The sequence below is a fragment of the Ammodytes marinus genome (assembly GCF_949987685.1).
Source record: "Ammodytes marinus genome assembly, chromosome: 12".
Taxonomy (NCBI): domain Eukaryota; kingdom Metazoa; phylum Chordata; class Actinopteri; order Uranoscopiformes; family Ammodytidae; genus Ammodytes; species Ammodytes marinus.
This window is the reverse complement of record NC_137216.1, coordinates 18,662,056-18,950,356: the sequence shown is the minus strand read 5'-3', so window position 1 is coordinate 18,950,356 and position 288,301 is coordinate 18,662,056. Positions and strand designations below refer to the sequence as shown.

Here is a 288,301-nt window from a genome sequence, read left to right as displayed (position 1 = left end):
GGGCCAGTCACCTGATTGACCCTTAAGAGAACTGCAGTGTGTGCTGCTGGAAAGCCACTGTGTGAATATGAATGTTATGTGAAATTATCTTAACAAAAATATTATTTTTCTTTCTGATATTTAGTTTCCATTATAGAACATTTCTTCTACACAAAACTGTCTTGTTCACAAATGTGCAAATAAACAGAACCCATTATTCATCATGACAAACACAGGATGGTGCCAGAGAGCCATGGAGAAACAAGCTGCTATGTTGGCATGCTAGACATGGCTGTTTGAATGGAAAAAATAGTTTAATACATAAGGAGGCTGGGGCTTCATAATTAAAGAATATTATTTTATTTGGAATATAATTGTTTACTAGCTTGGGATATAACAATATTTATTTCATTTTGAGAATTTTTTTAAAACTAAAAGTGGAAAGATATTTATAACACTAAACAGAGACGGATGGTTAAGAAGACATTTTGATTTGCATATCACTTAGTAAACTCATTGCGTCACTGTCTTTTCATATGGAGTTCCTCTTCTCAGGTTGGCCATAGGGATGTGCATAATAGGCCATAATGCGTCTTTGAAGAGGGACAAATGAAACCAGTCTGTTTGTAGCGCTTCAAAGAGAATCACGGGTGGAGGCGATGATTCATTTGTGAAAGTATCTACTTGTTACCATGTGGATGGAGTAATGCTTCCATTTTATTGACAGCTTTGTGAATATTGCACTCAACACCCAAACCACTCTGCATCCATTTTATGGGAATATGTGTTGCCTCAATAAAAGACCTTTTAAAATGTTTAATTGAGGCCACTTCAGTTACATTTACAGAGAACAGAGCCTCGTGTCCTAGAAACTGCTGAAAAGCAACCAATTCAAATGTTTTTTCTTGTTTCTATTTTGTATTATTTCACCAAGGATGTGAAATGTGAGGAGCCACTTGATGAACTCTGTTGGGCTTCTTCTCCATATTCATATACTTCTTATTTTTTTCCGTCTTTAGAAAAAAAAATCAAAGAGAAATATTTGTACTCTCTTACAGTGCATATTAAACATAAGAGAATTGTGAAGAACAAGGTCTTGTAAATGTTGTCCAGTCCTTTTTCTTGCATGGAGCCTCACGTATACAAAATAAATTGTAAAGACAAATGAATCCAGAAATGATGCATATTAACTTTCAAAATAAAAGCTGACATTGTAGAATTAGCTTTAAAGCATAGCACAGTTGATGTGATCATCACCTGCAAATTAATCCCATAATAATATCATGAAACCTACCAAACTAACTTAATAATGAGCAAAACTACAGTGAATACTATCTATGACTCTCTCTCTCTCTTCTTTTCAAATCTTTAAATGCATGAACGCATATTACTCATCTACTCAAAATGACACTATTGCACCAGAAAAATTTAAATTTAATTTGTCCGATCGATCTCACTTTTTTTTTTTTTTTTACATTTGCGCCACACTTCCTCTGCTAGTATTCCAAAACACCACCGTCTGCAGCAGTCTCATATCTCTTTCGTCTTTTTTTTCTTTTCTTTTTTTGTATTAGGTGAACATTTCTGGCATTTTCTGAATTTTTTTAATTTTGTCCTTTTTGTTCATGAAAAAAAATTGTCAAATGCGACTACAAACAGTAGTTGTGGATATATATGCCCCCTTTAAATTCGCTCTGACAGTAGATGCTAGTGGGAGAGAAAGAGGGACACTGTTCAGACGGAAAGGGAGTTGCAGTGTCTGTACACAATAGCAGGGGGGCAGTGTTGCTGTTTCTGGTGGTGGCCCCGGTTCACTGGAATGACTGGGCCCCTAACAGTTTGCATTTCCTTCAGGATGCTCTGAGAAATATGCCATGAAATAGTCTAGGATTGGACATCTTTGTACTTTAACCGTCAAATCACTTCAAATCTCAACCGTGCCAAGCAAGTGACAGACACAGTATATACAGCGCGGACTGGGTGGTATGCTGTCGTATGCAATGACTACTCTCTATAGAGTTTTAATCCTCTTTAAGTCTCCTATCCATCCCCAAATTAATGTCTATTGGCCACATATTCCCCTTGCGCTTGTTTGTGCTCCGTATAACCCACTTCTCTCGCAAACTGATCAAATTATTCACTGGAAAATAAGATTAATAGTAGTGCTGCAAAATGTGCTCGGGGGTCAATTATTTGGGAGATTCCCGATGATACACTCATTACACTATAATGCAGATTCAAGGACGAGCAGCATGAAGAACTGTGTTGCAGATTAATCGCCATTGAAGGTCAACACGCGTTCAAATTGATGAAGATGCTATCCATTTTCATCAGTGGGAAGTGCGCAGTATATGGGAAACCTATAATGCTCATTACATGCATTCAAATGAGTCTGTCCTAATTACTAATCAGTCTCTTGTAACATTAGAGATGGAAATTAGAAATACAAAACAGACCCCTGGGCATCATTCACTCAGAATATATTAGAGTTTTCTTTCATATTAGTGTTGGCATTTTGAAAAAATTAAAACCCTGACAACCCCTCAAAACTTTGTCAAATATTATAATATTTCAAAAGCAGGAGTCTCACTTTTTATATTGCTTAAGCTATAAAGTCTCCGGAAGCTTTTGACCCCAAAGAACACTTGTTTGTGAATATAACAGTAGTAGGTTAATATATCATTTTTTGTTCAACTGGCTTCTCAAAAACAAAACTATACTGTTTATTTTGCTATGCCCCAATCGGAAGATTGGCTAGACCCTTCAGTGATTCTTTCTTCAGTGATTCCCGCCCACCTCTCTGGCAGCTTACCGATTTACATTTGAGCATAATGCAAGCATTAGAGGAGGCACAAGGCAGCCCTGATAAGTTACAAAGTGCTCCAGGGGTAAACCTCGTAAGAGAGGGTTTGGAGTTATTTACAGCGTTCAAATCCTTCAAAAATTCATGTCTGGAGGATGAGATTGGTTTTGCAGTTGATGCTTTGCACACAAAGCAAACACAATGCGTACGGAGGGTGTTTAGCTCTAAATGACCAGATGACATTAATTCTAATTGACTGATCTCATCAGCATGCTTAGGACCAGTGTGTGTGTGATACTGCTCAGGACACAAGGGTCCTGTCAAGACACAATGTTACACACAAAGCCACAAAACACAAACACTCCGATTGGCTTAAGAAATGAGGAACACAGGGCACTGAAAATGATTTTTAAATGCAATTTAATTTTCAATGAAGCAATACTTAAGTTTTGTGGCATTTTCCATTCAAAAGATATGTTTTGATTGTGCAATTCTCATAATGGAAGTGCTCAGAAATTGCAAAGCCATTACAAAGGAGGTTAAAGGCAATGGAATTCTTTCTTATCAGAAATGCTCTCTGTACAGTTGTTCCATTTGAAATGCATTTAATTGCAAATAGAAAAGAAGAGAGAGAAAGCCAACAATGCGAGGGGTCTGAAGCATTTTTCTCGTCTGCTTTGAGTGAGCGTATTCAAATCGAAGCAGGCAGACAATGAAGGAAAGGAATCGTGCTCTGAATAGCCTCCCTCTCTCTCTCTCTCTCTCTCTCTCCTTTTCATTCCCAGGCCAATTCACAGCCTTCCTCTCCTCTGCTGTTAGGGGCGGGCGTTCCACTCACAGCTCAAACTTCCCTCGCCACTGTAGAACAACACATCCACCTGATTGCACGGGAGAATAGCACACATGTAGCCACCATTCATCATGTCACCGAGGGACGCCCGTGTGGCACTCTGGGCCTCCCACTGTGAATACTATCTATGACCATCTCAGTGACGTACTTGGACTCCATGTTTGTGCTTTCATAGAGCTGTTCACCCACGTGCTTGACAAGGATGCACCTGCGTCAGGCTTTGCCAGGCCCTTTCCTCTAAAGCCATGGCCATGCCTTGACCCTGGGATCCCGCTCCCCGCTCATTCCACTGAGAGGAGGATTATCTGGGGATCATGGGGCACAAAGTGCTTCAAGCCTGGGCCTTTGTTGGGCCAAGCTGGGAGAGAACACCCCAAAGCAGATATGCTGACACTCAGGAGAGCAAGAGAAGAAGTTGAGTCAAGAAAGTGCATCCTTCAAACTTTCCAGTGCAGTGCTAGGAATTCTATTTTTTTCTCAACAAAGATTTATACATATTTATACAAGCCCAAATACTGATAGGAAGGTGGTAGGGGGGGGGGGAAATCTTGGAATTGCAGAGGTAAACTATATGTAAATGCCATAAAGTAATAGACTTGTAGTGCAAATCACACCATTTTATCTTTAATTTTGCTTTCGTACCCTCCCCACTCCCCCCCATCCTCTTTCCTCTGGCTTAAAGGTGCATCAGAGATATGCATTTAAGCATATTCAGAACACGGGGCGTGAAATTAAATGTGTGGCAGAGTGAGAAAAATATACAGACGCTGGAGATGCCTTAAAAATAGTCATTTATGCAGATGGAGAGGAGTGAAATCATTTGCAATGGGATGACCCTCTCTCCAAGCATTTCTCCCCTCACTGTTCTTCCCTAATCTTGCACTGTATCTTCATTTTTCATTGAACTCGCCAGTTTGCTGCTAAGCAGCCTTGTAGATAAGGCAAAGTGCTAAAAGGAGACGACAGAAGGAGCTCAGTGGGCCCGTTTCTATTGCACTTTCACCCAAGGCAATGGGCAGAATTTAACGGATTCCTTCCAACATATGTTTTTGCCAGATAAGTAAACAGTGTGTGTCGGAAATGAAAAAAAAGCATTTGCAATTTAATGACATTACAGCTCCCAGCTTAGCCCGCCGTGCTGCGAGGCGAGGAGCAGAGAAAGGGGAGAGCGGAAGAATGGAACCGGGTGTCATCAATGTTTTTTTTCTTTTCCCTTGCAAGAAGCAGCACTGAATTCCTCTTATTCTTTTCAAACCCCTTCCCTTCTCCATCCTTTCCTGCTATTTTGTTCTCCTGCCCATAGTTTCCTGGCCTTTGTTGGAATGAAATTATCTATTATTTTATTCAGAAAAACTTACCATTCCCTGCCATTCTCCCCTCTCCAACATCTGATTCTCTCAGATTTCCTGAGCTCAAAACACTACTATTTTGGCATGGCTGCTCTCTCTCTCTCTCTCTCTCTATCTCTCTTTCTCCCCCCCCTACTCTCTTTTTGTCTGGCGTCATCAAAGTGCAATAGATGCCTAGCACAATAAAGAAAAAGAAGCCTCAATGTTGTCATAAAGTGCCAAGCTAACGTGAGGACTAGTAGTAGCTGATCAGTTGGAGACTCTACATTTCAGTTGCAGTGAACTATCCATCCATCCCATGTGGAACTCAGTGATTTTTCCTCTTTTCACCCCGCCGGCTGTCAGGCAGCTGCCTTATTATAGGAGGCTAATTGTGCAGGAAAGCAGATTATGAGAGTGGTGGGATGTACTCCTTGACCATGTGCTAATGTGATGACAACTTTGGGGACCCTCTAAGCAAAAGGCGTCGCACGCCAGGGCACTTTTGGCACTGGCTATAATCTGCCTTTGGTATTAACTCAGCAAACCGGCTTGTTTGAGTATGGATCAATCGCTCGCTCATTATTTTTACAAGAAAGCTTTATATTCAAGGCGCTTTTCCTGGTGTTGATCTCTCATTAACCGTGCTATGTAAATGCACTGGCAATCCCTGTGTAAGGGATACGTCACCCCAGGGCCCAGGCTTGCACAAGCATGTTAAGGAGAAGAAGGGGCAGGAAATTTGGGTCAGTTGCCTTCGCCAAAACTTGAATTTCAGGTTTTGAGCTTAAAGCCCCCTGCTCAGCTTTTCTCCCTTTTTATGTGTTTTTGTTTGGTGATGTTATGTTTTAAATGTCAGCCCTGGAGCTGTCCAGCAATTTAGGAGGCACAAAAAGCCCTGTCTCAGTATCGCTTTCCAAGTGTTCGTGTTACCTCTGTAATCGCTGCTGGCTGCAACATTACACACACTCCATTCACTGCTGGTCTTTTATCACCTCTGAGCGTATTGACTGTACAGGTAAAAGGTGAGATAGGGTCAGAATGAGGTGATAATATTACAGGACAAATAGAAGAAAATGCCTGATCTGCCGTGCTGACTGGCAATACGGAGTTACAGCTGCATGCCACTTAAACTAACTTATTTATCTGAGCAGAAAAGGACCTGACATGTGACACTGGATCTTGGATGTGCATGAATTGAACTGGCTGTCAAGATGCATTGTGCATCAAATTAAAAGGGGGGGGTGAATATTTCAACTTGTTTACTCATTTTCTTACATACACAAATATCCAACAATCCATGTTGCGCTGACATCTGTTTGCCTGACAAGGGATCATGATGCATGAGGTATGAGAAATAGAGGATTCTGCCATATTGGGCTTCACTGTGCGCTGGCGTGGTGAATGACGCAACAGGAAAATGAACCTGACAGCACCAGGCAACGGCTCCGCATTTCTTTTGCGCCCTACATACATAAATCTGGTATTGCTCTGTGTTAGCTATGTATATTTTTACACCTGTCTGCACTAATGTCAAAGTGTGGAGGTTTGCTTTTTTAGACGTTCAAGTTCCTTTGTGTGTCTCCTGTAGAGAGTTTGTATGGGTGCCATCTCTTTTTGGGGGGGGTGGGGGAATAATGTTGCTGCTATTCCCAGGTTTCATTCGATTTGGAAAAGGACTGTCAAGGAGCACTGTTCCACTTGACCCATTTTATTTTTTTATACAAACATCTGCAGCGCACTTGAATTAAAATGCTTAAAAGTTCCAGACTTCTCCATGGATCTGCTGCACAAAGGCAAAGTTCAATGTAATAGGCCTGTGTTCTTTATTTATGCCATACTTTTTAATTGCTATTGATAACAGCGATTCACTTTGCTGAAGGAGAGGATGAATAAAATCCGTGTGCACCATGTGAACCATTACATGCAGGATGATAAAAGAAAAAAACCTTTAGAGAAGGAGGATCTCTCAGTGGCTCAAAAGGGAGCTGGAGATTTGTCTATGTTTGCAGGTACTTCAGCATCCCCCCCAGCCTTGCAACATTTCTGTTAGCAGCAAAGTGAGAGTGAAGGCCAGACTTTTGATTGCTTTCCCTGTTTCACGTCCCTTTTATACATGGCCCTTTCTTCCCACACACAAGCAAACAAAGCAAGCATAAATAAAAAAATTCAAACGCCATTACCTTCAATGCAACTCCTTTTTAATTGTAACAAAAGAACGCAGAACATTTCGAAAAAAACACAATACGGCTCGGCACAGCGTGATCATGTGGTTTAAGAATATGGGATGTCTGAAGGACCCCTGTGTGGGTGTGATGTCTGGTAGGACCATTCATAATAGATTTGTTCTGAGGACCTTCACATCGCTTCCCAATTAAGGTATGAAGTCATGCTCCTTCATCAGTATAACTAATGGCATGAAGCAGCCATGTTCGGAGATTAAAGGCTTGTTCTGCAAGGGTTGGCTGTTCTGCTGAATATGATAAGGTGCCCGCACAAACTATTGCTTTGCTGTCATCGAGGGTACCTACACTTGCATTCTTTTATATTGTCATTACTGAGGCATCAGTATGGTTGTTCCAGCACATTACACCATGGTTGCAAAACTCTGTGTGGGGGAAAATAAGTGTGACAGCAACAGACACAAGATCAGTGTCAGTTCTGTTGAACAACACAACACCTGACACTATATAATTCAATAAAACACACAACTCTTTCACTGAAAAAGTCCTACAAGCACAATGACTGGCAGCCCTCCACCGACAGAGACCAAATCCAAGTTTACCATCCACCAAGCAAATTATTCGGTAATCCAACGTTTTCCAGACACAAAGATTATAGCTAGGGAGCGTCATATAATTTGGCAATGATCTACTTTGCCACTGTTAATTACCACAAGATTGGAGAATTTGTCTGCTAAACCACGATATCACAATGCAGGGTGTGGATCCCAAATCAAGCTTCGCACACCATAATCCTGTTAAAATGTAATAAAATAAATAATCCCTCAGAATTAATGTTGCCAATATGTCATTTTAATGGGTTCTTGTAACATTTTAGAGAGAGAAGGTGGAAATAGGTGGCATTACAGCTCACTCACTTCAAGTGTGGTTGTGTGAGTGCACAGGAGGAAATCATTCCTTCTCATTAAAGGCGGCAATCTTCGAGCCCCCCAGATCTTTGTTGTAATAACTGGGGGAAAATAATCTCTTTTTATTGATAGGCACATGTAGCGGAAGGTATACGCCAAGTGACAGGTACTTATCTTATGCCGGTTGTCCTGTGTTAAAGAAAGATATCATTCTTAGTGACTGCTCCTCGGGGGCATCGGCTCTTCAACTTCATTATTTCTACTTATGATAGATATATTTTTCTCTTGAAAACCTGCGAATTAATAGGAGAGCCAGCAATCTCTGCCAGCGGTCATTTAGAAATGGAACAAAAAATGTCATGTCAGTTTAAAGAACAATTTTTTTTAAGACCGCTCGCTGACATTATTCAAATGTATTGACTGATTTGTGGTATAATCCCTATGCCTACGTGTTTTAGGTTCATACTGATTTCAGTGACTACCCAGCAACTGTGCTGGGTGTTCTTTTGGAAAAGGTAAAATATTGTCAGAAATGTTCTTGTGTTAGCCCACAACATCTGCACTCCTTTAATATGTGTGCTTGTCCATAGTTAATCCTCAAATTAAACTGTATTTTCAAATCAGCCTTTGTGATGTCTGAACATGGCTTGTAAAAATAATGCTCCTTCTTACTATTCTGAATATGAATAGGAAGTCATTAGTGCAGTGAGTTCCTTTAGACGGCAGTGGGAGCTTTAGAGTCAGACGGCCTGCCAGAAAGCAGAGTCTGTTTCTCACTTTACACACACACACACCCATCTGTTTTTAAAACTGACTCGGATACAGCACCCTTATGTTTGTCATAACAGCACACCTTAAAATGGTTTCCCCTCACGTGTTCATAAAGCCTAAATACTTCTTAGAGATGATGGTTGAAATATATTTCAGAAGTTCTTTTAAATATATCTTATATTATAGGGGAGGACGGGGGAATGTGAGGCATGGGGTAAAGTGAGACACCCCCTGTATCTAGGACACCGAACACATTTTTGGTCATGTGAGATATATGCTTTCAAGCCCCTCTCATTGAAACCATGGCCATGAAAGAGAGGACCTCATAAGCATGTTTTTTTCACAAAAATGTATTTTTTGTATGTAAAAGTAAATTTTCTTGCTGTCAACTTAATCGATTGTTGTGCCTAATCAAATAGATTCAGGTAGAAAAACTTCTATCACACATGTTGATGAACTACCAACATATGAAACCATGTGATGATGATAACTGAAGATTAGCCTGAATTGCTGAGAGAGGTAGTATTTTCTCAAATTGTGGCAGTGGGGTAAAGTGAGACAAATGCTGTGGGGTAAAGTGAGACAGTGTCTGTGCCCTCTTTTAATGAATCCATTATATTTGAGGTAGCAAGGAGACTAGTTTGAAAAGACAAAAGACAATCTGGGCTGGAGGTGGGGGTTGATGGTTGAAGGGGTGTCAGCAAGGGCATGGTTTGGCACGTGTGTATGTGGGGGACAGGAGAGTGACCTTTAACATCAATAGACACTAAGAAATATGTCTTTATTCAATGAATGATCCCAATTTAAAAAATGCAGAAAAAAAGACTCAAAATATGGAAAATGACAGCTGGGTCTAGTCCTGTTCTGAGTCCCAGACTGTTCTGGTTCTGATTGTCCTTTACTCTGACCCCCAGACACTAGCTGGCTCTAAGGGTCCTGTGTTCTGACCCCCAGACTGTTTTAATCTAACTGGTTCCATCTGTCAGTTGAATGTTAATTATTGAATATTAATTAAATGTTGTATTTGATCAGAGTTACTTTCAAGTGTTTAGAAAATGTTTTGCTTAATTGACCAAACCCCATGATTCTGTTACTAGTCAGACATTAGTTTTGGAATATTTGGTTTTGAAGCTAGCTGTCAGGATTCTAACTGTTACAATTTGTGTTGTTATGGTAGTTTCAGAGTGGAAAAAGCAAGTGGTTCAGTTTTACCCCCTTGATTTTTCTGGTCTGTCTCAGTTTACCCCACAGCTGGGGTAAAGAGAGACACATGACACCTTTTTTTAAAACAATCATATTTTCACTGCCCTTTGTCGTGAATAAATTCTGCTAATGCCCATTTCTAGGAAACATCCTGAATTAATGGGAAAAGTGTAAATTTGAGTGATGAATCATTTTAGCTCGCTTAGAGGGGAGCAAATGTAAAAAGTGTCTCAGATTACTCCGTTCGCTCCTATTATTATTATATATTTAATTTTTTGGGGGGGGACATGGATATCTATTTAGCTTATTAGAACAATCTGATTAGAAAAGTCAACCTTGTCTTTTTCAAATTATTTTTGCTTCCTCTTTAGATGGGTTTCTACAGAACACACGGATGTGCATAATATTATTAATGATTTCAATATCTGTTATTTTCTCCCTCAAATATTTGTTATTACTATTCTTTCTTTGTTCTTACTAAACCGCAACATGTAGAATAGTATCAAAGAGCTATATTTCCCCTTAAATTTTACTTTTCCCCTTAAACTGGGATTGCACATCTGATCGAGGTGACACAATCCTTTATTGTTATTGCATCAAACAAAGAAATTTTGCATGTTTATATTGTTAGTAGATTAAATGGGCAATGTACAAAGAAAAAATAATTGGTTTGCCAAAAAGTCATTAACAGACAGAGAAGTTTACTGTATGGTATCCTATAAAGTCCTAAATAGTGGCCCTACTTATGTTTGGGGTCAGTTGGTACCAGGGAGTCCCTATGCACTTCTTGTGAAGACATTTTCAGAAAGCTTTGATGGCAGAAATTCATGCAGATCACTGACAAGTGTACACTTAGGAATAACACACACAAAAAGTACAGATGAAGAGAGAGTACTTTATTTCAACGTACATTTGGAGACCACAAAGATAACACACATCATACAACATCATACATTTCCTACATATATAGGAATATTAAGTGAATAAAATGATATGTTGTTATTTATTGTAAGGACCCCCAAGACCCCAAATAGAACAATGGGGTTAAAAGGTTTGTGTTGCCAATTTGCTTCCACACATATCGAAATGTGATTTATTATGTCCTCTTGAGTTGATATGAGTGAAAAAGTGTCCTAAAATGCATTTAACATACATTGATAGACATTACTTGGGCTATGCTATGATATTGTTGCTAATATTCTTTGATTCTCTAAGGGCAGTTCACTCATCTCAACTGCAAAACTCCTGATTAACTCCACCACACACACCCCAACCCATCACCCCTACCTAGCTGCCCCCAAAACCTAATTCAAGCGTATTGCATTATGTACCATCAAATAAAACTTGAACTTCTTTAAAAGCAGCAGAGTCAGACTTCAGAGGTTGTGTGTGGCCTGTTTACGGGGATGGAGGACTGTACAGTAGTACAGATGGGACTTCTCATTGCTCTCGGTGATCTTGGGCACAGTGACATGTACGGGGTTTTGAGGCTTTGATTTGCCACGTTGGAGGTGTTGAGGAAAAGGTGCGATGCAAGATAATTTGGGCATTTCTTTCCCCCTTCCTTGGAGCAAAAAGAGAAGTGAGAAATATAGAGCAGTTCCTACTCCGGAGATTACAGGTAATATATATTGCACATACACACATAGACATCTTTGACCCAACCTGATGATGGAGATATTGCTTCAGGAGAGACTTTTCACACTTTGATTTGCCCTAAAATGAGATGGAGAAGCCAGTGATCAGAAACCTTTGAGGTTCCTTCACAGAGAAGCCAGCACTGGCCTGTATATCTCTCAGAGTTGCACACAGCACACACATGCTACGACAAGCCAGGTGAGCAAGAGGCAGCCCCCACTGCAAACAAATAGAGGAAAAATATGCCCAAAGAGATGATCTCGATGTATTATTCATGTGAGAAAAAAAATACCAAAATGATCCATCTCAAGCCATTGAAGCCAGGTGATAATCCACATGCTTGTGGGGCTGCCCCGGGCGAATTAAGGGATGAGGAAGCCATTGTACATCCCTCTAAGGTCAACATGGTTGAACCCGTGATACATATGTATGTTAATTTGCCTAATCTCACTTCTACAAATGTCTTACAGGCACATAAAGGGTTTAACACTAAGACATAATGATATCAGGGCATCAGACGGGGTGTCTTATGACAAACAGGAGGCAGCCATAGCTTTAAATCGTCTGCAGAAATCCTTTGTATCGACTTTCAATATAGCCACAGCAAGGAAAGTGATGCTAGGGTTCAATTCTTAAAAAAAATTAAAACGCAAACTAAATTCCAATATCTTAGTCTTTGTTTATCTATGTTCTTATAAAAACATATGGTATTGGTGTTGAACGGCTTGAGTCTTTGCTAGAAATAACATTTTCTCTGGGCCTTCTCAGCCTTTTTGTTATCTTGACCTAATATGAATACATGTTTAATTAAAACCACTTCACATTGTTATCATTTCAGAACATAACTGCCTGTTGTGAATTTTAAAAAACATCAATAAATTATGGAACTAAAATTAATACACAGACTACTTCTCGTGTGGCTTCTCTCACTAAGTCTGCTAAAGATCGATATTTTCTATTTTCTAAGGCTCTCCTTATGCCAAAGCATTTTACTGACACACGACTGTGACTACAACAAAAAACAACAAAATTAAATTTAAAAAGTTGTCCTCGATTATAATTATATATTTAAAGAAATATGTAATGGCATGTATGTTATTAGACAACTCAAGTCAGGAAACCCCAACTCATGGGAATTCACCTAGTTGGGTTTAATAAAATACTTTCTCTTTTAATAATCACACAATTATATTAAACCATAATCTTATCCTGGGAAAAAATTGTCCATGCAACTGATTTATTTAGTGAGAATCTTGGAGTCAAGGATGAAAAAAAAAACATTCATTTTACAAGAAAAAGTTTTCTCACACTTATTTCCATAGTTGCATCTCCACCTTTCTCATTCAGTCCCTGTTCAGAAAGAAAAAGACATAGGCTATCTATTCAAAGGGCATTTAGTCCATTTCTTTCTTGGCCGGTAAACCCATTCATCAATTGTTCTCGCTTGTAGATTGCATTCTAATGCTAATCTAGCGTGTTAAATATCTTTTTGTTCCCCTTTCACCGTTTTGTCATTCAGTTTATCCAGTTTTGGCCACCCATTTTATTTATTTATGCGCCTGCTTCCATTCATGCGCTCATGTATTTTTTATTATGTTGTTTCACTGTCATGCAGTGTCAACTCACTCTATTCAATGTGAGCTACTTGAAGGGCTTGGAGGGACAAAGCGTGTACACATTGCACTGCTATTCACTCCGGCCAGCTGGATCGGCTGAAAAAAAAAACCTTGTGAAAAGAAATCCTCCACAACGGACACAGAAGGAGTGCACAATGCTAACAGTTTTCCAAATACCACTGATTGCTTTCATCACAATGAGGGAAAGCAGCCGCTTTTGCTGAGCTCCACTTCAACAAACAACACTCTCACAAAACCTCCCAACCCACGTTTTGTTCCCCAGACAAAACCTCCTCGACCGTCTAAACGCTCCCAGAGTTGGAAGAGAAAGAAAAGTTCTTTCAGCTTTCTTCCCCTTTTTCCTTAAGAAAAAAATATAATAAAACAGCCAAAGAAAAGAGAAAGAAGAAATGGTCACTGAACGCATAATTCAAGTTATTTTACTGACTTGACGACCTTCTCTGTGTTTTGATCAGACTTTCACTTTTGGGTCAAATGATTTAAAAACATAATAAAAATCGCTTTACAACTTTTACATTTTGTTATTAGGTTGCACGAAATAAATTGAGTTTCATTTTGTGGCACAATTAACAAATAAAATAACAATATCCTGAGGAAATGTGTAGGCCTATAGCCTAAGAAAAACATTGCCTCAGCATACTCTGTCAGAAAAAACACGATATTTTTCTTCCAATTGGAAGTGTGAATGCCACCAGTTCTGACAGACGTTTTTGTTTTCCTCCAAAGACTGTAAATGCAACACGAGGTCACTAACTTGCCAGTTATTTTCGGGGGGGAGGGGCAAGAATGAAGTTCCGTGGAGAGAGGTTCGATCGGGGGGGTGTCACAATGGAGAACATGGCGGTGAAAGGGTTTAATTAACCGTGACGGAGATAATTATCCCTGGACTGTCCAAATTAGTTTTACATAATCGCTATGATCCTTATGAATTAATCTCCCAGTAGTGTAACCTGGGAGGGGCTGTTCGCTCAAATGACATACATTACACGTTGGAGATCCAATGTAGAATTTAAAAATGGTGATGACAGCCAACCACACACGCATGTCACAATCACTCACAGCACACACACACACGCGCAAACACACACACACACTCTCTCCCTGCACGTGAACAGGCCCTCTCTAGACAGGTGATCAGTATATGCCTTTTTCCCTATTTTAAAAAAAGTAATAGTCCTTTTTAATTTATATTAGGCCTAAATGCTTTTAAGGCGAGCCAATAAAGCTGCTGTTTTTTTGGGGGGTTATTTTTTTTATTCACTTTTTGTCTTCCATCATGGGAAAAAGAAAGCTCGGCCTACCACACCGTTTTATCTTCCTCACTATTCACGATTAAAAGTGTGATAAATAAGGTTTTGGCTCTTGATTACAATGGGCTGATTTAGATTTCCCATTCCCCGGTAAAGCCCATTCAAAGCGCGGACAAAAGCGGCCTTTGGAGGATACCTTACACTTCACCTGCTGGACTGAGGAGCTGGAGCAGGGGAAAAGAAAAAAAAAAGAGAGAGAGAGAGAGAGAGAGAGAGAGAGAGAGAGAGAGAGAGAGAGAGAGAGAGATAGCAATCTTGTTCATCTCATCAAGAAACTGCACCGGCGATTCCTTTTCCGTTTAAATCCGAAGACGCTTTTATTGTATAGTCCCCCTTTCTCGCTCAACAAGTGAACAGTAGCAATAGGTTGTAAGTACAGAACGGAGTTTAAAGAAAACACAAAACATTACAAATTCCATAAGAGTTAGTTAAAAAGTTTTTTTTTTTTGCTTCTTCTGCTGCACATGATACGAGGAGTGGGAGGATAAAGGAATCAGGAAATGATAATTAAAAAATGTGTCCATGTATAAACTTCCATCTGCATATAAAGCTGGACCCTTTTTTAAAACTGTTTTGAGGAGAAGTTGCAGTGCACTGAAATTCGAATATCACCTTCAAAATAAATTACATCCTCTGAAACGTTTCATGTGCAAATATTACAGAACTAGTGTTGTCCTCTTTAAAATTGTCTGGGGGTCATCATAGATTCCACTAAACAATAAATATTACAGACATCTATAAAAACGGTTTTTAAAAACTCAAAATATACACCGAATTTCTAGTTTTCCTGGCCCCTATCTCAAACACTAAAGCCTATAACGGCAAATAAACTAGAGTCATTTTTATCTGTACACATTTACAGTCATTCAAGAGGAGTGGGGTTTGACAATCCTCCTTGATTCCGTGGATTGTGACCCCTTTGCGTACAGAAAGTCATTTGAGAGGAAATGCTGTTATCCTGTGGTTAATATGGCCATTGTATATACGCCGCCCTCGAGTTCAACAGGTTATAGTCAAGCAGGTGCAACTTGAGGAAAAAAAGGATGGAGATCGAATTGAATAGAAGGCCGTACGTTTCGAAATGGGTTTTGACAGGGGCAAACTGCTCTGTTCCTTCTCAAATGGGTGCATTTCTGCAATCATGTAGTCCCTTCCCTCTAGGCCAGGAGAGGTTATGGCTGATGGGTAATAATAGGTTAGAGAGTTCTCTTTAAGCATCACCTTATTGATAAAGGCATTAATCAATAATATACATACACATGTGATATCTGAGACGACGAGCACTTCCTCACATGTACAAGTTTGTGCATGCATAATAAAACTCTTGCATGATTAGCTTTTTTTCTTTTGTTTTTCTTTTGTTTTCACATTTCATTAAAAGTCCAAAAAGTCGGGCCTTAGTTATCATAACGCTGCAGCGTATGCAGAATACGGTTCAAGTTGAGGTTTTCCCATCCCAGGCAGCAGGATGTATGCTAAGGGCGGCTGGAGTCCTGCTGAGGGCCAGCCCGTACAGTTACAAGGGATCATGTAGCCTGGGTTTCCCGGGGACGGATGTGAGTGAGTGTGGGCGTGCGTCCCTCCGCCAGAGCCGGCGAACGCCGCTGCGCTTCCCGGATGGTATCCCAGATGAGACGCATAGGGAAAGGAAGGCGATGAGAGCTCGCTCATCTTGGCTCCCAGGTCGAAAAAGGAGTAGGGGTTCGTGGACATGGCCGGGTTGAAGAACACCCTCGCTGCCGCGGCCGCCGCAGCCGCCGCCGCCTTATCCGGGTTTCCGAGCATGGACTCTGAAAGCGCAACGCTGGAAAAGCCGCTCACTTTGAGCGCGTCGTGCTCCCCGAGGTTGTAGGGCACCGGGAAGGAAAACTTGTCCTTTTTCATCAGCGTCTTGGGCTTCCGCCTCGGCCTGTATTTATAGTCTGGGTGCTCCTTCATGTGCATCGCTCGCAGCCGCTTGGCTTCGTCGATGAACGGCCTCTTCTCAGACTCGGTGAGAAGTTTCCACTCCGCTCCTAATCTCTTGCTGATCTCGGAGTTGTGCATTTTGGGGTTTTCCTGAGCCATTTTCCTGCGCTGGGCTCTGGACCAGACCATGAAAGCATTCATCGGGCGTTTGACGTGATCCATTGGTTTAGACATGTTTAGGCACAAACTCTGTGTAGAAAATAACACGTAACAAAAGAAAATTAATTGCTTGCCAAATCAGAACATAAACACAAAAACAACTCATTTACAAAGTGCAACAATTCAGTTACAATCATTCAAGGTTCACAACAGCAGCAGCTCGTGTCTCGGTTTACTTACTCAAGACTTTAGTTCTTCATCCCAGCCGTCGTATCGTCAGTAAAATAACAAGTGGCAGCGTCCTTACGAGGGCGAGAACTTATGTTTTCTGCTCCATGTTGGCATCCATCAACTGATACGCCTTAAGCAAAGAGGAGGGGGAAGGAACAAACTAGACGCAGTAGTCTTGTTTTCTTCTTGTCGCCTGAGACTGTCAACCACCACTCAACAGCAGCAGCATTTACGCAAGTGGATGATAACTCCCGCTTGCCCCATGTGAAATACGGGCTTGTGTGGCAGGTAGTGAAAGTGTCACTAGCGCATGCGCAGTTGAACCGAACACGCAGAAGGCTGCTGCTGAAGGACCTTTGGAAGAAAAAAAAATCCACCCTGTTGGTAGAGGATACGCATCTTTCCTTATAGACTACATATCTTTATTTATTATGCGACAATGTTTCCTTTTTTTAAATAAGAGCAGTGACATCAGTGCCATTAGTTTCATATCAAGGGTTTTTCATTTTGGCTATTCTAATGAGCTGCTTGTCACATCGGAATTGTTTAAGTTTAATTAAAATTGGCTTGGCCTATAGAAAAACCTTGTTAATGCGTGCACCTGAGAATGGCAGCATGTGGGAGCCTATTCCTGATGCACTGACAGACTTGGTGAAAGTGACTACAGCAGGCAGGTGCATGTTATTGGAATTCAGCCTCAACTTGCATTGAGTCTGAGACACCAAATATAGATATATATTTTTTTAAAGCACACGCCACCTTTATTTAAGACATGCATCATTACACGCCTTATCGCCCTTTACCTCTCTGTATTTGTTTAATTGACAAACGAAGCAGCTGGAATCAGGCTGGTGTCACTTCACTTCCCAACCGGTGTCTCTCCTCCTGCCCCCTTCCTTCCCTTAATTCCCCATGGGTGGCACTGCCATTGAAAAGTAGTGTGTGTGAGACGACAAGAGGAGCAAAAGAATGTCTTCTTTAATGTTCTGATATTGTTGCATTTTGTCGTAAATACGCAAATGCCGAGGAGGGTCTGAAGTGTTTCTAATCGCGCTTGGTGAAATTAATTACTTTCCTGAAATCCCCCCTTTTCACTTTCACTTCAAAGGACTTTCCCAAGGGCAGCGAATCGACAACTGAAATTAGGTTGTCGAATATTCAACTAAGCAATTACAGTTATCTGCAGGACTTGTTGAGTAAATTGTAGGTTTAAGTGGTTTGTTCTCGCACCTTCTCCGTTGTACACAATTATATATGTGCAAAAAAGAGGAAAATAGAGTGGGCTTGCATCGAACAATATTATAAATGAGGAATTAGGCTGCAGGTCGAGCGTTTAAATTAGGATATAAATGGATGACAAATTCAATTCACAGTGCTGTTATTCTTTCTTCAAAGGCTTAGCCTAATCCAAGGACAGTTTGCGCAATTTAAAGTATAATTATAATGTAAATATATTGCCGAATTATTGTTATTATTTTATAATAATTATAATAACAAATATTGGACTTCTAATTCATTTTAATAATGTGTCGACAGGTTGTTGACAGGGTGAAAGGTGAGTGATGACGCTGACCTATCCCAAGGTGATGCGTAATTTACAAGGTGACAGCGCCCTTTTTGACTTGAACCTGAGATTGTTTAAAACAATTCTGTCCACGAGGATTAGGCTTGTTTTATTGCAGCGGAGAAAAAATAAATAAAACATTTCACTGAGGGATGATGGCCCTTTTGTCTCAAGTAGGAAACCTGACAAGGTGAGGATGACGCGCGCCAGGAGATGAGACACAAACCTACTGCTGACTTTACTGAGTCGCAGCATCTCTCAACACCGCGTGCCCCTTTTGTCGACGTGTCATTCACTTCGATAACATTACTGCAATGAAGCGCTCCACTCACTTCGCACGAGCGTGTGCCTCTCATGACACAAACGGGCAAAAAAAAATGCTATGAATTATATGAATAAGTTACGGCGGAAAGTTCTTATCGGGAGTTGACAGTAAGTCAGTTAATGTTGCAACTATAAGTGCCTGCGCACATACATCCTTTTCACTGCCCCCCCTGGAGATTTCAGAATTGTATGAAATTATCTCTACAGTTTGAATTAATTTCCTTCGTTTGCTTATGATTGTATGACAGTGTGTTGACAAATGCCTCTCCTCACTGCTCATAAAGCATTGGCACCTGTTTTTTTATTTTTATTTTATAAAAAAAAACGTGTGTTGAAATATTTCTGATGAAGCCAGGGCCTAAAGGAAGCAGGCAACAGCATGTTTACTACTGATCCAAATGTCGAGATTTCTTGTATCTATTACACAAACCAGCCTATTATTTTTTTCACAGAATGAGAAAGACATTAATTTAAATTGTTAATTATAAATCAAGACCTGATAAATAAAAGAAAAACAAATAACACCAAACACCAATCCAGTGTGTATCCGCCCTCCTCCTCCTCCTCTTTTTTTACCTCATGCATGAGTCCTGGAAATAACACTTAAATAATTCAAGATGAGTTAGTGAGAGTGGGAGAATTACCTGCCGATAAAGCCCGGGTCCAGCCTCTGAGACGGAAGCCAGCACACTCCCACCTCACAGCACACAGATGATAAGACTGAATAGAAAAATATCATGCAAATAGAAGGCAGACAGCAAGCAACAACAAGCCCCATAGGGACAGTTTCCTTAGCCGGAGAGAGATCGCACGCACACACAGTTCACTCTAAAGTGCTAAAGCCATCACTCTCTGAAATATGGAGCCAGCCCCCCCCCTCCCCCCAGGAGGTGCGAGGATCTTCATGATAGCAGTCAGCAGCACACAGTTTATTCTGCTCAACACTCCACTAACTCTGGGAGAAAAGCACTAAACAAATTATGGAGGGAGTTGATGAGAGGATCCCTGGATAATCCCAGTCTGCATAAAAAGCCCTCCTCTTGTCAAGAGTTTTGTAGGATGCATACACTTTACCTCCTTTCTTTGGTGTTACATGTTATTCTCCTAAAAGTAGCTACATTGGAGGTGAAGAGAGGGGAATCAAGTCTTAAGAAATGCATTGATTTCAAGGGAAATACAAGTTGACCTCTCTTGTGGCATCTCTTAAAAAACAAGACGTGTGCAGGGTAAACAAGAAAATCTTCTGTTTGCCACTTCAAACAGTATTTGCAGCCACATGAGAAGTTGGCTCATTATCCGGGAGCTTTGTACAGAAAAGAGAGAGGGAGGCGTCCTGATTGTGTACCTGATGTGGTTTCTCTTTCTGCTTGTCTGATCACAGCTCTGCCTGGATCTCCCCCCCTCCCCCACCCCCACCCCAAGCCATACAGCTACTCCTAGGCCGGGCCAAGACAGTATATAAACAGTGAATGCACTTCACAGTAAACAATAAATGAAAATAGAAAAAAAAAGGTATTCAAGAGATTCAAGAGTATCATCTCCTTCTTATCTGTGCTCTGAGGATTTTCATGAAACCCTTATATAGCGTATACAAACATACATGCCAATTGCTCCACTTTTTCCATCTGATTTTCAGATTATTAAGGATTAATTCTGCAGATAAACAGACCAAATCTCAAGCGACACATTTCATTCGTTTTGCTCAAAAGAACCCTGTTTAAACGCATGACTGACGCCGTAATACAGAAGCGTCAAGAGGAGAGAAATCTGACATTGTTTCAAAACATAATTCCTGTATATTTTCTGTTAGCTCTTTTCATCGCCCGGTCTATTTTTATTAATCATGGGCTGAAATCATTTTCCAATCGCGGAAGATTAACACAAAGGTATTCACATCACCAAAGAGATTTTTTGAACAAGGCGACAAAATCCCCCACCCAAAAAAAAAAAACTGTAATACATTTTCCAGCAAAGCAAACATGTAACACACACACACGGAAGGACAAGAGTGTTTCCTGCATGATATGGAGCATATTGAAAGTCAATTTGTCACCATCACACGCCATTAGCTGCAGAATCTTATCTTAAGTGAGCCTTTGATAAAGTGCTAATGACAAACAGTTTAGTGTTGTAAGGGATCCAATTGATTACTATTTAAAGATGATTGCATTTAGATTAGAAGTCATTTTGTCTAATGAGCTTTCCTCACAGCTTCTACAATACGTAGAAAATATGCTTTAAGAGCAAGGCAATATAATGATCGGATTGGTGGGGAGACAATGGCCACCTCAGCGTCACTCCCAATGACTCACATAGGATGTTTTAATAAATGCATAATTAATGTGAACAAAGTTAATATTATTTGTGTGGTTTAAATATGTGACCTATTTTGAACGTTGTGTTCTCAAAATACATTCAATAAGTGCCAAATTAGTTGTGCGGTTCGTTTAATCATTCTAATTATACAGAATTTATTGCTCCTTAGGGCAGACTTTCGTGTCTTTGTCTCAGTGGGAATTATTTTGGAGAAGAACCAAAATATTTACTCAACCAGCACAACCTAAATATTACGCATATCAAGAGGAATTGAGAAAAATAATCCTCTCATAGAGCGCAGTATTAACTTAATCACATTAGTGGAAATACTATTGATGGTGGTCATGATCCCCAGTGAGGGAATCTGTAACTCACAATGAAACAGCCATACAAGATGGAAAACACACTGCGTTTGTGTGTGTGTGTATTAAAGACTGGGGATTTGAACAGGCAAATGGCCCTGAGGATTGAATGGGCACGCGTGTGTGTTTGTGTGTATGTTGTTTATGCGTCTGAATGCTTGAATGATGGCAAAGAGGGGAGGAAAGAGAGGAGTGATTGTCAGTTCAATCTTCGAGGACCCAAACTGACAGCTACAACAAACTTTTTGAAAGCACATTATGGAGGGAGAATGGGCTGCACAGAAGGATGTGGAGTCCGCACGCTTGATAAGACCTTCATCTTTAAACCAACGGCTTGTCAGAGCATTACATGTAATCTCACACGGCAGAATATCTCCACACCCTGAGGGGCAAACAACAACAACAAAAAAGTGGCAGAAATCAAACGACCTCCTGGATATTTTTTTTTCTTCTTAAAAACAGGCCGATTCCACCTATTATGAAAAGTCAGATTTTTGGTCTGTGATTGCTGTTACCTCCCACAGGGTGTGTGTTTAGCTTAAACCTTTCCTCATATTCTCTCTCTCTTTCTCTCCCTCTCTATCTCTTGCCATGTCGTTCAAATCCACAGATACTTGTACCCCCTGTGGGCGCTGAGATGACTTTTCCCATGATAGACTATTTTGAACCATTTAGCGGATACATTATCGGCCAGGCCTTTCTTCCTCATTATATTCCCCCTACCTTATCGCCACAGCATCACTGCAAAGCCCCCAAATAGAGAGTTGTAATTACCCAGACTGCCACCTGATAGCAGCCCCCTTTCTATCAGCTTTATCACTCCCAGGTCCTGCTAACTCATCATAGGGACGGAGAGGAAAAAGAAAAGGCCTCTGCTTGTGGCATACAGCACCGCCACTGATAGCGCATCTCTCAGATACATTTATAGTTCCAGTTTGGGATCAGAGAAAAACTGATGCACCAAGGCGATTTTTTTCTTTTTTTTTATCCACCCCTTTCCCTTCAACCCCACAAAGACTGCTCTCTCTCAGTCCCTCTCCTAGTCTCTGGCTCTTTATGTGGAGACTGAATTGAGGCCGCTCAGCAGACAAAAAGGGATCCAATCTCCTTGAACCCGTGGCAGCGCACTAACATGCTATTTGGGGCTTTCATAGTGTGCCATCGTCCTTCAGAGCAGAAGGGAAAAAAATAAATCCAGAGGGTGACTTGTTCATCTTTAACACTAGCACACATCAACATCAAACGCGCTTGCTTGACAGTATATAGCGCTCGCAGCTTTTTAACAACCTTTGACCCTTTATTGCAAGTTTTATGCGCCGTTATGAATAGGAAGAGAAGAAGTGAATCTAAGGTTTTGTGTTCATCAGGGGTTGAATGAACAGAGGGTGAAAACACATACACGAAGAAGAAAAAAAGTTTCGGTAAAGGTTTATTTGTTAAGATGTATTCAAAGCCACAGTCTGTTCAATGCACACGTCTGAAAATAAAAGAAAGTTAGATAATGCTGTTCAAAGTATTCACAGTTCTGCCATCAAAGATAGACCTTTAGAGATGTATTTTTTTCTTTTGTGTAAATCTTCGCCAGACCTCACATTTGAGCTCGGAGTGATTCATGAGAAACAGAATAAAGAAGAAGATGACACCAAAGAAAGTTAAAGAAGAAGAAGGAAAAGAATGAAAGAAAAGAAAGACGATTTGTTCCACCTTGCACCAGAACTCTGACCTTGACAGTGGGACCGAACAATGCAGTGAATACCTATTTCTGTCTACTTTAAATGTTGAAATGTATGAAGAGTTTCTCAGGAGTTTGGGGAATTTGGTCTATATTGAATATGAATTTGCTCCACAACAATATTATGTTCACCTTGAAATCTCATTCAGGTAACTAAAAATGACATAAGCGTCTGTACATTCATTTGAAACAGAGTGTCTGCCGCCAGCCACTGTCTCTGTGCTGCTTACTTACTAAGTACGTGTTGATGAATGTTGATAAAAAGACAAAGGCAAAGTTCTTTAAAAATTGAATGATCACAACGTTCTTGCCAGCTTGTTATTACTATCTAAGTATGTAATTATCTGCCAATAATTGAGGGTGCGTGTTTGCATTTGTATGACACATTCACATCCCTTTGCATCTCTTCCTGTTCGCCTATTGTGCGTGTAGCCGTGCTCTTCTCCATGACTTGTAACAATAAAAGAGCCCCATTGTGTGTCTACTCATCAGTGTGTCAAAGAAGCAGCCCGAGTGACTGTGACCTCCATCAATGGGAAAAATGTGAGGATGCATTGGAAACTCTATGGTTCCCATGGCCTGAGATCCGTCTGACAGAGGCACTCTAACACAGCCTGAAAGGACAAATCAATCTTATTTGAGGAGATTAAGTGACCAAGATAATAACCATGTCATTGAGAGAGAGAGAGAGAGAGAGAGAGAGAGAGAGAGAGAGAGAGAGAGAGAGAGAGAGAGAGAGAGAGAGAGAGGGAGAGAGAGAGAGGGAAAGAAAAGTCCCACTTTTACACAGGGTAAAATAACTGAGTTCCTGCAGATGGCTCTTTGTCGCCGCTGAATGTCACATCTCTCTAGGTGAGCCCCCTTTAGAGCGCCGTTGTCTGACATACCTCAGGTGACAAAACGCGTGGCCCTTCCAACGACTGGAGTATAAGAGTTCATTATACCAGACACATAACACAGGACAAGATTAGTGATATTTGTACTGCAATTTTCGCCTCGTTTCAATCCAAACATGTGGGTGTACGCGAGTGTGTACGTGTGTTTCCCCAAGCACTGGCGCTAGAATGACAATATGATCGATGGGAGGGCAAGTGTCCTGTCAGCACGTCCTGTTGGAGAGGGGGGGGCGGTGACAGTGGCTGTCTCAGGTGATCTCATCATTTGATGGACACCGCAGTGGAGAGGCCACATTCATACCCGTGCTGCCCGCCTAATCAGGCCATTACTCATGCAGAGCAGAGGAGGCACTTATGGGAAATATTGATCATATTTTGACAGAGTATTCTCCCCTCTCCATAATCAGCAATGCATTACCGCAGGCCACGCTGACTCTGTTCACACAGCCGCTTGCGACAACACCGTTAGATGCCATTGCACAGAGGTTGCACTTATCAGCATTCCAAAGCAGGCAGGCAGCCTGCGTTTGTGAGTTAAGACGTTTGCCTAATGATTTAAACTAATCTGTTTATTTCCCATGTTTATCTAAACAGGCGGTGAGGGGAGGGATAGTAAAGCAAGGAGCACGGCTTTTATAAAATCATAGACTTCAAAGCACTAATCGCCTGCGTGAAGATTAATGAATTACTCTTGCTTTTGAGAGCTCTTCTCAGTTTTCACCCTTTTTTTCTCTTTTAAAAAAAAATGTTTGGCTCAAGTCAATGCCTTTGCAAGAGCTACACTGTGAATGGATAGCTAACCCCGAAAGGCCAGGACCCTGTGCGAGTCACATTATTGTCCCATGGGACGTCTGTCTAAAGATGCTGTGACACGCCTAAAGAGCAAAGCTGCAGAGGGGGCCCAGAGGGCTGCTTGCGTTTGGCAGCACAAGCCAAAAGTATCTTCTCAGTCCAAATTAAGCCTAGCCAAGGGTCAAGTGAAATCAATATGTTAATCCATAAATTGTCCAAGGTGATAATTACTAAGAGGAACAGTAATTACAAAAGACATTCATTCACCTCTTAGATTTTGTGCCATGGGAGAGTTTCACCCGGCCTTGATTCATCTGCAGGCAAACAATTCACAGAGGAAGCGTCCCCCTTTTTTTTCAAAGCAGTGGTCGATTCTTTTTTTTAAGAACAGTAGGCGCACACAAGCTCTCAGTCAAAGCACTTTTGGATATGCTAAGGGCTTGTTTGAAGGTTTTTGAACCCCTGTGCAGTCAGCTCCAGGGTTCTTACATTGACCAGTCAGCGGTGACAAAGGTTTCACAAAATACATACTTGTTCCCTCCGACAATGTGTCTTAAAATTTAGCATAATGATAGTATAAAAAAATCTATACGGTCTGTTAGGGGTAACACCTCGATGTCCTCAGCTGAAGACACATGGAGTGCCACACAAAAGCCACCCTGCTTTAAAAGGGCAACAACCTGTATACATTTTGATCGTTTTCCTTCCCAGTCACTTTGAGCCATGGCACAAACATTGCACAGGCATTCTTCTCTATACCCCAGGTTGCAGCTGGTCTGCCACTCGCTGTGCACTGCCAAGTGCAAGAAATGGGTCTCTTTTATCAGGATGGAGCAAATCTGGGCTAATGTGTCTGCTAGAGAGTGTCCCAGGGAGCCTCACTCTCCCCATTCTTTGCCCATTCTTTCTACTTTTCTCCTCTCCTGCTCTTGGGATAATTGCAGTTTAATTGAGTGACAAGAAATGAAAACTGTGTCCACATTATCTAGGATTATCTCTTTCTCCTCCAGCCTGCTATCAATTCAAAGAAGCCCATTTATCGGCACAGAGAAGCTGATGCTTGGTCAGCGGAGGAGAAGCTTCGAGCACAAGTTAGCAAAATGAAGAGAGAAAGGGGCTGCAAGCAATGGGAGGGGGGGACTGACAGTTGAGAAAAATACTCTTTGTATCTTATCGTAAAGCCACACATTCATCTTCAAGATATATATCTTTTGCACACTCTGAATCGATGCACAAATGCAATAATACTATTCTAAAGAATTATTTCTCCCAAAAAAAAATGAAATATATGGGAGGGAAAAAAGTATTAGTTCTCCAGCTCAAATTCAAACAGCAATGGTTTGCAGCTTTTAAATATTTGAGTCTGATTATCCAGAAATCTTTCACAAAATCCAACAACACATCACTTTAGTACCCGGGACAAAAAAAACGTGTCAATGAATACCAATAAGTCTCCCAGCATTGTAGCTCGGATGTGCTTCAGCCAGCATCATTCAGTTCCTCAGCATTCTTGAATTCTGCACAGCAAGGTTATAAACATTGAGTCATACTCAGGCCAGCCGCAGCTCACAATCCTTTTTGTTTGAGCTGTTCTCAACCTTAAAAGCCCCTTTCAGGATGCATGAATGCACTTCATTTTCTCTCTGAAAACTTTGCTCTGATAGCAGCAAAAGGGGAAGGTTGTTAGGAGAAGGAAGGAGAGACAATGAGGGGAAAAATGAAAGCTTTCAGATTCCATTATGAGCATACCCACCTCTATTCTCCTCGGCTATTTATGCTGTACATTTTCTTTACAATAATTCCCCTTTGCCATAATATGCCTTTCAGTCTCCCAAGCACAACTATAAGTGGACCATGCATCAGGGTTATGATAATACAATGAATACAAAAAAGATGGAGAGGCATTCTGTGTGAGGTTTATGGTAAAGAGCTTAGATTAGAAAAAATAGCTTAATTAAAGCTCCCATATTATACACTTTTCGGTTCTATTATACACCATATTATATGGTCTTAGTGGTCCCTAATAAGTTTTTCTTCAATTGTTTGCTGAAAAAAACTTTCAGATAATTTATTGTACTATGCTGATGTTCAGCTAATCTCACAAAGGCCTATTTTTAAAAAAGAGCTGCAGCTCCCCTCGTAAATATACAATCTTTGAGCTCCCCCGCCCCCTGTCCGGAAGCGAAGCCAGATACGCCTCGCCCTCTGTCTGTTTGTAAACAATGATGACGTATAGCCTGTTAGCACAGTTAGGTTTAGCCTACCCATGAGAAGAACCAAGTCTAGTGCTAGTAACGCACTTTGAACAGTTTGACATGACCTATCCTTGTCTACATGAAAGACTATGTTCATACAGATGCACTGATAGCCACACGCTAATGGAAACGGCATGTTCACAATAAAAATGCTGCAAAAGATGGTGGCTACTGCGAAGCTAGCTCGGGAGCTAGCTGCTAACAATACCACTAAAATCAGTGAAAAAATGATCTTCAAAGTCAGACTTCTTCAGTATACCTTCCAATCCTTTGTCCTGTTAGAAACGAGGCATTTCCAGACTGGTGTGGGGAATAGAAATATGTTTTTATGAGCAAAAGCTGAATGCTTGTCCCAAAGCTAATAGCTATACACCAGTCAGGCAAAAATATCAATAAAAACATTTATTTGAGTTTTACTGTTTGAAAAAAAGCACAAGTAGCTTCCTATCCGTTGTGTTATTAAAAACGAGGCTGCTGTGGTTAAGATAAATTAGTGGATTATGCAACATTCATCATGTTTTGCCGTACTACAGGCATCTTGTCGCTTAGCAACAAGCAAACAACATGGGGGTGAAGGAATATTTTTCGAGAGGATCTCGGGGCCGTGGACCAATAAGACATAGGGGGGTGGACTGCACAATGGAAGCTTCTGGCTTTCCAGTTTTTGACGTCAGAAACGGGGAGAATTCTGACTGGAGTATATTGGGTGGAGAGGTGGAGGGTTTCAGAAAAGGGGAGAGTGAGAAAAGGAGAGAGCTTTCTTTTTTTGATACTTTGGCAGTCTGTAGGCACACCGTAGACCCATAATTATGTTCAAAAACATCGGAAAAGTGCATTTGCACAATATGGGAGCTTTAATACTTCCCGAGTCTTGGCACAGAAGTAGATGAAAGTAAGGAGATCTTGCCAATGCACCACATATGTACTACCTATTCAGTCTCAGGTGCAACATTTTAAGATGGCCTGATCATTTGGTGGAAAGAGTAGGCTTTGTGTAGCACTAAAGCATGAAAATCTGCTGCACAATGGCCGAGCTGGAGTGCCTTCCACTCTGAATGCAACAGGGGAACTAAACACAACACAATACGTTTGAAGGTTACAGGATGTATTGTATGCTCTCAGGAGTGTGTGTGTGTGTGTGTGTGTGTGTGTGTGTGTGTGTGTGTGTGTGTGTGTGTGTGTGTGTGTGTGTGTGTGTGTGTGTGTGTGTGTGTGTGGTTTGCACATATGGGGACACAACATATATAGACAAAGAAAAATAGTCTGCTGGGCATGCAGAAAATGTACCATTATAAAGTGGGGTCATGTTAGCGTGAATCCTGGCTAGCAATAATTGTTAGACCTAAGCATATCCGTGGATGGTTTCGTGATGATTTTCTAAAGTGTTCTCTTCATATATTACCAAGCAATGTTTGACCATTTCATTTAAATTAGGGGAGATGAGAGGCTTTGTAAGTTGTGTATAGGTGGCTTTGAAGATCCAAAGTGCTACCTACATCTGTCACCTTCTGTAGTCCTCTGTTTGCTAAGAAATTCTACATTTGCTTTTAGAAGTAAGTGATTATTTTTGCTAACTTCCCGTCAGGACTGCAGTCAGCTGTCCCCTCCCTCGTCCCTACGTCACCATCACATGAACACGCAGTCGTCTTCAGTGCCGTGATGGAGAGCAGCGAGTCATCGTTCACAGGCACAGCAACCCGCCTCTTTTTAGCGTTATGTCTCCTGATTGGATAAAAACGAGTGGGATACTCTAAATTTTATCCGGCGACTACTGCAAAGCTGAAAGACTGGGAGACCTGTGTTATAAACTGTGCAAACTGTTTACGTGATTGCTGTATGAATAAAGAGTGATTTAACACTTACAGTTTATTTACAAAAAAATATCACTTACTTCTCCTTTAATAATAACGTGGGAAAGGAAAACAGGTCTCCCTTGCAAAAGAGTCTTCGGTCTCAATGGGATTTACCTGTATAAATAAAGGTTAAAAAATATATATATGCAGTATAACCCACCTTTGTGGCAGTGTTTGGAATCTACTGACTTCAAGGCGCAGATACTTTACAACTATATGTTTGCGTAACATTGTCTAACCCCTACTGTACATTTGTGATCTGAAGCTGTCTTCTGTTTGAATTTCAAATGTTCACATTTCTGCCCCAATGGCTGAAGAGCCGTTTACAGAGCATAGGCTGTGTATTAATACCAGCTTTTTTTTTCAGCGTACACACAGTATGGACAAGTAGCGGATTGTACGGAGATATTAAGTGATTTTGACAAAAGTGATTTGGACAACAAGCGTTTCCAGAATCACTGACTTAAACTCTGGAAATTCGTACATTGATTGTCTTAAGGCTAAAACCTCATTTCAACTTCAGCTGGCGGACACAGTGGTAAGATCAAGTTGTGTTAGAGATACTGCAAGTTGAGGTGTTATGCCTCTTCTGTTTTGACAAAGTGTAGAACAAGTGCCTGTTGTTTGATTGCTTCCATAGGATTTTAATGAATATTAGATTAAAAAAATATTCCAGCTGCTATTATAACAGTTGGTTTTCAGCAGTTTAGGACTGATACCTGCTTCATAGTCGGGGCTGTGCGGGAACATGGCTGTGGTCAATGGCTGCCACATTCATCCAGGCAGTGTTAATCATTTTTACGTGGGGCAGCGGTATCAATTCGCTAAAGGAGAATTGCTTCAGCCTGTTCAGTGCAGGGAGCAGTTTGTCTAATCAGAGCGCAAATAAGGTTTGATCACTGTCCAGCTTAATCTGGCCCACAAGCAGCATTAACAGCACTAAATCAAGCGTCGGGGAAGCTGCAGGTGCTGCCTCACAGACAGGCCTCCCCCTGGGGGCCCTGTGCTGGGGAATAAACAGCAAATAAATGGCAGTGCTGGGAGAGCAATGAGCTGATTAACTCACTGCAGGGCAGTTTCTCATTATCCCCTTAACCCAGACAGAGACCTACCCAATCTTACACCCTGTCTCACTTACAGTAGGGCGCTGGCCTGGATGATATTGTCTGGGTTATACTTTCAGTGAGATAGAGTCTGAATAGATGATGTATTTTTAAAAAAAGAAAAGAAGGGGAGGATATGTGTGTATAGTATACGTGTGTGTGGATGTGGATGTGCACACCACTGTGTCTGTGTGCTGTGTGGTCCATCTCTGGGGAGACTGCTAATGTGTCAGCTCCATGGCTCATTTCTTTCAATTACAGCAGCTGGACTAAGAGCCCACCAGCGGTCCACTGACAGCTCCATATGGGTCCCATCACCGCCGCTTATCACGGGCCACTCCTGGATAATTCATTTACCCTTCATTGAATATGACATATTATCGTCAACAAAAGCAGTTATATATCACACAGTCCACACATTGTTAATTAAGAGCAGGTTATCGTGACAGTCATTTTGAATGCTAAATAATTCTATTCAAACAGAGGTGAGGTTATTTAGCTGAGCCACAGAAGAGCCTTTTTTATGACAACCACAATAAACATGATTTTTTTTTTAATAATGGTGATGGCAGTTCAGTGTACAGTTTTTCTTTACAGAAATGAAAACGTGCAAACTTAAAGAAGAGCTGCATTCAAATAAGGCACTCTGACTCCATAGAAAATAATAAAAATGTTTCTATTGTAAAATGTTGATTTAGCATGTCACCCGAATACAAAGCATCCTCAGACATACTTTGAAATGAGCTGCCCCGTTCTCCATTGTGCCTTCTCCCGTGGTTTCAAAGCGAATTAATTAACATGATACAGAAATAGGTGGAATGCAAATGTTGGAGCCCCCTCCCCCCCCCACACTTTATGCTTGGGTATCCTTTTGTTCCCCTTTATTGTATCAAATTATTTAATTGGGTCTCTCTGATTGTGCGCAGACACAGGAAGGAACACCAGGCCATTGTTGGCTCCCATACAAGCCACAATACGGTATCAAATTCAATTCCCATCAAAACGGCAGGCTGCTGTATGGAGCCCACAGCGGCCCCGGAGATTAATGAAGATCTGCATCAAGGCAAAGCGCTGGTCTGAGATGGGAGATTTCTCCCAAATAAAAGAGCCCTTCACCAAGAACAAAAGGGGCCCTGAAAAGCAACGGGATGTTCCGAGAGGATGAAATAAATCAAAACAAAGACAAGCGTTTGGGGGGGGAAAGCTCAGAAAAAAATAGTTTTTTTCTCTTGTCACTTCATTTACTTAATTTAGTCAACAAGTGCAAGTACATACAAAACATAATACTTTAAATCCATTTGCCAAGCGATAGCAGAATAATTTTTAAGAAATGGCATGAAAATTTAGGAAAAATTTCTTCTTCTCAAAACATCATACCTCATTTTTCAAAATACTTTGTGTAGGTATGAATAGGTGGTGAAGAAAGGCATGTTATTCTTTGCCTTAAAGACTCAAACAAGTCACGGCTCACCTTGATTGCCGCGCGTTCGTCGAAGCACAAGGGGGGCAAACAGTTGAGTGAAAGCAATAACTGACAGGCTCCCAAGTAAATTAATACACAGATTCTCTTTCTCTGTGTGTTTTGTTCTTTCGAATAACAGTCATCTGAGGAGAGACACACTTCAACTGTATTCAGAGTGTGTGAATGGATTTCTGCTTTTCACTGGCTTTGTATGAACTTCGACAACTGGATGACTTGTTCTCTGAATGCAGCGTGTCAACAGGTGGGCTCTTTCACCTCAACCTAGCACGAAAAATTCTTTGTTTAGTTTTTTACACCGAAACATTCAAAAGCTCGATGTCGGACCCTTCGTCCTTCCTTTGGGGGCTCCTCGATAACCACAAGTGGGAGACATTTTTTCAAGGAAATTGATATTCAATTTCCAGTTCCTAACACATCTGAAGGTTATCTGCGGTCTGTGCACACTCAGAGCACTCAAGGCAAACAGTGCTTCGTTTTAAAACTGAAATTCATACACATCTAAATGTGATAATACCTGATGCTGCATTACACGGCGAAATTGTGGCACCAGTAGTCCAAATGAGACCAAACATACAGCCCCCCCCCCCCCCCCCACCAAGAAAATAATTTTAGGTTTTCAGTCCACCTCAACACTGCACTCCACTCTTTCGCATTCAGCACATGGCGTGTCCCAGCCAGCCATATTTACTTCATTTCCCCCGATTCATAGATGCTGTTCACTGGACCAGAACATTCCAGCTGCCACCTCAACATCTCATTATTTTTCCCCGAAATATCAAGCTTGTATCTTCTTGATAAATAATTCGCAGGAGTATAATGTATCAGACTAAAACATATTTTCAGGGGGGGACATAGGTTAAAGTGCCAATCTCACCTTTTTAATTTTTTTTCGCCCCGAAGACAGAGATTTCCATATATAGAGTGACCATGGTTTGTGTTAAACACGAGCAATCGGGATGAAGCGCACGGTGACACATATTGCTGTCAGAGATTGGAAATGAGGCCTGCTAACCTGTAGGCAGCCTCCCCAGACCAATCAGCTTTACACATTGCCAATGCATTTGCCGCCTAGAAAAAGAATTGTGTGACTGTGAAGTTTTTATCGGAGTAGTTGACAAACATTACTCTTTAATGCAGTTTTGTAGAAATGCATTCTTATCCCTCTTGGAAGGCATTTATCTACTTGAAACCTGCAAAATGGTTGCCACAGGGAAGGATTTCTTTTAATAGACCACAATAGGCTCAGTATGGGACACATTCTGATGTTGGTGATAGATAGGGGGCCCAGCCATATATTCATGGGAAATTGTTTATCTTCAAACGGGAGGAGTGAAAGGCCATTTTACAATAGCATTTCAACTTTCATCTGAAATGATTCTTTTGACTCGTATAAATTGTTCTGTAGAATTTCAGACGGGCTTTTCATGAAAAAAAAAAAATCAATCTGCAAAAGGAGATGTTACAAAACATGAATACGAACCACCCACCAATGCATATGTGTGCCTGCACATAACACACATATAGATAAAAAATAAATGGATGTAGTGTGTGCATAAACTATATATATATATATATTTTATATAAATATATATGCATATATATACACTGTATGTATATGTACAGTATATATATATTGCACACGTTTAACTTGTGAATTATATATATAGTACATATAAATCAACGTTTCTGATATTATGATTAAACTGGTTTCTTGTTTTGTTGGAAAAGGCAGAAGAAGAAAAAAAAGCCTCAGTGGGAGGCAAAGGTCCCACGACATCTGCTATTCAGATGGAGCTACATTGTGCGGTGCTGCTGTCTCTCAGGCCTTAGCGCGGTTGAGTTTTTTTTTCTTGTGAGGTCCTTGTGATGCTTGAGCAGGGCCTTTCCCTGGCGCGTCTCTGAAACAGAAGCCAGCGACCAGGCCACACAATGTAAGTGCAGGGCCTGAAAAAAAAAGAGGGGAGGGGGGCTGGTGCGCTCTTAACGCCATTCTCAGGAAGAAGGCACAATAAATCAATAGACTGTCCCTCTCCAGTAGGGGCCAAATGTAAACAAATTGAAAAGGACAGGGAACAAAACAGATTGGTGACTGAAACAGACATACTCAATGGGGGCACTGCTACAAATGAAATGTCTTTGTAGTCGTTTCCTTCCAGTCTTCACCATGATGTCTGCCATTCTCCGTAACATGACATGTGATAGCAAGTGTAACCACCTTCAAATTCCGACTAAAAACAACAACAACAACAGGTGCAAAGCATCTTACAAAATTCCTTATATTTTGTTTATGTTCCTATCAGTGCATGTGTCAAAAATTAACATCTGCATTGCAAAGACACTTTTTGAGCGTGGCAGGTACTTTAATTTGTGAACCGCACGTCTTCTCAGAGACCTTTGAGCCGATGAGCCAAAGCAACATCTTACACCGTATAACATACGGTGCTCAAGGGCACAAGCAAAGAACTCTGTGCATGTCAGAGCTGCATGCCACAAGTTAAATTAATGGATCTTTAAAAGGTTTAGTTTTTTTTTAATGAGAGAATCTCTTGTAGCTTTTTTATCAAACCTCTTCATATTTCACTGAGGTGGAATGGTGCACCACATTTGCGAGGCAGAACTAATGCTATATAAATCTCAAGTAATAAGCAGGCCCCGGGGACATCATCTAAATGAAGATTTTACACCAATTTAAAAACCTGCCTGCAATTCCATTCCTGCCTTAAGTGTATTTGTTTAACAGGTGCTGGAGATGCTAGCGTTTTCCCCCGCCAAAGTGTCGCTATGTCGTCTCTTCTTTATTAATTTCTGGATTGCAAGTGGGGCGGGGGAGTATGAAGAGAAAGGGGAGTTGACAAACACTAATCAAAGGGTTCAGAGTGGGCTGATTCTACCATAAGAACCAATGTACTTTTGCTTCATTTGCAAACTAATGATTTTAAACCCCCACAATCTGTTTGAGGTCAGCTCCTGTGTATTTTGGATACGCTTGACTATTAGCATCACTGAAAGCTTCAGATGTGTCAAGCCTGCTCCCCCTCCAGTGATAGTCACCTACTTTAATTTCCCTGCAGGCCTCAGAGGGGGATGAATTCAACTAAAAATCACAAGCTGTTTTGTTGGCAATCCTTTGTGGCCTATAATGAATCTAATGAATATAAAGAGAGGAGAAGGGAGGGAGGGAAGGGGGGGTGGGTGTGTGTGTGTGGGGGGGGGGGGTGCACAGGGACGGAGGCGAATACATTTCAACCACGCTGTGTTGCTTTTTACTTGACGATTTGTGACCCTCAACAATGGGACAATGGCCAGTGTTTTTGTACCCTTAATTTCCCTTTGTGTTTTTCAGCTTCGTCTCTTTCAGCGCCGAGCATTGAGAGTCGTCAGTTGAAAGAATAACTGCTGACTCTGCGCTCCGTCAGACAAAGGGGAGGTTTTAAGATGAATCCCTAACTATCGGCCTGGCCAGAGGAGCAGAAAGAGAAAGGGGGCTCAGGGACAACAACAGGGGAAGTCAAAGGTAGAATAAGCCAGGGTTTCCCCAAAACAGGCCTGAAGCACTTCCTTCTCTCTTCTCGTGCAACAAAACCACAAACGGCATTTCCCGCTTCTTTTAAATGCTGATAAACATTTGTATTGGCCCCCCCCACCACCCCACCTCAGAGAGGTGTTTGGCACATTAAATGAAATTGGCTTATCTGATAAGAGCAGAGGCTAGCGAATGTATAGAGGCCTCAGTGGAGTTGTGGCGCTGATGTAAGATAGTTGGCATGTTTCTGATTTCACAGGTCCCTCAGGTGGCAGGATCATATTAACAACCCTGTTGTTCTCAACTCCAAACCCACATTCAGGTCAGGACTTAGAAGTTAGAGGGAATAACATTTCTCATCAACACCTTGATCTACTCAACAAGAAAATATACAGAAGAGAAAACACTAATTGCATCTAACATTTAGCGCAAAAAAAGGACCACATCTAAACTAATGCCATTCTGAACATTTTGGCACATGAACTTTAAAGTGCTGTAGTGTAGGCTGTGTGGATGATAAAAATAAAAAAAAGTTCTGTGCCACTGGTCTATGCCGGTATGCTCCCCAGTCCCTGTAATGATTTCTATTCATAAACATGCAGTGTGCTATCCTCCACCTGGCAGCTGCCTCTGTGCATATGAGATTACTATTATGAATCTTCCAGTCCCGGGGATAAACATCTCTCCACTTTTGAAGTTTGCAAGCATGAGGCATATTTTAGTGCCATAAGACTTAAGCATCCCTTCAGGTATCACTTGCAATCTTTTCTCATTCTATATACATTGTTCAACTTTAATGGGTATCTAATTTGTGTTATCAGCTTACAGGGCAGTAAGTAATAATTTGCATGGCTGCCCTAAGCAAATATGCTTCCATAAGCATCCCATAGTATAGACACTAGAATGGATTAACCTCCATATTGGCTATGCCCCGACGGTCAGTGCTTTTTTAGAAATAAGTAGAACAGATAGTTCAGTTTGGTGGCAATCGTGCCATAAAAAAGGATTTACCACGAAACCCTTCTGCCTTCAGATGCTACATTGGATAAAATCCATGAACCCATAGCAACGGTGAAATGACATCTGTGGATCCATATTCCTGGCAGTGTCAACGATGGTTAAGACCTCTTACTGGAAAAAACACAAAACGTGGGTTTGAACACTGAAGATATTTGATCTATTTCCTAGCGAGAATGTGCTGTCGTCAAGAGGCCTTGTAAACCCCATTAGTCTCTAACCAGGCTCACAATAAGAAGGACGTAATGATATATTTGTGTTATTTCTATGGTCATATATTTTCTATGGCACTTGCCTAAAATCTGCTTGGCTTGAAGGTCAGGTGTTTTAGCATGGAGGCTATCGGTGTTGATAATTTCAGCGGTTTAACTGCTAACAGACTCAGAGAAAAGCTCAGAAAAACCCATTGAATTTGTCTGAGAGCTCGGCTCCTCCCAGGAAAGGTCTTACTAGTCGCCTCATGTAGACAACAGCTTTATCTGTGTGTGATTTCAAAAGCCCTCCAACAATAATCCACTAACGATACTGTTGGGAGGAAAAGATCCTCAGTCCGCATCAGCCGCGAGTTGATAAACATTTGAAATTAGCCAGCACATGTGTTCTGTGTTCACAGTGGCACCACAGGGTAAACAGGGATACGTCGAGGACAGTCAGTGGCTTGATATTCTACTGGCTTGCATCAGAGGCATGTGTGTTACGCTTGTTAGCTTAGCAGACAGTTAATTGCCATGGTGGGTGGGTAGAGTGCTAGGAGCCTGATCTTAGGAATATGTCACATTTGTTAATCGGACATGCAGATGCAAATAATGTGTGACAGACTGTGACCAACGCTGCCGGAACATAAATGCTGTTAACTTTCAGAAATGTTCTTGGCTTCTGAAATATTTGCTGCATAAAGGATATAAAGACAACCCACTGTTTATCTATTTATTTATTTTGTTTAGCTATTTCTGTCCATGGGCCAAAACGACAAAAGATGTGCGATAACAAACAAAAAAATCCTAGTGGAATAGTAGCGTGAAAGATTATGCTTTGTTGTGGGCCCTGTGCACGATACAGTCCCACGCTAGTTGGGAATTTTTGGCCTCATTACATTATCTGGTATTAGTACAAATTCATGGAAACAAAGTGAAATGTGAACCGCGTACACAGCATGAACGGGAGGAACGCTCGGGTCGCACAACCTAATTCATATTCCTCGAAGGATTTGTAATTTGCAAAACATATCCGATATCTGACAGGAGGGCACAGCCTTTTTAAAACTATGCAATTCAAACTTGCATACAGTTTGAAAAGCTCGTCCATAAAGATTGATTAAAGTTGTAAAGATTTTGCATCAAAAGGGCTGCTCTGATTAAAGCCGTCTGCCATCCGAGCTGCTACTCTTTTGCATCAGTTCTGTAATCTCTCCCTTATACATGGTGAAATTGTTGTTAATGCCGAAATAATATCAATGCAAACTATATTAATAACCATGGTGTGAGAAGCCGGAGCAATGTCACTTAATCAATGAAAACAAATCAAGCACACCTTGCCATGATTATCCGGGGGAGTGTGAATATTAATGTCTCGGTCCAAATCAATGGTGGGGGGGGTGCATATATTGCCTCCTGTGTTTACTCATGGTTAAGACATTTCTTTCTTTTATATTTCTGCTGCACCCCTGAGAGCGATCAATGCAATACTAAATAGAGATATGATACCAGCCATTATAGTAATTCAACAACAGTAACAAAACACTAGCGATTGTGTTATTGTAAAGCATAAAGATGGGATGTTCAAATTTCAATTAACTTTGGTGTGTATTTGCTGATATTAATTAAGAGGGCTTGCAGAGGGACACAAAGGAGACAGGTTTATTGTCTCCGATTATTCTCATGAAAGTAGCATTAGTATGTAGCACAACACTAACTAATTAACCGGCATGGGAGGCAAGACATTACAGTGGGAAACCTTTGAGTGGTGGGAGGTAATAGCACTGGGCAAGAAACAGATTCTTTATTTCATTATTTGATAAGGAGGCCTTTAATGAAAATATCAGCCCAGGAGCAACGCAAGTCAACATCACTACTTTGGTGTGAAGAGAGAGAGAGAGAGAGAGAGAGAGAGAGAGAGAGAGAGAGAGAGAGAGAGAGAGAGAGAGAGAGAGAGAGAGAGAAAAAGTACTTGCTTCGAGGAGTATTGTTGCAGGCAATGAATGAACAGTTCATTAAATAAATGTGAAACACACCTGGTGGGCTAATGGAGGTCAAACGTAGGAGCAGCAGCGTGAGCGGATAAGGTGTAAGATGTGGCAATCAAAGACAAAGCAGCATCAAGTCCTTATTTCTGACAGGTTAATGAAAGGCCTGCTGCTTAAGTGTGGGTGCAGCGAGACTTGGCTCACGGTCACGGCCAAGCTTTCTGCCCCGGTCTGCGATGTGACAGCGTTGTATCAGTGTCACCGAGAGCAATCACAACATTCCTTTCCTCCCAGTCCAAAAGGTTGTTTTCAAATTCCCTTGGCAGCTAGAAGGCTTTAGGGGGTCAAACACACCAAATCTCCCAACAATAATGGGCTAAACTATCAGTTACATCACTCACCTGTAATCATTGGCTAGCATTAAAAGCATCTTTTTTTCCTTCTTTCTCTGTTCTGCATACTTGACTGTGAATGCTTTTGAAAATGAGTATAATGTCATCTGTGCCGCAGATATCTTGGGCTTTTGTGCATCTATCCAACAGGTGAATGGTTGTGCCTATCGGTTACTCTCTGGAGGTGATGTATATGCTTTCTAGAACAATGCCACAAAACAGATGAAGGCTATAATATGCTGCCCCGTTCCTAATCTCTCAGTTTTCAGGGTTATTTTGTTTTTTTTGTCTTTTGGAAGAACATTTCAGGTGCCGCCAACTTTTTTTTTTTGAGGGGGGGTGGGGGGGGATGGGGTAATCAAAATTTAATTCATATAAGAAATAACATATCCCACTGCTTTGGCAGCTACCTCGAGATAACTGAAGAGTTAAGATGTTTACCAGCTAAATAACAGTAACTGGTTTGTAAAACAGTAAATTCAGATGTGTGGTTTGGCTTGTTATCTTTTTCCAGATCAGCTTAATCAATATGGTTACGGTACATATTCACGTTTAAGTAACTGATGTGCCGTCACGAGACATAAAATCGTCATTACATGATGTATCGTTTTGACATTATCCTGGAGATTTTAATTTTTTTTTATTATTTGACTGGGATGTGTGTCAGCTTATCCGCCCTGACTGTCTGTCCGTATTACCCTTTCACTTTCACACTGACAGTTTGAAGAGTAAATACACAGCACATAAATACATCTCCCCCATGAATAGATATGATTCACCAGATGTGCAACAGATAGTGTCAGTCTATCTAACAGTATCAACTTTACTATGTGTTTATTGGAGGGAGAAAGGGGAAAAGAATGATCTGCACGGTTTGATTTAAAATCAGCTTTGAGGTTTAAGTAAACTCTCTTTTACAAAGTTTCTTTCAATAATACAATTTCCTAGTTTAAAAAAAGCACAAGAACAAACAAAACGCTTGTAAGACCTCAAAATTAAATTAAAGAGGTGTCACTTCGACATAAAAAGAGGGACTAGAATGATGTAACTAAAAAGTTTAAGCCAATATACTAAGCAGAGGAAGAAGCCATTTGAGTAATTACAGAGGGACATGGAATGGGCCAGTCAGTAAACTCTGTCCCACTTTATCAGGGATCTCCAACATTGTCCATAGGGAGTTAACTTTTAGACTGTTTACTGGCTCAAAGGGCAGGCATGCATCTGAAGCCACACAGGCAAGATAATGTATCCCAGGCTACAAAAGCGGGCAAATCACTGTGCATTAAGACTGGACACACAATAGACAACAATGGCTTGCATAAACACTATTTAGAACTATTCACATGGCATTGAAGAGATGGGCGTCGACTCACTATTGCTGCAAAGCCGGCGCATTGTGCGGAGGTGAAAAGAAGTCTAATGAACAGGAAGCCTTATTTGAGAGAGCTGACAGTAACCATACAACAGCCACATTGTGCGCTTGCCACCAACCCTGTGGGTCTCTACATTAGGAGAAATGATGAGAAAGTAACCCAAAAAGACACAGTGGGCCCTTGGACCCGCGTAAATGCAACCAGACAATAATGGGGGGACACAAGCTGTCCCCACCTTTACCCAAAGCTGCACGTTTACATGCACAGAACATCAACCGCTCTCATGGCCAAGGATAAAAGCCCCCCGGCCAGATGGAACTTTGAAGTGCATTTGGGTTAATTTACAACCAAAGACTTGCAATTTTGGGTGCAGCAGCAGTTAAAATATGTCATACATTTTAAATTATATCAAACTCTAGAGGGGGGAAAAGTTAGAAACTCTTGAGTTCCGTGCACTAGGTCTCCTCCTCCACACAAACACACACGCACACGCTCACGCACATGCGCACACACGCACACACACACACGCGCACACACACACACACACACACACACACACACACACACACACACACGCACACACACACACACTATGCCCCCTGCCTCAAGCTTCATCAATCTTCCACAAAGGGATGACATCACCAATAAGCATAGCCCTTTCTAGCTTTAAGCAATAAGCCTTATTTACTGATGAGATAAGCCCTGTGCTATTGTCTAGCCCTCCACTTTTTTTCTTTCTCGCGCAGTTGAAGAATCAAACAGTACTTTTGGAAGGTGACAGAGCATGCCCGGGATTTAAGGCTAAAGCATGCAGAAAGGTTTCCTATTTGGTGGCCTTTTCAAAGGGCCACATTAGCCAGTTCAGTTCAAAGTAGCAGGGGCAGGTACAATGACAAAAACCCAGACTTCTTTGAGACCATTTGTTGTGTCTCTTTGAAGTTTTATTTTTTTAATAGATTAACGGTTACTCCTTTTACACTCAACAAAAATATAAATGCAACACTTTTGTTTTTGCTCCCATTTTTCATGAGATGGACTTAAAGATCTAAAATTCATTCCAGATACACAATTGTACCATTTCTCTCAAACATTGTTCACAAATCTGTCTAAATGTGTGATAGTGAGCACTTCTGCTTTGTTGAGATAATCCATCCCACCTCACAGGTGTGCCATATCAAGATGCTGATCTGACATCATGATTAGTGCACAGGTGTGCCTTAGACTGTCCACAATAAAAGGCCACTCTGAAATGTGCATTTTTTTTTGCTTTATTGGGGGTCTGGGGACTCAGAACCAGTCAGTATCTGGTGTGACCACCATTTGCCTCATGCAGTGCAACACATCTTCTTCACATAGAGTTTATCAGATTGTCAATTGTGGCCTGTGGAATGTTGGTCCACTCCTCTTCAATGGCTGTGCGAAGTTGCTGGAGACGGCTTATGGTGGAGAAATGAACATTCAATGCACGAGCAACAGATCTGGTTGACATTCCTGCTGTCAGCATGCCAATTGCACGCTCCCTCAATGCTTGTGGCATCTATGGCATTTTACTGAGACAAAACTGCACATTTCAGGGTGGTCTTTTATTGTGGACAGTCTAAGGCACACCTGTGCACTAATCATGATGTCAGATCAGCATCTTGATGTGGCACACCTGTGAGGTGGGATGGATTATCTCAGCAAAGCAGAAGTGCTCACTATCACACATTTAGACAGATTTGTGAACAATGTTTGAGAGAAATGGTACAAGTGTGTATCTGGAATGAATTTTAGATCTTTAAGTCCATCTCATGAAAAATGGGAGCAAAAACAAAAGTGTTGCGTTTATATTTTTGTTGAGTGTAATTCTGAAATGTTAAATATAAAAATATTTTCTTTTACCGTAATGTGCAAAAACGTGTTCAACTTCAATTGTCAAGTTAAGTATACTCAGACTACTACAGAGTTTTAAACAAACCACAGCCTGGAGCGTTTACAGAGCACAATCGTCCCTTACACGTGTTACATATAATTACTGTTTGTAGCAGTATTAGTTGGCCAGTCGAGGGTGGTCAGTAAACTGCTGAGGCACCATGATACAGTGTGGCTTCTCAAACCTCACATCTGTGCTGGGAAGAACTACTTGCAGTTGATTTTCTCTGTTGTTGGTTTTTAACGATCAAAGCGAAAGTGCTAGTTATGAACCTCTCGAATAAGTTGGAAAATCAACATTTGTTCCCATGTACCTACTTTTACAAAAGTTTGACGCAATTTAAAACTAGGTCTAACTGGGTTGTTGTTCCATATTCCAAAAAGTATAGCATCAACATATTCCAAAGCGAGAAAAAACCTATTTTTACCTAGATAAAAAGCAATTTTCTAACACACTTCATCCAGTGTCACCACATGTGTCTTACAAACGTGCCATTTGTTGTTTGTTTTTCTTAGCGCTACACGGAGTCACGTCAGGCCTTGGGAACTTGTCACATATTCAGTTTGTAGTCACTTTAGAAAGGCTGAGCGCAGAGTCTCAGGGGGGAATCGCTTCCAGTCTCCCTCGTCTACCCCCCCCCCCCCCCCCACAACCCACCCACCACCCCATTTCACCAGCCAGGAACAAAGCTGCCATAGTCAATTCTCCTAATTTCACTGCAGCCTGTCGAAATCCTGTTCTCCTTTTCTCCCTCTCTTCAACAAGTACTTTATGCCGGGATCAGTCAGGTCTGAGTCGCCCACAAAAACCTGAGGCTCTCGCTTCATCGTCTTTCAGCGCCGAGTTTGACACTCCCCAACTCCCTGCCATTCAGGCGCCTGCACCGTGCAATTTGTTTCCATTTGTCAAACAGCAGTATCCCTCACAAAAGAAAAAATGCTGGCACAACAGAAAGTTTGTGTAGAGAACATTGTCTCCTCAATCCAAAAATGGCCTTGAGACTACTCATTTCACCGGCCCATAGAACAGCCTTAAACAATTTACACCACTTTCAGTTGTTATGGATACTTACAGTTACATTATTCTTCTGATAACTGACAATAAAACATCTTTAACCAAATACGGTGTGTATCACGTCCTCAAATCAGTACCGATGTATCACTTAAAGTGTGGTCTGGCTAAGTATGGTCTGGATACAGTGGGGAATTCATCATTTCATTGACTACCTCGGCATTGTGCTGACTCTTTATTTTGTGTTTTATTCGTTTGGGATTAAACTTCATTGTGTGGGCAGGCAGGTCTTCTCAGACATGTATTTATTAAAGCTATATCAGCATTATGTTGACAGCATTTTCTATTTGCACGCCTATTCAGATATGTCTAAAAATGCCGCTATTATTGGGCGACGACGGAAGGTATCTGGTTAATAATACTTATTGTGCAAACTTTGTTGTCAACCATTCTTGTGTTGGCTGTTATCGAGGGTAGAGCAGAGAGGATATATGCTGACTCTGATGTAGATAGGGCCATGAGTATTCCTATTGTGGCAGCTGGCGTGTGGTGCAGTCCCTGATAGGGTTTCCAATACTGTCAGTGCTGTGTCAGGTGCATTAGCACCTCAAGAGACCCATGATGCTCCAGCTGCTGTGCGCCCGTGTCTCCCCGGGCCCCTGGCCGCCAGCCTGACACCCGACACAAAGTAATCACAGATCACAGCGTTTAATCACTGAAACAAGCACTCCAGAGGACCCCACTGTCAATATCCCTCTCTCTCATTATCTGTTTGGATTGCACATCCACACTGTCAGATAAACAGAGTGGAAAATTAAGATTAAAAATATGGTAATTTCATTTCAGGCAGCAGGCTCCCCTCACTGGCCCATTATGCTATTGATTACCTCTGAATTCAATTTCTCTTTTCAATGTAAACTTTAATCTATTCGCAAGCCAACAATTCCACTCCCGAGGGGCTATTTGAGAGTAAGTAACCATTTAATATGACGCTGGCTGAAGATTCACTGGCTTTAATGAATTGTGTAAATCACTCAGCTTTTAAAGGAACTGGTGTCCCGCAGTTCACGACCCAATCTGGGCCTGGTTAAATACTGCCTTTTATAGCGAGCTAAGTGTTTACTGACAGCCATTTCAGAATGTGTAATCACCGGCTCTACTCTTGTCTGCATGAAGGCAAATTAAACTGCGCTTTTTCTAATTGAGCTGGTGATGACAAAATTAGATTATAATTGGGATTTAGTCGCCATATTGCACCAGCTATGTGTGGAAATAATGGAGTAAGTAACAACAATGCTTTACCAGCAATACACTGAATCTGAAAATCACTTGACTCAACACAATAATCACTAGGTTGTTTTCCTTCACCACTTACCAATTTGTAGCATCTTGGTGAAGAGCTGTTGTGACCACTGACATGGCGCAAACACACACCATTCAGACATCTGAATATAGGATGAGCAACAGCAGGAGGAAATGGTCAGTGAGTCATGTAATATGAGACGAGACAGTGTTCTGAAACACAAAATGAACACAGAACTGAAACATTGAACCAATTATGTTTTATTATGTTGGGATTAATATAGAATTTGCTGCAATCATTTGTATCTATTTTTCATGACTAAAGAAAGTGCAACAGTTGTAGTGCTGTTGAGTGATAAATCCACATAAAAGGTATAGAAAACAAACACACAATGTAATAAATACAGCTATAAATAGTCATACTAGGTAAAACATTTGTAAAGAAACATTACATTTTACTTTGCTACTTTGCCATTCTTCGCTTAACAAGAGCTGAGGTAGACATAAACCCACAATCGTTAAAGTGCTGGAAGACTACTCAATTAAAAACAGTGCAAATTACAACAACAAAAAAATCCATAGTCTGATTAAGGCACAATAATTGCTGAAAACATTGGTGTCTCTTCTCCGGTTATTCTTGTCCTTCCAAGCTTTTTCCAAATAGTAAAACTACCAGTCCTGCAAAACAATGTTTGCCTTAAAAGAAATAATTTAAGCCACCAATAATTTATTGCACCAGGATTAACACATCCAATATCTGCACTCTTTTGAGCACCAGTGCAGGATTGAAGCTACCCAAGAGGCCAGAGCGCTCATACATAAACATAGCTGGGTGTAATCAATAAACAGCCGTGCAGTAATATGCTGTCAAAGGCACATCCTGCCTCAGACACTTGCCTCTTTTCTGTTTCCGACCAAAGGACTATGCCAATCAAACCCAAACACACACACACACAGTCACACACAGTCACACAGAGTCACACACACAGCACTCAGGCCTGGTGGGACTATAAAGACATTTTAATATACAATAAGCAATAGAAGTATATCTGGTAAAAAGATTTGGTCAGTGTTGGCAAGTACAAGGGCCGCGTCGACTCTCCAAACTGTCAGAGAGACGTCTCAAAGATGACACGGATGTCCTTGGCACAGTGCGCGTCTGACACTCGCTTTTTGTTCATGTAAACCTGTAGGCGGATCAGGGGAAGCGCTGTCACAACAAAATACAAGCACACACAGTCCAATCTAAGCTACGATCTGTCAAGGTCTGATCTATGACAGCTCCAGTCGGAGCCGGGTGAAGGGATTTGTCACTCGATAAAGCGTGCTAAAGTGGCTTATTTATGCCTTATAAATATCTGTGAAATTCAGATGGGGGAAATATCGGAGATAATCACTGTTATTTGTTTCAGTTGAGTTACATTTTTCTTCCTGATCGCTTGCTCAAAGTGTCTAACAAGATGCTTACTTTTCCTAATACAAAGAGGCTACGACCGACAAAGGATTTTAATGACAAAAAGTTGGTGAAAAAGAGGTTGACAACATGTCGGCCTCAGCCTGAGACATACTATAGACTTTGGGATTCTCTTTTAAACAGGAGCTAGAAGGTTTATATCAGATTATGGAATGTATTTAAACCTTGACTGACAAACTATAGAAACTTGACACACAACATGTGGACCATCTCAGTATTTAATAAGTGGTGCTAGACAGTTATGGATGCTACAGTAATCTGATCTAAAGGAGAGCACCCTACAATTGAGAAAGAAAAAAACCGTAAGGGCTTGAACAATGTCACTACCAATCCGCCAGTGTGCCGAGTAAGACGATACCAAATAATACCACAGTGTGCTGAGTCTTTGAAATCAGTATTTTACTCATTTCACTCCTCTGGCTGAGAAGATACAGTTCCGCTGATAAATTTGTGCCAGGGACAGAGAGAAAATGAAATGATGCCTACTTTTTCTTATTTCACAAAGACCTGTTTGAAGTTGCAATGTGGTATCTGTAGTCCCAGACAGATGCACATAAAATGGAATTGAACAATGAATAGCCGGCTCTTATCTGTTCAGTGTCTGAAGGGGAAATACATCACAAATGAATTTCACAGGGGGAAAAATATGGACATTCTCTATTACAGAGTAATCCCCATAGAAAGTTTATCCCGAATCGCGATGAAGTTAAACCCAATATTTCCAAATAGATACAGCTGCAAAGAAAGCTGCTTTTCTAGAACCATCTCTAAAATGATCTAAAAATTACATTATGAGGGGAAAAAAAGAGTATATGGGGAGTTTCTTCGATAAGATCAGGAGGATGTAAATCTACAAAGGGACAATTTCTCTCTAGAAAATTAATGTTATGGAGTTGCAAATGCTCCAAGTAGGCACTTTAAATTAAAATGGTAATCAAGTGTATTTGCATTGTCAGGGCTATGTGCACATCTTCTCTCGCTTAACTGTATTCTTTTGGAGGTGAGCAATGGATTCTGGAGCCGAAGGGAGACTCTGGTAAATAGTGTGACAGCCCCTTCCTGAGGACATAGGAGGGTGTGGTTACCTGTGTGGCTGTGTGCAGCAGTGAGGCGGCCTCTGCTCTGCCTGTCTGTTGGACCATCTGGTAAAAGAGCCCATCCCGATTCTGGAGCAACACATACGGCTGGTCATACTCCTGGATCCTGCCGGCAGCCAAAACCTGCAATCACACGTACAAGGCTGGGTGTATGTGTTTGTTTATTTGTGTTTGTGTGTGTGTGTGTGTGTGTGTGTGTGTGTGTGTGTGTGTGTGTGTGTGTGCGTGTGTGTGTGTGTGTGTGTGTGTGTGTGTGTGTGTGTGTGTGTGTGTGTGTGTGTGTGTGTGTGTGTGTGTGTCACCGTCTGTATACTTTACTTTGGGGAAAACTGACATTTCAGCTGTTTTTGCTGCTGAGTGATGCATGCAGACGGTGCAAGATGAATGGGGGGAAACAGTAGTTCTCTGCATATGCTGTAGGAACCATCCATTTCATGTGACTCATGCAAACAGCAAACACAGGTGCCCCTTTCTGCTCAACAGGGCCGCGGACAATGAGCATAGGCTGTTAGCAGTGTGAAAGTCTAGCACGCTGACTCTTGCCGGACTGAAGATCAGTGATTTATCCATGTATTTAACCTGGCATATAGTGGGCTCAGGGGTGGCGCTCTTAGTCAAATCCAATAATCACACATGCAGGACACTTTCAAGACAAAATTACCATCATTTCTGTCCTCACATGCCAAATAAACCACACAAATTCAAGCAGTTTGGAAAAGACTACAATTATACCACAGACAAATTTTCAACAAGCTCCATCCCCATTACAGCGGCAATGAGCAGTTTGTCAATGTTAAAGCCCAGTTGCAGGTAGTGTTCAGTGTGAAAGTGTTGCCATAATCGACAGTTTAGGAGCAGCATACCAGGAGACAGTAGATAGTGTGCCTTGGAAAAAAAAACATTCTGTCACAAAATATGGCACAGCTTAGGATCTGGTCTAGGCAATTCAGGTGGGCCCCAATTTTGTTCCCCCCGGAGTGCGTAACAATCTGGGGGCATTTAACACGGGTGTAGGTGTGATACAGACCCCGCTGTTTATATATTTGGCTTTTTTCCTCAGCAACCACCCTCAGTGACCGAGCTAGCCACCAGGTCCTGCCCTTATCAGTCCTGTGTTATAACAAATGCTGCCACAAACGGCACTAATTGGCACCTCAGTAGGTAGTAGCAGGAAAGGGCCAAAGATCAAGTGGCATGAGTGCAGGCTCAATAAGAGGGGATGCTGTGAGGGAGAAATCAGCCCAGCTGTCGCAAAATAAGGGCAAGTGCATTAAAAACTATGTAAAGATGGTGCAGTAGCCTCCTTGAAAGGAAACGGAGGAGGTGTTGATAAGCTCTGAATATCAGGTATGTTTAATACTTCTGTGTGAGGAAATAGGCTACCACAAACTTATCTAAATTGATTATAGTTAATAAGAGAGAACAGATGGGAGGACTAAAAGAGCCCATCTTCTAGCTGTAGTTATTGTGTTGTTTGACCTCTTTATTTCAGTTTTTTTATGAATACGATCTCCTCCAATAACTGATTACAGAAGCACAGCGGTCTCATCTAAAATGCTGACTGAAGTGCTGGACAATGGAAATTCACTGCGTTCTTACTTACCAGTATTCTGTCACAGTCAATGATAGTGTTGAGCCTGTGAGCAATGGTGAGGACTGTACACTCTTGAAACTTGTCCCGGATAGTTTTCTGGATGAGGCTGTCAGTTCTAAAAAGGAGCAGGGAACATAACACCTCAGCACAAAAAACTACCTTCCTATTAACCCTTGGGCAGGGATTTTACTTAACACAGAACAATGGCAGATCAGCAGTGAGGTATGTGCAGTAGCCTACTGGTCATGAAAAACAAGGGATAGCAGAGCTCCTTAAGTAAACGAAGAAAGTTTCAGTTTATTTTTGATTTTAAATTATTATTATTAGCAGTATTACATTTTAACTTACTTTTAGTTTTCACTTCTAAGACTTTCTGATAACTGATAACACATCGTTATTTGTATTTTAAAGTCATACTTATATTGTCGAGTGTATACGCCTAATTGTTAGAAGTTGGTGGTAGTTTTTGATTATTTTTTTGTCTGTTTACTGCAGCGATCAATCCGCCATTCTGTGTAGAAGACTACTGATAAGCATGCTGCTCTGATGCTGCAATCACACGATTTAAGAAATATAATCCTTTTAAATGCTCTATTTAATCAGCAAGCATCTTTTCACAGGGCTTTCACTTGGATGTTATCAATGCTTTTGCACAGTTGCTAAAACAACTGTTTTGTTTTAGGAATTATTTCAGATTATTGCAATTCTGTACTGTAGGTTTTATTAAACCCAGCTAAAAAGATACTTATCTGGAGTAGTACAAGACAAGTATACAGTGAACAAGCTACATGAAAAGATGTAAGATGTTTCACTTGAAGACCCCTGACCTTGGGTCCACATTGGCTGTGGCCTCATCAATGATGAGGATGCGGTTCTTCCGAAGGATGGCCCTGGCCAGACACACCAGCTGCCTCTGGCCCACACTGAAGTTAGAGCCTGACTCGGTCAGCACCGTCTCCAGTTTACGGGGCAGGTCCTCCACCACGGCCTTCATCTGCACCTGCAGAGAGGCAGAGCAGAGCCCCAACCCTTCATTACTCCTGCATAAAGGCTTCCTGTGGGGATGTCTTTAAAGAGCTATCCAAACACACCCATTAACCGCCTGGCACAATGCAGGGCCAGGTCCACTGATGACCTTGGCCAGTGCTCTCTTGTGGCCCAGCCTCTAGCTTTAATCCAGGCCACCAAACCCATTCAGAGGCAGGACCAGGAGCTGAAGCCCTTCACTGTGGGGGAAGCCTTCATCCCGGTTGGCCTGACTGCCCAAACACATCTCCCCCAGCACTTTCAATGGTTCCCAGTTACAAGCCGCACATTGAGCTGGGCCCCATGGCCCTAATGGGATTTCCCCCCATGACTTGTGGCGAGCAGGGAGGCTGAATGGCAGCATTGTACGGGGGGGACAGAGGGATCCCCCCCTGGGCCGGGCAAGGGGGAATCATTCAGAGCCACGCTGGAGTACCTCTTGGAGTGCATTCCACAGGTCCTCATCTGTGTGCTGCCTGAAAGGGTCCAGATTCTTCCTCACGGTGCCCGTGAAGAGAACTGGGTCCTGTGGATAGATGGATATAGAAAGAGAAGGCCGTGGCCAGTTAAGATAATGACAAGGGGAAAGATGTATGAAAGGGTTAAGACAAGCTTTGCAGAGCGCCGCTAGGCAATGTTTGAGGAGAAGATGTTCACAAAAGACTTGCTACACTCGGGAGCTCTATTCAATGCTCTGGCCAACTATGCTTCAATAAGTTGATCTTTTTACTTAGAAAACCAAAGCTTGTGTGAGGTTGTCTGGATGGCACAAGAAAAGTGCCATCCAGTTACTGTTACCACACAAAGAATTTCATACAGTCGTTGTATTGGAAATGATAATCTCAAAATGTCTTGCCAGAAGTAACAGCTTTAATCTGTCAAACGCACAAGCATCACTTAACTGCCCTAGTGAAAGGATCCCATCTGACACAGCGGGATGTCCCAGATATGTATTTATGGTGAGCCACACATCTGTAACAAGGTTCATCAACACAGCCATCTTTAAGAGAGTAAATAAAGCTCTTTATTATGACAGTGTAGGGGGAACGAGCCAGCGAGTCCACAGGCACCGTTCCAACATGCCACTGTGGTGATAAACAGGAGCTAGCCAACATCTCCTCATGTCAGGTCAGATATTTGGTCAGAAATCTTGCTCCAGTGTTGAACTGATTTGCTGAACACTGTACCTCTCATCGTACAAAGCTGCTGTAGATAAGGTGTCTGCGAACAAACACAGCTGCACTTTCCTTTGAGTCACTAATAAGGACCATTAGAAAACATCTTTAATTTGACAGTCTATCCTAGCAACAGGTGACGCAGAGCAGAGGAACTGTCCATAACAACAACAGCTGATAGAATGTATCCTCCTCTCCACAGTCAAGCTTATGGGATAATTCCAGTTTACCCAAGATAAGAATCTAACCTCAAATCAAGATAGGAAAAGTTCAATTGGCAAGGGTGTAATTAGACAAGGAGTAAGAGGAAAATACACAATGGGTCTTTAAAGGGCAAGTGTCCAGCATTAAGGTTGCTGAACAACTATGTCTGAATGTGACTTACTCACTATCAAAGCCTTCATCACTGCTGTAATAGGCCTACAGGTCAGCTTAAAAGTCAGTTTGCAAAGATCATGCCTCAACACTCATCCTTCATCTAGGTAAGAAGTACTAACTGATCGATTTTCTACCATGAAACTAAGGCTTTCAGGACCCCATCCCTGCTACCTGCACCCTAGAATATGTTTCACCTCTTTACTTCCAATGAGCTTTTCCCCTTCTGTCACCAAACTACCACCTTGTCATTATTAAGCCAGCTGAAGTCCCAATTCAAACTAGTTTTGTGACACGCTTTAATTGAGGATTCAATGTTAGCTCAAAAAAATATAACTGCTTTCAAGCACAGCTTTCCATACCACCGATTATGTGCTCCACCAATTCTAAGCCCCTCTGTTTGCCACAGAATTCATTTTTTACTAAGTAATTCCTGAGAATTCAATAGCAACTGAAATTGATCCTTTTTTAATGCCATATGCTAATAAAAAACTTATCATAATAAAATCTGTGGGTGGCAAATAATGAAACTCCTCACTGGCAATAGCATACATATCACACTCAGCATTCCACATGAAAAGGTAAGGCGACTAGCAATGTACTGTATATCAAGACTTTTTTTTCCATGTGAAAGGCTGACTGAATATCACTCTATCTCTGACGCCTAGCAGGAGAATGAAAAGGCTTTCAGATGAATGTGTGTAAATCTAAGAGGCTTCTCGCTATAGGAATTTGTGAAACTAAGAGCACGATACAGAGAAACTCTATTCTTCCGAGTGCTGGTAGGCCCTCATATCATGAAAAATGCCATCCACCGTGTGACACAGATGGGTAAAAGTTCTGACTCCTAAACTGCCACTTTGTACAAGTCTAGCCCTCTAGGAGAGACAAAATCACATCAAACACACATCACATCCATCTCAAACTAGTTTGATCTAGGAGGTAAAAACTTTATCTCAAGAAGTAGCAATGCCAGAAACCAATCCAATCCACAAAAAAAACATTAATGAAATTGTTTTTGGGCAACTTGGCTGCACCCTAGAAAAATGTCTGAGACTTGGGCAAAGTGACGGTGTACAAGGGGGACTGACTGTGAGGATGGGGGAGACTGCTTCTAAGCAGCTTTCCCATGTTTGGGGGGTAGAGGGCTAATCCTCTGTCAGGGATGGGGAACTGCTCTCTTCACAGTACAGGCCGTGGGAGTCTTCTCCCCTCCCTCCGCTCTGCTGACACTCACCCTCAGGCTGGCATTTTCTTAATGCCGTATCAGTTTCAACAAGCGGAAATAAAGTTAAACTGTCTCAAGGCATCGCGTTTGTCTCACTTTCAGAAATCCCCTGAGAGACGACTGTAATTCTCCTCACTTGTTTTCGCTTTTTAAAAGCTGGGCGTATAGAAAAAAGGGGGGAGGCATAAAGGTGTTTGTTGCCAGTGTTTCATCTGACATTTCTTCCATTTCTCAATCACGAGAAGTCATCAAGTACTCTTCAAAAGGCTGTCCAAGCAAAGGTCCAGCAGTTTTACAAAAATACAGCCCAACATTTCACATCTCAGTGTCCTACTAAAAGATGAATTGCTTTATTTAAGTTCTAATATATATATATATATATATATATATATATATATATATATATATATATATATATTACCAAATATTGTTTCTATTTCTAGCTAATTCCATTAGTATTATAGCTATTGGTTTCTGTGTATGCAGTTTCAAACATCGAGACAGAACAGATTAGGCAGAGAGCAAAGGGCACCTGTGGGATGATGGACATTCTCTGGCGCAGGGTGTGCAGACCGATCTCAGAAGTCAGAAAACCATCGATCATTATTCTTCCCTCAGGTTCGGCCAGCCGGAACAAGGCGGAGATCAGCGAGCTTTTACCGGCACCAGTGCGCCCAACGATGCCAACCTACAGCGGATAGATGAGAACTTGCTTTATGTTTGTAATATTCAACATATTCACAAATAAGACAAGATATCATCAAATATCAATTTACAGTGGTGATTATTGTGTCAATGAGAATATGTCAAATGGATAACTGATATGGACACCACTTGTACGGCATGGAAATACAAAATTTAAAAAAACATAAGATTAATGTATATAACAACAAGCAGGTATAACAAATACTGTTTATGATTTATCATTATATGAATGAATGAATAAATGAATGTATTTCAGACATGCAAAAATAAAAATAAACAAAAAATGTAGTTAGTTCACAAACAGCAGAATAAAATGTAAAGCATGAACACAACATACAGTATAGTCCATTATATACAATAGCTTCTATAAGCTTATTTACGTAGCGTTGTGGGAACCTATATTGGTGCCGTGTCATGACACTTGATATACATAAGAGTCATTTTTGGCAATTGCATACTTATGCTTCAAGGTGGCTATTTTAAAATGTGGTATATTGTATAAAAGAACACCTTGCAAATGCCAATGTCTATATCTTGGAATATTGGAATATTATTGCTACAGTTCAATGATAACATTGGTGAAGCCAATACACACAGGGCTAATAATCTTTACAGGCTTAACCACCCACTGTTATATATCTGTGTCTTTAATGTACAGTATGAACCATTCATTCAGGATGTGAGATTACAAAGGCTGCATTTACACTGTCAGTAGACCTGCATTAATGAAAAAGAAAAAGCCTCCTTCTTATTCATTTGAATGAGGCCAGTATGGCAGCACAACAGGGGTGCCAATGCTGGGGGCTAAGGCAACACCTTTGAACCTAGTTCAGCTATTGGTACAACTCTGAACATTTTAAACCTCTGTGCTGTTTATTCAACTGAGAAATATTCACAGATCTGTTACTAAAATTAGACATGTGGATTGTAAAAGCACCATTGTAACTGTATAAAATTTGAGCTAAACGCTAATGTCATTGCATGCTCACATGCTCATAATGACAACGGTAACAGGCTGATTTTAAGAGGGTATAATGTTTACCATGTAAAACAATATTATTTTAGCATACCAAGATGCTAAAATGTTCTAATTAGCACTGACCACATAGTTGCCTACAGATGAAGATTATTTATTATTGAAATGCCATCAGTTTCGCATCTTCATAAACAAAGTATTGTCAAATTAAAATGTTGACCTGGTGATGTAGCAAGATGAAAGGTCCATCCTCTGAGGTCATACCCACGCCATAGCATGGCAACATGCGAAACGCAATAACTTCATGTTAAACGCAGATGCCTAAAGAGCACTCACACAGAAGAGGACCAGTCTAGATTACTGCTTTGGCTGAATGCTTATCATAGATCCAAAACCCAACTAGAACCAATGGCACCACGCCACAAATCATTACTGGTTCCACTGAACTGGGTACCGATGCCACATGCTGCTGCCTGCCAACCCATAGGCTTGTAAAATGTCATTACATAGCCAATTGGCAACCTTTTGTTTAGCCAGGGGTTTACCGACACACTGTTTGCATAATAAAGAAGCACTCTGTGCCTCATAGCATACCATCACACAAAGAACATTTTTTCTCAAGCTCAAAGATCCAGGATCTACATGACGTATGTAAGTCTGTCTGAATGTGGCAACACCTTGGCGTCCCCCTGTAAACACAATGCCTGGGTGTTTTAAAAGGGCACACGATAACTCACTCTCTTAGACCAGGTAAATGCTAACAGTAAAGCCATTTTTATTCTGACAACAACATGAGACCGAGTTGTCCAGTGGGCTGTAATGGTCCCCAAATAAAAGTGCCCCAAGAAACGCAGACAATTATCACATGAGATACGCAGGAAAAAATGTCTTAACCTGGTCCTTGTAGTAAAAACATTCCAGGAGAGAAGACAATCTACGTGTGGAGGCATGCAATGAGTCAAGTTATGGTCAAGTATAGCCAATAACAACCACTGCATTGGTAAGGTTTATATGTTTAAAAGGAAAGGGTTATAAGTATAGACTGCTATGGAAACAAAAGCTTTGTATACCTATCCATCATATCCATCAAATAAAGGCCAAATACATTTAAAACCAGAGAAACCATATTGTTACAGTTTATCCTTAGGATAATGAAATGTAAAAGCAGATATGGTGTATACTTGACCTAGATGTCATAAGTCTTGGAGGATAGCAATACACACTTACTAAGCTTCTTCACTCAGGGTCAGCAGTGGCGTTGTAGTGAGTCATATTTTATATAACGATTATGTATAGTGAAGGCCGGTGGGAATGGATCGTGTACTGTAGGTGGTATAGGTGCAGGGTTCCTTGTGAGAGGAAGTCAGGGGAACTGTCAGGCTGCACAAAGCTTTTCACCCCCATGGCATGTGGCAAAGATCCCTCCCATGGGCTGTCAGAGCCAGGGCCTCTGCACTTATCAACCCATCCATTGTGAAATCAGCCGCCCTGGCCAACCATAGCCATGCAAAATACACCCCCTGCATTAAACACAATTTCAATCATCCTCAACCATCTCCCTCTACCTCCCTCTCTCTCTCTCTCTCTCTCTCTCTCTTCTCTTGCCTTTCCCCCCACCCCTCTCCCTTGGCCTCTCCTCTCTCTTATAGTGAATAAACAGTTGTCACCGTCAGGTAGCTCAAAATGCAAATTGGGTACAAATGGATCCACTTGAACAGTCTTAATTACATGATATGTATTCCATGAATCACAAATGCTATAGTCCCGAAGATTCGGCAGCACAATATGGTGTCCCTTTAATAATTGATTGGAAAATAATGCCACATAAAAAGGAATCACATCACTCCTCCTTCACTGGCTGCATATCAACCGAATTCATGGGCTGCAGCACACCAGTAGTAAGCATGCACAGGTGGGAATAAAGACAAGAAACCTTTTCTCTGGAGGCAAAGACAACAGTCAGATTCTTCAGCACCAAAGGCTCACTGGCACTGTAAGAGAAGTTGACTCTGTCGAAGGTGATGGAGCCTGTCTTGGGCCAATCAGGCAGAGGCTTTTTGTCCGTCTCCCAGGGTGCCTCACTCTCCAGCTCCGCATACTCAACCACTCTCTCCACTGAAGTCATCTACGAAAAATAAAGGCATTTTTATTTTCATGGACAAGTAGAGTTAAACAATACTTATAGTGTGAAGACAAGTTGACTTGTTCACACAATTTGGTATTTGGATTACTTAAAACACAAATGACAATTGCAGTATTTTGGCGTAAATAGAAACCTCACAATGTCCTATTATTTCTAATTTTAGCATCTAAAAGATAATAATTTCCTAACAGTGGGTTAGTTCTTTTAAGGATTACGTTTTAGGGATAATGTTTTTTTTTTTTAGAATAAGAGTGGCCAAGATCAAAGCAGCAGAGGTCAAGATATTTTAGAGACTAAAAGTCAGCCTGAGTAAAAAAAGAGAATACTGGATCCTACATCTCACATAATGCAACTCAATAGTGTTTTTGTATTATTCCTGCTGCCTCTTAAATTCTCACTTCTTCAAAATGTAAAAGGTATCAGGCCCAAGCTAAAACATTCTTATTTCACACCTTAAAAAGACCTCTCCATATTCACAGACGATATTACAAAAGTAGCAGCGATCATAAACACTATTGGAAGCAACCAGTAGAGTAACATGTTTTTTTTTTCCCCTTCACAATTTTCTTTATTGTAGGATTGGACCAAATTAAACTCAGACAAATTGACTAAACATTTTGGGAAATGTTGGAACATACATCATGAATGCGTTCAGTGATGTCCAAAAAATATGAAGCGCAGTTCAGAGGTCAAATGTAAATGTTCTCACCATGTTCTCGATCTCTGCGCTCTGTCTGACGCCCCACTGAAACATGCCTGTGAGCGTCACGGCATAAGAGAGAGCCAGACCCACTGCACCTGGTTCCAGTCCTGTAATATTCGAAAATAAGTCAAACACATTCATAAATGCATCATAATAATAACACATTGCACGCCAATAATGTGTCACAAGTTGTATCCAAAGTATACAGTACCATCCCTGAGGTAAAGACAGCCAAATGCAGTAATGGTGACAAAAACTGCGCAAATTCCATCAAGACGTACGGCAAACCAGCGCGAAGTAGCCAGGAATAAGAACCAGGCCTCTAGTAACAAACATACATATGAGTTAACACATGTTAACTCCAGGACTTGAATATTGTTGTTAAAAAAATGTGAGTTTGAAAAATGTTACCGTGGTTTGAATAGGTGTGATAAAAAGTTGACATCTTTTTTTATTTATTTTATTCTCACCCGAGTGAAGATCTTGATATTCATCAAATATTTGCTGAAACCTCGGCTGAACCTTGAAGGCGCGAATGGTGCTCAGGCCTTGGAGAGTGGAAGAGAGGTGGGAGAATACAGGACTCCTAGCTAAAAGAAATATTTACTTTGTTTAGCTCTCCATGCATTCAACACTCAAATAACACTTTCTAACACAAATGCATTCCTTATTCTAAATTAAATACAGTTTTGAAAAGTTTCACCTATCATTGTTAACTTTGAACATGGTTTCAGACATATTTGACTTAAATTATCATTTTAAAGCTGGTTGCTCTCCTGTTTAAATAGACTTTAATATCTAAGTGAGCCAGGCAGTCAATATCAACATCACGTCAACAACATCAACTTTTTAACTCTGTACATTGAGTTTCAGAAGTTGGAGACAAATAAAATGTGCTTTGAATATGTGTACTGCATCACACAACAATCTGATGCCAACAGTTTTGATTTAGGAAAAGGTTGCAATTGAGTGGTCTTTTGTTTCTATTTGTTAGGCTTACAAAACCTATGACAAAACCTAAATGTTTCCACTGAGCTTTTTAGTAGCACCTTTGTTTCTTTAAGATGATGGAACCTGTTGGCCAATGTGCATTTGGGCTCTCAGCCCAGAATAAAAAGATGAACTAAAGCCTGCAATGGCCTAGTCATGCCCACTTGGCATTTTTCCCATTGTATGTGATGTCATGAACTCCCGTCTCTTGAGGAAACTGCGTGTGGCCAAGCCATAGGCCACCGCCACCTTTAGCCTTTATGCTAATGACCATGGCTTTATTCAATGGTCTATTAGCATTCCTGTGGTCTGCCTTTGTCTCTTACCACAAATGGACATGTCCACCCCACCACCCCAGAAAAAAGAAAAGAGAAAAAATTACTGGTGGACTCTAGGCGCTTGATGTCCCTGGAGGTCTGCAGGAAGTAGCATCGCAGGAATAGGAAGACAACGAGAAGGGGAACAACAGGAACGAGGATCCAGGGTATGATGACGGCAGCCACCGCTATCACTCCGATGACTTGAAGAAATACCTGGACAGAAGAGGAGAAACCATATTAACCAAAACAGTCACTGAGTCAAAAGCTCCACTGCTGCAGTGTGGGCTACCACCGAGGCAGCGAGGCCTATTTCTAAAAAAAACTCTTGCAGGTGTATTTTGTGTGAGACCATCCACGGTCACGCAGGAAAAGGTGACGGCAGGTTGTGGGACGCAAGTTATGTGACTCACAGTTTGAAAGGAAACCGATCGCAGCGCTAATTCTCACTTAGTAGCAGGTGAGAATTTAGCACTTGGCCACTGCGCCTCATATCCCTGGCCTCTCCTGGGCTTTCCCTTCAACACTTCCTCGCCTGTAAACCTTCCCCTGGCAGAGCAGCCGGCCAGCAGGCACGGCCACAGTGACTGGCAGAGGGCTCTGGGAACCACACTGTGGGTGTCTGATACATCACACTCAAAACCACAGAGGCCTCAACAACACAGTGACTCATCACCCGTGTTAATGGCTCTGTGTGACACATCTAGACCAGGATACCAGAGCTGCCTGAACAGGATTGGAGCCAATGAGTCTAATGATACCAAAGCTCCCACACCACAACGTTAATCTAATTGCTTACTTGTAGATTTAAATTTGAACTAATTACTATTAGCAGCACACATCAACATGCTGCTTATGTGTTAATGCATCTGCAATAGAAGTGCAATCATATAATAACTTAATGGAAACTGGAAACATTCTGCAGTTTAATTTTGATTCATTATTTATAGTACATGATAACATTTTGCTGTACTTTTACATTAGTTTGATTCTGAAAGCCTGAGGAACTTCTGCTTATAACAGAGTACATTAAATGTATACTTTTAGTTCAAGGATACCTGAAAAACAAAATTTTCTAACAAATATTTTTCACAAAAATATATACGATTAAAGGTGCACTATCTAACTTTGGGTGTGTCAGAGGTATTATATATTATCACAACGGAATAAACACACTTTCCTTGCACGTAAATTGGATCCCTGGAACACTGTTGAACACTAAGTTGAAAAGCTTCCTGAAAAGTTAATGTTTCTCTGCTGTTGTATACAGCAGCAAGGCCCGCAGTTTTGTTGACAAACATATTCTAGTCCTACATTTGGTTCCAGGTGCCTCAAAATAATTTAGTTTGGATTTATGATGATAGAATTATTCAAGACTAGGATTTACATGTAGGGGAGAACGGGGTAATCTGAGGCATCGGGTAATGTGAGCCACCCCCTGTATCTAGGCAACGGAAAACATTTGTGGTCATGTGAGATATATGTTTTCAAGCCCCTCTCATTTCCCCATGGCCCTGAAAGAGAGGACCTCATGGTGCTGTGGTAAGCATGTTTTTTTCACCAAAATAGGTATTTTGCATGTAAAAGTACATTTTCTTGCTGTCAATTCAATCAACTGTTCTGCCAAAGCAAATATATTCACGTAGAAAAACTTCTATCATACGTGTTGATGAACTACCAACATATGAAACCATGTGATGCTGATAACTGAAGATTAGCCTGAAATGCTAAGAGAGGTAGTTTTTTATCAAATTGTGGTGGTGGGGGAAAGTGAGCCAAATGCTGTGGGGGAAAGTGAGCCACTGTCTCACTTTCCCCCACCATGAGGCACAAGTTAAGTTTAGTCTTAAACATATTTTAATGTAATATTACATGACATATGTTTTATTTTAATGTCATACACATTGTAGAAAAGCCATCATGCCAAGGAAATACACCAGGAAGACGACCTGGGGCAACCACACGGAAATAACACCTTCTCATCTTTCCCTGTAACCTTCAGGGCTGGAATGCAGAGTAGGCCTAGTTGTAGAGTATGACAGGCTGATGTTATAATCCAGTTGGGTCTTCTCCTGTGTTCTGAGTCCCAGGCTGTTCTCGCTGGTTCTGATTTTCCTATGCTTTGACCCCCAGACACTAGCTGGCTCTAAGGGTCCTGTGTTCTGACCCCCAGACTGTGTTCTAATCTAACTTGTTCTATCTTTCATTTGAATCTTATTAAAACCGTTTGAATTTCAATATGTTATATTTGATTTTGTTCAGAGTTACTTTCAAGTGTTTAGAAAATTTGCTTTGCTTAATTGACCAAACCCCATCATTCTTTTACTAGTCCGACATTAGTTCTGGAATGTGTGGCTAGCTTTCAGGATTCTTACTGTTACAATATGTGTTGTTATGGTAGTTTCAGAGTGGAAAAAGTAAGTGGATCAGTTTACCCCACAGCTGGGGTAAAGTGAGCCACATGACAACTTTTTTTAAAACAATCATATTTTCACTGCCCTTTGTCTTGAAAAAATCTGCTAATGCCCATTTCTAGGAAACATCCTGAATTAATAGGAAATGTGTAAATTTGAGTGATAAATCATTTTAGCTCGCTTAGAGGGGAGCAAATGTAAAAAGTGGCTCAGATTACCCCGTTCTCCCCTATAGTAAATATGTATTGTAAACTAACTGCAGGCTCTGCAAATGGAAACAAATCCCCCTCCTTTGATACTGCATAGTGCACCTTTATGTTGCCCTGTTCCAATATCGTTTGAGATATCTGGTAGTTGTAAGCGGTTCCACAAAAAAAAATTAGACATGTAATAACATTACAGTAATAACATATCTCTATATAGGATAATAATAATACTAAAAATAATAATATATAAGCCATGGGGGCTATATTTTTTCTGCAGAACAAGTAGCTTTCCTTCAGATACTTTAGCTACATTTCGGGGATAATACCGGTTGAATTAGGGACTTTTATTTATAATGGAGTTTGTTTACTTCGACTGAAGCAAATCAGGTGAATACTTATTCCACCACTGAACAACAACTGTGCAAGGCCATTTCTTCTTAACTGAAAGGTATACAGTGTTACATATTTCATATTCGATTGATGGATGATAAAATTGAAACCTCACACCCTGAAATTAGACACCTCTTTAGAGATGAAGCCTAAAAACGTGGAGATTAGGATCGTGCGGTTACCTTCAGTGGTCTCAAGACTGGCCCAGAGAGATGAAAATTTAATTTAGCGCCTTAATTGAGGATGTTATCTGCCACTTAAGCACAAGTTTAAGCATGATCACTTTCAGCATAGTTTTTTATGATGAAAAGCCACTCAATTCCATTTTCAGTTCCGATAAGAGGGTATTACTAGTCTAACCATTGCTGTGGTGGAGCCCACACAATCAAACAGTGAGCGGAAGCTACTGAGCACAACTGATCCCGAGAATTTCACAGTACATAACTTTCAATCTGAGCCTTGATGGAAGGCTACCAGACTGCAAAGTGAGATGGTGGCACATGAGCCATTACTGCATGTTATCCAGCCTTTTCCCTGGAGGGGATCAAATATTAACTGAACAAATGTCTTATCGTATATATATATATATATATATATATACTGTTTCTCTTTCACTATACTGACACTGAATGGTGACACTGCTCCATTCATCTATGTTGATTGGTTTTAATATAAATTTGGGCCTGTTTTAGTCAGGGGCCACAAAGGTCCAAAGACAGGCTTATCTGACAGTGGGGTCATCTGTAGGGGGACAGAGAGGAGGAACAGGAACCATTAGATAGGAGTCTTGCCTCCTCCTGCTCCCCAGGGCCCGCTGTCGCCAAGACCCTGTTAGATGTGATCCATTTGCGTGGTCTGGCGCTTTATCGTGTCAGCATCGGAGACACCGTGGCCCCCACCCACACTACACACAGATGACTTCAGATAAGCAATTCCTACAAGCAATATACACCCCCCCCCCCCCCCCCCCCACCCCACCTTAGACTACTTCCATATCTCCTATGAAACCCACACAGGAACAGAAAACTCCCAAAGCCACATCCCCACTGCACATAAAAGTGGATAAAGGGATGAAAGTGGTTTTGTATACAAACAGTTTAAATAAAGAATTACTGCTAATTGCTCTTTAGCCCGAAAAGAAAGCAACCGCACGCATGTGATTCAAGTCATTCAAGCCAACTGGGCGCACTGCTGTGTGCAAAGACCATGGAGATCTCCGCTGACCCTAATTGCTTTATTTTCTCAATGATTCTATCTAGCTCTTTGATGTGCAAGTAAATGTAGAAAATTGAATTTAATTGCCATATTTGTGTTTGGCGATGATAGCAACTGTTGTTCCGCAGCACAAAATAAACACTTGCCTTTAATTAAACATCCCTCCGGACACAGGGAATCAGTACGCCTTTTACAAACCCTTTTTCATCTTCCCTTTATTTACTGACAGTGTGCAATATTTGCCACCGGGAAAAAATGTGCAAACAAAACAGGAAATGAGGGCAAAAGCGTGGTTTAAAGAAAATTCCTCAAAAGAAGTCCCTCTGTCATCGCCGGAATTTGTTTTTTACTCCACACTTTTCCGTGACAGAGGGGCACAATACGTTTGCAAGGGTCAGTGGCACTGAAACAAAACAGGGCTGTTCCACTTTGGGCCCTGGAACAATAGAAGTGACCCAATCCATTCTACTCGGTCTATGGGCTTTATTTTAGCATTAAATACCCAGATGCTCTGGCCTTTCTTTGGGAGAAATGACTGTGGACACCTCCTTCACATTTTTCCCTTTCTGGGCCATTTTCACTTCATAAAGCTGCAGTCAATGTGTTTTGTGTGTGGTGAGGAGGGTCTGACACATACTGTGGTGGTCTCAGTCACTGTCTACATTGGTGGCTCAAGTAGTCCTAGGATTAGGCCTTTGTGTGCTCTGAAAAGGTAAAAGAAGTCACTTATTTGGGCTCAGTCAAGCTGCTGATTTCCAACCCATTTTGGAAATAAGAGAAAGGCTTTGAAATGCAGTCTCTCTCTCCCTCTCTCTCTCTCCACTATAAATCACTGGTGTCCAGCAAATGCATTCATTCAGTCAATGCTCCGTTCTGTTTCTCTTGAAAACAAGACAAAACGCTGTTTCAAAAGTGTAAGAAAACAGCAATTCACAAATTCAAAAGTGGCTTACGGACAGCCCAGAATTGATTATCTCCTCCATATTGGCGAGATGTGAGATTCTAGATTGGATTGGGACTTTGCTATGTAAGTTCTCTGGCCTGTACGTCTGAGTCAGAGCAACTGAGGTGCTAAACCGCAGCATCATAGGAGACCACACATACACACACACACACACACACACACACACACACACACACACACACACACACACACACACACACACACACACACACACACACACACACACACACAAACACACACACACAAACACACACACTGGAAGCCTTTACTGGCTGGTGCTCGCCATCAAATGACCGTGTGGGGTATTGCTGAATGGCCAGTTGGGCACACTCAGAAGCAAATGAACACACACAAACGCAGATATACAGTACAATCCTATATTACCAACAGTGGACTATCTTTCTACATTAACCAATCCGGACCTCCTTGTCTTGTCATTCATATATATATATATATATATATATATATATATATAATAGTACATTTAAATGTAAGGTTGTTTCCCATAATATTACTGCAAATGTGCTTTAAAACATGTTTTAAAGACATATCTAAGAGGAAAGTTACATCCTTCCGCATACATACACAAACACACACACACACACACACACACACACAAAATGCAGTTCTCTTATGTCTTAGTTTATCAGTTTTTCATACAAATTTGAAAAGTAAGTCAATGAAAAAAGGTTACTCTATAGGCTTCTCACCTTACTGTGTCACTTGTGTTTTTTCACCTTGTGCAGGAAGACAATGGCACTGTCATAAAACAATGCTCAAAGGGGGATTTATGGCACAGCCTATATAGTTCCACACAGCACCATCTCCTGTGTTTCTTAGGACAACCTGTGTAACGCCTGGAGCCAATGCATTCTTCACTCCCTCTGTCACCAGCGTGGTAAAGAAGCAGAGAAAGCCGGTGAAATCCCATCCTACAGCCCTAACGGTTACGTCAGCAGTTCTCAGATCCCACAAAGCCACTGAAAGGGCCTGACCCACAATGTGCCACAATATACAGACTCACCAAGAGATCCACCCGCCAGTGTTTTTAAACAATAGCCAACTTCGCTCTGTGTTTGTGTGCATCTTCACTGTGTTTCAGTGCCTGGTTTGTGCTTGCATACTGTGTTGTGCATGGCATGCGACCCCTCTTTTTCCTCACACGCACGCCGAAAGCTTTTTTCAGTCTTTTCCAGATGACTGTGGGGTTTACTGTTGTAATTTATGATTCATGAGCCATCGCTTATGCATGTCTATATGCCATTAACATTGGCCGAGACCAGGCTTAAATAAAAGCAACTGTCAGCTGACAAAATACATTTGCGAGGATTGTTAAGAAGACCCATGAATGTGTATATGGACCCCACAGTTAGTGATGTGACTTGGTCAAGAGCCTTCACACAAAATCCTCCACTGAAAGACCCCAGTACTCACCCCTTATTGTGTTGCCCCCCTCCTCTGCCCCCTCTGTGAAAATAGAGGCAACCCAGGATTTAAAGGTCAAGTCTACACAAAAGCCAACAGTCCCCAAAGCCTGAGGTGTTTTTAATTGACATTTCTGTCATTGTTCCCTGACCATAAAGAGGGGAGACAAAGAGCCTATTTTCCAATATACTAAATTACTACTAAATGAGACCTGTGAAAAAAATAGGACTCTGGGGTGCAACCAGGTTCCCCCAGCTTGAGGGAATCCCCTTGTTAGGCGAGTATGGGGGCAGTGCTGAAGGGCTGTGAAGTGCTTACTCCGCCATAAAGCGGGAGGCTCTGGTGCAAATCCCCGCACAGAAGCGGCCTCTCCCCATAGAGAGAGATAAACCAGTTAGGGCATTGTTTATGAAGTTTCACTTTATTCCCCCCTGACAACCATTTAAACAATGACTATGGGGAAATGTCCCTCCGCGAATGAGCAACAATAGTCGGGATCAGCAGCTTTTCTGTGCGGCTAATACTTTGATAAAAAGAGTGAAAATCGTCCTTCCTGAAAGCATTGAAGAGTGCTCCATGAAAGACACCTGCAAACAAGAGCAGAAAAGAAGCACAAACAAAAGTGTTTTGTCCAAAGGATGCCACCTTTTGTCCACTATCACAATCACTTCCCACTTTCTGCTGCAGCAAAAGACCAGCACAGAGTCTATGTGCACATAGTATGTGCAGTCTTATGTTGACAATTATTCAATTCCATGTTTCACTGCAATACAGAAATGTGCTTAAAATAGTATTACGATAAGTCATTATGGACAGTATGTGAAGCATAACAATTATTTTGTCAGTCACGACCCTAACCCATATTTTCACCGTTTTCAGTTGGACCTATTGGCCTTCTACAAAGTTATTATTTTACTTTAGCCATTATTCACCTTATTATCAAAATGAGGGAAACTATAGCAGACAAAAAGCTTTTGTGTGTATGATCTTTTGTGCTTTCAGCATTTAAGATGGCTTTTGTCTACTGTGAGATGGGTATCTGCCACAAACATCACTCAGGCATTGTGGAGGGGGGATTCATTTTCAGCGCGGCCTTTGTTCTATTCTTTGGCCCTAACCAAAGAGCCACGCCTGCTCCTCTACCTCGAATAGTGCAGCAAACATTCCCTTCTTTGTGGCGCTAGGTGCATGAGCTGGCTCATCTCCGCAGGCTTTCGTGGGAGATGGCTGTCACGGTGGCAGGGTGGCATTCGGTAACCTAACCTGGATATGCACCAGGGTGGCCCTTGGCTACCAGGCCAATAAGACTGTAGTAGTAGAGCATTAGGTGAATTGCGCCGAGAGGGGCAAGTCCCCTTCTGGATCTGTTCCAACTGACCTGTCCCCCCCCCGCCCCCCCCTCCGCTTTCCAGCTCTTCTCCTGCAAACGCATCATACGCCTGCTGCTCACACTTCTTCTCTTTTGCCACTCAACACATCATCCCTGTCAGCCAGCCCCCTCCCCGCTGTTTTACCCCTCAAATCGGGACCCATCATCCTGTGGCTTTTATTTCCTGTTTGGTACCTTTTCTCTCTCCCAATCACTCGCCCTAGTCTCCATACACATTCTCTGGAGATGCCACTTCTGTTGTGTCACACTGGGGAGAGCCACGCCCTCAGCCCTATGTGCACACTTTTATTAAATCTGTGCAGGCGCTGGGCTGCGCTGGCGGGTAATCCTACAGTAATTGTTTCCAGATTAGGGGACCCGGACCACAAAGCAGGTTTAGCCAGGCATGAAATGGCCTTCCCATGCTGCAGCGCCAGCCACCAAAACCCGCCGAGGTGAGACTCACCTGGGTAAAGTCCACAAACGTCCACGGGAGCAGAGAGTCCAGGTAGCCGATGTCCTTGGAGAACCTGTTGAGGATTCTCCCTGGGGGAACAACAAAAGGACAGATTAGATGACATCAGAGTATGCACTGTATATGCAAGGTGCATTCACAGCATTGACAGCAGAATTCTGTTTTCTTCGGTTATATAGATGCCAACTGCAACATTTGTACAGTCAGATTCAATATAATAAAATAAGAGGTAAAAGAGGTGTTGTAATGTGTGATTGTGTAGTGCAACATTTTATATAATGTTACGAGCAGATCCATAGTCCTTTATGTCATTTAAAATAAAAAATATATGTCAAATACAACAATTTATTTGTCAAATACCTACTCTGCACCTTTTAAAAAACAATATTTTGTTTGTTTCAATTCCTTACGTCTCAGCAGACTATTGAGCAACTGTTACCAAAGTCCCCTCGTATTTAATAGGAAAAAAGATCTTATAGATTGAGCACGCTATCAGAGGGTACACACAGGCATATCTAGATTAAACAATGAGTCATTATTTGTCTAGTATTTCATAAAGACTGCCCTACTCTTGGCTGAATACGTGAGGGAACCTTTTGTTTGGAAACAAAGGGGAAACAGAAGCCGCGTACCTGCCTTTATGTTCTGACTGGCAGCGGCTGTGAAGTTAATTGAGTTGCCTCCAATCTGCTCAGGTGTTCATTATTTTAGTTGGTGCTCTGCAGGTGCTGTGGCAGCCCTTCATTGTGACTAGTTTAGTAACTTTGCTCCCCTATTCTGATCCGCCAGTATATACGATAACACTCCAGCTGCTTTCACACACTGTTTACTGCAGGGTCAGTGATAGATAAATCCCCACACTACACTACCTCTAGGCAGGCAAGACAGAAAGGCTTTTATCTACCGCTCTCCCTGAAGGAAGCCCTCAGACTCTCAGAGGCAGGCAAAAAAGTACCAGAGCAGTGCCACCATTGCCGCTACCAAAACTGGGCTCAAGTTTTAAAGGACACGAACAAGTGGTAGATATATTGTGTGTAGTCTGTAGTGTATATATGGTGTCATGATGTTTGATACTGTACTTAAGAAACCCATTGTCTCTCACGGTGACACATCACTAAGCAAACAATAATATCTCTCGGAGGAGAATGTAAATAAAGCAGCACACACATACTGTATTTAGGGAACAACCCCTGATAAAGTGAGTATAACCAGCCAAGCACGCAGATGAGTTTATCTAGGTTTACGGAATGAGCCATGAAACAGGGTGGGACCGAGAGAGAGAGAGAGAGAGAGAGAGAGAGAGAGTGTGTCTGAGCGGCACGTTGACAGAGTGTGGCGGTATGGCACTGTGGAGGCATGGTGGAAGCCATGGCACCAGTGACCTAAAAGTTGCCTCCCAGCCTCCCAGTCAGTCCTATACAGAGGTGGGCCCTGTAATCACCTCTCTCCACGGCCGTAAGCAGCTTACAGCTTTATCCAAAATGCCTGCCTAAAAACATGCATGCAGACGAGGCCGGGCTCCCCATAACAGGCATTGCATAAACCATGCCAGAGCATTATTCCCCCGCAACAACCCAGCAATGCTCCAAATCAACACTGATTCAAAGTCAAGTGGCGTAAGCATGTTGTACACTTGGAGGCAGACTAATCTTATTCACAGTGTGAGTGCCCCTTTAGCATACAGACATCCCGAGGGGAGGGTTCAAGCGAAGGGGTAGAGCTGCTACAATGCTGGTGTTAGAATATTGCTGCTTTAGTCTGGGAATGGGGGGAGTGCTTGTCAAAACTGTGTTTGTGGATTTTCCAATAATATTATTTTATGTCATTTTACTGTCTAAGCCATAGATGACCCAAATTCATGGATATCTGACAAACAATGCCAATAAGAAAAGGATGGGTTTCTCTGGGTTACATCATACCATGGTTAGAGGGTGTTAGAGCATCAGTCAGCTATCAGCTGTTTGACAAGCGGCTCCGTTAACACAGAGTTTCAGAGGGGATGAAGTAAAAAACCCTTCTCCATCCTGTGCAGACTATAGAGGGGATACATTACCGCGATGCAGTTACACAAAGACATTCACTGCATGGTAATGCCTATGAGGTAAGATCGGCATGGGACAATGGCTTCAATCACTATGGGCGGTTGTCAACAATATCACCTATTGTGTCGAGAGGGGTATAGACGTTTCAGGATATCAGCGGCATTAGTATCAAACAATTTCACATGGTCTAAGACTCCAGGGGTGATTTGCACCACTTCTTTCAGGCTCAGGAAATATCAAGCCCTCCCAACTCAGGTGGCCCTTTAGGAGGGAGATATGAGGTGAGCATGGCCCCCAATCACACTTAAAGAAATGGAACAGTTGGGTCCAGCAGGAGAAGGGCGTGTGGCAAATCGCTGTTCCCTGTAAACATCAAGATAAGGTGCCGACTCAGAGCCGCTCCATGTGTGGGCCCCGGTGAAGTCGAAGGGGTCTTTCAGTGAGGCAAGTGCGATAATGAAGGAATACTGGGGAAAGAGGGGCTGCCAGGGCTGGAAGGTGGCACAAGCTTCACCTGCACTTCCACGAAAGGGCCCAGGGGCCTTTTGGGCAGCCTCCCACCGCCGGGCGCCTTGCTGCCAATACTAATACATTCTAAATCCATTCTCTTCGCTCACACCGCCAGGCTCCTGCAATCTCCTCTCCTTCCCTTTCATGCAATTAAATAGTGGAAGTGCCGAGCGAGGGGGAGCCCTATCAGCCACACTGCACACACACACACGGCTCCATCTCCACATTCAATTGACACACCTCGATATCATCATCATCCTCTCTGCAGTACTTCTTCTTCCTCCACTTCGCTCTTCTCACCACTCTTGCATCCCAGAATACCCGAAATATAGACATTAAAAACATTGCCTCTCTAGACACAATTAGGATCTCACAACACTGACTGTAGAAGATCTAATGTTCCCACCGTGTCAACAGCAACCGAGTGACACCCAGCACTGAGATGGTCCCGCTATGCCGAAGTGAAAGAAAGAGGGGACCGGATAAGTGTGTGTGTGTGTGTGTGTGTGTGTGTTGACTGAAACTCCACTCCTTGGCTGTGCTGATGAGCTGGAGCCCTGGCCTGCAGTCTCTGAGGGGATTAGCCCACTCAATGACACTAAATTACAGGGATCAACATCAGCTCAACACATCCACCGCTGTCTGTGCTGCTCTAACTGCATCACATTTTGGATGTACAGCTGTAATAACACTGTATATTGCTAACATTGAGCATCATGGTCATACTGAGTTATTTATATTTTTTAGAATTGATGAAACGACAGTCAGGAGTGCTATCATCCTCATCTAGATATCTTCAAAATTATCAAATAGTATTGTTACGGAATAGAAAAGGTTTTAATCACCAAAAACTCAAACTTGGAATTCAACTATTTCCACACGGCACAAAAGATAAGGCAGAAACAGGATTTAAATGGCACAGAGGCATTCAGCGCTGATAGACAAGAAACCACAATGCCTCTCCGTCACTCTAAATTCACTGTTGCTGTACTCTATTGTTATAAACCACATTCACGGAATAACAAATAAGACCTTTGTGCAGTGACGCTTGAAATGGTAACCTTTAACTCTGTGGACAGCTATCAAACACAGGAGCCTGTTCAGCAGCAGCGCACCTATCACTTACACACGTAAACAGTTGTCAAATCCTTCACAACACTTAGGCACACAGCTACAAATTACTCACTCTTATAACAGCAAGACAGTGGTTGATATAGAAGAAGTAGCTGTGATGGAAGTGGCACTTATTGTACAAAAGAAAAAATATACTGTATATTTTTGAAAGAAGCAAAACATTGAGAAAGAAAAAAAAAGAGTGAAAGAAAACCGGCATTCACAACAGCTGTCCTTGTCCCGGTCTTTTTTGTTAGGTTTTTTTCTCAAGTGATTAATCCCTTGAGCACTGAATGAATCAGTTGGAAAAAATACAGAGCAGGAGATGAAGAAAAATTTAAATAGGTGAAACTTATTTATATTGTATTAGAAAAAAAAGGTCATGTTCATGCTTTATTTACTGTTGAGTAGACCAAGGACAAAAGAAACTCAGTCTCTGGGACAGTTGTCTATAAATCCAGTCAAACACACATGTGTTGTTTGCCAGCCTGGAGGCCAAGCTGTAATGACTGGACTGGCCGCACAATGGCTACTGATAGCCGCACAACAGCAATCAGATAGCAGTGTCTGTTAAGCCTCTCCTTTGCTGCGCTATTAAACAGATTATTACATTATTCAAAGTGTTTGTCCTCCTCCCGTGAGTCGATAGCAAGCAAGGCACACCCAGATAAGCCTCCAGGTAGCCCAGTATGTACTACAACGGCAGCAGTAAAAACAAAAGCCAAAGATTAAGACCTGTGGTGTTTGCTCCAAACACAGCTTTGCAAAGGAAAGCTTTGTCGCTACACCCACTTTTAATGCCACCAGAAACCGCAAGCTCCTCAACACCCTCAAATCATATTTAGACTTGTGTTACCAGATTATTATGACTCATTATACAGATACAACTTCCCTTCTTGTTGAGAATTCCCACCCGAGCTGATTGTGTTGTACATGCAGCATGTCACTATGAAGAGATTAGGCTGAGTAATTATGTGCTGACAGGTGAACAATGCTCTTCAACGCTCCAGAAAAATTAAAGTTATCAAAGTGGGCCACTTGACAGTTGACTTAGGATGTGAATGACATGATTTTAGTGACATGACTTCGTCTTATTAAAAGAGGTCCTTAATTTATACTACACAATCATAAATACAACGGAAAACATTTTGCAAATGAGTATACACTTTGGCTTATGTTGAAAAAGGGGGTGCAAAACACAACTGAAAAAAAACACTCCCTGAGTGAAGTCATACCTATTTGGAGTGTTTGCTCACTTTTTAAAATCATGTCCATCTGCCCACTCCATTGACCAAGCAGCTACAGCCTACAAAGCTAATGAAATAATCAAGGATTTCTGATAGGGCGCACATGACAAATATGTCTGTATTTACACAGTTCCATAGTCCAAACACAACACTGTCCAAGATCTAGTGCAAACAGTATTTATGCAATATGATTGTTTGCTTTTTGTTCAGGCTCACAATAAAAAAACGATAGCACTCTCTTTACTCATTTTAAGGTACATTATGGCTATGTATTAGGCCAAATTGCAAGGTTTCCTTTGGACTGAATTGGCCTTTTGGCAACACATGCTTGTCTTCTCAGTGGCAACTTTTATGATGCCAGCTAATCCACAAGGAGATAGTAATCCCCATAAATTCCACAAACACAAAATGATCTTAAACTTGTTTAACTTAATGGTAAAGTATTTGTATGATAGCTCATATTATATCTTCAGGTTACAAAAAGTATTAGTTATTCACTTTTATTTTAAAATAAATCACAGAAAAATTTTAATATGATGGTAAATGTGAATTTAAAACAGTTGAATAAACTTTTAAATCTTCATCAAAATCTAAGTGATCATATTACATAGTACTTGATAGCATTGACAAACTATGGAGTTTAAGAGCAAGCATACGGATGATTTTGAAGTGGATTTGAATGGTACAAAGTTAGTAGCAGTCTGCTCTCTAGTGGTGAGATATTAGAACAATACTAACTTGTACAGCAGGTCCCACTGAACGTCTCAGAATCAATCACATCATCATTCATGTATATCCTAAGACACGCTATATGCAAGTAATTACTTATCAGTTATTTAAAGAAGGTGAGCCACTTACCAATTGGATTGATATCGAAAAAGTGTACCGGGGTTCTGAGGATGGCATTGAACATGCTGTTGTGTAGGGTTTGGGCTGAGTTCACCAGGACATTAAAGAAGAGCAGGCTGCGAAGGAAGCCAAACACTACTGAGGAGGCTGTTAAACCTGACAAAAGCAGAGGGAAAAAAATCAATCAGCACACCACAAAGCTATCCTTGTGCTTGATCCAAGGCCAGCTATGCATTGCATGCAAGTTGCCACTATTAAGCATGCTTATAACACTAAGTTTTTTCCTTCAGTCATGTTTATTTTTTGTCTTGAATGCTGATCCATCATTGTTTATACAAAAACCTGAGAGTGCAGAGGCCAAGAGTCACAGGGAGACAATCACAACAATCCAACAGCAGAGAACAAGAAAGGCACTGCTATCTCCTTGTACAGCTGAGGCCCATGTGTGTACACACACACACACACACACACACACACACACACACACACACACACACACACACACACTGGGCCTTGAAGGCCTTGGGCCACAGCCAAAGAACAGCGGATCTGTTCATTGAATGGCTGGCGTATTCAGAGACTCAACAGTAGAAAAAAAGCAATGTGCACTCAGTGGGCTTCACCTGCGTAAACACCTAGGTACAGGTCAAGGTCCAGCTGCTGAGGGAAGCTGCCATTGAGGTGCTCTGTCACATTGATGTGCTTCTGTTCAGAGGCCCTGCAAGTCAGACACAAAAGAACCAAAATTCCACAAGGACAAATAAACGCAACGTGAACAACATGAAGACACTATACAAAACACATTCATGTTATTCTCCAACACAAGGTCAGCTTCAACAAGGGACAAATAATGCCAAAAAGAAGACATGTTTGTTTCAGTATTCCTCTATAAAAAAATCAACCACTGGCCGTCTGAGAAAATATTAATATATCTATAATATATTTTTGGCTACCAAAATCTGTTATCTTTTTCATCTGCCAGGTTTTTCACAGTGGGTTTAAGAAACAAGAGCTCACCAGCAAGCAAGCCACCAGTCCTGCAGAACAAAGGCAATCTAAAAAAAAAATAATAATAATTATTAAATAATACAATGTCACAAATAAATATCACTACCAGTTCACTTAAGAAAAATGCATAGAAAGGACAAACCAAATTAATAATAAAAAAAAATTAACTCACATGTGCTAAGGCATTGAGTAAAAAAAGGACCAGGAGAACCAAGAAGTTAGCGCCTGCCCTGAAATACTTCACATACATGAGCAGGCCGACGTTTCCTTCCGAGCGGCTCTCTTCCTCCATTGGTTGCATTACCTACAGATAGACACTAGTGTAAATGTAATCTAGCACACCTCAGGTCAGGCTATAATGAACAGCAGGGAAAAGGTGAGTGACTCTTGCCCTCTAGTGGCTGGCAGAATGCACAACAAGCCTTTTCCCCATTCAATTCAGGCTGCGTTCCAATACCCATACTTTCTGCTATTTAGTATGGTAGAAAAAAAGATTTAGGATGTCCCAATTTTTTTTAGTCAGATTTAGTATGCTTAAAAATACCCGGATGTCTACTACATCCGGCCGAGATTTTTAGCGTAGAAATCAGCATGCTATTTGGGTGATTCTGATCCACAATCCAGTGTGCACCGGAAGTAAGGTATGTAGAATAGAAAAAAGAAAGAGTATGATATTTGGAACGCAGGGATAGTCACGTTTTTTGTAATGTAATGTTCAAAAAAATTACCTACCACTGCATGTGGCTCTGCTCCCTCAATCAAGGAGTAGTGAGAGGAAGAGAGGGAGGACCTAGAGGACATTGAGTTGTCAGAGAGCGTATGGCGGCGGCGGGACACTGTTTCTGGGATGGGGGTCGTGCTCTGTCTGTCCTCCTCTGGGCCGTCCTCCTCCTTAAGCAGGGAGGTGAAGTCTACACCAGAGCCCGCCAGCTCACTGTAGGTCCCATGTGCCACCATCTGACCCTGACAAAGACAGAGACGAGGTTGATGGCACAAGGACTCACACACACAGCCATGGACATTCCATCATCCGTGCATGAACCTCTGCAATTATTACTGAAAATAAAAATATATAGCCTACTGTATATCTATGCAAGAAGTAATCTCTGCAGCTGTTGAATACTTTCAAACATGTTGGAAAAGGACAGTAGTGTTATGGAAAAACAATACTGACAGTTTATATATTCATAATAAATGAAATTAGTTTAGTTACTTTGTTTCCCATTCATGGATATTATTACCAGGAAGCAAGTTAACTTGCCTGCACTACCGCTGTACAAAAAGCAGTGGTGTTTTTAACATTTAAGTTAAAGTCAAAGCTGTGGTAAAATATTATCATCCTATATCTTTATATAGACAACAGACTTAAATTTTTTATAGACTCAAATTTAGCACTTAGCAGGTGCAGAGAGCAAAACATCTAAAGAGCCAAACAACTGAATCATTTTCAATTATTCAAAGAAAACCAAATCAAAACTAAAAGGCCAGTTAACTCGTCAAGGAGCTGGGCACTCTGGTCCATTGTACGGTAGTAACTGTTTGTTAACACAGTAACAACTGATGATTTATCACCAACTGGGCAATTATGCTGTGCATCTACACTCTTATAAACCCACAAAAATATAAACACAAATGCACACAAACACACACACACACAAACCTCCTTCAAGACAACAATTTGATCTGCAGCTTTCAGATACTGTAGTTGATGAGTAACCAGGATACGAGGCTTCTCCTTCAAAAGTCCACAAATGCACCTGAAGAAAACCAATATTTGTTTGCAGACATCAAACTGCTAACATACATTTTGATGAATTACACTAGATCAACTGATATATTCTTTTCCATTGGATTTCTCCGTGGAAAACAAGAAGGTTTTAGTGACGAGACTCACTCTTCAAATAGGTGCCTTCCCACCTCAGCATCCACAGCACTGAGCGGGTCATCCAACAAGTAGATATCTGCATCCTGATACACTGCTCTAAAAACAAAGACACACAAATGGATAGTATCTGTGTCGCCGTTAACACCAAGAAATAATCCATTTCTCTTTAAGTACCCTGCACACCTTGCCAAGCTGATCCTTGCTTTCTGTCCCCCGCTGAGGTTGGTCCCTCTGTCCCCCACCATTGTCAAGTCGCCACCCGGCAACAGCTCCATGTCCTGAACAGGGTCCAAATGCAACACCTTACCAGTCAGCTATTTACATATACAGTACAATGGACTCAGTAGATGTGTTGAAATATTTCTAGTTCCTAAACAAGGCTTAATGAAAATTGCAGTGGGGCACATGACAATCAACAACATGACTATGGGATACTCACTTTTTTGAGGGCGCAGGCTCGTAGAACTCTGTCGTACTTCAGGGGGTTGAGAGTTTTGCCAAAGAGGATGTTGCTTCGAATGGTGCCAGGTAAAATCCAGGACTGCTGAGAAGTGTACGTCAGCTCTCCTTTCACCTTGACCACACCACTTTTCTGGCCCAGTTCTCCCAGGATGGCACTGAGGAGCGACGACTGATATGCGCAAAACAGAAATACACTTCAAATCAATTTCACGCACAGATGAGTAAAATGATCCGATTGGATCCGGAACCAGGAAGCATTTGGGTTAGCATAACATAGCATAAATATTGTTTTACTCCCATTTAAAGCGCAAATGGTTGTTTCTGTTTGATTTTGAATTAAAGGAACATTACTGTAAACAACATGTTAATAAGGACGCTTTACAGAGGTACAGGTTTGGAACTTTAGAGAGCCAGGCTAGCGATGTCCCTCTGCTTCCAGTCTCTCTGCTAAGCTTAAACTAAATAATCCTACACCACTGACATGAAAAGATGGAAATCATCTTATGTAACTCTCGATAAGGAAGCCAATAAGTATATATCCTAAAGAGAATTCATTGATGGCATTTCAGTTGAACAAAAATGTATTTTAAATGCATAGTACTGCCTGCATACAAGCTAGCTGCCAATGAGCTTTAATGAGAAATGCTAGCATTATTCATATATGGTAAAATATATTTAAAGTCTCCACCGTGTCAGTCAAATGTAATGGCCACAGTGAGTGATATTTGAAATGACATTCAACTGTAAGAACTGAGCCTACACAGACACGGCGCTAGGTATACTGCAGCAATTTATAATATTATATGATTAAAATGTCTGAAGTTACTTTACATGCCTCAGGTTTATAAATCATGTGCGTGCATGACTATCAACCGGAGACTAGAGAACAGACCTGACCTTTCCAGCTCCAACAGGTCCAATTACAGCCAGGAGCTGCTCTGGCTTCACTGTGAACGACACGTTCTGTAAAGTTGGAGCCTCTAGCGTCTGTAAGAAAGATAAAAGAACTGAAACGCTGCCATGTAGTCACTATTCAGTAAGTCTGTTAATGTCGGATTTAATAATATACCTCAAAATCTCAAGTTTTGTCCCGGAGGATTCCCAATAGCCATCTCAATAGCCACACTCTCTATCCTTCAGTCAGGTGACAACACCTTAACCCTAACCCCTAGGAGTGTAGAAAGGAAAGACTCACCTCATCCCAGTAGCATATTAAATCCTGGATCTCCACCATGCAATCTTTCTCTGCCACAGGAAGCCCCAGATGCTGGGTACTCACTTCCTCCAGCAGAAGAAAATTCTAAAGGAGAAGATTCATATCCAGAATTTCAGTTGTCATGAATTGTATTCAACACTGGTTATAAATATGGCCTTCTCTCAGTCAAAAGGTGCATTTACTTTAATCCTTCTAATGCTGATGAGAGTCTCGGAGAGCTTCTCTATTGCGTAGGGAAAGAAGAGTGTGATGGTGAGCCTGACCGCACCGTACAGGGAAACAGCCATAAACACTCTGCTGGCAGTCAACCTGTTGCCCGTCAGCACGTAGACACAGACAGTGATGAAGATGATGATCTTGCTGGCCATAAAGAAAGACGCCATGTTCAGGCCACGCAGATAGGAGCTTTTCATGATCTTGGAGATTTCCATTCTGTGCAACAATCAAGGCATGCACTCAGTAAACCGTTTACATACTGTACTTTATTACATACTTCTCATCTTATTTTTGTCAGAAAACGGGAGCATTGGTTTATTATATGCTTGCTAATTAAAGGTGTAGTCAGCGATTCTTGAGAACCCTTGTCGTCAAAATCAGTGAATATCTTCTCACGATCTGCTACCTGTCTGTACTGTGTGTGAGCTGAAAGAAAATCTGGTGTTAATACACGGCCTATGCTCTAAAAATTGGAATATAAACAAAGGGTATGTAAACAAAGGGGGCCGACCGTAGCCAGCAATATGCCCTTTTACAAAGCCTAGACTGTGTAATAACACTGCATTATTTTTTTCAGCGCACACACACACACACAGTACTGACAGGTACGCGATCGTGAGGAGATACTCACTGATTTAAACAAAACATTTTTTGACAACATGTGTTCTCCAGAATCGCTGTCTCCACCTTTAACGATATGAGGAGAAATGGACCTACCTTCTGACCTCATCCACCAATGCAGCGAAAGGCTTTTCCCAGCCGTACATCTTTATAACGCGGATCCCAGTGATGACTTCACTCATCGTGCGTATTCTGTCATCGGTCAACGCGGCTGTTTGAGCCCTTAAAACGGCAGGCACAAATTGCAGCAGTTGCACGCAGTGGAGCACACGTCACAAACCTTTCACAAGTCGAGACAACTGTTATCAAAAATATTCAATAAATCTGGAGAATTATGACAAACCTTAGACTGGAGAACAAGCGTCCGAACATACTCTGTATTGGCATCAGGATGAAGAAGAAAGCCATCCCGGCAAGGCACGATGGGCCAATGGCATACATCAACAATAATATCACAGTTGCTGCTTGTAAAGGACCAATCCACAAAAAGTGCAAATATAAGGTTACCTGTAAGAAAACAACGAAGAGGTGATAATAACTGAGGTATGATTTCTATTATTAAATGAACAATTCACAAGTATGATATAAATGTTAAGACACAACCATAGATATGTTCAGATTATTTATTACCTCATCAAATTTGTTGACATCATTGGATAAGAGGTTTACGATGTGTCCCGTGGTCGTTTTGGCCAAGGCTTTGCTGTTAAGACAAAGAGCCTTTGCAGAACAAAAGGTGTTAAATCAAGACATACAAACCAAAGGCATTTGACAGGAAGATGACATTTACACATAGATCTCTCAAAGTGACTGACCTTCCGATAGATCATGTGGCACATGGCCACCCGAATCTTCATGCCCGCTCGCTGTACATTGTAGAAGTAGAGATGACTGAGGACAGTCAGGCATATGGTTGTTAGGGAGATGCCTGCTGCGTAGCCGTAGGCCTCATTGACTGAGGCTTTGTTGGTGGTGTCATAAAACTCAAAGTACTCAATCATCTTCCCAAGCAGCACTGGCTGAATGACTTTGATGACTTCCTGATAGAAAAAAAGAGGATATTTGGATATGAAAAAATTCCATTAAAAACTGTTCTTAACATAGCATTGTTCTGTCCCGTACCTGTATAAAGATGTAGATTCCAATAAGGGAGTATGGTCTCCAGTAGCACTGAATAAGAACTTTGGTGAGACTGGGCGGGCGCATATCTTTTGCTGCCCGTTTTACCTCTCTGTTCCAGAAGCTTTGAAAAGTGTAAAAGAAAAGCAATGTTTATCAGTCCATACACAAAAACAATTTCCCTTTCGAGATGATTCAAGTATACTTGAATCATAATTAAGTAAAAAAGTAAGTACAAATCTATCTATTAATACTGTATATACAGAATATCAACAGTATCTATCCATCCATCCACCCATCCATCATTTTAAAATTCACTAAATCCCAAGAAAAATTTCATCCCACCCACATTATTTCAAGCTACCTCATCCATTATTACAATATGTTGCTTCTGTGGACCTCAACTGACTGTTCTACACAAGTATACAAAAGTATTTTGAGGTTTTGTCAATATTTGTAACATTGCATCATTATAGCAAAATAATAGCATGGGCTTTTGCATTGGATTGAAATCTAAGTGGATTTTAGTTTATTGCAAAAGCAACATTACTGCAGCTAGAGTGTCCAACTACACGCTCGGCGGAGAGGGTGATTGGCTGCCCCTTGCCCCCCTTGGGGCCCTGTTTAACAGCAGGGCTCTGGGGAGGGCCAGGAAAATCATGGCTGACCCCGCACACCCAGGCCACGGTCTCTTCGCCCCGCTCCCTTCAGGCAGGAGGTTGCGGTCACTAAAGGCTCTAAAAGCTAGACATTCAAACAGCTTTTTCCCCACGGCCATCCGACTCCTAAATGCAACTGCCCCCCCCCCCCCCCCCCCCCGACCTGTCTCCCCACTCAGTGACCTAATGGTCTGTCGTACCCAATCACTGATCTCTTGGCATTTTGGCACTTCTTTATTTATTATATTATTTATTATTTACTCATTTTGCACTATTATGTTGGTTTGCACTGTCTTGTCCTGTCTTGCACCTGTCCTGTTGCAAACTCCACTGTACCAAAACAAATTCCAAACATGTTTACATGTTTTGGCAAATAAAGACTTCTGATTCTGATTCTGAACTATTGTGTCATTATCCGTCATGGTGACGAGTAAAGCAACAGCAGAACCTACTGTTCCGCTTTGGTTGCTGATCACCCCTCAACTACATGGCTACCGGCCACCTCTCTGTGGTTAAGAACCCTTGACTCTGAGAGGGAGGTGCTGACATTTTCGACCACGTCAAAAATAAGCTGTACTCTGTTTCAGTGTATAATAGCGATACTTCACTTAGGCTAGATGAAAGTGTCAACTTCCACAGGGCTAAGATGTCCATAATGTCACTAAACTGGGCATTGTGTCCATGCCTTAATATCGTGGCCATGAGAATCATGAGCAGGAGTAAGGCTTGGATATATTTATTCAATAGTCCAGTAAACACAAAATCAACAAAACAAACAAAATCTTGCCTTTCTGCCAAGCAAGAAATCCAAGCTCTCAACGCTAGCTGCCACAGAGGAAGTGGGATTAATGTGGGGGGTGGAGCCTGCTCTCATGTGATAGTACTGTGTATAAATAGCCTTCCCTCCAGGTCACTTTGACACGAAACCCCCCGCCAAAAGGTCCAGGCCCAGAGGTGCCAAGCAGAAGTCGGGACATCCATCAGTCAGTGTTTACGCTACAATGGCATTTACCCCCAGTAGAGGGAAATAAAAGAGAGACAGGGGGGGGGGGGCTGCTACTTGAACCTTAGCTTGTAGTTGCATGAAGGCCAATAAAGGGAAAGTTCTGTCTGATCTAAACTGAATAGTGTATTAGTGGACATCTATTGAAGGACCACAAACATCATGGAGGTGCACCAGTCTGCATGTTACCAGACCACGTCATATCAGTGTTGCTGCATCAGTCATGACATGTCCATATGTTCTAAACAATAAAGCTAAAGCGGTCTAAAGGGCATTCAACCATGCTTCTGACTAGGGCAGAACACTGGTCTGACACTTAAAAGATTGAATTTCAGCTAAATACAAAACATATCCCTCTGGCATCTGAGGTTCCTAGAAACTATACCTATTTATAGTATTAGCTAACTTCTTTGAACTTTGAATCACGGTGAATACATTTTACCAATACATTGATAGAATGGTTTGAACATAGAATTATTAAAAGAAGTTTACAGAACACATTTTTTGTCTAACCATTGTAGCTCTTCTCCGAGTCTCTCTGATTCATCCTCTGGTAGGACTTCATACATGTCATCTTCCTTCAGCTTCCTCTGGTACCCGATTCTGAACAAGGGATTGAGCCAGCTAGGGGTGAAATGAATAAAACGGTGGTCAGGAGTTGGAATTAAATGTATAATCTATTGTTGTATCACTGGAAATACGGTATTTGCATAAAGACAGCATGAGAACCCCCCCCAACAAAAGAGATAGAAGGCTTTCACCTGAGAGAGATTGTGCATGGTGAAAATAGTCCACCTGTATGAGCTGCAACAATTACATTTAAATTAAACCACTTCAGAATAGAGAGTATGTTTACTGTAGAACACCAACACTTCTTCACTTCAATGTTTACTGAAACATTAGACTGTATGATTTTATGTCGCCCCTTTTTTAATTCAGGCATTTTGTCTTTGTAACTAGGCTGTGTTATGACACGTGCAATACAAATAAAGTTGTAGGCCTTATTAAAGTTGCATTTAAGTACACATTTGAATACTTTTACTTCACTATTAAAACTAAAGTAGTCCCAAACTACTTTTTCCAGTACTTTCCATGCTACTCTAGCATATACTTTGCACAACTCTGTCTGCTGTCACTTAACACTACGGGAATAGACTTCCACGAAAGCGCCTGAGCGCTCTACTCCATATGGGAACAGTGTAGTTTATGATTCCTTCATTGACGGATGCTGCAGCTTCAACCCGATATCCCGTCCACCAATGGACAGCCTAGGTGCCTACAATCTGTGGAGAGCTCTCGCTTCAATTAATGTCAAACGCTGCTGTCACTTCGGGACGCCTTTTTCTTACCAGAAGAACATCTTGGAGAGAGGATTAGCCGAAGCCGACGGATTATCCTTCTCTTTCCTCCGCAGAGGTTCCATGCCCCCCAAAGTTGAAAGTAACCACAATACTTTCTTTACCGGTTGTGTGGCAGGGGGAGGTTTCGATAGAGGTGATGAACACTGAAAGAACAGTTGCTGTAAACTCCAATGTCTGCAAGTATCACACCTACCGACATGCAGGACAGGATTATTACTGGTGGGGCTGTCAAGTGAGCCGGGCGCTGCGTAACCCCGCCCACCAACACGGGGATTGGCTGACAGAGGTTTCCATCACTTCTCAAACTGTTTGTGTCATGAGTTGAATACACTCTTACCCAAACAATCATCGTGTGCATTAACTGTAATATGCCCTGTTTGTGGGAAATTCTGGTGTAAAATGAATTCAGATTATTTGCTTTCAGTAAAAAGCAACACAACGTTGTCCAAATACGAATACATAAATGGTAGCGGTAACACTTTATATTAAGGTCCTCGTAATAAGCCTTAGTAAATAGGTAATAAGGACCTTATTAGATGCTTATTAACATTAATTTGTGTTAATAAGACTATATATAAGTGTTTATAATAAGATAATAAACATGTTGACTGTGTGATTTACTTTTATAAGCACTTATAAGAAACTTCTTAACTATTTATTGATTGCTTAATAGCATTAATAAAAGTCTTGAACAATGCTTATTAAGGTTAATAAACCTTTATTAAACAGTTAATTATGCATTTTGCAGGTACTGGATCTAAAGCTAGAACAATGCTTATTAAGGTTAATAAATCCTTTAATATACACTTGTTAACCATTAATAAGTATTATATATTGTCAAGGTGGATACAATGAGAATTAGAAAAACTGCATGTAAATACATTGTTAGAGCGGTGAAGCACAAAAAAACACTGACAGCTCTTTTAAAATATATATTTTTGTTTAATTTTAAAAACTTCTGAACTTCAATGAAAAATATTCTTGAAAATCAATAATTAAAGAAAAAAATCACATAACTGTGCAATTGTAAAAATCAGTTTTTTTCCAGAATTTTCAGAAACAACATTTGACTAAATGTAAAAAAAAAAAAAAACTTTTGTAAAATAAAAATGCTGTCCAATGATTAAGACTTGACTACTCATTTAATATATTAAATGTTAACGTTTATCTATTATTGTTTTACGACCGATTAATGCCGTAACTTGTGGTTGTGCGCATGACTGTTAGGATAATGTTGACAACGTGGTTATTAGATCGGAGAAGTTTGTAGGTGTGGATCGAAATAAGTTTTTGACCGTCGTCGTCGTGTCCACGGTGTATGCATGTTTTATTGGATGAACATGTAGAGGAAAAAGGATCATAACTTTGCAAATCTATCCGATATTGGACCGGATGACATGTAAACTTGGATTACCTGACCTTTGCTTTTTGGATAAATAAACCCCGTTCAAGCTATCCTGCCTCCTCGTGAGTTTTGCAATAAGGTTGAATATATGACACGCGTCAAAGCATCGAGTAACAACAACCTACAAGCTATATGGCCATTAAGGTTAGTCGGCCATAACATTTTCTTTTTAAAGAATTTGCTTGGGTTCGATTCATCCCTTGTTGTAACTACTAGACTTGACCGACCATGTCATCTAGTGGTGGAATGTTGTATAACAATTTAAAGCATTCAGGTGATTTTGTAAATCAGCATGACTGTCTGTCAACTACAGAGTCAAAATATATTTTGGTATTCTAATGAGCACATGAAAAAGTATGTCACTGAAACAACATTACAAAGCTGAGAATTGAAATTTAAGTTTGGCCTGGCGACACTTTCGTAGGGAACCAGATTGTAATACATGTAAGAACATCAGGCCTCCGATCACTTTATCAACAGTTGTCTAATTTCAATAGAATGTATTCATGTATGAATTTTGATGAATAACCATTTTGTTTTACTTGCAGTTATCACGACACATCCTAGGTCTGAGTCTTTCTTACATTAGAATATTAAGCCTTTCAACGGTTACAGGAATAAAAACTTATATTATTGAGATTCTAATAACATTTTGGTTATAAAGCAACTGCAAGTACTCCATAAGAAATCATTATTTTAAGACAAATTGCCAAAAAAAATTACAATAAAGTTTGCATTTGGTAAATAAAAAATCCCTTTTGAATAAAATAAAACACATTGAAAAAGTGACAGCCCTAATTTAATTTAAATATCTGTTTTGTTGACTTAATGTACTGAATCAACTGTTTGTTTATTTTTTGAAAATGTGCCTACTTATTGGTTCAATTGACCTTTTAATTTGTCATGGCTTATATAACATAATGATCTCATATAAAACCTGGAATCTGTGAAAGAGTGGAACTGTGGGAAAGCATTCAAGGACTCAGAGTAAAGCAGTAACTTACAGGGAACATTCACGCAAAAATACACCTTCTAATATTTTTAATTTATTATTCAGACATGCCGATTGTCTGTAATGATGTAGGCCTAATGTGCCTAGCCTAGCTAAATAAAACACAGATTGGTGAACTGGCCCTTTTGAGGTGGAATGTAGTAGAATCATCAGATAATCTTAGGGGGCGGGGCTACATGAGGTGAATAGAATCAGAATACTGCATCATGGTGCTTTGATGATGTCACAGGGCACTTGTTGGAACCTTGAAAGGACACACTTGTGGCATCATAGTTATGTGTTGGCATTAACAGAGTGAACTTGTTACAGTTAGTGTTGGAAAATAAATAGCCAGGTTTATCCCAGCTACATCCAAGCCAAATTATCGGTATGCAACAGTTGTCTCTACAGGATAGGAACATGGACAGGTGGAACTCAAAGTGGGTAGAGAAAATTGAGGAGGCAATGATCTCGAAAAATAAAAAGAAGAAAGAAAAGAAAACAACGATTCAGGATGAAACCGTACAGGGGCGGTTTCTCCAAGAGGAACAAACAAAAACCGGTCAGCTCCAGAGGGACTACAAGGCCGCTGTCTCCCAGCAGGAGAAGCGTTCAAAAAGATCCAATAACCAGACTCACACTTTTAGCAAGAGTAAACTTGATGAACTTGATGCTGCTATAAACGTGAGGTGGCTAGAAGATGAAAACAAGGCGCTAAAGGAGCGTCTCATAGAAGAGCAGAGAAAATGTCTGGAAAAAGACACTACAATGCAAGCCCTGCACTTAAATATTCAGCGGCTCCAGATGGACGGAGCCGCTGAAATAAAAGAGTTAAGGGAGCGCCTCACTCAGCAGCGGGAGGAAATTCTGAAAAGAGACGAGACAATTCGAAACATGCGGATCAGTATGTCTCTTCAAAGCGATGAGGCCATTGAGAAGGAGGATAGTCTCTCAAAAGCACATCTGAAGATACGGGTCCAAGAAAAAGAGCTCTCTGAGCTCTCTGAGAAGACTCTGGCTTTCGAAACGAGCCTGGCTGCTGAGAAATGCTTCAGCTCTTCACAAGCTTCACAATCAAATGCTTCCTCAGAGCGTCTGAGGTACGACTTGACGACAATAAGGATGGAGAATGCTGATCTCAAGGCCCAACTCCAGTCTGCAGAGAGAGAACATGGCAGAATAATGGCTCGACAAAGTTCTTTCTCCGAGCACCACGAAGAGATGATATCACGGAAAGATAACATCATCTTTGAGAATGTGTCTGAAATAACTAATCTCCACCGAAAGGTATTTAAGCTGCAAGCATCACAGTCAGAAAACCAGGAAAGACAGACAGAGCTGGAATATGCCCTAAAAAGAGAGAAGACCAGAAGCTCCAGGTTGGAGGAGAGAGCTGAACAAATCACCTCTGCTCTTGAAAAAGAAAGGTCCACGTGTGAGAAGCACCAACTCGAGCTACATCTATCTGTAACCAGGCAGATAGGGGAATTGGAGGAAAGGCGAAAACTGTCCGTGGCTCTGCAGAAAGCCGAGGACCGCTTCTACAGGCTTCAAAGACAACAGTGGGCACCCTCAGACGAGAAGAACAGTAACTGACACTGAGTTCAGACTATTGCAGCGGAAAACTACCATGGATGAGAGCACCAAGGCTCTCCACCACCTGCAGCGGGAATACATTGATCTAGGGAAGAGGCACAGTGACATTGACAGTGACTATCGCGAGCTGTTCAAATCTCACAGCGCCCTCCAGATCAGATACGAGAGGCTCCGCTACGTTCAAAGACAACGCCCGACCAGAATTCAGTCCACCTTGGTTAACAGCAACGTGAACCTGAAAGTTCTAAATGTTCAAGGTGATGGGATGACTGAAATCAGATATTTTAAACAGTCATTCAACAGGTTATCAGCTTCAGAGACAGAGTGTGGGCTCAATGGGACACTAAAAGAGTGATGGACTCCATCAGATGATTTGGTTACACTGTAACATAGGCTACATTACTGAACTGTTGGTTAATGCTTAGTTAACGCTATTAAAGGTTAGTTGAAAGGTAAAGGGATAGTTCAGTATTTCTGGAGTGGGGTAGTATGGGTTACTTAGGCATAGTTAGTGTGTTACGTTATGGAGATGGCGAAGGAGTTTAGGGGAGATGTTGCTGTAGCAAAAGCCAGCCTTGTACTGTTGCAGACACGCCAAAAGAAAAAAATAATGTCTCCACATATATAAATGAGAACCTAAAACCAAAATATTATTTATTTTCTACGCTTAACTGAGATTTCTTCCCACAGCTTTAGTTGACAGCCATTAAAATTTGGTTTTCTAGTGTCTTTAATAGTCCACAGTAGCTCAGTTGTCCAGCAGCTGATTGGTGGAATGATACCAAAATAAAATGCTGTCAGGCAGAAACCTAGATCAGTGGAAACAGTTCTCAGTTTAGCGTGCAGTTGAATTGATATTTAGGTTTTAGGTAATATTAATTTATAGTATGCTGAGCAGTTATTAACAGTGAGTCAATACTTATAACTACGCATTAGTTAATCAAGCACAGTTAAAGCATTACCTATACAGACCTTAGTTAACTAATGCTTAGTTATAAGCATCAACTAAGCCGTTATTAACGGTTAGTCAACAATAATTAATAACCACTAACTATGCAACTCTACAAACGTTAATAGCATTAACTAACAGTTAATAATGTACCCTAATTATTAAGAGTGACCAAATCATCTGATGGATTCCATCACTCTTTGAGTTTCCCATTGACTCCACACTCTGTCTGTCCAGCTGATAAACTGTTGAATTGAGTGTCAAAAGTATCTGATTAATATTTCATGAATGTAACCTTTTTGCAAAGTGTTACCGATGATTCTGATTGGATACTGTTTTAAATCAAAGTGTAGTTAAATGTACCTGTATCAACTGCTGTTTAAAACATGGACAAGTTAATAAAAAAAAAAAATGAAATGATTTTGTGGTGTGATTTTTTTCTCTCAAAAGTTCTGGAGTTTATTATTTTCATTTCCTTTTAAACAAACATTCTTATGATCTATAATAATGATTTTTATTGGAAGTTGGGATAGTAGAGGAACACTACTTTGGACGTGGATTAGAATGAATGTACCAGACTTTGCAGACATTTAAAAAATATAAGTAACACTTTATATTAAGGTCCTTATAATAAGCCTTAGTAAATAGGTAATAAGGACCTTATTAGATGCTTATTAACATTACTTTGTGTTAATAAGACTATATATAAGTGTTTATAATAACATAATAAATATGTTGACTGTGTGATTATAAGACTTTTATAAGCACTTATAATAAACTTCTTAACTATTTATTGATTGCTTAATAGCATTAATAAAAGTCTTGAACAATGCTTATTAAGGTTAATAAGTCCTTTATTAAACAGTTAATTATGCATTTTGCAGTTACTGGATCTAAAGCGGGAACGATGCTTATGAAGGTTAATAAACCCTTTAATATACACTTGTTAACCGTTAATACGTACTATATCTTGTCAAGGTGGATACAATGAGAATTAGAAAAACTACATGTAAATACAATGTTAGAGCGGTGAAGCAAAAAAACACACTGACAGCTTTTGAAAAATATATTTTTATTTAATTTTAAAAACTTCAGAACTTCAATGAAAAATATTCTTGAAAATCAATAATTAAAGAAAAAAATCACAAAACTGTGCAATTGTAAAAATCTGTTTTTTTTCCAGAATTTTCAGAAACAACATTTTACTAAATGTAAAATAAAAACTTTTGTAAAATAAAAATGCTGTCCAATGATTAAGACTGGACTACTCATTTAATATATTAAACGTTAACGTTTATTATTGTCTTACGACCGATTAATGCCGTAACTTGTGGTTGTGCGCATGACTGTTAGGATAATGTTAACAACGTGGTTATTAGATCGGAGAAGTTTGTGTGGATCGAAATAAGTTTTTGACCGTCGTCGTCGTGTCCACGGTGTATGCATGTTTTATTGGATGAACATGTAAAGGAAACAGGATCATAACTTTGAACATCTATCCGATATTGGACCGGATAACATGTAAACTTGGATTACTTGACCTTTGCTTTTTGGATAAATAAACCCCGTTCAAGCTATCCTGCCTCCTCGTGAGTTTTGCAATAATTAAGCGAAAGCACACGAGAGGGCAACCTGGTCGTAGGCACGAGGCCGCAGGCCGAGTGCCGAAGAGAAACACAGCAGTGCTGATATAGAGCGACAACATGCGACCTCGAGTGTGCTATTGCTTTTATACAGCAGTTTTACAACTGAAATTCACAAGTTAACTTTAAAATGTTATCTTTAATCATTTAAGAATGTATTTGCTTCCGCCAACACAAATAGTTCGACAACAGCAATCAGAGCGGAGCGCGTTGCTAAGCAACAACTTTACGCGAGTGAGCTCGTCTTGCTTTGTTTACTCGGGTAACATTAACCACGGCGGCCCGATGTCCCGTAAAAATCACCAAAGAAACGGAACGGCGGATCTTAATCTAGTTGGTAATAAGGTCCGCTGCCCAATCCAAACCCCCACGCTTCATTTCCCAGAGTTTATGAGTGTATTTCGGCCCGGGGGAAGTAACGTTATACAATGAGGTGGGCAAGCTAGGCTAGGCTAATATGCTGCGCTCGTATTATTCAGCAGCCTGAGTTTATCTCCACACACTATTGCTGTCTTCAGTAACGTGAGTGTGAGCGACTACCGCACACTGTCTCTGTCTGTGTGTGGCAGCGATGCCCTCTCACAGGGGAGAGACTCGCCACAGTCAACCTGAGTCACACACACACAGATAACACACAAGTGAAGCTCCGGTGTGGTGCCAAAAAGTGATCGGCCGCCATAAAGTGATTTCAGCCGCGGGAGCGCGCGCAGCCTGTTTAAACTGGGCTATATCGCCTCGAAACGTGTGTGCGGCAGCAACTTCTGATCAGTCACACTACTCAATAGCACTACAGGATTATTGTCCGCTGTATTAACACATGTCTTTTAAGGCGACCAGACATCAACGTTGGACGGGGATCGACCCCGTTTTTGGTGGCTCTCTGTGCGAGGTGAAATAAAATAACGTGAGTAAGGCATTAGGGATAGGCTATTGGTTTCTGATTTGTTTATGTGTAGGCTACCGTGAGTCAATTATCCTGCTTTTTGTTTTCAAACCACTGTAATTGAAATTATTTCTGTGTGGCTTTTTAATAAAATAAAACGTGTATTTTCTGAGACATTTGACCAGCTTGTAGATTTTTCTTTTGAATCCAGTGCAAATCTAGCTAGTCTGACTCGTTTTTTTCTACTCAAAATGAGTTGATAACATTCATGAGTATCAAAACACCTTTAAATGAGCAAATATAAAACATCTCAGTCGTTTTGCACCTGCCAGAAATTGATCTGAAGCCGAATCTTGTTGTGAAGGAGATGTCTGCTTCAAACTGACATTATAACATTCATGTGGGCTATATTGGGGTAGATAATAACAAATCCAGTCTCTTTTAACAGCTCTGTAATACGTTTTAAAGCGGAAATATGACACATTGGAGTCGTTTTCCTGCTGCTAGAAAATGATCTCAAGCCTATGGTCAAATATAAGATATTTCAGTCGTTTTCTTGCTGCCAGAAATTGATCTCAAGCCCTATCTTGATACTGACATGTTTTATATGCCTTAAAATGAGTAGTTAACGTTCATGAGCATCACATGAAATAGATTAAATCCCATCCAGTGACTATCACTAGCTAAAACAACTTTAAATGGTCAAATATAAGATATTTCAGTCATTTTCCTGCTGCCAGAAATTGATCTCAAGCCTTATCTTGATACTGACATGTTTTATATGCCTTGCAATGAATTGTTAACAGTCATGAGCATCACATTAAATAGATTATATCCTATCCAGTGTATATTACCAGCTGAAATACCTTTAAATGGGCAAATAGAAGACATTTCGACCGTTTTCACCTGCCAGAAATTGATCTGAAGCCCTATCTTGATACTGACATGTTTTATATGCCTTAAAATGAGTAGTTAACATTCATGAGCATCACATTAAATAGATTAAATCCCATCCAGTGACTATTACCAGCTGAAACAACTTTAAATGGTCAAATATAAGATATTTCAGTCGTTTTCCTGCTGCCAGAAATTGATCTCAAGCCTTATCTTGATACTGACATGTTTTATATGCCTTGCAATGAATTGTTAACAGTCATGAGCATCACATTAAATAGATTATATCCTATCCAGTGTATATTACCAGCTGAAATACCTTTAAATGGGCAAATAGAAGACATTTCAGCCATTTCACCTGCCAGAAATTGATCTGAAGCCGAATCTTGCAGTTAAAAGGAGATGTCTGCTTCAAACTGACATTATAACATTCATGTGGACTATATTGGGGTAGATAATAACAAGTCCAGTCTCTTTTAACAGCTGCAATACGTTTTAAAGCGGAAATATGACACATTGGAGTCGTTTACCTGCTGCCAGAAATTGATCTCAAGCCCTAAATGGTCAAATATAAGATATTTCAGTCGTTTTCTTGCTGCCAGAAATTGATCTCAAGCCCTATCTTGATACTGACATGTTTTATATGCCTTAAAATGAGTAGTTAACATTCATGAGCATCACATGAAATAGATTAAATCCCATCCAGTGACTATTACTAGCTAAAACAACTTTAAATGGGCAAATATAAGATATTTCAGTCGTTTTGCACCTGCCAGAAATTGATCTCAAGCCCTATCTTGATACTGACATGTTTTATATGCCTTAAAATAGTTAACAGTCATGAGCATCACATTAAATAGATTATATCCTATCCAGTGTATATTACCAGCTGAAACACCTTTAAATGGGCAAATATAAGACAATTCAGCCGTTTTCACCTGCCAGAAATTGATCTGAAGCCGAATCTTGTAGTTAAAATAATATTTCTGCTCCAAATAACATGTCTTCCTTAAGCAAATCACATGAGTGTCTCTAAAGTTAATATTTGTGTTCAGAGATTTTTCCTTGTAATTATAGCAAAAAATTATTGTTGTGCTAAAATAAAAAGCTGTTAAAAGAGACTGGATTTGTTGTTATCTACCCCATATAGTCCACATGAATGTTATAATGTCAGTTTGAAGCAGACATCTCCTATTCACTACAAGATTTGGCTTGAGATCAATTTCTGGCAGGTGAAAACAACTGAAATATTTTATATTTGCCCATTTAAAGTTGTTTCAGCTAGTAATAGACACTGGATATGATATAATCTATTTATTGCTATACTCATGAATGTTTACAACTCATTTTAAGGCATATCAAACATGTCAGTATCAAGATAGGGCTTGAGATCAATTTCTGGCAGCAAGAAAACGACTGAAATATCTTATATTTGACCATTTAGGGCTTGAGATCAATTTCTGGCAGCAGGTAAACGACTCCAATGTGTCATATTTCCGCTTTAAAACGTATTGCAGCTGTTAAAAGAGACTGGACTTGTTATTATCTACCCCAATATAGTCCACATGAATGTTATAATGTCAGTTTGAAGCAGACATCTCCTTTTAACTGCAAGATTCGGCTTCAGATCAATTTCTGGCAGGTGAAATGGCTGAAATGTCTTCTATTTGCCCATTTAAAGGTATTTCAGCTGGTAATATACACTGGATAGGATATAATCTATTTAATGTGATGCTCATGACTGTTAACAATTCATTGCAAGGCATATAAAACATGTCAGTATCAAGATAAGGCTTGAGATCAATTTCTGGCAGCAGGAAAACGACTGAAATATCTTATATTTGGCCATTTAAAGTTGTTTCAGCTGGTAATTGACACTGGATGGGATTTAATCTATTTAATGTGATGCTCATGAATGTTAACTACTCATTTTAAGGCATATAAAACATGTCAGTATCAAGATAGGGCTTCAGATCAATTTCTGGCAGGTGAAAACGGTCGAAATGTCTTCTATTTGCCCATTTAAAGGTATTTCAGCTGGTAATATACACTGGATAGGATATAATCTATTTAATGTGATGCTCATGACTGTTAACAATTCATTGCAAGGCATATAAAACATGTCAGTATCAAGATAAGGCTTGAGATCAATTTCTGGCAGCAGGAAAACGACTGAAATATCTTATATTTGGCCATTTAAAGTTGTTTCAGCTGGTAATTGACACTGGATGTTACGATTAAGTCTTGGACCCAAGAGCAGACAGAGGCAGTTGTGGATATGATAAAAAAAAGGTTTATTTCAACGAGGTGGGGAAGCAGGTGGTGAGTGGGGAAGCCGGGGCGGAGAAGCAGGTAGGTAAGCTGGAGGTTATGGTCCGGGTAACTGCAGGTAGAGGAAAAACAACGTTAGGGTGGTGATCACAAAAACACGAGAACACGAGATAAGGACGAGGTAGAACACTAGTAGCCAGGCGTGTATAGTTACCACTGTAGTGCATGGTACGAACTGGCAACGACAGCAGGGAAGCCAGAGGTGAAGTAGTTGATGATGATTGCTGATGCAGACCAGGTGTGCCACAGAACAGAGGGAGTGGGAGTGGCAAAAGGAGGAGGAGCGCACAGCAGACAGCTGTGATCACCACAGTACCTCCCCCTCAACGGACGCCTCCAGGCGGCCTAAGCTTCTCCGGATGAGCCTGATGAAACTCACGGACGAGAGAAGGGTCGAGGATGAGGCCCCGCGAGATCCAGGTTCTCTCCTCCGGCCCGTAACCTTCCCAGTCGGCGAGGTACTGAAAACCTCTGCCCCGCCGCCGTATGTCCAGCAGCCGCCGGACAGTAAAGGCCGGATGATCGTCAATCAACCGGGGAGGAGGGGGGGGGGCATCCGGGGGAGAGAGAGGACTGGTGGAGACTGGCTTCAACTTGGACACATGGAAGGTGGGGTGAACGCGCATAGAAGGGGGAAGCTTGAGCTTCACAGCAGAGGGATTAATAATGTCAACAATCGGGAAGGGACCAACAAAACGAGGGGTAAGTTTCTTAGAGCCAGTCTGCAGCGGAAGATCCTTAGAGGAAAGCCACACCAGTTGCCCCACCCGATAGGCAGGAGCGGGAGCCCGGTGGCGATCCGCGATGCGGCGGTTCTGTTCCGCAGAGCGCAACAGAGCGGAGCGAGTACCCTTCCAAACCCTGCGGCAACGGCGGAGATGGTGCTGGACGGAGGGGACGGAGATGTCGTCCTCTTGAGCGGGGAACAAAGGTGGCTGGTAACCAAGGGAACACTCAAATGGGGACATGCCGGTGGCTGCGCAGGACATCGAGTTGTGGGCATATTCGATCCATGAGAGGTGGTCACTCCACGCCGTGGGGTTGCGTGCTGCCACACAGCGCAGAGCGGTTCCCAGGTCCTGATTAGCCCTTTCAGCCTGCCCATTGGTCTGAGGGTGGTATCCAGACGACAGGCTGACAGAGGCCCCCAGCGCACGGCAGAAGGACTTCCACACCTGGGAGATGAATTGGGGACCCCGGTCGGAGACGAGGTCCGCGGGAATCCCATGGAGGCGGAACACATGCTGCACCAGCAGCTGGGCAGTCTCGGTGGCAGAGGGGAGTTTAGGGAGGGCAATGAAATGGACAGCCTTAGAGAACCTGTCCACGACTGTGAGAATGACTGTGTGGCCATTAGAGGGGGGAAGACCAGTCACAAAATCCAGGCCAATGTGAGACCAGGGCCAGCCAGGGACAGGAAGGGGGCGTAGCAGACCAGCAGGGGGTTGGTGGGAGGACTTGGCCCGAGCACAGACCGTGCAGGCCAGCACAAATGCCCGGGTGTCAGCGTCCATTGCTGGCCACCAAAAGTGCCTCTTCAGAAGGGAAAGGGTGCGACCCACGCCAGGGTGACAGGCGAAGCGCGATGTGTGGCCCCACACCAGAACTTGAGACCGCACCGAACTGGGGACAAAAAGGCGGTTAGGAGGGCCGTTGCCCGGTTCTGGTTCGGTGACCTGGGCCTCCCGGATGAGGGACTCTATCTCCCAGGTAACAGCAGCCACGTTGAGACAGGAAGGAGAGAGGATAGTGTCAGGGGGGGCCGGTGTGTTCACAGTGCCAAACTGACGAGATAGGGCGTCAGGCTTGACGTTACGGGACCCGGGCCGGTAGGTGAGGGTGAAATTGAACCGCCCAAAAAAAAGGGACCACCGGGCTTGGCGGGAATTTAATCGCTTAGCTGTCTGGATGTAAGACAAATTCTTGTGGTCGGTCCAAACCACGAACGGCTGTTCTGACCCCTCAAGCCAGTGCCGCCATTCCTCCAACGCCAGTTTCACAGCCAGCAGCTCTCTGTTACCCACATCATAGTTCCGCTCAGCAGGAACCAGCCGGCGAGAGAAAAAAGCGCAGGGGTGAATCTTCTCATCAGTGGCAGAGCGCTGGGACAGGACCGCCCCCACCCCAGTGTCAGATGCATCAACCTCCACAACGAACTGCCTGGAGGGGTCCGGTTGGATGAGAATGGGAGCAGATGAGAAAAGCCTTTTAAGCCCAGAGAAGGCAGCGTCCGCCTCCGGCGTCCAGGCAAACGGGAGGGCAGGAGAGGTGAGACGGGTGAGAGGGGCTGCAACCCTGCTGTAAACCTGGATAAATCTCCGGTAAAAATTGGCAAACCCCAGAAACTGCTGCAGTTTCTTGCGGGAATCGGGGATGGGCCAGTCTGTCACTGCAATGACCTTCTCGGGGCAGGTCCTCACTTGCCCGCTCTCAATGATGAACCCCAGGAAGGATACAGAGGTGACATCTACTCACACTTCTCGGCCTTCACATATAGTTTGTTCTCCAACAGCCGTTGAAGAACTTGACGGACATGCTGAATGTGTTCCTCCTGGTTGCGGGAAAAAATCAGGATGTCGTCCAAATAGACAAAAACTGAGCGGTTGAGAAAGTCCCGGAGGACGTCGTTAACCAGGTTCTGGAACACAGCAGGGGCATTAGTTAGGCCGAAAGGCATGACGAGATACTCAAAATGGCCGAGGGGGGTGTTAAAGGCCGTCTTCCACTCATCGCCTTCACGGATGCGCACCAGATGATAGGCATTACGTAGGTCCAATTTGGAGAAGACTGTGGCGCCCTGCAGTGGCTCGAATGCGGAACTGATGAGGGGCAAAGCATACTTGTTCTTCACTGTAATGTTATTAAGACCCCTGAAATCAATGCACGGGCGAAGTGACTTGTCCTTTTTGGCCACAAAAAAGAAACCTGCACCAACAGGAGAAGAGGAGGGTCTCATGAGGCCAGCCGAAAGAGAATCCTTAATGTACTTCTCCATGGCCTCCCTCTCAGGACGGGACAAGTTATAAAGGCGACTACTGGGCAAAGGGGCGCCGGGGAGGAGATCAATGGCACAGTCATAGGGGCGATGAGGAGGCAGGGTGAGCGCACGACACTTACTAAATACCTCTCCCAGGTCATGATAGATTTGGGGAACCAAGGAGAGGTCGGGAGGTTCCTTGGGCAAGGGAACATCTCCCACTGCCGGAGACAGGGCAGATTGTAAGCAGGTGGAATGACAAAAAGTGCTCCAACTCACCACCTTGCCAGAAGACCAGTCAAATTGGGGATTGTGCCGTTTGAGCCAGGGGTGCCCCAGCACCAGGGGAGTGAGGGGAGACAGGATGACATGAAACTGCAGTATCTCGTGGTGATTACCAGAAACAATTAACTCAAGGGGCTTAGTACGGTGAGTAATAAGGGCCAGGTGACGGCCGTCTAAGGCGTTAGCATTTAAGGGAGTGGGTAATTGTTCCAATTTAATGCCAACCTGAGACGCGAAGCCGGCGTCAATGAAGTTCTCATCCGCTCCAGAATCCACCAGGGCTGACACAGGAAAGGAATGCCCGAGGGACAGGAGAGTGGCATCCAGCAGTGAGCGAGAACAGTGAGAATCGGGGACGGAGGGGGCGTGGCTCAGCAGGGCCCCGAGCCTCACTGCCGAGCCCTGTCTTTTGGCAGTGACGGACAGGTGGAGATGAGATGCCCGGGCAGCGCACAGTACAGACACACTCCGGTCTTAATCCGATGAAGCCGCTCTGCCTGGGTGAGACGTGTGCAACCCAGCTGCATGGGCTCCTCTTCAGTGACAGCACGCGTCACGGGGGCAGAGAGGGCAGTCTTAGGGAAGAGTGGGGAACAGGAAGCAGCGAAAGCCGGAGGCACGGAGCTGCCCGCCTTCTCCCTACGCCGCTCGCGTAGACGATTATCCAGCCGGATAGAGAGGGAAATCATTTCATCGAGAGTGTCAGCTTCCTCCCTAGTAGCCAGCTCATCTTTGATCGACTCACTGAGACCGGAAAGGTCACGTAGTGACTTGTCGTTCCAGCCCGACCTGGCGGCATAGGTCCTGAACTCAACAGAGAACTCAGCTACACTGCGGGAGCCCTGACGTAAAGAAATAAGCCGCTTGGCGGCGTCCCCTCCCTCTACTGGGTGATCAAAAACCTTCCTCATTTCCGCTACAAAAAGGACAAAATTGTCATTAACTGGAGAACTACTGTCCCATAATGCTGAAGCCCACGCTAGTGCATTCCCCTTAAGTGACCCCATAATGTAAGCGATCTTAGATCTTTCAGTGGGGTAAGTGAGGGGCTGCTGACTGAAAACTAGGGAACATTGGATCAGAAAGGCTCTACACGTACCCATGTCCCCAGCATAGCGCTCAGGCGCAGGAATGAAGGGCTCACGGGCTCGTGGCAGGTGTATCGGAGGAGTGGGAGCAGGCGGAGGTGCCGCTTGCAGTAGAGGCACTGTGGTGAGGGGAACCAGTAAGTCCAATTGCTGCCCCATTTGAGTGACACGGGTAGCGAGATTCTCAAAAGCCTCCATAGCGTCCCGGAGGGCTTGGCTGTGCTCAGCCACCTGAGTGCCTTGGGCGGCGAGAGCTCCACGGATCTTGCCAAATTCCGCTGGGTCCATTTTGGCCAGTTCGTTCTGTTACGATTAAGTCTTGGACCCAAGAGCAGACAGAGGCAGTTGTGGATATGATAAAAAAAAGGTTTATTTCAACGAGGTGGGGAAGCAGGTGGTGAGTGGGGAAGCCGGGGCGGAGAAGCAGGTAGGTAAGCTGGAGGTTATGGTCCGGGTAACTGCAGGTAGAAGAAAAACAACGTTAGGGTGGTGATCACAAAAACACGAGATAAGGACGAGGTAGAACACTAGTAGCCAGGCGTGTATAGTTACCACTGTAGTGCATGGTACGAACTGGCAACGACAGCAGGGAAGCCAGAGGTGAAGTAGTTGATGATGATTGCTGATGCAGACCAGGTGTGCCACAGAACAGAGGGAGTGGGAGTGGCAAAAGGAGGAGGAGCGCCCAGCAGACAGCTGTGATCACCACACTGGATGGGATTTAATCTATTTAATGTGATGCTCATGAATGTTAACTACTCATTTAAGGCATATAAAACATGTCAGTATCAAGATAGGGCTTGAGATCAATTTCTGGCAGCAAGAAAATGACTGAAATTTCTTATATTTGACCATAGGCTTGAGATCATTTTCTAGCAGCAGGAAAACGACTCCAATGTGTCATATTTCCGCTTTAAAACGTATTACAGAGCTGTTAAAAGAGACTGGATTTGTTATTATCTACCCCAATATAGCCCACATGAATGTTATAATGTCAGTTTGAAGCAGACATCTCCTTCACAACAAGATTCGGCTTCAGATCAATTTCTGGCAGGTGCAAAACGACTGAGATGTCTTATATTTGCTCATTTAAAGGTGTTTTGATACTCATGAATGTTATCAACTCATTTTGAGTAGAAAAAAACGAGTCAGACTAGCTAGATTTGCACTGGATTCAAAAGAAAAATCTACAAGCTGGTCAAATGTCTCAGAAAATACACGTTTTATTTTATTAAAAAGCCACACAGAAATAATTTCAATTACAGTGGTTTGAAAACAAAAAGCAGGATAATTGACTCACGGTAGCCTACACATAAACAAATCAGAAACCAATAGCCTATCCCTAATGCCTTAATCACGTTATTTTATTTCACCTCGCACAGAGAGCCACCAAAAACGGGGTCGATCCCCGTCCAACGTTGATGTCTGGTCGCCTTAAAAGACATATATGTGTTAATACAGCGGACAATAATCCTGTAGTGCTATTGAGTAGTGTGACTGATCAGAAGTTGCTGCCGCACACACGTTTCGAGGCGATATAGCCCAGTTTAAACAGGCTGCGCGCGCTCCCGCGGCTGAAATCACTTTATGGCGGCCGATCACTTTTTGGCACCACACCGGCTCATCAGTGAGCCGCGGAGTGATTTTGACAGTTGGTCTACAGTTTGGTGAACAGTCCCGAGTGATGTTGTTGGCTAATATCAGCACTCCTTCAGAACGCTCAGAAGGTCTCTCGTCCAATCAAATCACTCGCTCAGAACCAACTGCTGTATAAGGTTGAATATATGACACGTGTCAAAGCATCGAATAACAACAACCTACAAGCTATATGGCCATTAAGGTTAGTCGGCCATAACATTTTCTTTTTAAAGAATTTGCTTGGGTTCGATTCATCCCTTGTTGTAACTACTGGACTTGACCGACCATGTCATCTAGTGGTGGAATGTTGTATAACAATGTAAAGCATTCAGGTGATTTTGTAAATCAGCATGACTGTCTGTCAACTACAGAGTCAAAATATATTTTTTGGTATTCTAATGAGCACATGCAAAAGTATGTCACTGAAACAACATTACAAAGCTGAGAATTTAAATTTAAGTTTGGCCTGGCGAAACTTTCGTAGGGAACCAGATTGTAATAAATGTAAGAACATCAGGCCTCCGATGTATTAGGATCACTTTATAAACAGTTGTATAATTTCAATAGAATATATTCATGTATGAATTTTGATGAATAACCATTTTGTTTTTCTTGCAGTTATCACTACACATCCTAGGTCTGAGTCTTTCTTACATTAGAATATTAAGCCTTTCAACGGTTACAGGAATAAAAACGTATATTATTGAGATTCTAATAAAATTTTGGTTATAAAGCAACTGCAAGTACTCCATAAGAAATCATTATTTTAAGACAAATTGCCAAAAAAAGTACAATAAAGTTTGCATTTGGTAAATAAAAAATCCCTTTTGAATAAAATAAAACACATTGAAAAAGTGACAGCCCTAATTTAATTTAAATATCTGTTTTGTTGACTTAATGTACTGAATCAACTGTTTGTTTATTTTTTGAAAATGTGCCTACTTATTGGTTCAATTGACCTTTTAATTTGTCATGGCTTATACAACATAATGATCTCATATAAAACCTGGAATCTGTGAAAGAGTGGAACTGTGGGAAAGCATTCAAGGACTCAGAGTAAAGCAGTAACTTACAGGGAACATTCACGCAAAAATACACCTTCTAATATTTTTAATTTATTATTCAGACATGCCAATTGTCTGTAATGATGTAGGCCTAATGTGCCTAGCTAAATAAAACACAGATTGGTGAACTGGCCCTTTTGAGGTGGAATGTAGTAGAATCATCAGAGAATCTTAGGGGGCGGGGCTACATGAGGTGAATAGAATCAGAACACTGCATCATGGTGCTTTGATGATGTCACAGGGCACTTGTTGGAACCTTGAAAGGACACACGTGGCATCATAGTTATGTGTTGGCATTAACAGAGTGAACGTGTTACAGTTAGTGTTGGAAAATAAATAGCCAGGTTTATCCCAGCTACATCCAAGCCAAATTATAGGTAAACTACAGTTGTCTCTTCAGGATAGGAACATGGACAGGTGGAACTCAAAGTGGGTACCCCCTGGGTGCATTGTTGCAAAAAGAAACGGTCAGCTCCAGAGGGACTACAAGGCCGCTGTCTCCCAGCAGGAGAAGCGTTCAAATAGATCCAATAACCAGACCAGACTTGATGAACTTGATGCTGCTATAAACGTGAGGTGGCTAGAAGATGAAAACAAGGGGCTAAAGGAGCTTCTCATAGAAGAGCAGAGAAAATGTCTGGAAAAAGACACTACAATGCAAGCCCTGCACTTAAATATTCAGCGGCTCCAGATGGACGGAGACGCTGAAATAAAAGAGTTAAGGGAGCGCCTCACTCAGCAGCGGGAGGAAATTCTGAAAAGAGACGAGACAATTCGAAGCATGCAGATCAAAATGTCTCTTCAAAGCGATGAGGCCATTAAGAAGGAGGATAGTCTCTCAAAAGCACATCTGAAGATACGGGTCCAAGAAAAAGAGCTCTCTGAGCTCTCTGAGAAGACTCTGGCTTTCGAAACGAGCCTGGCTGCTGAGAAATGCTTCAGCTCTTCACAAGCTTCACAATCAAATGCTTCCTCAGAGCGTCTGAGGTACGACTTGACGACAATAAGGATGGAGAATGCTGATCTCAAGGCCCAACTCCAGTCTGCAGAGAGAGAACATGGCAGAATAATGGCTCGACAAAGTTCTTTCTCCGAGCGCCACGAAGAGATGATATCACGGAAAGATAACATCATCTTTGAGAATGTGTCTGAAATAACTAATCTCCACCGAAAGGTATTTAAGCTGCAAGCATCACAGTCAGAAAACCAGGAAAGACAGACAGAGCTGGAATATGCCCTAAAAAGAGAGAAGACCAGAAGCTCCAGGTTGGAGGAGAGAGCTGAACAAATCACCTCTGCTCTTGAAAAAGAAAGGTCCACGTGTGAGAAGCACCAACTCGAGCTACATCAATCTGTAACCAGGCAGATAGGGGAATTGGAGGAAAGGCGAAAACTGTCCGTGGCTCTGCAGAAAGCCGAGGACCGCTTCTACAGGCTTCAAAGACAACAGTGGGCACCCTCAGACGAGAAGAACAGTAACTGACACTGAGTTCAGACTATTGCAGCGGAAAACTACCATGGATGAGAGCACCAAGGCTCTCCACCACCTGCAGCGGGAATACATTGATCTAGGGAAGAGGCACAGTGACATTGACAGTGACTATCGCGAGCTGTTCAAATCTCACAGCGCCCTCCAGATCAGATACGAGAGGCTCTGCTACGTTCAAAGACAACGCCCAACCAGAATTCAGTCCACCTTGGTTAACAGCAACGTGAACCTGAAAGTTCTAAATGTTCAAGGTGATGGGATGACTGAAATCAGATATTTTAAACAGTCATTCAACAGGTTATCAGCTTCAGAGACAGAGTGTGGGCTCAATGGGACACTAAAAGAGTGATGGACTCCATCAAATGATTTGGTTACACTATAACATACTGTATAGACTACATTACTGTTGGTTAATGCTTTGTTAACGCTATTAAAGGTTAGTTGAAAGGTAAAGGGATAGTTCAGTATTTCTGGAGTGGGGTAGTATGGGTTACTTAGGCATAATTAGTGTGTTACGTTATGGATATGGCGAAGGAGTTTAGGGGAGATGTTGCTGTAGCAAAAGCCAGCCTTGTACTGTTGCAGACACGCCAAAAGAAAAAAATAATGTCTCCACATATATAAATGAGAACCTAAAACCAAAATATTATTTATTTTCTACGCTTAACTGAGATTTCTTCCCACAGCTTTAGTTGACAGCCATTAAAATTTGGTTTTCTAGTGTCTCTTTAATAGTCCACAGTAGCTCAGTTGTCCAGCAGCTGATTGGTGGAATGATACCAAAATAAAATGCTGTCAGGCAGAAACCTAGATCTGTGGAAACAGTTCTCAGTTTAGCGTGCAGTTGAATGGATATTTAGGTTTTAGGTAATATTAATTTATAGTATGCTGAGCAGTTATTAACAGTGAGTCAATACTTATAACTACGCATTAGTTAATCAAGCATAGTTAAAGCATTACCTATACAGACCTTAGTTAACTAATGCTTAGTTATAAGCATCAACTAAGCCGTTATTAACGGTTAGTCAACAATAATTAATAACCACTAACTATGCAACTCTACAAACGTTAATAGCATTAACTAACAGTTAATAATGTACCCTAATTATTAAGAGTGACCAAATCATCTGATGGATTCCATCACTCTTTAAGTTTCCCATTGACTCCACACTCTGTCTGTCCAGCTGATAAACTGTTGAATTGAGTGTCAAAAGTATCTGATTAATATTTCATTAATGTAACCTTTTTGCAAAGTGTTACCGATGATTCTGATTGGATACTGTTTTAAATCAAAGTGTAGTTAAATGTACCTGTATCAACTGCTGTTTAAAACATGGACAAGATAATTAAAATAAAAAATTAAATGATTTTGTGGTGTGATTTTTTTCTCTCAAAAGTTCTGGAGTTTATTATTTTCATTTCCTTTTAAACAAACATTCTTATGATCTATAATAATGATTTTTATTGGAAGTTGGGATAGTAGAGGAACACTACTTTGGACGTGGGTTAGAATGAATGTACCAGACTTTGCAGACATTTAAAAAATATAAGTAACACTTTATATTAAGGTCCTTATAATAAGCCTTAGTAAATAGGTAATAAGGATGCTTATTAACATTGATTTGTGTTAATAAGACTATATATAAGTGTTTATAATAACATAATAAATATGTTGACTGTGTGATTATAAGACTTTTATAAGCACTTATAATAAACTCCTTAACTATTTATTGATTGCTTAATAGAATTAATAAAAGTCTTGAACAATGCTTATTAAGGTTAATAAGTCCTTTATTAAACAGTTAATTATGCATTTTGCAGTTACTGGATCTAAAGCGGGAACGATGCTTATTAAGGGTAATAAACCTTTATTAAACAGTTAAATTATGCATTTTGCAGTTACTGGATCTAAAGCGGGAACAATGCTTATTAAGGTTAATAACCCTTTAATATACACTTGTTAACCGTTAATAAGTACTATATCTTGTCAAGGTGGATACAATGAGAATTAGAAAAACTACATGTAAATACAATGTTAGAGCGGTGAAGCAAAAAAACACACTGACAGCTTTTGAAAAATATATTTTTATTTAATTTTAAAAACTTCAGAACTTCAATGAAAAATATTCTTGAAAATCAATAATTAAAGAAAAAAATCACAAAACTGTGCAATTGTAAAAATCTGTTTTTTTTCCAGAATTTTCAGAAACAACATTTTACTAAATGTAAAATAAAAACTTTTGTAAAATAAAAATGCTGTCCAATGATTAAGACTGGACTACTCATTTAATATATTAAACGTTAACGTTTATGTATTATTGTCTTACGACCGATTAATGCCGTAACTTGTGGTTGTGCGCATGACTGTTAGGATAATGTTAACAACGTGGTTATTAGATCGGAGAAGTTTGTAGGTGTGGATCGAAATAAGTTTTTGACCGTCGTCGTCGTGTCCACGGTGTATGCATGTTTTATTGGATGAACATGTAAAGGAAACAGGATCATAACTTTGAACATCTATCCGATATTGGACCGGATAACATGTAAACTTGGATTACCTGACCTTTGCTTTTTGGATAAATAAACCCCGTTCAAGCTATCCTGCCTCCTCGTGAGTTTTGCAATAATTAAGCAATGCTCACACGAGAGGGAGCATGTTGTCGCTCTATATCAGCACTGCTGTGATTCGGTCGTTGCGGCCGAGTGCCGAAGAGAAACACAGCAGTGCTGATATAGAGCGACAACATGCGACCTCGAGTGTGCTCAGGGCCGCCTTAATGCACGGGCTTACCTGGGCTGAAGCCCCAGGGCCTACAAGGATCAGGGGCCTCTAAAAAAAAAAAAAAAAAATTTTTTTTTTTTTACTGTCTCAATATATCAAATACTGTCAAGAAAAATCACATTATTTTTGGCCTACGAAGATCAAGGGGCCTATCATTCACCAGTACATTTTTGTTATTTTTGTTTAAATAACATTGTTCGGGGCAACGCAGATCAAGGGCCTATATTGAGATGAGCCATTAAAAACAAAATGAAGAATTCAAAGAGAGAAGCAGCTTTGGGATAAGGGATTATAAAAAAAAAATTGGAATGCTGACTGACTGGATTTTTTAAACCTGTATATTTTTGTTTCTGCTTTCTGGTATTTCTGTGTCTCCAAATGATTTCAGAAAATAGCTCACATAGGACATAGTTGATTTAGCCTTAGTTTTCTTCTCAAAGTGCACCAGATTGATAGCCTGGAAATCCTGACCCTGATATCTTGAACGATAGAGGGTCTGGCGACGATCAATAGTAATTTCCAACTCTAGGGGCGGCTCCTACTCGTGCATTTCAAATGCCACTGCACGCAGTTGGATAGCACTACAACCAATCAGAGCGATGCACAAGTGACGTAAGCCCCGTTCGTTTAGCGAACAGCTGTTAAACTGTTCAATTAAACGTTTGCCGTTGTCGGTCGGCAAAACAGAACATTCCACTTACTTGCTAGTGAAAGCTATGAGTCCCGTCTTCCAATTCGTTAAGGGTCGAGGCCAAAGCAGTCTCAAACTCACACAACATATCCGCAGCCATCTTTGATGTTTACTATCACAGCTTCGACGTCGCATGCACGTCACTGTCGTCATCCGGTTACGTCCTCCCCAGAGCACCATATAAAGGGCTCTGGCGCGCCCATATTAGATAGAACCAATTGAAACGTTATACCAGATTTCTGGTAGTCTTGATAAGCTTCAACGGAGCGTCTCCAGACCAACACGCGCAGCAAATTTAATTTGCCAGCGCCTAGTGGCAGGTCTGGGAATGCCAGGCTACCAGATTGATGCATTTTACTTTAAAAGGTTCAAATTTTTCTTCCGGGGGGGCATGCCCCCGGACCCCCCTAGAAGGTCCTGGGTCCCCACCGCTGTCTCTTCAATAACTTGGAAAAACACAGTAACCAACCATGTGTGTTTGGTTATTAAAAGTCACTAGACCAGGAGGGGGTTTAAGTACATGTTACCTTAAGTGATTTTGTATTTCATCAATAGAGATATTGTGGTGTAGACTAACATGGCTTTAACGCATCTGTATTGTAAGACCGCCGCCCGGGGAGGGGGGGGGGGGGGGGGGGCCCTACAAAACCTCTCAACCCCAGGGCCTAGTGGCAGGTAAAAGCAGCCCTGAGTGTGCTATTGCTTTTATACAGCAGTTTTACAACTGAAATCCACAAGTTAACTTTAAAATGTTATCTTTAAAGGGTAACTGCACCCCCTGTTTGAGCTACTGCACGATTTTGAAAAATGCTTTCAGACCATGGATTCTGAATTCCGTTTGAGAACCATTGTTTTTAAACATTCCCACATCAGCCGGCCAACTTTCGGGAGGGGGCGCGCGGTGTCTGTGAAGGAGGGGGCTAGCTGCTAGTAGCTGTCACTCAGGGAGATCTGAATGACATGACTTCATTGAAAAATAGTGACACAAAGTCTAACGGCACTATCGCTACACAGTGAGCTCATATGCCACACAGATGGGTCGTCTGAGGTGGAGGACTTTTCTTATTCTAAATTGTTGGAGGGTGTTTCTATCGCAGTGTAAAGCTGGGAACACACCGCACTGGCCGCGCGGCGAGATTACATACAAAGTCAATGTACTAGCGCGTGGCCACGCGTCCACCCAATAATCGGCGTCCAGCGGCCGGCGGCGGGGGCTTGCGCGGCGCGTGGCCGCGCCTCATGAGAGGCGCGTGAATCGGGAGCGCTGCCATTAGCGGCGCATAGAAATTGTGTCATAGAAGGAGCGTGAATCGAAGGCTTGTGCGGCGAGCACGGCGCCGCAGAAAAAGATGAAATTTTTCATCTTTTTCTGCAGCGCCGCCGGGCACCGCGCCTCCACAGCCAATCAGCGTTGAGATTGCCCGGTGGCGGTGGTCTGCAAGGCGAGGTGGGCGTGTGGAGTGAGGACATCGGGCTTCCAATACATTCTGCAAATATGTGTAGGCTATTTTGCATCTGTTTAGCTGTTGGTTGTACTTTAGCCAAGGTAGCGCCGGTTAGCATAGTGAAACTCACCAAGCTGTGTGCTGTTCCTGAGGATAATATACCCAAACTTGACGGCGGTGTCCGTGTGGAATTCCAATATAGTGCAGCGAAGAACCGGTGTTGTCCTCCGTCAGCCGGCACACTTTCACTTTCAGGTAGGCTGATGTTTGCCTTTATTTTAGCCGCTGAGCACACACTGCTGGTGTTAATGTGTTTAGATATGTTGCTGAATTGCTGTTAATGTGTGTGTATTTGCGATCGGGGTGCGTCTTCATGCTGTTTTAATGTTATTTGTGACATGACTGCCGCTGGTTACACAGTGAACCTACATCTGTATTTTTTGGCACAGCTGGACCATGCTGTTGTTGTTGCACCATAAGTGTGACGGGTCTGATTTCGGCGTTGGCGTCAGGAATATATGGCCCAATATGATCAAGCGGCGAGCCTCTTTCGATCACGCGGCCAACCGCCGCCTTCGATGTGGCGGCGGCTCCGCTGAATATGGCCCAATATGACCCAAATGATCAAGCGGCGAGCCTCCTGCGTTCACGCAGCCAACCGCCGCAGGCGGCCAATGCGGTGTGTTCCCAGCTTTACGAGACAGAGTAGCGCAAGTGAGCTAGCGGCAGTGTGTGTGTGTGTGTGTGTGTGTGTGTGTGTGTGTGTGTGAGCGAGGAGAGCGAGCGAGCGGTAGCGTGTGTCAATCAAGTGAAACAATGAACGAGTCCGGGTCTGTGTGTGTGTGTCAGTGTGTCTGTGTGTGTGTTCGCGCAAGCGAGATAGTGCAGACACACTGTCAGTAGAAGTGAAGGGTTAACCCCCGAAATAACATCCTTGGAGGGACAGTAGTAGCTCACGGACCAGCCATGGACCTATAGAGAGCGTGCCTGGCTTTGCGGCGACGTGATGACGTACATGGGGTCAAAAAAGTCCCATGTACGTCATTTTTCGAATCCGAAGGAAAAAGTTATTTTCAAATCTTAGTAAAGTTCTAAAATGATTTACAATACAAAACATTTCTTAAATTGCCGATATTTAACATATTGCAATATTTTTCAATATTAACCCCAGCATATATGTGTTCCTTACCAACATAGTGATTTTATTCAGCTTCTATCTCAAAAAACATGTAAAAGGGTGCAGTTACACTTTAATCATTTAAGAATGTATTTGCTTCCGCCAACACAAATAGTTCGACAACAGCAATCAGAGCGGAGCGCGTTGCTAAGCAACAACTTTACGCGAGTGAGCTCGTCTTGCTTTGTTTACTCGGGTAACATTAACCACGGCGGCCCGATGTCCCGTAAAAATCACCAAAGAAACGGAACGGCGGATCTTAATCTAGTTGGTAATAAGCATGGACATATAAAGAAATGGACACCGTATTGAAACATGGCGCCCATTCATTCCTATGAAAGCTGCTCATAGGCGCAGAGAAGCAACAAGGAAGTATAATCCGGAAATTCCATGCGGCCCAAAGCATTACGTAGCATGGACGTAGCGGCATTATGGACCTATCAAGAAAGAGGGCGGCAAGCGTAGCGGACTGGAGGCGGGTGTCTCGTTCTGTAGCATCTAGCCTGGCGAAAACAAACTGAAAGCCGTTAAAAGCCGTTGGGCTAATAAAACGCTTGAGGTGGCGTTTTGAAATGAGAAAACTTACATTTTAATAGTATATGGTCTAAAGATAAGTATGAGCCTATGATTGATATCCAGAAAAAATGTGCAGAGACACAATCTTGTTCGCTGCTTGTACTGTGTGGACAGGGACATCTGCCTACGGGCCGTATGAAAATAAGCTCCACCCCTTACCATGCAATACCAATGGGTTGGCCACATGTCCATGCTGGCTGCTCGGAGAAGGCAGCATCCTGGGGGCCTGGTAATAAGGTCCGCTGCCCAATCCAAACCCCCACGCTTCATTTCCCAGAGTTTATGAGTGTATTTCGGCCCGGGGGAAGTAACGTTATACAATGAGGTGGGCAAGCTAGGCTAGGCTAATATGCTGCGCTCGTATTATTCAGCAGCCTGAGTTTATCTCCACACACTATTGCTGTCTTCAGTAACGTGAGTGTGAGCGACTACCGCACACTGTCTCTGTCTGTGTGTGGCAGCGATGCCCTCTCACAGGGGAGAGACTCGCCACAGTCAACCTGAGTCACACACACACAGATAACACACAAGTGAAGCTCCGGCTCATCAGTGAGCCGCGGAGTGATTTTGACAGTTGGTCTACAGTTTGGTGAACAGTCCCGAGTGATGTTGTTGGCTAATATCAGCACTCCTTCAGAACGCTCAGAAGGTCTCTCGTCCAATCAAATCACTCGCTCAGAACCAACTGCTGTATAAGGTTGAATATATGACACGCGTCAAAGCATCGAATAACAACAACCTACAAGCTATATGGCCATTAAGGTTAGTCGGCCATAACATTTTCTTTTTAAAGAATTTGCTTGGGTTCGATTCATCCCTTGTTGTAACTACTGGACTTGACCGACCATGTCATCTAGTGGTGGAATGTTGTATAACAATTTAAAGCATTCAGGTGATTTTGTAAATCAGCATGACTGTCTGTCAACTACAGAGTCAAAATATATTTTGGTATTCTAATGAGCACATGCAAAAGTATGTCACTGAAACAACATTACAAAGCTGAGAATTTAAATTTAAGTTTGGCCTGGCGAAACTTTCGTAGGGAACCAGATTGTAATAAATGTAAGAACATCAGGCATACCCGTCGCTATGGGCGGGCCATAGGGGGCCGGGCCCGCCCCCAGAAATGCTTGTGCCCCCCCACTTGGGGCACAGATCTCTCAAAAAAAAATTACTTTAATTTTTATTTTATACTATCATAGTAGCTAATTTTGGGTTGATAAATACTAATGTTGCATTCTTTAACATCAAAACATTTAAAATATAAATAAACAATGGTGTGATTTTGTTTGATTGATGGGAGTCTATCTACACTGCAACAGCCTTTCACGGCCTTACTGTAAAGAAAGTAGGCTACGTAGGCCTACGTAATACGTCAATGCAGCCGCTCAACATGTTACCGCGCATTTTTGAAAGTGAAGCTGGATGAGTTTTCGCCGGCTTACTATTTCATTTCTAGTTCATCATAATCGATATTCGGTAATGGTTGAAAAGCCCACCAACAGTCTCCTCTGCCAAATCGGATCGCCAAACTGTTGTCACATAACAGACTACTACAAGCCGAAATTATGGACTTGTTCAGCGCGATGACACTTCTGATTGCGTGAAGCCACAGTTTTGCACTGTGGGAACTCTGCGCTCCTCCAGCCACGGCCATCGAGGCTGTGCCGGAGACCGACCCCGGTCCAAGCAAGAGAAGACGCACAATTTACAAGAACCTCCGCGGATTTGCAGTTGAGGAAACAGTTGGTCCGTCACAAAGTGACATAGACGAAAAGACTGAGTTCAAGAGAGTATTTTACAGTGTTATTGAAGCTGTGCAAGGAGAGATGGATGCGCGTTTTGGAGAGTAGTAGCAAGCTCATTGGCGCACTGGCTGCTTTGAACCCGGAGTCCGAAAGATATGTTGATGAGGAGGTTGAGCTCGGAGAAACGCCGCCTCCCGCTACTGATAGAAGGGACTGGAGAGAGCACAGCCCTGCCTCCACTCAAAGTAGGCTACCGTTTGTGTGTGTGTGTGTGTGTGTGTGTGTGTGTGTGTGTGTGTGTGTGTGTGTGTGTGTGTGTGTGTTAGGGCTGCAGGATATATCGAGTTTGTAAGATATATCGATATAATTTCCTAGGGGATACAAAATTAGAAGATATCGTTTACATCGATGCTGCGTTAAAATGATCAGTTGCGCCACAAGCGTCTGTGTTTGCCTCGGAGACTGTGTGAGCGCAACCCCTCCCCCTCCCCCTCTGTCATTCCGAACGTGCCGTGTGCAAAGACGCCTCATTCCCGCCATGGACATATTAAGAAAGATTCCCGCCCCAGCCGCGCCCCCACAATACAATTCAATGGATACCGGCAAAGAAAACGAGACAGCGGCGGGAGAAGACATTGTATCTAAGAAAAGAAACAATGGCTCCATAATATGGAAATGGTTCGGGTTCAAAACAACTGATGAGGAGCAGCTGCAGGTAATCTGTAGAGAGTGTAAAAAAAACGTTGCGGCTAAAAGTGGAAGCACCACAAATCTTTTCCACCATCTACAACAGCGGCACAAAGTGCAGTATGAGGAATGCATCAAACTCCGTGGCTGTGCTGCTGCATCACGGCCCGCGAAAGCTACTCCTGCTCCGAAACAGTCAACTTTACTAGCCTCCTTCACTCGTGGCGAGCCATATGAGAAGAACACAGCAAAGTGGCGTGATATCACTAAAGCAGTGGCCTACCACATCGCAAAGGACATGGTCCCGATAGCAACGGTGGCCCAGGATGGATTCAGGAAGTTATTACAAACAATGGACCCAAGGTACAATTTGCCTAATCGAAACTATTTCTCCGACGAAGTGTTGCCAGAGATGTACACATCTCTCAGACAAAAGTTGACAGCCCGGCTCGCAACGGTGACAGATTATGCGGTCACCACCGATTTGTGGTCGAGTAGGACCTGCGAGCCGTACATGTCTTTGACAGTTCACTTTATCGAGGACTGGAAAATGGAGTCGGCGTGCCTCCAAACCAGTTACTTCCCGCAAGACCACACCGGAGAGCACATCGCGGAAGCGCTGCAGGATGCCCTCGCCAGCTGGAAGCTGGAGGGAAGGGGGCTGGTGGCCATGACATCTGACAACGGGAGCAACATTGTTAAAGCGGCCCAACTGCTCAAATGGCTGAGGATGCAATGCTTCGGTCACCGCCTTCATTTGGCCATTGGTGAGTACAATGTAAAGTAATTGTTATAGGGAAGAGAAAATGTGTGCTTTAAAACAGTTGTTTGCCATAAGAACCACGTAATGTTACTATTGCCGGGACAATGGAAATATTTCACCCGCGAAAAATGTAAAAAATGTAAAAAATGTAAACAAAGCTAGGACCCCACAGCCTTCAATACGTAGCACGTAGGGCTGTCCAAAAAAGTGCCTGATTAAAAATAAATCAAATAAAGTAACCAAGAATAACGAAAATAAGGTGAATTTACAACAGTTACAGTTATATGCCTAACGTTACTATTGTTGACTTTATTAAAATGTATTTGTACATTTTAACTGACATAGTTTATATTGAAAGTGCAGATACCACCTTCAAGTGCAGCAGATTGTGAGAATACACAAATAAAGTCTACAACTTTTTTAACACAGTTAAATGGTAATTGTATTTGGCATAAAATCCTATTCACATACTTCTCTATTAAACACAGGCGATCTAACTTTTTTAGATAAAAATAACAATGACATTTTTTTTTTAATTATCATTATTTTTTTTATTTAAAATGTTTTGTTTTAAAGAACATGAACACACAACTGAGAAAGTGAACACAAACAAAATAAAGTGCCGTACTCTACTTAACAGGGTTCTAAGACATTGTTTAAATTAAAAGGTATATGAAAAAGTCAATGAGTTTAAAGATTATTTTCAAATTGTTTTCTAGGACATGGCATGGATGATCACCGCATCACAAGGTGCATTTCGCTGTGCAAGAAGATTGTCAGCAGCTTTTCCTATAGCTGGAAACGGAGAAGAGAATTGGCTGAGGTGCAAATTCAGCTCGGTCTACCGACTCACCAGCTCATCACAGAGTCAGCCACACGCTGGGGATCGAGACAGCAGATGATCAGCAGGGTCCTGGAGCAAGAGGCAGCCCTCTCCAAAGTCCTGTTTGCTGACAAGAAGTCAAGACATCTTGTCCTTAACTGGCAGGACGTAGAGGTCCTGCAGGCAGTCCAGAAAGTCCTGAAGCCCCTTCATGACTTCACAGATGCTCTCTCCGGTGAAGAGTATGTCACCCTCTCCTATATCAGGCCTGTGCTACACCTCTTCAACTCAAGTCTCCTAATACGGGAAGAGGATGATAGTGAGCTGTGTAGGTCGATCAAAACCAGAATCTTGGAGTACCTCAATTCCAAGTATGCTGACCCACACACAAGTGAACTTTTGGATATTGCGTCACTTGTGGATCCACGTTTCAGGGTCAAATACATCCCAGGTGAAAGAGTTGAGGCACTGAAAAGCAAAGCTGTGTTGGAGGTGGAGGCCTTGCTGGCTGATCGGGGCAGCGGTCAGCCTGACCCGGCTGGGCCTGTCACTGTGCCAGAGGAACCAGGAATGCCACCACCATCTAAGAAGAAGTCACTGGCCAGCTTCTTCACGCAGAGCACAGCCACCAACACCAGGCTGACACAGAGGGAGGCGATTGAAAGGGAGCTTACAAGCTACTTACAGTCAGCTTCCATCGACCACAACACAGATCCTCTCCAATGGTGGAAGATGCACGCCGATATGTTTCCAGCACTGAGCCTCCTAGCAAAGAAGTACCTATGCGTACCAGCAACCAGTTCCCCTTCTGAAAGGGTTTTCAGTTGCAGCGGCAACATTGTCAACTGTCACAGGGCATCCCTTAAGCCTGAGGCGGTTGATAGACTCGTTTTTCTTGCACAAAACCTGTGAAATACAGGAGCACTGCATTTGAGAAAATGTTTTTTGCCTGTTGGTAATTTTGTTCTGTTTACATTCTTGTTTACATTCTTGTTCTTTGCACAGCTGTAGGAGAGGAAAAATCTTAAACCTTTTAATTTTATTAAAACTATTTATTTTATATATTTTTGAAACCATAAGAAAAACTGTTTTTATTGATATGAGAGATTATTTAGTGTTGCTTTTGATGAAATTTTATGAATTAAAGTGCATTTTTAATATGTTTTATTGCATATGAAAGATTGGAACCCTCTGTGGGCTTTTTTAATAGCCTCAATAGGCAGGCATACTGTTTTTTAACAATGTTTGACAAGTGGTCTGTTGTGTAGGCCTTTAATTGTTTAATAAACACACATTGACTTTAAAAATCCATCATTTTTATTATCACTAGGGCTTTGATGCAAATTTAAATTCTGAACAGCAGTTGTGGTCCCCAACATTTATCATTTATGTTTCACCTGGTGATGCGCTGCTTCGCAGAGGCTTTGAGTTTTCTTTAAGTGGTTTAACATCCCGGTCTAGACGAGTGCTTCAATGTTGTGCCTTATATTTCGAATGTGTGTGGGCGGGGGGAGCTGCAGCCCCGGCCGAAAAAAAAGAGAAGACATGATCTAACCCACTCTATAGAATATATCGAGATATATATCGTATATCGCCATTCAGCCTAAACATATCGGGATATCATATTTTGCCCATATCGTGCAGCGCAATGCATATCCTCTGTTGACTGCTTTAAAATGCAATGTTTGAGATATGCGTCTGGTGCTATTTACTATCTATGGTCTGGTGTTAGGCTACATCTAATATGTTGAATAGTCAAGTGTTTTATGGATATTCATAACATTGCTTCTATGTAATGTATAGGCCTATTGCTTTAAATTATGGAGGACTGATGTTATAGGCTAGGCTACCGCTGTTGGTTAGTTTAACGTGATGATTAGGCTACGTGCTGCGCGAATAGAGTAGCCTATAGGACTATTAAAAATATACAGTGTACTGTAGGCTAATAATAATTGTGCCCCCCTATGCATTTCATATGCCCCCCTTAAGACTGAGGTCTGGCGACGGGTCTGACATCAGGCCTCCGATGTATTAGGATCACTTTATAAACAGTTGTCTAATTTCAATAGAATATATTCATGTATGAATTTTGATGAATAACCATTTTGTTTTTCTTGCAGTTATCACTACACATCCTAGGTCTGAGTCTTTCTTACATTAGAATATTAAGCCTTTCAACGGTTACAGGAATAAAAACGTATATTATTGGGATTCTAATAACATTTTGGTTATAAAGCAACTGCAAGTACTCCATAAGAAATCATTATTTTAAGACAAATTGCCAAAAAAATTACAATAAAGTTTGCATTTGGTAAATGAAAAATCCCTTTTGAATAAAATAAAACACATTGAAAAAGTGACAGCCCTAATTTAATTTAAATATCTGTTTTGTTGACTTAATGTACTGAATCAACTGTTTGTTTATTTTTTGAAAATGTGCCTACTTATTGGTTCAATTGACCTTTTAATTTGTCATGGCTTATATAACATAATGATCTCATATAAAACCTGGAATCTGTGAAAGAGTGGAACTGTGGGAAAGCATTCAAGGACTCAGAGTAAAGCAGTAACTTACAGGGAACATTCACGCAAAAATACACCTTCTAATATTTTTAATTTATTATTCAGACATGCCGATTGTCTGTAATGATGTAGGCCTAATGTGCCTAGCTAAATAAAACACAGATTGGTGAACTGGCCCTTTTGAGGTGGAATGTAGTAGAATCATCAGAGAATCTTAGGGGGCGGGGCTACATGAGGTGAATAGAATCAGAACACTGCATCATGGTGCTTTGATGATGTCACAGGGCACTTGTTGAAACCTTGAAAGGACACACTTGTGGCATCATAGTTATGTGTTGGCATTAACAGAGTGAACGTGTTACAGTTAGTGTTGGAAAATAAATAGCCAGGTTTATCCCAGCTACAGCCAAGCCAAATTATAGGTAAACTACAGTTGTCTCTTCAGGATAGGAACATGGACAGGTGGAACTCAAAGTGGGTACCCCCTGGGTGCATTGTTGCAAAAAGAAACGGTCAGCTCCAGAGGGACTACAAGGCCGCTGTCTCCCAGCAGGAGAAGCGTTCAAATAGATCCAATAACCAGACCAGACTTGATGAACTTGATGCTGCTATAAACGTGAGGTGGCTAGAAGATGAAAACAAGGGGCTAAAGGAGCTTCTCATAGAAGAGCAGAGAAAATGTCTGGAAAAAGACACTACAATGCAAGCCCTGCACTTAAATATTCAGCGGCTCCAGATGGACGGAGACGCTGAAATAAAAGAGTTAAGGGAGCGCCTCACTCAGCAGCGGGAGGAAATTCTGAAAAGAGACGAGACAATTCGAAACATGCAGATCACTATGTCTCTTCAAAGCGATGAGGCCATTGAGAAGGAGGATAGTCTCTCAAAAGCACATCTGAAGATACGGGTCCAAGAAAAAGAGCTCTCTGAGCTCTCTGAGAAGACTCTGGCGTTCGAAACGAGCCTGGCTGCTGAGAAATGCTTCAGCTCTTCACAAGCTTCACAATCAAATGCTTCCTCAGAGCGTCTGAGGTACGACTTGACGACAATAAGGATGGAGAATGCTGATCTCAAGGCCCAACTCCAGTCTGCAGAGAGAGAACATGGCAGAATAATGGCTCGACAAAGTTCTTTCTCCGAGCGCCACGAAGAGATGATATCACGGAAAGATAACATCATCTTTGAGAATGTGTCTGAAATAACTAATCTCCACCGAAAGGTATTTAAGCTGCAAGCATCACAGTCAGAAAACCAGGAAAGACAGACAGAGCTGGAATATGCCCTAAAAAGAGAGAAGACCAGAAGCTCCAGGTTGGAGGAGAGAGCTGAACAAATCGCCTCTGCTCTTGAAAAAGAAAGGTCCACGTGTGAGAAGCACCAACTCGAGCTACATCAATCTGTAACCAGGCAGATAGGGGAATTGGAGGAAAGGCGAAAACTGTCCGTGGCTCTGCAGAAAGCCGAGGACCGCTTCTACAGGCTTCAAAGACAACAGTGGGCACCCTCAGACGAGAAGAACAGTAACTGACACTGAGTTCAGACTATTGCAGCGGAAAACTACCATGGATGAGAGCACCAAGGCTCTCCACCACCTGCAGCGGGAATACATTGATCTAGGGAAGAGGCACAGTGACATTGACAGTGACTATCGCGAGCTGTTCAAATCTCACAGCGCCCTCCAGATCAGATACGAGAGGCTCTGCTACGTTCAAAGACAACGCCCAACCAGAATTCAGTCCACCTTGGTTAACAGCAACGTGAACCTGAAAGTTCTAAATGTTCAAGGTGATGGGATGACTGAAATCAGATATTTTAAACAGTCATTCAACAGGTTATCAGCTTCAGAGACAGAGTGTGGGCTCAATGGGACACTAAAAGAGTGATGGACTCCATCAGATGATTTGGTTACACTATAACATACTGTATAGACTACATTACTGTTGGTTAATGCTTTGTTAACGCTATTAAAGGTTAGTTGAAAGGTAAAGGGATAGTTCAGTATTTCTGGAGTGGGGTAGTATGGGTTACTTAGGCATAATTAGTGTGTTACGTTATGGATATGGCGAAGGAGTTTAGGGGAGATGTTGCTGTAGCAAAAGCCAGCCTTGTACTGTTGCAGACACGCCAAAAGAAAAAAATAATGTCTCCACATATATAAATGAGAACCTAATACCAAAATATTATTTCTTTTCTACGCTTAACTGAGATTTCTTCCCACAGCTTTAGTTGACAGCCATTAAAATTTGGTTTTCTAGTGTCTCTTTAATAGTCCACAGTAGCTCAGTTGTCTAGCAGCTGATTGGTGGAATGATACCAAAATAAAATGCTGTCAGGCAAACCTAGATCTGTGGAAACAGTTCTCAGTTTAGCGTGCAGTTGAATGGATATTTAGGTTTTAGGTAATATTCATTTATAGTATGCTGGGCAGTTATTAACATTGAGTCAATGCTTATAACTACGCATTAGTTAATCAAGCATAGTTAATGCATTACCTATACAGACCTTAGTTAACTAATGCTTAGTTATAAGCATCAACTAAGCCGTTATTAATGGTTAGTCAACAATAATTAATAACCACTAACTATGCAACTCTACAAACGTTAATAGCATTAACTAACAGTTAATAATGTACCCTAATTATTAAGAGTGACCAAATCATCTGATGGATTCCATCACTCTTTGAGTTTCCCATTGACTCCACACTCTGTCTGTCCAGCTGATAAACTGTTGAATTGAGTGTCAAAAGTATCTGATTAATATTTCATTAATGTAACCTTTTTGCAAAGTGTTACCGATGATTCTGATTGGATACTGTTTTAAATCAAATTGTAGTTAAATGTACCTGTATCAACTGCTGTTTAAAACATGGACAAGATAATAAAAAAAAAAACATTTAAATGATTTTGTGGTGTGATTTTTTTCTCTCAAAAGTTCTGGAGTTTATTATTTTAATTTCCTTTTAAATAAACATTCGGTAACGCTTTATATTAAGGTCATTGTAATAAGCCTTAATAAATAGGTAATAAGGAGCGTATTAGATGCTTATTAAAATTGAAGTAAGTGTTACGGGTCCCAGGTGGGGACGCCCGTGAACAGATTATATATAACTGAAAGACAGGAAAATAACGCTGAAACGGGAAACGTGGTTTGTTTCTTTTAAATCTCCATCAGTTATATTTTATTAATTCAACATGTAGCTTCACTGAAGGTCACTGTAACTTCACATTGTCCACACATTTCAAAGCCAGTATCATATCACTGTATATGTTGTCTATTTAGACATTTAAAATGTTCTTCAAAACTACATTCAAAACACACCTTTTCACACTGTTATTTCATCTCTCTTGTCTCTGCACCTTTAATGCTCTTAAAACCCTTAAAACCCATTAAGTTTTTATTGGACTAGTATTCTAACAGTGCCTTGTAAATATTAACAATATTGAACATTTACCTTACATTTAAACATACACATTTTCTTATTAACTTCAACTACTTCTCTTAACCCGTTTTTAACAACAATCAATAAACCTTTTTTAACACTTTACAAACGTCAGGAAGAAAGCCACGTGTGGTGCACTTGGTAGAGACGAGCGTGGCTCACTACTGGCTTAAAGCTACTAGCTTAAAAGTGGGACCTGAAACGGCGCCGCCGCTACAAATACATTCATCTCCATAGTCACACTCCACCAACACACAACACCACACACTCTCCAATCACTAACATCGATCCGCTCCACATTCAAAACCAGACATGGGGGACTCGAGTCACATGACTTGACTCGAGTCAGACTCGAGTCGCAAATTTGAGGACTTGAGACTTGCTTGACTAACACTGATAAAAGACTCGACTTGACTTTGACTTGGTCTTCATGACTTGAGACTTGACTTAGACTTGAGACAGATGACTCGAAATGACTTGAATTTTAAAAAGTTACATTACGCTAGAAATTATGTTTTATTTTGAAACATGATCGGGTGATTTCACAGTGCAATGCACGCAGCGCGCTGCGCGGACAAACAGCGTCAGCAGGTCAACACAGGAGCAGCAGTCATGGAGACGGCTAGACCTTTCTTTATATGTCCATGGGCTAGACCAAGAGTAATTCACGTGAGCCTCCCACACGCTTATAACCCAAGCACAGTAAATATGTAGCGCCTTCTTCCCTTCCCTTTTCACATTGTAACGCCCCGGGAAGTCTCGTAAAAGAAAACGAAAGTAACAAGCGTTTCCTGCAGCGCTGCTGCCTTGATAACGCACGCTTCCTTATCGAGCGCCCTACCTCCACGGACTGTAGGCTTTATAAAAGCATCTCTGTGAGACTAAACAGCCGTTATGAAGTAGGCCTATATGATGCAGTTCGACCTTCCACGTTCACCGGCTCCTTCCGACAGCTCACAGCCGCCGCCCCCGCACCGACAGCACAGCAAACTGCCCGTTATGACAGCTCGCCCCCCAGTATGAAAAACAAATTAATCTGGATAAATCAAAATGTGATCCTGCCATAAAATAAAAGGTGATATGATATTTTTGCCATAGCGCAGATCCTTGCCCTGTTTTATTCTAAATGCATTATGGGCATTAAGTGTCTGTTTTGTGTAAGTAGGCCTATCTGTTACTATTTGCCTTTTTTGATTTCCATGTAAAAAGTAAGCTATTGGAAATGGAAAGTAGCCTAAATGTGGTTGAAAGAAAAGGAAATGTGCGGTGTTGATCATATGTGATAGATAAGGGGTCGCTATTGGATGCAGACATTATGAGATTCGGACCTTTGCTGTAAGAAAATGTTGTCAACTGGACCCATTTCAATTTTAGTTGGAGACCCCTCGGTCAGACCAAGAATAATTCAATTGTAGTTCAAGGATGATGTTGTCGATGACGGTATGAAGAAGAGAACTGTGAAATGCAGGTCTTTTAAATGTAGAAACTGGGTTAGATAATATGATTTTTGTATGACTTGACTTGTGACTTGCTTGACCTGAGCAATGACTTGACTTGCTTGATTCTCTCCACAGTGACTTGGACTTGCTTGAGACTTGAAGGTTATGACTTGAGACTTGCTTGTGACTTGCACATTAGTGACTTACCCCCACCTCTGTTCAAAACACACCACCCACCTGAAAGACAGGAAAATAACGCTGAAACGGGAAACGTGGTTTGTTTCTTTTAAATCTCCATCAGTTATGAGGAGCATCCGGGGACCCCGGCAAACCACAATACCACGGCGCCTCCTACTGGCGGGATAGTGTAATTGAACATATAAAACAAGATCGCCTCTGCAGAAAACAAAGTGTCCCAACATAAAACGGTGCAATATACAAAAATGTAACATACACAAATGGACACACTTTAGTGGGCATCACATAAGCGGTTTATTTATGTTAATAGAAGTGTAAAATCGCTCTTTATTCATACGGTGATCACTTACATAATGTTCGCGTTTCAGTCAGCTGCTTTACATGTAATCGGCAGATAAACTTATTGTAGTATCCCAAAATTTCAGAAGAAAAATCAGAAGAAAGAACGCTACTGACAGGCACTCGTTTCACTCATATATTGTATACACTCCATGGTCTCACTGCCGGTGCACGCCAGAGCAACAGATGGGTGAATGTGTATGCGCCTACAATGGCGCAGCAGGTAAAAATCCTTCCTAATGTCTATTTTGATGGGTTTTATTATGTTTTATCACACTTATCGATCTGAGATGAGGCTAGATAACTTGCTGCTTGAAGACCGCATTAATGTGGTGACGTAGGGACGAGCGAGAGGACTGCTAGTCTCGCGAAGCCAGACTAAACTACAGCAAGTAGTATGGTCTGGAAGCACACCGTTTAGACATGGACATATAAAGAAATGGACACCGGATTGAAACATGGCACCCATTCATTCCTATGAAAGCTGCTCATTGGCGCAGAGAAGCAACAAGGAAGCATTATCCGGAAATTCCATGCGGTCCAAAGCATGACGTAGCATGGACGTAGCTGCATTATGGACCTATCAAGAAAGAGGGCGGCAAGCGTAGCGGACCGGAGGCGGGTGTCTCGTTCTGTAGCATCTAGCCTGGCGAAAACAAACTGGAAGCCGTTAAAAGCCGTTGGGCTAATAAAACGCTTTAGGTGGCGTTTTGAAATGAGAAAACTTACATTTTAATAGTATATGGTCTAAAGATAAGTATGAGCCTATGATTGATATCCAGAATTTTTTTGCAGAGACACAATCTTGTTCGCTGCTTGTACTGTGTGGACAGGGAAATCTGCCTACGGGCCGCATGAAAATAAGCTCCACCCCTCACCATGCAATACCAATGGGTTGGCCACATGTCCATGCTGGCTGCTCGGAGAAGGCACAGTCCTGGGGGCCTGCGTTTAGAGCCGTCTATTCAGGGGGAAACTGGGCTGGCCTGTTTTTATTTCTTTAAACCAATCACAATCATCTAGGGCGGGGCTAACCCCGGGAAACAGCAGCGGTGTCGATGCAAAATAGTGCCGGGGGGGAACTTATTCTGATGGAACATCTTCACGTCCAGAGGCTGTCAGAGAAATGGATAAATCTAACCCGCAAACGCCACAAAAAAACTATTAAAGACAAAAGGAATACACACAGTATGTTGCAATCTGTCTATTGTCTGTCGGCGTGCGGCCCTTAAATGTAATGTGAAGTGGAAAAGAATGTCCCCTTGGGACAATAAAGTCTAAAGTCTAAGTCTAAAGTCTTCTAACCAGCATGTCAAGACACCATACACTTTAGCCCCCGAGGAGCTCACGGGATTATTTAACCGGAATTAACTAGCCACGTAGTCACGCAGTGTTATCTCTGGTAACATTATCATCGGCAGCCCGTTGTCCTGTAAATCACCAAAGAAAGGGAACGGCGGATCTTAATCTAGCTGGTTATAAGGTCCGGTGCTCAATCCAAACCACCACGCTTCATTTTCCAGAGTTTATGAGGGTATTTCTGCCCGGGGGAAGTTTTACAATGAAGTTGGACAGCTAGGCTAGGCTAAGCTAGGCTGCGCAGCGTCCCGGACCGCCGCCGCCGATATTATTATCCCAAAGTATCGCCACACTTTATTTCTGTCTACAGTAATGTGACTTCTCACACCCTGTGTGTGTGTGTGTGCAGAGCCGGCCCAAGCCTTCAGGGGGCCCTAAGCGAAATATGATTAGGGGCCCCCCCTCCAATGTTAGCGCTGCCGAAACTATAGATCTTTGTTAAATATCATTCACACACCCAGTGTTTTCCGCTAGTGCCTCCACTGTGTAGCTGTGCGAAAATATTAGACAGCCGAGATTCAGACCCTCCTAGGGGTGTCCGGGGGTATGCCCCCCCGGGAGATTTTTTTAACCTTTTTAAAGTGAAATGCATGAATCTGGTGCACTTTGAGAGGAAAATTAAGAGGCTAAATCTGAGAAATATTGTGTGAACTAATAATTTGGAGACACTGGGTCAGATGAATTATAAGCTATTGAAGAAGGACACATGGATTTTCCATAAAAATATTAATATAAAATAAAATATTATGGAGGGTCCTCTGGGTTGGGCTTGGAGCTCTTTTTCTTTTACGGGACATATTTCTCTGTAATATAATGAATGCATTTAAATGCAGTGAGAGGAACGAAGCAGAAGAACTCTTGTCCAGCTATCTTTTTTTCCACAGACGAGGCTGAAATAGGCTATAGACTATACACAGTGCATGGGAAACTGAGGGCAGCCCCATTTCCAATTGTTTTTAAATAAACTCAATACACACTGTGCATGAATGTGAACGTGACATTATCAGATAATTTCGGATTACCTCCCAGATTTTTAGGCTATTAATTATCTAGACCAAAACATTGTATTCCTTTTTGTATGATAACTCACATTTGCATGATATAATGTTATTATCAAAAAATAAATAAAAAATAAAAAAATTTGAGGGGGCCCCCCTGGCGGTCGGGGGCCCTAAGCGACCGCTTAGTTCGCTTATGCCTCGGGCCGGCTCTGTGTGTGTGTGTGTGTGTGTGTTTGTGTGTGTGTGTGTGTGTGTGAGAGAGAGGGAGAGCGCTGCACAGAAGCACACAGGTTGACTGTGAGCGAATTGTTTCCTAGTTTGAGGGGGAGCTCAATACGGGAACGCCAGCAACAGGAAATGGAGGCGAAGCGTTGTGAGCCGACGCCAGCGCCAATAGACGCTGGCGGAAACGGTTCAGCCAGACTAGGGGACTGCTAACTGCAGTAACTGACAGCAAGTTAGCTAAAAGAACCATTCTGCTTACAGCACCTTTAACATTAATTTGTGTTAATAATACTATATATAAGTGTTTATAATAACATAATAAACATGTTGACTGTGTGATTATAAGACTTTTATAAGCACTTATAAGAAACTTCTTAACTATTTATTGATTGCTTAATAGCATTAATAAAAGTCTACCCTAAGTGTACTCTACATGACTTTGGGAAAATGTGCTTGGTAACCCAGAGAATTTAAATTCTTGCTTTCAATTGTACCCGATTAATTCAATTATGTTTGAATCATAAATAAAACGAGATAAAACAAAGGAACAACACATAACATGCCTACATATAATTAATGGTTCTTAATCGTTTTGAATTGTGAAATCTGCAGAATTTGTGAATGCATTGTATTCTAATTCCATTTCAAAAGTATTTTTCCCCAATTTGGTATTTGGTAAACTTTTGATTTTTATTTGATTTGGAAAATGGCTCCCTCAGACTGCAGCTCCAAAGACATGTTCTGTTACACAATCAGTTTAAATAATGTTAATAAGTCTTATTAACTTTTTGTATTTATAAAAACAAAATAATAATAATAATAATTCAATGAAGGTGACATTTGCCGGATTTGCCATCTTCCGGCAAGATCTCAAGTTTCACAACATACATGCCCATAAATGGGCTGGCAATCATTAGTCATTCAGTTGCTAAATATTGTGTGCAGAAATAGATGAACAAGTAGCTGGACTTTGTCATATTGCTTCTTGTTTTCAGGATTACTGATTACTTCTTTATTATTTTTGTAGGTTAATATAACACTTATTTTTTGCCCAAAATGTGGAAGTACAACAGGATACAACTTGCCAAAAATCGAATGACTAACTGCCAGCTCGAGCTTCCTTTACTATTTTACTTTTGAGACACCTGTTTCCATCCCTCGTCACTAGAGATGCAGACGAGGTGTCCCGTCTGTAAATCATCTCTGAAACACATGTCCACAGTGTAATTTGCCTGCCTGAGGCGATTCTTATTTCTTCTCCTTTTCTTGAATCTGCTTAAAGACTATTAGATCTATATCTTCAACTTTCCAATGTCAGGCGTGCAGATCCTGGCTCTTCTCAGCGGCCTGGCTGGGTTGGGGGCCTCTATTGGTGCCACAGTGTCCAATGAATGGAGGGCCACCAGCCGTGCATCCTCAGTCATCACAGCGACCTGGGTGCTCCAGGGTCTTTGGAACAACTGTGCTGGAAATGCCATTGGAGCCCTGCACTGCAGACCACATCACTCTATCCTGAATCTTGCAGGTAAGCTATAAGCTTGTCTGAGGTTCACAGCGGCCTCTACTGTATTTGTATGTTTTCACACTGCCGCGTGATGCACTTGCCTTTGTGAACAAAACGTTCATAGTGAAATGACAAGTAAAGGATATTTGAAACACGTCTAGTGTGTGAATTGCCTATGCAACTAAGATATGGTGAGGTATTTGAAGTATTGCCTTTGTAAATTGTGGAGATCGTATCACTTAAATCCAAATAATAAAAACTATTTAGTTTAACATATACCGGTTTCCATTATGACATTTTATAATTATTTATACTTTACTTTGATCATTGCTGATAAAATCTCACATGATTTGGAAATATTGTTTCAAATTTATCACAAGGATTAAATTCACTTTATGCTGTGGAAAAAAATAAGTAAGGGAATAATTTCTCTTTCAGATGATGGCTCACGTGTTAACTTTAGCAAATGTGTAATCCTTTGTTGGAAAGTCAAACGGAGAGTTTGTGAGAAGCTTGTGCAGGGCCGAGAGGAAAAGGACATGTCTTAGTCAGTAACGGGAGAAAATATTAGTTAGACTTCATTCAATTTAAATTATGTTATTTTGTGAACAATTATTCATCCATGTTTTATGTACTGTTTTGTTTTTTGTTTTTTTTTATTTGCTTTTTGCTTTTGACAAGAGACTATTGAATATGCAAAACGTTGTTTTAAATTGTCACTGACTTGGTCAATCGTGTCTATGTGTTGACAAGTATGCCCATGAGTGTATCATTATGTTGCTGGGTGACTTGAATTAGATGTTGTAATTTGTGTTTATTTTTTGGTACTTTTTAAATTTGTTTAACATATTTAAAATCACTATAGTATGGAAAATGAGTGAAGGATAAAAACAATTCATTTAATTTAATTTAATTTAATCAAAATTGTTGCAACATCTTATAGTTTAAAAAATATATATATATTTGCTGAGTGCTTTTGGATCCTTAGCTCCATCTGATGGTGGCAGTGGTGTTATGACAGAGATATTATCTCTAGAATGTTCATCCACCAGATGGGGCTGTAATTCACAGACTTAATGGATTCCTTGTTTTGGTGTGATTTCCCTCTTATCTCCCTCCATATTTTTTATTTCACAGCCTTTCCCAAACTGTATTAACACATTTACCTACAATAACACAAACTTTCCTCTACTGGTTGTGAAAGTAGAGTAAGTGGCATGCTGTTAATGAGTTATCTAAATCCTGCTATATTAAGTCTAGGAGGAAGTTCAAGCACTCTTGTTGGTGAAGTGTGTCAGAGCAAGGTGACAGGCAGAAGGTGACACATTCACTGACCCGTGTCCCATCTCAAAGGTCTGTTCTGTAGCTGTAACACAAATACATGATTGAATCAGAAATGTCATACAAAAAGTGGAAAAAAAATAATGTGACTTATTTATAAGGATAATGTTAAAACAATTTCAAAGATTTAAAAAAAGGGGATGATTCATATCTCACACATTTTCACTTTTGAGGCAGCAGTTTGTGGATGGACAAAATAACTTGTGATGCATTGTTGGTTTAACCAGCCCCAGAGTAAGAATATCGATAACGTAATAAAAAAAATAAAAATTCAAGCAACTGATAATTTACACACCTTAAATGTAATACTATGCATTTGATACACATTTCTGTCTTCAGGATAAAATGTGTAAAGAAAACTCTTTTATAAAATATTTTAATGCTATCATTACTTTCAATTATTTATCAAATAAATAGAATCAAATAAATCCTTGAGATGGACACCAACAGGAAAGAGAACGCGTGGAAGGCCAAACACCACTTGGAGGAGAACAATTACAGCTGAGCTGGCTGAAATGAACCTTACCTGGGGCGAGGCACAATATGTTGCCAAAGACAGAAACAAATGGAGACACACTGTATCGGCCTTATTTCCCATGGGGGAAGAAGAGGCATAAGTAAGTAAGTAACAAACCATTTTTTACCAGGACATTCAGTACCCTCGGACCCCATCATCTATGACTGTGAGTCACAGTGACGTGAACTGGGTGAGGGGGTGGAAGACGCCTTAATAAACCATTGGCCACTTATTGATGTTTAGAGACAAACTCCTCCCTACAGAATAGAACAGTCCACAACACATTAACTATCAATCACAGCCTATCCATTGGAACTTACTGTTGCTGAGTCATAGCTACATCTTCAACAAGCCTTACTAGCCAGAGAATCAATTTTAGTTCTCACCAACCTAATTGGCTGTCCCAAAGCGGTGTGGAGGAGTACTCTCTCTCTCTCTGCATTATGAGCAGCATGTTTCAGGAGATCTTGGCCTTCGTTTTAAGCACCTCTGGCTGGGTGCTGGTGTCTTCCACCTTGCCTACGGACTACTGGAAGGTGTCTTCTCTTGATGGAACGGTCATCACCACAGCTACCTATTGGTCCAATCTGTGGAAGACCTGTGTTACTGATTCAACCGGAGTCTCCAACTGCAAAGACTTTGCCTCGCTGTTGGCACTGGATGGTCAGCTCTTTTTTTTTCCTTTCTCAGATGCTTGGTTTTCCTTCCCTTTTATCTTTTCTGTGTCTGTTCTCTTGACTTTTCAAATCATTTTGGTCAATCAGGTCCTTTTTTTGTTTTCCTTTGTTGGGGTTCTTTACATTTGTTGTTCAGTTGTTGCTAGTTTTTCCGAGACTACATTTATTTGTATAAACTAGTGCTTAATCATCCTTAAATGTGCTTTCAAAATATTCAATCTGAGCTCCTTCACTTGCTGAATTTAGCTAAAAATGCCAAGTTGAAGCTCACCGCTACTGAGGACTAATGTATGCCCTAAGGCTTAATGCAAGTCCCCAAGGAACCACTCATTTACGTACAAGTGTGTCAATGTTTAGCCTTAGTTCACAGAGCTTGAAGGCTATAATGGAGATTTACTGGGGACCTCGGGCGGTTTCTCCCACGGCTGACTAGTTTCAGGGGTTAACTTCAAAGGTAATATTTGCCTCACAATCCCATTTGAATGGGCAGTTTCATACCAAGACACCACAGTACCACATAGTGTGTGAAAACAATTAGGATTAGCTTGTGACAAATTGTGCTTCTTGCTTTACGTGTTAATGGGTCACAAGGTCAATAACTCAATGACCTTGCTGAGTGTGGATATAGGAGTATACACGGAAAGCAAAAAGCACAGAAAGGAGCCACAGAATTAAACACACCTCTTTCACTGCATATATGTTATCCCTCTATATTATGTTTGTACTTTGCAGGCTACATCCAAGCATGCAGGGGTCTGATGATCGCAGCCATCTGTCTGGGATTTTTTGGTTCCATATTTGCCCTTGTTGGAATGAAATGCACCAAAATCGGAGGATCTGACAAGAGCAAAGCCAAGATCGCATGCTTTGCTGGTGTGAATTTCATCCTCAGTGGTAAGTTTAAATCAAATTGTCTATGTAACATGTTTGTAATTATCCATGTGATCTAATCAGATTTACAATTGTTCCTGTTCTTCTCAGGTCTCTGCTCACTGTCAGCCTGCTCCCTCTATGCACACAGGATAACTTCAGAGTTTTTTGACCCAATGTATATGGCGCAGAAGTAAGAACCTTGTGTCCTTTTGAGAGTTTATTTAAAAATATAACTAAACAAATTAAAAAGTATCATAAAGCATTGGTCTTTGTGTACAGGTATGAACTGGGAGCTGCTCTCTTTATCGGCTGGGCGGGTTCTATCCTCTGTATCCTGGGAGGCAGCATGCTCTGCTTCTCCATTGCGGGTTCTTTTAACAAAAGGTCGGTCTGAGTAATATAACATGTACTATGTTTCGTCACACAGATACTTTTTTTTATAAATAAACCAGCATGCTGTATGATTACATTTTCTTGCATCACAAATAGATGTTTGATTTGTGAAGAGTTGTGTCTGTGTTCTTTCTCTTCACAGTCATAGTCAGGCAAAGTTTATCTACAAAAGGGCAGCCTCACATATATCCTCCTACCCGAGAGGGCAGGCAAGGTCTGCTAACCAGAGGCCGCCTCCGGACTACAGCAACTCCTCCAGGATTCAGCAGTTTGATAAGAATGCATATGTGTGAGGGGTGTGAATAACATATTAAAGAATTTTAGTATAAGCCACTGGTGAGTGTTTAAAGATACACGGTAAACAAAGTCTAAGAAGATGCCGTGTACTGTAAAATGTTTTATGTCTAACAGCAGCAGAATGTACTGACAGCGACCTGTGGCTCATCAGTGGGTACAAATGTATTTTTGTATATATTTTTTTGATTTATTAGGATGCCCATCAGCAACACACCAGAGTGATAGCTAGTCTTCCTGGGGTCCAATTGTTGTATGATACAGTTTAGCCCTCTGATCTTGGAGAATTTATATTTTCTATACAGCAGACACCTTCTGCTTTTCTGCCGTTTTACTGTGCATTAAATGTTAGGATTTTGTATGTGTTGTGATTAAAAAAGCAAAATCCAAACCATTTGGTCCAAAATGGGTCATTCCGATCTGATTTCTGCACCATTTTCTATTGTGTGTAATATTTTGTAAGATATCTCCTTTGTTAGTTATTTTTAACCGTAAGTAGCCTGTACATGTTGTTAATCTGTAATGGTGAAATTAAATCTGTGTCAAACACAGATCTTATTGTTTTCCATGACATAACCACTAACTGTTAGCAACAAGTGCACTTGAATAGGGGAAAAAAAAGGCTGTGTCGTCACATTATCTCTGCGATGGTGGAATGTCGAGGACGAAAAGGATCTGGTTTTCTGACCAGAAATAAAACAGATTAAAAAACTAAATTGAGTTTCAGCCGTTTGTTTTTTGTTTTGCTTGATATGCCAGTATGGTGTCACATACCATACACTTGGTGTTATTGTAACCCCTTCCTAGCACTGGAAGTACAATATTAGATAAGGTTTCTAATATAATGTTTAAATGAACAGGACCCTGAGTGCCTGGCAGAAGGTGTTGGCTAAATCTCCCATTAACAGTAGATGATATTACAGGCATATGTAATTTAAACAATATAATTAAACAACAATAGTGCGGTGGCTCCACTTTGGAATTACTTAACTACTAACACTTTGCCTTATACTGGTATACAGAAACAATGTCAAGTATTTTAATTGTTTACAAACCTTAGTAAAAGGAAATATTCAGGACAACCAAGAAACATGTCGAACAAAAATTGATGTATTTACTAATGGTGTGGTTTCTTTTTCTGTGTTGTATTCAAATATTTTCTCTTATTGTTCTTTTCAAACAGTCTCAAAACCTAGCCACACTTCCCTTTAAAACTAGCCTTCGGGATAAACAACTCAACAAACTGCGTGTTGCACATAGCCTAGGGCCTACTGGATTCAATACAAAGTATTTTAGTCTACAAACATCTGTGTTAAACTTACTTTTTACTGCTTGCTTGCTGAATGCATCTCACCCATGATCTTACCATGTTATCGTATCAGTCGACTTCCTCGTTTGTCCTCTACTCATCAACAAGGTGATCTCTGATTGGCTGAGGGTGCAGGTACAGAACACTTATTGGCTTAGATTACTTCCACTTAAACACATTATGGCCTAAATAAAGACATACAAACATTATAAATACATTACAAAAAAACACAAAACAAAGGACATTGAATTTAACCCACATTTGAAATAAAACACTCATTGTATTTATTAAGCTGTATTGTTGTACCTGTCCCTACATTATGTTAAAGCTCCCATATTATACACTTTTCGGTTCTATTATACACCATATTATATGGTCTTAGTGGTCCTAATGTGTTTTTCTTCAATTGTTTGCTGAAAAAAACTTTCAGATAATTTATTGTACTATGCTGATGTTCAGCTAATCTCACAATGGCCTATTTTTTAAAAAGAGCTGCAGCTCCCCTCGTAAATATACAATCTTTGAGCTCCCCCCCGCCCCCTGTCCGGAAGCGAAGCCAGATACGCCTCGCCCTCTGTCTGTTTGTAAACAATGATGACGTATAGCCTGTTAGCACAGTTAGGTTTAGCCTACCCATGAGAAGAACCAAGTCTAGTGCTAGTAACGCACTTTGAACAGTTTGACATGAACTATCCTTGTCTACATGAAAGACTATGTTCATACAGATGCACTGATAGCCACACGCTAATGGAAACGGCATGTTCACAATAAAAATGCTGCAAAAGATGGTGGCTACTGTGAAGCTAGCTCGGGAGCTAGCTGCTAACAATACCACTAAAATCAGTGAAAAATTATCTTCAAAGTCAGACTTCTTCAGTATACCTTCCAATCCTTTGTCCTATTAAAAACGAGGCATTTCCAGACTTGTGTGGGGAATAGAAATATGTTTTTATGAGCAAAAGCTGAATGCTTGTCCCAAAGCTAATAGCTATACACCAGTCAGGCAAAAATACCAATAAAAACATTTATTTCAGTTTCACTGTTTGAAAAAAAGCACAAGTAGCTTCCTATCCGTTGTGTTATTAAAAACGAGGCTGCTGTGGTTAAGATAAATTAGTGGATTATGCAACATTCATCATGTTTTGCCGTACTACAGGCATCTTGTCGCTTAGCAACAAGCAAACAACATGGGGGTGAATGAATATTTTTCGAGAGGATCTCGGGGCCGTGGACCAATAAGACATAGGGGGTGGACTGCACAGTGGAAGCTTCTGGCTTTCCAGTTTTTGACGTCAGAAACGGGGAGAATTCTGACTGGAGTATATTGGGTGGAGAGGTGGAGGGTTTCAGAAAAGGGGAGTTTTTCAGGTTAGAGGCCAGTCTAAAAGCAGCATCGCCATCACCCATTGGCAGTAGGATGATTGGATATTAAATAAGTGTGGAGCTCATGTGCATATTCAAATTCATTTAAAAAGAAACTTGTAATACAAAAAAAGTTACTTTTCAAGTATACTTTTACTATGTAAAGTTTTATTGTGGTAGGAGTAAAGGAAAAAATTAAGCCTATTTGGGTTTATTTTGGGAGTGTACGATTAGTGTATAGCTCATTTGCATATTAAAATTCATTTTCAAAGAAACTTGTAATACAAAAAATGTTAATTATCATGGATACTTTCATTGTGTAAAGTTTCATTTTGATAGGACTAAAGGAAAAAAATTGCCCTATTTGGATTTATTGGTGTCTCGCCTTATTGGCACACATCTCGGATTGATGAGAATTAAACATATTTCCTCAACTTTAGTATGTTGTTCTGGACACCTCATAGAAATTATTTGAGCTGAAAAAAATTATTTTACAATTTATTCTATTTTTGGCCCCAAAATGCCTTACTTTGCCTGGCCTACAAGAGGCTGCACACTCCAGAGAGTTTACAGTAAACACCTCACACAATTGTGCGGGGCCATCATCAACACTATGGCACACGGCACAGACTGACAGACTGTCATCCTGTCCTGAAACAAGAAACTCCACATCCTGCTTTCTGCCGTGTAGACGTTTAGAGTGTGTTTTAGACCCAACTGAGTGTAAGTGTATGGTATGATTTAGTGATTTCAGAAATGACGAGGAAACGTGTGCTCCAAGTGTTTGGCTTCTTGATTTCATCCCTGGGATGGCTGTTTGTGCTGATCACTATGGCCATGGACTATTGGAGGATAACCCAACTGGGAGGACAAGGAGGCTCCTTTATCATTAAAGTGGCCTGGTACTGGTCCAACCTGTGGAAGGATTGTTTCACAGACTCCACAGCCATCACCAACTGCAGAGACTTCCCTGTGCTCTGGAGTGTCACCCGTAAGTGCTCCATAGCAGTCATGTTGCTAACATTATGTTTCTGTTAAGCTTTCACTCTAAATTACTAGAAAGATGTGCAGTCCTGTATTTCAACTACAGTCACAGAGAGTGATTCTGAGTTCACACAGGCCCTTAAAGTGAGACAACGTTACTTTTATTTAGAAAAAATAAATAAAAATCCTTCTGCCTCTTGTTAATAGCAGTACAGGTTTTGCTTCCTTTGCAGCTTTACTTGGTCTGGTACGAGCAGTTATTTTTGGTGGCTAATGTAAATAATATGAGTCTAACCTAAAATGTATTATGTGAAATCTTGTCACAGCTTTGTCAGAAAGATTTTAATTTCACTTTGTGATAATCTTCCAGGCTGCTTCTTATACCGAAACAATAAACACTGACAAATACTGACCGAACAAACACATAACAAAAGTCAAGCCATTTCAAAACATTTTAGTTTTGGGCTACTTTAAATCACATTATATGGAAATATTATGCATTCTAGTACATAACCTCAATGGAATGGCTTAATGTTTATAGTTGCTGTGCAAGGTTTTTCACTCTGCATGGATAGAAAGTGTTAAGTCCAAGAGCAAAGCATAGATATGGACGAGTAAAATAAGCATTGCAACAATAGTTGGACACAGTATTGTAAAAGTGTTCACATTATTGTGACCAGGGAAATTGGATGTCCTCGAAAGATAATTCATTTCTTAGTCACGTAAATTCTCATTTACCTGAAAGAAACTGAACTGCTTCTGTTGAATTATATGTTGGCATTTTTTGCTTGCCTTGACTCTTTCTCTGTGCTTCTTCCCGCAGCTTTTGTTCAAGGAGTACGAGGATTGCTAATGTGCGGGCTAACTCTTGGATTCTTTGCTGTAGTACTTTGCTTTTTGGGGATGGAGTGCACTTATATTGGGGGAGCTGATCAATCCAAGGACAAAATGCTCCTTGCCGGGGTAGCGTTTCATGTCGTTGGAAGTGAGTACAGAACATACAAGTGTTTGTCGTTCTCTGTAAATGACAGGATTGTTTTGCCCTCATTATTTCTTGGTATCAATGAAACCTCTGCACACAGGTGTGTCAGACCTCGCTGGCTACTGCTTATACATCAACAGGGTTGCCAGGACATCCTTTGCGGAAAGCCTCGCTCCAGGAGTCTTACGGTACATTTTGTCTGCTGATCACCACATCATTAAAATTCAAGAAAAATGTTCACCTTTAATTCCATGTGTACACTGTGTCATCACAACTTTCGACCCATTCCAGGTACGACCTTGGACCTCCCATATTTCTAGGATTGGTGGGAGTTTTTTTAATCTTTTTAGGGGCTGTGTTTTATGCCGTGACAGTCTTCCGAGTAATCTTCCCTGAAAGGTATATCCAAAATCCAAAAAAACTTAACCTTTTTCATCCCTTGAGTCCCATAACACATTATTAACTCTGGCGTGTGTGTTTTTTGGTCTCACAGTAAAGTGGTATATGCCTACGGAGGGGGAACCTACATGGACCCTCGCTCCAGAGGAAGAACCCTGACCACTGGATACTACAGGCCCTCCAGGCAGAACGGATCTTATTATTACTCGGCACAATCACGTAGCTCCAAAATCTCAAAGCTCTCACAGACCACGCCAACTGTCAAAATGTCAGAAAGAGATGCATTTGTGTAGCAGCTACAAAGCTAAGAGAGAAACAAGAAACCTAGCAGCACCAAAACTGACTCACTAACGTTTTGAACATATAGCATACTGTAGATAAGACGGAAAAAATGTCAGCTTTCTCTCTAGTGCATCATATGTATAATTGTAATTTGTTTTGGTTATTGTTGTGTGAAGGCTCTTGTCATGTTTTGTTTTGGTCATACTCTGTACAAACTACCTTGTCTTGTGTTTACTCACCATTTGTTAACTTTATTTGTGATTTAAACAAAGCATGTATTACAATAGAAAAATGTCACTGGAATATCTATGGATTGATATTATAATTAAATAAAAACTTTGTACTATAACAAGTTTCTGTCCAATTCCTTGTCACTTGTCACTAGTATATCCTCTGTTTAACCGCTTTACACAAATATAAGTGTGTTATTCATCATCAGTGCGTATTCGAATGCAATAACCTTGTTCGTGTTTTTAGACTTTAACACACCATTTGATGTCAACTCTAAACGGTACACAAAACTGAGCCCATGCTGGTAGCCTCATGTGTCTCATGCTAACAACAAACACATTACCTAAGTGGCCTTTGCAAAGCAGCTGAATCACAGTTCAAGGCAAAACATGATGTGATGGTGTACACAAACCACATTAGGCCTCTTGTGTGTGTTGAGGTGTTCGTTTCTGAACGGGAGGGGCCTTTTGGGAAGACGGCTCCGGACACACAGTAGCCCTGCAGTTTGTGCTCAGTATATCTTATGCCATTGCATGGATTGTCTATTTTTCTCTATCTAGAGGCACAACTTTAAGGCAAGCATGACTTACAGGACAGTGGTTTTGTACATGGAAATAGGCTGCTTTGCGGTCAGTGTCATGGGATGGATCCTGGTCTGTTCCACCCAGGCCACAGAGATTTGGACCTGGTCTGAGGTAGACAGCATAGTCTTGACTACGTCAAACTACTTCTCCAACCTGTGGAAGGACTGTGTATCCGATTCAACTGGAGTATCTGACTGCAAGGGAATTCCGTCAATGCTTGCACTGAACTGTAAGTAATTTACTTTAACACAAAGCATGGTGATGGAAAAAAACAAGAGTTTAACTGTATGTTAATGGTTCCTTAATTAATTTTTTGCTGTTTTTGGACAGGGGACATTCACATGTGCCGTGCTCTCATCATCATCTGTATTATCCTGGCTTTCTTTGGAAGTGTTCTGGTCATGGTGGGAATGAAGTGCACAAAGGTTGGGGGAACAGATATTGTTAATGCGAGAGTAACCTTTGCCGGGGGGATGAACTACCTTATTGGAGGTAAGACATTCCACTGAAAGTTGCTTGTTAAGAAGTTCCACTCACTGCAATACACTGTACGATCCATCTTGAATTAATATATGGGCCTATTGTTCCAGGGATGTGTTCTATGGTTGCTTTCTCCTATTATGGAAACAAAATTAGATCGGAATTCCAAAACCCCAACTTCCGAGCTCAGAAGTATGTAAAATTTGAAATATACAACAATGTCGCCGTTATTACTTACATTTTCAATCAATCGGATGCATATCTGTATTATTCTTGTCTTTATTGCCAGGTTTGAAATAGGCGTTGGTGTCTTTATCGGCTGGGCAGGCTCCACCTTGCTTGTTGTTGGAGGCCTTATTATCAGTATCTTTGCAGGGATGGAAGGGTGCCACTCAACACGGTATAATGCAGCTCTTTTATTTAAATATTTTCTAAAGGATGTTTAACCTACAGAAAAAAAAGAAAATAACCATTCCATTCTTGAATCTAAACCTTACAGACCAAAACAATTAGCAGCCTACGACTACCCTGAGGCCTACACAGCTGTTCCAAAAGAGAAGAGCATCGTTGCTTCTTTGGCTCGCACAGAGTCTAGTTTGAGCAAAAAATCAAGGGCCACAAGCGGCAGCAGTGGCAGCAGTGGCAGCAGAGTCAGCAGTGGCAGCAGAGTCAGCAGCATCTCCGGGATCACCGCAACCACTGGGACCACCAAGACGTCAGCTACAACTGAATATGTGTGACCTCTTTCCAAAACTGGATAATAATTTGTGTTTTCTATGCCTCGTGAAAAATCTGTGTTGCTTCCCCCAAGTTATTTTATATTTTGAGTCTATTCTTCTATACTTGAGCTATATGCTGACTTAACATGGAAGGTTTTTATGCCCAGAGACATATGCTTAAAGGCTGATTGAATGTTGCATGCTTTAATTCAACACTGTCAAATGTTGTCAATTTTTTTTAAAATTTGCAATAAAAATAAATTTTGATATTGTAACAGCATGTAGCCTAACTGCAAACAGGCCTGCCCACACAAATGGCTGGGCCCCTGAAAGCCTCCAGTCAATGGCCCCCCCTTACCCATTACTCATATCAACCATGAGTGTGAGTGCGCTCATCCCTCAATAAACACATACATGTATTTGTAGAGAGACTAACTATCTTATCAACCAGGGACTTGCAGGGACAGTTGGGGGAGCAAGGGCTCATTATTATTTTAGAATAGTAGCACATTTCTGACTTAGCCCAGCATACCTACCAATTTATTTTGATTCCCTTACACTCACACAATTGTTTAACAGATCAACAGATCTCTACAAAATAATCAGTTCACACAGAGACATTGTTCTTCTTTAGTATTTAGTAAAGCAAACAGTTTTTTCACAATTTGCACGTTTTCTATGCTACTAGTTTCTGGTAAACAACATCAACAACAAATTCTTCACACACAAATGAAAAAAAGGCGGTTCTCTGAATAACCAAACCAACCTAACCTCAAAATTATAAAGTTGACCTATGTTTGGTTGCAACATTTAGGCTTAGTTCATTCTCCTCTCATCACTGCAAATACACTGAAATCATTACAAAAAAAGTATTTGAAGTCAAATATGTTCCTTCAATTATTTCCAACTTATTTGTACCTTGTGTATTTCTTTGCATTAAGAACTTTTTTAGGTCTATTTTAATTTTAAATTTTTAGAAACAATACAGAAAGCAGGACCTTGGTGGTTACGGCAATAATTAAAACAGGATGATGCTGCTCGTCAGCTTCATTGTGGTATGACCCGGCTGGTTGGTCAATTGGCCAGGTTTCTGAAAAACTGGTCAGACTTGGCTGGTCGTGTCAACCTGAAGTCTTATGTAACTAATGTAGAAGAACTACAAAAGGTACCCAACCTGTTTTTTCATGGGGTCCAAATACTTTTCAGAACGACACCCAGACACAAGTAGCAGGTAGGCCTACATGTGTTTTCCGTGAGCAGGAACGACTCAGGAAATATAATCCAGACAAAACTGTTTAATATCAAAACCCAATCTTGTCACCATTTGGCACACAGAGGGTTTAGGATAGATTATGTTTGAAACAGTTACACTCCGCTGTGCTCAATCTGAAACATTTTGAACATTTCTGCTTTTCTACTGCTTTTTTAATGGCCGTAAGCGGAGCCGCGGCTCTGTGTAAACACCCAACTTTAGATATTGACATAAATATCTAAAAATCTAAAAATAAAGTTTAGCTTAGCCCCTTAACGCCTGGTGTCACAAATATGCAACAAACTGTTTTAGTCAGTCAACCAGCCGAGATAGCATCTGCATTCCCCCAATGCCGGTGTTGTGCCGAATTCCCACTCCCCCGCAGGATCCCACTCCCCTCCGAGGCGATTCGTAGGCTTTGAGGAAACTGTTAGTAGGCTATTTAATTCATGGTTCATCAAAATACAAGTTATGTTGTGCTGCACTTGAGAGCCTATACGATTTGTGGGTGTTTCTGCAACTACGGGCATTTTTATGTCCCAGCAGTGAAATTTGGGATTTATGTTAAAATTTGTCATATGATGCTTGATCAATGTAAACACAGTGTTATTATACACCATGGCTTAAAGAATTATCACAAAAAAATGTGATTTAATGCAATTTATGAAGCATTATGGGTCCAAAAACACCACTTTTGTTCATGTCCCACACTGTGTTCTCAATGTTGAGATACGTAAAATGAGTTAATTAAATTAAAATATGACATTATTTCAAATGCAATTGTTTAATAAACACATTACTTTACACCATATTAAAATAATTATTTTAGTTTACTGCTTATTTATATGATTTTTTCATCTAAATGTGCATGTCCCACACATTTGAGTCCTTACCGCAACACTGAACAAATACCATAGTGACATTTTTTTTCAAAGCCAAACAAATCTAGTTTCTATAGAAAAAGAAGTAAGTAAGTGAGCACATGGTTGACAGGCTGGGCCACCCACACTAGGTGACCCTCAAAATCCAGAATAACAAAGTAAAGATCATCTTTTCTTTGGAAGTATTAATTGTGTGTCCTTACCATACAGCATAGAAATTGTGTATTTTGGACTATATTTAAAAAATAAGTTAATATTACTGTAGTATTCATGTATATTAGTTGCCAAGAGACAAAGCTAACATAGCAGACCTTGATAGCTGCCATGAATCTGCAATATTAGCAAAAATGTCATTTCCGCAACATGTCTTTACCGCAACAGCTTTAGGTGTTGAGGTGTTGCGGTAGAGACAAATTAATTTTTTATTATTTTATTTTATCAGTGATTACAACTATGCACAAAGCTTTTTGAAAACTGATTCAAATGTCTTAATGTTATAAAAATTAAAAAAGGAAAAATATATGAAATTAACATTATTGTAATGTTGCGGTAAGGACATTGAGGAACAAACACATAAGAACAAGTGATGAAAACGATAACAAAATAAACATGTTTCCAGATTAAATTCTTAACGACTATATGCAATGCTGTGTACCTGTTATATATTACTGACCCTGATGGTTAAAATTCAAATTCATAGAAGTTGATTTTTTAAATTTGGGAGAGTCAAAAGTGACCATAGTTGCAGAAACACCCTTGTATGTCGTGCTACTCGTAAAGTCCGAATGATTGTCTCACGAAAATAGACGTACTTTGGAGCTGCACTTGAAAAACGATGTTGATGTCGATGTTGTGCTACACTGTCCTATTATCGAAATGAGGGTCATGTGTGAATTGGCTCCTCATGCCCTGTAGAGTGTGCCATAAAAAGCTTTTGATACTAGTTGCATGAATGTAAAAGTTAGAAGGGGAGTAGGATTTTGGCAACACTGTTTTTCATACCTGCCGAAATCCCCCCCCCCCCAAACTACAAGTAGCAATACGTAGGGGAGTGGGATCCTGCGGGGGAGTGGGAATTCGGCACAACACCGGTTAGTGCATATTCGCTACGGAGCTAGGAACCTTCGACAAGCAGTTGTTTCCCGTGGGACCGCAAAGTGACGGACATGTTAACTCTTTATGCACAAGGATACATCCGGTTATGCTGCTCACGATAGGAGTTGGGGAAGTTCAATCCTGTGATAATTTTAAGGTAAGTTGTGGTTAGATAAAAATACTCACATGCTTATTGTGTGCTTATACACTTGACGTAATGAGGTGAAATGTGTGTGATTCGTATTTTTGAAGTTATTATCATATTTAGCTTTGTAGCATATTAGCGACAGTAGGCCGTTAGCCTAATGCTAACCACTAACCAGCGCTATTTAGTAAAACTCTTTTTGGGCGGCTTATCTAGGGAATCCACTGTATTTTGCTAAGTTATTTCAGATAATCATTATACTGACACTACGCTGGGATGTGAATACAACTGCCATTTATTTTTATGCAGACCTGAATGAAAGCCTCCGTTTTTTACGGCAAGCGCGCAAGCGCGCAACCGCGCGTAAGGGCACTCCCACAAGACAGTGAGGATAGTTGTCTGAGTGACAGTGCAGGCAGCGATGAGGAATATGTGCCAAGGCCAGGTGATGAGAGCAGCAGTGAAAGGGACAGGAGCAGCAGTGATGAGGATGTTGCCAAGCCAGGTGAAACAGGATTCAAAATTAGCACCAGCCAATGCTGGTAAATTAGAAGAGGTTGTTTCCAGAACACTATAGAAGCCATTTTCATTCATTTTCAGAAATACATAGTCTATATATTTACATTTTGTGTTTTAGATATATCAGTGGATATGCATTAGGCCTACAGTTGTACTTGATTTATTTATACATAATTAAAATCTGGTCAAACATTTCTAAAATCTTAATTTTGGTGTTGGCTGGTAGATTTTCTAATGGCTTATTCTGATCCCTGCAGATGAGGGTGAGAGGAGCAACAATGAGGAGGAGGAGGCCGAAGGAGACGCAGGCAGTGTGGGCAACGGCGGTGAAGGTGTTCCGGGGAGAAGGAAACAAAATAGACGAAACAAAGAAAAAGTGACATGGAAAACAGTTGAACAGACTCAAAGTTCTAAAAAAAACGTGCCAGTGTGGCAAGGGTCCCTCCCCGACAGTGACTCAATTAGACAACCCATTGATTATTTCAGAGACTTTTTTGACCTTGACCTTTTAGCGCTTATTGTCAATCAGAGCAATCTGTACAGCACCCAAGAAAACCCCAACCACGCCCTGAAATTAGATGTGAAGGAACTGGAACAGTTCATTGGAACCGTTGCGTATATGAGTGTGATCCGCTTACCACGCTCTAGGATGTACTGGTCTAATGCATGTCGATTAAACCAGGTCGCTGATGTGATGCCCCGTGACAGGTGGGAAGAAATCAAACATTACATTCATTTCAATGACAACACGGCAACCAACAACAGTGACCGGCTGTTCAAAATTAGGCCACTAATTGCATACCTGCAAACTCGTCGCTTTTCGGCGAAAATCGCCGTTTAGAATCAAAATATATGACCCACGTGAATCGTATAGATCCGAAGAGTTTTTGTTTTTGGGAGGGGGGGGGGGGTTGCGGCAGCTGCCAGAGAAGTCAGCCAGCGCTTCCCAGACTGGACTGTGTGGGCGAGTTACCGTAGTGTGAGACAAGGGAATATCAATATGAGTATTGTCCAATCAGCGTTAAGATCGGGCACCGTAAAGCATCACTGCTGCCGCTGTGTGTTCAGACTTTAGAATTGGCTAAAAGTCTCAATCAAAGCCCTTTTGATAATAAAAAATTAGAGGCTTTGATTAAACACTGTCAATGCTTCAGAGGTTAATGTAACAGCCTACTGAAACAGAAACTATACGGAGGGACGCAGCTCACTGTAGCCTACAGTCCCTTTATTTAGTCGCGCTGTCAGTTTGCCGACATGGCTCTCTGTTAGACTCGAGACATAGAAAAAGATCGCGGAAGCCGTTCCCGTAGACAAAGTTAACGGGCAGGATATCCCCGACTGATTTCATCCATCAAACCACAGAGTTTTTTCTGAGCGGCGTCTCACTCGCTCACTGGGTCTCCCGGGTCCCGGTGATTTTCACCGTCACAGCGATCGACTCGCTGCTTTGCTGGGGCGGAGACTTTGTGTGAAGGTGATTTAACATCACGGTCGTAGACGAATGTTGTAACTTTATGCTGCATAGTTTGCACTGCACTGTTGACCCACACAGGACTCTTGAAGCTGACAGTTTAATGAGCGCAGTGTCTGCAGTGCGCTCACAATCAGAGCCGACCGACAGGCCCCCTCCCCCCCAATTAATTTTAATTTTAATTTTAATTTTTTAGTTTGTGTGTTTGATATTAACATCATATTATTATATCATACAAAAAAATGAATACAATGTTTTGATCTAGATAGCCTAGTTAATAGCCCAATAATTTAATCAGTTCATCTGGGAGGTAATCCAAGTTTAACTGTCACGTTCACGTCCAGTGTGTATTGAGAATATTTAAAAACATTTGGAAATGGGGCTCAGATGCCCATGCACTGTATAACCTATTTCAGCCTCGTCTGTGGAAAAAAAGATAGCTGGACAACAGAGTTCTTCTGCTTCATTCCTCTCACTGCATTTAAATGTATTCATTATATTACAGAGAAATATGTCGCATAAAAGAAAAAGAGCACCAAGCCCAACCCAGAGGACCCTGCATAATATTTTATTTTAAATGAACATTTTAATGGAAAATCCAAGAAGCTTCTAATTCATCCGACCCAGTGTCTCCAAATTATTTGTTCACACAAAATTCCTCAGATTTAGCCTCTTAATTTCCCTCTCAAAGTGCACCAGAATCATGCATTTCACTTTAAAAAGTTTAAAAAAAATCTCCCGGGGGGGCATACCCCCGGACCCCCCTAGGAGGGTCAGGATCTCAGCTGGCTATTATTTTCACCCAGCTGGACATTGGAGGCAATAGTGGAGAACTCTGGTTGTGTGAATGATATTTAACAATAGCCAATCGTTTGGACAGCGAAAAACACCCGACCCCCCTAGAAGGGACGGGTGTTTGTCACCTTTTTCACCTCCTATGAGTTTGCAGGTCTGTAATTGATTCACTGCTCCCCAAATTCCAAGCTCTCCCTCAAGATCAGATGCTGTCAATCGACGAACAAATGGTGCCATTCAAAGGCAGATCTGTTCTAAAGCAGTACATCCCCAAAAAGCCCTACAAATGGGGATACAAAATCTTTGTTTTGTGCGACACAAAAGGCCTGGTGCACTCTTTTGACATTTATGCAGGGACATCTGATCCTCCACCAGGTTCACCAGACATCGGGGCAAGCGGGAACATCGTGCTAAAACTTGCACAAGTTATTGAAGGCTCAGTCAACCACCTGCTGTACTTTGATAACTGGTTTTCCTCACTCGATTTGTTTGTGGCTCTTGCTAACAGGGGGATACCAGCCCTTGGCACTGTGCGGGAGAATCGTCTGCGAGGCTGCAGTTTCAGCAAAGACAAAGAGCTCAAAAAGAAGGGAAGAGGGACATTTGAGGAGCAACAGGCTGTTGTTGACCGTGTGGAAATTAGGGCTGTCAAATGGTTTGACAACAGAGGGGTGAACGTTGCCAGCACTTTTGCAAGTGCCCAGCCTGTTTCCCTCGTAGAGAGGTGGGACCGAAAGCAAAGGAGGGAAGTGTCTGTGGAATGTCCAAGCATCATCACCCTTTATAATAAGTTCATGGGTGGTGTTGATGCACTTGATGCCCTAATCGCCTACTACCGCATCCACATCAGGTCTAAGAAGTTCTACCACCGATTCTTCTTTCACTTCGTGGATATGGTGGTTGTGAATGGCTGGTTGCTCTATCGGCGTGATTGTGACAACTTGAATGTTCCACGGAAGAAGCAGAAGGACTTGCTGGCTTTCAAGGCTTCCATTGCACAGTCCCTCTGCATGCAAGGCAAAGATCTGTCGGCCAAAAAGAGGGGGCGACCTTCGTCTGACGTGGAGCGAGAGTTCCAGAAGAAGCGGCGCAGGGGACCAACTAAGGCTATTCCCACAAAAGATGTCCGTGCTGATGCTGTGGGTCACTGGCCTCAAATCGACAGTGTGCGGCAACACTGCAAGTTCCCAAAGTGCACAGGCCACACGAGCTTCAAATGCGCAAAATGTGACGTTCACCTGTGCCTCAATAAGAACAAAAACTGCTTCTGTGCATTCCACGAGTGTTAAAAAAGGGGGAAAAAAACATGTGCACGAACCACGTGTGTGTATGTGTGAGGGGTGAGGTTAACCCTAAGGGCTACATAGTTACAGAAAAACACTGTTTTTTAAACCTTCTTACATTGTTTACATTGTTACATTGCTGATGTGTGGTATGATTGTGTGTGTGTTTGTGTGTGTGTGTGTGGATTGGGGGTGGGTTAGGAAGAAGGATATGCATTGAAAAGGGGTCTGTGTGTGTGTGTGTGTGTGTGTGTGTGTGTGTGTGCGTGTGTGTGTGTGTGTGTGTGTGTGTGTGCGCATTGGAATAGAAAATAATTGCTTCAAATGAATGAAAGGCTGTACCTGCCGTTGCAGGTTTATATAAATAAAGGATGATAGGATGAAATAAAACATTGAAAAGGATTAAATAAAATATTGTTTTTTCACTGTTATATCACTGTGTTATTGTTATGTTATTATTGACCATTATGCCTGCTGTAGCAAATTTGCAACATACCAAATTGACCCCAAATTGACCATTATGCCTGTTGTCGCAAATTTGCAACATACCAACATTTCTATTTATTTTTTGTGCAAAAGTGAAAATAATAATCTCAGCATTATTTACCATCTACTTTAAGGTAAAAACACAAATAAAATATTGTTTTATATGCAGCTATATAAATTCAGGCGTTAAGGGGCTTAGTTAGGTTCTTGGCTTCCAAAGACCATGGGTCTCCCAAGTGGCTATAGGCCCTAGAAAGCCGTCCCACTTTCTACCCCTTATGGGCTGCAAACAAGACCATCATTACATTATATTACATGTCATTTAGCAGATGCTTTTATCCAAAGCAACTGAGCACACATTCATACACTAGGGTGCAAGCTAACTATCGGGAGCAATTTAGGGTTCAGTGTCTTAGGGACACTTGGACATGTGGCGGGTCGACCACCCTACCCACTGAGCTACATCCCCCCCCCCCCCCCCCCCCCCCCATCAGTGCAAATAATGCTATTTTTATATAGTTTTTAACGCTTTTGTCATGGGTACTCTCACCCAGGAACTAGCATAGCTGGCATAGAAAAAACACTACCACTTTAGTCCAAAGGGGGTGCAAGAATTAACACAAATTGAAAGTTCCTCAGAGCATCTATAATTTCACACTCATTTTATAAAATATTGTAGTCTACTTAATAACCTTAATCTTATGTGGTGTTTGTGTCAAATTGATAAATTTTATATTTTTATTAAAAGAAAAATTATATAGGAATACATGCTTTTAAACTGAAAGTTCCATGGCCTTACCTTTTTTTCAGTGAAGAGTTTGTGAAAGGAATAAGATTATCGAGTAGGCTAAACAATTTGACCCGCATGCAGACACACACACACACACACACACAGAGCCGGCCCGAGCCTTCAGGGGGCCCTAAGCGAAATATGATTAAGGGGCCCCTCTCCAATATTAGTGCTGCTGAAACTATAGATCTTTGTTAAATATCATTCACACACCCAGTGTTTTCCGCTAGTGCCTCCACTGTGCGGCTGTGCGAAAATATTTGACAGGCGAGATTCAGACTCTCCTAGGGGGGTCCTGGGGTATGCCCCCCCGGGAGATTTTTTTAACCTTTTTAAAGTGAAATGCATGAATCTGGTGCACTTTGAGACAGTGTTAATTTCGTAGACTAAGACTATGACGAAAAATATTCGTCTACGAACCTTTTTCACGGACGTAAACTAAATAAAAACTAAATAAAAAGGCAGATGTGATTACGAAGACTGAGACTAATTTAACTGACACTATAGTCTACGAATAGGAACTAGACGAAACTGTTAGGGCGGGACGAATGGAGAAGAGATCCAATCAGAACTACTCTTTTTGTGGGACAAGTTGGGAAGAAATCCAATCAGTGCAAAGCAGCGAATTCAACCCTGTGTCGGTGAAAATCGACGGGAGATCGCGCAGGTGTGAGCGGGTGGAGTGAGCCGCTGTGCTGAAAAACTCTGCGGTATGATGGACAAAAATTATAGTCAGGGATATCCTGCCCGTTAACGATGTCTAGGGGAACGGCTAAGTTCCGCGATCTGTTTGTAGTAGGCTCTGTCTCGAGTTTGAGTACACACAGCCATGTGAAACTGCCGCCTCCGTCCGTTAGTTTCTGTTTTTAAGTTACAATCAACTCCGACGCATGGACAGCGTTCAATTAAAACCTCTAATTGTATTATCTTAAAGGCTTTGATGCAAAAGAAGTCCGAACACACACAGCGGCAGCAGTGTTGCTTAAAGGAAGGCGCAGTTGCTCAAATTTATCAGCACCTCAACTGCGTGCTGCTGCCCAGAGGCGGCCTTAGCGATCTCGGGGCCCGTTTCAAGACCTAGTGTGGGTCCCCCCACTTTTTTAAAATATTTTCTTTATTTTATAAATAATGCTTGTGCATGCTCCCCGCAAAAAGAAAAAAGATTGTGGAATCCAGTTGGTTCATAGACAGATCATGAGATAATGGGCCCCCGGGCACAGGCTCTTAAAGCCCCCCCTCCCCCCCTATCCAGTCAGGTACACTGATTTTATGTGAGATTATTACTAATGAAATAGAATACATGTTTTGTATTACAACCATTAAATCTGTGTCTGTATTGCATATTCAAACCTTAATACCATTCAATTAAGAAAAACACTTAGTCGACGAAGTCCGCTGTAGATTTAGTCAAACTAAAATCTGCTTATATTTAGTAGACTAGACTAGACTAAGACTAAAATATTTTAGATGACTAGAATAGGACTAAGACTAAATGGTGTGATATTCAAAAGACTAAGACTAAGACTAAATCAGAATTTGCTGCCAAAATTAACACTGCTTTGAGAGGAAAATTAAGAGGCTAAATCTGAGAAATTGTGTGAACAAATAATTTGGAGACACTGGGTCAGATGAATTAGAAGCTATTGAAGAAGGACACATGGATTTTCCATACAAATATTAATATAGTAAGGCGTCCCCCTCCCGGGCCGGGCCCAGCAGCAGACCCGGGTTCGATTCCCACCCGCGGTCGTTCTCTGCATGTCACTCCCCTCTCTGCCCCATTTCACCTCTGTCTCTCTGCACTATCAATAAAGCATAAAAATGCTCAAAAAATATATTTAAAAAAAAATATATATATTAATATAAAATAAAATATTATGGAGGGTCCTCTGGGTTGGGCTTGGAGCTCTTTTTCTTTTACGGGACATATTTCTCTGTAATATAGTGAATGCATTTAAATGCAGTGTGAGGAGCTAAGCAGAAGAACTCTGTTGTCCAGCTACTGTATCTTTTTTTCCACAGACAAGGCTGAAATAGGCTATAGACTATACACAGTGCATGGGCAACTGAGGGCAGCCCCATTTCCAATTGTTTTTAGATAAACTCAATACACACTGTGCATGGATGTGAACGTGACATGATCAGATAATTTCGGATTTCCTCCCGGATGAACTGATTACATTTTTAGGCTATTAATTATCTAGACCAAAACATTTTATTCCTTTTTTTGTATGATAACTCACATTTGCACAATATGATGTTAATATCAAACACAAAAACTAAAAAAATAAAAAAAATAAAATAAAATAATTTTTTTTTTTTGGAGGGGGCCCCCCAGGCAGTCGGGGGCCCTAAGCGGCCGCTTAGTTCGCTTATGCCTCGGGCCGGCTCTGCACACATACACACACACACACACACACACACACACACACACACACACACACACACACACACACACACACACACACACACACACACACACACACACACACACAGTGTAAATGCTGCCGTGGCTCCTCTCCGTTGAGCCAACAGTGGTGGGCGGAGTTTTCCAAAGAATCCAGCCAATCACAGTCCCCCACGACCGGCCCGTTGGAGCCTGGTTGGAGCTTGCTGCTTTGCTGTGACAGGGAGAAAGAGGCAATGCATGCTGAGTGACTGAGTAGCGGGTCAACACATGGGAGAGTCGAGAATTAGGTGAAACATTAGTTAATATAACACCGTCAGACGTGTGTGGGAGATAAGACCTGCCTGGTGCAACTTTAACCATGGTTTCCATCGATCATGTAGCTCACAGGATACTGACTTACATCCCATATGTTCTTGTTTTGATTGATATGAGATATGAAGGTAAGAAGCTGACTGTACTTTACAATGCTAGTGAAAGCTGTTAAGCTACAAACTACTTAACTTTACCATTAGCTACAACTTTGACCATGGTTTAGACTGCTTGTTTTAGTCACACACAGTGACGTTACATCGCTAATGTTGGTGATAACTGTTGGCTAACGTCACGCTAACGTTAAGCTAGCTCATCAGTCATATCAGGGCAAAACCTTGTTCAGTTATTATTATGAGTGAAAATAAGCAGTTTGTTTGGGCCTACGGGTGATTTTAAACATACATACAGCTTATTTTGTAAGACTAGGTATTTAATTCAAGCATTTTAAAGTTAACTTACAACACACGTTTGACTGCTAACTTGCTCATTGACTTGCATGTCAAAGTCCTGTCTCTGAATTCACGTCATTGATTTGCTTCCGTCTGTTATTGGTCGTACCTAACGTGAATACATGTCAGAAAAACTAGAGTGTTGTGATGCATAAGGGTGTGTGTGTGTGTGTGTGTGTGTGTGTGTGTGTGTGTGTGTGTGTGTGTGTGTGTGTGTGTGTGTGTGTGTGTGTGTGTGTGTTTCAGGCGTGAAATGTGGCAGGGATGGGAGTGTGGACAGTCATATGGAGATGGGGAAGAAGCTGCTTGCTGCTGGTCAACTAGCCGATGCCCTCTCTCATTTCCATGCTGCCGTAGGTGAGTGAGTGTCAGAAACAAAGTTTAACAAAAAAAAGATTTTTCTATTTGCTCTAGGAAATATGATTCAAGACGTTCACAGTCCCTTGTCATTTTGTCAGATGGAGATCCCAAGAACTACATGGCCTACTACAGGAGAGCCACAGTATTTCTGGCTATGGGGAAGTCCAAATCTGCACTACCAGATTTAAGCCGAGTTATTGAGCTCAAACCGGACTTCACATCTGTGAGTTTTTGTTTTTTTAAACATTTTTGTTCGCACAGCTGGACACAGTGTTTATGTCATTGTGCAGACTCGCACTATAGGTCTGACAGCATTAGCTGAGAAACGATTCGACACCAATGATTTGAAGAAGCTGCTATTTATGTGTTTATAGTGTAAGCTTTACATTTTGTTTAAAGCTCCCATATTATACACTTTTCGGTTCTATTATACACCATATTATATGGTCTTAGTGGTCCCTAATACGTTTTTCTTTAATTGTTTGCTGAAAAAAACTTTCAGATAATTTATTGTACTATGCTGATGTTCAGCTAATCTCACAATGGCCTATTTTTTTAAAAAGAGCTGCAGCTCCCTTCGTAAATATACAATCTTTGAGCTCCCCCCGCCCCCTGTCCGGAAGCGAAGCCAGATACGCTTTGCCCTCTGTCTGTCAGGGCCGTGGACCAATAAGAAATAGGGGTGTGGGCTGCACAGTGGAAGCTTCTGGCTTTCCAGTTTGTGAGGTCAGAAAAGGGGAGAATGCTGACTGGAGTATATTGGGTGGGGGAGGGGTGGTGGTTTCAGAAAGGGGGAGAGTGAGAAAAGGAGAGTGTTATTTTTAAAAATATTTTGGCAGTCTCTAGGCACACCGTGGACCCATGGATATGTTAGAACACATTTAAAAAGTGCATTTAGCATAATATGTGACCTTTAAGATTCAGGCTAGATTCCAGTTGCTGGGAAACTGGCCAGTTGTGTCAGCTGTGTTGATAAGTCCGTGCAAAAAAAAGAGAGAAAAAAAGTCCCCTCTTCTTTTTCTTAACAGGCCCGGCTCCAGAGAGGAAATCTCCTTTTGAAACAGGGGAGACTGGATGAAGCAGAGAGTGACTTCAAAACAGTGGTAAGCACTAAGCACTGTCTTATCCTGTTGTACCTCGTCAGCAGCAACAAAAAGACTGAGAAAAGTCACTATTTAGTTAGAAAAGAAGAGTTCACCAGGAGGTGTCAGTGTTGATCTGTGTAGCCTGGCATTAAAGTGACACCAAACTCTAGCCTGAAAACTAACTACCTTTCAGTTATTTTCAATAGGATTTTAAAAAAATGGCATAGTTAAACTAATATTTTAATTGTGTTGAAGGAAATGCATGTTTTTTTATGCAATGTGCAAACTTGATTTAGTTCCCCATAATGTACAGTTATACACAGAGGTTGACAACATTATATATATTTTTTTTATATATCATAATGTATTGAAGCCAAGTAGTGGGGAAATTAAAAATGGATGCACATGGGTCAAATGAGGCCATGGAGAACAAGGATAGACCACCTTTCAAGATGTATATGATGATTAAATTGGCACTGAACTCTCATTTGGGCCTTCAGGGATCATTTTTAGGTGCTCGTTAAGGATTAAGACAGAAGCTCGCTAATGCATTTCTCCATTAGAATGACCAATTTAACGTTGAGGTTCCACACTTGTCCCAGAAGACATAAATGCCCTTGTTATATCTACTAATCATTCTTAGATCTCATTTACAGCTGAGGCGAGGCAATCACGCATGACAAAATGAAGTTCCTTCCTCTTCTGTATGGGGCTAAGATGTGACCATCATACACATGTCACATTGTGCAAAGGGCATGTGGAGGGCCTTAATCCTCACAGGCCTGTTTTTAGATCAGTAGCCCCCTTCTTAATTACTCCTTTAATTGAATACTAAAGACGATAAACTTTACTATGGTTATGTGGTTAGTCCTATATTCCTGTGATGTATTGCAGTCACTCCCTGGGAGTGCAAGTGTGATGGGCATGGAGCCACGTTCCCGCATCTGGGCTTATGCAGTTTTGAAGTAGACAACACGTTGGCAATGTAATGTCAAGGGATCCCGGCAAGAGGTGCGCGCCGTCCTGCTGCATCAGCAGTCCAAAACGTTGGCCCAGCATAATGCATCACTTTTATGCGTTATACTCTTTCCTAAGCTGAGCTCACGGGAGACACTTAAACGGTAACCCCCAGGTCTATTTGCAAAAGATGTGCCGTTAGCCAAGATTGTGAATACGATGAGCCCTGTGATGAGGATGATTAAAATGTAATGGGTTTAGGCAAAGCACTGCCACTGCTGTGATAGGTAATGCTCTCAAGCGGAAAAGTTGGCACAAGAGAACCCTCTTCAGTAATATGAGAGCTCATATTGGAATGTGTCAGTGAAGTTTCTTAAGAGAACAGAAGATGGTCTGGTCTAGTGTCTACCCCTCATTTTCCATACTTCATACTGGTTTCAATATTGTTTTTGTTTTCTCCCAGTTGTAGTTCTTTGACTATGACTTCCCTTTTACTATTTTCAGCTGAAGTCCAAAACTAGCGACAAAGAGGAGAGTGAAGCCGAGAGTCAGCTGATGAGGTCGGATGAAATTCAGCGACTCGTGGCTCAGGCACGCAACAGCTTCAAAAGCCAGGATTATGTGACAGCCGCTGCCCAGCTTGACACTGTCATTGAGGTCAGACACCTTCCCTAATCAGCATTTCCTAATTTGTGTCCCATGTTATCATCACTGCAGATTGTACAGAGCATTTTCATATTGAATAGCTCTGCAGTTAACACTAAGAGTTTATTGTCCGCCTGTTGTTGCAGACCTGTGTTTGGGACGTGACCTCTCGTGAGATGCGAGCCGAGTGTTTTATCCGAATGGGGGAGATGGGGAGGGCCGTCAGTGACCTTAAAGCTGCCTCCAAGTTGAAGAATGACAATACCCAGGCCTTCTACAAACTCAGCACCATCTACTATAATCTTGGAGACCATGAGATGTCGCTCAAGTAAGACCCACTTGCCGGCCACTTTCTTTGAGGAAGCTCCCATTCCGTAAACTGCAGTAAATGTCTGCAGTGGACTGTGTGCACTAGGGATTCAAACAGTGCCTTGGTTGCCATATTGTATGTCATGTAAGGATTCTCATGCCCTACTACAAAGTCACAGAAAAAATATTATTTTGAAAATTTAATTTCAAATTAATGTTGCAAGCAAAAAAACATCTAGACACATGCTGAAAACCAGCGATATAAATGAGAAGAAGGGGAGGCAATAATCACAGGTAGACTCTCAGCTATGTGAACCACTAACTTAATGTTGTACTGTGTTACTTAAAGGTGGTGTTTTTGTTCAGCCCCTGTAAATTAGAAATATAGCATGAACATCAGCCAACATGGAAAATGAGTCCGTTCTTACCTTCCTCCTCCTCTTCCTTTCCTCGTATGATCCTTAGTGAGGTGCGCGAGTGCCTAAAGCTGGATCCAGATCACAAGCAGTGTTACAGCCATTACAAGCAGGTCAAGAAGCTCAACAAACAGATCCAGTCAGCAGAGGAACTCATCCAAGAGCAGAGGTACGTGTGCTTTGACAGTTGTGTATATCCTCCGTCAATATGAAAACAATATCCCCCTTTGAGGACCAGGGATTGCATCAGCTGAACATTGACTGCCGCTTTGCCCTCAAGCACTCTTACTTCCTTGTCTTCACAAACAGGCATGCTAATCCCATTTTAATGTGTAGAATGGATGTCGCATCATAGTCGACACACATACGATATCATCTTCACAAGACTAAACAGAGCGCATAACAGAGGGGCTTGATGATGTGTGTGGGTGCAATGATACATACTGTATCGACAGTGGCACAGTGTTGAACAAACAAACTGCTCTTTTAGGTACGAAGATGCAGTGAGCAAATATGAGTCTGTGATGAAAACTGAGCCCAACGTGCCCCATTACTCTCTGCTCGCCAAGGAGCGCATCTGCCATGCCCTGGCACAGGTAACATCCCTATCTCCCCCCTTTAGGACACACCAAGTCACTCTTTGACCTTATTAAACAATAATTCCAAATAATGCGTTTTCTTCATTTCAATGACCCAGGGCCAGCAGGCTAGTAAAGCTATCTCAGTGTGTAACGAAGTCCTCCAGTCGAACCCGGAGAACGTCAACACACTCAAGGACAGAGCAGAGGCCTATATCCAAGATGAACAGTACGAGGAAGGTAAGCCAGACAATTCAGATGTAGCTGTAGTGCGTCGTTAAGATCGTTTTTTTTTTTTCAATACGTTTATTTTGATGCAATGGAGTTAATGGAAAGCCGTTGTCAAATTAAATACTGTTGACTTAACCAATCTTCTCTGAAAATGTATTTATATCAAGTCCATGGCCACTTTCTCTTTTTGTTGAAGATAGACTGAATTATGACAACATACTTTGCTCGTTTTTTTTCTTAAGAAATGTCACCTTTTTTTATTAGCCTTCCCTCATTGATACACATCGGTTGAATCAGCACCTCTTGAAAACAGTTTCAACAACAACTAAATATTTGAAGGCAGGTTTTTTTTAAGACTGCATTAGTTTTAGCTGGGTATATACTAATATACTGGCAACTGTTGTAAATATTACTTGTGAAACTAACTCTAGAAGTACAACTAATTGGTGTCATGGCAGGAGTTGAACACAAGGGGCCCTTGTAGCACTACAAAAAAAATACACATCTTACCATCTGATCATTTAATCCATTTCATTAATGTCCAATGGAATAGTAATGGGACTTTTTAACGTCAATTTCTTTTTAAAGCTGTCAGGTACAAAGAGGGATCTCTGAACCCTAAAGTAGACAAACGTCATCTTACACCGCATAATTAGAATGAGGTTTGGAGGGCAGTGTGTATGAAGGAAAAGCTGCCTTCAATGCTACTTGAAATTGTGCACAATTTCTTGTTAATCAAGCCTAAAGCCATTCTTCTATGGCAGTGCCAAAACACACACGAAGAACTTAGTATTTCTGTAAAGCCTTTTGTTTGCAGAGGGAGGGGGATTAGACTGAAACAACGGTCTCACCTTATCTGCTGTCAAATCGCAGGAAGTCCAGCGATGGCAGACAGTGAAATAACCAGGAATAGTTTGTGTTCCAGACATAATTTTACCTGTCACCTGATGTTCTTCCTCACCGGGCAAAAACAACCAATGAATATTTTTGTCAAAATCTGCACTACTATTGATTTGCACTTTACAAACTAAAAATACTGTAAAAAAAGAACAGTGTGAAACAAGTAGAAATTGTCTGTTTATTTTCCAACGGCCTGAACACAGTTTGTAAACGTGCGTCCAGGCAGGTCATTGACTATGAGGAAAAAAACAAAACTACAATATAAATAAATATGTGTTGGGGCAGTTTTGTCTTATTTAAATGACATAGTTAAGAAATTTGAATATTTGTCTAATAGTTAAACAATGCATACTTAATTTATATAGGCAAGCAAAACATACAGAAAGGAAGTTGGTATTTTGGAAAGGATTATGTGCATATGCCGAAAATAATTAAAGTGACAACATATCCTATTACCATATTGTCAAAAACTAAAATTTTAAATGAATAAAAAATGTATTAAAAAGGTTTGTGTGACCCAATGTTTTATTTGAGTTTTTATCTCGGCTACCAGCATGTAGATGTGTCAACACACACAAGCTATTAAAACAAGAGAAAGCCGATGGATTAAGGCTCCATGGAGGGTTTAATTTAGTTCATGTAATCAGCAAACTGCCTCAACTTTATCTGTAATGTTTCCGTTTATGTTGTAGAACTCAACAATATAGTTTAAACCTTTTCTTTTAGATGAGTGGACAAGACACATTCCTACCATCTTTATGTTTATATTTAAAAAATAAAAAGTAAATCATAGTCAGACGTCTAAATGAATGCACAGTTAACATCACCATCATTGCAGCCGGGTCTGCCTCGGAATAATAACATCCCCAGGCTGAGCTTAGGCTGTTCATGTTGTCACTAACAGGGCATGAACACATCAGCAGGAGGGAAAGCCAGACTTCACGTCGGCTGTTTAAACTGTCAGAGCCCACGGGTGTTTCATTCACCCTGGTACACCTCACAGGGTAAACAAGCTTCAAAGCAGCCACAACAGCCTGCAGCGACTGCAACGTGATCAGCAGGTGATTTAACAGTATTTACACTTCTGCCGATGATCATCACTAACAACAGTCAGAGCCAATATTTGCTCTTTCGATACAATACTTCACTCTTGTTTTGAAATGAAGGCAACAACATCTGAGATAAAAATCTATTTAATTTTTTTGCAATGCTAGGGGGCATCGTCCTGACAATGTCAGCCGACCCAGACATTAATTGTCCCCTCAGGATACACTGTAATCACATTCACTTTGATGATCTTATTGACTTTTTCTTCTAGTGATGCACCAGTCCACTATTTTTCAGTTCCTATCAGATAAAGATATCTGTGTTTTAAGATATCAGCCGATACCGTCCGATATCATATTATTAGTATTTGTGGATCTTTTGTAAGTTCTCTGAACCACACAAACGTGTCTGTTTGTGTGGTTCGTCAACTAACACTAAAGCAGGGTGGATTCTTGCCACAACAGGTCTTGATCCCTATTCTTTTTTTTTAAATAAAGGCATTACAAATACTTCCCTCCCAATAGCTGCTTTAGACAAGCAAGCACTACTAATGCCATCCTTTTTTATTGTTGTTTCTTCAGCTATTAGGGACTATGAGACCGCAGCCAAACACAGTGAGAATGACCGTCAAATAAAAGAAGGCCTGGAGAAAGCCCAGAGACTTCTCAAGCAGTCTAAGAAGAGGGATTACTATAAGATCCTGGGAGTGAAGAGGTGACCACTGATCCCTGGATGGATTTTTTTTTATTATTTCTGCAGGTGTATTCCAATAGATTGTTTGGGACAAATCAAGAAGAATTGTTTTTTGGTTTTCACAAATGGTTTCTTTACACTGCCGATTTGTTTCTGCCTTGACCTGCATTGACCAACCACTGCTCCACAGAAGATCCTTACTGCATTGGAAATCACATAATTTTTGCATTCAAAGCTACTTTGGTTTGTTGAATCAGAGGCAATGTGATAACCCTGACACATGGAACGGTATTACTAGCTCCAGCTTTTGTTGAAAATACTTGACGGCAAGCTGTTTCTATCTGTCCTTAATATGCTGATATATCTCTCCCTGTTACAGAAATGCCCAGAAAAAGGAGATAATCAAAGCCTACAGGAAAATGGCACAACAGTGGCATCCAGACAACTTCCAGGATGCAGAGGAAAAGAAGAAGGCTGAGAAGAAGTTCATAGACATCGCTCAGGCTAAAGAGGTTCTCACTGACCCAGGTTAATAGTGTGTGTGTGTTTGTGGGGGGGGGGGGGGGGGGGGGGGTGATTGTTTTGTCCAAGCAGCTTGAGACCTTCATTATTTCACCAGACATAAATTAATTTTATATAAAACATTTTTATTCCAATACCATCTAACAGATCCATATTGCGATGGTTTTCCCCCACCCAACAGCCCTAACTATGATAGTGTTTCATATAAACAGAAATGCTTGTAGTTTAAGAATCCCCACATTTTCCAGCACAAACTGATCATATTCAGGTAAAATAAACCTTCTGAGACCTCTACAAAAGCTTTTTATAGATACTGTGTGTGTGTGTGTGTGTGTGTGTGTGTGTGTGTGTGTGTGTGTGTGTGTGTGTGTGTGTGTGTGTGTGTGTGTGTGTGTGTGTGTGTGTGTGTGTGTGTGTGTGTGTGTGTGTGTGTGTGTGTGTGTGTGTGTGTGTGTGTGTGTGTGTGTGTGTGTGTGTGTGTGTGTGTGTGTGTGTGTGTGTGTGTGTATACACACACACACACCTTTTACAACTAAACTCTTGATTTCATTTATGGAGTTTATTGGTAATTTATACTTATTAATTGCTTACGTGTGGTTTCTTAAAAAAAAAAAATTCTCCAACCTCATTGAAAAATGTAAACATTTGTCATTTCTTGACGAAAATAACAAAAGCTAAGCTCATTCAAAAGCTACATATATTGTTTTTCTTCACTGACATTTGAGCGGTTTTATCTTTTTTTTCAGAGATGAGAACCAAGTTTGACCATGGAGAAGACCCCATGGATCCGGAGAGCCAGCAGGGTCACCATCATAGTAACTTCAATGGAGGGTTCCACGGCTTCCAGGGTTTCAATCCCTTCGGCTCTGGACCATTCAACTTTAAATACAGCCACAACTGAGGAAGCTCTAATCCATGAGCTCGTCATTTTCCTTTTCAAAAGGGAGATCACCTGCGTAAGGGATGTCGGTGCACGCCGATACGTCTCACAACAAACGTGGAAAAAATCGTGACTCTTAATTCAGTGACCTTAATTAAAGATGCATCTTTGTTGTTGAATAATACAACTTTGAATTCCATTCAGGGAAGGTCTGTTGCTATGCTAACAAATATCTACCATGTGTGAAGCAGCTTTTTATCTGCCAAGTGTAAGTGGTTACTTCTTAAAGACACTTACATGCTTTCCTTGTGTCTGAAGGACCCTCTACAAATCACATCCATTCGTAAGATTTATTTTGTACATAGGTACAGTACTATTTTTTTATGAATGGAGTTTTTCCTGAACTGTAAATAAAGACCTATTTATGTACATGGAAAGAGTGTTGCTGGATGAACAAAGCTGGGGGAGAGTGTGTGATGCAATCATGGACGGAAGCTACAGTTTGAGAAATGGCACTTAGAAATGGTTCTTCCTCATCATTACATCTAACCTTTTCCTAATTGTAACCATCTTAACTGCTTTTGTTCCCCATAAATGCATTTGCACTTGGTGAAATGGTTTAAAGGGAGGACCAAATTACAGTGCAAGAAAATCCCTTCAATGCAGTCCTTTCAGTGCATGAATCTCACACCACACTTGGGGAATACATAATTCACAAACAGCTTTTGTAATGACGGTTTTGTAGCAAAGATTTATTTTTTTCCACCAGACGGTAATATAAACATGTCTATTTGACACATCACAGTGAAAGATGGCTGCCCTGGGAGCAGACTTCCTACACCCCATTTTTATTGAATTTTTAAGACAGAACAAACTTTTGGCTCCAGTTGAGCAGTAACACCAAACTTATTCCTGAGACAAAAACACTGGTCCAATGTACCACTGAAACAAATGCAAGGAGGCTGAATGCACATAAGATGTAAACATGTAATAAGTTAAAATCCTATCTTCAATCCATAAACCATGACCTTTAGTGTGCAAATGAGGATTCTTCTGATCCATAACTTGTGACTAAATAGTATTGCATGGCCTGCTAAGCCAAAGTGACTTTGCAGGGAGAGACATATGTTCATTAGACCCTCACCCAACCCGCCTCTAGATGCCTGTTCAGTGGTGTTGATTTGTTAAAAAATTACAACCCAGTCAAAGGATCTTATACATGCACATTGTGGCTACTACTTACATGATATAATGCTAAGACTGATGCTAAAGCTAACTTCGTATTCCAGGCAAAAGTCAGTATCCCACTCATGATCCATGTTTAAGACTTTAAAAAAAAAACAGCAGTGTTGTTTGTGTTACATTACTGCAGGGTAGAGCTGTTTACCCGTACTTTGTCCACAATTTGTAATAAATTCAGTCCATCTCAGTTTAACCAATCAGGCAACATGGATCGGACGGAGTGGCATTGCGAGAAACATTAAGCCGTTTTGGAGCAGCAGCTGGAGACGTAACTTTTTTCCTGCTGCAAATGACAAAGCGTGGGTTCAGATCAGTGTGTGGACTGAAGAAAACGGATGCAGAACTCATTAGTAATGTTCAAACTGTGAACAGCCACAGTTAAGAAGTTTCAGTTCACTGATCACAATTGGCAGCATGTGATAAAGGCCACGCATCAGATCACATTCTAAATTTATAAGACACTCTGCTTCAGTTAAGCCTTCTGTTATGATGCAGAATAAACAAGCAACCTGTACTGAATAGTGAAAAAATGTGAGACGTTCAATCAGAAATATCTATTAAGAGCTGCCACAAACTGATCAACTACTTGATAAGTGATAAGTGGTAACAAGATTGTATTAAGAATACAATTAAAATAAAAGACCCTCTCTTACTCTTTAAAAAAAAGGAGTCTGGCCACCTTCCCTCCCCCCAATAATAAGCATAGTCCTAATGTAACAACTTTGAAACAATTTATGAAATGTATGAACACGACCAGCTTAGTGTCAGTTTGGTTTGGGCATTTCAAATCAATCGGTAGTTTCAGCCTTCATGTTGTTTACAGCATCAAATCAATAATACCTTAATGTACTAACTTTTTTGAAATAGTTTCACATAGAAAAACATTAAACTTTTCAATTGCATACATCATCAGTGCAATATTTGGCAAATATTATTCTCAAACACCTAATAATGTGCTTTGAGTGACCATACCACTCTTTATCAATCTCTTGTAACCACAAACTATACAAGGCACCCGACTGTAGTTCTGATGGAGCACCACAAGTTCACAGTTGGCAGTTAACACTTACATCACATGCACATTTTCTGAGACGTGTGACTGCAGATATGGCATCTCTGAAAATATCATCATCCTTCTCCTGCTCCGGCTGGGGCTATAACACTCCATGGCTATGTTTAGATGGAATTGTCTGTCTTCAAGCTTCACAGGTGGCCTGCGTGCAAGAGGAGCAGCCTGGTTCCTCTTCAGCACGGTGCTGGCAGACACTAAAGTTCATCGCGCTGTTTGTCTACCAGGCAGACAGTGTGGGGGGGGGGATGTTGGAAAGAAATAATGAAATTTTGCATAGTGGTCAGAGAGCCAGAACTTTTGAAAAAGGTTCGACAAACAACACTAGAACAGATATACATTTTGTGTTTTAAAGGTGGAGTCAGGGATTATGGAGAACACTTGTCAGAATCACTTTGTCAAAATCCATGAATACATTTTCACGATCCGCTACCTGTCTGTATTGTGTCTTCGCTGACAAAAAAAATCCTGTGTTAATAAACAGCCTGAGCTCTATTAACTGGAATGTAGACAAAGGGTATGTAAACAAAGGGGGCCGAATGTAGCTAGCAACATGTCCGTTTACAGAGCCTAGGCTTTGTATGAACACTGGATTTTTTTCAGCGCACACACAGTATGCACAGGTAGCAGATTATGAGAATCACTGACTCCACCTTTAAATAGGAAAACCTTAAAGATGCAGAGAATAAACAGTGGTTTTCTTTGTTAACCTTTTTTATGTTGTGAGGGAGAGGCAGTCGTATCCTCCTGTTCCTGGACTGGTCTCAGTAGCCGTTTTATCTCGTTGTCATATTCAACCCACTCAGGCACGATTCTTGCTGCAGCCGTTAGCTTGGGCTCCTTGGTCTTTGGGTTATTGCACTGCGACAGAAAGGCAGACAAAAGACATTACTCACGCCACCACTGCCGCGGCTTTCTCCCAAGTCATATTGCCATTCCCAGCACCATCTGTGGCAGGCATTTGAACCTAATTTGATTTCCAATTCTGTTAAAAGAACATTAGCTCATGTCTTGTGTGTCGGAATTACCAAGTGGTGTCCTATACCACAGCGAGACAATGCTTCCTATTCCAGTCTACTGGAGCCTGTCCAGTAATCTTCTAAATTAGTTTAGGACTAGGAGACTACAGGATGGATTGCTCCTCAGTTGTCTTAAATGCCAAGTAGGGCTAATAGACGTTAGAGGCTGGGAATGTGCCCCTGCTTTTCAGTGCTGCATCAGCTACAGTTCACTACTACAACCAACAGAGCTGAAATCATGGTGTAAAAATAGTGGTATACAAATACTGTTTCAATTATCAGCATGCTACAGCAAGAAATAGGGACTAAAATAAAGAAGACAGAAAGGGACTTATTGATTTCATTATCTGAATAAAAAGGAACAATTAGAGTTGATGTTTAATTATCTAGCGAATTCCCAGGTATGCCCGACAACATTCCCTACAATACTGCTTAGTATTCCAAAGTCAGGTTGAATTGCTCAGGGACTCACCAGGTCTATAGTCTTAGCTGTCACTTTGGAGGAGTCATCGCACCACGTCTCACACCACAGCCACTCCTGTGGGAGAGACTTGATGGCCACTTGGTGGATCATGTTGTTTGGAAGGTCCTAAAAATGTAAAAAAATAAATAAAAAAAAGTTGAGGTATTACACATATGACACATCGACAAGGAACAAACTCTGTGCTTTAAATAATGCAGTGAGGAGACATACCTGGTCCAGGTTGGACAGACTGTTGGGGTCTTGGCTCAGAGCCTGGTACTGGCCTCGCAATCTGTCCCCGGCCGCAATCTTCCGAAACTTCTTTAAATCTACTACATACAGAGCGCTGGTTGGAATATAGGAAAGAGAGAGAATGAGAAGAAAGAGAAATAGCAGGAGTGAGAAAAACATTGCATGAAAGGGAAAACCCATAGGAATGACTTCATAAAAATTGAAATAATGACTGAATAAAAAAAAGTATACCCAAGGCACATTCTGATAATTCTACCAAACATGGTGAGTTAATAAAGCCAACCATGCAGTCCCTGTACTTTCACTTATCACCTATTAGATCTAAGTCTGCCAGAGGATATTCACAACCTCATGTTCTTCCTGGATCCACTAATGCGTATCATTCTCCCCTCACTGCATTTGTCCTGCCCTGCAGAGCTAAGCAGCCCACTGGCTTCCATTCAAGTGACTGGGGTTCTCTGACTGTTTTTTTTTCTTCTTTTTCCACCCCATCCTCATCAACCTGTTTCAGTTCAGCCACTGGCAGCCACCTGAAACACCATCACCATGGAAACTGGATGAACGCAGTAATGTAGTGTAGTGTGGCCACAATTTTCTATCTTTTCTTTTTTCCTTTAAGAAAATGTCAAAATGATGTTTAATTCAATAAGCCAACATGGCAGTATTCAATATAATTTGATTTCATCTTTCGTGAAAGTATCTGGGGAAAATAACCGTACTTTTCTGACAAATCGAAAAATGTTACAAGGTTTTCTTATAGAACAAACTTCTCATTGCATCATTTCTGAGAACCAGAAAGATAAGAGGGAGAAGAAAAAAATTTAGATAAAAAGCAACTCCATCTTCCATTTCCAAACACAAGAATACAAAAATATCTTTCCTCTTACTCGATTGTCATATTTGGGACTCGCTAAGAACTACAACAATACCAGACTCTGGCATGATAATTAATCATTCCTCTAGATGATTTATTCAAGCATAAATGTACAGAAAAAGAGAAAGATTGATTTGCAAGACTGAGAGATACAATGCATTTTGCAGCATGGTCTCTTTTAGACTTCCATTTCTTCGTAACTCCTTTGATTCCGCTTTGCAAGGAATGGCAGCAAGTTATGAATGTGCCAAACTAAATAAGATGGTGAATGGCCTACAAAATGGCTGTAAAAGTCAGAATACTCATACAAAATGCATTGGTTTATTGAGCCGCAAATTTAGCCAGGTGTGGTTACCTTCATTTTCCCCTAACAATGACAACAGAGTAAAGATCAAAAGAAGTGGGATTAGAAAGTTATTCGATAATGTATATGGTTGACCACCAGGTACAATATCAAAACTCCTTGCAAGTTATTTGTAACATTATTACAATATTATGTTATTTGTTTTGCTTCACAGTTTTTTTAAGGAAGTATACCTGATGTGGTATCTCCTGTGTCCGAGGTGTGATGCCCAATAACCGGTTTTCCAGAAGCGATAGCCATCCATCTCTCTGCGGCTATCACAAAACGGCGTGTAGCCATACGGCGCACCTTCCAGGTTTAAATCCCTCAACTCCTTCAGGTCTGCCCGAACTATCTGTGGGTGAGATGGTGAGTGAGAGTGAGAGTGAGAGAGAAGACATCAGTCAGTATGCAGAGATTTTCTTATACTGTATATAGAGGACCAACAACATTTCGGTGGAATCACATCCAATCTTCACACCAGCGCTGACATAGACGATGCCTCTCGCTTTCAGCCACACACTTACACACCGCTCTCTCCTATAGAGTTTTTTATTTTTTCAATTTGATTCTTACCTGGTCGGCGTCCACGAAGATGATCTTGTCCACAGCCAGAGGGAACAGAACATCCAGGAAGAGGATTTTGTATCCCCAGATAATGCGCTGCTTCTCAGTCTGCTGGTGGAGCCACCGGGGCCACTTGTATTGCACCAACTCGTACTGAAAGCCGTACGCCTCTGCCATGTGAGAGATGGTCTCCTAACCGCACACACAAAAAAAAAAAAAAATGCCAGAGGGTGAAATAAATCAAATCCCAGAGTACACTTTTTTGAGTTAAACTAAACGTTTAAGAAAATGTGCAAAAATCCTGTTAACTGTAAAGTGGAAAGCCTCACATAAATCAATACATAGCTCACGGGCACAACCAAGATTTCATTACAGAGAATTATAATTAGCTGTTGAGCTATAGTATGTTGCAAATGAAATGAGCGAGACGGTTTGTGAATTCCATAAAGTGACTGATAATATACTTAAATTTAGTTTTGTTCTTAAGTTTGGTTGGTTAGCTTCTGTGGCCTAGCTGAGGGCCAGCCATTGATATGCTACAAGCATAAAAAGAAAAATACGGCAGAGCAATTATTATAGAAATGAAATTAAACAACTGAAAATCCATGTTAGTCTAATCATAATGCAAGGCTAAAAGCTAACAGTGATATCATACAGAATCAATTAAAAGTGTCTTGAAAGACATGTGGACATCTTTTATATACTATCTATGGTGGACATGGACATCTGGGCCTCTATAGAAAAACTGATTCAATTCTTGAATTCTTTGTTTAGTATAAATAAATCTCTGGAAAACTAGGATGAAGTTATTGTGAAAGAGCAGGAAAGGCAAAGTTATTTGTACAGAGTCACAAAGTGAGAGAAGTACCTTGAAAGATGGGGAGAGATAATTCTTGAGGAACCAGAACTTGACAGGAGTTTTTGTATGCCGAACGACGGACAGCATCATTATTCTGAAAAGGGACCGAAAGAGTGAAGGATCAGTTGGAAGACCAGGGCCTGAAGGAATGTAACGTGTTGGGCATGAAAGCTAAGCGTGCGTGCGAGTGTGCTTGTGCACTGAAAGTGACCCACCTCAGAAAGCGCTCATACAGATGGCCAGAGGCCACGGAAAATATGTTTAGAACATCCTCTTTCTTCGTCTCGCCGTCATCCTTCTTGGAGCCACCGCCCGTGATGCTGTAAATGAGGCCGTTACACATGAGTCTCTTGTGTGTTGTTGATCGATGCACATTTTTCATATGGTGACCATGAAATCTGAACTAAGCAAAGTACTAGTCACAGTGCTTTCGTAGAGGCAGGGGGTAATAACAGTTAAAATAACCAAGAGAAAACCATTGCAAATACACCATGCAACACTGTGCAGCAAAACAAAGTGCTTAAATGACACAATAATAAAATAAATGACGATGCTCTCTGGAAAGCAATGATTTTGATTTGATTTTAACTGCAGTTCAATACTCCACTTGAGAACATAAATAATAATAATCAAAATGCGAGAACAACTAGAATACCAAAAAAAAATTTAAGTCAAGAAGATACCAACACAGTTGATATACAAATCCAAAAGGACACTGGCTCTCGACACTTATGCATGAACATATCCAAAGCACAATTGAAAAAGCTGTGGCTTACGATGCAAGGCACATTTAGCGGACAAAAAATCAGGACTTGTGCTGGAGGGCACATGTGTCTGCATTCAAACTGTGTGTCCTTGTCTGTGAGAGACTGCTGATGAGGGAAGGAGTGTCTCTCCAACACTCAATCACAACCACAGCATCGGCCCAGAGGCTTTATAAAGACACCAGTGAGTGAGAGGGAGGTGTGAAGGGAGCATACTGTTCCGTCGCCACATGCCCTCTAAAGCCAACGCTGACACACACAAACAGCAGACTGACTGGTAAGCAAGTCACATCACATACTAAATGATGGCCTAAACTCATTTTTTTTACCATCTCGTAACCATTTTTTATCTATCTGTCTAAAAACCGTTAGTGCATTTCTCTCCCTGCAACCAAAGCACGGCGCTCTCACAGAGCAGTTGGCTTTCAGGAAGTCACAACACATCTGTAAGGTCCGGGGAGTCTGACTGCCTAGCCGTGACTAATCCAGCCATTATGAAGGGCCTCCAGCACAACGGCCCAAAGATAAGCAGCTTTCGAGGGTCAGGTGAATCAGGTTGGCTGACTCTGTCTCTCTGTAGAGATAATCTGGACCTCTGGAATGATCAACAAAGCTCTGGGTAAATCCCTCAGCGGTGGACAGCACTAAATTCTGTGTGGAGATCATCCACTGAAATAAATATCAAGATGTGTGCTAATGAGCATACAAACAGATGATGTATCATACTTACACCGTGTTCCAAATTATTATGCAAATTGGATTTAAGTGTCAAACATTTAATTTTCAGTTTTTCAATAAAACATGTATGATATTGTGTCTCAGGGCACCTTGGATCATTGAAATCGATCTCATACACCTGTGATAATTAGTTTGCCAGGTGATCCCAATCAAAGGAAAACTACTTAAGAAGGACGTTCCACATTATAAAGCAGGCCACATGTTTCAAGCACTATGGGAAAGAAAAAGGATCTATCTGCTGCCGAAAAGCGTCAAATAGTGTAATACCTTGGACAAGGTATGAAAACAATAGATATTTCAAAGAAATTGAAGCGTGATCGTACTGTGAAGAGATTTGTGGCTGATTCAGAGCACAGACGGATTTGTGAAGATAAAGGGACAATGAGGAAGATTTCTGCCAGACAAATTCATCGGCTAAAGAGAGCAGCTGCTAAAATGCCGTTACAGAGCAGCAGACAGGTATTTGAAGCCGCTGGTGCCTCTGGAGTCCCGCAAACCTCAAGGTGTAGGATCCTCCAGAGGTTTGCAGTTGTGCATAAACCTATTATTCGGCCAACTAAACAATGTTCACAAGCAGAAACGGTTGCACTGGGCTCAGAAATACATGAAGACTAATTTTCAAACAGTCTTGTTTACTGATGAGTGCCGTGCGACCCTGGATGGTCCAGATGGACGGAGTAGTGGATGGTTGGTGAATGGCCACCATGTCCCAACAAGGCTGCGACGTCAGCAAGGAGGTGGTGGAGTAATGTTTTGGGCCGGAATCATGGGGAGAGAGCTGGTAGGCCCCTTTAGGGTCCCTGACGGTGTTAAAATGACCTCTGCAAAGTATGTTGAGTTTCTGACTGACCACTTTCTTCCGTGGTACAAAAAGAAGAACCGTGCCTTCCGTAGTAAAATCATCTTCATGCATGACAATGCACCATCTCATGCAGCAAAGAATACATCTGTGTCATTGGCTGCTATGGGCATAAAAAAGGAGAGAACCTCATGGTGTGGCCCCCATCTTCCCCTGACCTTAACCCTATTGAGAACCTTTGGAGCATCCTCAAGCAAAAGATCTATGAGGTTGGGAGGCAGTTCACATCAAAACAGCAGCTATGGGAGGCTATTCTGACATCCTGCAAAGACATTCAAGCAGAAACTCTCCAAAAACTCACAAGTTCAATGGATGCAAGAATTGTGAAGGTGATATCAAAGAAGGGGTCCTATGTTAACACGTAACTTGGCCTGTAAAGATGTTTCTGATTGAAATAGCTTTTGATTTCAATAAATATGACCTCCACATTCTGCAAATTCAACAAATGGCCATTTTTTGTTCTTCACAACCTATAAACTGTTTTGAAAATCTGTTGTGCATAATAATTTGGAACAGTGCATTTTGAGTTTTTTATTTTTGAAAAAAAATACTGTTATCATTGGGAGGTTTGTTCAATAAAATGTGAATCATACTTTAACGGTTGATGACTTAAAGTATACTGACTGTCATTTGCATCGACTATTTAGGAAAATCTGAGAAAAATATAATTTGCAAAATAATTTGGAACACACTCTATGTAATGTGAGGCATAGTTCTTTTTGCGCCTTATCTTCATCCCATGATTCCATGTGTTGTGAGAACTCGCTTTGGAAACATTAAAAAAAGGTATAGTCTGCGATTCTAGAGGATGCTTGTTGACAAAAAAGTTTGTCAAAATCAGAGAATATCTCCTCAAAATCTGCTGCCAGTCCATACTGTGTGCGCTGAAAAAAAAATCCCATTTTAATGCACAGCCCAGACCCAGGAAATGGGCATGTTGATAGCTAAGGTGAGCCCCCTTTGTTTACATAGCAGCGCTAATACGGTACATATACTGTAGTCGGCGGATGATGAGATATTCACTGATTTTGACAAAAAGAGATTTTAACAACAACAGTTCTCCAGAATGGCTGACTCCACCTTTAATGATAAAAGTTCCACTTAAAGCGGCAACGAGTAACTTTTAAATATCTTTTAAACAGCCTCATGTTTCCTCTAATAATCATAAACTACCTTTAACAGCAAACGAGACCATCAGTGCAAAGAAAGACGTTTTTATATAGTTTTTATTACTGCATTTGATCTGGTCGTACACCCAGTCCGATTTTTGGTTCACGCGTGCATGCTCTATGTTCACATATCCGTATTGGTCACAGATTTCAGTGTGGCGCAGGGACGCGATTTGAGAAGCCTATCCCTCCAGGTGAGGGAAGGGGAGCGGGAGCCTTGTTTGAGACAGTTGTTTGTCGTCATAATGACTGATAACGGGGCTGAACCATCAAAGAAAAAAAAGAGAATGCAATGAAGAAAAGCTAAAAGGGAGAGTGATAGTCGGGCGGGAGGGCGTTGCCAAGCAACAGATGACCATTATTCATCTGAAATAGTCATTATTTACAACATAAACACATTACCTCATCGTGATCCATACTAACTAACTGCCGTCTCTCGTTCATTCGCTTTGTGTGAGGACACGGGGACTCGTTCAGCTCCGTGAGAGGTGACAATGCATCAACTCATTGCAATCAGGTGTGTTTAGCACTTACTGGCATTAGTTGATGCTGTGTCACCCATAGACTCACGGAGCCGAAAAGAGTCCGGTGCCCTCACACTTTCAACACACGGACACGCACCATATTGCTTCCTGATTATTTGAATCTGCACTCCCTGCACGAGCTAGAAAACAGCTTCACGACAGCTGGCGTCGTAATAATACTACCGCTTTTGTTCAAAGGTGTCGCCAACGTGCCGACTTACTCGTATTAGCTTTAATGTCTCCAAGGTCCAATGACTTCTTGCGGAGAGACGAAGCATTTGAAGCAACACTCCACCTAAAACCTGAATAACTCCCTCAGGTAACACACCCGCTGATGAATCATTCTCTTACGGCCTGTGTGGCTCATATGTTTCTGATTTCCAAGAGCAGTATACAGTTCCCCAGGCTGGAAGTAGCAAGAATGAACATCTTCGCTTCATCTTCCTCCGCACCAGACAAATAAAAGCGCAAGACAGAAGGCACAACTGAAAGAAATCACATAACAAAGGAGAGCATGTAAGAAAGAATGGGAAAGCGATCTATTTTTACTCTCGTTCATTATTGCTCTATAGATACTACAATTTCTTTAAAGATAAAGGGAGAATTCGTCAACTTAGACTTACTGGATGGATCCACCTCACTAATTCTTCAGAGGAGTTGGTTCAATACGTGACTTGCGGTTCCACTCTTTATAACGAATCCCTCAAAGCATTCTGAGGTTAAAAATTAGGTAATGTGTACAAAGACATCTTTACTTTTAAAACCAGCAATATTTTGTAAGATCACTGGTTGAGGGATACCCAATGTCTTTGCTGAAATATTCAGACACTTCTTTATTGTGCTGTGCCGTCTTCTCAAGATGTATTTTTCTGCTCCACTTGGTTCTATCAATAAGAAAACAAATATTTTTTCTTGTGAGGGTTAAACTGTTGAGTAAATATGTTTGCTATCATCATCATATCATGTTGCTCAGACTAATTTGTATTTGATGTTTTCTTTTTGCCAGCCTTTTGATTAGTTATTATTTCCAAACTTAAGCTGCCTTCACTGAACGTTAATGGGACTGTTATGTTTATACTCTCCGAAGCACGATTCATTTGAGGACATGTTGTAAAGAGAATATTGAAGCACAGTATGGGATATATTTTAAACTCTCTGGCTCGACATGATGAGTGGCATCTAAATCTTAACACAATGGAATGATGCCACAAGAAAGTTCTCTTTCCAATGTAGATTCATACATCACAAGTGCTTTAGGAGCAGTTATGTCTCTTGAAACCTAATTCTAATTCAATCTTTTAGTTAACTCTTTGTTTTGAGTATTTCTATTAGTCAAATCCATGCATGCATACCATGGAACATTGACAATCTATTAATCCACCTGTCCAAACACTTTCAGCTTATCTTGTCCTGGTCACGACAGAGGCCGGCTAAACAGGGCAGTCTAAAGATTGTACTGTCCAGCGAGTCGTTCAGTGCCAAATAGCAGATGCCAAGGCAAGAAGGGACTTCTAGTCTGTTCAGCCTTTTCTTAGTCTGCCTCAGTGTTCCTCCTAGTCAGACAAACCTAACATTCCTCTACAGGAAGTGTCTAGGAAAATTCTGATCATACAGCCGAACCACCTGTGTTTTTTACATGAAGAGTGAGCCCACCAAGTACACACTTGAGCTATTGCTGAGAACACAGACACAGCTCTTACTCAAGTTACTCAAGGACTCAATGGCTCATAGCAGCAGCCAGCCAAACCCCACGACCAGAAAAGAGTCTGCACTGCTCCTATGAATATGAAGTTCAACAATTAGTTTCTGGCATTCCAGTTTTATACTTGAACATATTGTTTGAATAGGCCGTGCCAAGCACAAAAGTTCAATAACGCAACAATATATGAAGCAGATGAAGCAGTCGGTTCCTTCCAGTCTAACCCATCCAGGTGTTACCAACATGGGCAAGTAGGTCCTCCAGCAGAACCCTAGAGTCATTAAGTGGCCCCATCAACCAGATGCCAATAAAGCCAAACACTCATAATGCACATATGCACAGAACACCATACACGTGGTTGTCTCCTTGTTCTCCAGGGGAAACACCAACACAGACTTACTTAGTCAAGGCCTACATTTAAGCATCGAGTCCACAAATCTCAAATTCTATGTACAGCATATTCTGTATGTGTACATAGTTATGCGCACTTGAATGGTCACATACATGTAAGCACGGTACAACAGTAGCTGTAGTGCATTATATTCTAAGAATATAAATAAATAATAAATAAATTAAATTAAAATGTAATATTAAAAAAACAGCTCTCCAGTATACAGTACCCATATCCTGTGAGAATATATTATTCATGTATCATTCATTACATAACTGACAAGTGTTGTGTCGCAATATTTGAAAGCAACCAACAAACACTGCATGCTAATGAGTGTGACAAAAAAAGTTCCAGGTGTTAAATGAGCAGCAGCAACACTTCCTACCTTTTCTCAAAAGTGCTCCAAACACTTCACACAGCAGGCATTAATTGAAAAGACATCACACAGTTAATAAGTGTTGAGAGGGGGGGGGGGGCACACACAAGTGCATAAACACACATACCTACAGAAGCACATATTTTTTGCAAGACTAGATCTTACAGCATAATATTGCAGTCTGGATCGCGGGGAGGAATTAGATCTCCTGAAACCGCAATGCATAAGTGACAAACAGAAGGCACGTCAGAAAACTCACTAATCAAGTACCGTCAGTCAACTGGGGGAGGTTTCTCTTTCTGACTTAAGCTAACCACATTTTAATTGTATGTTAGACCAAATGACCCACCTTGCTATGGAGTCCCATATGCCTTGGTTTTGACCAGTTTCACTTAACAGATCTTCATTCATCTTCTCTGCTTTTTTCTGCACCTATAATGTGGACACACACAACACAGTGATTATCTCAGTGGTTCATAATCGGTTTGTGGTCTGCTGAGGAGCATGTTACTGCAAGTTGAATAATGTCAAGTGGGACTTATCGTATGTACTTGAAAATATCTAAGAAACACACTCACTCTGACTTTGATGATCTTACTGTGGAAACTATTCAGCAGAACTACAACATCACCAGCATCTGCAGGGGAATCGGCTCCATCATGCCTGAAGAAGTGGATAAAAAGTGAGAGTGAGTAGTGATAGAATGTAAATACATTATACAAGCACTAACAGATCCACCAAACCAATCAGTCTTCCATTTTCATTGTGTGCTTGAGTCCACCATTTAAATTAAATACATTATTTTATGTCAGGGACTGAAGTTGGTTCACAAGTTTACGCCATGGAAACAGTGCAAGAAAAGTATACAGTACATGCTCCTCGCATGAAGGGGTCAACAGCAGCCAATGGAGAGACCACTGACAGACAGCGAGAGCACACACACTTAGAAAGCGGATACTGGGACGTCTGCCAGGGTCACACTGGACATATTCATTACCCTCCATCATCATTAAGAATCACCTTACCCTTATTTTACCCATCACTACTTCCCAGCCATGCTGTATGTACTGGTAGATTTAATGAGAAGGTCTGTACAGTATTGATTGCGTAACACTGGCCTTTCACTGTAATTGTTTTAGGACTGATTTGGTTCATGTAGAATGGCTTTTGGCAGGCAGGACCTGCAGGGTCTGATGGTGAAACCCCACAGAGCAAACATCAAATCTGAACAATAGGCTATGATGCACAGCATGCTATTATGGCCCCAGTGCTTACTAAAGGCAAAAAAACTAACCTTATCACTGTGATAAATGCCCCTTCTTCATCTGGGCCCAAAGTGCATTTCACCCACCCTATGCTCAAATGCTACTCGTGTTTTGCCCCTTCTGCTGTCACTGATGCAACTCAGCCTTACGGGCTTGTGTTAGAAAGCAGCAGAGATCAATCTGTAGCCTTGTTCTGAGGAGAGGAGAGCTGGCCATCTCATTCATCGCTGTCAGGGCGAGGCGCGAGGCGCAAGAGGAAAACGCAGGAGAGCACAGACACTCCCACTTGACTCTGATCGGCCACCTAACCAGAGCAGAGTGCCGCTAACCACAAGAATAATGACACTGCCAAGGTGAAAAATGACATCACCTCTTAGCATCACCTGGAGGATTGGGGAATAAATCTTGGGTGTCTGATATGATTCCAGAGGAACCGAGGGCTGTATGCGTCCTAAATCTTATGTGAAGATAGCCAAAGAGGACAATATCTGTGATTGTAGGGACATCTAGTAGGATGCACTACAGCAGACTTGCATACATTTGAGCCATTATCGCAAATTGACAGTGAGGGATTAACGTTCTTTGTGATGTTACATATAGAATAAATGAGGACTTGTGAGTTCTCATCATATTTCTTTTTTGATTTGTGTTGGATCAAAGTAGAGAGTGAAAAACTGCATTCGAATGTATAGTACAAGTTAAGACTTAAAAATTGCAATTTTTTTCCCAAACATGCATAAAACCAACCAAAGGAATACACTGTTTCTATTCGTCAGGGGGGAAAGTAGACAACGGCAACTCACTCTGTGTAGTATATGCAGCCTTTGACACTAACGCCGTCCTACCTGAAACACATTCTGCTGCTGATATTTTGCAGTCTGGGGTGGATGGCATGGCAGGTGACCAGCTGAATCATCCCTGCACTCTGTCTCCTCTTTAATAGCACCCCTCTCCTCCTACTTGTCTCTCTCTCCCCACTGTGGTGAGCAGAACTCCCTGCACTCATCAAAACCTTGAGCCGCTACAGTGTCAGCAGCTCTCCATGTAACCATAGTGATGGGTTTCATAGCTACCGGTATGAAACGAGAGAGGTAGCTGAAAACAACCTTGATGCTGAGCTACTGATGAAGCCGCCTAATTAGCATAATTCCCTAACTTTATGTTTTAAATATTTTACTGAGCTAAGGATCTAAGAGCAGAGGGTGTCATATTGTGTACGGAATGTGAAGCCCACTGAGGCACATGTCGTTTTGTGATATTGGGCTATATAAATAAAACTGATTTGATTTGATAATAATATATTAATGTCTGTAAGTAACACGATGGGAAAGACTAAAATGGCACTGGTCAATACTCACGTGAGAACCTGATAGATATCCTCTGATCTCCCTTTACGTAATCTCAGGATCCAGGCACCAGGATTGGCTTTAAGCTGGAAATATCCCTGTTGTAATTGAAATGGCATTAATCTTTACTCTAAGCATACAGTTTACACATTTTGTTTTCTCCACCCTGGGACCTAACAGCTTAAACCTAGCAGGTTTTCGACAGAAGTTGCGCACTATAGCTTTAACAAACTGTGCAAGAAAACTTTCTTGCTAACTCTAGTTTAAGAGAAGGCTGCTGACCAGGTTCGCCATGACAATAGTGTCATACATGAGTGGCTCACGACTCATGCCCAGGGTAAACTGCAGTCCACGGGGGGGCTGGCCAGTCGACAGGTCAAAGCAGTGGCCCTCCAGCAAGAGGTGCTCCAGCTCATACTCTGCTGTGACAACCCCGCTCACCTGGAGTGAAAACACAGGAAGGACAAAAAACAACAGGGGGAATGATATGATTAATAGAAAGCAAATCAGCCCTGTAAGTGGTGAGAATTATAAGGTTTTTTGTAGATATGCTTTCTCAGCAGCAGCATGCCTCCTGCAGGTGGATGTTATCCAAGTCATGGGGGCTGCGGAAGGCCTGCACTATCCAGCTCTCCGGTGTGATCATATTAAGGGTGAGAAGGGGAGACTCTGGGAGCTCCATGAAGCGCGCCACTGGTCCAGGGGACACGGTGTCGTTGGCCAAGAAATTCACATCGGACTCCAAGACAAAGCGGTAAAAGCTGTGAATGCAGACAAACAGGAGACAATCAAATGCTTGCCTATTCATTGCAAATGAACATAATATCCAACACGAGAGTAGATATCTGAAAGCCCTGAAGTGGTGGATATCTTGAATTTCATACAATAAATGCACTGTCCTATTCAGCGAGCACTAAATTGACGCCATGTTGTGCAATATTCTTCTTTTTAGTATGGGAGAGATGGGCTCTGTTGTGACAGCTGGGTCAATGCAATCTTTTTCAAAGTGAGGAATCTAATGCTACTCCTACTCAGCCAACAACTGAAACATAGGCAGTAGTTTGTGCATCAGAAATGTACCTATTCTCCGTTATTACTCAGTTGTCGCAGATGCAACCTCCAGGCTAATCTTCATGCTAATTGCTTTTCTTCAGTGCGCCCTCTGACAATGAGGAGAGATATAATGAGTGTTGGTTGTGGATAGACATTCTTAATGGAGAATGCTTTCTTATCCTTCAAAAAGGTATATGATCACATTGCTTATTCAAAGAGACATTTCTCAAAGGTGAATTATTGCCACAGCAGCCTTGTTTATGTGGACCAGCAGGGGTTCCTTCCATAGTTTGAGAAAGGCAGGTCTATACTATCACCAAGCTATAAGCATTTTATCATTCCCTTATTATCTTTAAACAGAACAAAGCTACATTGTTCCATTCTTCACAATGTTTTTCCAATTACATTTTCTTGTCATTTAAAAGGGTAATTGCTTCTTGATCAACACCAACTACCTGACACATATCAGTTTGCCAGGTGTTCTAAATGGTGTCTGTTAAGAGTATGTCCCCTGTCCAGGTTCTCACATTTTCAGTGGAAAGCAACCCTTAACAAAAAGAATGTCTGTTACAAAGTCATAACTAACTAGCATTTATATCTCATGTGAAAAGATGATGTAGCCATTTGGGTCACATAGGCTACAGGAAATTGTCACTTAGTGGGACAGGAAGTGTGATGGATTGAGGAAATGGTGTTTTTGAATGATTTGTGAACAAGAGTTATTTCATCAATTCAATTCCAGCTGGTCCATGGCATAAGCCAATAAAAGTCATACTCTTAATTTTCTCTCCAAAGTGCAGGTAAACTCCCTGGACAGAATGAGTCATTGGGTATTGATAAAAATAAATAAAAATAAATTGAGATGTTTCAGTATACTACCACAACACATGATTTGACCCCATTATGGTACAAAAATAAACAGAAATGACATAATGACCAACATTGACTTGAGTGGTGTGAATGTTAAGTACAACCTTTCTTTTTGTTGTTGTTTTTACTGTATGGTTTGAACCACAACACATCAAGCTGTGAGCAATTTGCCCAGAGATGTTAGGGGAGGCCCAAAGCAATAAAGTGGTGTTATTAAGCAGATTGCATCTGTGCAGTCAGTGTAATCTCACAAAGGGAAGGAGCTGGGCAGAGATGCTAAATCTGCAGGAGTCAGAGGATATACACACACAAACAAGTCACACACAAACAAGCGAAACAGGAGAATTTAATTACTGTTGGAGCTGGAGCTTACCTCTTGAGGGGCATCTCGGACAACTTGGCCCTGCAATTCATAAACACCTGCAGTCTCACATTGACCACTTGACTGAGCACCTGCACGTTTCACAGGAGAAGAGACCCAGTTAGAAATCAGTAGAGCCCAGGTAAGATACATGTAGTCTCTCGCTAAACAATACAACTTAAGGCAGCTTCTAGTATCTCTGCCCATTACTCTTTACTGAATTTTAAAGAGGTTTGACAATGCATTTATCCTTACATAACATCTTTCTTGATATAACGGCGGTCAAAAAATAATGAGCCAGTGGTTACGGTTGCATTGAGCTGCCACCTTTTAGATCAACGGTGATGCTGATATGCTGGCATCAGTACTGCAGTACACTACTGCAGTACACTACTGCAGTACACTACTGAAAAGTGTACACTGCACTCAACAGCTACTGAAGGTGGTTGCCTAACTGGCTGTCTTCACAGGCTCGGTGAGTCATGTTTTCATATTCACCCAGTCAAATTCTTCACCACAGCAAGCCTCCAGAAAGATGCAGCAGACAGCTAATGGAATTCAGTGAAAACTAAGCCCCCCAAAGAAACATTCTAAATCAAAAACCTTATATTTTCAAACAATAAATGAATTAACTTTCTCTTTTTTTAAGCTCACAAAGAATATAAAAGCAAGATGTATGGACCTTTTTCAATTTATACGTTTTATTGACTCGATACATTCTTTTGGGGTGTTGGAAGGTTAAGTATGTTTCAGCATGAACAATGAACAGAAAAAAACATTACCCGGAAACTCTGAAGCATCTTGTCAAGCTTTTGAGTTTTATGTACCCTTCCTTTCATTAAAAGATATTTTAAATTGTGTATTTATTTATTTGCTGTATTGGGAATCGATGGAGAAGAGGGGAGAAGAAGACCAGACAAGAATAAAGCTTACAATCAGTAGAGCAGACATCTTCTGTGCCTGCCTGGTGAGGGGGTCGACAATGGCCACGACGTCGTAGAACACTTCGTTTTCACGCGGGGAGAGATGGAGCACACTGAGGAGGAAAAACAGCACACCAAAGCGCATCCAGCGGCACAAGGTTACACATCCCTTATTCAGCAGAACTGCAAATCAAAAGATTTGCCTTTTCTGAAAATACTGGAAACGATGGCGAAGCAATTTTTTAGTTCCGTTATAACAATAGGAGAGCAAACACTTCCCTGTGAGACTGCACAGCCATCGGGACGGTGAATAACAGAGAATAGACGTTGCCCACCTGTGGCTGTCTTTGATAAAGTGGACATCCCTCCGGTTCTCTCCTTTGGGGGCCGCCGTTAGGAGGGCATCAACTTTCATGACTAAGTCACTGGCGCTAAGGGAAAAGAGGTGTAAGCAAGATCAGGCCATCATTTATTATTAATGCAAAGTGTTAGGAGAGATGTCAAACAGAGCATGCCTAATGTGATGTCAACCTGTTAACAATACAAGGCAGCCTCATGAGTCAGTTAGGGCTACAGTACTGTCAAATGAAACCGAGATTTTCTTTATCGTGGAACACTAGAACATATGATCAAGATTGTTCTCACTCTAGAGTAGAAAACAAGTGTTGGTTCTTTACCATCTTTTAGAAAAACTATATAATGTGGCGTGAAGAGAAATAAGTTATTTAACCTTTATAACAGCTATTGACAGTTAAAGGGAAAAAAAGGATAAGTCAACAACATTAATGCATAAAAAGGCAGACATACGGCTTAGGCTTCATCCCCATCTGTTTAACTTTGGCTTTGACTTTCTCTGCAGAACCGCTTATTGTAATCTTCTCCAGCAATTGGAAATCCTCCATGGTGAATTCTTCCTGCTCGTCAAATGGACCAAGGATCTAAGAGGAGCATAATTCAGTCAGAACACCATTTTGCCCCCAGTTCTCACCTTATGATGTATTATTTACCACTTGCCAGGGGGGTGTTAAATGTAATGTGATTTTAATACGTGTGTTTTATCCACTGAAAAGCATGGTGTTTCGGTGCTGATGCCTATGTTTTTTTTTTCTCCTTTCTATTTTGGGAGTAGTGTCCTGCCACTGCAGTAGAGGAATGTAAAATGATATTAATTGTTGCTGCCATCTCAGAGGTTGGCCTCTTCATGCGTGGCCGTCAGCATCACTGCTGCTGAGACATCAGTCATCAGCTCTGTACACACATACAGTCAGCACATACAGCACACACACTCTGCAGTTGGTGCCACCTGTGTCTGTTGAGAGTCATGCTGATTTGACACAAGAGGAAAAATCCTCCAGAGTGACTTATTAGATCCCACTACACTTTACCATACAACAGCAACGTTTAACAAATGCTTTACCTTACTGACAACAGAGATCTATGTTATTATCAGTATCCTGAAGTAACTAAGATAATTATAATTGAACTGTGTTTGAGTTGAAGTCCACCCACCCTTCCGTTGCCTATCACTGCCTGCTGCCCGGGACTCAGTTTCAGGGCGTCTCGACAAAACAGCTGCTGACTACGGATAAAATCCACTTCCAGTGTGTTGAACTTCTTCTCAAAGGCATCTTCATCCATACCCTACAGGAGAATAAAAAAAAGTGACATAGGGTGTTTCATAAATTGATTGCATTGTTGGTTAAAGATTTTGCGTTGTGCTGAACAATCCCATAGACTCCAGTACCACTCCCCCTTACAGCCTGTCCAAAAAGCAATAATCTGTGATGCATTGGCATGAAGAATGATGTATGTGAGGCACAACATTCCCAATATCATCGATGTCTTGCATCAGCACAAATCACTGCAGCTTTCAAACATTAAAAATATTTCAGCCAGAGGACAGAGTTGTAAGAAATGTACATTTGTGAAAAAGAGATTAATCAGTTTGTCATTAATATAACAAACTCTTAATTAGGCCTCTGTCATTTTTGTCTATAACAAATTATGTGCGGGCGTGTGGCAGGTATGTGGAGTCAGGTTATTAGTTTCTCCAACATCTCTCCTCGGGAGAACAGGTGAAATACCAATAATGTCAGCACAATCCAGTCAGCAAGTCTGTCTGGCAGCCAATAATAAACTCATATCCCTTGACTCTGGGTCTCCACTAACACAGCCACCTCCTAACTATCTTCCCCGCTGCTATTTCCAGCACATTCTCTCCCCATTGTTTAAGGCTGCTATAATGGAAGGGCAGTGTGTTATGGTCGCTCCCAAAAGTCACCTGTGCTGTATGACTTATTCTTGATGGGGGAGAGTGGAGCTCTCCTGTCATCTGATTTGCCTATTACTGCTTGAGAATTTGTTTTCTTATGTGTAATGCTGTGTGGGTGGATAGGATACTGCATTTTATCTACAGCATGGAACACACTAGTGGCTGTAGACTGCTTACAGCAGCAGCATAGTGATGGTCAAGCTTGGCTGAACACAAGACTCACACAGCCATGAACGGTGAGCAGTAGCTGGGCTATTCATCAGGTCTTGGAGACCAGGTTCCCAGCAGCACTTTTTAGTTATAGATTCAGTGTGTGGAGGGAGCCCACCTTGTGCTGGCCCCTGTGACACATCAAGTGGAACTGACAGTGAGTAGGACTGCTTGCCTTGGCTTCCACAGTCTGTGGAGCATCAAGCGTGCTCTAAATGTATTCTGTTAGCTGGTGCTCAGGACAGGAAAGAGAAGATCATCACTCACCATTTTCCCCAACTGTCATTTAAATCAAGAAAGCAGTGGCAGGCGAGTCTTTGTAGGGGGAATATCCAACCTTTGTTTACCTCGTTTTTTTACTGCCATGCTCATTAGTTCCGCACAAAACATTCTCAGTTATAGAATGAATAGCATTGCTCCCAGTTTCTAGATCCTTTTGAATGGACACATTTCGGTCGGTATCAAAGACGTAATAAAGTTTTATAGCCAGTCCGACTTTCTGTAACTGTAATTCAGCTCTGAGTACAAGTAAATTAGCAGAAAATATTGGTCAAATGTAACAATAATTGAAATTAAAAAACCTCATCTACTGTAGTCTTATATCACAATATAATCAGAAAATCAGTACACTGAAAAGGCTGTAACCAAAACTCAGGACACAGACTTTGATGTCATTGCAAAGAATACAGAAACTGAAAGGCTTGCGTTTGCTTTAGAACCTGATTATCTCTGAGCCGACAGCAAAACAGAGGCGCATTCCTTAATCCCTCGTTTACCTGCATCAGTAGGTCCTTCATCTTGGCTCCGTGTTGGAGGAGCTGGATGCTTTCCTCTTTCAGGAGTTTTTTCACAAACTCTGCAGCAGCCTTATTCTTCTGGGTGAGGAGAGAAGCCCAGATAGCTCTGTACAGCACAGTGTTATCTTCGCTGGGCTTTCCGCTGGGGTTATCTATCACCCCCACACGCACTCCAGGGCTGGCCTTCTGCTTGCACACACACACACACACACACACACACACACACACACACACACACACACACACACACACACACACACACACACACACACACACACACACACACACACACACACACACACACACACACACACACACACACACACACACACACACACACACACACACACACACACACACACACACACACACACACACACACTGTAACAATTCGCAAATTTTCTACTACTGCATGTCCACAGACTGCAGGTGTCAAAGAGGGAAAGCACTGGAAGGAGTACGTGTTGATTGCTTAAAGTAACGGTAAAGATTTCTACTATTCAGATTATTCTACCAGCAGCTCAACTTTTTTTACATGACTAATACAAAATGCCTGCTCCATTCATTTTACTACAAACAAAATCAGTATTTATGATTACACCACAATTTTTTTTTTTAAAGATATTTTTTGGGCATTTTTATGCTTTATTTGACAGTGCAAAGAGACAGAGGTGAAATGGGGCAGAGAGGGGAGTGACATGCAGAGAACGACCGCGGGTGGGAATCGAACCCGGGTCTGCTGCTGGGGGCCCGGGAGGGGGACGCCTTACCAACTGAGCTAAAGGCGCCCCCTACACCACAATTTAAACAACAACACGTATAAAATCTTACGGAAATAAGATAATGGTTTTAAAGAATGGAGAGGGGATGATCGGGACAGAGAGTAGATGAGATAAGATATATTTATCGTCTGTCACAAAATAACGGAACATTTCCTTTAACAAGGCAAATACTCACCACATGTTTCAGAGCATTGAGCAGCAGTTTTCTTCCTGAGGACTTTTCAAAATCTCCCGCAATCCACAAGGTCACAACACTCATTCCATCCTCATCTAGAGTAAAGGAGAAATAACTCGTTAGTGCTCTAAATACATATTGTGCAAAGCACATGGCAATTCAATTTAGGCATCATTTCAAATACATTCTGACCCATCCATCCTGCTTCCTGTTGATTTCCCGCCATTTGTACGATACAAGTGATATATAATTAGAACAATTGGAGGGCACATTTGAACCGTTTTCTATCTCACTGTCAACCTTAATGCTTACACATGGCATTAAGACAGAGCTGTTAATCCTTTAAAAGGGGTTGGATGATTGTACACTGACAATATAATTAAAGAGAGAAGGAAAGTTATGTAAAGGTGTTACAGTGAATGTTCAGAGGAGTGAGAGGAAACCGAGGCATCTGGCATAGAGCTCAGTATATTAGTAAAGAATTGTGCCACCTGTCATCATTATACCCCCCCCCCCCCCCCCCCCCAAGTCAGTCAGTCAGTCAGTCAGTTAGTCAGTCAGTCAGTAGGATTCTGCCTCCTCTGCCTCACTAAGACAGCTACACTCCAGGACTGAGCAGTGAAATGCAGCTCTGACGACCATTTAGACTGTTGGCCCAAAGCCAGTCAGCAGACCCAGCAAATGTCTTGCTGGAAGGCGCAGCCTGTCTGTTTTAACAAAGGTCAGTTTCACACTTCCATAGATCAGTAACACAGTGTGGGACTCGTGCTTGTTTAGATACTGCCTATTTACAGATTTTTAAGTATGTGCAGAATGGTGGATCAACTAAAGATTAAGAGATGCAGATTGCAGAACAAGTGATTTATATTGTTGCAAGTCAGTGTGTTATTGAATAAAATGTTATGTTAAATAAGAAAACAAAGCATTAAATAATTAATGTCGACTTCTTACCACTATTTGTAAAGTACTTCATTTTCTTAGCCACCACAGCTGTTTTGTCTCTGGAGTCCAGGTATGAAAACATAGTTGTGTCGTCCCAATCATCTACAACTGAAGGACAGGGGGGGAGAGGGGGGAAGTGAGAAGGATTGCACATTCCGGCATGAATCAGTTATGCATAGTTTAAAGATGAGTAGCACGGATCACCTGGCTTGGCAGTGAAGTCGAGGTACTGTCGGTCAGTGCTCAGAATGAGAGGGTTCATCCTGGGAACCACATTGGGCTGCTCCATGAGATAGTCCACCACGTCTGAGCCCTCAGTCAACTGACCCTGCAGACATAAGAGAAAACAATCGAGAGTGTCGTCACTGAGGACACCAATCAGTAAGGAAATACTGTCGTATGTGTATTATTTTATTATTTCTTAAAAGGTGAGTTAACGTGTACACCAAATAGGTGGGTTTGGTATTCTGCATATGAAGACTGAGTCTCTTTTTGGACAGACACAACGTACCATGAAAACAGCTCTCTGGAAGGCTGTGGTGGTATCCATTATGCGCTGCAGGATGACAGTTTCCAGCTCCTCTGGGTCCATCTCATCTGCACTCAGAGGGACTCCGTTAAATAAAGCCAAAGGTGGGGCACCCAGGCCAATCTTTTTGTAGAAGAGAGCACCATCCTGAAGCACACAACACATGGACTGAGTCATTGGATGTTTCTAATTCATTTTTGATTTCTTTTTTTTTTAAAGAAATGACAATAAAAAGAAAAAAACAAGAAGGTTCTACTTCATACCTTTCTTTTGTCATCATACTCGGACTCCACACCTAGAATCCTTTCAGCGTTGGCTTTAGGGAATTTCCTCTTCAGGTAAGCAGAGACTGCATCAACAGACAGCGGCTCCCATACTTCTACTTTATTGTACAACTGCAAAAGATTGAAATGTCAGATCAGATTCAACCATCTCTGTCTTCAGATCCCTCTGCCTGTCAATACTTTCCAACTCTGTTTGATAGAGCCGGTACCAGAGGCAAACTCCCACTGGCTCACCTTGTTCAATAATGTCTAACACACCGTGGTATAAAACAAGCAACAATAAAGCAACTCACTCTGAGGCACAAGGAGACATGAGCTGGAGAAGAGTATCCTTTAGTTATTGCTCAAGAAGTGCTTGATAAAACAACAGAGATTTTGATATGTGACACACTTACTGAGAGCATGGCCAGCAGAGCCTGGGATAAATCGTACTCGTCTGCAATGTAATTCAGCATTCGGTAGAAACCAACCCCTGCATCTACGGAGCCATCAATCTCATCTTCGGTGTTGACGACAAAAACAAATCCAATTCTATTTGATTTTCGGATGAAATAAGAATATTTATTTTGGTAAAGAATTATAAATGCAAATAGTGGACCATATAAACAGTGGCAGAGGTGTGAGAAATAAACAACACCAACCTCAGGGGTATCTTATGCTTGTAGAAAAGTTCAGCTAGTTTCACCAGCTCAACGCTTTGTTCTCGTACTGGATCCAAGAACAGCACCTAACAGAGCAAAGGGCATCATCATCAAAATCTGAATCATAATAAATACTCATTTCAAAGCATGGATCACATATGAATTAAGAGTTGGACAGCATACCACAACACACCCAGTCCTAAACAGTTCTGATAATCAGAGGCAACGTTAATTATTCAACATGCACTCAGTATGCCCTTTTGTAAGACTGTGTCTGACTGTTCTACGCCTACTGAGTCTGAGTCTAATAAAGCAAATCAAGGTAACATAATATTAAACGTGTGGTCAGTGATTCTGGAGGATGCTTGACAAAAAGTGATTTTGACGACAAGCATTCTCGAGAATCGCTTACTTCACGTTTAACTACAAATGAAGATCTTAAGTCAGTTACATTCTCCTCAACCCCTCAGCATTTTCTGTCCTTTGGGGGACTCACCAGGTTGAAAAAATTGCGTCGGATCTGCCTGATGACTCCAGGAAATGAGGCTCTGAGGAGCTCCTGTACACCTGATGGCCAGCTGCGGTACGGTAGGTCATTCTCTATGTCATTCATCCACTGGAAAGGGCATAACAAAGAAAATGCTTGTGCTTGTGCTGATATCAAATATGTAAGTGGGGCCTATAAATACCTTATTCTTTTGCTTTTGTTTAACTTTGCAATCTGCATTCGTAACCTCTATCACATCTCCAAATTCCAGGCTTTCATTCTCAAACATTGGGTAACCAATGCTGGCCTCACTGAATTTATGGGCGTTTCCAACAGCAACTACACCCCATACTTGACAGTAATAATATAGTGGGGTGATAAGCTAGCCTGTTATTTGTCAAAGGCAACAAGCTGCACAGTGTTACATTTAAGAGTATGAAATTGTATACGTTGACTGCTTTGGACCTGACATTTAACATATATACACAGGTTTGAAAGATGTCTAGATTCAATTAAAATGTGCTTTTACTTAAGTGATCTACCTGCTCAGAAAACAGGTATCATGATGCATATAAATAAAGTTGTTGTACAGCACATAACTGAACAGCCATGTGAAAATAAAAACGCTGGATCTGATGTGTATGAAATGTAACATGTACACTTGCTATAAAGCTCTACTAACCACCATCAGAGAAAGCTAACTAGATATGACTTTTTATGAATAATGACAAGAACCATAGCTGCAAAATAATCCATCATTGCAAGCCAATCCAGCAAAAAGGGTGATCTTTCTCTCTAGAATTTAAGAGTACAAGTGTCACCACAGTGGAAACTTTTCCATCGCTGGCACACTATCATTATCTTTTTCCCTCTCTCTCTCTCTCTCTCCCTCTGTGTGTTTGTGTGGCACACACAGTACATATGAAATAACAGACCTCTTGGTTGAATGTGGAAAGGCTTAATATTTTCATTCCTTTGGCATTTTTATAGTACCAAGAATATTAAAATGGCAAGAGGGGCCAAAATGAAAACTTGCAAGTTTTTAAATTGGATTGCTTTTCTTGGCTAACCTCCCAATTAATAACTGAACTTTCTGGCCAGAGACTGTTGCAATAGGCCAATGACTGATCAACTAATTCAAAGACTGGTGCGAGCACACAGAAATAAAAACACCGGTGCACTTCAATGTTTCAGAACACTTTCTGTACCAGAAGAATTGTGCTTTTGGACAGGGCTCACCATTATAGCTGGATGTCTAATATCTAAGGCATAGCTGTCATCCACAGCGTTCACAGGTAGCCTTAGCAGCTTGACCTGATGTTCTCCTTTGATGCCTAGGTTATGAAGCCCCTCCAAGACCCTGGCCTCTGCTCTGAGAATGTCCAAAATGCTATAAATACAAAATCACAAGTTATTTAAAAAAAAAAAACATATTAGCGGTTTGGCAGTGGTCTTGCATTGCAACAGGATTGATAAACCAATGGCACACTACAGCTCCTTCCACCTCGGTTCCTACCTAAATGGGTTGTGAGTGTCCAGATCAATGTGCAGTCCGTTGATGAATAGCTCCCCGTCTCCCGGGTGAACACCAATAGTCTCACTGAGATGCTGAAAGATCAAGCTTAAGATGTTAGTCGAATGCCAACCCCTTACATGAGTGAGTCTATCTGAGATGTGCGGTGTCTACTGCTAGTAGAATAGAAAAGGTGTGCAAAGACTAAAGGATAAGTAAGACGATCTGTTTACTAGAAACTCTTTACATCACTTAGCAGTGGCTAAGAATGTTATCAAAGAAAGCCTCCTGCACTATCATGTGGGAAGGCTGCATATGATATCGCACCTTTTGGTTCTCCTCAATTTCTTTTCTCATTTCCTGCTTTATGGCCACTCTTGTCAGTGATCTGTGGGAACAGTAAAACATGTACAGTCACCATCAGCTTTTACCACATCCCCAGCCGGCAGTAAAGTGCCAGTTTTAATCTCCAAAAACCTGTGGGCTGTCAAGATGGTAAGTTTTTCATTCAATTCCCTGTAAACATCAGACTCTTACTCAGCACTTTTCAGTGTTATTACAAAACTGCCTGAGCCAAAAATAAGTAAAAATCTAAAATGTGATTAGATCTCTGTATTAAAGGAGTTTTTTTATTGTGGATCATGTTCAAACAAATGGGCTTATAAAAGACATTTCTTGTGCATTTAGATAACAGCATTTGTTTTGTCTGGATCCACAAATACATACAAAAGCAATAAGGCTCCTACACATTTGGATTGGTAGCAAATGGTTTCGCCAGACAACTTAGAAAGAGGAAGTTAGATTTATATTATTACCTGGCTTTACTTGGAAAGTTCTGACTGTGGTCTCGCATGAGCTTTAAAGAATCAAACTTTGGCACCGACAGGATTCTGGCAGCTGCCTGGAAACTAAGATCTGTGGAGTTCAAATCATAATATCGTAAGGATTAACATACCCATATTATGTTTAGACTTATTAAATCAATGCAAGGCAATCAAAGCCAACAGCACAATATACCTTAAGAGTCACATAACATGTTATATACAGTAACACCGAAGCTCAAACCGAAAGATTCCACATTGTCGAATAATTATACATTCTTTGATTAAACTTTTTTTCTTACACTCATTTAATGGCTAAAGAAAAGAAAGAAAGAAAGAAAAACAATACCTTGCATTTCCCACACTTTGAGAGGGACCATGTCATCGGTACTCTCCAGGAGATGTTTGCGAAGCTCCACCAGTTGCTCCTGGAGTTCGGGGTGAGATTTCCTTAAGAAAAGTAAAAGACGAGGAGATACAGAAAACTAAGGAAGCCCAGCAGGAATAAGAAAACAATATACTATTTAAAAAGAAATAATGTAATAATTTAAAAAATGTTAGGATTTAATAGTTCAGCTACTTACTTTAATGTTCCAAAGACGAAACCTTGGACTTCATCATCATCATCCTCAGTATTTGAAGCGGCCTTGGGATCTACAAAGGGAAAATAAACACAAAGGGAAAAGATTTGTGTGTTATGGCCTTGAACACAGCGAGGTCCAGCGCAGAATGTTTGATCAGTCACCAACTGACCTTTTACTTTGGTGTCATCCACAGCTTTGTATTCAGTGCTTTTGATTGCCAACTCAACACCATACCCAGATAAAAGCATCTGTTGAGGCTTCGGAGCCTGCAAGCAGTATGAAGCAGAGTAATGGTTTTCAATTTAAAAACAGCATAACAAACCTGTCAAAAGTACTGAGATTATAATCACCAAGACTACTGATCGATGAGGAATGTTTTCTGTCTCTACTCTCTACCCTTTTATACACTATATGGCCAGTATTATGTGGACACCCATCTTGAATAGTGGGTTCAACTGCCCCGGGTACGCTGTAAGTGCTGTTGTGAAGTGGAAACAACTGGTGTGTACAGCTAAGCGGAGAGGAATAATATAAGCAATAGAACCGCCCTGACCTGAAGCCCATCAAACACCTTGTGGTTGAGTCGATGTGCCTTTTAAAAAAATCAGACATTATGTCTATGTCAGTGAAAGGTATAATCTATAAGACATTTCACCAGTGGGAAGACAAAGCCTATGGACAGCCACATACAAGAGCAGATTCACCTACAACAAACACATCTTAAAGAAAATAACCTTTTACTCCATCAACAGGAACCTCAGTTATTTTATGAGTTTTCAGTAACATTATGAAGAATCTGTTACTTCTTCTCTTGAACATAGGTTATGCAAGCAGTACAGACCATCATTTTGATGATCCCTGCATTTATAAGGAATATATCACTGTAGTATCAGTGTAATGGTCTATGACACAGAAGAATAACCACAGTATAATGCACGGACAATAGTTGTCAGTGAGATAAATAATTTGAATTCAAATTAAATAGCTGCAAAATGTATTTCTACTCACCACAACAAAATGCCGCAGCACATAAACAAGTTTCCCTTCTTTAGCCTTCTCTGTCAGCACCTTATGAAAGGAGGTGAACTTGTTGGTTCCAATCTCTGCATATAGGATCACAACTGGCACATCTGTTGTATTGAGCCCTGGATATGTGTGGTCATTCTTGTATAAATATGGTGTTGGCCTTGAAAACAAAAATGTGGAAATGCTGTTAAAGACATTTAGAAAATGTAATAATTTTGAATCAACAACATTGTCAGCAGTCAGTGAAAATATCAAATAAATGTATTTTCAAAGCAAAAATAATGGTATAAACTTTTTATTCAGTGTTACCTGCCTGCAGCTGCCTTCAGGAGCTTCTTGATGTCCTTGGTACTGCAGCTATGTTGACCATGGATGGAGACAAAGGCAGGGCAAGCCTCAGGTGGAGGCTCATCACTGGCTATCTGTTGAGAGCAAGGTGTTCCTTTAAAACTGGCAAGAACATGACTTACACTGCCAGGATGAAAGGAGAAATACATCATGACATAATTAAAATAGTCCAGCATCACCCTACACTCTTTCATATTGGCCAATAAGTTAAATCAGTTTCAACTTTCAATATTCTCCAGCAATCACCAAAACGATTTGCACTGTGCTGCGCAACACTTCATTTCACCTGCAGAAGGCCATTACTCACTCAAATGTTCAACACATTTTAAAATGAGAGAAATTCACCTGCCAGTGCATCACTGTCATCAAAATGTATTTCTCCCAACCACTGCTGAAACCAAGCTAATCGAAGGCTTGGGAATTGTGTACACAACAGTGAACTTGAGAAACACCCCTTATTAAAGTCAAATTTAGTCTATAGCCAACCGAAAACTCAGTTTAATCACCAGTTACAAGAAAAAAAAAGTGTATCCACTAACAGTATGCACTTAACAGTAATATAAAATAAAGTCAAATCCAAAAGCTAGAAATGGTATTGCATTGTAAAGATTAAAACCCTCAATTAAACAGATTCAAATAAATCATGAACCATGTTAACAGAAATGTAAATCCCCATGCCATCTCAGACTCTCTCTTGCCACAGCATTTGGTTAATGCACATATCATTTTTGTTGACTGTGGTACAAATATGTTCGACTCTGCCGTAATGCACTTGCATAAAGCATCAATTGCAGGTTTTGCTTCCCTGTCTTTTCACCGTCCACATCTCCTTTATAAACCATAATGAATGTATACACCTCTTCCATGAGAAATATGTGGCACTTAACTCATTGCTGCCTGTTTCATATTCAGGCATCATTGGCACCAACAGTATGGATGTGTTTAAGAGGCCATATAGTATGAGTTGCTCCTTTTTACAAAGTGAAACCTATACTACCAACGTAAATTAAATATTCACATATGTGGATTTAAGGTGTGGAGTATTGATTGGATCATCAAGTGCTGAGTAGATAAGACAGTTTCTCCTAATTTAAGTAAATGTCACTTGCTTTGCCAAAATAAGCAATTGTATTCTAAAGGTCTGACATTTCAAGATACAAACATACAAAGAGTTTTAAATTAATCTTTTCAACCTCTAACATTCCACCAACAACAATAATCAACGGATTGCTTTAAATCTCCTTTAGTCGTGCAACTAACAATCTGAACAAAATAGAACCTAATGTAAATCTACATCAACTGTTAAAAAACAGGAATAAGAATCTACAGCCATGCTGATTTTAGTATCTGAGACTAGGGCAATGGTTACAGCCAGGGCAATGTTGATTGGTGGGCCCAGTAATTTGCACATGAGTGATAAAATCCAACTATTTTTGTTTGCTATAATTTGGTTCAGATATTTAAGTACGATAACCAGAGGTTGAAACCGTATCACTTCATTGACCCCACACCTTTTCTCTAGCACTACCAGAGGGTTAGTATTCACTTATCAAGTAAAATATCTCAATTATCTACCGGTTGGATTGATACACAATCTGTCTCCGATATTCATGGTCCCCCGAGGATGAATATCAATGATTTAATGTTCCCCTTACTTGTCCTCTAGCAATATTTCAGATTATCCAATACTTTGTTTTTTGTCTGAAATACCGGTAAAAAGTATTGATGGTTTTGCTGGACGTTGTGCTTAGTACTAATTAGCAGCTAGATAGTATGCTAACCCTCTAGTATAGACTAAGTAAAGTGAACAAGGTACTGTAAACGTGACCTGCTAAACATAAGCGTTGTCACTGTGAGCATGAGCTCATATATATTAGCATTGAGCTCAAAGCAGTGCTGTGATTTATTGTGGAATATTTTGCACATAAGGATATGCACATTGAACATGTTGTTAATGCATCTGAGAGTAATAAACTAAGAGGTCTTGACAACTTTTCTCACCAACGCAAACTCCGTTTGTCACTGGATCAATTACAGATAATTAACCATTCTGGGAGAAGCCACAGAGGTAAACAAGTACTAGTGGGAGAAAATGAGTTATCGATGTGGATTATTTTACACAGTTGCCTGAGAAAAATGACCGTCATTTAAAGATTGTGTCAAAGCAATTAGGAAAAAAATGTGAGTAAGGCCTGTTGAGCACCCTGGGTCAAGATTAAGGTGAACACACAATTGAACCGCCTCTAACAAGAAAACAGACCTGTCTGTCTTGTACAATTATCAGGCTGCTTATAAGAAGGGTTTATTATAGTTTAATGGATATTATTTTGATCACAACATACCTGCTGGGACGCATGAACAGCCGGTGAGTAAGACTTCAAGGCCAAAGCAAATTTGAGAAGATTGACCTGAAGATCTGTGAGGAACTGGCTGGCCTTCTTGATGACCAAGTTGTAGTACGAGCGCACAGACTCTGTGAGACACATCAACAATGGAAATGATGCGGCTTTTGAAAAGAGAAGCACATAATCTATTTTGCTTTATGACTTGGACCTCTAAGAACAAAGTACCTGCTTGGTTTCATACAACATACCTCCTTGCTTGTACACAGTGAGCTCTTTCACTGTGTCAACAAACTGCCAGAATTTCTCATTCCCATCTTCTCCAATAAACTCGCTGTGCAAAACAAAATCAATCAGTCATCATTCAGTAACCACGGTGCAGTATGTATACGTAAGTAACTACTTTATGACTGCCCAACTGTTAGAGCTATAGACTGCATAGTCACTTGATATGTTCTGGTAATTATTGTGCCAAACCTGTCTACACTCTTGGTTCTATTAGTCTGTTGTGAAATATAACACTCACACCATTACTTAAGACCTTACAGGAAGGCAGTAGCTTTTGCTTAAATTCTGATTATTGTCACAGTCACACAACTGAAATAAATGCAAATGTCAATGAACAACATGCTTACAAAGTTCATAAAGGGATAACTGTATAAGATGTGTTCACCTATTAACAGAGGTGGCAACAAAATAACATTAGACTGATATTAAACCCAATTAAGTATGAATACTGAAGTTATGATGACATCAAATCAGTTTTTTTTATATAGCCCAATGGCACAAATAGCAATTTACCTCAGTGGGCTAAAAGTCTGTACACTACACAATATGACACCCTCTCCTATGACCCCGAGCTCGACTGAGGAACAACGGCCAGCTAAAAAAACCTGGGAAAAAATGTTGAGTACTTCAGGGAGAGTGTCAGAGGAAGGGATCCCTCTCCCAGAAAGGACAGACAAGCAATAGAAAGTGATGACAAGTTAAATTGGCTTATTACTTTGGAGAGTTACATTCTTCAGTTGTTACCAGCCACATTACAGTATAGGAACTTATCAAATGATGTTCTATTAATCATCACAATGTATCGCTTGTAGCTACTTCTAGGAAAATGTGTTGCTCTGTATTTTTTTTTTAGCCTTTATAATTAAGAACATGCTGTGTTCATGATGGCTATTGTATAAAAGAAGACTTAATTATTTAGACTAAATATATTAAGATAAGATTACTTCTAAGAACGAAGGGTCAGATTTGAAATGTAGGCCTATCCTATATCAATTCAAGGAACTTCTCGTTCCGTGGCTAGTTAATTTTTTAGGGGCTATACGGTGTCTTTGACTCTTGTCCCAAACATCTCGGCTGCGGGACTATTAATTGCATGTGTGAGTGCCTAGTAGCCTACCTTGTCTCCAGGAGGAAAGGCGTCATGTTCCACTTTGCTTTGAGACTGGCAGTGACGCCTTTAGGTGCTGATATGACATGGTGTATGTTCAGCAGCAGCAGTGACAGCACAATAACGTTCCTCATTATCTACTCCAAGACGTAGCCTACATTAACCTACAGCAAGCAAGAGAGCAAAAAACAACGACGCTGTCAGTCAGTCAAAACGGTTTCCTTTGGTAGAGTGCCAGCCAGTGCCACGTAGTGACTCTTTACTATCTGAACCACAACACCGGTGCACAGACTCTAAAAAAAGATGAAAGAAAGAAAGAAAAGGGATAAAAAAGATATTGTTGTTGACACCGTTGCGGAAGATGCTAACTTAAGCTACAAGAGAAAATGTCTATAATTGTGTGTTAGCTAGACCTGCTTATAAAACAATGACGAACAGACAGAAGTTTACTTAGCTCGAGCACAAAAGTGAACAGCCTTCAAGTGAATGAAAACACTAAGCTACTCCGGCGTAACTTTACAAAGCTCGACAACTACGAGCACTAACAGTGTAGAGTTAAAAATACGCAACCAGTGGTTACTGTGTTGCCAATAATACACACCTCTCACCCCGTTAGTGATGCTGACCGCTTCCATACAAAGCAAAGGTCTTCAGGTAGGTATTTTGGGAAGCTAACAACGTACAGCCACAGCTAGCCAATACTAGCTAGCAAGTTGCCGGGTACTGTCTGTGGTATGGTGGCTCGCGCTGACCGTTATTCGCGTCTGAAACAACCGGAACATGTAAAAAGAAAAAGGAAAAACAATAAGCAAAAGAGGCTAAATTAGTCTGCTGGTGTACGGGGACGCGTTTTGTGGCAGTGAGTGTGAAGGTACAATAACAAAATAAAGTTGTAATTTATTCTGGCACAGCGGTAGACAGCTAACGGGGGGCGCTGCGTCAGAGCGACTCCCGACAGGGCTCAGGTTTTTGTTGTGCATTTCGTAGTTTCTTGTGTGCATCGTGTGTTGTTTTTACGTTTGTCAAGATGTCATCAACAACAGTGCTATACCTAGCGTGCATTTGGCTCATGATCGTGAGTTTATGCTGTGTAAATGGACTTTTTTCTGGACCGGCAACTCCATTCGCCGCCTACCCGGGCAGGCTCGTCTATCTGCGGGAGGAGCTGCTGGGGCTGAGCCGCGCTCACCTGGAGCCATCGCAGGTGTCCCTCTTCACAAACCAGATACCTCCGGAGCTAATCCGTGGAAACAAGCTGAGGCGAATACGGAGGAAAAGAGGGTCTAGAGGAGGGATTCGTAACAGACTGCGTAGAAGAGGCAGCCGACTACCTTTACCTGCCATAACCCTGTCAAACGTCAGATCGCTCCGAAACAAGTCTGACGAGCTGTCCACACTCGTGAGTTCGGATTCGGACTATCGGCAGACAAGTCTGTTCTGCTTTACAGAAACATGGCTATCAGAAGATGTGGATTTTAAACTGGATGGTTTTAATGTCATACGCTTTGACAGGGATGTACAGAGAACGCGGAAGTCGATTGGGGGCGGGCTCTGTATAGCTGTCAATAACAACTGGGCAACCAACTTCACTGTCAGAGAGACTCAGAGCTGCAAGCATTATGAACTAATGACTGTGTCCTTTAGACCGCACTATTTACCTCGAGAATTCTCCCAGATAACTGTGATTTTAGTATATGTACCTGGACCTGATTTTACAATGGCTGCTGAACACATAGCAGACAGCTACAACAGGGCTGTCAGTCAAACTGCTGATCAACCAGTATTTCTACTGGGGGATTTTAACAAATGTGACATTAACACACATCTACCCAACCTGGAGCAATATGTTACAGTCCCCACTAGAATGCACAATATACTGGACTTATGCTATGGTAACATTCAAAATGCATACATTTCAAAAGCCCGTCCTCCTATTGGTCGTTCTGACCACAATGTTATTTTATTGCTGCCAATTTACAGGTCACAGCTTAAAAGGGGAGTACCAGTTAAAAAAACAATTCATGTTAGAAATGAGGAGACCTCTGAAACATTGAGGGGATGTTTTGAATTGACAGATTGGGACTTGTTTTTTAATGATTGTGGGAATGATTTTAATTCATTGACTGATGTAATCACCTCTTACATATTATTCTGTGAGGATACTGTCACTCCTACTAAACAAATAACAATACATCCAAACAATAAACCATGGGTCACCAAGGACATGAAAATGTGTTTGGTCCAGAAGAAAAAGGCTTTTCTGGACGGTGACACTCACAGGGTGAAGGAACTAGAGAAGGAGTTCAGAAGGAAGGCTAAGATGGCCAAAATAAATTACAAGGACAAGGTTGAAGCCAAACTCACCTCTGGTAATGCAAGGGAGGCATGGCAGGGGTTAAACATCATGATGGGAAGAGCCCCCAAACCTGCAGGGATCAACTGCTCAGACCCCACCTCTTTTGCAGAGCAACTTAACAACTTCTTCAGCAGGTTCAACAGCAGCAGTACACCAACAAGCTGGACCCTCCCCAGCCCCAGTCCATCCCACCAGGCTGTCATCATAGATGAGGAGCTGGTGGCCTCTGTTCTGAGCCGAGTGAACCCACACAAAGCCCCTGGCCCTGACAGGCTCAGAGGCAGAGTGCTTAAGGCCTGCTCCACTCAGCTAAGTGGAGTCTTCACCAAGCTCTTTCAGAGCCTTCTGGATATAAGCTTTGTTCCCCACCAGTGGAAGGAAACCACCATCATTCCTATTCCCAAAAAGACACATGCCAAGGACCCAAAGGATTTTAGGCCAGTTGCCCTGACATCGGTACTGTGCAAATGTATGGAAAGAGTTGTAGGTGACCTTCTCTCCAGCATGGTAGCAGGAAGACTGGACCCACTCCAGTTTGCCTATAAGGCTAAACGAGGAGTGGAAGATGCAACTCTGACCCTTTTGGATACTGTGACCCGACAGCTGGACTCATCACACCCCCACACAAGGATTTTATTTATGGACTTCTCCTCTGCCTTTAATACTGTACACATATTCACACTGCTGCACTTTCTAGTGGAGCTTCAGGTCCACCCCACACTGATTTTATGGATTAAAGGTTTTCTACAGAACAGGCCACAACAAGTGCAGGTGAATGGTTTTAAATCCAGCAAAATGGTTTTAAATACTGGCCTCCCCCAAGGCTGTGTTTTATCCCCCATTCTCTTCTCTGTCTACACCAACAACATCTCGTGCAGTGGAGAAGGAATGACTCTTTTAAAGTATGCAGACGACATGGCCTTGGTAGCCCATTTGACGGACATAAGAGCACTGTCCGACTACCATCAGACAGTGAACACCTTGGCCACAAGTTTCCAGGAAATATCGCTGGAACTAAACATTGACAAAACAAAGGAGCTTTGCTGTCGGAGCAGGGGAACACGGAGCTCACAGGAAATGTTTCAACCACTCAGCATCTACGGTCAGCCAGTTGAACAGGTTGAGGTTTTTAAATACCTTGGTACAGAGCTGGACACATCACTGTCCTTCTCACAGCATGCTGACTCTGTATACAGGAAGGCCCAGCAGCGCCTCCACCTGCTGAGGAAGCTCAGAGTTTTTAATGTCAGCAAGGACATTTTAACTGTGGTTTACTGCTCACTCATTGAATCCATACTCACTTTCAATATCTCAGCCTGGTACAACACCCTCACCGTCAAGCACAAAACAAAACTGGCACGTATAGTAAATCAGGCTGGCAAAATAATTGGCTCTCCCCAAACCCCCCTACCACAACTGTACACCCGGTCAGTACTCAGGAAAGCCAATACAATCACACAGGACCCCACCCACCCCCTCCACCAATCCTTTGATTTACTGCCATCAGGTCGACGCTACAGGGTCCCGTTGGCACGGAAAAACACCTACAAAAAATCTTTTATCCCCACTGCCATCACCACACTGAACAGTCACAAATAGGCAACATATCTCACTCCACTCAGTCACCCCTTTGCACTGCTTGCATTTGTTGGTATTTATTTATTGTCATTGTTTGGGACTCTCTGTTTTGTATGTATTTATTTATTTTGTGTACATTGAACCTGCCCTGTCAAAGAGGAATTTCTGTCAATTGTGACAGACAATAAAGTTTTTCTTATCTTATCTTATCTTATCTTAAACAGATAGACGCTGACGCTCAAACGCTTTTGCACCAAAACACTGGAGCGTGTTGAGCTTGAGGCTGCACTGCATGCTGCACTGTCAGACTGAGCAGCCTGCGTAGGCCCCTAATAGGCTATCTAATAATTAGACTACAATGTTGCATTATTTTTATGGCGAGCTTATGCATATGTAGTCGATATAACATGGCTTTTCAAATTGATACAACCTTAACAAATGATAATATTAATAAAAAAGAACAACATTCATGATAGTTAGCCTAATAGCCAGTGGGTGAACTGTTTGTGGAGAACCTTCTAAACACAAATTTGCTGTCACTCACTTTACTTATGCATTTAAAGTTGTATTGAAACGTTCAGGTCATTTCGCAGAAGGCCACTAATTAGCTACATTAATGGATTAATGGACTGATCAAGTAGTTTTAAAAACTAAAAACTGAACTCAGTAGTCTACATTAGCCTATTAGTAGGTCTTCTGCCAAATTGAGCGTATGATTAAATGAGCTACGAAAAGGGGACATGTAAGTAAATAAATGAGAGAAATAGATAGATAGATAGATCTACCTACATTGAAATAATGTCATTACACATACACAAGTCTTATTTTCATCTGTAAATGCGTTGCATGTCAGACAGGCAATGCACCATGCAATATATTATTCGGTTTAAATAGATGTCACTCTTGCCATTACTGCTGCTGCATAATCAGCTGTTTCACTTTTAATTGGCTCTCAAAAATAGCGTATATCTATCCATATTTAGAGAGAAATTAAACATTAGGCCTATTATAAACTTGGCTATTTGTAAAAGGCTATCCTCATTATGGCTGCTGCAGGCTGCTAAGCAGAGGGATGATGCTATTTCTTTAATCAGCAAGGGTCACACTCGGATGAATGAGTCTCACAAAAAGTTACATCAGATTTGTTATTTATATGTGGTTAAACTTCCACATCGCCTCAGTTCAGTGTCGGTGTAAGCGTGTGGGCTTCTGGCATTGCAATGTGTTAAACAAGATTATGGGATGGACGGGATGATGGGATGTGGAGCTCTCCCAGCCCAACCGCGACGAGAGAGCATAACGCATTTGTCGTCTCGGATGCAGTAGCAGCGGCAGCAGCAGCAGCATCCTCTCTCTCTCAACAGCACTGTAGTACAAGGATTCAGACCGCCTCCACCCGCCAAAGATGCTGCTGTGGGATCCAGCCCGACAGTCCGCGAACTTCCAGTTGAGATAAGACTGAAATGAACCACATTGAGACTGGGATTGGCGCGGAAGAAAAATAAAGATAACCTAGAAGGGGAAACTCTCTTCCGCTCATCAGCTGCCTCATTTTCAACTTGACACCGGAGCATGGGAGTCGTCGGCACGGATGCACCAGATCTACAACGGCTTTAGGAGTTGGACAGCCAGACAATTGTAGGCTAATGCCATGACTATTGACTTTGGAAACACTTTTCCAGCGCAGTGCAGACGGCGTGCAGTATTTTATACAAAGCAAAAGGTGGACCTTTTTTGTCCCGATTTTGTTTCTTTGAGGGGTGTTTTCTGATCAACATGTGGCACTTAAAATAATAGGCACCTTTTAGAAGCATGGAGGAATCATAGATAGTAAATAATAGGCTAATCTAGATCCCCGGAAAACCCATGCGTGCCAGTTATTATTTACAGTAATGGAATGAGGAATACACTATCTTGACACGATGGATGAAAGATCCAGTAAGCTCGTCTTGGTTCCTGTTTTAGCCGTCCTTTTTGTTATGATCGGTTACCAGTACATATGTCCCGCTGGCAGCAATTCGTGCCACTTTCAGACTGGGGAGAAAATTGGGGGGGTGAGCCTACTTTCCAGCCCGTACCAGGACAGCGACGATTTCTACAGAGATCAAGACCTGGAGGATGAGAGCCCTCCCAAAGTGCCGTCAAAATACAACTTCACCGAAAGAGACCTTGACAGACACGTGGAGTTCAACATCAAAGGGGACGACGTGATTGTGTTCCTGCACATCCAGAAGACCGGAGGGACCACTTTCGGGCGACACTTGGTGAGGAATATTCGCTTGGAGCAGCCGTGCGACTGCAAGCCCGGGCAGAAGAAATGCACGTGCCACCGGCCAGGGAAAGAGGAGTCCTGGCTCTTCTCCCGCTTCTCCACGGGCTGGAGCTGCGGGCTGCATGCAGACTGGACCGAGCTAACGAACTGTGTACCTGTCATTATGGATAAGAAGGAGGCCCAGAGGGATAAAAGGTATGCAACTGCACCCTCCGCGCGCGTGTGTGTGTGTGTGTGTGTGTGTGTGTGTGTGTGTGTGTGTGTGTGTGTGTGTGTGTGTGTGTGTGTGTGTGTGTGTGTGTGTGTGTGTATGTGCGAGTGTACGAACAGGTAGCCCATGCAAAAATACTCAGTTGTCCCCAAACCCAGTGCCACAGAGCAAGCATATTCAAAGTGACATGCAAGGCAGATGATTTGTGCTTGTGACACCCCAGGACCACTGTCTGAAGTCTTGTACTGAATTTAAAATGCAAGTTGAATGTTGGCCCTGTGCAAATGTTCAATATAGTGTAGTGAGCAATGATGGATGGGATTTGCACTCACTGTGTTCTGCTAGAGTGACACACTGTGGTTTAGTCAAGTAATTAGGAACAATGGAGCTACAATTTTACATCATTAGCACATAGTGCATTTCACAGTAGACATTTAACCCAAGTTTCACACCAACGAACCACACTGATTTTAAAATGGACAAATGATTCCCACTAATCATCAGACAATCAGCTATAGCTCACATTGTGGGAGATGGGTGTGTGATATGTATAGGTATGTGAGACTCACTGGATAATGTTATGGTATGAACCGCAATGACAACATACGATTGTGGTTGACCTTGAGACATTTAAACTTTGTGTCTGTTTGTTTAAACGTTGTGTTCACATCAGCCTGTGAACTTGCTGCCTAGCTGTGCAGGTGCTGCAATGCTCTAGATATGTGCCATTAGCCAATCGTTCTCAACCATTGTGCAGAACTCCCCATTTCACAGCAGAAATGCTGTTATAGTGAGCCTGCAGTCCAAGCGATCTACCGCCCTTTTGGGATTTCATTGTGGCTGGAGCAAAGCTGCAATTGCAGCTATTATGAAAACTAACCAACATTTATTTGAGAGCACACATACACTGAATCGTAAAGGATCATTTTAAAGGCCCAGTGACTTTTATTAATTTTTTCTCAATCAACATACACCAGTCCATACAACCCGGCCGCATGTATGATGCACTTTGATCTTTTTAGCTTATTTAAGCAGTGCGTTCCTTTTTGCACCACACAAAGCCTCCACATTCGATGCCATCTATGACAGTTTTTTATTTATTTTTTTTTATCCCCAAGAAGTCAGGTTCGGTAAAGCAAAGGAAATGCAAATGGGAACAAGTTTAAAATGCAGTTTAATGACTAAAGGGGGCAAATTGTAATGCACTAGACAGTGCATGAGCAAGGTGTGTGTGTGTGTGTGTGTGTGTGTGTGTGTGTGTGTGTGTGTGTGTGTGTGTGTGTGTGTCCGTGTGTATCAGTGTGTGTTTAAAATTCAGCAGGATGGATGTGTGTATTTTACAATGCAGTTAACGTTTCTAGAGTCACTGATTATTTGAATTGCTTTACAGTTAAGGTGACTCATTATAATAGCACATTCAACTTCTACAAGCCAGGTAGATATCCTCCGGGTTACCTATAGGCTCGAGGTGTGCGCATTAGAAAGAAAAAGTCCTGACCTACAGTGTCTTCTTGTCACACAAGCTGAATTTTTGAACTCCCTTTTATGTTTTGAAAAATACAATGGTACTCTAAAGTACTTGAGCACATGATTCATTTCTGCTGTGCAAAGTGTTTCCTTTACTCAGGAAAGTGCCCACTGGATGCGACAGCTCTTCATTTCACAGCTGCAGCATCTATTCTGCACTTATAGCCCTCTCATCCCCTGTTCTTTAGCGGGCTCAGTCCGGCACCATCTATTCTGAGGTCGTTCTGCTTCGACCAAAGACTGTTGGCAGACACACCATGTTATACGCCCCCTCCCCCGCCCCCCATTTACTAAGTGAGAGGATATTATTATGGCCATTATAGGTTTGTGAATTTGCAATACCCTAATTCAAATATCAAGAGGTCGAAGTAAAACAGAAAAAGGCAATAAAATAAAATAAATTGTAATAAAGACGCAATAATCCATTTGTTACAACCAATTTTGGTTCACCTAAGGGTGCAATGGGGAATACCAATCGTACATCACTGCCAAATTCAGAACCTTGTTTTGCGGTTGAGAGCCTCTCAGATTGAGTGGCTGTCTCTCCGCAGTCCCAGGCATTCACCTTGCCAACTCTTGAGAAAGCAGCAAGAGAAGGGGGGGGGGGGAAGGGGTGACGAGACGAGGTGTGTGGCGATGGCACTGTCTCCCTGGCATTGTATGGCCTTTTCAGCCGGGCCGGGCGCGGTGCAGTGAGCCAGCCGTGCGGCCCAGGAAAGGTCAGGGGTGTCAGGCCGGATCAGTGTGTGTGTCTTGCGGAGCGGCTCCCCTGGAGTGTGCTGTCAGTCAAGGGAAAAAGTGGAGCAGGCAGTTCCCGCTCTCATCAGAGGCTTTTTGGGAGGAACATTCCTCTAAGTGCAGTCCTCTTAAGTTGCTTTGTGCTGTGCGTCATGGAATAACTTTGTCTGCTGACTGAGTATGCCTTGTTGAGCAGGTTGTTTTCCTCTCCAGAGGCCTGCACTGAGCAGAGCGGCTGGAATGAATCGTTTCTGATTGCTACATGCTCATTAGCTAACTGTTTGTTCTGGACTTACCAGGGGATAGATGTATTCAATGTGACGCTGGGTCACAAACTAGGCAGCTGATTTTAAAATTGTATTTGCATAAAGGAAGGACTGAGTAAATCATGGCTTTAGATGTGTTTAGCATGTTTAATTAAAGCTTTGTAGCGCAGTAGCCAATAGGATTTTTAGATGTTGTTTTCCACTGAAGTGAGAATGACCTCCCTTATTCAGTTTCTCACTGCTGCCTCAGCTCACTATCACTGGTGTAGTCAGAATATATTTGACTAAGATTTTAAAACAACAACAACAACACAGCTTTATTGTTATGGCTGCAGGTCTGAGGTGAGGAAATTTGATTATCAAACACACAGCTTGAAGTTCCCACAGTGAAGCACACTAGTATGCGCCTTGAATAAGCAGCAGTGTAAGAGTTAGGGCTATCCATGTATAAATATGTATTTTGTTTTTAGATGAATAATAAATCTAAATGCCCCCTGCTGATGATGTAATATTGAATAAGTAAAGGTAACATCCCAACTAAGAATTATGAGGAAAAAAAACATATAGGAGGTCTTTCTGCAGACTTGTCATCAAGAGCAGAAGAGATCACAGATCAGAGAAACTGAAAAGAAGGTCACACACAAACATTCATGCACGTGCATTACCATCTCCAACCGGAAGAGAGATTGCTCCTTCAGTCGAGGTGACATGGACTTTAACACGACATCCACTTAGTGGCCTAGAGTGTGAGCTTGGTGTGTTCTCGTTGTATTCGGGAGTGCGATGGAGACACACAGAGTAACAACTGATTCTACTTGAGCTTCTCACTCCCTCCACATCCTTCATAACTTGAATTATTCAGGGCTTCCCTTGAAGTGTAGTAAAATAGTAAATCAAGGCCTGGCTTTTACAGGTCTTTGACATTGCATTGACACACAGAGGTTGAAATAGGATGTTTGTATACAATGAATAGAATTAAACAGCATCCTTCCTTTTTTGTTGCACGCTGTGATGTGGCTGTTGACGTTGTCAGCAACTCTTACAGTACGCATCCATAGAGGCGAGACCAGGCTAGATTTGTCAGCTGAATTAATTGTTGTTTTTATGCTTACACTATTTCTACTTCGTTGACCTCTGAATTTGTGATGAACAGACTACAACTTTGTTCACATCTCTTTTTGTCCTTTCAGTGATTTTTTCTCTTCTTCAAGAAATGTAGCAAAGCAATGTATCACTTTGTTGGAACATCTGTTATGCAGATTCACTTCAGTCCGGAACCGCCCCATTACTCATGAATCTGTATGACGCTTCACTACAGAAATTCATATTTATTTTTTGTAGCTCTTCAAAGTCTTGCTATACCCTCCACCACAAAGGTCATGTGCTCAGCTCTGCTTGTTTGTCTACCTGTCTGTAAGTTGCAGAATTTCCCTACAACACTAGAAAACAGCTTTAAAATGAAATTTGATTAAATGTCAAAGAAATGGGCAGAAGAGAAAGGAAAAGGAGAAGGTTTTGTTGTGGATAGGTTCACCATAACTCCTGAACTGCCTGGCATGCAACTCAATAAATCCCTGCAAGTGCATTGGTATACAGCGGCCCACCAGCCAGGTAAACAAAAATACATTATGAATGAGAGGAAAACACAGTTAATCACAAAGCTAAAACCGTCAAAGGCTATTTACTTAGCACTGTGTGTGTGTGTGTGTGTGTGTGTGTGTGTGTGTGTGTGTGTGTGTGTGTGTGTGTGTGTGTGTGTGTGTGTGTGTGTGTGTGTGTGTGTGTGTGTGCGTGCGTGCGTGCGTGCGTGCGTGCGTGCGTGCGTGCGTGCGTGTGTGTGTGTGTGTGAAACTCAGGTGATAAGCACATGCACATTTGAAGAGGCTGCTGCTCTCATTTCTGCCTATAATGTGCATGTAAGCATGCAAAAGTACGTAGGCTAACCTATTTTTTGTCTAGTTATTAATTACAAAAAAGTAAATCATCCTTGTTTCAGTTCCTCCAGCTCTGTTCCAAAGAACATCTTGCCATTAAGTGTTGTTTGAAATTGTAAGAAAGAAAAATTAACTTCAATAGAGCAGCGTTAGCCAACGCTGAGTAAACAGTTAATTTGTGTATTTGTGTTTCCAGAAGCCCTGGCCTTTTTTCTCCCTCATCCGTTTGCGTCATATTTAGCAAGTAAAATAAAATAATAAATTTTAACCATGTTATAAGATAATAAATATTTGCATGGAAATGTTAATGATATTCAGGCCCAATTACAATTACCTTTTTGGACAGAATGTACAGCTTAGTTGTCCCTATTCTAACTGCGCCTTCATGGTCATTTCGTGCACATGCTGATGTTGCAGCTTTTTATCAATTATAAAATCTTCATTAGCAGCTTGCTTGTCGCTTATGCATAATGAATGCTCAGTTCAGAAGCACAAAGACACCAAAGCCAAAACATAAGCACATCAACGCTCTTCGATACACTCCTTTGATGAAACACAGAGAGAGAGAGAGAGAGAGAGAGAGAGAGAGATGTGTCTATACAGCAATGACAGTGGGTGTCCTCTTCTGGATGGAGGATGTTAAGATCACAGTGTCCTTGAGGTTTTAGATGTAATGACAACGGAAAAGCTGCCTTGAAAGAAGTAAAGACAGAATTCAGAAAGAAATGTAGCCACTACTATAATCAGATTTTCGATGATGATTACTTTGCAGTGAATTTCCTTGCTTTGCTAATGATATCAGACAGTGACTGAAGCATGTGATCACATACCTAATTGCTACCGATCTTGTGGAAAGTGAAGGAAAAGTCCTGTGTGAATTATGGCATGATGTGGTTCTGTTGCAGTCTGTTGTCGCTCACTCACAGTATAACCATATGTGTATATATTATTGCAGCTTGGCTGACAAAGTAGCCTACCCAATGAATAATGGGTAAGGATTCTTTAAGGGAATTATCTGCTTGGCTTGGATCATTCTTTATTCATTCAAGTTACTTGTTTGTAATTACGCAACTGTAAAAGCGTGTGAAGCTACTGCGTAGTATCTCACCTCCTGATTCTGTAACACTGCAACACTATTAACGCTCCGGCCTAAAGTAAGCTTTTTTTCCAGTCATAGAAATAACATATTCAAATTCTCTTAATTTTGTCATCAATCCTACAGGAGTAGTAATGGACTTTCATGTCTAAACCGGCACACTGATGATGTTCCCTAATCCTTGGTTGATTAACACTGTCTGCACATCATATTTAATTCATGTTGGGTGATGCAGAGAGGGCTGTGTTGTCGTTACCACCCACAGCTCTGATCATGGAACCATGCATGTTGTGTATATACTACCTGCGCATGACATCATCTACCAATGTTGAGCATCTCCCCTAATCATCATGTTGGAGGAAGTTATTACCAACTTGAAGAGGGAATGAAGGTTGTTGTTGTGGCAGTTCAGAAAACAATGTCACCTGTCAAGTTTAAAGCCAAAGTGCGCAACTTTTTCATATAAATTAATGTCAGTTACATTAAAGGTGAAGTAAGCGATTTATTTATGTTAATATTAGTGTTAAATCGCTCTTTATACATACAGTGATCACTTACATAATGTGCGCGTTTCATAAAGCCGATCTCTCAGTCAGCTGCTCTGCATGTAATCGGCAAATAAACTTTTTGTCGGATCCCGAAATTAATATCCAATCACAAGAGAGAACGCTACAAACCGAAACCCGTCTCACTCATGGTCTCACTGCCAGTGCACGCCAGAGCGACAGATGGGTGAATGTTTATGCGCCTACAATGGCGGAGCAGGTAAAAATCCTCCTATCTGAGATGGTGCTAGATAACTCGCTGTTTGAAGACCGCACTGCATTAATGTGGTGACGTAGGGACGAGCGAGGGGACTGCTAACTGCAGTAACTGACAGGAAGTTAGATAAAAGAACCATTCCGCTTACAGCACCTTTAAAGCCAATCGCCAAATGAGTTGACACAAAGTTGATTAAGCCTATCCACAAAACTGTCTGTATTTGTCAGTATGGCAGCGTTTACTGACACTGGCACAGGAGCTCAGAAAAATCCCAAGAAACACAGAAGACTTGTTTCAGTTGTTGATTCTACTGCTAAGAAAAAGCCTGGTCGTACAGGTGAAGGAATCAAATCAATGCACGATCACCCAAGGCTGACCTCATGTAGATGCACCAACAGTGTTGTTGTAAACAGCCCGAACTTGATACTTCAATACAGTCATATTATTAAATTGATATACATATCCCTGTCAAATTGCATGGACTTGGACTTTTCTTCTTTGTCCTCTAAATCCTGTTGTTTAGGGAAAAAGGGAAAATTCAGGTCTTCACTGACACACAGTGACACACACAGCAGGGTAATGGATGCCCTCCGAGCGCACATGAACCTGGAGGAGGAAAGTTGAGCAGATTTACAGTTCCGGTCGTATCTTTAGATGTGGGAGGCAAAGTGCTCATCACAATGATGGGATGTTTATTATGTGCAGAGCTGTGGGTGCCCTTGCAGGCCTTGGACTTCCAGGGCGCAGAGATTGCTTTTCATGTGTCATTAATTCTACTCGTCATTGCTGGCAGACCCGAGAAGCAATCCAGTTGGTTTGATAATTAAGTGTTACCTCTACAGAGAGTGCAATAACATATGTCAAGCACTTGTTTGCCATTAAGGCAACAGAAATGAAACAAGGAAGTCATCAGATATGAGGGGGGAAAAGATTATGCAACTGCAAATGAGCGCTGTTTTCTTCTCTTTTTTTCTTGTTTTTAAGAAAGCTTCAACAGTTTCAAGTAAAGCCTACAACTGATTTATATTTCTTTAATACTTCAGATTCAGATTTTATTTGTAACATACACAATACATTGCAGTGAAATGTTCACAGTCGGCTCCATGCTAAATATACGCATAACAAACATAACAAAACAGTAAATACATTCAATATGTCAGAGGGTTATTGCACATAGTCTAAAGAGCGGCGGGGGGGGGGGGGGGGGGGGGGGGGGGTGTTACTTAAATAAATATCTATAAATATATATATGTGCAGTTGCTCAAAGTGCTTTAATCAGTGCCATTTAGATACCTGACAGCTTGGGGGTAGAAACTATTCCTGAGTCTCTCAGTCCTTGCCGCCAGTGAGCAATATCTTTTTCCAGAGCGGAGCAGAGAGAAAAGTCCGTAGCCTGGATGGCTGGGGTCTTTCAGGATGCTGCTGGTCTTGCCCTTGCACCGCTTCATACGTCACAGATAACCCAGTTTAATGGAGAGATTAGGCTTAATTTAAGTACTAGTATTGCTAGTCCTCGAACATTAATACAATTCATATTAATAAAATTGTTGAAGTCTGAAGGTGCAAAGCAATGAGAGGGATTTCCTTAACTTAAATTGTGCCACTTGTTTCATTGGCTTGGACCAGCAACAAACAGTTTTGACTGTTTAAGTAAATTCTCCATTCATTTTCACTTTTACAGCAATGATTTAATTTAAAATTGTGAATATAACTGCATAACATTGACCAGATTAGCTAGTTATTCAGGTTATATATCAATAAGAAAAGAAATGTTGAAGCAATTCAAATCAACATTTTTCTTGCAGTATATTAAAATGGTAAAAAATGGGGGCGCCCTTTGCTCAGTGGGTAGGGCGTCCCCCCCATGGGCCTTGGCCAGCAGCGGACCCGGGTTCGATTCCGGTGCGCAGTCATTCTCTGCATGTCACTCCCCTCTCTGCCCCATTTCAGCTCTGTCTCTACACTATCAATAAAGCATAAAAATGCAAAAAAAAAATATCTAAAAAAATTTAAAAATTAATTGTAAAAAATAAGGATTCGGAAAGTGAAAGGAGTAGTTGTTAGCAGTGACAACACCATGGAGATTATTACCAAACTCTGCAGTTGCCCCCAGCTCTACAGAGCTTTATAGCATTTTGGCTCGTTTTGGTTTTGGTTTTGGTTTTGGTCCACTCCACTACTATCCTACTCATTTCCCGATGCAACCCTCTGTACAGTGCCTAGCTACTCAGCACCAAACAGCAGACCGACTATGTTAGCAACGAGCTGATGTACATTGTAGAATTGTGCAGCTAAAGACCCAGATACAGTATATCCCTCAAGAGATGGTGTAGACCAAAATCGGAGCTAAAAGGAAGGTGGAAATTCGACTTAAATGTGTCAGCTGGCCGGAAACACGTCTCCAAATGAATGATAATATTGCTCCGTATCTGCTGAATGATACGAGTTAGATATTTAGATAAAGAAATAATGTATTTTATTACTACCCAGCTTTAGAAAATATCATATTACTTAATGGAAGTCGCTTTGGATAAAAGTGTCAGCTAAATAAAATGTAATGTAATATTTAGATTATGTGACACACTTAAGGACCTTTGAGTGAAAATAAGGTTTGTCATTGACTACAATCTTTGAGATTTCCTTTGTTAACCCTATTTTATCTCACAATGCTTAGCTTGGTAAAGATGTGTGGTACTTTGTGTGAGTGTGTACACGGTTTTCAGAAGTGTTTAATCACTTTTAGGAAGATTATATTTTTTTAGTTTTTTTTTGCTACGTGGATTAGTGTTCCAGTTCAGTGTGGAAATCTCCTACTTGATACTTGATGCACCAAATGGAGAGGCCTAAGTTGTCTTGTATTGTTCAGTCCACATTGATTGAATAACTAGACCTTTATAGGCCATTAAAAATCAAAAGTGTTGCATGTGCTTGACTTGTAACGCTTATTTGTCATTGTCCATTTGACTTGGAACGGTTCAAGATGTGGTATGGACTGAGCTTACTGTCTTCCTCCTAAAAGCCACTCTAGGTAATGAAAGCCCTGCAGCGTGCCAGAGCAGCAGGCTTGCGGCTGCTGTGATGTTGCTCTCAAATACTTGCTGGTCCGGCAAATATGAATCTCCAATCGTCTGAATCAGCCCTTTATTCTGTGATTAAAGGGTGGCATTTGGTTGAGTGGTGGGCAAGGACCCTCATGCATGGAAGCCGGTTTGTGTATTGGGTTGACTAATGCAGTAAGACATCTAGTCCAATGGGCACGGCAATGTAGCACATATTTTTGGCTTTATTTTTAGGGCACAGTTTCACTGTTTCCTCTGAAAGAACGCTTCTGCTGTTAAAATGTGTTTGCATGATTCAGTAATGTTTTCTTAATTTGATCTATGCTTTTTGACCAGCGAGTGATCAGCCCCTAGACTGAAGTAAAAGAAGAAGAGAGGCAAAGCACCTCATACTGATCTATTTAAATGCAGTCATCAGTGTGATGAGAATGAGTCAGCTGGTGCAGTGATTCAAAGATTCTGGGCTTAATGTTCCCAAGAGGCCTGTTTGGGGTATGAGACGCTCAAAATGCTCCGATTATCAGAGGGGCAGTTAACTTTGGTTCCATCTTCCTTCTAATTGAGAAACCAACATTATAAAAAGCCCATATAAAAAGGGATTTACACGTTATCAAGACTTGTCTGATCAGCACTTTCATGAATATTGCTTTCAAAGACACTGGTTAGCTCCAGCTTTGTTGTGCTATTTTGTTTTTAGATTGGCTCTTTTAACCAGTTTAGCTTTAAGTGTACCCCAACTTTTAAATTCTAAAACACAGTATAACCCATTAACAATTGTGATGTAGATTATAATTAAAGCTTAATTTGTATTTCGGGAACATGGCATCAATTCCAAAAATCACTGCAAGGATACGCAGAATATAGAGAAAAGAAAATGGTCGACGATCATATGCACCAGGCACAAGACCTGGTGAGCCTCCTTGTAAATTCATCGTGAGGGAATTTCCCTGCATGTGTGTTGTGCAAACTCCCGTCTGTACTTGACAGATTGACATATCAAACAGTGACAAATGAAATATGCCAGCAGAGGTGCCTGGCTGTGTTATTTCTCAATTGATACCTGCAAAGCCCGACGAGAGGACCGTGCCAGGAATAACTGCCTCTGGAGTTGATTTATTGTAACAACTCACAGAAAGGTCATCTGTCCTTATCTGGGGCGTGCTGGTGACAGGTAAAGTTATACTGCGGGGAGGCAAGCTGAGGCCGCCTGCCTCATGCTTGCTCCCCAATTTGGATTCAGCGCTTGACTGAGCACCTGGCACACTTTAAAGTGTAAGCACAGGCAGAGTCACCTTCACACAGACTAATCTCTCCTTTCACGTGTGTGTGCCACCCAACAATCTACTGGTGGGATAGGCTGTCACTGGTTGGTGTTGTTGTGGGCTCAGCTGGCCGGCAATGTGGTGACGAATGTAAAAAAAAAAGAAGAAGCACTGCACTGTACAGAATGGACTCACCACTGGAGGAGAGAATGTGCGTGCAATGAGGTGTGCTTATACTTAAATCAGTCATGGAATGCATGAATGTCATTGAATGGTAATCCATAGAACATGTTTGGTGGTCTATACAATGTTTTACTGCTGGTGTCCTCTGCCTTGTCCCTGTGCTGCGGCATCAGTCAGACTTACTGTGAGAGAGATTCTAATAATCTCACTGAACAGATTGCAGTCCAGATTGCATCTAGATTTCTGCATTTATAAATTGGTGCGTCGTCCTGTGTTATTTTGCAAAATCACTACAGATATTCGATCAGCAGTGTGCATAACTAAAAAGAACAGACCCTTGTTTTTTTAATTTTTTATTAATGTTTTATATATACTAATTGAAAAAATAAATCAATCTTATGAAACAATGTTCCATTTAAACTCTATTTTCTGGATAGTATGAGAAAACATCAGATATGTGTTTGTTGGATGTTACGTCGTCTGAACAATAGTTTATTTCCCACGGGAAAAAGCATTTTTCCTCTTCAGATCACTTCAGATCTTTTTATATTTCTGTTCACACCCACACGTACAATATTGCAGCATAAATTGGGTCCCGGGCCACGGTATAATAATAAGTTAGATTGAAGATGTGTCCTAACAGCAGCACAGCACTCGAGAGTAGAGTAACATCTTGTGGCATCGCTGAGTACCGGTGTGGAACAAATAGCATTATGTCCCAGCACGTGTCGTGATACAGCACATCAACCTCATCATAGGAATCCCATGTCCCTCTCTTTGAGTCAGTCCTCTCAAGCTGCCAGACGAGTGGCTTCAGAACAGAGCTTTAAATCCCACTCACAAATCCAGGGATCACTGAACTTCGCAGCAGTCCCCATTCTGCGGCAGACTGTGGCCTTTTCTTCATTCGTCACTCTGCGCGGGTCTCCCCCTCTACTGTTTTGGAGTCAGAGCTGGGAATTGGTTTACGTTCTGTTGAAGGGTGGTGTGAAGAAATTGTCCTAACACTTGAGGCATTTTGCTTCACTTGTAATGCCAGGTGTGTCTGTGAATCATAATAAATGACAGAGGGAGGAACAATACAAGTGTCTTTGAATGCTTCCTTTTGAACAGTATTTGAAGCCACTTGCAAGTGGCTTTTTTTAAACAAACGCATAGAGAGGCTATGCGCAATTCTGGAGAATGCTTGTTGTCAAAATCACTTTTTCCCAAAATCAGGGAATATCTCCTCACGATCCCCTACCTGTCCTAACTGTGTGCCCTGCTAAGAAAGCCAGTGTTACACAGCATAGGTTCTGTAAACATTGGGAATGTAAACAAACGGGGCCCACCATGGCTAGCAACATGCACATTTACAGAGCTTAGGCTTTGTTTTTCAGCGCACACACAGTACAAACAGGTAGCGGATCGCAAGGAGATATTCACTGATTTTGACAGAAAGTGATTTTGACAAAAAGCATTCTCCAAAATCGCTGACTCCACCTTTAAATACAAATAAAAGCCAGTACATTGCAAAAATCCAATTTGGCTGTGTTGAGAGCCTTTTTGCCATAATGTGCAGAGAAGTCGCAGGGTCGTTTCAGGCCTGGGAATGCAATGCAGCCAGGGTGCCAACATGACTAATGGGCCTAACCTGGATCCTCTATCGACTTGCACAGAAATACTCAGGGATTGATTTGACTGCTTATGCCTCTGCCATAATCTCCCCTCCATTGATACGGTTTCATGGCTATTTGTAAAAGTGCTGCTGCAGCTTTTTATTTTATTTGTCAGTATTAATATCAAATCAGATCATGTAGGCTGCTCCCCGTAGAGCCATGTGTCAGAGTTAAACTCAACCATCCTTGTCACCTCAGTGTTGCAAGAATCAACGGTGGAATTCATTCATTGGGATGAAGGGGGGTTTAGGTTTATAGGGTTGATGTTTTTTTTATGGAATAAACAGACTATAAAACATGCACGTAATATATCTAACATGATGATACAGGGTTATTGGATTTTTATTGATGGTCTTACGGGATCCATTTGACCACACAGGTAAAAGGAAAGCTGCCTTACAAAAGTCTGACTCTGAAGATGAGTCAAATATGAAAGCCAAAGAAAAAATAATTTTCCAAGTCGTCCAAGTCCCAAATTGATGTCTTCCGATTGCTTTTTATAATTTTAAATATCAATGGTCAGGTCACCTCAGTTCCCCAGTACTCTCACAATATGAAATAAAATGTATTATTGAGGGTATAGGAAACAAATAAAATATTGCACTAGACAACATCAATCCATCAGCTCTCAAAGTAAAACAACCACAGTGCGATTCACCTGAGCATGTCATTCTTTAATCTGTGTTCAAAATTGTTTGTAAAGTTGCGTACGTACGCGCTCAACCACGCGGGCACTACCAAACAGCCTCCACACAGTAAAACATGTGTGCCATCTATTTGTATTTACCGTGTTGCAAAGTGAGTCCTACAGGCATGTTCTGCTCTCCTAAAGCGTGGAAGGAGAGAGTGGAGCTCCGAGCAGCTGTTCCATCTCTAGACTGTGGCCTTTTCCATGTTGATGATTGATTCAGGTGCAGTGAGCAGGGAGAGGAGGGATCAAGCTTTGGGCTGTGTCCGTTAATCACACTGTATTACCACACAGGAGGCATTTATCACCAGACACCAAAGGCTTCAGTCCACGGGGAACACTGAAACCAATCTCCTCGCTTACATGCAATCCATCCAGGTCCACGAAAAAGCAGCATTGTTCAGTGCTACCCCATCCATTTTCCTCTGTAAGAGAGCGATGTTTCCGAGAAAAAGTAAGAGGCAAAGAACAGAGTGGGGAAAGGGAGGGTTTGAAGAGACTTCAGGATAAGTCCTTGGGAAGCCCTTTGAGTCCCCCCCCCCATGTCACTGCCTTGTGTAGTGTTGTCGTCAATGCATGGAGTGCATGCATTTAGCTTCACCCTGGACATTCGGACCTTTGAAACTTGAAACATAAAAAATGTGGTTACGTTGGTGGGAAACTTGTTGTTGCAGAAAGAAGTGAGACAAAGAAAAACATTTAATTCGACTATTTATTTCAACAAAATTAAACAGTAGAAATATGGTGTTCACACAATATACAGTAATCTCCCATCAACTTGTGCTTGCACCCTTTTTTAATTGGCCGATGCAGTGCCTTACTTGATGACGTTGCACTGGGATGCACTGGTGTCCCTTTGATAGGAATGAGGGGGCTCACTCTGCTTTTCACAAAGTGTTGTGTGTCAGAACACAGCCTACGACTTGAATCAAGCCAATAGACCCATGGGTGTCATAGCAAAAGGGGGTGGTACAGCGACTTGTCCTTGTACAGGTTGCCAGTTGCAATAAGTTTCTTCAAGCAAATGGTGTTTAGGTTTACTTTCATGAAGTTGCTATAGTTTGTCTGAGGTCGCATTACGGCCTTGAGTGCCCTACTTTGTTTTTAGTTTCAGCCTCTTACTTGTATTTTTGACAGTTAACAATAGAAACAAGGAGAACTAATCAGGTCTTTATAGAGATGGAATTATAAAGCTCCTCTGGCAACCTGTTGATTTTATATGGAGGATTCCTTTAGTTTTTCAGTTTGGATATACGTTTTTGGACATGTTCAATACAAACGGATTGAAATGTGAATGAATGTTGAGATGACCACTAAATGATCATATTCCATTGGGGATAACCATGATGATCCCTCAAGCAATGGGATATTGCTGAAGTGCTGGCTAAAAAAGAGGCAACCATGTTTGAACTAGAATGACGTTTTGCTACATTGTAACGAGTGCCCCTCCAACTTGCCACTCCTTGAGTTGCTGAATTCACTGACACTTGTTTAGTGGCTACTTATTGTTTCCTGCTTGTGCATAGATGCACTGTTTTTGTGGGGTGATTATACAAAGAGAGCTGTGTGCATGCTTCAACATTGTTATTATCCACCAGAGAGTGTTTTGACCTGTGATTTGTCAAGGCACGTGGACAAAATAAATTTTACCCAGAATTTCTCATGCTTCTTCAATTTTTTTCTACACTTTCTCAGGCATATTGTTGTCTTGGTCATTATCGTATCTTGGTCATTATCGTATAAATGATATACTGTAACTAAATAGCAATTTTTCCCCATAGACTGTACATAGTTTTCAAACTTTCCTCCACAGCTCCAACATTTCCCCTGATTGTTATTAGCCCCTCAAAGGATCCTCATGCACCGGCTGCACTCACACCCTCCAACATCTAACATTAGCTGGGATAATGGCTTCCCCAGTGGTGTGGTGGTGGTTGTAAGTGGAGGTGCATTTGAAGGCTGTGAAATGATGTGCATCTCTACAGCAGGGCTCTGCTTTTGCCTTGAGTCAAATGTAATGTTTCACTAAAACCTACAATTACTCAAGACATTAAACATTAAATATTCAGTTGGGACCCTAGTTCTTAATCAGGCTTTTAAAAAAAAGTTAAGCAGCATATGAGATTATGTATAATTTGCTAACATTGTTGCATTCTCTTCGAGTCCATACAGGTTTGTGTTTACTTACAGCTGCGTCTTTGATTGTTTGTGTGAGCTGGCAATGAGGTTTCTCTCCATAATCTAGTAATTAACATTCACTTCATGCCTGTTATTGTCTATGCATGTAATCTGTTGCCATTGTTACGTGTGGTATGACCGGAGCATGGTTGTTCTCACAGACTCTTTGTACAACGTGGGTTTGGTTTGACATTTACGTTGAAACGTAGGGTGTGACCCAGCAAAGTAATATGGCTGACTCTTATGTAAAGGTTTAAATGCTATGGCACAAACAACTGCACTGCCTCACGACCTAACAACTGAAGCTTGATAAGTGAGAGCAAATAGGCCCCTGTCTGTATACGTCTTTGATAAGCTTCTGTGTTGTGTCGCGTTAAGACGACAAACATCTTCCGAGCGAGAGTTACCACTGCTGTTTTTAATTAACACACCGCACTTGCAATCACTGCAATAAATTTGTCGGCTGTGCTTGTCTGGTGAAAATACATCAAAGTCACAGCTGTGCCAGCAGTCTGCGTTTGAGGTGAGATTTTTTGCTCTCTCTCATTCAATTTTTTTCACTTTATAAGTGAGAGTTACAGGGGAACATACAGTGCGGATTTTTTTAAATATCACCCAATATTTGGATGCCTCAGCTCAGTGGAACAATAGCAGAATGCAATTCCCCTTGTGGTGACGGGAGTAGCAGGTCGGCCAGAAAAATGTACATTCTCAGCCGCAAAAGGAAATGGAGCAACCAAGTGTGCGTGTGTGTGTGTGTGTGTGTGTGTGTGTGTGTGTGTGTGTGTGTGTGTGTGTGTGTGTGTGTGCGCGTGCGTGCGTGCGTGTGTGTGTGTGTTTGTGTTGGGTTTGGGGGGTGGGGGGGGGGGGGTAGGTCTTGCAGTGCCAGCACCCCTTATTGATGTGCGGTGGAGGAGGGAGTGTGACATTTAAAAATGTGAGGATGAGCAGGTCTCTGACCAGCTTGAATAATCCGCAGCAGATGCCCTTGCACATACAGATTCAAGCTACAGTATAGTTTGTCTTGACAGGGAACTGAGGGGTGGTGGCCGAGAGGAATGGGCCTCTGAGCCGAGGGAGTCATTTTAGCTCCCCTCCACCTTGCCGCAGTCAGGGGAGACAAACAGGAAAATCAATAGCCTCCACTCAGGACAGTTCACTACAAGGGCCTCCCTCAGCGCTGCTATCTGTCAGAGTCAGTCCCTCAAGCAAACTGGGATGGGAACTGCTGACAGGGAAGGTGTCAGAGCACACTGATCACACTGTTAGGGAGCGACCTAAGTCTTGTTCAGCACCACGGACAGCTCCAGACAGACAGAGACAAAGGGCTTCGGGGATAAACATTGGTCCCTTTTCTTTGCACCTTTTAAAAACATGTTCTCATTCAATTCCTGTGAGTATTACAGTAATAGTGATACAGGGGGGTGCTTTTAATTTCAATCTGAATTTTGTCAAAACTCTCACTTATTGTTTGAGTATCCATTTTATATACTGTATGTGCTGTGCATCATGTTTCGTCATATCTATAACTTTATAACATTATAAATTAACAATTTTTTTTTGACATTTTTTAGGATATACAATTCACATGTACACAATCTTATTTTGTCATTGTTTTTTTCATACGCTACACTGGACTTTGTTGGATTTTCTATGACTCAAAATGACCAGAAGTTTATTTTTGTTGCAGTTTCCATAATGCCACTTTAATTTCATGCTAGTTACTTTGTTATGACCATACTGATTTCACCACCCTTTTACTGGTTAACTAATCACACACAATGCTATGTGTCTCTTTTAAAATAGCAAGCTTGTCAACTGGTACCAGGTTTAGCCATTTAGCGCCTGTTAGAGCAACAACAATGTCAAAGTAATTCTACATCAACAAACTAGATGCTTCAGCTGTAAATTAAAAAAAGGACACTATTCAATTTATCCTTTTAGCCTAACTAGGCTGCACTGGCCACCAAGCTAGCCAGCTCAATCCTTAGGTTGTCATGGGACCTTGGATTATTTCTCAACATTAAAGTGAAAAGACAGTTGCTAAATGTAGCTGATTTATTCAGAGTTTACATTGCCATGATTTGATTTAAAGGGTGTTCTTAACAGAAAAAAAACTATGATTATCAAAAAGACAGACATTCTCTGCGATGACTGTTGCCATCAGAACAGAGTTTACACTGACAATGCTGCGGAATAATCTAATTTCACATAACCTAGTTTATTAGTGGTTATGGGTTTATTTATTTATCTATTACAGTTTTTAATTTGATAATTTATTTTACAATGCCTTGTTTATTTCTTTAATTGTGAACACTTTTGGGCAACATATGCAAGTAGTTATTTTGGGGCATAAATTATTATTTTTATTAATGAGCCCTGGTGGCCTAGGGTTGTCACTGAATGAACTTCTGTGTCCCCAGTCTATGTTCAGCCAAGGAACTTTGCTTTTTCTCTGCCTTCATTTCCTGTCTTCTCCCTACTTTCAGCTATCTATTAAGGACATACCGTAAAATGCCCCAAAGCATAATAAAACCACAATCAACATTTAAGACCTTAAAGCTCAATAACGCAAATGAAACCTGATGAAGGTTGATCATTGGTAAACTAAGCACACAACTTGCAGTAGGGTTTCTTTCTATACCTCCATCCATTTTTTTAATAGCCCTGCTGCAAGGGAGTGGGTGGGAGACAGACCAACAGTCACGTTTATCCTCTCTGTGTGTGTGTGTGTGTGTGTGTGTGTGTGTGTTTGTTTGTTGAGAGAATGGTGGTGGTGGGGGGGGGGGGGGGGCTGGGGGACAATCAGTGATTGCTGCCAATGGTAATGAAGCCACCACTATAAATGGCCTAGTCATTCATGATTAACTGGCGTGTCATGCCTGAAGTAATTGCCTTAATTAGCTATTGAACAGGTTTCAGGGTTAATGGGACAACAGGTTGGCAGTGAACCTGATTTACTGTTGGGAGTTAATGATTTTACTCTCATCTTCCCCTCATTCCTCGAAATGATTTGATTAACAGTATGGGAGAAACGGATCCCCTTGTTTGTTAATACAAAATCAATTTCATGCCTGGCTGGGCTATCTCTGACAGTGTTTTTGTTGGGCGAGCAAGGTCTTCAGTCAGCCACTGGAGACAGGACAAACATGGAGCGGCCCGTCAAAGAGCTCAGACAGTAAATCTGCCTCTGAGAGTGCCAGTGCATGTTTGAAAGCTGGCAGCTCTCCCACCCTGACCACAAATGTACTTCCACCAAGCTTTTCTGTCATGAATTCAGCGGCCAATCTGGTGTGTATTCCACGCGACTGTGGCGGAGGAATATAAGCCTATGCAAGTAATTGGGAGGCAGGTACCGTAAGGTCTCCCATGTGTGAAGCAAGATCACAAATGTTTTTTTTTTGCAAAGCGTGTTTTTTCGTGTGAAATGCCAGAAGGAGAGAGTCTAAAGCTATTGTCCTGAAAATCCTCATATGCCAAAGCCTCTTAATAGGCAAATCCTTGGTCCTTAATTGAGTAGAGATCAAAGTTTAACAGCCTTTTTACTGTAAACCTCCATTTTTCTCACTTAAAGCAGTTTAGACAAACAGCTTGGCTCTGCTTCTTTGTGGCATATTGTGCCTGCAGTGTGCCTGGGTATTTTGGCAGAGTTTGCGTGTTGGTTTAAGAGCAGTTGCAGAAATATTACAGCCTTTGATTTCCTTTTTTTATACTATTCAGATTGCTTTAGCTCGTAAATACCCATGAATAGAATAGAATGGTAGCCGCGGTATGTTTCCCATTGCCAGATAGGGTTTAGCAGGAATATAGCAAATTGGTTCTGTGTGTACATAGGGGAAGGTGGGGTGATTTGTGCATTTTGGAAGTTGCAAAACCCCTTGTTTCTAGAAAACCGTGGAAGAAATTGGAAATGTGACCACATATTTAAGAAGAGCCATCCATTTGACTCATCCTGTAAAGAAGGGAGACACAAGGAATAAGATATAAGCACATTTAAGCTCAAAAAACTGTGTTTTGCCTTTCAAAGTAAAATTTCCATGATCAAGGTTTTTTGATTATTGTGTCTGAACAATTATAGACACGTTTGAAAACATTTGACACATGTTTTAGTGCTTTGGTATGCTACACTTTGAGTCTATATAGTTAGCACAATGTCAACCCTAAATTGCTGCATCATGCCTATTATCCAAAATTCTGGGGATGGGGTGATTTGTGCGCAAGGGCAGGGCTGTACGCTTATTTTTTAAAGTGGTAGCACTGGTGCTAGCAAGCAAAAAAAATCAGTAGCACAAAAATAAATTTGGTAGCACACAAAGTATGATCGAAAACTTGCATAACCTTAACCCTTGCATTTCGCTCTAATTACCTTTGAGCATGTCATCTTGGTCTCATTTGAGATTCTCAATTAATAGTATTTCCTAGTGTGTGCAGTAATAATTGTAGAAAAATTAATAGGGGTGCACTGATTGCAATTTAGACAAAATAATCTAACCTGCCAATTGCAATTTGGCAGGCTGTCGCACTAGTTAGGGTTGCCACCTTGGATTTAGGAAAAAAAGGGACACTTGAATGTTTGGGGCGGAGGGCTCGGCCATTATTAGGCTACCAGTTCAGACTGACCAGTGTAATGACCTATAATAACCATACACACCTACAGTGCTTTTTACAGTATAGGCTAAATAGGGAGACTGAGGTGGGTGGGGACCCTGGACCTTGTAGGGGGGCCCCGGAAGAAAAAAATGCAACCTTTTAAAGTAAAATTCATCAATCTGGTGCACTTTGAGAATAATATTGCATGCAACCATGCCCAGGGGCCCAAGGGCTCGGGGGGGGGGGGGCCTAAGCCAGAAATACTGATAGTAACTTTAAATGTTGCATTGTCAAAGAGCTCAGTCACTCATGTCAATAACAGGGTCCAACAAGGAATAGCCTAAATATAAGGAAATAAATCATCATGGCCCCAACTAGGTGACAAATAGAAAAGCAAGTGCAAAACAAAAGCATTATTAGCTCTGTCTAAGGGGCTTCATGAGGGACAGCTAAGCCCCCCACACACAAACAGGAATAAGCTTGCTATGTGTAAATTCTATACTGTTCATGAAAAGTAGCTTTCCACCCTGTATATGTTGCAATGGGCCCCTCCATCATATAACATGAGTCTGCAGACCAATCTACTGTACTGTTTTCACAGTTGCAGAGTAAAGAGTGCCTGTTTAAGAAAAATAATGTTCCTTCTGCAGCTCAAGATTTGATTAAAATGTTCCTCTGCTTTGATGCATTTAACTTTAAAACGGTACAAAGAGTCTGGGCCCATTATCTCATAATCCGTCTATGAACCAACTGGTTTCCACAATCTTTTTTATTTTCGCGGGCAGCATGCACAAGCATTATTTATTAAAAAAAAAAAAAAAAAAAAAAAAAAAAGTGTGGGGCCCCACACAGGGTCTTGAAACGGGCCCCGAGATCGTTAAGACCGCCCCTGCCCGCCCGCCTCTCCGATGCAATAGCGGGCGCAACAAACTCCTCGGCCCGTGTGAGACGGCCTTAACTACTGAACGAAGGAAGGAAATCAAATGAGGTTTTGGCATTTTCCCCAAAAAACGGGTCACAGCTGGTGAAAAAAAGAGAACAATTCTGGGAAAAACGGGACGGGTGGCAACACTAGCACGAGTGCGATTGGAGTTGTATTCATCATCGCACGTGATCAATTTCAGTAGCAAATGCGATCAAAACTGTCGCACTGTACAGCCCTGCGCAAGGGCCTGGGTGAGTTATAAGTAAGTAAGTAAGTAAAATGTATTTATAAAAGCACATTTATGACAGTTTGCACTGTCCAAAGTGCTGTACATAGTGCATTCAGTAGGTAAACAATGAAGGTAAAATAACAATAACCAAAATAAAAGACGTAAAGCCCATACATCCACATAAACACAGATAGTAGTGCAGAGGTAAGTAAGTAGTGCAGAGGTTAATGGGGAGGAAACACCAGGGTGTACATATGGGTTTTGAGCCTTGATTTAAAGGCAGAAATGTAGGGGGAATCACATTTGTCAGGTGGCAGTTTGTTCCACAAGCACGGAGCAACTAGTGCAAAGTACATTTCTGAGAGTTGTGCCAGTGGCATGGCTGTATACGCTGGTCACCAAAAGAAAGTGATAGTCTACAGTAGCTCAGGAGAGAGTGACATCTCAATTCCACTTAACGACACCACTGATGAGAGTTCAGATGGCCAGAAAGATGATGATGGTGACTTTGTCATTGTGACACAATGACGCACAAATCACCCCACTACGTGGGGTGATTTGTGCGACAAGACAACTTTTTTTCCGAAAGCTATATTTCTTAAACAGTTTATTCCAGATCCAAAGTTTTTATTGCCAGGGATGCACAACATCCTGAAATATATGTACATATTTGAGTTGGAGACATAACTGTCAAGGCCTCACTTTAAAATCACTTTGAGTAAAAAGTTGCACAAATCACCCCACCTTCCCCTACTATACATTTAAAAAATGGACATTTAAAGTAAGTTCATGGAAAAACACAGCTGTATTGAAATATGGAAACCTCCTTGTTTTTCCTTATTATGAAATGATTATAGTTAGGGATGTGAACACAGCACTTGACCTTTCTCAACTTTTAGGCTTTTGTTATGCTGCAACCAAATTATACATGTGGGGTTGCAAAGACAATTTGATTAATCAATGAGTCTTTTTATGAGTATTTGTCATTTAAGCCAAAAATACTCAAAATACCGCACTTCCAGCGACTGGAATGTGATGATTTGTTGCTTTTCTCTGTTCCATATCATAGTAAATTGAATATCTTTGGGGTTTGGACTGTTGACCTGACACTGCAAGCAGTTTGATGGCATAGTCTTGGACCTTTGTGGCGTGCATTTTTCACTTTTTTCAGAAAATGTTTTGACCAAATTGAGATATGATTATTCAGGAAGATGATCCGCAAATTAATCCAATAAGAAAATAATTGTACGTTGCTTTCCTATTTTAATTATCTGTAAATCTATCTTTTTTGGGGGGATATTCATTATCTATAAGTATTTGGTATACAGTATACCGCTAATCACAGTTTCCATAGTTATATCTTCAGGAATTCAGGTGATCAGCTTACAATATAAAGACATACAATCTATACATAACAAAGAAAAATTGGAATCTTCATATTAGATTATCTATAACAAGGGATTAGTCGAAATAGCCAAATAGTTAAAGATTTATTTTTTCCTGATCGATCGACAAATAGTTTCAGCTCTCATGTGTTGGGTAATGCTATGATGGGGCAATTTTGATTCAATGCATTTTTACCACTAAAGTTTGCAGTTTTGAGTGTTATAGTCTTTCATTCGTTCAGAAAAACCATGCTGTGGCGAATACAGTACATTGACATTTGCTGATACAGCGCTGGTAGCTAGATAGATTAAAGGCATATAGAATAGCAGTGAAAAGCTGGGAAGTTTCTGCTGAGCTGCAGAAATACAACTTTGCACCGGCCCAAGGGAGTCTTAAAGGTGCAGCTAAACTAGAGTCAATGAAGCGCATGAGCGTATTCCATGATTTACATGGGGTCGGAAAGTTCAGTTTGAGGTTAAATCAACCTTAGGAAAAAAGTTGTGCGTCCATAGAAGGGGACACACAGGAGAGAAGCATACAGATGATGTGGATTCTGACCTATGGAGTCGCCCAAACCACTAACTCATTTCTGCATTACGTTTTCTCATGTGCAGCATCACAAAATCGGGAGCAAAGATTATTCCATGCCCCCTTCCCGTCGTAATATCTATGGCAATCTTGAAATGTTATGACTCCGCAGGCGTTAGGCTATGAGCAGCTTTTGCCTCACAAGAATTGAGCGAGAGGTTTGCAGGGCTGATGTGCAGTAAAATTGAGAAAGCAGGGGGTTAGAGATTTTCCTCATGGGGTGCGTACGGAAATAACCAGTGTCAGTGTTCCCCCGGTTACACCCGCCGATGGCAAGTCCTGCATTACTTGTGTGATGATGTTGAAGAAGTTTGCATCATCTGCAGAGCAACTGCAACAGGATCAGTAGCGAGTGTGCAACAAAGATATATTACACAGAAGCTTCAGTTGCCTTATTTCAATCTCTCTCTCTTGTTATCTCTCTTTCTTTCTCTGTTTCCTCTTGTCTTTGTTCTTCTTCCTTGCAGCCCCCAGTGATCAGCTTGTCAGCATTTCCGACGCCTTTGTTCATTGAGCAAGTCGTTCTACTCGGATTGTCAATGAAACTTTGTGTGTGTGTGTGAGCTAGCTAAGCACTCAAAGTCCCACTCATCTGTCAGCAGTGACACTCTGCCTTCTGATAATGTGCGGGGATCCGCAGCAGCAGCTGTCTATTCAGGAATAATTCATTGTGAAATATTTGATGTGCATTGAGCAAATAGAACAGTCCAAATATTTGGGTGTACGTTTTGAACTTAAATTGAACCAGCCTGTGTGGCGTTAATATACAGATTGCTCACGAACTAAGAAGTCCAGCGTGTTAAAAGTGGGGTTATTGAACAGAATAGGTAGCGGGGGGGCCTTTGGTTATTAACTGATATTGATGTAACTTACATAGCGCAGTAAGCGCACAGCCCTACTGAGCAAGCCGATATTAAAGATATATTAGAATTGCAGGTGTGGGCCTACATGATTAACTGATCTGAGTGAAAGTGTTTTCAAAAGGTGGCAAACAAAGCAGTACATTTCTCTGAGGCTTTTGCTCTTATGAAGGTCTTCTATTGTTGTATGGTAATGACTGGCAATTTGTGTAAGGCTTTTTATTTTGTTAACACGTGTTTTTTGAGTAAGCTTTTTGTTAATATGTTGGTCCAGACTGAAATATCTCAAGGTCTACTCTATATTGCTATGCAATTTAGTACAAACATGTATGATCCCAACAGAGGATAAACCCTGCTGACGTTGGTGGTCCCTGACTTACCCCGAAGCGCCCACCATAAGAGCTTTATGGATTTCACATGCTGATGTTGACCACTTCGATCGATCTCCATGAACTTTGATTGGTATAAATTGAATTTTAAAATGTACATTTAAATGCCCCAACTCACATCCCTCCATGCTATCCTCCTCTTTCTTGCCAAGTATACTGTAGTTTATAGATCAGTTTATATGTCTCAGATGCTCTTTGCAGCGCATCCTGTAATCAGAGCTGATCTGTAACAAAAGCCCCAGGAACTGGCCCCTGTCTCCCACTGGACTGTATTATAGCAGCATGACATGAAGAAGATAAATCCTAGATGTTATCAGGTTAAGATCCCGGGCCACACTGGTGCTCTATTTCTCCCTAGGTGATCTGTGGAGGAGTTGAACAGCTCTTCTCTTCAGAGATGTCCCCGAGCTGATAGCTTTAAACGCTATAGAGCGCTAAGCAAAAAGTAGCTATCAAATCCTGCCATGCAAGACTGAACCCCTGGCCACATTTGTCTGATAATGGTGGACAGAACCTCTTATCTCTCAAGTCATTCCCGGCGGAAGCCAACTGTCCAGCACTGAGAAGGATCCGGAGGGGGAGGGGGGGGGGGGGGCATCTGACACCGGCCTCACTCCAAATAATAAGAGCTGTTAGAGAGAGATTTGTTTGACCCTATCAAGAGTCCCTGACATACTTTAGAGCCCTGCTTCACTTACAGCCATCTGAAGCCTAGCCCTCAAAACAAAATTGGATCCATTTGCAGCTGTTGTGTGCCGTTCTGTAGGTGTCCGACATATGCTGATATGTCACCGCACACTCTGACTCTCCTAGTTTGACTTTTTTGTCATGTGTGAGTCATGGCGACAAAATGATGCGATTTATAAAAATAAAAAAAATCCAATTTTGGACAGAGATATATATAATAGACAGTAGCGTGACGTGTTGGCAGCCGGCTGAGCCGATAGACCAATGGAATGTTGCCGTGTCCATCTGTGGGTCCATCTGGTATGACAGGGAGAGAAAGCAACACTTAGAGCCGCCGTGTAATTGAGGACGCAGAACCCGAAATCAAGATTATACACATGGGATTGCACTTAATGCCACACAACAGAAGAGCTGAGCTGGAAGTGTGACAAAAATGAATTTAGGGAGAGGTAGATTGTCTGGTAGATTGGTTTCAAGTCTGTCTTTAAAGGGAAATGAACAGCAGGAAGCACAAAGTCTATCTCTGTCATAATATGTGCTATGTAGCCTACTTGTTTGTGCTTGGAAATCTTTGGACATTTATGTACAGTATGTGTGTAGAGTATGTGTCGAGCCAAAGGTTAAATGCTTGGCTAACTAGCCAAAGGACAGAAATGACAATGTCTCCCAACTCTCTATTTGTGGCTAAAATGTCAATATTGATTGAATGCTTGAGGAGAAGCATCACTGTTGGTGAGGTATGACCTTTCTTATAGTGTTGCATGATGAGATCGATTATAGCTATACACATTATATCCAAGAAGCAAACCGTTTATTCTTTCCTCATTTGGTTTTGATCGCATCTTGTTCCAAAGCAAAGCAGTGAAATAAAACAGTATGAGGATTTTTATCAGTGAGACATTACGTGGATCGATGGAGAGCAACTTACAGTATTACATTTCATCTTTAACCAGACGTTTCAGGCTACCGTTTGTTATTTTTTTGTGTGAAATGGCGACACACAGAAGTGCACAAGTGAACATTTGTGTTAGCCTTGGACTGGAACAATAAACAGTGCCAATTAGAACAGTCCGTGTGTCCTGGGGAAAGGTCCTTTTGACAGTCTCATACTTTCACTCAATGCCCCTCACACAGTGTTGGAATGCAGGCTAAGCATAATGACATTTTAGTTCAGTCCAAGTGCATGAAATGATGGTTGGCTGCAGTATCCGACAAAAGCTGTGCTAGTAATAACATGAGCTGTTAAGCAGCAAATCATATGTGTGTGAGATTTGTGTGTGAAAACGCACAAAAATGAACAGTGTAATTGAAGATTGCTTCACTTCTGATACAGAGAAAACAACAAAAAACACGGTAGGTTTCCAAGGAGCAGGTGTTTAATAACAGTTATTTGTGCAAATATATTTCAGTGATTCTTGAGAAGTGGGACAAAACAGGGTGCAATGTTGAAAAAATACAAACCCAATGTTTCGGCAAATTAAATTACATGTATGTATCCAACATAATGCTACTGAGCTAAGCTTTGACACAACCTCCCAGCTTTTGTTTTTTTTACCGTCATTGGCCTATCACCACCGTCAGATGTGAACTCCGTCAGATTTCTGACGTGTGAACGTGCGGGAAACACTGGTGAGTCAAATGTCCTTATCCTATCATATACCTATCTTGGCATTGCCATCCCTAGAGCCTACGCCACTAGCCTATCTAAAAAGGGATAGACCAATTACCAGAAGGACATTTAATATTCCTCTGACATTATCACCTCAACAACATTCCATTTGTTTTAAAGGTTGTTTGTGCGCTTGAAACATCATGTCCTTGATAAGAACTTTTGTTTTCATTTCCTGTAAGGCCTAAGTAGTACACTTATCAGGACCACATGTGAAGCTTCACTAAAGCTGTAAATATGAGCAGTTTACCAGCTTGATAAGAAATGTATTTGAAAGTGCCATTCCACTTGGCTTAAAATGTCAGACTGTTGTCAGTTTTGTAGATGAGGGTAGGAGCTATGATCATTCAAAAGAATGAACTACCAACTGTCCCAAAGAAATTACCGTTCTGTTCAACAGTTTTTCTTATTTTCTCTTATTCTATTTTATTTTGTTTTCCCTCCTCTGTGTTTCTTGTTAAGTTTTTTCATTCTAATCATCATTATAACATATTTAATTTGCTTATGTGAAAAAAGAAAATGGCAAAAACACAAAAGTACTAGTTCAAGGGGATCAGACTTTAAGAACCTGCTGAGGTAAGAGTTCAGGAGATCCTAAGTCACTCACACTGGATGTGTAATTTATACACTTTACTGAATATCAAGTACAGATACATTTTTAATGTTCACACACACACACACACACACACACACACACACACACACACACACACACACACACACACACACACACACACACACACACACACACACACATTGATTCAACCTGAAAGGGTTTTCTTTTGAGATCAAGAACGCTTGAAGAAGTTTGAAGCATCCAGCGAGTGTGTGAGTATAACTGATTTGAGAATCAATTATTTATCAGCATCCAAAGATTGAAAGTAACATTTTCGATTTAGTCTACATACTGTATATGCTGCAAGCCTAATGGCTGTTTTATGATCTCTCCTCCCAAAAGTCATAAAGCGCGATCACACTTTACATAGTTAAGTACCACAGTAGCCCATCATTCTACCCATTTCGCATTAAAGGTCATAAGGTATGACATCACTAATGGGGCTTCCTGTTGCTATAAGGAATGTATGATGTTTGCCTCCATGCCACGCCGCATTGAAGCAGTCATTTCTGCGAAAGGATTCCCAACCAAGACCCTTACTTCGCTTCAAGCGAAGTAAGGGTCTATTGTTATCCAGCCAACGTATTGTAGAGCTTAGACATGCCACTATTATACTGTTTGTTGATCCGGACACCAGATACCACCTTCACAATCCCCTCAAAGAACATATTTCCATACGTACTGTATAGTGTCTAGTGTGGCAGGACAGAGAAGAGAACTGCAGCCTTGTTGAAAGAATGTCTCTAATTAACTGAGTTGGGATAATGGCTCAGCAGGACCCAGACACAACATTTAATAAAATGTGTTATAACTGGCATCAGAAAATACAGCCTCTAAGAGTGCCTTCAAGTTGAACTCCCTCCTCCATTTGTATTGTATCTATGATTATATGGACAAATAGAATATCATTTATATTCATGAAATTTTTTTAATGGTAATGCATCTCAATCTTTCCTTAAAGAGGACCTATTATACTACTTTTCTGGTCTTAATTTCTTGTTTTACACTGCTATAGAGCAACCTGACACGAATCACATCACAAAAAACTATGTAGATTTTCGGGAAGCTCTTTCTCTTATTTTGGCGATCCAGCACGTCCTGTCAACACTTGAGTGTGTGTGCTTCGGCAATCTCCGCTCCCTCCGCCTGTGTATCGACCATCTCCGCTACCCTCCCCCCCTCTTGCAAACCCCACTCCGTTGTGATTGGTTACCTTCCTTCCGGAACACTTTCAGTGGCGGGAAGCGCGAGCATGGACCTATAAGGGCGCGAGGCAGACGCGAGGCAGACGCGAACAGGGAAGTGACAGCATTACCATACATGGAAACATCCGCGTGGTCACGTCACAAATTTTTATGCGACGTCACGAATTATGAAAGGGTAGACCGCTTTGAAGACGTGACTTCTCGACTGGCTAGAATAGCGTTTAGTGCTCTGCACAGACACCCCAGACGGTCAGCAGGGAATACGTCGAAATGCATGTAAGTCATTATTTGATAATTTAGTATGGTTAAGCATGACTATGAATCATCATAACAACGTTTATAGGTCATAAAAGTCAAAAAGCATCATAGGTCCTCTTTAATTAAAATGATGGAAAGCAAAAAACTTTGCAACATGAACCTGATTGAACCATGGTGCCTGTGCAAGATGCATTTTCTATGTAACTACTTGTGTGATAACTAACTAATAGCAAATAAATGCTAACATGAAATATATGATTAGACTGAGAAAAAAGCACCCTGATTATTGTACCGCTAGCTAAAAGAAACAATACAGTTCTCTGTATTCTCCCTTTCAGCCCCACCTCTGCCCCACTAATTATATACAGCCCCTTGTATGTTGCCATACAATAACCCGCCAGTTGTTGGCTGATGTGATTGTGTTGTTCTGCAGCTCAGTGGTGCTTTCACAACAATGTGAATTGTAGCTGTTGCATCATACCAGAGCCCAGTTGATGTTCACAGCCATGTGTGAGGCTTTGAGAAAAGGTTTAATACCGGGTATAAATTGTTGAGTCAGAAAATACAAACACAAATAGGGACAAATCTCTGGGTTGGGAGATTATCCTGGCCATTAATCTGCCTTTTGTTTGTATTGTATTGTATTTTCTAATGCAGAGGGTATTGAGCTCTGCAGAGACTAGTGAACCACATCCAGTCTGGGTAATTTCCTGCAGAAGTTGAGCTCCTCCCCAGCTGGCTGAGATTGGGTCCCTGTGGGTCAAAAGAAAGCAAAACTATTTCTTCCCCACTATATCTCAAACAGAGGACCAGTGGAAATGTTGGGTTGGTTCAGTCAATTCGCACCATGAATGCCAACTCTTAAGAGTATTGAACACACAAACAGCACTGATGCAACACCATTGAAAATCCCACTATAATACATAATGATCTCTTTGTACTAGATTTGGTAAATTTGTTTTATTTTGCTCTGATCCCTGTCCCGAGGCCCAATTTTGAATGTATTGTGCTACAGAGTTTGTAGGCCAAACTGGTGAAATCCTCCACACAGTGATCTCCCCAGACCCAATCAGCGGTCTCTCCTCCACAGTGGTAGGTGTTTTCATGGCAGTTGCATATAAGCGATGGGCATTTGATATCGCCTCTGCAGAACACAGTGTCACATAATCCAGTTTGTGGCCAGAATAAAGAATAAAAATGTTAATTCAACTGCGGACGAAAATAATCCCCTGAAATAACAAGCTTAAAAGCTAAAGCGCTCCATAATTTTTTATCAGGAATCTTCCATACACTGACACCACAATGACATCAAAGCAGGACAGGAAATGCATGGCTAACAAATCAATAGACAGAGGAGTCGCATTAGGGATTAATTTGTGGCAAAGTGGAGCTTTAGGAAAGCTGTGGAGTTCAGCCGAGCCCAAGTGGCATACAGACTGTATCAGAGCCCGCTGTGCTGCTCCCAGTGGCCCTCATTTATCAAACTTGCGTGGAAACTGGTGCAGATTCTGGCGCAAATACCTCCCTACACCAGGTATCGCGTGGGATTTATCAAATAGTCGTATCTCGCCAATCTCAGCATACGCCAGGCCATTATTGATAAATGCGGCGGCTGAAAACAATCGTATCACGCCCCTATACTTTATGCGATATGCGCATTACGGCACAGAAGAGGAACTTCTCTGAAATAGAAATTGACAGAATAACAGCGAAAGTAGAAAAAAAAGAGTTTCATTTCGGAGCATTACAAGCGGCATCAAAGAACGACAGAAGGCAGCAGTTAGGAAGGAAATAACTGCTGCGGTCAACAGCGTTGGTGTTGACAACAAACGATCTCCAGCTGAGGATTTTGCATTTTAGGTTTATAACAGTAGGCTATCGCTCAAATGCTATAAAACAGCATGTAGGCCTACAATTATATGTCTCCATTTCTTTACATAGATGAAGAAAAGGTGGTCTGACTCAAAAATCGCCACTAAAAAAAGTGTGTCGCTGTTCTGAAATGCAACCAACTGGGGGTGTGGGCATAATATATTCTAAGTGGTAGAGGACAAAAAGACGCACCAACTGTCCGTCAGTGTTTCCCCTAGAATTTTTTTTAGGCCCGGTGGTAAGAGCTGCATAAAGAGTACTGCGCGCCGCGTGCGTACCAAATTTCTAGAAGAAATTGACCAAAACGAACCCCATTTGGGATGTGGTGTTTCTCACAGGATTTAGATCAGGATAGATCCTGCTGGGTGAGAATGGACCTTCTAGGGGGGTCTGGGGGCATCCCCCTGCAGAAGAAACCTTATCCTTTTAAAGTTAAATACATCAATCTGGTGCACTTTGAGAGGCGAAATCTGTTTAATTCTGTGCTCTGTAAACAACTGTCATATGTCCTGCCTATAACCAGTGGCGTGGCGTGGGGATTTTTTTTGAGGAAGCCAAGTGAGACAACACCTTTAATCTACATGTTTATTGGAAGGTGGGGGACAGAAAAGGGTAGGCTACGTCGCAGCTTGTATTTAATGTAACTACAAGAGCTATTATAGCGCCTGGTCACTTTACCAGGACTTACACGCCTGTAATCTGTCCGACACCGCTCGTTCGTTCGCTCTCTCTCTCTCTCTCTCTCTCTCTCTCTCACTCACTCACTCACTCACTCACTCTCTCTCTCTCTCTCTCTCTCTCTCTCTCTCTCTCACTCACACACCTCCTTATCGTCTTATTAAATTATACATTTTATTATAAATGCACCCCCCCCCCACTCCGACCGGAATGCACAACTAGCCGCTTAATGCCCAATGCAGATTCGAATTCATTCACAATATATAATTAGGGGACGTTTTAGGCTATTTTAAGTTTCACGTTCACGTGAGACACGACTCACACAATCAGTTGTAGGTGCTTAACATACACACTTTCGAGACATCCTTTTCGTTTAAGCCAAAAATGTGTGAATGTGTATGATTGCTGTATGTTTGAGGTGGTGGTCGGAGGGGCCGTTGGCGCTGAATGGCAGCCACGCTTCCGTCAGTCTGCCCCTGGGCAGCTGTGGCTACTATAGTAGTTTACCACCACCGGTATGACTGTGTGTGAACGAATTGAACCAGGAACCCTGTAAAGCGTCTTTGAGTGCCTAGGCAATAAAGCGCTATATAAAACCTATCAATTATTATTATTATTAAATATTCATTACAACACTATAGCCTACTTAAGACAACCCAGAACAACTTCAGTGGATATACAGTAGGCCTACCAATGCAACTTAATCCAGGCAATCAAGGCACAATTAGCAATGAAATAACACAAAACACAACACACATTGCTACACAGACAGTTAAGGGAACAGTTAACCCGCGCCGGGAGAAGGTGTGTATTTTACTCACTATTTGTAGAGGAAGGCCATTAGCTGAAGTTTGCCGCTACCAGCTAGCCACTCGGTGAGGACATAGTTCTCCTCACGGAAAGTGCGATAAACTTTCTTTCTCTCCACACGCATTGGCCTGCCGTCAGATTTGATTTTTAATGGCTTCTCAATTGGCAGTTTGGTAAAATAATTTGTTACTAAATACTCAAAATCTCCACCCTCCATAACTGTTCTTGCTAATATGATAACAATGCAAACATGCTAATCTCCCGCTATTGTTATTGTTGTTAAATTTCAGTGACGTTGATAATGATGCTTTGATTTGATTGGTGTGAAGCCAAAGGCCGAGTGGCTTCCCTTGGCACCCTCCTGACACCCTCCTGACCAATCACAGGAGGGCAGTGTCCTCACCTGATTGGTCAATTCTTTTTCTTTTTTTTACCAAGGGAAGCCAGCTCGCGCTGGCTTCCCTTGGCTTCCTCGCAGACATACAGTGTGCAGTGTCGTGTTTCGCCGCGTCTTCAGAATCTAAATGTAAAGGGGCGCTGTTTCGCGCATTGTGAAATGCTCAACGTGAGGAGAGAAATGGGGAAGAAATGACAGCAACACAGCACCAAAGATTACCGAAACTGTTAATATAAATGTTTTTATTGGATGACAACTACAGCCTAAAAAACAGGGAAGCCTGGCTTCCCTTGGCCTCCGGAAGAAAACGCCACTGCCTATAACTATTTTCTGTAATAATTTGGAGACACAAGCCACGTAAACTGAAGAAAAACACGTGGATTTCAATAAAAAAAAACTATAAACACTAAGAACTAATATAGACAGGTCCTGTCTAGTACTCATTTCTGGAGAATCACCTCACCTTGAAGCTAGCCTACTGAAACATTTTTTTTATTTATTTTAGCCTTGTTGAAAATTAATTAATTAACATAGGCTACACATCATGATTATATCAACATGTGCGCTACATAAGGCAACTTCCCTATTCCGACCATTATATTTTATCTAGCCTATTTCTCAATTTAAAAGATAAAAATAAAGTAGGCCTAGCATTGAAAATACAAAAAATAAAGCTTGTAGGCCTACTATGGCCTGCTGTTTTCAAGATAACTTAACAGTTAAAACAATAAATAAATTAATATGTCCCCTGAAAATAAATGAATGCTTTTCTGAGAAGAATGCCAAAGGCAGTAGCAGTGTGGCACTTCTGTAAACTTACTGAAACAAGTGCATGCCGTTTTTTCAGCGCTGTCTCTGCTGTACAGATTTGTTGTGTTGCCACGGCGACGGAGCAATTTTAACTTTCTAAGTTTTGCTCAGCACTTTTTCCTGTTCAACGTCCCTGTTACTGAGTCCTTAATATCTCCATAGAGCAGGCGCTGGTTTTATTTTCGCCACTAGTTCAACGTTTGCTTGCTAGTCATGCTCCTGCTCATTGGCTTCCGTGTTTAACAAGTGCGCACCGAATGCACACGCGCAACGCGCTGCGCGCAGAACACATACACACACGCAGACACAGATCAGCTGATGGGATGATCAAACGAGAGGTTGTAAAGACAGGCGCACACGAGGGGTAGACCGACAGTGCCGCGCAGACGCTCGCAAATGATTATTACCAGGGGTGTAAAGTAGCGAATTACATTTACTCGCGTTCCTGTAATTGAGTAGTTTTTTCGTGTAGGCCTACTTGTAATTTTTTAAGTGATTTTTAAAACCTATAGCCTACTTTTACTTTTACTTTGAGTAGCCTATGTTTATTTAGAAGTACTTTACTTCGCTACATTTTATATCACCTGCGTTACTGAGTAAAAAAATAGATAGGGAAAGGAGAGAAAAGAAATATCGCGGGGGGCTTCTATTTTTACGGCACAATACCGGAAACTAACACAGAGAATGATCGACAGGATCATTGCGACTAAATGATAACAACAAACATTGCTTCCCTCTATCATTAAAACAAAAGTTAAACTGTCATTGTACCGCACGTGAAGACGTGAAGGCTTTTAAATGCAGCAAACCTTTCATCCAGCCGTGCGATCGGCCCCTCCCTCACCTAGCTTTCAACTTAACAGTGCAGAGTAGGATGGAGACGGTGCGTGTTGCCGGGAGCTTTGAAAAACTTCCAGAAGACGGCAGAAAGTCCGCCTTTGCTCGAGAAGAAAGGTAAAAGTAATAGACTAAAACAATGTGCAAGATATGTTATGCGCGGACACCAGGGATGGAAATTAACTTTTTTGCCTACCAGCCACTGTGGCAGGTAGATTTAAAAATCTACCAGCCACTCATCTTTTTTACCAGCCACTTTTTATACGCAATATATTTTTTAATATATGCGTTAATGTTAAACAATACAATAGTAAGAATAGCTAATGAATGTGTTTTTCATACAAATGTTTTCCATCAGAAGTCATTTGTACTGTAAGTAGGTGCTACCAAGGAACTGAGTTGCAAATTAAATGGTACACTCTTACTATATATGATACACAATACACGCCATCTTTATTTCAAAACATTGTGTAATTGAACTCCATATATACTCTGGGTTCAATGCAACTTTTTTTCCCAACTGGCCCGCTTGGCCAATAGATCCGAGTTTTACTGGCCCCTTGTATATTTTCACTGGCCCTGCAGACACCTTTTTTTCATCATTTAGTCAATAATTATAATACAGTATTGAAGTTACCTTTAGATTTCTTTTTTCTTTTTAGTTAATGATATGAAATGTTGATATTGTTTATCACTTTCTCCATATGCATTAGGGATGTGAATGTGTCGACACATTGACCGGTTTTCCACTTGCGCTCAAGTCGAATTTAAAAATAGAAATCTGAAAATCAGGGAGTTATGCCGTTTTATTAATGGGAGATGTCACCGTGTCACGTCTGGTCGTGAGCGCGCTGCAGGAGCGTCACTTCTGCAAGGTGCGTGCATGAAGTAATCAGCTACACATAAGAGTCCGGTGTGGGACCATTTTTTCACTGTTGATAAAAAACAGTGCAGTGCAAAAGATGCAGCATAATGTTAAACGCTCGTCTGAGACTATGACGTTAAATCATCTAGAAACACACGATGCCTTCGTCCGAGCAAAGCAGCGTTTCACCGTGAGATCACTAGTGAGTGCGCGAGCCACCGCACGGGGAAGAACTCTGTGGTTTGAGGCTCAAATAATAACCGGGGATATTCTCCCCGTTAGCGATATCGATGGGAAAGGCTTCCCTGTTTGTATGCGATCTGATTGTATGTCTCGAGCCTTAAATACAAAGCCATGTCGGCAAACTGACTGCGCGACTCAAGGGACTGTATGTGAGCCGAATCCCTCCGTTAGTTTCTGTTTCAGCCGACACAATTAAAATCACCTCTAAGCACGGACAGCGTTTAAATAAAGCATCTCATTTGTATTACCATTAGGGCTTTGATGCAAATACTGTAACAACGGCGGCAGCTCTGCTGCTTAAAGGAAAAGCGCAGTTTTCACTTTATTTTCAGCACCTCAACCTCTGCTGTGGGAAGAAAAAAAGGGGGCAAAGTAAGTCGATTGATTTGTCGACTTATGCCTCCACACGTTAACTCGCAGATAGTATTTCCTAGCGGAGCGGATCGCGCCGTAGTTCAGTTCGACTAGAAAGGCAAAAAGAAACTGTTGAACTGTGCAGCGCCCTGTCATCATGTTCATGACGAATGTATTAAATATGCAAATTAGATCGGACCTGACTGGAAAGTATTACCCGACACAGTGGCGGGTGAAGTGACACAATTTACACGCCAGCACGCAAATCTACCCGCATTTGGCGTGTGGCGGGTGTTAATTTCCATCCCTGGCGGACACGCGAGTCAGATGACATGCGCGACCGTGAGAGAGAGAGAGAAAAAGTCATATGCGACCCAGCTGCACCTCAAAACATCACGACCAATTAGTTTACTCACTTTAAGTCGAATCCAAGTGGTCTATGACCAAGCAATAAAGGAATAAAAACACAGGAGTTGAAAGCTCCTTGACTCTTGCCACCACAACAGTCATCAATTAAGAACACTGTAGCCTACAATGTAACTTGTAAAATATACAAATACTTATAATATGCCCTCACATTCTTGCTAGCAAAAGACGTGCCCTATCAACAACATTTGCAACGGTTTATTTTGATTTTTACACTTATTTTATTTAATTATAAAAAATATGTTTTACTTAGGCTATTTGCATTTTCCTTGTTTTCAGTTCAGTTAGGATATGTTTAAAGTCAAAAGTCATGGTTTCAAATGTTAAATAAGTGCATGTTGCAGTTCTTAAATCAATTAATAATTGTCTAATAATTGTGATTACACAATGTCAATCAAAATAATCATGATTATGATTTTTGTAAAAATCGAGCAGCCTAACCTTGCAATTTCCATGGTTTGGATCAATTGTACACAATTACATTATTAGAACTGCAGCTGCAGTCTGTTTAGGTCTGTTGACCGGTTACATTCCCATTCCCACATTAACAGACAATTTGCTCCATATTTGCTTATCTAAAGTATAATGACATAGTATACATCCATACATGTGTGGTGACATGATTTGTTTAATTTGTGCACTTTAATTTGTAAAAGTGTTGCATTAATTAAACAAAACTAGTTTGAGATTTATATCCCCTTGTCTATATATAGAATGCCCTACACAGAAGAGACCCCCACCCCCTCCCGCTGTTAAAAAGTAACTAGTAAATTGTACTTTGAGTACATTTTAAATCAGGTACTTTTTCACTTTTACTTCAGTAGATTTTTAGACTAGTACTTTTACTTTTACTTAAGTAAAATTTCATCCAAGTAATCATACTTTTACTTGAGTAGAATATTTTTGTACTCTTTCCACCTCTGATTATTACGGAATCAATGATTTTTTATTTATTTATTTTTTAAGTCAGGCTGCTGTTGGCCTGGCGGGGGGTCCCGTTGGCCTGGCGGGCCCGCCAGGCCTGTATAATGGTAGGGGAAACACTGACTGTCCGATATGGTCCCCATAAAAGAAATACACGTCTGCAGAGATTTGAATGATTAAAATTAGGGCTGTCAAATTAACGCGTTCATTTTGATTAATTAATCACAGAAAAATGTACGCGATTAAAAAAATTAACACAGATTAATCGCACTTCTATAATGCCCTTTGACCCGGTGCAAAAGTGGTGCGCAGCTGCACCTGTAGCTTGCTTACACAGCCCGCACGGGTAAAAGGGAGAAAAGTAAAGAGAGAAGCAGGGGAAAGGGCGGGGCCGAGGGCTCTATGGACTTACTTTATTCTCCGCAGTGTCTGTGCATTATTGATTTAGTGGGTGCAACAATGTATAGGTTCAAAACAGTATCTCTCAATCTTCCTCAGTGTGTCTCAATTTTGTTTGCTAGCTGTCTCGTCTCCCTCGTAAACGGACACCCGCCCGTGTGTGTGTTTGTCAATATTTTTGCCGATGGTGAATGAATCGGCATAGGCATCTGTGGCAGTGCAGCGCTGTCTGTTGTGGAGACAGAAGTTACGAGAGACGGAGAGCGCGAGAGAGAGAGAGAGAGAGAGAGAAACAAACTGTAGCAGGCTATACAGCCATTTATAAACAGCTATAAAAGTGTCATAAAAGTATGCGATTAATTTAGATTAATTAATCACAGAGCCTGTAATTAATTAGATACATTTTTTTAATCGCTTGACAGCCCTAATTAGAATGTATTGGCCCTTTTAGATAGCACTACTCAAAAGGGTTTTAAATATAACACATTTTGCGTTTTACTGTATGACAGCATGCGCTTGGCACGAGTGGTCAGCCCGGCCGTCAGCTGCACAAGCCGACCCGGCAACGATCAGCTGTGAGAGCGCCCACCGTCCTGCTCCACCAGCAGATCGGAAAAACGTGCCGGTTAATGGTGGAAATAAATCGCTCGCTTAAAGCTGCAGTTGATAATTTGAGCCGTTGGGATCCCAACGGCTGTTTTCCCAACGCTATACCTGCTGTAGCTCCTCCCTCTGAACGACAGCTTCGCGCGTTCATGTGAATTCAGTTACATTGACAGGAGACAAACACCATGTCCGATTCCGAGGTGATTAAACATTAGTAATGATAAGTACATACGTACATATTGAGCATACATTTTAATCACAGACATACCATGTATGTTAGCTTAAAGAGGACCTATGATGCTTTTTGACTTTTATAACCTATAAACGTTGTTATGATGATTCATAGTCATGCTTAACCATACTAAATGATCAAATAATGACTTACATGCATTTCGACGTATTCCCTGCTGACCGTCTGGGGTGTCTGTGCAGAGCACTAAACACTATTCTACCCAGTCGAGAAGTCACGTCTTGAAAGCGGTCTACCCTTTGTAACTTTGTGACGTCGCATGTAACTTTGTGAAGTCACCACGCGAATGTTTCCATGTATGGTAATGCTGTCACTTCCCTGTTCGCGTCTGCCTCGCGTCTGCCTCGCGCCCTTATAGCATGGACATATAAAGAAATGGACACCGTATTGAAACATGGCGCCCATTCATTCCTATGAAAGCTGCTCATAGGCGCAGAGAAGCAACAAGGAAGTATAATCCGGAAATTCCATGCGGCCCAAAGCATTACGTAGCATGGACGTAGCGGCATTATGGACCTATCAAGAAAGAGGGCGGCAAGCGTAGCGGACTGGAGGCGGGTGTCTCGTTCTGTAGCATCTAGCCTGGCGAAAACAAACTGAAAGCCGTTAAAAGCCGTTGGGCTAATAAAACGCTTGAGGTGGCGTTTTGAAATGAGAAAACTTACATTTTAATAGTATATGGTCTAAAGATAAGTATGAGCCTATGATTGATATCCAGAAAAAATGTGCAGAGACACAATCTTGTTCGCTGCTTGTACTGTGTGGACAGGGACATCTGCCTACGGGCCGCATGAAAATAAGCTCCACCCCTTACCATGCAATACCAATGGGTTGGCCACATGTCCATGCTGGCTTCTCGGAGAAGGCAGCATCCTGGGGGCCTGCCTTATAGGTCCATGCTCGCGCTTCCCGCCACTGAAAGTGTTCCGGAAGGAAGGTAACCAATCACAACGGAGTGGGGTTTGCAGGAGGGGGGAGGGTAGCGGAGATGGCCGATGCACAGGCGGAGGGAGCGGAGATTGCCGAAGCACACACACTCAAGTGTTGACAGGACGTGCTGGATCGCCAAAATAAGAGAAAGAGCTTCCCGAAAATCTACATAGTTTTTTGTGATGTGATTCGTGTCAGGTTGCTCTATAGCAGTGTAAAACAAGAAATTAAGACCAGAAAAGTAGTATAATAGGTCCTCTTTAAAATCATTGTAAGTGTACTGGTAGGCCTAACAAAAGTAGCTGTAACAGCCAGGCAAGATAGCAAACTAATTGTAACAGAGCGGAGAGGTGTGTGTGTATCTCCTATCAATGCTCCTGCTCTGACCGCAGCTGGGAGGGGCTGCTCGGGCAGTGTTGCCAACTTAGCGATTTTGTCGCTATATTTAGCTACTTTTCAGCCCCCCTGGCGACTTTTTTTTTCAAAACAGCGACAAGCGACAAATCTAGCTTTTTTCTGGTGTAATTGGTGACTTTTTCGCCGAAGAAAATATCACTTTTAACGCTTCTCAACGAGCAGCGGGATCCTCCTGGCCCGTACCCCGTCACAGAGCACTGACAGACGGCCCGGTCCTCGCGCAGCAGCCCCTCCCAGCTGCGGTCAGAGCAGGAGATACACCTCTCAGCTCGGGGCTCCCGCTGCTCGTTGAGAAGAGATGATACTTGCTTTGGCGAAAAAAGTCACCAATAACACCAGAAAAAAAGCTAGATTTGTCGCTTGTCGCTGTTTTGAAAAAAAAAGTTGCGAGGTCGCGGTCGGAGAGGTCTTGATGTGATAGGGCAAGAAGACATGGCCGGTGTACTTTTTTTCAAGCTCTCTCCGTCTCCCTTTCAGCAGTTAACTTTTCAATATTCGTCTTTCCTCGTTTTTTTGCTGTCTTAGCGGTGTTAGTTGTTAGTATCCTGGGAATGGTAAATTGAGGGTTCGTTTGTGAAGACATTGCCACTCGCTGTCCGCCGTAGTAGCCTTGTACCAAACAGTAGGCTAGTGTCAGACTGCTAGGGTCGTGAACGCTCACGCAACTGACGCATCAACGTCGTTGCCAAGGTCCCACAGCCAATAAGAACGGAGAATCTGACCTCGCTCTGATTGGTCAAAATTAACATGAGCGGTGGCAATTTTGGGGGGCAGCACACAGAGGCAGGGGGGAGCAAAGTGATAAAAAAAAACATTTTCAGACCACTTCACCTACATATAGCTGAATGGCTATTATGACAGTTTTGCCAAATATTACAGTAAAAAAACTCTCAACTGCCGCTTTAAGCGATCAATGACACGTACAAAAAAAACGTACTTTGTAAATATTACTGTGATGTCACAGTAAAAGACATCACAGTAATATTTACAAAGTAAGTTTTTTTTTAACCCTATATTTCTCTTTCTGTGATGTCACAAGAAAGAGAAATATAGGGTTAAAAAAAACACTCTTTCTGCCTTTTCTCAGGCTAGGATGAACCGATTTAATTTTTTTTCGCACATTTATACTACATAGGATCTCAGAATTCAATACACCTTCATATTCAAACCAGTGAAGTAGGCCTTTAATAAAGCTAAATTTTTGTGTGTTCGAAGCATTGTCAGCCCGAGCAGTGTAGGCCTACTAAATAGGCTACCTAATACTTAGGCTAACATTTTGAATGAATGCAGCCCCCGTGCCTCAGTTTCCCCCCAGCTGCTCCAAGACTGAGACAACTGCCCACAGTCCCATGCAGCGCTCCTAAGTGGCCGGTGTGCGCACTATTGAATCAGCTCTCCTACTCAGTTGCACACCATAAACTGCAAATGTTTTAAGTGGGCACAACCTCACGTGTGCTCCCCGAGGGAGCTGTTCACCTGTGTCTGGTGGTGAAATGGCTCTTTGGCTGTGGTATATTGTGAGTGGTGGCTTTGTATATTGATTGCTGTGTAGGCCTATAGGGTGTACGCCGTTGTGTTTTTATTGTTGCCGTTGTTGTTTCGATCTTGAGTTTTTTATATTGTGAGATCTTGAACACTGCCATTTGGTGGTGCTATTGATATAATAGCCAAATATATGTCGTCAGATTCGCGTTTGAGTGATGGCATTATTCAGCTGCAATTTTGGTCCCCTCTGTCACTTGCTACTTTGTGTGTGTTGTGATGGTAGTAATATGTGGTATTTCTGGATTGCGTTATAAGATTATTTTCCTGCATGGCCCCACCAGAGTTTCCAACCCAAAATCGCCACTGCCTACATTTAATACCATCATACACTTCTCTTTACACATAAATGTTTACAGAATTATTCGAAAATTGCAAAACCTTTACTCCAACACCATGATTTCGCCAATATATTATTTCATATTTACTGTAGATCAAAAGTGTTTTGATCCTTAACTTTTATATCAAATCTTTTATAGGTTATATTTTATTTATTACCTTAAAGCAGGAGCAAGGACAATACAGTCAAGCTTTAGCTGTTTTTAGTTGAGATTTCAGGGAAAACAAATGCATTACAATTGTGTATGTGTATGTATACATTTATGATTAATAATGTATGTTTTTCTTGATGCATAAATGAGCAATTGTTCTCATTATTTTTATAATGAACCTAATCAATTCAACATTCCTTTACAATTCAAATGTTCTGTTAATTAGTAATTGGGTAATTAGTAGTAGCCTATAGAATCGTTATTTCTGTGAGATGGGGTTGGCAAAAGAAATTAACCCTACTGTTGGATAAAAAATAAAATAAGCTTCCGAATACAGTCTTGCTGAAATGACTTGTGTCCTCGGTTATTTTTCCATGTTTTTCTGATGATAGTGCTATTTTTACCCTTTTGTCATCCGTGATGTGTCAGTGTTTGTGTTGATATCTCAGCATTTTGCAGCAGAGAAGTATCAAACAGAGCAGCATGGTCTAAATGAGGTAATTAGCAATGGAGTGCTGTAACCCTCCTGCCTAACTCAAGGACAAAGCACTCACAGTGCCACCAGCTCCTCTCTCTACCTTTACAAAAGCCTCACTTGCTCTCCCTGAATAATGTCTGGGGGACATTGTTATGAAGTGGAGATTCTTTCTCTGATTTTTATCAGAATGCTACATCAGTCCATATTGGATCCGTCCCCAGAACCACTATGGGCTCTGCAGCACAAAGGAAATAACTGATACATTGCAGTGGGCCATTTAATCCCTCACTGCAACCCCTCTTTGGGTCTAGTTTGGCTTTATATACATATTCAGAGCACATGCTGAAATTGCTATTGAGGGTGAATTCAGAAGGGAGATAGCACAAGATAAATGTGAAGAAATGTATGCATTCTCATGAATCGGGTGACAACTGCGCTCTCCAGGAAAGATGTGGTGATTGGTACCGTGTGCAGCACATACATCAAAAAAGGATCCATCTGAATTTGTCTCATTTTGCATCTGGCCCTTGGACGCCCATCCTTATAGGACTGAGCACTCTGCTCTTTGAGAACCATGTAGTCAGAGAAGGAGATGAGGCGTAAGGAGATGGATTAGCTTGATGTTCAGCTGCACAAGAAAATCCCTGTCACCCTCGTACTGAGCCACGGCTTGCAGGGACCTCACATACTCCCTGAGATTGCAGTGGTTCACAGTATGACTGGTAATTGGCTGCCAGATGCTAAATGGCAGGGCGGGCGGAGGGGAGAAGAGAGGCAAGCATCATGGCATGTCAAAGCTATTATTCCAATCTCATTAGTCCCATACATCCTGTCCTGTCGAATCAACTGGTACAAAGAGACAATGGGGAAAACATTTCAATATCATCAGATTCTGAATATCATGTTGTTGCCCGAATCTATTTTGTCAAACAAAAATATTAATTAATAAAAGTGGGTGTAATTTGCTATTCGTTCACAAAGGGCTGAACCTTCAATCATCAATCCGTCAAGTGTGGGTAGTTTACAGATCACACCATCCTAATTGGGCTCAATTCAAGAGTAAGATTGATCATCTGGTGATCTTACTTCCTGGCCACCATCATCACTCAGGGTCGTCTTTTTACTCAAGGTGATGTTTGGCTTGCTCAGCAAAAAGGCACAGCAGAGGATGTGACAGCTGAATAATTTCATTGTGCTTCTACATTGAGTCCATTCTCATGCGGTATGCTATGCTGCTTGCACTGTGAAGGACAAGGGCAAACTGAAGCATATCATTAGCTTTGCTGAGTACAGAACCTGTATACCACCAGGACCCTGGGAGGGCAGGAAAGATTGTTGGCCAGTGTTTGTGACCGTGGACATGTCAATTCATTAAAGAAAGTGATTTCTTTTTCTGGGAGTTTTACCTCAGTTGAGCTTTGGGTCTAATATTAATATAAGGGCGGAGGGTGTTGTGTTGTGTGCGGACTGTGAAGCCCACTGAGGCTAATGTGATATTGGGCTATATAAATTAAAACGGATTTGATGATGAAATTAATGATTGAGGTTTTCCAATCTCATGTCCAGGTCTATGACCAGAATGCCTTCAATTAAATGTTGGGCTGTTCCAGTTATTTCAGGCTGTTCCCACTACTCTATGTAGCAGAGACGAGGACTTCCCTTGAGATCACAAAAGGTATTATATATGACATACATTTAGACAAGCAAGTTAATTGTATACAAACAAACATTTATACTGTTTTAAAAATCAATCATTTAAATCTGTTATGTTTAAAATGTATTGAGAAATCAGTCACCTAGTCGGTTCACTGCATGTCATCCCCTATTTGCCCCATTCAACTCTGTCTCTCCACACTGTCAATTAAAGTGAAAAAAAACACCAAAATATTATCTTAAAAATGTAATAATTAATGAGCAAGAGCAGTTTTGTAGTGGAGTGAAATGAATACTGGGGAATGTTACCACCACAGAGAAACATGTACTACACACAAACTGCAACGAAAAAGAAGAAGGGGGAGTAAATTGTTCGAAAGAAGGAATGAAGAAGCACACACACACACACACACACACACACACACACACACACACAATTATTGGGTTGGGAAGACGTATTTATAGCCAACAACACAGAAAACTGGAAAATATGATCAGTTCACATTCCATTATTAATTGTACCACAATGGCACAGATGACTACTGTTTGACCTGAAATATAGCCAATAAATATTACAAATAACATAAACAGACAACAAAGAAATGCTATACTGAAGATCAACTGAAATGTACACAAATAAAGCAGGACAAAGCAAATGATCCTATACCAACAGCCTGCATAGAACTACAGGGGCTTGTGAAAAAGACGTGCTCTGCTGCCTACATTCTCCTGTCATTCCTATCAAGACATTGATTGTACTAGGGCTATATAACAGTGTTTTCCCTTGTCAGACATCTTTGCAGTCATAGATTTTTCAGCCTTGCATTTGCACACCCCTACATTTCGACTGCATTTCCTCCTGTCTCTCTGCTGGCAGGTAACCAACCTGCTATATGCATGTCTCTTCATATGTGACTTCATGCTGTTTCTGCCTGTTGTATCTGAGATAATGAGCGGACATGGCAGGAACACATTTCCTTGTCTCCACATGATTCCATTTAACAATCTGTATGTGTTGTGTGATTTTCTTCTTGATAGTTCTGGAAAAGCAAAAGGTATTACTGTGGAACAAATAATCAGTAAATGCATTTGAAGTTTTGAGGCCTACCCTCCAATACTAAATTCTCAAGCTTAGAACTAAATTGACATCTGAACAATGGAGAATATGTGACTTTTTACAAACTACGGCCTGTTTCCATGCCACAGCTTGGATTTTGATGTCTATTCACGTTGTTAGGGCAGTGGCTCACTCAAATCTGTCTTGGCCCACAGGTCTGCACAGTTTTCTTCAGGACTGCTCATCTAAACACTGCACTGCACGTGTTGCCTCATTTCGATAGGGGTCTCTGCACACTGTTACGGTTGTATTGCAAATCTCTTCCTTTTTGGCCATGGTTTTTCAGTTTTCTACCGCTTATCTAAACAATGTATTACTCACTGCACTCCCCTCATTTCTTAGCAATTCACCACCTAAGTGTGAAGGCGATCGGATGAATGGTTTTCAAGATATTTGAAGGACAAACATACAGACATTCAGATACATACTGTACATAGATCCCTTTTATAAATATGCCATGATACATTTTCAAACAACAAGTTCAGAGTTCAGTGTTCGTCGCAGTGCAATGCCCTTGAAGCAATGTGCCTTGCTAAAGGGTACTTTCGCATTCATGGTGGCAAAGGAATACTACCCAGTAAACACATTTACAGCAGGATAAGTGCCTCCTGTTGAGTTTGAGGATTAAGCCAGAAGCCCATATCAGCCCATCTAATTCCATACTAAACCAGAGGGAATCATCTAGCAAGACTTTATGTAGGTTGGAAGTGAGAGAATTAGTTCCCTGACCTAAGAGCACATTTCCTGATAAAGAATCTCTCCATAATGAAGCTGTGTGTATCTTAATGTTTTCCATGGAACTAAGGAGAGTGCAGAATACCCTTGAACACAACTGAAGGTAAGGAAAAAAGGTTATATGAAGACATTAAATATGTATTTTGTCATCGATCCTTGCTCATCAGTCTCACTGCTAGCAACAAGGACAGAACTCTGACAGCACTCTTCATCATTGTGATGATCTTAAATAATTGAAACAGTAGTTATTCCTATCAATCTTCTGTATTTAACACCGGGAAATGTGCTGTGACTCATAGCTCACATCTCTTATTAACTGATAGCACGGCAGAGCTAAATTTGTAACATCAATAATACACAGCTAGAAGCAGGTCTTTCAAAGGCTTATTGGACTCATTACTGGTGATATTGGTTTGTAATGGAAAATCGTGTACCCAGGTTGTGATCTCATTCTTGCTCCATACCTGCTGTAATTGATTCGGTTGAGTAGAATGAAAGTTTTCAAACTTTTTAAATGCCATTCCAAGATTTTAAACGCAAGGTACTGTTTTAGAATATTATTTGGATTTTTTTATGACTGGAGTTTTGGCGGGAAATGTTCTTACTCCTTCTTTCTGTTAAACCCAGCTTTGGATGGAATCCAGTCTTTGAGTTGAGTGAACATATACAATTGTCCAGTCATGAATCAACTCTACCTCCATATAGCCTGCAGCTAGCATCTGTATTAGATTGTGCTGGTGTTTCCACTCTGGCTGACATCAAAGACCTGGCTGTCAATATGTTGTTGAAGCATTCAAAGACAGTGCAGTTTGATCGGTTTTTAAACTCCTGTGGCATTTGACCGTGCTGTGGCCGTGTTTCCCTGCAACCCGACCTAAGCTGACAGCCCTGAGAAGAAAAAAATGAACAGGACCAAAAGGTCATAACTTTGGCTTTGCTCCTTTGTTGTGACAGAAGAGTCGACCCAGTGACATGTAGATGACACAAACCCGATTAAGGGGCGTACCTCAAGTGTTACCATGAAACAAATCCACTAACATAATAAAAGATTGCCAACACTACACTACAGTACAGAAAATTGTGAGTAGACACTAAAGAACACTGGAGAAGCAAATCAAAAGCGACCGAAACAGATTGTTAATAAGTAGGTCCTGGATAACTTTTAATTCAAGGACTATGTAACAAATGATGATGATTTACTGGAGGTACAAACTGAGGGGTACAACATTATTAAATCCTAAAGGTAATGATTCATTATTTTTTTATTTAATTATAATAAGTTGTTGTTCCTAAACCAGAAGCTAAGCCTCAGAAACTAGTAACAACTCTTTAATTACCAATAACTTAAACATTAGTTACTCCTTTCAAGCCCCTCAAGAAAAGTGGTACATCATACTAAGTTGCCTTTCATTACGTATTGATTATCTGACCATTCCTTACTCTTTATGCATAGCCCCAAGTTAAGTAAGGCTACTAAACAAAGTGTTTATTGTGGAATTCACAATGGGTTCCCTAATCACAAGAGCACATTAATATTCACATCCACATGTTGATTACTATTCAGATAGACTAGATTTTAAGCATGTGATGCTATATTGTAATGCATATCTTTTCTCGATTTTATTTGTAATGAATGTGGCAATGCTTTAGCTAACATTTAAAAAATAAATTGATCCCTAAAGGAGTAGTAGAAATAGTGTTTCTCTCTATACACACACACACACACACACTTACATACACGCAGAGGTGCCTCGCATGAAGATTTGTTCAGGTTTTGTATCAGAGTTTCCTCCTCTGCAAGTTAAATATGCTCAAAGCTTAGAAAACAAAATTTGGGGATTATGTCACTGTAATTTGAGCCACTTTATATTGAAGAAAAAGTTAATAGAAAACCCCTTGGCTGCACCATGTAACATGAGCCACATCTTTGGAAAGACACAGTATGTTTCCATGTTCCTGCATTATCTTATGCAATGTACACTATTTATTTGAAATCATTTCCGTACATCCTATGTAGGATTATTCCTATAAATTGGTTGGAAAATACATTTCATATTTGCACATTTATAAGAAATAAATCGGTGAATGCTGATGACGTTACATGATTGCATAATGTCTTTGTATGCATATTTATATCACAGACTGAGATGATTTCCTCTCAACAGTGCTCTGCGCTCATATTCGAAGACATCTTGCCTATTAATTATTTCAATCAACAGAATACAACCGCAATGTGCTACTCCTGTATTTGTTGATTAATGCATTTTCCTGGTATTGACTCAAAATAATACCCGGGATCTTGATGATAATGAGTAAGAATTGACTTTGGCGCATATTGATTTTTCAGAAGGCCTCATTTCACAATTGCAAAGTATTGAGAAAGCTTTGGGGCAGAGCAACAGATAGAGAAGCCATTTAAAGCCCTGATAACACCTTTCTTAGGATCAATAGAATTCTATTTACAAAACAAGAGATAGGTAGCACAGTAAATCTAATCATGAAACTGCCGTCTGTAGTTGTCAGTCAGCACAATAAAATAATTGGTTTTAATAACCCATGCACATTACACAGTGGCACAGTAGTACAGTCATGGATGCAGAGCTATTAGTAACACTGACCTTTACGACCATGTTTACTTGTGTTATATTAGTTTTAGACCAAAACCAGCAAATAGAAAGCAGAAAAAACATAGTTGAACCATTGCAATGCTGAAACATAAGTGTTCGGTACAAAGTCACAAATTACCATTAGCGGGGAACTAACGTGGTTATTTATTTAAGAGCCGCTTTAACTGTCTGACACTGTTCTTTTCATTTCTAATGATACACTCTTTCCAGCAGTGCAGGGGACAAGACTCATTAAAGATGCAGAAATGTCTTCAAGCCAAACTATTTTTCTCTTTTACAAAGATCTTAGGCCAGTACAAAATCAGCTGCAGTATTATCGGAACCAAAAGAGTCTATGAAAATACTTTGTTCTTGGTATTTGTATGTTGACGTAAAGTTTCAACAAGAGGAACCTTCTTTGTGCATAGGGAAAAGGCCTGCACCAAAATAAAATATTCACTTAAACCTTTTGATTACAGACATGATCCTGTCTGAAAAGTAAGGATCACAAAAGTCATGAGGTTAGTTTACTGCTTGGTGACGAGATTTGGAATTACCAAATGTAGAAACTACGATTTCTGCCTCTGGATATGAAGAGGACTAAAAGTATAATTTTGAAATACTTCACAATTGGGCCGTAGCAGTAAACCATGCAGGTCAATCACAAGTACATTTTTTTTTAATAATTCAAAGTGAAAAAATCCATACTAGACATGAAACGTCACATAGAAAGTGAAGCATTAAATAAGTGAAGGAGTATTTCACCTAGTTAGCTCTAAGGGATTGATAGATGGGTTGTGAACTTGTGCAGAGCTAAGGTCCACTGAAACATCAGCTGATAGAGTCAGTGGAGCAAAGAGGAGTGTTTAGTCTGCCCGTCCCTCAGTCTGACACCACACATCAAAGCCTGTGTGAGTAATTGCCTAATGTGGCTGAAGCGCACTACCCGCAGACACGCCGTCTTTCAGACAAGATCCTTATGTTTTCTCCCTTTACCAACGGCACTTAAATAATGAACAAATCACCCAGAAAAGAAATATCCACCTTTCACTGCACCACTAAAAGTTGTTTTTGCTCCATGAACAATGCCGACATAGGGATTATTATTTCACTCAGAGTCAAAGGCCATGTGTGTGGGGGTAAAAAAAACTCCTTATCCTTGTTGGACCTCACTGAAATAAACCTGTTGAATATTTCATTAGATAATGGACAGTTTGTTCCCCCCCACTTGAGATCCTCATGCTTTTTTTATACAGTATTCTCATCACCGTGAATATTGCACATTACCAGAGTTTGCTGTTTTTTTTTTGGCTTTTTCGAGTTGTTTTATTGCTCTCAGTGAATATGCAGGTATATTAGCCCCGAGGTGTCTTCCGGCTATAAAGTAGCCTGAGCTTCTAACTCAGAAAGGTTCCTAGATGAGTTAAAAACAACTTGTTTTTGACAGTTTGCCTCTTTCATGTCTGTGTTTTTATAACATTTCTAAAGTTAAATGGCCTTGTCCAAATGCTTCTCATATAATGACTTTGTAACCGCGAGAACCCATTCTGCTGAAAAAAATTGATTATTGAATATATTAGGTATAATGACGGAAATTATTTAATTTTTAACAGACGGAAGAACACAAAACTGGTCAATTCAGAGATTGGTTTTCCTTATATTGAAGAGACAACAGTTGCAGACAGACACACATGTGAACTCGAGCACACAATGCCACCACCTTGATCCCCAACGCTGCCAGCCCTCTTCTTCAGAAAGTCTGTCACTGTTGTGAATAATTGATTATTCTACATCTCAGATCCAGAGAACCGTCTGTTGTCTGATTAACCTGCTGATCTGACGTGCTGAAGGGGAGATTGCTGTCTGTAAATAAAGGCGTAAGGTCGCTGCCTTCGTGGAGCGTGGGAGTCTAGGTTTGCACATCCTGCTCACTCAGTGCCAGAAAAGAAAGCTCAGAGGGCAGCCGGGCACAAAGCCATAACCAAGCTTTGGTGGATTTTGTGTCTCTTTTCACTAAATGTTTTAATTATTATTTTTTTCATTTATTTCATGTCAGCGCTTGAACAGGGCTAGAACCGGTATTTTCAATTGGAAATGTCTGACGATTGTTGATCTGTAGATAAACAAATGTAGAAGCTTGTTTGAGTTGTGAAACTTGTTGACTTGTGGTTGGCAATAATACACTGCTTAGAAACATTGCTTGTGATTTCTTACTAACACGCAATGGATAACACTATAAAAGTCACAATTGGAAATTCTTTACAATTTGAAATTCACTTTTATGTTAATGTTTGACATGATTTTTCCAACATTTTCTCTCTTCCATGCGCATACGTGTATGTCTCTTTTAGCTCTACCATGAAGGATATCAGTTTTGCTGTGACTGTACCTTCAAGGGGAAGGAGGAGTGACACACCTCAATTGCACCAAACCTTCAAGCTCACAGTTAAACCCATCTCATCACTATTTAAAGTTTCCGCGTCACTAAAAGACTTGGCTTTGAGACGATGGCTTACTGTATGGAACAAGTGTTTACACAAGTGTCTTTTGATCGTTCCATCCCAGGCAGGCTTTTTGCAGAGACGGCTGAGTGAAGCCGCTGCTCTTTGATCATAGCCATGCTTGCTTAAACAGGAGAGCAGTGATCGCTTATGAATAATTTTCTCTGCAGTTATCATATTAGTGATAAAAGCAAAGCTGAGATACGAGCTGTGAGGCACAGTCCTGAGAGTATGTGCTAAAATTGCACAGACCCATTGGTGGTTACGCAGCTGAGGAGTTTGTAATAGCCCCACTGAATCATCATCGGACACCGTGCTCATTAGACTAATAAGTAGCTTTATCGCTGTGTGGTGAAGGAAACGGGCAGATCTGGAGTGTTGTTCCATCTAGCTCTGACTACCTACCTATCTATCTATCTATCTATCTATCTATCTATCTATCTATCTATCTATCTATCTATCTATCTATCTATCTATCTATCTATCTATCTATCTATCTATCTATCTATCTATCTATCTATCTATCTATCTATCTATCTATCTATCTATCTATCTCTCTCTAACTATCTATCTATCTATCTATCTATCTATCTATCTATCTATCTATCTATCTATCTATCTATCTATCTATCTATCTATCTATCTATCTATCTATCTATCTATCTATCTATCTATCTATCTATCTATCTATCTATCTATCTATCTAATAACAATTTTATGAGGAGATATTGTATACTGTTACAACTGTGTTTTACTATTTTCGTTCATTATCTGTTTGTTTTACAGCCTCCACCTATGGGTGCCCACTGGAAGAATTATCGTTGTTGGCAGATAGACTAATGAACACGTACTTACTACATAGAACCACATAGTGTGTTCCAAGTGATACAGAGTGTGGACTGGTAGCTGGAGAGGTGCCTGGTTCACCTCCTAGCACAGCAGAGGGGTCCTTGAACAAGGCACCTAAATGCACATAGGGTACTGTGCATTGGGGCAGCCCTTTCACTCTGGCCTCTCTTCATTGATGCATGTCTACAGGTACCTATGTTATGTGTGTATGTGTGCGTAACAAGAGTGGAAAATATGGGATAAATCAGTGGTGTGTGCACCAGGGGGTGTATATGCTCCTGCTGCCCTTCTGTGTGAGTTGCCTTTTTTACATCTTCATTTAAACCAGTGTTTTTAACCTGTCAGCTAATGAGACTTCCTCACTTGTCCTAAGGTCATGCAAGGGTTGTTTGAGGGGATCACGTGCCTCTCTGATGTGACTTCAAAAATGAAGCTTTTTTTCTCTACACTTCCATGCTCCATTTTTGCCCTAGGGTGACGTCAGAGAGACATCTGTGCATGTGCGTGTGTGTGTGTGTGTGTGTGTGTGCGTGTGTGTGTGTGTGTGTGTGTGTGTGTGTGTGTGTGTGTGTGTGTGTGTGTGTGTGTGTGTGTGTGTGTGTTTGTGTGTGTCATCTTATACAGCCCAAACTAATATTTACCCAAATATCTAGAGGTTGTCAGAATTAATGCACAGTCCTCCATGCCCCAGTTGGGCACCACACATGGAGGAGGTCCCCTTTGTTCATTTTGTCACCCTTGCCCTTAAAAGAGTCTTGCACGCCACTAAGATACATATAAATAATAACCCTTTTTTAATTATTCTTCTTTCTCATAAAGAAATTGTGAAGGGTGTATGCTTCTTAGAAATGCTAAAAAGGTGGTAAATTGTTGCAGATTAATTTGTCGGTGTGTCCATCGTTTGGTCTATAAAATATAAAGAGACAAAAAGGGGGAATATATTATCCTTTTACAATCACATATACACATAAGAGCTGCACATTTGAGTTGTCTGATATCAAGAATATTTCTTTGATGGTTTGTCTGCAATTTAATAACCCCTGTAGCCGAGGCTATAAATGCTGTATGTGGTATTGCATTAATGCTGGTCTCAAAATATTCTCAAAATAGTTTCTACCGGTACTTCATTTTCTGTGGATTGGACCTATCAATAAACTAATCATTTCAGCTTTAGTTTTATTTAACAGAACCAGTGTTGGACACCCTAAATGTTTGCTATGTCTAATCATTATCTATTTCTTATTTCCCCTTCTGTTTCTCTACCCAGCATCCTCCCCTCTCTTACATAAACACACACGCACGCACGCACACACACACACACACACACACACACACAAATCCAGACTCAGCAGGGCAGGGATTATAGCCATGGTTAAAACCTTTCCAGTGCTGCTTGCTTGATCCCCAGTGCCAAGCAGAGAATGAAGTGAGCTTCAGAAAATCAGATAATCTGCCTCATCTACATGAGGCCATCTCAGACACACTAATATTTAGGAAGCATTCTCTTCATTATGCTGTGAAACATCAAGCCCCACCTGGCTGGATGTTTGGGAGACCGAACCATAAAGACAATAAACAATTCAACACAAAGAATCTGCAGTTTTAGTCCAATATCCATCGTATAGAAGTTTCTGGGATGTGCAAATATCCATTTCTGGATAACATGAACCAACCAGGCAAAATGTTAAGCCAATTCAATATTAGGCCTATTTAGTGCTGGGAAGTGTTTCCATATCGATGTTTTTTTAATTTTCTCAATATAGTCGAGAGCTAAATTGGCAGAAGAGTCTGTCCATTAGAAATGTGCATTAAAGGAAATTAAAACCTTTATGTTTCCTGATTACAGCCACTGTATAATTTGGATGGACTACATAAAAGTAATTATTGAAAGAACCAGTTTTATTGACTCTAGCATTATGTTATTTTTGAGGATGACGTAAAAATGTTAGAGTCTCCTTCTCACCAGGGTCGTAGTAAACTCTTGTCCGGTGCACTTCTTCAGATAAAGCAGACAACCCCCTATCTGCGGGTTAAATAATATGGTCATAAAATCAATGCCAGCTGCATTGTTCTTGATTAAATGTATTCATTATAACTGTGTGTGGCTCAATGAGCAGGAACAGTAAAAGCACTTCAGATTCTCAAAGTAACTGTGTGTATTGTCTGGAGAACAGCACCGTCAGCTTTGTAGATTTAAAGATCGTCAGCGCTGCTAAAAAGTTTGCTTCAAAAACTTTATCCTACTGCCACAATTGGCAAACAAATGAAATAATGCAGGTTAGTTTAATTTAAGTACAACTGGAATAAGTTATATCTATATAAGGCTAAAGCAATGCTAGCTGCTCTATGAGGCCATAGGCACACTGACGCAGCGGTGACTTGAGCTAAACGCTTTTATCACCATACTAACATGCTCACAATGACAACATGCTAATGTTAAGTGGGTATACATTTCATTTTGACCATTTCTGGCAATCCTTCCCATACTTAGTCTTGAGCATAGTGATGGACCAACATTGTTATCCCTAAGCCATGCTGCTAGCGTGGCTAAAAACGTTAAGGAGATACAGTCACATTATCAAACAGAGACATTATGAGACAGTAGGCTATGTATGTATGTCTATGTCAGTGCCTGTGGATAGTTGCTGATATAATTAATAATTCCCCATCCCTCCCTCTTTTCACCCACCACCCATAGGAAGATAGCTACCTCAGCATTTGTTGTATCACGGCAACAATGATGATGATGATGATGATGATGAGCATGATCATATAATAATGAAATTCCATAATGAGGATATAAAAACGATAGCTATTTTTGGGACATTTAATGTGTTCTGCGAAAGACTGAGAGGACAAAGTTTTGAGTGTGCGCGATTAAAGCCTATTGGAGAGACTAGACGTCTCATGGCAGCATGCAAAGCTCTCAGTGTCTTCAGCTCTGTGTTATGTGATGTGACATGTACTGTGGTTTCCACTGCCAGCCCTTGTACTTGCGTCTCTCCTCTGGCTGTATTATTAATTCAAAGACCATGTGTGAGAACACGCCTTGTCTCCTCCTCCGCTGTCTCTCGGAGAGATATCTGAAAGAGAAAGATTAAAGGGAGAGCATAATTAGACGGGAGGAGGACTATCATGCTAATTGAAGCTGTGCTGTCATTTTACAATATGTAATTGGCCTCAAATTTACAGAAAAGCAATTATGACTGCGGTGCGTCGCTTGCCTGTCCAAAAAGGGACATTTAGATTTCCTGTCCAACCTATACTTTTCAGCTCAGTATATCCAACATCTTGTCCATTTATTGTGCAGTCATTTCCCCCCCGTGGAGCCACTTGTATCCAAACGGCCCACTCAGATGTCCTTACATGGCATGAAATACAGTTGCATTTGTGAATTTCAGCTATTTGACATTATGAAGTAGTATATGAGATCTATTGTGATTGTTACAGTTATCTAGCTGTTCCGAAACTGCTTAACTGCCAATTACAGTAAATCTTTGTTCCCTGTTACGCAAAGGAGGTCAGACAGGTGTTGTCCCAGGAGATGAAATGAGATGACAGATCTCATTAAAGACACACACACATTTGAGTGAAGATGGGGCCATATCTTTGCTGCATCCTTAGCTGATTACTCTAGGTGCATTCATCCTCCCCAAAGCACACATCTTTTTTATTTAGGTCTTGCCCCTTGTAAAGACCCCCTCCCCCCAGCTCTTATAGGCTATGATATTTCTCTTTGCAGCAAGGTTACATATTGTGTTGTGTGAATAACTCACCTTTGTGTCAGAAAGCAGGGAGAGGTGCAGGACCTTTACAAAGAGAATAATGGCAAGCAGGCCTGTGATGACCAGGTTTGCAGTATAGTTCATATACGAACAGTGTGTGCCGATTTCGCCTCCAACGACCTTCCATTCTGTTAAAGCGGTTGGTTACCTTCACTCCACACTCACTGTATCCAGGTGGCATATGGTGCTACTTGCAATCGCGACCATCCACAAAGTGGTTTCTTGTGTCTCAGCTCAAGGAGATTGTTCTGTGAGCTGTGGCCTTGTTTATTCTGGCCCCAGGAAGACGTAGAAATCGGAGGTTAAAAGAGTGCACGCTCAAAACGTGCCGCCTACGTTACGAACAATGCAACTCCACTACAGTTCGGTCAGACATTCTGGTGTGTTATACCAGTAGCAGCCAACATGGTCAAACGACTTCAAAGAGATGATGATGATCGAAAAGAGAAAAACAGTGACCGCAAAAAGACAAAAGGATTCCACTGTGACTAGAACAATGCATCCCAGCCCCCTGGTGCGTTCAATCTTAGTCTGAATACATATTTAATCTTTGAACGAATGCAACCCCCATTTTTAGAGCTGTGCTTCTAACTTTCTAAATACGCCCCTGATCTCCGGCAGAGTTGAGGAGTTGGCCAAAGAGGTCTGGTAAGAAAATGTATTTCAAACTTCACATCAAAGGGTTGTTTTAATTTTCTTTAGCTCATTACTTTCGGCATTTTATTAGACTTTGTGCATCTCCTTCTGGAGACACAGAGGGCTTTATACAACTTGTTTCACATTATCTCCCTCCCAAAGACCTGAAAACAGACTCTGTGTAAAATGTTGATCACATTTGAATAGAGGCTAAGGGTCTTTAATGATTATTGCTGTGGAAAATTTTAAGTTTTTGTATTTTAATTTGTCGTTCCAATATGTGACATTTCCTTTTCTATCGTCTGTTCCTGTAGTACTAGTATGAAAGAAGAAAAAGAAAATCCCTTTTGAAGGGCAGTGTTTCCCCTTGTTGTTATCTGCCACTCTGAGTACAAGCACTCTCTATATGCACACCATGTCAAGTACTAGCAACGCCAGCTTCCTGACAAGTAAAATGAAAGGTCCCATCGTTCTTGTTGTTTCTTCCCAGGTGACACCCACTGTCCCCATTCCGTCACCATCAAAAAGCCCAAAGAGATGCCGAGAACCTCAAAAACGGTCCATTATGGGCTGCCAGGGGGAGCTCAGACACCATTAAGGAATGATATCGGTTACAAATAATGCATGTTGCCAGTCTCAATTCTCATCTTGTCTAAGAGAAACGGGACAGCGCGGAGATGTACAGATGCACCGCAGAGAATATCGCCCTCGCTCTCACAGACCAAGGACATGTCCTCACTGAAAGAGAGAATTCAAGCAAAGGCTTTCTACAGTATGTTATCCCACTCTGAAGCCATTAAACATGTGAATGAACAACTGAAACAGACTTACAGTATCGACGTTAGAAGCGCAGCACATTTATGTGCTCCATCTTTTACATGCATATTGTGTCTTTATTGTTCAGCTTGGGGAATGGAGGATACCTAATGTTACAGTCATAAAGTCCTCATCACTCTCAATCACCTTACCGCTGGTTTTATCAATATCACTTTTCACGACTGCTGAAATTAAAGACCGCAGGGATGAAGGAAGTCATTACCTAAAGAGGTCATTCATCTTTAAACATCTTTGTACGTGGTGTATGTTGCATCCTTCAGGGTTTTTTTTCACAAGGTTAAGTGTTAAAAGATGCGCTAATCAAGATGCATTTTTTTATTGCTTCTTGTACACGGTGAACACATTTTTCACACAAACATTGGACTACACTGCATTATCTCCCTGTAATATCAGGAAATGTGCTGATAACAAAACATAACCTGCTGGTTTGTGGTTGATTAAGAACACAATCGGTCGTCAGGCTCAGCTCCTATGCTGTTTTGACGTTATATCTTCGCAGCCACAGCAGTTTTAGAATTAATTTGACCAAACTCATCAATAACATTTATCCTTTGACAAGTGCAAGTACTTATATGTTACTGTTGCGAAAATACAAACTTTTGCCAAACACCTTACATAATTTCTAAATTCTGCAAATAAATAGCTGGATGACAACATTTTATTTCCAATGGGGATGAACGTCAACACTGACCTTGTACCAGCCCTTTCACTTTTATGTGAGTGTGAGACAGTCCTAAAAATGTAATCTTGAAACTCTTAACGCCTCACTCTTTTTCTGTGAGACGCCATTAGGTTCTGTGGCGTTTATGTCTTTTTAATGAGAAAGCTAAATTGCCTTTCATACGCGGTGATTTTTGTGCAAATGAAAGCCTTGCAGACTATGAATGTCAAGTAGACGACTAAATGTTCCTCTGCACATTTTTGGCCACGGGTCTGTAATGTTGCGACTCACACTGACTGTGACGAGGCCGAGCAGCACTAGAAACAATTTCAAACTTAATGAATAAAGAAATACAGATGTCTACCAGCACTCGTCGTAAGAGTGTGTGTCACAAAAATGAAACATTTGCTACGGCGCGGCAGTCAGACTGTGCCAAATATTCCTACTGTTGTATCTTTTTGATCAAGAAAGACTAGACACTCGTTTCCTGCCAGGGATGCCTGGTGAGTCCTTCGGTGCAAGTAATATCGCAAACGTCTACAGACAGAGCCGGGGATTGTGACAGGTACAGCAGAAGAGCTTATTACATGTCTGTTATTTAATACCGGCATATATTTTCTAAGAGCACATATCCGCATATTACCTCTCTAGTCTTCTGGTTTGACAACTACACTTACATCTACATTTCTGTTGGCAACAAAATGTTCTCACCTTGTGGTAAATGGCTAATTATGTTGATCTGGGTAACCTTATGCTTAAAAAGATACTAGAGGCATTAAAGCTGTACTTCGCATTCCTGTAATACAACATATGAGATAACATTTGCCAACCTTGAAACCCACGTTTGGTATGAAGATGAAGGAAACCTCTGTTCTCAGTCTGCTTTCATTTGCACATTCTCACTGGTTCTGGTTCTGAAAATGAGCAGGAGAATATATTCATTCAATACTCGCAAAGCTTCCTCATTACTCAATCTGGGTTTGAAATTACAACAGTTACAACAATAATTTGTACTGGCATACCCATATTTTATTTGGTTAGGGTTAGGTTAAGGTTAGGGAACATCGTTCAATTCATTGATTCAATTAACTTTAGACGTTTTTCTGTATGAAACCAGACCATCATTTGCTGTGAGTGAACAAACAATATAAAAACCAAGATTTAAAAGTAAAATAATAAATGTTGTTTACAGAAATTGTAATCAAACCATCGAAACATTGCAATTAATTGGTTTACAAATGTAATTTCAAGGTGAGAGGGTTGCTACACAACTATATGTTATTTTATTTATATATACTGTGTATATACAAACTATCTTTGTGCACTCAGTAACCCTGTTTTGTAATACACTCCAAGGTCCACGTTCGCTGTCGTTTTTAATAAAAACTGATTTCCTCAGGAGCAGCTTCCAACAGTTCTTTTATCCCACACTTTGATTTCAGGTCTTAAAATACGAGACAATACCAGCCTTGAAATTGTTTGTTGAGATTGAATCAGACAGCACTATGTTGCCTCCCTTTCTCATAAACTTTTATCATGGCCATGATTTACCTGAATGATGAGTCTCTTGGAAAAAGACCATAAAAGAAAAAAGTAAGAGTGAGGAAGGAGCGTGATTGTTGTTTGTATGCAGTGCCTCAGTGAAGGGAGACTGTGCACAGTATGGCGAGCGATAAACACTAGAGATACAGAGGGAGATTGACGTGTGAAATCAGCAGCGTGATTAATGTGACAACCTTTAAGAAAAGGTTATGGATCCGGAGGGAGCACTAATGTCTAACACTAATGTGGGACACAGAGGAGAAGCAGAGTGGAGATAAGGGCAGGAGTCAAGTGAGGTGCAAAATTACAGGAATGCGGCAGTCTCATGGACCGGCGTTTAGTCTGTTGTCTTAAAAAAACATTCAGCAGTAGGTTTGGAATATCTTGCCTTTATTCCCGATGATAAAGGTTAAAACTGAGGGATTGTTGCACGCTGTCCAACTTTTTCTTCTTTATAGGTTGTGACCAATCCAACATATCATAATGGCATTTTTAAAATCAAAATGAATCATATATGATCTTTGTTTTTATAGCATACCATGTTATGGGGATATTACATGTCATCCACAGCCGTGCCTGTCTCTTTTGACTGTGACTGTTCTACTGTATTAAGGCGACCATGCACAGAGAATGACAGTGAAACGATGTATAAAACATGTTTTTCTTAATGCTTGTGGATTGCGGAGAAGTGTAGACTGTAGAGAGTTAAAAGGTGTTACGTTAGGAGGATAAATCAGAGAAGTCAGCAGCATGTAAACAGGTACAGGTGTCCCATGATACAAAAGCAGCTGTTTCAAACTCCAACTCCACAGGCGCACAGTATCTAGCTAGCCCAGTGCACCCCAAAAACATCAGTCAGTCCCACTGTTGTACTGGGATGTGGTACATTTTTACTTATTTACTGCTCAATGTGTTAGCCTTTGTTCTGAACAACCTTCTGCCCAGCTCACAGAAATATGTTGCCTGGCTTTTCCCTATTGTGTAGCATCACCTGCAACAATGTCCAACATCCCACACATGAATGTCTTGATGAGTAAATACAGTTCTTCCACTTCCAAAACACCACACGCTCAGGCTGAAAGTGCATTGTTCCTTTTAGCAGCCTGTAATCAGGGAGAAGCAGTGGGCTGAAATAACGTCTTTAAGGCTAATTACAGGCAATTAAAAGCCAATAGTCTGTTGGACTGGCATTGTCTGAAGATAAAACCTTTAATTTGTGTTGCATGGGTTCAGTGGCTGATTTAGTGACAATATTTATAGGGAGATGGTTGTTTTTTAGCCAAGTCAGGCAAGTTGCATGCCTCAAGGGATGGAAATTGTAAATTGCTCAGTCTGTTAGTCCAGAACGAAATATCTAACAAGCATTTGGATCCATTGTCATGATTTTGTTAAAACATTCATGGTCCCCAAAAGATGAATCCCATGGATTTTCTCCTATATCGCCATCATATGGTTGACATTGTTGGTTTTGGAGATGATTGTCTCAGGAAATATTGGACGGATATGACATGAAATTTGGTACAAAGAATCATGGGACCCTCAGAATGAATAGTAATTCAGAAGTGATTAAAAATAAAACTAGGTGATGGCTGTTGATGGTATAGTTTTTCTTCATTGCTCACAGGTATTGTTAGAAATACTTTAAAAGGCCCCATTTTGAGAATGAGTGTCACTAAGCTGTGTTTCAAAAAGTGCTCATCAAATTATATATATAAAAAAGGAAAGACTCTTCTGGGAAACAACTTGTCTACTAAACATTAGCATGCTAGCATTGTGATTGTGAGTGTGTTAGCACACTGACGTTTAGCATTTAGGTCAAAATACTGTTGTGCCACACACAGCATAATAGCTTGGCTGTTGACTTTCAAACTCTGTTCCAACTCAATAATATCAACATACTAAACTGTTTTACAGCACTAAAGTAACAGGATTAGATGCAATTCATGCCACTGTGCATTTCATTGTTGGAGAACATCAACAGCGAACTTAAAAATTAAGTTTTTTTTTTACACATACTGACGTTTTTTGTTCATTATTACACTTTTGGAGCAGTTTTACAGTGTGAACATACTTACAATCTGGTCACAGACTACGTCTAGACAAGGAGCCACACAATCATTTGTACTGAGTATGGAGTCTAGAATTTTGGGGGGGAAATGGTAGTTACAATTAATTTTATATATCTTTCTCAGCTGTCTCAAATTATGTCGTGCATTTTTTTAATTTGACAGTCAAAGTCGTTTTGCACGCTTTCATTAAACAGAAATAGCGACATCTATTTAAATTACACTGAGCTCCATCCTCTGCTCCCCTTGTCATTCCTTGCTTTAGTTTCCATTTTGATGTATTTTAAATTCCTCTAATGGCCTCTATTTAGTTTGTGCTTTAGTGAAGACAGACTGCTTGTGCTGCTGCTGCTGCTGCTATAGAGATGAGTATTCTGGAGTGGAATGAGTTGCAATATGCCTCCTATCCATTATTGATCCATGATTAAGTAAGGTTCAACGTGGTTCTTGTCTCAAACAAAGGCACATTCGCCTGAGAGGAAGTCATGACGGATTAACTAAATGATTAAAACTTCCATTTAGTTGATGTCTACACAGTGTCACTTGACAAGGGCGAATACTTTTGTAACAATGTCCCCCGCAAAATGTTTTACTATATTTTGAATTTGTTTCCAGTCCAGAACATCTTAAGTAACCGTTGATCAATACTGAGCCACATGGTTGCAATTGGACTCTAAATATTTTAGTAGACAATTTTTTCTTGTGGCCCTCTGCAGTCTCTGGTTAGATTGAATAAATTGTGATTGTTCAGTCTATAGAACGTTCAGCTGATACAATAATCCAATTTTTATTCTTATTTGTGTGTTGCTCAGAGATATCTCTTTTGCCATTTTTGCATTCAGTTTTTAGTCTGGTTGAAACTTTGTACACTGCTTTGTTCTAATGTACACTTTTTTAAATTAGAAAACCCTTCATACAAAACCTGTATTTATGAAGAGGTCATAGACTGGATAACCATATGAAACTCCAAGGACTCTGTGGTTAAAAAATAATAATAACTAGAACTGCAAGGAGTCATTAGGGGGCCAAGCCTCCGGCGCAACTCGAGTCCCGAGCGTTGTCCACCACAGCGCAAGATGGAGCAGACTTCTGTGAATCTGTGGATATAGAGTTTTTGAATGTGGAATGTTCGGTGTTGGAGTTATATCGTTATTACTGTTGTCACAAGATATAAACTTGTTATGGTGTTGGCGCCCCCTCACGGATGAATTTCGCGAAACTGAAGAAAGCATACAGATGCAGCTCAATTCACAGAACAAGTGGATGTCAAGATTTTTAATGTGCGATGTTTGGTTGGGGAGTTATGAGCAAAAACAGATTGTCAGCCTTGACAAAATGGCGGCCAGAGCTAACTACACAATGTAATGTCAATGGACATGCTAGCTGCGATAAGCATTGCCGCCAAAACACTTTGATGGAAAAACAGTAAAAAACTCCTTTTCTGAATAAGTCCCGCGCACATTCATATTTCTTGTCCATATTTTTTATATAGACTCGGGTATGCCCCTTGATGGTTTCCCTTGAGTTTTAAGAAAATTTCTTTGGCCAATTAGAATTTATAAAATGTCCTCGTTTATGGCGCCCCCTTACGGCAACATTTTCCGATTTTTTTTTAACGCAACTAAGAGTAGCACCAACATATGTCTAAAATGTGGATTTGATCCGATGTACAGTTTTGGATTTATGAATATTTACGTACAAGGAAGTAACAGTTAGCTAATTTTCAAATATTCAAAGCGCTACCGTTTCGTCATCAAAGGTCGTATAAAAATTCATTTGAACAAGTTTTTTCCGTGTGGGTCGGTAGATGTTCTGTGCAAAGTTTGGTGTCAATTGTCCAAAAATTGTGGGAGGAGAAGCGAAAAATAAGTTTTTCAGTTTTTGCGATTTTGCGAAAAATACCTACTGCATGATGGATGTTTCAACCAGTTCCTCGGAAGATATCATTATAGCAAAACATTTCTTTACTAGTCTTTACACACTTCTTTGTACGTTATGTGTGCTTAAACTATAGGCTACAGAAGTTGGTTCAGTGCTACGAGAAGAATTAAATCAAAACCAAATCCTTCAAGTGCCCCAAAAGTCTAGGGCCAGCACTATAGCCATCTAACAAGCTTTTTTTTCTTCTTTTTTCTCATTTGACTCCATCACACTAAAATAGGCTTGGAAATCTTGGCAGAGAGATGTGGCTCTGTAACTTTGCCAATAGGAGACAGACAGTATTTCATTAAAGTGTCTCATTGCAACTGCTTCCCACAGTGTTAGCTGTGCTTGCTTAACAATTATCTGCTGGAAAGTTGCATCACTAATCGTATGTGATGCATAAAGGCATAAAAGTTTATCATGGCTATCTGTCAGGGCTTCTTCTGCTTGGAATAAGCTCCCCATCAGCATCAGACACACCAAAAGCAGACTTTCTTTTGAAAATGTTCTTAAAAACCAATTGTTGAATCCCATTTAGATCTTCAGTAAGTGTGCTTCTGGATTACTATCGGTTACTATTGTTCGTTTGACGTGGTTTCATTTATTAACTGTTACTTTATTTGGCTGATTTCACGTGTATTGCTGTTTGTTTTGTTTGATTGATATTGTTTTACTTATTTTATTATTAGAAAACAAAGCTAATGGGGATCCAAATAAGGAATAAAGAATGAATAAAAGAATCATAGTGTAAATTTTATACAGCACTCTTGATAGTGAGTGTGAAATGATACAGGCCAGAGGTAAGAGTGGGCGGCTGCTTGCTTACCCCCTCCCCTCTCAACATCCATCTGTATCACTCAGGGAAAGCCTCCATGAGACAGCTCCTCGTTGATCCTGATGTATTGTGACACTGATGGAGCGCACAACTGACCTTTGGGTTGTTGAGTGCACTCAAACAACACTTGCTGCATGTGTTTATGTCCTAGAGACAGTCTAATGAGAATGTATCCTCAGCCAGCCAACTCTGGGAGCAAGTGCCAGGATGCAGCTGGAGCAGTCCTGTGGCACCGTAAAGACTAATCTTCCCCAGATTACCTCAAGAAATGTTTTTTTTGGAAATCTTATGTTCTGTTTGGTCAGATAAAATGGCTATTTGCGCTCAATAGACCTGACCATTTTCCTGTTTTTCGGTTTGTTCTCATCACAATCTAGGTTTTTGTGACAGTTTAGAAAGAGTTAGATTCATACAAGTCCATGACCATGCAGATGAATATTCTAAAACTTAATCACTGTCGTGTTTTGGCCTGAAGAGGTTTAATGGAAGTCAAATTAAAAAAAAAGTTGCTCTCGGTTGAAGAAGCAGAATTGCAGGGAACAAATAAAACTATACACGTAGCCAATGGAACTGAATCTGGTTTGTAAATTGTAAATATTCATTATAAATTTTTGGTGGTCCTTTAAGCCAAAGTTGTTATCATCTTATTTGTTATCTCGTGTGACCAACAATTCAAAACCTTCACATTGTATCATCTTAAACCAGAGACAGGTTGCCGTTTTTGCTTTAAAAATGAATTAAATTTGCCATTCACGTCATTCTGTAGGCAGCTAGTGGAATAAATTCCGATAATGCATGAGACAAAAATGGAAACAAAGAAAAAAATATCAAATACAAAAATTCAAAGAAACATTATTTTCTTCCTTAGAAACCACCTGAAAGTTTTGTCAAAATTTCAGATTTTCAGATCTTACGTTGTGAATTCTATCCTGAGCACATCAAAAAATAGGAGACTGTGTGCGTAGCTCTTTTTATTTTCCGCTTCTGGGTGAGACTGTGTGGATGTTTGTTGTGTTGAAAGAACTGAAGCAGCACTGAGAGCAGCTTTGGAGTCAGTCTGAAATCTCAGCGTCGCACTCCGCTTTTCCCAACTCAGACTGTTCTCTAGGGAGGTGGTCGCATCATGAAATATTCACCTGGCACTCAAAAGACATCAACTGAAGAGAGGTTTACCTGACCAACACCTGTCCAATCTTTGTTTTGTGTCAGAATGAGTTTTGACACATCTGCTGAACCGCAAATACAGTATACAGTATGTCAAAGGACCTGCGGTTCAGAGGCCTTCAACCTTGGCTTGAAGGCTTGTGACCTCCTGTGTGTGGGCTTTCACTTCCAAGCAAAATATCAACTTGACTGAAGTGATTTGTATACATGCGGTTATGTTTGATATTTCCTTGACTTTTCTTTAAGTAATATTGCTTTTAATTTAAAGCTTGAAACTTAATACATATACTGTATATACCAGTTCATATACCAGTTCCTCTCCGCCCTGCAGTCATTAGGTAACAGATGATGGGTTGGATAGCCAGTCAAAGTGCATCACATTTGAGGCTCAACAACTGAAACCTCATTATTTCAAAACAGTGACAGGATGTGTAGGATTTAGTTGGGTCAGTTATACTCATACTTTCTGAATGTCCCTTGCATTACCATTACCTCTGATTCCCAATTATTCTCTCTGTTGGCAGGTGGGTAGAAAATCTTTGGAATGGAAATATAGTTCTTGCCCAATTTTGTAAAATCCTTACTCTGATGCAAGGTTTCAATTGTCAAGGGCAATATATAGAGACTATAATAATCTCATTAGTGAGAATTCCAGTTTGCCAATTAGCATTCAACCTTGAAGTTTCATACACAGACAAAAAGTCACCATCTGTCAGCAGTACGATGCAGGCCAGCACTCTGTGGTGATGATGATGATGATGATGATGTGTTCACAGCTCTCTCACTGTGTTTGTTTTGGTTGCAGGAACTTCTACTACATCACCATGCTGCGTGACCCGGTCTCCCGCTACCTGAGCGAGTGGAAGCATGTCCAGCGAGGAGCCACTTGGAAGACGGCTCTCCATATGTGTGACGGACGCTCGCCCACCCAGGACGAGCTGCCCAACTGCTACAATGGGGACGACTGGTCCGGTGTCACCCTGACCAACTTCATGAACTGCCCTTCCAACCTGGCCAACAACCGACAGGTCCGCATGCTGGCCGACCTGAGCCTGGTGGGCTGCTACAACCTGTCCTCCATGAACGAGAGCCAGAGGAACCACATCCTCTTGAGCAGCGCCATGAGCAACCTCAAGAACATGGCCTTCTACGGCCTGACCGAGTTCCAGCGCAAGACGCAGTACCTGTTTGAGCGGACATTCAGCCTGCGCTTCATCGCCGCCTTCACGCAGATCAACAGCACGCGAGCCGCCAACGTGGACCTGAGCGAGGCCGTGCGCCGACGCATCGAGGAGCTCAACTACTTGGACGTGCAGCTGTACGAGTACGCCAAGGACCTGTTCCTGCAGCGTTTCCAGTTCACGCGCCAGAGGGAGCACCAGGAGTCGCGCTTGAAGAGGCGCGAGGAGAGGCACTGGCTGAGGGAGCAGCAGCAGCAGGGCAGGCCGTGGTCGCCTAAACTCAGAGGGGGAGGGAGCAGAGCAGGTGGGGGGAGACGGGGTGGAGGAGAGTCAGAGATAGGGACCGACGGTGACTTCCCCACCACCACCACTGAGGACTACACGAGCCAAGTGGCCCGTTGGTGAGGGCTTTGGTCTAAAATGAGAGAGAAAGCAGCAAGAGAGAGAGACTCCTCACTGACTGGTTCAAACGTTTCCTTCGACTCTCTCCCTCGAGCACATCCCACCACACTCTCTCTCTCTCTCTCTCTCTCCTTGTCTCACCATTAATCTGTCCTCTGCATCTGTCTCAGCTTCAGTGTTATCCAAGTGCACTGCTGTTTCTTAATGAAAACTGCCAAGTCTGTGAGCCTCACAGCAGCTCTGCCTTGGAGTGCCCTTTGGTGTCTTAAATCTTTCAATGCTGTTAATATATATTTATTTTTGTCATAACATTTTTGCCCTGTATATTTATCATGTGTTGGATAACGGTAAATGAAGGTGGAAGAAAAAAAAACTGAAGAAGCTGCCATAGGCCGCATCGACATTCACTGCGTCATTGTTTTTGTTGCAACTGGAGGAAAACATATTTCATTTGAAAGATGTAGTCAGTAGAAGAACTCATGGTTGCATGTCACACGTCTACATACATATACTGACAATTGGGGATAGTGATTTCCAAAACATTCAGTACTGTAAGCCAAAGTTATAAAAACACAATGTATTTATTGTATTTGTATTCAATGAAACCCTCTCTAAAGTTGTATGCATGCCTTACTCATGTTTTAAATCAATTTAAAAAGGAAGAAGACTATATGTGAAGCTTATTGAGTTACAGTCGAATATGTATTTATTTTCCCAAGTGCACCTTTCAGACTTTTTAAAATGACTCCCAAAGATATTATATCCTCAATAAACCAGTCACGGTCACGAAGAGGGGAAGGCATCCTGCTGAACAAAACAACCGCTTAATAAATTAACTTTTGGTAGAACATTGTGGGTTTTTTTTCACATGAGAAATGGACCCTGGGATTGGAAAAAGCATATTGTGTAAGTTATTAATTTAAGTTGTTAGATAAAAAATGAGTAAATGGTACAGGTGATGAAAATTGTCAGTGTGTCGGGCGTGCGGCTCGAATGTGAATGAGGTGATCTGCATTCAGTCCTCACACTTGCTGCTTTTACTTGTTTGTAGAGCTGATGGCAGCGCTGTGGGCAGCTAGAGCGCTCCAATGCCGGCACAGCGCCAGCCTTCAAAGACCAGCCTCAAAGTATAGATAGCCTAGAAATTAAACATGTCTGTCATTGCTTCTGTCCAATAGCTTTCAGTCCCGCACTACATGAAGATGAATGACTGGTTGAATAGGCTTCAGTGATGCTTTTTATGCTTCTTCTCTCATATTCACTCACAACAATACCTTTTGAAATTAATTGTTCACAAATTGTTAAGACTGAAGTGGTATCATGGCTGCTGCTATTTTAACAGTAATTTCTCATTTTCCTCTCTGATTGCAGTAACTCATAAAATACCTCAGATGGCACATGTTTTAGGAATCACATAATGTTCTTTGTCTTGTTTGTGATTCATCCAGGCCATACTGTATATGTTTTTATTGAATACAGGTTCACCTTTGTGAGCTGTTGAGAGCTGTATGGTTGCACTTGTTTGTATGGATGCACATACGTACGTCTGTGTGAGTTTAGCGAATGTAAATTAATTGATGGGAAGGTTTTCCGACTGGAGCTGTACTGAATAATGAATTGTTCTTTGCATAACATTTGATTTGTGTAATTACGCCATTTGTGGTGAAGCAGCCAAACATTATGTTAACAAAATAAAATGTATGTCAAATGATTGGTAAAGGGTCATTTTAGATACTTGGCATTTTCACACAAAAAGCACAATTCTTTAGCAATAAAGTTTTGTCCTCATTTTATGCTACTTCAAATGAACTATAAACTACACTACCTTGATTGAACGGCTATAGTTGGTTTACACTGGAATCTTAACACGCCATATGAAAATCTTGCTCAATGGTGGTGTATCCTTTACAACAATACGGTATACAAAATACATGTTATATATATTTAATCATATAAGCCAATCCATTCTGCTTTGTAACACTTTATGTTTCAGAGTTAATAAACAACAATGGGAACAGTTCGGAAACCAAAATCTTTTTGGGGAACCTTTATTAAGAATGCATATCTTAAAAACTGATAGCTGCTTCATCAGGACTGTGTGAGAATGGTCTGTTAAGATTTGTTCAGTTGTGGAAGAAGCACTCAGATACTTCAGCAAAAGTACCAATATATCAATGTTAAAGTGCTCCATTGCAAGTACTTAACTGCATTCAGAATCCTACTTAAGATTGATTAATTTTATTTATTTATTATTCTTCTGGACAATTACACACAATACACAATTTTCTCTTTGCATATTCATACATATTACTTTGTGTTATTAATAGTAGAAAAGAGGGGGGATCAATAAACTGATCGGAGTTATAAGTGCCTTTGAGTAAAATCTGAAAAAAAGGCACTTGTAATAAGATGTCTTTATTGAAAACATTTCGGCATGTCATAGTAGGGAAGGCACAGGTGTAGATAATAAAATGAATGGTGGTTGCATTATAATGTGCTTTTCCTTCTAGCTACAAGTCAAAATGCTGCTGTGAAAAAGGCCGGCTGTGAATTGTTACTTCTTAGGATCCTAGTACTTCATTAACCACAGTTGGATACATTACATAACTTATTTTACTATAGCTTTCATACCACACAAGGATATATTTTTGAAGCTGCCAATTGCCAAGAGAATGCATTATTGTTTGGGGGGTAAATGTCTTAATAATCTAACAAACATCAGCGCTGTGTGACAAGCTGCAGAAATGACAATGTTCCCCATTGACAGATGGCCTAAGCACTGCATGAGCCGGTACAGTACCATATAGCTATGAACCATTTATTCTAATGTTGTAAAGGTGCTAAAAAAACATATATACAGTATCTCACAAAAGTGAGTACACCCCTCACATTTCTTCAAATATTTCATTATATCTTTCCATGCGACAACACTGAATAAATGACACTTTGATACAATGTCAAGTAGTCAGTGTACAGCTTGTATAACAGTGTAAATTTACTGTCCCCTCAAAATAACTCGACACACAGCCATTAATGTCTAAACTGTTGGCAACAAAAGTGAGTACACCCCTAAGAAAACATGTCCAAATTGGGCCCAAAGTGTCAATATTTTGTTTTGCCATCATTATTTTCCAGCACTGCCTTAACCCTCTTGGGCATGTAGTTCACTAGAGCTTCACAGGTTGCAACTGGAACCCTCTTCTACCCATTCATGACGACATCAAGGAGCTGGTGGATATTAGAGTCCTTGCGCTCCTCCATCTCCCGTTTGAGAATGCCCCAAAGATGCTCAATAGGGTTTAAGACTGGAGACATGCTTGGCCAGTCCATAACCTTTACCCTCAGCTTCTTTAGCAAGCCAGTGGTCGTTCAGAGGGGTGTTTGGGGTCGTTATCATGTTGCAGTACTGCCCTGCGGCCCAGTTTATGAAGGGAGGGGATCATGCTCTGCTTCAGTATGTCACAGTACATGTTAGAATTCAATTAACTGTAGATTCCCAGTGCTGGCAGCACTCATGCAGCCCCAGACCATGACACTCCAACCACCATGCTTGACTCTAGGCAAGACACACTTGTCTTTGTACTCCTCACCTGGTTGCCGCTCCACACTCTTAACACCATCTGAACCAAATAAATGTATTTTGGTCTCATCAGACCACAGGACATGGTTGCAGTAATCCATGTCCGTAGTCTGTTTGTCTTCAGCAAACTTTTTGTGGGGTTTCTTGTGCATCATCTTTAGAATAGGCTTCCTTCTGGGATGACAGCCATGCAGACTAGTATGATGCAGTGTGTGGCGTATGGTCTGAGCACTGACATGTTGACCCCCCACCCCTTCAAGCCCTTCAGCAATGCTGGCAGCACTCATATGTCTATTTTCCAAAGCCAACCTCTGTGTACGACACTGACCACGTGCACTCAACCTTCGTAAACTGGGCCGCAGGGTGGTACTGCAACATGATAACGACCCCAAACACACCTCCAAGACGACCAGCGGCTTGCTAAAAAAGCTGAGGGTAAAGGTTATGGCCTGGCCAAGCATGTCTCCAGACCTAAACCCTATTGAGCATCTTTGGGGCATCCTCAAACAGAAGGTGGAGGAGCGCAAGGTCTTTAATATCCACCAGCTCTGTGATGCTATCATAAATGGGTGGAAGAGGGTTCCAGTTGCAACCTGTGAAGCTCTAGTGAACTACATGCCCAAGAGGGTTAAGGCAGTGCTGGAAAATAATGGTGGCCACACAAAATATTTACACTTTGGGCCCAATTTGTAAATTTTTTCTAAGGGGTGTACTCACTTTTGTTGCCAGCAGTTTAGACATTAATGGCTGTGTGTCGAGTTATTTTGAGGGGACAGTAAATTTACACTGTTATACAAGCTGTACACTGACTACTTTACATTGTATCAAAGTGTCATTTCTTCAGTGTTGTCCCATGGAAAGATATAAAGAAAAATGTGAAGAAATGTGAGGGGTGTACTCACTTTTGTGAGATACTGTATATATATATATATATATATATATATATATATATATATATATATATATATATATATATATATATATATATATATGCCTAATAGCATTGCAGAGCACAGAAAAATATAGAAATAGCCTACCAAATTAAGCTGTTCTTTTGGGCGTGTGTGTGTGTGTGTGCATGCGTGCGTGCGTGTTTGCGCTTGTGTGTGTGTGTATGTGTCTGTGTGTTGGTGTCCATGTGTGTTATCACTGTATTATTGTAAACTTGAGAATGCAATTTTGGGGGGAAATTGCAGTGGGATTGCTGGCTTCTAAAAGCTCACGCTGAACTGGATTGCTTGATGAACAGCTGGGAGCTAATCTGCATTGCCGGCTTAAGTTTAAATGAAGGAGCCACTGAAGGAGCCACTGAAAGAGCGTGAAAAAGGTTGGACTATTTGGAATGGGATAAAGGGTGCAAAATATAGCATGAACAAGGTTCCTTGCAATATTTTAAAACCTGTTGTTATATACAAGAGGTTTCAAATAAGAGCTTTAATGTGAGGACATGGGCTGGAGAGGGAGTTGAGGTGTCTTTAATTGGAATTGTTTGGAATTAGAAGTGTTAAAAAGTCTGAAGTCCCACAAGCACTGAAATAAGTATGTGTGTGTGTGTGTGTGTGTGTGTGTGTGTGTGTGTGTGTGTGCGTATGTGTGCGCGCGTGTTTTTGCACTGTGCTAGAGATTCACATGATAGGCAAAGGTGAATGAAAGGACTTGAAATGTTACAGTTAAAAATGTTAAAATGTTTGTAAATAAAACCTGTGTTAGCAAAGCCCTCTAATCAGCCAATCTCCACCAGCTGTGTTTTACAGATGGTTACTGTCAAGTGACTCCTGGGTCAGACAGTTCATTTAATAGAGATTAGGTTGAGAGGCACCACACAAACTCTACAATCTTATTTTCCAAAAAATTTAATTATCAGTGCATATATTTTTACATTGTGAGAGAGACTGTAACATGTTGGTGTAAAATATGTGTTCTTAGTGTCAGAAATGTGGGAATTAGAGCGAGATAAATACATTCATCTCTTTTCCGTTTTTACTCCTGAAACGTTTAGTCTCAATTTACATTGGTGTCAATGGAGCGGTTGTAGGGCACTCCTGTCAGTTTGAGGCTCGTAGAGGTTCATCTGTTTTGATTTAAGACACTTTTTCTCAAAATTAAGATATACGTACATTTATGAACAAAGACTGAACATTTACGAGGTTTAAGACGTGTTTTGAGCTCTTGCATGTTACAACATCATTGACCACTATTCATTTGAATGGGTAGAAAATGACCAATAAACGCAAAAGATACAACCGGTAAAGATAATCGCAAAAACAAAACGGAACATTTTGAATGCATAATGTTGAGCATTATAAAAGGTGAAGTAAGAGGTTTATTTATGTTAAAGGTGCTTTAAGCGGAATGGTTCTTTTAGCTAACTTCCTGTCAGTTACTGCAGTTAGCAGTCCCCTCGCTCGTCCCTACGTCACCACATTAATGCACTGTGGTCTTCAAGCAGCAAGTTATCTAGCATCATCTCAGATCCATAAGTGTGATAAAACATGATAAAAACCATCAAAACAGACATTGGGAAGGATTTTTACCTGGTCCGCCATTGTAGGCGCATACACATTCACCCATCTGTTGCTCTGGCGTGCACCGACAGTGAGACCATGGAGTGTATATACTATATATGAGTGAGACGCGTGTCGGTTTGTAGAGTTCTCTCTTCTGATTGGATAAAAATTTCGGGATACTATACAATTAGTTTATTTGCCGATTACATGCAAAGCAGCTGACTGAGAGATCGGCTTTATGAAACGCGCACATTATGTAAGTGATCACTGTATGACTAAAGAGCGATTTTACATTTATATTAACATAAATAAACCGCTTACTTCACCTTTAATATAAGTGTTAAATTGCTCTTTATTCATACAGTGATCACGTATATCACTCATAATGTGTGCATTTCATAAAGCTGATCTCTCAGTCAGCTGCTCTGCATGTAATCTGCAAATAAACTTATTGGAGGATCCCGAAATTTTAATCCAATCACAAGAGAGAACGCTACAAACCGACACCCATCTCACTCAAGGTCTTACTGCAGGTGCACGCCAGAGCAACAGATGTGTGAATGTTCATGCGCCTACAATGGCGGAGCAGGTAAAAATACTTCCCAATGTCTGTTTTGATGGTTTTTATCATATTTTATCACACTTATGGATCTGAGATGATGCTAGATAACTCTCTGCTTGAAGACCGCAGTGCATTAATGTGGTGACGTAGGGACGAGCGAGGGGACTACTAACTGCAGTAACTGACAGGAAGTTAGCTAAAAGAACCATTCCGCTTACAGCACCTTTAAAGTAATTAGCTGTCATTGCCCAAATTGAAGTGATAAAGTGTGCATCCATTGCTTTCGCACAATCAACAATGTGTAGATAGGAAACTCACGCTCAATGCTAAGATGATCTCAGTTGCCTCTCTCTTTATGATTTACAGTATGTCAGCCCTCTCTGCTTATTCCCTGTCGGAGCACAGAAAATATACGACAGTTCAACTGCTGAATAATCACAAATAAAACAAGAGTACACTGTTCGAGCTTAGAATTTTTTTTCTCTGACTTCTTTGTTTTCACCAAATTATGTCGTAATTTTACCGATTTTGAAACTGGAAAGGTGTAAATAAAGTGATGAAAAAAGGCAACATGGATTTTCGCTCTAAATGTGACTGCCATTCCCAGAAAGTCAGTGTGACATGCTGCTGCTTTGTTAAAACACCATTGAATTCAACATGAAGGTGCATCACTCCGAGCAGCTGATTTGTTTATTTATATAATTTCAACTGTTTCGAAAGAATAGCTTTGCCTGATTGAAAATACTGGTATTACCAACACCCCATTGAAGAGAGCTTTCTTAGTGTAATAATTTATATGTACATGTTAAAAGTCTTGTGATGAAATGAGCAGTCTAAAGAGCCCTTTGGATTGTAATATTTAATCTGCCATTTTTCTTTTTAGACCTGAAAAAAAGAGAATTCTGCTTAATATAACAGAAATAAATAAATAAAATTGCCATAACATTGTGATGTGTGTTGCTTTCATATATATATATATATATATATATATATATATATATATATATATATATATATATATATATATATATATATATATATATATATATATATATATATATATATATATATCTACTGTATCCTTTGTTTCTTAAAAAAATATGGTTTTACAGTCAATGTGATGATGTTACCAATTTACTTATTCTTATGTTCTTCTGCTATATACACTTATCAGGCTGGAATCCTATCCATCATACGTTGTACATTAAGACAAATGGGTTCCAGATAGTCTATCGCCAAATACTGCATCAGCCCCTATACACATTTTAAAGTAAAGATCTGGTTGGAGCTAAAACTGTTTTAATATTGTAGGAACACACAAAAAACTTGATGAATGTAATTTACGCATATCACTTTCCAAAGTGTTGAAATGATTCAAGAAAACTGATTTAAGAAAAATAGCTGTGTTGACAATCTATTAAATATACCAATCAACTCAGTGACACCATACACCGTATACTGAGTAGAAGTGACTGTGATATTCACAGTTTAATCATAGCTCAAACATACCGACAGCGATACATATTCAGAGAGATTGAATTACTATTCCTTGATTATGTGGACATATATTTACTTTGCATCTGTCAACCAGTTAAAAGAAAAAATAAGAACATTTTCTACTATTTAGAGAGAAAAAATTAGCAAGACTGCTTTTCAGACATGTTTTCATCTTCCAAAGGTCACACCCAGAAATAGACAGCTATGCACAATTACAGTGTGCATAAACCTCTGAATATTTTCCGTTCTTCTGATGTATAGCAATAACAAGGTAAGTTGGTGCCTGATGTTAAAATTTCAATTATTTCAAAATACCTCAGCTCAAATAAGAAACTGGCAGACATTTTCTATTAAAGGTCACATATTATGCTAAATGCACTTTTTAAATGTGTTCTAACATATCCATGGGTCCACGGTGTGCCTAGAGACTGCCAAAATATTTTTTTAAATAACAATCTCTCCTTTGCTCACTCTCCCCCTTTCTGAAACCCCCACCCCTCCCCCCAATATACTCCAGTCAGAATTCTCCTCGTTTCTGACCTCACAAACTGGAAAGCCGGAAGCTTCCACTGTGCAGCCCACACCCCTATTTTTTATTGGTCCACGGCCCTGACAGACAGAGGGCGAGGCGTATCTGGCTTCGCTTCCGGACAGGGGGGGGGAGCTCAAAGATTGTATATTTACAAGGGGAGCTGCAGCTCTTTTTAAAAAATAGGCCATTGTGAGATTAGCTGAACATCAGCATAGTACAATAAATTATCTGAAAGTTTTTTTCAGCAAACAATTAAAGAAAAACGTATTAGGGACCACTAAGACCATATAATATTGTGTAAAATAGTACCGAAAAGTGTATAATATGGGAGCTTTAAGCCAGATAACAATACAAACAAAATTAAAGAAGTGAACAAATTAGCAGATACGGGGAGATCGTTACACATTTACTGTAAACTGTTTACAGTGTATGTGTATCATTTGTTATTTTAATTAAGCATGAATTGTGATACATTTATAATATTATTGTTTCTTAGATTACTGATTCGGTGAAGTGCAACACTATTGCCAGAAAAATACATCTTCTTCCGTTCACTACTCAAACAATGTCTCTTACTGCGTGTAATGAGTCAACTTGTGTGTTTTCCCAGGCACACTTTTCTGCAGACCCTTCTGCTGGGCCCCTCAGGTTGTAAGGTATGGAAGGCTAGCACAGCAGCTCAGCCTGTTACTGCAGTGAGTAATTGTGTGTGACGACTTGAAAAAAGTACAGTGATGCTCAAAGACAGTACTCGACTTTATGCATTTTATAGTCAGCGTAATACCAAACCAAATGCTACCAACCATGCAATGGACAAATCTACTCCCACGAAAGATTGCTGTGTCCTTGTTAGAGTAACGGGTTTGATAGCTATTTTACTTTTGAGTCTGCTAAAGTGTATACTCCAGTGAATTTGGTCCTCCTGAGCTATAGGCTGAGCTGACCTGATTGACCTTTTTTTCTTTGGGTAGGGATGGCCAAACAAGCTGAAATCAGGACACTTAACATTGAGTATATTGAACCTCATATTAATGTGCAGGTCATCTATTTACCACCATTTAACTAGTGGACACAATGTGTTACAGATTTCATCACTGAACACCTCACTGTTGGGTTTCCTGTGTGTAGAGCCTCTGGGTTTAACATATATTTGAGAGAGGACTGACCTCTACAGGCCATTAGATGAAATTGCTTATTTTCTTGTCTCCAGGCTGTACATACACACAATAGACCCCTAGTTCTCCTTATGACACTTTTACAACAGTGGATTAAACTATGTCTGTTTCATAAAACCTCACTTCTGCATTGCCTATTGTACCTTTACCTATTGTAAAAAAAAATTGCACTTGTTACAACTAGGGGAGAACGGGGTAAGTAGGCACACTTTTTACTCTACTGAGAATTGCTCATCACCTAAACATCTTTCGATAGTCATTCCTACATTACATTGAAGCTTAAAGTGTTGGCTTGAAATGTGTACCCCTCACTTTTTCTATCTTATTGTAATAAAGAAGAAATTAATCATCAAAGACACCCTTACACATTGTGACAATCAACCCCATCAAGGAGTCGGTTGTCATACACTATGGGGTTGTTTGTCACAGTGTTATCTTAATGGGAATAATCTTGAAAAGAAGGAAAGAAAGTAGAACTAAATTTGTAAGTTTAATTGCATTGTCAAATAGGCCTATATAACTTAATGTAGCCTTGGCAGCTTGTCTAGTTTGGGATGCACTGGGTTGTTTTGATTTTGTTGCCCTTTTTTCCTTTGCATGCTAGCTGCCTCTATTCTTTCCTTCTGTGGGGTGTCAGTGAGGATACAGCTTGACAATTTATTTCGTTATTGGGTTCCTTTTCTGGCTGTAGCCTTTGGATAACTTGTGACAACCAACCCCCCCAAAAATGTGACGACCAACCCCAACTTGAATTTTTTGCTAGCATCAAGGCCAACAACCATCTGACAACTAATTAGCTTGCTAACCACAATCTAAACTATAGTTTACACTTTTTATGGGTAACAAGTGTTTTGTTATAAACCCATTGTGTAAAAGCCTAGAAGAAACATACTGAGGAGCAAAATATTTTCAATTTGACATGAAAAACACAAACAGTCCTCTCACCTCAAATTCAGCAGTCTAACTCCAAGGAAGACTATGTAGGTGACCTCTGATCCCAATTCTGGATATTTACATACCAAAATTTCACAGACAGCGCCTTCTGGTTCCGAGATATAACAATTGTGACAACCAACCCGTGTGACAAATTACCCCGTTCTCCCCTACATGTAGCATTTAAATGTGGCACTTCGTAGTTTGGTTCATTTGAAGCTAACGTACTTGCCGGATTCTTGCTGTTCTGAGTTTGTACCTTAAAGGTTGATACAAGTGTACTTATTGGAAGTCGGTTTGGATAAAAGTGTCAGCTAAATAAAATGTAATGTCATGTACTTCTTTTCTTTACCACTAGATGGAAGTGTTGTTCCCAACAATTGATTCTGATGCTCTTGAGTGGAGGGTATCTTTTTTCTTTCTTTTTTATCAGTGGCGTCATGAAGGAGGGTGGGTGAATGTGTCATTTGATCTGAATAAATAGAACTCAAAATGTGACACCTGCCAAGGCAACACAGTGATGCCACGTATTATTAATAACCAAATATAAAAGCAAACATGGTTCATGTCAAAAGAAATGAAAGCAGGGGAAAAGACCCTGCATTCTCCTATTGGACTCACTCTGACAGTGACATTTCCCTCAAAGGGAGCAATATGGCGACCTTTCCCTGTGGCACTTGATGCCACGTCTCCAGCTTGTTGAAGAAATCTGTCAGTGTGACGGATCGGACAAATCTCATCTGATGCCTCGAGAAGCCTGGAGAAACACAAATTGGACAATCAATTTGTGAATATAATTGGTGTGTGTGTGTGTGTGTGTGTCTTCATTACAGGTCAAATATCATTATCTGTAAATGTATTCCCAGTCACCCCCCCCCCCCCCCCCCCTTGAATAAACAGACCTGCCGCTCAATGCATTCACCACGCCATATGAAATTACAGGATACTGATCGTTTCCTAATTGTGCTAAGAGACGAATGGTGTATCATTCCATAGGTCTACCACTTAAATCTACTGGAAACCAGGAGGTGATCTGCTCTCTATAAAAACTTTCACAGTAATACATTTTTTTTCTAATGAATGAGAAGAGCATAAAAAAACAACTACCCACCCATACAACTGAGGCACACTAGCCTAGGCCTACTTTATAAAGTCTTGCACAGTCTCGCAGAGGTAGCCTATATTGTTAACACTGTCTTCCTCCCTCTCAACCTCCCTGACTGATGTTATCTGGGTTAGCCTCCATCTTAGTTGACCTTGAGCAGACCTGAGACAGGGCGACTGCTTTGCTTCCGATTCTGATAAGCCAAGGCTGTACGAGTCACAGGATTTTCATTATAACTCTTAGTATTCCATATAAGTATTCCATTATAATTATTTATTGTAGGCTACAGGCAGATGGACAAGCAATAGGCCTACTGCGTCGCACGTGGGCATTTTCATTAATTACAATGCAAATTACAGGGATGAATTCATACCTCACACGCTATCTTCCCCACAATATTGATGTACCTCTGTAATTATATGTTTATATCTGTGCGAGAAAGCATGCTATCATTAAACTAATCCAGAAAAAACTCACATGGTTTAATTGCTGTTCCCTTGGTAACAAGCAAGCCCTTGCCCTTTTAGCCTATTTGGTATTCGAATGGATCGTACCACTTTGCGGTGGTAGGGGGGATGTTGGAAATTCAAGTTATAAAATTACCTATTTTTGACATTAATTGAATACTTTAAAATCACCTAAATACATAAAATATTTCTATATAATATGCTGTGAAAGATAAGTGAAATATTTAATTATTAGTAGTGTTAAGTCTTCACTGCTCACCCCGGGAAACCCCTCATCACATTCAACTGACGGCCGTACAGTAAGCTGTCAAAAGCTTGTTGCTTAAATCTGTGCTGTGCCACAAAGTAAGGAAGGACTGATTTCGGGTTTATTGGCTAAATAACAAGTTCTTATCGTACGAACAGAGTGACAGTTAAATGGGTGGTTGAGGATACATTTCAGGAGCACTTGACATCTTGTTTTCGTGACTTCAGTTGGAGCGCCGTGCCCGTGTCGCCTGTCTTTGCTGCTGCGTGCTCCTCTGGGAAGCGGTGCATCCGCGATGATGAGGTAAGCAGGTGCTCACTCCTCTCTCATCAGCTATTAGTGTGGCTATTAACAAACGTAAGCTAAGCTATTACACGTTAACGTTAATGTCAGTGCCTCTTTATAATGTCAGCCCCGTGACTGCTGTGTCTTTAGCTCGCTAGCTAGGTATTCGTGATTAGCTAGCTAAAGTAGCCTAGGATGAGAGTGCAAATCTGAGACTTCCCTGTGCTATCCTCGAAGTACGTAACTATACGAATACGACACTATGCACTATAGTTGACGGTCATTGTATTGAAATTGCAATGATCTTCAGTTCGTTTGATGTGTTTTCAAGTTGAGAAACATAACTGTACATACAGTAACGACGCATGGGCAGGACACCCATTATCAGACACTAGAAAAAACCTACTTTTACTCGTCCGTAGAAAATGGACAACAACCATTCATAACAACAGTCTTGTGTATTTTATAACAGCTTTATAATCGCAAAAAAGGTCACAAAGGTACCTTCAAGGAGCAGTAAAGTACAGTATGTGTGCATCATGTCAACCTTACTACTGTCCTGAATGCAGCAGAATTGTCAGAAACACAGTAACGGTCAATGTACCCAACTCACTATCATACAGTACAACACAAAGTAAGCTGTGCTATAGGAGGTTGACCTCTGTATTGTTCTAAACCAGTATGATTTAGGTGTCAGAGTTTTAACTAAACAGCCACGAACCTTTTCTGCAATAGCATTCTCTCTATTACACATCAGCAACCATCATAATGATAATGGATTGGATTTATATAGCGCTTTTCAAGGCACTCAAAGACACTTTAAAGGGTTCCAGGTTCCATTCATTCACACTGGTGGTGGTAAACTACCATAGTAGCCACAGCTGCCCTGGGGCAGACTGACAGAAGCGTGGCTGCCATTCAGCGGCTACGGCCCCTCCGACCACCACCACCTCAAACATACAGCAGTCATACACATTCACACGAGGCAAGGTGGGTGAAGTGTCTTGCCCAAGGACACAACAACCATGACACAGGTGGCAGAGCAGGGATCGAACCGCCAACCTTGGATCATTGGCCAACCCGCTTAACCACCTGAGCCACGGTGGCCCATCATGATCACTTTTGAGAGTTTATCTTGCAAATCTTGGGAGTTGTCATGCTGGAGTCCGGAATTCACAGGAAATCCCCTTTGGAGCATGCAGGGGAAGTGCAATCGTTATGAATGCATGTTTGCACAATTTGAGGGCGTACAAATCTTGAATCAGTGCTGAATTATTAGGTTTTTTTTTGCTGAATGTATGGGCAAAGCGTGTATGTGTAAAGTATGCTAACAACACACATTGAGGTGCTATGTATCTGTACATGATCGCTTTGGGGCTTTATGTTTGTACGGTTAGTATATCATTTCTTAACTCTATATTTTTGCTCATCATCGTAGTGATACATCCTGGAAGAAAGATCAAGTGTTGAAATCAATCAGTTTTCTCTATGTAATCATATTTTATTCATAGGTTACGGGGTGGACTGCTAGCAGTGTCTGCTCCAAGCTGTGCAGTCAGCTTTCACACAGTGCATCGGCCTCTGGTTTTCTATTGGCCAATTCCAGACTGGGAGGGTCTTCCCAGAGGCTGGCAGCCAGGCAGGAAGGGGCTGGCTGGAAATGTTTCAGTCAGAGTTGGACAGACAGTCTGTTTTTACTGTTGTGAAGAGAAAACCCTTCGGTGACTGAATCCGTAGAAAAGAGAGGGGGATAAAAGCCGTTGTTAGGCTCATTACCCTAACAAGTTAGCTACTCAAAAGTTCCATGTCTTAGGAGGATTCCTGGTCGGGGAAAGAAGTTCTATAGTGCTGCATGAAGTGAGAACGGTAGGTTTTTTCTTGCTCCGTTTCCTGACTTGCGTCCAAAGGAATTTGCTGCAGTATGCTGTGGGATAGCATGCAGTAGAGCTGCGTGGCTGTTAAGAGGAGAAGATCCGGGTCAACAACAGCAGACGTTAATTAGTATCTTAATCTTTGTACATTCGTAGGCTATACTACTTTCTCTCAGAGGAGAAACTTTTAGTGCAAATTTATTTCAACTCATGTGAGTTAACCCCCGGATTCCTGCTTGCTCAGCAACTTCCTGTGTGTTTTACCACTTAGTGAACTGCGGTGACTATCTTGTCCTGAGTTTGACTCCCAACATGATGTGTGTTTAAAAGCTTTGTGTTGCTTATTCTGTATGTGCTTAGGTTGGCCAAGAGTCAGCATATCTGACTGTAGCAATTTTGAACCAAATACCTGGGTCATGCTACAGTTATTAAGAAATAGACAATAGACAGTCATTCGGTAATAGGAAAATAGGTTATAGTGTGCAAGAGAGAGAAAGTGCTGAATCCATTTCAGTGAAATGTGTGATAAAAATGAAATCTTGTCTGTTTTAGTGGATACTGATCAACAAAATGTGTTTCAAATGTATCATAACACGCTTGTATTGGTCTCCTGGGTTTGAGGTCAATGCTTTGATGGATCTATTGATTACTAGGACACCACCCTACTTCTATGTCCCAGATGAGCACAGCAACTGTAGCTCTGTGTTCCTAACATGCTTACATATTCATTAAAGAAGCATGGCTCCAGCCCTAGAGAAATCAATTGTGAAATGTGCGGACAAAATAATATTGCAAGTACAGCAACCTCAAGGAAATTTTAGCACAGTCAGTGGAAACCATAACCATCTTTATTATCTGCTAACTAGCTAACATTAAAAACATAGATGTTCGTCTTTAGACTAGTGTACAGCAAAGGGGAGTAAAGAAACACAGAATAACCAGCATGATGAGGAATTATTGTGGAGTAAATCACAAAAGTAGAAAGTGTAAATGGTTCGATACTAAGTATACATCGTTTTATGGCTCCAGTGATCTAGATTGTATTAATGCTGCTGATGCTTTTGCCCACAATCTTGTGAGGAAGAAATATGTGTCTGAAGGTAAACTGAATTTGCCTTTTGTGACCCAGTTCTGTTGTCAGTCAGAACGCAGCCTCCGTGATGATGCCATGTTACTTTGGTTATTTGTTCATCAGGATGTAATAGTGTTTTGCTCTAAAAACTCTTGACTTGTCTGACTTGAATAAGCCTGTAAAATGTATTCAGCCCATAGTATTTTGGCAGTCCCTGTGCCGTTGGTTTTCTGCTTGTCAAGTGTTGTCTAGTTTAGAGCTGCAACTATCTTCATTGTTGATTAATCTGCTGATATTTTTCTTTTTTTCAGTCCTCAATATGTTAAAAAGTAGCGAAGAATGTGTGTAGATGTTTTGTCTCAAAACAACAGTTAAGAACCCAACGAGATTCAGTGAACGGTGATGTTAAAGAGACTAAAGCAGCACATGCGTACACTTGAGAGGCTGGAGCCACAGAATGACTGGAGTTTTTGCTTAGAAATGACTTTAACAACTAGTCTCCTATGAGGCTGACATGACTAAATATAACTTGACTAATTACATAGAGATCATGTTTTGTTGTTGTTTGACCTAATCTGTGTGCTGCTGTAAACTTCTGAAAAAACAGATGACTCTAGAGAAAGAGCCGTCTCTAGAGAATAGAGGAAATTACAGTAGAAAAAAAAATATTTATGGTAGGAAGCTCTAACTGGGCCAATTTTAGACAAATGGTACCATGGTTATAGTGGTGTTTATAAAATGAAATACAATTTAAGTAAGAAACTTGTTTTTTGTCTTTCAGATCACCAACAGAAAGTGCCTTTGAGAAGATATCCCCCATTTGAAGTTGGCTTCGCAAGCTTTGCCGGCCTATGCTTTCTGTACAGCCAGACGCCGGGCACCTCAGCTACAAGCCCTTTGCCACCACTTTGCACACCGTCGGTACCTAGAAATACTGAAATAGAACCAAAATATAAGAGGACAGAGAATAATGACCTGAAATTGAATGACTGAAGTGAAAAGTCTGTATTAAATTTCTCTTTCTCTATCTGATGGAGGACTCAGGTTTTAAAAGTGGACGTAGTACATAGAGCCAACCTACAGCTTTTTGGTGTGCGAGACACAATACAATACTTAATTTTTTTATTTTATTTATGATTATAACCTTTGGACATGGCGTTAAACCTTTCTTCAGTAAGAGACACAAAATGGCTAACTCTGGAAGTCTGTCGGCAGTTTCAGCGAGGAAACTGTTCACGTAGTGATGAGGAATGCAAATTTGCTCATCCACCGAAGAGCTGCCAAGCCGAAAACGGAAGGGTTATTGCCTGCTTTGACTCACTGAAGGTAAGAAATATTGCACACACTGAATTCTCAGTGACACCTTAATGGTACTGATTGTAAGAAAATGTTGCGCTTGTACAAAGGAGTATAGAACTACAAAAATGTACTGTTGGCTATGTTGTTATCTGTGTGAATGGTTCACTATTGTATTCTCCCAAATTAAGAAAAACATTATAACATTATTATTTTTTGCCAAAGAAAAGTAGTTTGGGGTGCATAAACCAAAAATTGGCGATTTGAAGTCAGTCTTGCGGGCCTGTCCCTATAGCCTGCAAACCTGCCCGTTCACCAAATTTATTAGCATGGGTTTGGGTTTGTGTTGGGAAAAGCATCTCTGACATCACTCTGTAGAACTATGTCAAACGGCGGAACAAAACGGCACTTTCAAAGCTTTATACTATAACATTATGTGGAGCTCCAGTGTTTGTGAAACCACAGGTGATAAAATACCGGTCGGATGTTACTCTTATCTCTTACCTAATGTAGATTCTAAAAACATTTTCAGGCAGCCAGTTGCAGTACAGCCAGTCTATGCTCAGTTGCCCTGAATGAGACCCGTGGCTGCCTTAATCCACTCTCACACATTCACTATCACAACACAATAAAGCTTTAGCCCCACCCGGATTATTCTCATGTTGAGTCATCGTCTTATCTCCTCACTGTAGGCAGTTTATACTGGGCTCGTCTGGACAGAGGGCCTTCTCTGTGCCCTCGTAGGTCAAGGGCCTGGGCTACAGAGTAGCAAAGTAGCTGCTATATTACTTTATCTGAAAACAACATGTATGGATTCCGCTTGTGAATAGAAGGGAAGTACGTATGCAGCCATTTCAGACAATAATCATGGGAGGTGTCAGTTTGTTGGATAACATCTGAAATTGAAAATTATTTTTTTGGTCTGCTTGATAATAGTTCTTAATTTCTTTCCGTATTTGACCATGTGCTGCATAGTTTTTTTCTTATTTAAAGAATGCAGGAATCAAGTCTTAGAAATAAGAGGTCAACTAGAGTCAACCGTTCTGGCAGTCATGTGATGATGTCACAGCTCTTCCTTGTGAATATACTTTTGTCTTAGCAGTTGTATATGAAATGTCTGTTAGCGATATGACTACTGAAATAATGTTAATTGGTCCTTAACTCAGTAGCAGTTGTTCGCCCTTATCCTTTATTCATAGAAATAGAGCTAGCTGCCCAGATTGTGCTCTCCAGGCAAATGTGGTTCTCCTTTTAATGTAGCTGATAAAGCACGGATCAAAACAACTGCTGTCAAAGCTCTCCCCCCATCCATCAATTACTGCTGCTAACACAGTTAACTTTATTATACCTAAGAATGTGCACATGCTTCGGTATGGTAACTAGTATCTCATGACTCCCATTGAGGGTCTGGAGAGTTTATTGTCAGAGAGTTCCTCAGCTGAGAAGTAAGCGTAATGGGGGTTAATACTGGGATTTATTTTAATGAGATACATATCTTCAATACGTCATCTTATCTCTTGGGAACAGTGGGACAGACAATGGCAACTATCCCTCACAAACAAACAATATTTAGATAAAAAAAATAAGTGAAATACTAGACACAGAGGCCAACGGGCAAGAACTTCCTTTTTCAACTGTAAACTTATAAACTTGTGTAACAGTAAGACATTAAACATTTCAAGGGCGGCCGAATTCTTCTTTTTTTCTCTCTCTCAGAGCTACATTATACAGACTAATTAAACATTGATGACATTTGAACCAACGCGGAGTTTCACTGAAAATAATTAATAGAAATCCTTTGGGAGAAATGTAATGAGGTGAAATGAGTTAACTTGATTGAAGGATTTGAATATTTAGGGCAGAGGAAGCTAACCTCTCATTAGGCTAATGCTGATGCTTGATTGACAGAAATGGTGTTAGTAGGCTCATTTTAAGGTCTGAAAAGAGAAATGAATACCCAAGCTTCCTCATTTTATAGGGGTGATTAAAAACTACTATGCTAAAATGTACGAAGAACAACAGTAAAATTGTACGATGAGGAAGACTTAGCTCGTTAAGGGGGAATTAAAGGATTATCCGCCTGCAAACTTTTCTCTTTTCTCTGAATGCAGGGCCGATGCTCAAGAGAAAACTGCAAGTACCTTCATCCACCTTCACACTTAAAAACACAGTTAGAGATAAATGGACGCAACAACCTCATCCAGCAGAAGACAGCAGCGGCCGTGCTCGCCCAACAGATGCAGCTCATGGTCCCAGGATCCGGTTTGCAGCATGTGGTGAGGTCCTTATAGTTATAATGCAGGAACTTCTTTTTTATGTCTTCTTGGTGCCTGTCTCACTTGTAACAAATCATGTCTTCTCTCATCAGCCAACATATCATGTTACACAGGGACTCGGCACAAACACGGGTCTTGGTTATGGCACATACATGACACCGTTGAGCCATGGAATGAGCCTCATCCAGACGGACAACCTCCCGAACACCCAGGTTCTTGTTCCTGGGAGCCCTCCTGTCAACGTCCAGAGCTCCTCCTCCTCCTCTTCTTCTTCTCCCTCACAGAAGCTGCAGCGTACTGACAAACTGGAGGTATTCCTGCACGACAAAGGAGTGATTTAACATGGAAAAAAATACACTAGTACTTCTGTGCACGTTGACATAATGTGGCTACATGCTAAAAGCAACATCACTTGTCTTTATTATTTCTCCTCTCTCTTCTCAGGTGTGTCGTGAGTTCCAGCGTGGAAACTGTGCACGAGGGGAAACAGATTGCCGCTTCGCTCACCCCAGCGACAGTCCAATGATTGACACCACTGATAACACCGTCACTGTTTGCATGGACTACATCAAGAGCCGCTGCTCCAGGGAGAAGTGCAAGTATTTCCACCCGCCTGCACACTTGCAGGCCAAAATCAAATCCAGTCAGCAGCAAGTAAATCACACAGCCGTGGCAGCCCAGGCCGCAGCAGCCATGGTAAGACACAGCCTCATCCTTCTGACAGCTGAAAAGTATTTTAGTTTAGCACAGAAAGCACATTATCCTACCAATGGCATGGTGGCTTTTGGTGTAATTGTATTTGCCATGAAAGCAATGAATGTGGAGCTCTATATATTTGTATACAATTATTTGTAATGGCAAATTTAATATAGGGGCACAGTATAAGCATTTAACAAAGGAGAAAATCTGCTATTAATTGTAAAAACCCTTGTTCCACTTCCTGTCAAAACTGTAACTTAAAGGTCAAAATAAGAGATTTCAAAGTCCCTCATCAGACCAAAATAATGACAACTGCAATTAATGGGCATTTATCCACGATAGATAATGAGGTCCCTCTTGATTTGACTTAGTTATGACTTAGAGTGTTGCCAATAATTGACTTAAATAGCAGGCCTGTCTGCAATTACTAACTTACTTTTTCTTTTAGTAAACCAGCATGCACCCGTCCCTTTCACCTCATACAGTATGTTCGCCTCGTATCATTCCCTCCCCTTCACAGTTTAAAACCCTTCACTTAGAAATGAATAAATGTTGGGATATATTTCCTCATACATAGTTATTAATGGAAAATCTGCACTGTGTCTGTTTCTTTTCATTAATTAAGAAACTATGCCTGTTTTAATCCTGTGTTAACAAACAAAACAGATATAAACAGACCCTTATTATGACATCACAAAACAAAGTTATTACAAAGATGGATGAGATTAGAAGAGATTGGATTTATGGTAGTTGTTGTCATGGGTCAATCCTTTTATTAAAAGATCTGTCAATCAAATTAAAAGAGATGGCAGGCTCCAAACTTGCATATTGAGTCGTGATTTTTACTGAAAAATATACATTTGTTATTTTGGCGCATCCATTAGACACTTCAAAGACAAGAATACATGATAATATATTGCAGTAAACTGTGAAATGGCTTCAGAAACAGTTTTATTCCCTATAGAGTAGGAATTATTATAATGACTAGGCTTTGTGATAACTACCTCATGGAGAATTGCACAGAAGAGCAGAGCAATCTTTTATGTAGTGTTTACGCACACTGGACCAACGTATCCTTTCTTCCTCTAGCAATTTCCATTATTTACCGTTTCTTTAAATATGAGTCTTTTTCAGGGCTCCCACTTGGCACACATTGTTAATTGCTGTCCTAGCTCTAAAACCACGAGGCTTCAATATAAAGTGCTTCCATGCCCTCCATAGACCATCTATGTAGCTTTTCATATGCATAATTGTTTAGGGTTACTTATATTTATATTATATTAATGTAGTGTTATATTTAGTTTGCATTCTAAGCTTATGGAAGCTGTTTTATGTACAGGAGTAGAAGAGGCATCTGCTATTGCACCAAAAGTCCCAGTAAGAATGTAGTAAATAGAGCTCCACATTCTGTGCTTTGACAAATAATTCAGTGCTTGATGTGCATTGCATTGTTATTAGGTTTCTGAAACCTGTTAAAATCAGTATTAAATGATATTAAATTATGTAATGTGCATAGTTGCACTGATTTCTTCGTGATAGTGTTTTAACCATGAAACGTTACAGTAGTGATCAATATACAATGTCATTAGAATACAAGAGTGTGTCCTGTCATTGTATTGTCAAAGCTATTGATTAACTGTACATGTTGACCTACTAATTGATGAATCTTTAGTAAGTGTGTCCTTTAATCAGTTATTTTGGTTACTGTGCATGACTATTGTGTTTTATGTGGTATACTACATTCAGATTATTTTGTTTTGTTTTCCCCTTCTCATCCACAATGCTGTCCCCCATGATGCACCTCTGCTTGCTGTTACCTGTATGTTAATACGCTTGAATCCCATTGGCCCACTGCCATCATGTGCTCGCTGCCTGCTATTAAAAGACTCAGTCGACTGCCAAAGCAATGAAGCGATCCCTCGAGGCAACTGTAGACCTGGTATTTTCACCTTTTGCTTTGGTTGTAGCTAATAATCGTACTGTAATAACTTTTAATTTTTGTCATTGTGGTTTAAAGCTTCTCCAAGTCTCATATAGTCTATGTTTACACAGTCACCATCAGTATCTTTAAGTGCTTAATTTGTCAGATATTCTAAAACTTTTTGTTGATACATTATTTCATTCATTTCTGTATCCTTAAACCGTGCTTGTTTGTTTTTCCACTATGTGATATTTCATCTTAATTGTGTAGTTGTGTTTGCCGTGTTTGAATACTAATTATTAAGTGTGTATAAACAATAGCTGATTAGAGAGAAGGGAATGTTAGGAAGTGTTGGTGTGTCATGTCTGCTTTTGTGTTGCTTTTCAGGGCTTTCCTCACAGCCTCCTACAACCTTTACCAAAGAGACAAGCTCTTGAGAAGAGCAGCTGGGCCAGCTCTCTCCTCAGCCCCAGTTTTTTGCACTACCAACAGGCTCTGGCCAACTCACAGCTGCAGCAGCACACTGCCGCATATTATCCCACAGGTAAGACCCTAACGCTGACCTGGATTCAAAGCCAAACAGTTTAATGAATTGGCACGCTCACTTAAATGAAACTAAACCATAATTAAAGTTACAGTTGTATTCATAACACCTGTGAGTAAAGATGCCTGCCTGTCTTTAAAAAAGAAAGAAGATATATTGGCATGCAATAGAATTGAATTGTTTCTTATACAATACAAATATATGATTAGAGGCACACATTAATTACAAATGAATTGTGTAATTTACTATTTCTGATAACTTCATGTAGCTTCAAGGAATAAGTGGAGACACATTATTGTTGCCTTTTAACCTAAGTGCAACAATGCTTCTGTCTCTTTGCATTGGACTTGTAAAATGTAGATGTTGGTACTTTACTCAGCTTAATTTGTTGTGCATATTTGTATAGTACAGATATATTGATACCAGTATAATGATTGATATGAGTCTGTCTCTAAAATACTGTTTCTTTTTCTATTTGATGATGACCACCCAGGTTCCGTCTTTTGCATGGGTCCCGGTAACAGCATGGGTAGGTCCCATTCTTATTTTTCACTTTACTAAATTTCAGAGTAAGAAAGCAACAATCAAGCACCCACATTACAACCACATGTTAAAAAGATCTGAGAGGATAGTTTTTATCTTTTCGTTATTTGTTTGTACAGTATGTGTTGCATATTTGTGTTTTTTTGTATACAGTATATATACATATATATATATATATATACTTACTAGTATTATATTAATATTATCACTAAAGGTAGTCACACACAATTTACAAATTTGAGTGTTTTTGTTTGTAGAATTGCCTTGCACCATGGATTACGAAATTTTATCAGCATCCCTGAGATTCTCCTCACTGTTTTATACATGCTTAAATGTTTAAATTAATTAATCAATTATCTTAAAAATACACTTTGATTCATGTCTGTTGACATTGCTGTAAATGCCGTCTCTTTTGGGATGTCAAATTATGGACAGATTTCCTAATTTTATCTCTTATCAGTCCCCCTTTTATGTTCTCCCCTGCTGTGTCGCTTTGCTGTGTGATCACATGCCATCTGCTGGTCTAACCCAATGATGGCTTGCTGCTAATGTCATTTTTGTATTTGCCTGGCAAGAGAGAGGAGAAAAGACATTGCTATGGTTACCATAATGCTCCACCTCCCTTTTCATTGCTTTCATGGTTCCCTTCCTGACACAGTCCCCATGATGTACAGTGCTACGCCTGCTACTGTCTCTGCAGCAACTGCTCCCGCCACAAGTGTCCCCTACGCAACAGCACCAGCCAATCAGGTTTGCTCCTTTTTAAAGCTTTCTGTCATAAATCCTTGAGCTCTGAATAAGTGCTTCATCTTTAAATCAGGGGAGGTGCTTTGCTTCACCAGCCTAGCATTTCCCTGCTTGCATTGGCTATCATTGAGCTTCATCTACCTGTAGAACTAGGCCGCATCTCACCTCCTTCCCTTATGACAGACATCACTTATCTAGAGGTCTCCCCATCTGCAAATAATGGTCTTGCATATATTCTTTATTGCTTCTTCTTTTGTTTCTATGCTTTGATCAATGTCAGTATATTTAGTTTGATTTAATATGCAGTTAAAATGTTCCCTTAAGTGGGGAGCAGACACAAGAGCAGCTAGCTACTTGTCATCCTGCTTTTATTAATTATTTCATATTTTCATTCATTGTTAAATAATCTGTTAAAATATGCTGTCCTGATCAGGGTTTCATTTTCAGACATTTTCCGTTGTAATGAGATATCTTTCAGGAGTGCCAATGTTAAGCAGCGTGTGTATGTTGTATATTTCTTTGTCACATCATGTGACTTAGTCTTTGAGATTTGTATTATTTATATGTTTGTTGTCTCAGTTGCCCAGGTGAAAGTATTTGATGCTTTTGATTAATTTTTTGGGCTTAAAATGTGCTCCATATATAAGTAGTGTCATATGAACATTTAATGCCTGTTGTGCAGCTGAGTTTACATGAATTTGCAGGGGAAGTACTCAACGTTAAACAATACTGCTTATTTTAGGCAGAAATCTGTATCAAGCTTGTATCAACATCAAGAGTTGAAGGGGTTAAGTTGTTTGTTTGATTCAATTTCATATCCATCACAACGATAATTCTCAAAGAGCATTTGATGGTCTTAAAAACATATTTTGACCCAAGTATATATTTCCAATCTTCGAGACCGCTAAGTGACTTTGTTTTCCCCCTGAAACAGATCATCCTCAAGTAAGCGGCAGGAGCTGGAGTCAATGCCGTGCTGTTGCCGTTAAATACCCCAAACAACTGCTTTGTAAATACTCTGTCAACACCACACACAACCTACAGCAAGCTGCATGCCGATAACACCGCCCATAGAAATAATAAAGGTTGTCCATATGTCATAATAGATTACATTGCTCAGCTACTAGGGTTAAGCTGTGTTAGATGAGTGTAAAAGACGATTATTGTACGTCGGCGCCTTTGCACCTGCATTAACATAAGTCCTCAGTAATGTGCATACTATTCAGGTGTCTATTTCGTAAACCAATTCTGACAAGGGCAGAGGTGCATTTAGCCAACTAATGAACTGAAGTACAATATGTCTTCAGTTCACACACAGGAGCCTCATAAATAAAAATGAAAATTTTCTGAATATATTAAACCAGGAAACGCATGGAAATTCAACAGAAAACAGGCAGTGCTGACACAGTAGTAACCCTTGAACACTAACTGACTGAAACACACACATATTTTCTTCACAGACAATTTTAAATTATGTAAATATTGCAAGAGGAAGAGATGAGCATGCCTGGTC

The 288,301-nt window shown here is 41.1% G+C and overlaps 11 protein-coding genes across 16 annotated transcripts in view; 8 read left to right on the top strand and 3 right to left on the bottom strand.

Moving 5' to 3' along the window:
• Window positions 1-16,014: 16,014 nt before the first annotated feature.
• sox21b (SRY-box transcription factor 21b) lies at window positions 16,015-17,007 on the bottom strand (the record flags this gene model as incomplete). The annotated part of the gene is made up of 2 exons (XM_080037872.1): window positions 16,918-17,007; window positions 16,015-16,767 (listed from the first exon to the last, which is right to left on the bottom strand). Exon 2 carries the CDS (start codon window positions 16,750-16,752, stop codon window positions 16,015-16,017), a length of 738 nt encoding a protein of 245 aa, XP_079893998.1. The 5' UTR covers window positions 16,753-16,767; window positions 16,918-17,007.
• Window positions 17,008-45,409: 28,402 nt separating this feature from the next.
• Window positions 45,410-81,943, bottom strand: LOC307258258 (ATP-binding cassette sub-family C member 4-like; the record flags this gene model as incomplete). The annotated part of the gene is made up of 31 exons (XM_080037752.1): window positions 81,861-81,943; window positions 81,025-81,135; window positions 78,853-78,973; window positions 78,546-78,770; window positions 78,361-78,450; window positions 78,074-78,237; window positions 77,827-77,952; window positions 77,076-77,325; window positions 76,873-76,977; window positions 76,575-76,664; window positions 75,655-75,846; window positions 75,399-75,493; window positions 75,225-75,311; window positions 74,991-75,087; window positions 74,063-74,293; window positions 73,503-73,634; window positions 73,340-73,377; window positions 72,946-73,040; window positions 72,332-72,478; window positions 66,553-66,632; window positions 58,169-58,319; window positions 57,267-57,386; window positions 57,008-57,118; window positions 56,803-56,903; window positions 55,884-56,075; window positions 52,802-52,957; window positions 49,928-50,017; window positions 49,293-49,465; window positions 48,475-48,580; window positions 46,860-46,994; window positions 45,410-45,487 (listed from the first exon to the last, which is right to left on the bottom strand). Exons 1-31 carry the CDS (start codon window positions 81,932-81,934, stop codon window positions 45,410-45,412), a joined length of 3,963 nt encoding a protein of 1,320 aa, XP_079893878.1. The 5' UTR covers window positions 81,935-81,943.
• A 28,002-nt stretch (window positions 81,944-109,945) lies between these two features.
• On the top strand, window positions 109,946-112,808 carry LOC307258805 (E3 SUMO-protein ligase ZBED1-like; the record flags this gene model as incomplete). The annotated part of the gene is made up of 3 exons (XM_080038472.1): window positions 109,946-110,978; window positions 111,694-112,583; window positions 112,803-112,808. The coding sequence occupies 3 exons, from the start codon at window positions 109,946-109,948 to the stop codon at window positions 112,806-112,808; spliced, it is 1,929 nt and encodes a 642-aa protein (XP_079894598.1).
• Window positions 112,809-123,515: 10,707 nt separating this feature from the next.
• LOC307258239 (claudin-10-like) lies at window positions 123,516-127,918 on the top strand (the record flags this gene model as incomplete). Its single annotated transcript, XM_080037697.1, has 5 exons — window positions 123,516-123,845; window positions 127,092-127,253; window positions 127,341-127,422; window positions 127,512-127,616; window positions 127,768-127,918. The coding sequence occupies exons 1-5, from the start codon at window positions 123,632-123,634 to the stop codon at window positions 127,916-127,918; spliced, it is 714 nt and encodes a 237-aa protein (XP_079893823.1). The 5' UTR covers window positions 123,516-123,631.
• A 3,335-nt stretch (window positions 127,919-131,253) lies between these two features.
• Window positions 131,254-133,466, top strand: LOC307258666 (claudin-10-like). Its single transcript, XM_080038297.1, has 5 exons — window positions 131,254-131,581; window positions 132,398-132,559; window positions 132,657-132,744; window positions 132,848-132,955; window positions 133,050-133,466. The coding sequence occupies exons 1-5, from the start codon at window positions 131,347-131,349 to the stop codon at window positions 133,246-133,248; spliced, it is 792 nt and encodes a 263-aa protein (XP_079894423.1). The 5' UTR covers window positions 131,254-131,346; the 3' UTR covers window positions 133,249-133,466.
• A 544-nt stretch (window positions 133,467-134,010) lies between these two features.
• On the top strand, window positions 134,011-135,460 carry LOC307259040 (claudin-10-like). The gene is made up of 5 exons (XM_080038763.1): window positions 134,011-134,281; window positions 134,383-134,544; window positions 134,643-134,724; window positions 134,822-134,932; window positions 135,032-135,460. The coding sequence occupies exons 1-5, from the start codon at window positions 134,050-134,052 to the stop codon at window positions 135,270-135,272; spliced, it is 828 nt and encodes a 275-aa protein (XP_079894889.1). The 5' UTR covers window positions 134,011-134,049; the 3' UTR covers window positions 135,273-135,460.
• A 3,108-nt stretch (window positions 135,461-138,568) lies between these two features.
• On the top strand, window positions 138,569-143,165 carry LOC307258288 (piggyBac transposable element-derived protein 2-like). Its single transcript, XM_080037788.1, has 3 exons — window positions 138,569-138,636; window positions 139,401-139,851; window positions 141,918-143,165. Exons 2-3 carry the CDS (start codon window positions 139,763-139,765, stop codon window positions 142,696-142,698), a joined length of 870 nt encoding a protein of 289 aa, XP_079893914.1. The 5' UTR covers window positions 138,569-138,636; window positions 139,401-139,762; the 3' UTR covers window positions 142,699-143,165.
• A 3,438-nt stretch (window positions 143,166-146,603) lies between these two features.
• On the top strand, window positions 146,604-156,191 carry dnajc3a (DnaJ (Hsp40) homolog, subfamily C, member 3a). Its single transcript, XM_080038094.1, has 12 exons — window positions 146,604-146,818; window positions 147,386-147,496; window positions 147,598-147,722; window positions 148,528-148,602; window positions 150,046-150,198; window positions 150,333-150,514; window positions 150,961-151,080; window positions 151,402-151,507; window positions 151,609-151,729; window positions 154,249-154,381; window positions 154,740-154,888; window positions 155,629-156,191. Exons 1-12 carry the CDS (start codon window positions 146,737-146,739, stop codon window positions 155,781-155,783), a joined length of 1,512 nt encoding a protein of 503 aa, XP_079894220.1. The 5' UTR covers window positions 146,604-146,736; the 3' UTR covers window positions 155,784-156,191.
• A 339-nt stretch (window positions 156,192-156,530) lies between these two features.
• Window positions 156,531-191,756, bottom strand: uggt2 (UDP-glucose glycoprotein glucosyltransferase 2). 4 transcript variants are annotated; one of them, XM_080038724.1, is made up of 40 exons: window positions 191,275-191,756; window positions 189,947-190,101; window positions 188,793-188,875; window positions 188,542-188,672; window positions 186,161-186,273; window positions 185,834-186,011; window positions 184,995-185,091; window positions 184,826-184,895; window positions 184,591-184,691; window positions 184,236-184,335; window positions 183,748-183,808; window positions 183,424-183,515; window positions 183,147-183,297; window positions 181,917-182,036; window positions 181,421-181,506; window positions 181,175-181,310; window positions 180,759-180,890; window positions 180,478-180,642; window positions 180,171-180,294; window positions 179,976-180,074; window positions 179,025-179,119; window positions 178,047-178,253; window positions 176,298-176,429; window positions 175,596-175,726; window positions 175,124-175,219; window positions 174,799-174,901; window positions 173,878-173,957; window positions 172,153-172,342; window positions 171,864-172,022; window positions 171,594-171,679; window positions 169,549-169,633; window positions 169,320-169,402; window positions 162,666-162,770; window positions 162,460-162,544; window positions 161,601-161,783; window positions 161,219-161,379; window positions 159,787-159,901; window positions 159,565-159,681; window positions 158,784-158,934; window positions 156,531-158,293 (listed from the first exon to the last, which is right to left on the bottom strand). In XM_080038724.1, the coding sequence occupies exons 2-40, from the start codon at window positions 190,069-190,071 to the stop codon at window positions 158,271-158,273; spliced, it is 4,551 nt and encodes a 1,516-aa protein (XP_079894850.1). In that variant the 5' UTR covers window positions 190,072-190,101; window positions 191,275-191,756; the 3' UTR covers window positions 156,531-158,270. The 4 variants fall into 4 exon arrangements, with proteins under 4 accessions (XP_079894850.1, XP_079894849.1, XP_079894848.1 ...); XM_080038723.1 differs by lacking the exon at window positions 191,275-191,756 and adding an exon at window positions 190,546-190,660; XM_080038722.1 differs by lacking the exon at window positions 191,275-191,756 and adding an exon at window positions 190,539-190,656.
• A 4,037-nt stretch (window positions 191,757-195,793) lies between these two features.
• On the top strand, window positions 195,794-262,932 carry hs6st3b (heparan sulfate 6-O-sulfotransferase 3b; the record flags this gene model as incomplete). Its single annotated transcript, XM_080038561.1, has 2 exons — window positions 195,794-196,338; window positions 262,152-262,932. The coding sequence occupies 2 exons, from the start codon at window positions 195,794-195,796 to the stop codon at window positions 262,930-262,932; spliced, it is 1,326 nt and encodes a 441-aa protein (XP_079894687.1).
• A 14,579-nt stretch (window positions 262,933-277,511) lies between these two features.
• Window positions 277,512-288,301, top strand: part of LOC307258585 (muscleblind-like protein 2a) — a 13,814-nt gene continuing 3,024 nt past the window's right edge. The window contains exons 1-10 of one of the 3 annotated variants that reach the window (XM_080038185.1): window positions 277,512-277,685; window positions 279,544-280,088; window positions 282,170-282,334; window positions 282,448-282,645; window positions 282,779-283,030; window positions 284,919-284,972; window positions 285,342-285,498; window positions 285,992-286,027; window positions 286,700-286,791; window positions 287,723-288,301. The exon at window positions 287,723-288,301 is cut by the window's right edge and continues 3,024 nt beyond it. In XM_080038185.1, coding sequence (XP_079894311.1) covers window positions 279,915-280,088; window positions 282,170-282,334; window positions 282,448-282,645; window positions 282,779-283,030; window positions 284,919-284,972; window positions 285,342-285,498; window positions 285,992-286,027; window positions 286,700-286,791; window positions 287,723-287,737 — 1,143 coding nt within the window. In that variant the 5' untranslated portion in view covers window positions 277,512-277,685; window positions 279,544-279,914 and the 3' untranslated portion in view covers window positions 287,738-288,301. Of the gene's footprint in view, window positions 277,686-279,543; window positions 280,089-282,169; window positions 282,335-282,426; window positions 282,646-282,778; window positions 283,031-284,918; window positions 284,973-285,341; window positions 285,499-285,991; window positions 286,028-286,699; window positions 286,792-287,722 lie in introns of all 3 variants that reach the window. The other 2 variants (XM_080038184.1, XM_080038186.1) reach the window with 2 other exon arrangements.

Excerpts from the sequence above, each read along its gene's own strand:
- LOC307258288 (XM_080037788.1), top strand. The coding sequence starts at position 139,763 with ATGAGTGTGATCCGCTTACCACGCTCTAGGATGTACTGGTCTAATGCA. Across the intron at positions 139,852-141,917 it reads GATGTGATGCCCCGTGACAG|GGGGATACCAGCCCTTGGCA; the intron begins GTGGGAAGAAAT and ends TCTTGCTAACAG.
- uggt2 (XM_080038724.1), bottom strand. The coding sequence starts at position 190,071 with ATGAGGAACGTTATTGTGCTGTCACTGCTGCTGCTGAACATACACCAT. Across the intron at positions 186,012-186,160 it reads CTGAAGGCAGCTGCAGGCAG|GCCAACACCATATTTATACA; the intron begins GTAACACTGAAT and ends TTTGTTTTCAAG. Across the intron at positions 172,343-173,877 it reads TCCGAGATGCCCCTCAAGAG|CTTTTACCGCTTTGTCTTGG; the intron begins GTAAGCTCCAGC and ends CTGCATTCACAG.
- LOC307258666 (XM_080038297.1), top strand. The coding sequence starts at position 131,347 with ATGACGAGGAAACGTGTGCTCCAAGTGTTTGGCTTCTTGATTTCATCC. Across the intron at positions 131,582-132,397 it reads TGTGCTCTGGAGTGTCACCC|CTTTTGTTCAAGGAGTACGA; the intron begins GTAAGTGCTCCA and ends TTCTTCCCGCAG. Across the intron at positions 132,956-133,049 it reads CGAGTAATCTTCCCTGAAAG|TAAAGTGGTATATGCCTACG; the intron begins GTATATCCAAAA and ends TTGGTCTCACAG.
- dnajc3a (XM_080038094.1), top strand. The coding sequence starts at position 146,737 with ATGGTTTCCATCGATCATGTAGCTCACAGGATACTGACTTACATCCCA. Across the intron at positions 151,081-151,401 it reads GAACTCATCCAAGAGCAGAG|GTACGAAGATGCAGTGAGCA; the intron begins GTACGTGTGCTT and ends CTGCTCTTTTAG. Across the intron at positions 154,382-154,739 it reads AAGATCCTGGGAGTGAAGAG|AAATGCCCAGAAAAAGGAGA; the intron begins GTGACCACTGAT and ends TCCCTGTTACAG.
- LOC307259040 (XM_080038763.1), top strand. The coding sequence starts at position 134,050 with ATGACTTACAGGACAGTGGTTTTGTACATGGAAATAGGCTGCTTTGCG. Across the intron at positions 134,725-134,821 it reads CCCAACTTCCGAGCTCAGAA|GTTTGAAATAGGCGTTGGTG; the intron begins GTATGTAAAATT and ends CTTTATTGCCAG. Across the intron at positions 134,933-135,031 it reads GAAGGGTGCCACTCAACACG|ACCAAAACAATTAGCAGCCT; the intron begins GTATAATGCAGC and ends TAAACCTTACAG.